The sequence below is a fragment of the Anomaloglossus baeobatrachus genome, chromosome 8, assembly GCF_048569485.1.
Source record: "Anomaloglossus baeobatrachus isolate aAnoBae1 chromosome 8, aAnoBae1.hap1, whole genome shotgun sequence".
NCBI classification, from domain to species: Eukaryota; Metazoa; Chordata; class Amphibia; order Anura; family Aromobatidae; genus Anomaloglossus; species Anomaloglossus baeobatrachus.
This window is the reverse complement of record NC_134360.1, coordinates 168,310,090-168,598,447: the sequence shown is the minus strand read 5'-3', so window position 1 is coordinate 168,598,447 and position 288,358 is coordinate 168,310,090.

Here is a 288,358-nt window from a genome sequence, read left to right as displayed (position 1 = left end):
ATTACAAACGTGAATACACCCCACACATTTTTGTATATGTTTTTTTTATATCTTTCATGGGATAACTCTGAAAATATGAAATTTTAATACAATGTAAAGTAGTCAGTGTACAGCTTGTATAAGAGTGTAAATATGGTGTGTTGTCTAAATAAGTCAACCCAGTCATTAATGTCAAAACCTCTGGCAACAAAAGTAAGTACATTCCTAAGCAAAAATCAAAAATTGCCAAATTGAGCCCAAAGTGTCAATATTTTTTTTGGCCACCATTCTTTTCAAGCACTGCCTTAATTCTCTTGGGCATGGAGATCACTGGAGCCTCACAGGAGCCACTGGACTCCTCTTCTACTGCTACATGACGGCATCACAGAGCTAGTGGATGTTAAAGACTTTTCTCTCCCCCACCTTCCATTTGAAGATGCCCCACAGATACTTAATCGGGTTTAGGTCTGTAGACAGCTTGGCCAGTCCAGTAGCTTTACCCTCAGTTTCTTTAGCAAGGTAGTGGTCATCTTTAAGGTGTGTTTGGGGTCTTTATCATGTTGGAATACGAAGGGAGGGGGACCATACTCTGCTTCAGTATGCCACAGTACCTGTTTAAACAGACTGAGAGTACAGGTAAAATAAATCTTTGTACTGTGTTAGCCAGTATATAGAAAAAAAATTGTTTAAAAATCTGAACGTCCTCAGTGATTGATACATTTTAATGGCTAACTGAAAAGATGGTAATAAATAGCGAGCTTTTGAGACTATTCATCAGGCATGGTATAACACAAAATATTCAGATTGAGGCTTGATAAAGAGACCTGAGTAGTCTCGAAAGCTTGCTATTTATCAGCAACTTTTCAGTTAGGCATTAAAACCTATCAATCACTAAGGACTTGCAGATTTTTAAACATTTTTTTTCTATCTACTGGGGAGCACAATACAAAGATATATTTTACCTGTATAGAACCTTTTCCATTCATAACTCTCTCAAAGAACCGTAGCTCTCCACAGCTGTCAGTACTCATGCAGCCCCAAACCCTGACACTCCTACCCCCATGTTTGACTGTAGGCAGAGCACACTTGTCTTTGTACTCCTCACATGGCTGTAGTCACACACACACTTGACACTATCTGAACCAAATAAGTTTATAATAATAATAATTAATTTTATTCATTTATATAGCGCTATTAATTCCACAGCGCTTTACATACATTGGCAACACTGTCCCAATTGGGGCTCACAATCTAGAGTCCCTATCTGTATGTCTTTGGTGTGTGGGAGGAAACCGGAGTACCCGGAGGAAACCCACGCAAACACGGGGAGAACATAAAACTCCTTGCAGATGGTGTCCTTGGTGGGATTTGAACCCAGGACCCCAGCGCTGCAAGGCTGCAGTGCTAACCACTGAGCCACCGTGCTGCCCCCAGACAACAGGACAAGGTTCCAGTCATCAATATCCTTAGTCTGCTTGTCTTCAGCAAGCTGCTTGTGGGCTTCCTTGTGCAACATTTTTAGAAGAGGTTTCCTTCTTGGATGTCAGCCATGCAGACCAATTTGATACTGTGTGCGTCGTATGGTCTGAACAATGACAGACTGATCCCCACCCCTGTAACCTCTGCAGCAAAGCTGCCAGAACTCATAATTCTATTTTGAAAAGACAACCTCTGGATATGATGCTGAGCACATGCAAAAAACTTCTTTGGTCGACCATGGCTAGGCAACATCTGAGTGGAATCTGTCTTGTTAAACCGCTGAATGGTCTTGGCCACTCTCCTGCTGTACAGTTTCAGGATGTTGGCAATATTCTTATAGCATAGGCCATTTTTATGTAGAGCAACAATTCTTTTTTCAGATCCCCAAAGAATTCTTTGCCATGAGGAGCCATTTTGATCTTCCAGTGATGAGTATGAAAGAGTATGTGAGAGATAACATAAAATTTAACAGACCCACTCCCCATTCACACCTGAGACCTTGTAACACTGAGTTACATTACACTATTACGGATGTACTCACTTTTGTTGCCAGCAGTTTAAACATTAATGGCTGTGTGTTGAGTTATGTAGAGGGCACCAACTTTACACTGTGATACAAGCTGTAGACTGACTACTGTACACTGTATCAAAGGGTCATATCTTCAGTATAGTCCATGAAAAGATATATCAAAAAATTTACAAATATTTTTTAGAGGCATGTAATCACTTTTGTGAGGCACTGTATATCTGCCCTAATAAATAACCCTTTAATGTTATACAGAGGGTCAGTAAGGAAGTTCCTCCTTTCCCATAATCCCAAAAAGAAGTTAACGTATTAGGGTACACAAACTGTTTCCACACTGTTCCTTGGAGCTGCAGATTGAAGAAGATTCAACATCACAAATGGCAGTGTCAGAGGCGTAATTAATATACGATGATAACATTTCAGCAAAGGGTTTCAAAATTAACCATTCGTCTGAGAAACAGTGGTTTGTTGTTGTTTTTAAATATTTAGGTGACTTAAAAAAATCTGAATTGACCTTTTAGGGAGACTGCGATACCAAATATATTTGTTTAAATAATATTTAAGCAGGAAAAGGGGAATTATTTTTACATATATACATATATATATATATATATATATATATATATATATATATATATATACAGTGCCTACAAGTAGTATTCAACCCCCTGCAGATTTAGCAGGTTTGATAAGATGCAAATAAGTTAGAGCCTGCAAACTTCAAACAAGAGCAGGATTTATTAACAGATGCATAAATCTTACAAACCAACAAGTTATGTTGCTCAATTAAATTTTAATAAATTTTCAACATAAAAGTGTGGGTCAATTATTATTCAACCCCTAGGTTTAATATTTTGTGGAATAACCCTTGTTTGCAATTACAGCTAATAATCGTCTTTTATAAGACCTGGTCAGGCCGACACAGGTCTCTGGAGTTATCTTGGCCCACACCTCCATGCAGATCTTCTCCAAGTTATCTAGGTTCTTTGGGTGTCTCATGTGGACTTTAATCTTGAGCTCCTTCCACAAGTTTTCAATTGGGTTAAGGTCAGGAGACTGACTAGGCCACTGAAACACCTTGATTTTTTCCCTCTTGAACCATGCCTTGGTTTTCTTGGCTGTGTGCTTTGGGTCGTTGTCTTGTTGGAAGATGAAATGACGACCCATCTTAAGATCCTTGATGGAGGAGCGTAGGTTCTTGGCCAAAATCTCCAGGTAGGCCGTGCTATCCATCTTCCCATGGATGCGGACCAGATGGCCAGGCCCCTTGGCTGAGAAACAGCCCCACAGCATGATGCTGCCACCACCATGCTTGACTGTAGGGATGGTATTCTTGGGGTCGTATGCAGTGCCATCCAGTCTCCAAACGTCACGTGTGTGGTTGGCACCAAAGATCTCGATCTTGGTCTCATCAGACCAGAGAACCTTGAACCAGTCTGTCTCAGAGTCCTCCAAGTGATCATGAGCAAACTGTAGACGAGCCTTGACATGACGCTTTGAAAGTAAAGGTACCTTACGGGCTCGTCTGGAATGGAGACCATTGCGGTGGAGTACGTTACTTATGGTATTGACTGAAACCAATGTCCCCACTGCCATGAGATCTTCCCGGAGCTCCTTCCTTGTTGTCCTTGGGTTAGCCTTGACTCTTCAGACAAGCCTGGCTTCGGCACGGGTGGAAACTTTGAAAGGCTGTCCAGGCCGTGGAAGGCTAACAGTAGTTCCATAAGCCTTCCACTTCCGGATGATGCTCCCAACAGTGGAGACAGGTAGGCCCAACTCCTTGGAAAGGGTTTTGTACCCCTTGCCAGCCTTGTGACCCTCCACGATCTTGTCTCTGTTGGCCTTGGAATGCTCCTTTGTCTTTCCCATGTTGACCAAGTATGAGTGCTGTTCACAAGTTTGGGGAGGGTCTTAATTAGTCAGAAAAGGCTGGAAAAATAGATAATTAATCCAAACATGTGAAGCTCATTGTTCTTTGTGCCTGAAATACTTCTTAATACTTTAGGGGAACCAAACAGAATTCTTGTGGTTTGAGGGGTTGAATAATAATTGACCCTCTGAATAAACTTTTCACAATTTAAAAAAAAAAATAAAAAAAGAAATAACATTCTTTTTTGCTGCAGTGCATTTCACACTTCCAGGCTGATCTACAGTCCAAATGTCAGAATGCCAAGTTAATTCCGAATGTGCAAACCTGCTAAATCTGCAGGGGGTTGAATACTACTTGTAGGCACAGTATATATATATATATATATATATATATATATATATATATATATATATATATATATATATATACAGTATATACATACAGTATATATAGATTTATATATATATATATATATATATATATATATATATAAATTTACAGAGAGATAGAGAGAGAGAGATAATAAATATATCTTAATGTTTTCTTATTTTTTGCTTTATTCATTATTCCCTGTAGATGGTTATCTGCAATCGTTTGATCACTTTTTCTATCTATATATTGCACTTCTGAAGTACTTGGAAGGAATGATTATCTCCTTTGAAGCTCAGCCTGTTTTTATTGTTTTCCAATAAGGCAGACCAAAGGTATACTTCCACCAAATATGTTATAAATAATGATGAGCAAGCACTAAATTGTTCGAGTGCTTGGTTTTCGAAATGAGCAGGTTGGATGCTCAAATGTGCTTTACTTGAGTACCGAGCATAATAGAAGTCATGATAAATTCGAGCATTTTTCAGAAAGCTGAAAAAATTTCCTCTCTCCCAGGCGGGGAGTTAAGCATGTCGATCACTCGCTAGATACTCAATCGCGTATTGAGTGTTTCGAGAACTCTGATGCTCGATGGAGTATCGAGCTATGCCAAGCATGCTCACTCATCACGATTGATAAATTATAGAGGTCCACAAGGCTTTTCCAAAAGCTAGGCCAATGTCTGCTTGGCATCTCCATTTCTATAGTTGGGAGACAGAGAAAATGGTAGGGTTATGCTATCTGACTAATAGCTTGTAATAGTTTGATTGTAATTTTATACACTTAGTAAAACTCAGAAATCTGTGATACCAGCTCTGCCTCCCTTGAATATTCGAAGAATTAGGTATAAAGAAAATGAGTATATAACAATGACATTTAATGTCTGCTTTTGTTGTTAATTAGGAGTATGTTTACGATCAATGTCAGGTCTTTAAAAACGTTGTTGTATTTAAAGAAATTTATGTAATCTGTATATGCCTGAATCAAATTTGCTACATGTCGTGGTAATAATGATTGATTTTTGGTTTCATTTGTAATCTTAATTTGATCTCAAAGATTGTGAAAGAAGGATATCTTTATCTCTCTCTCTCTCTCTCTCTCTCTCTCTCTACATATATATGTACAAGTGCATCTCAATAAATTAGAACATCATGAAAAGTTAACTTATTTCACTAATTCAGTATAAAAAAGGAAATGCATATATTATATACAATCATTACACAAAGAGTGATCTATTCCTATATATTATATAGAGTCATTACACACAGAGTGATCTATTCCTATATATTATATAGAATCATTACACACAGAGTGATCTATTTCAAGTGTTTTTTTTCTGTTAAGGTGGATGATTATAGCTTATAGCTAATGAAAACCCAAAAGACATTATCTCAGAAATATAGAATATTGTAATATAATATTAAAACCAACTAAAAAAATGATTTCAAACTCCAAAATGTTGGCGCCTACTGAAAAGTCTGTACATTAAATGCACTCAAGACTTGGTTGGGGCTCCTTTTGCATGAATTACAGCATCAATGCGGTGTGGCATGGAGGTGATCAGCCTGTGGCACTAATGAGGTGTTATTGAAGCCCAGGTTACTTTCAGAGCAGCCTTCAGCTCATCTGCATTGTTTGGTCTGGTGTCTCTCATCTTCCTCTTGACAATACCCCATAGATTCAAGCACTGTGATTATTAAACCAAGTATTGGTACTTTTGGCAGCGTGAACCAAGTGCCAAGTCCTGCTGGAAAATGAAATTTATATCTCCAAAAAGCTTGACGGCAGAGGGAAACATGAAGTCCTCTAAAATTTCCTGGTAGACGGCTGTGCTGACTTTGGTCTTGATAAAACACAGTTGACCTAAACCAGCAGATGACATGGTTTCCCAAACCATCACTGATTGTGGAAACTTCACACTAGACCTCCAGCAGCTTGGATTGTGGCCTCTCCACTCTTCCTCCAGACTCTGCGACTTTGATTTCCAAATGAAATGCAAAATTTAATTGAAAACAATACCTTGGACCACTTAGCAACAGATCAGCTATTTTTTTTTCTCCTTGGCCCAGGTAAAATGCTTCAGGGGTTGTCTATTAGTCATTAGTGGCTTTGACACAAGGAACGTGACAGTTGTAATTCCATGTCCTGGATACGTCTGTGTTTGGTGGCTCTTGAAGCACTGCCTCTAGCAGCAGTCCACTCCTTGTGAATCTGCTGCAAATTTTTGAATGGCCTTTTCTTAACAATCCTATCAAGGTTGTGGTTATCCTGGTTGCTTGTGTACCTGTTGTGAATGTCATCCAAGTGGGCGCTGGTGTGGAGCTCCCTCAGGTTTCAAGGAATGTTAATAAAGCCGAGTCGTAATCTGTGACTCATACAGATGATGGAATTAATTAGGAATTCAGGAAGTCCTATTGTAGATCAGCCTAGTGTATTTAGGAGAGCATTTTCTGCCTGGTTGCCGTTAGTGATACATATTTCCTGCTGCTTCTGAAGATGGCTGGGGGTTTTTCCTTCAGTTTCTCCCATTTATTCTGTGCCTGAATCTACTCCAGAGAAGTTTACTAGTTTCTGTGCTTAACGGCTAGAATTGTACTTAAGGGTGTTTCTGCTTATTCCATTTTGGTCTGTGTTTTGGTTTCTTGTTTGTGAGGATCTGTCTCTCTGCTTTTTATGAGCAGGGCAGTTCCTCCAGCAAGAAAGGGAGCTTGTTCCCTGTTCATTTTTGGATTATTTGCACTTTAGAATATTATTTGTTCTGTGATTTTGTTTCTTCCCATTATATCTGCAGTTCTGTTTAAAGTGTCTGGCACAAGAGTACCTGATATAGTGGGGGAGAGACCGTGTGGTCTCAGATCTTTTTTCTATTATGAGTTTGGTAGTTTTTGCAGGGTTTTTTACTGACCGCAATCAGTTATCTTTCCTGTCCTGTAGTATCTAGTAAGTCGGGCCTCACCTTTGCTAATCTATATTTTCTATCTGTGTATTGTGTTTTCTTACATCACCGTTGTTTACATGTTGGGGGCTTGCTATTTCTTTGGAGACTGCTCCAAGGCAAGTTAGGAATCCTTATTTTTATCTTTGAGGTGTAGCAAGTTTCTCCGGCAGTGAGGAGGTGTCTAGGTGTGTTAGGAACATCCCAATGCTACTTCTAGTGTTGTCCAATAGATAGGGGATTGCAGTAAGCTTAGTTTACAACTACTCTTGTGGTATTGTTCATTCCGGATTTATGGGATTTTTATGATAGTCCACGGTTACCAGTTCATAACATGTACCTTTTTCTACCACACTTTTTTCCTTCCAATCAACTCTCCATTAATATGCTTGGATACAGCATGACTGAGGGGAACAGCCAGCTTCTTTAGCAATTACCTTTTGTGGCTTACCCTTCTTGTGAAGTGTGTCAATGACTGCCTTCTTGACATCTGCCAAGTCAGCAGTCTTCCCCATGATTATATAGCATACTGAACCAGATTAAGGGACTATTTCAAATGCTTAGGAAGCCTTTGCAGGTGTTTTGGTAATTATCCTAATTTTCTGAGATTATGACGTTTTTGTTTTTATTGACTGTAAGCCATAATCAACATTAACAGAAATAAACACTTCAAATAGTTCACTCTGTTTGTAATGACTCCAGATAATATGGGCTTCCCTTTTTGCATTGAATCACTGAAATAAATTAAGTTTTTGATGATATTCTAATTTATTGAGATGCACCTGTATGTATACTTATATACAGTATACATACAGGTATATAGATATATATATATATATATACAGCTCTGGCAAAAATTAAGAGACTACTGCAAAATTGTCATTTTTCCTGATTTTTCTCTTTATAGGTATATTTTTGAGTAACATGTAAATTGTTTTTTATTCTACAAACTACTGGCAACATGTCTCCATATGAATAAGCTGCATATAAGGTTATCATTAAAAAATAAAAGAAAAAACCCAAACACATAGGGGTAAAAAAAAATGTGTGAGCTACCGCTGCATTTTCTATTGCTAGGTAAGGGTAACCCAAGGAGTTAACTCCCACTGTTTGGTGTTATCTTCGCTTACAATGGAAAATCCAGGGAAACCCTTTTTTTTCCAAAAAAAACAAAAAAAAATGACGTGGGCTTCGCCATATTTTTGTATGCTAGCCGGGTATAGCAGGCAGGAACGGGCTGTCCCCAACCCCCAGATGCCTATTTGTACCCAGCTGGGAACCAAAAATATAGGGAAGCCATTGTTTTAATTATTTCCTGAATTTCATGAAATAATTAAAAAAAAATGTCTTGGACTTCGCCCAATTTTTGTATCCAGCCAGGTGCAACTGGACAGCTGAGGATTGGAATCACAGCGCGGCTTGGCCCAAGTTTTCTGGTCCCCCCTGCTGCAAATTGCAATCTGCAGCAGCCCCAGAAAATGGTGCATTCATAGAAGCGCCAGCTTCTGGCGCTGGCGCTATATTCAACTCTTCAGCGGCCCTGGTGCCGGATGGCACGCTGGGTAATAAGGGGTTAATACAAGCTTTGTTTTACCAGCTGGTATTAAGCCTGAGATTTTTAATGTCAAACCAAGTTTGACCCGGCCATTAATAATCTCTAATAAAGGGTTAAAAAAAGACACCACACAGAGAAAAAATACTTTATTAGTAATAAATACACAGATACAATTAGGGATTCCACCTTTATTACTCCCTCTCACCCCTCCATGATCCTGGTCTTCTGTTTTCTTCTACCCATGCAGCTCTGCTATATTACACAGCACAGGGGGAAGAACACTGCTCCTCCCCGTGCTGTGTAATCGAGCAGAGGCTGCAGCGGGTTGGTAGGCGGTGACGTCACCGATGCCACCATTGCAATAGTAACCTACTGAGCGGGTTACTACAGCAACGGTGATCTCCGATCAGCTGATTCCCGGCGTCGCTATTCAGCAGCTCCTGTATAAGCCACTGAATAGCGGCGCCGGTAAACAGAGAGTTAACTCTTGCGGCTCCTGCAGGATCCAGTGCATAGTGGCCCCGGTATAGTAACGATGCTATAGTAACCCGCTCGGTATGTTACTATGACAATGTTGGCAGCGGTGACGTTACATCTCCTTGTACGTACACTACCTACACACTAAATCTGTCCCTAGCTCAGCAGCACCTCCCCCCTACACTAGCTGACTGTGGATCACCCTACCGAGCACAGCGCCGTCAGGTGTCATGTAGAGCTGATGATGCTGTGTGGCAAGCCAACCACTGTGATGCCACAGCCATGTTGGTTGTGGCATTACAGTGTGTGACAGCCAATCCCTGCATGTGGGCTGACTCTGTAAACAGCATCAACATGCAGGGAGGCGGAGCCGAGCATCTGCCCGAGCATCTCATCGGTACTCGGAGCTTGCCGAGTATACCGAGCACTGAGATGCTCAGGCGAGCAAAGAGTAGCGGAGAGCATGCTCGCTCATTTCTACTCATGATCTCTCTTTCATTTGGCAGTTGTTATGAAAGCCAGTTTCATCATAGCAATTGATGGTTTTTAGAACTGCACTTCAGGGTTTTAGCAATTTTTTGGATTGACTGATCTTCCTGTGTTAAAATAATGATCTAGTGTAATTATACTTTAATTAGTGAGTAGTTCTCGTCATATTCTAGCTTGTAACAGTTGTGGAATAGGGCTCAACATTGTATGAAACTATGTACCAACTCTGGCTCTCCAAAACACATGTGATGACCAAGAACCATATATAAAGACAAGTGAATCCACAAATTAACTCTTAAAAAGGCATAGCTGTTCATTGCAAGCAATTTTTGGTGAGTAGATGAAGCTGCTTGAGAGACTAGCAAGAGTATGTAAAGCGGTCATGAAAGTAACCGGGTATACTTTGAGGAATCTTGAGGTTAACATAAATTCAGGTTTGTTTTCCACGTTTTAATACATGTTCATTTATGGATTTACTGCCCATATTCTGAATCTACAATGTGCATATTCCAATAAGAATAAGGAAAACCATTGCATGAACATGGCTATCTGTTTAGACCAACTAATTACAAACTGATATGCACTGCACATAGATTGCACAATTCATAAGGGATTCACAAAATATAATTACATTTAAATTGCTTAACACATAACTAAAATATTCAACCCTATAGAAGGGAAGGGAAATCCTTATTCCTATTTAAGAGCAGGATTCAAATTACAGAATATCCAAAATTAGAGATGAGCAGTCCCATGAAAGTTCAGTTTGGGGGGTTCAGCCAGACTTTAGATAAAGTTTGGTTTGGGACCTGGACTTGACCTGAACCCCAATGGAAGTCACTAATTAGGCAGTTCGGGTCTCCACCCACATGGATCCAGCCATAAACAGATCACTTCCGCAGGTGGGTAGACAGAGTTTTTCCAATTTTTTTTTGCTTGGTACACACTACATCTGATCACGCTGTTGTTACCCTCAGTGAGAGTCCCTCAAACACTGCAAGTGGCTCGCACTGAGCTGAGCACTGAACGTACCCAAGCACAGCAATGTTCACTTGGGTGGTGTTCATATCTAAAGAACTCAAACTCCAAGCTCTATTTGTTTTTGTAAAGTCTCTGTTTGATACGAACACCAAACACATAACTAAAGTTGAGCTGGGTTCGTGGTTCTCCAGTTCGCGGTTCGAGTGATTTTGGGGGGTGTTCTAGATTGAACTAAAACTCAAGCTTTTTGCTAAAAGTTTGTTAGCTCGAGTTACGTTCGAGAAAGTTTCTATCAGCAAAAAGCCTAGCTAATTACTAGCTGGCTTTTCACTGTAATAATGTGAGTCACTCTGTGACTCACAGTATTATCAAATTTCAGCGTATAGTGTGCGGGGGCTGTGTGTTCAGATCACTGCTGCTGGGATAATGGCGATCGCCATTTTTCTTTTTTCTTCTTCCTTCCCTAAGCGCGCGTGTAGTGGGGCGGGCCATCATGTCAGCAAATCCCAAACACACACACGGCTAAGTGGATTTTTTGCCAGAGAAGCAAGGGCATGTGTCATAGGCTGTCCATGTCACATGTCCTTGCATTATAAAAACGGACATTTTCTTCCAGCACGCCATTATCTGCTTTCTGCGTCTGGGTGTCAGTCACCTCTCACGCAGCTCCAGTCGCCGATCCTGCTGTGTATGCTATACACACAGTGTTCTACAGATTAGGGACATAATTTTATTTCAGCCCTTTTAAGGGCTAATTACAGCTGACTCAGAGCTATAGGTGACAGTCAGGTCCGTGAAAACGCTTTTTACAGCTACAGATAACAGCGTCTGTGTAGCTAAGCTTAGGGACTTCCTTGCTATATTTCAGCATTAGGAGGGATAGAAAGTGAGGCTTCCTTTCCTCTACACTGACCCAAAACCCGACCACTGTACCCTCCAGCCCCTTTTAGAAAAAGGCATTTTAATTGCAGAGTGCTGCCAGTTAGTGCCATCCAAAGAGTGGCTGCTGTCCTCCATTATTGTGACACATGTGCCAAGCAAGTCCCACCACCTCTGCATTCTCCCCTTCTGCCAATTTTTGCAAAGCCATTTTAATGTAAAAGAGTGCTGCCAGTTAGTGGCATCCTAAAAGTGGCTGCTGGACTCCATTAGTGTCCCACTGGTGCCAAGCAATTTCCAGCACCTCTGAATTGCACCCTCAAGCTCATTTTTACTAAGCTATTATATTAGCAAACACTGAGGAAACTTAGTGGCATCCTAAAAGTGGCTGTTGGACTCCATTAGTGTCCCACTGGTGCCAAGCAATTTCCAGCACCTCTGCATTGCACCCTCAAGCTCATTTTTACTAAGCTATTATAATAGCAAACACTGAGGAAACTTAGTGGCATCCAAAAAGTGGCTGTTGGACTCCATTAGTGTCCCACTGGTGCCAAGCAATTTCCATCACCTCTGCATTGCCCCCTCAAGTTCATTTTTACTAAGCTTTTATATTAGTAAACACTGAGGAAACTTAGTGGCATCCTAAAAGTGGCTGTTGGATCCCATTAGTGTCCCACTGGTGCCAAGCAATTTCCATCACCTCTGCATTGCACCCTCAAGCTCATTTTTACTAACCTATTATAATAGCAAACACTGAGGAAACTTAGTGGCATCCTAAAAGTGGCTGTTGGACTCCATTAGTGTCCCACTGGTGCCAAGCAATTTCCATCACCTCTGCATTGCACCCTCAAGCTCATTTTTACTAAGCTACTATAATAGCAAACACTGAGGAAACTTAGTGGCATCCTAAAAGTGGCTGTTGGACTCCATTAGTGTCCCACTGGTGCCAAGCAATTTCCAGCACCTCTGCATTGCACACTCAATCTCATTTTTACTAAGGTATTATAATAGCAAACACTGAGGAAACTTAGTGGCATCGTAAAAGTGGCTGTTGGACTTCATTAGTGTCCCACTGGTGCCAAGCAATTTCCAGCACCTCTGCATTGCACCCTCAAGCTCATTTTTGCTAAGCTATTATAATGGCAAACTGTGCTGCCAGTTTAAGGGCCATAGTTGCATTGTCAGGGATAGTCAGTGTTGTTTCTTCTGCTGTCAGTATAGCTAGACAACCTCTGCAATCTACACCACCTCTCAAGTTTTACTACCACAATTTAAGTGGACAATATTGTCGCTATCAAAATGAGTGGCAAAATGACAGATGCTTGTGGAAAGGGGAACAGGCGTGTTGGAAAAGGAAAAAAAGGTTTTGTCCGTGGGGAAGGGGGCAAAACTACTTTAACATCTGCTGAAGATAGACCATCTTCCAGCAAAAGGAAGATATCTACTACTTTCCGTGGACAATCCGATGTGCTCCCTCCCCGAACAACTGGAACAAAGGTAGATGATGCACAAAAGAAGAACATGCTTGAATGAATCTCAAGTGCTCCAACAAGTGCCCTCTCCTCCACCTCAACTACTGCATCCAAAAAAAAACAGTCCTCTGAGTTGTCATCCCAATCAAACTTGCTTTTCCCAGCTCTCAAGTCTCCATCCGCCCTGCACAGTATGGTTGAACAGAGATGGCTGAGTCTGCAGAGCTGTTCAGTCACACTATAGCCTGGGAATCAGTGGTCTGCTCCCAAGCTACAGTGAGTACAGACCAGGAAATGGTCTGCAATGATGCCCAGAACCTTTGTGACTCAGATTCAGGCCATGATGACCAAGTTTCTGAGCATAATGTTGACCTCTATTCACAAACTGTAACACCTGTTGTTATAGACAATGAAGAACATACTGATGACAATGAGACACAGATACCAGATTGGGATGACAACTTAAATATTCGGTCAGGGCAGGAAGAGGCTCGGTCTGAGGGTGAGGGGAGTGCAAACACAACGCTTAATGAGGAAGTTCTAGATCCCACCTACTGTTAACCCAAAGTCAAGCACTCGAGGAGGTCAAAAGAGGCAGTGGAGGAGGATGCAACTGACGACGAAGTTACCTTGCGCCTTCCTGGACAGAGGAGGAGTACTGGTAGCATGTCTACAACCGCATCCTCAGCCACCACTCTGCCTCTGAGCACTAGTCAGGGTGGTTCAGCAAGTCGCATGTCCTCTAAGCCTTGCCTAGCCTGGTCCTTTTTTGACCTTGCAAAGGATCGCCCAAATCATGTGATCTGTAAAATTTGTCGGGAATCTGTTGATAGAGGCAAAAACCTCAGCAGTTTGACAACTTCTTCCATGAATCGTCACATGAATAAATATCATATGTCCCAGTGGGAAGCTCACCGTGCTGCAATGTGGCCTAGCGGAGCGGACCATCCATCGCCTGCCCTTTTCAGTGCATCCGTGCACTCTTCATCTTCTAGGACTGTGGGGACAGCTGTCACACCTGGTTTTCCACGCACAACTTCCACCCCTGTAACCACAACAGGCAGTTTGCTTGGTAGGTCATCAGTTGGTTTGAAAGGGGAAACAAGTGTGTGTGTACAGCTCTCTCAGACATCGACAGCACCAACGTTGGATGAAGGCCACATCATGTCTACGCCTGCACTTTCCTCACAAACCTGCATTTTTCCAGAGACACCCTACTCACCACCGTCTACACACAGCAGCCAGATCTCTGTCCCTCAGATGTGGACAAATAAAAGGCCATTTCCTGCGACCCATGCAAAGCTTAGAGGTTGACTTTATCCCTCTGTAAGCTCTTGGCTACCAAAATGCTGCCTTTCCGCCTGGTGGACACACAGGATTTTCAAGACCCTATGTCTGTCACTGTGCCCCAGTACCAGATGCCCAGTCGCCACTACTTCTCTAAGAAAGGTGTGCCAGCGCTACACCAGCATGTCACACACAACATCACCGCTTCCTTGAGAAACTCTGTGTGTGAACGGGTGCATTTCACCACCGATACTTGGACCAGTAAGCATGGAAAGGGACGTTACATGTTGCTGACTGGGCACTGGGTAACTATGGTGATAGATGGTGAAGGGTCTGCTGCACAAGTCTTGCCGTCCCCACGACTTGGGCGTCAATCCTCTGTCTGTTCAAGTTCCTCAACTGCTTCTACCTCCTCAACCTCTTCTGGGTCCTCCACCTCCGCCCCAAGCTTGCCTGGTCAGGCCACCAGCATTGTAACTGCACACAATGAATCATGCACCCCTCATTACTATGCTGGCAGCACAGCGCAACGGCATCAGGCGGTCTTTATCTTGAAATGTCTTGGAAATAAGACTCACACAGCGGCTGAGTTGTGGGCAGCTCTGGAGACTGAGTTTGGTAAATGGTTGTCTCCACTCAACCTGCAGCCTGGTAAGGCCGTGTGCGACAATGTTGAAAACCTGGGTGTGGCCCTTCGCATGGGCAAGGTGACACACGTGCCTTGTATGGCTCACATGTTGAACCTTGTTGTCCAGCAATTTTTAACACACTATCCCTGCCTAGATGGCCTTCTGAACAGGGCACGAAAACTGTCTGCTCTCTTCCGCCGTTCAATTGCCGCAGCTGGCCGACTTGCATCGCTCCAGAAGTCTTTCGGCCTGCCGGTTCATCGCCTGAAATGCGATGTGCCAACACGCTGGAATTCGACTCTCCACATGTTACAGCGACTGTGGCAGCACCACCAAGCCCTGGTGCAAAATGTCATGACGTATAGCCTGGGCCCACGAGATGCAGAGGTGGGGCAGATCACCCTTATGGAGTGGTCTCAGATCAAGGACCTATGCACCCTTCTGCACAGTTTCGACATGGCGACGAATATGTTTAGCGCTGACAAAGCCATTATCAGCATGACAATCCAGTCATTTACATGCTGGAGCACATGCTAAACACTATTTGGAGTCATTGGGTTGGACAACAGGAAGGGGAGGAAGTACAGGAGGATTCATATTCGTAAGGGACAACAACATCACCAAGGTCCAGACGTTCATTATCACCAAGGCGGCAGGCATGGGACCATGGGGGACAGGGATCAACAAGGGCGCATGGTAGCAGGCAAAATGTTGAGAAAGGTGCAGGAGAAAATGAAGAAATGGAGGACGAACTGTCCATGGACATGGAAGACTCAGCCGATGAGGGAGACCATGGTCAAATTTCAGTTGAAAGAGGTTGGGGGGAGATGTCAGAGGAAGTAAGAACGGTTAGTACCTCTATGTCACAAACACAGCGTGGACTTGGTCCACATGGCTGCTCAAGACACATGAGTGCCTTCTTCCTGCACTACCTCCAACATGACCCTCGTATTTTCAAAATTAGAAGTGATGATGACTACTGGCTTGCCACACTATTAGATCCCCGGTACAAGTCCAAATTTTGTGACATAATTCCAGCCATAGAAAGGGACGCACGTATGCAGGAGTATCAGCAGAAGCTGTTACTCGATCTTAGCTCGGCTTTTCCACCAAACATCCGTGGTGCTCGGAGTGAATCTCCCAGTTGTAACTTGACAAACATAGGACGGTCTCGTCATCATCAACAGTCTAACCGTACCAGCAGCACCGTATCTGGTGCTGGTAACAGCAATTTTATTGAATCTTTTCATAATTTTTTTAGACCATCCTTTGCAAGGCCACCAGAGACAACAAGTCTGACACATAGTCAACGGCTGGAGAGGATGATACAGGAGTATCTCCAAATGAACATCGATGCCATGACTTTGCAAATGGAGCCTTGCTCATTTTGGGCTTCAAATCTTGAAAAATGGCCAGAGCTCTCCACTTACGCCTTGGAGATCTTGTCGTGTCCAGTTGCCAGCGTTGTCTCTGAATGTGTCTTCAGTGCTGCTGGGTGTGTGCTGACAGATAAGCGCACGCATCTGTCCAGTGACAATGTGGATAGACTAACGTTCATCAAAATGAACAACTCATGGATCCACAAGGAATTTACTACCCCTGTGTCATCCTGGGGAGAGGAAATGCTTGTGGATTTGGAATGTGCTTGATGCAAATCTACCTGTGAAGTGTACAACTGGGGCACAAGTGCTGCCACTGAAGGGGTGTCTGTGTGGCCTAATTTTTGGAAAAAAGGGAGACTCCGCTTGGAGTAACCCTTGCTGTGTTTTTACAAAGGAGCGAAGATGAACAAGTCATGGTTCAGCAAAGACTTAGCTACCTACCCCGGTGTCATCCTGGGGACGGTTAACAATGGCGAATTTTTGAATGTGCTTGATGCAAATCTACCTGTTAAGTGTACAACTGGGGCACAAGTGCTGCCACTGAAGGGGTGTCTGTGTCCCAATTTTTGGAAAAAAGGCAGACTCCACTTGGAGTCACCTTGCGGTGTTTTACATGATTTTAGAAGGGCATGCCATGCCTATATCTGTGTTTCGTCCTCTTTTTCCTCGTAACGCTGTTTTGTTTTCGCATGAGAATTTGTTCTTGTCACTTTCCCATGTGTTTGTGTTGTGTTGTGAGTTGTTTGTCACCTTTTGGACACCTTTGAGGGTGTTTTCTAGGTGTTTTTATGGGTTTGTGATTGCCTCCCATTGTTTCCTATGGGGTTCGAGCGGTTAACCGAACCGAACTCGAACGTGACCTCCGTTCGGCAAACCAAACTCGAGCCGAACCGCGACCGGTTCGCTCATCTCTACACATAACCTCTCGTTCTCTCATATCTATGCAAAATACTTCTCAAGGTGGAGTAAACACTGGGCCCCATAAAATCTCTGATGACAGTCTATAAGATTATAAGGCCTATTCAGATGATAAAAGAAGAAAAAAGTTGAAAATTCATATTAGTGAATTGCATTTTATACAGTGTCAGAGGTGCAAGGCATGCCACTAAAAGTTTTCTTGTCTGTCACCATTTAGAATTGAAGCCTATAGAGTTAAAAGTGAGAGTCTGGCGATTGTCAAAGAAAAAAAATAATATAAGAAGAGTGAGTTTTAATATGTTTGAATTAACAAGAAAAAAAATCTGAGCCAAGGCCTCTGGAAACCCAGGAAAGATTGAAAAAGCTGGCTATGTGTTAGATGTTGCTTTAAAGTGTTGGTTGAAAGGATTTGCAGAGTGAAATTTGCCATGCAGAGAACCCCAGTGGGACAGAAGAAAAAAACACACGCTTTTCTTCCCTGTAACAGTAAGGTCAGTGAATTCAAGAGAAAAGAGGTGTCTCATTCAAAGGTTTGTAGAGATGCTGCTAATGAAGGAGGGAATGAGACATAGAACACAATGGACGGAAGTCCATTTCTATAACGTATATAAAGCCTTTAAAAACAATGGGACACGTAGATAGCGGATAAGAGAACGACTGAGAGCAAGGGGGAAAGCAGCGAGGAGGAATAATTGGCAACAAACATTAAAAAAAAACTTTTGAGAGAAAGTCACTAGAATTTTTTTTTGCTTCCTGAATCTGAAAACCTTTTCTTTGACACTGTTTTCACAGTCACAAAACTAATGATTTATTGTTTCTTCCTGCAGTTTTTCTGCATTAGTTGCAATTAGCTAAGTCATATATAGGGAAAACACTCAATGCTTCTTAATGTTTGAAGCGTGGAGGAAAAGGTCATAGCAGGCATATAATTCGAGAGAATTTCATAGGCACAAAAGTTGCACAATTCAGAGTAGTAAGGGACTACAGAAAGTTAGTAGTAATAAATACTCTATCTAATATATAAAGCTGAGTGTATGTGTGTATGTATGTATGTATGTATGTATATATGTATGTCCGCTAAAGGAATCCGCACCGTCGCATTTACAATCCCAAAGTTTTGCACACACACCCCATGTGACTCAGGGAACATCATAGACTATATTTTGGTGGGAAAACATAACCCCGCGCTTTACAGTTACTCTCCAAAAAACCTGCCTCCATTAAAGTCAATGGAGCTGCGAGCTATAGGTTATTAATAGGAGCTGTGAGTGGTTGCTATAGGAACAAAATAAATTGGTAGTATAAGAAGCTTATGTGTGAGGTAATAAGATGTCAGTGTGGAGACGGATAGAGAGAGACAGAAAGAGACAGACAGACATAGACACAGACAGAGTAAGAGGCAGACAGGGAAAGAGACAGACAGAGACAGACAGACAGAGACAGACAGGGAAAGAGACAGTAGAGACAGTCAAAGAGACTGACAGAAGAAGACAGACAGGGTAAGAGACAGACAGAGATAGACAGGGAAAGAGACAGAAAGAGAGACAGTCAAAGAGACTGACAGAAGCAGACAGACAGGGAAAGAGACAGACAGACAGAGACAGACAAACAGACAGGGAAAGAGACAGAGAGAGAGAGAGACAGACAGTCAAAGAGACAGAGGTAGACAGACACAGACAGGGAAAGAGACAGAGACAGGGAAAGAGACAAAAACAGGAAAAGAGACAGAGACAAGGAAAAAGACAAGGAAAGAGACAGAGACAAGGAAAGAGACAGGGAAAGAGACAGAGAGAGACGGGGCAAGAGACAGATGGGCAAAGAGACAGATGGGGAAAGAGACAGACGGGGAATGAGACAGATGGGGAAAGAGAGAGAGACAGACAGACAGAGACAAACACACAGACAGACAGGTAAAGAGACAGACAGAGAGACAGACACAGACAGACAGACAAATTCAGACACAGAGACAGACAGAGACAATAGAGACAGAGAGAGATAGTTATTAACCTGGGCAACGCCCAGGTACTACAGCTAGGGCTGAATAAACCTATATTTAGAGAACAAAAGACTACTGAAAAAATGAAATTTAACAGATTTATTAGTATGACACATTTTATTTAATTTCATTTCATGTGACACGCAGATTATAATAATAATAATAATAATAATGCATGAACTTTATTACAGCACAAAAAAGTATAAGTTCTTCTGGACATCTGTCTTAGCACCATTCTGCACTTATAAGAGAAAAGAGGAGGGTAGACCGGCTATGCCATGAGCAGCACAAGCACACTCTTTCTTCATGATGTTGATACTCACCATGGTTTTAGTTGGTGGCGATAGAGAGCCCATACACTGTACAGAGTTTTGTCTCATTCTGGGCAAATAGAGACTACAGCATGGGGTGTTAGACTGGAGTATTCAAGTTGTCTCTTCAGGGAGGAAGGAGATAAACTTTAGCGCCACCTATTGGAAGCAGCAATCTTAAAAGTCAAAAGTGACCCCTTAACGAGTATTTTCATATGACTTAGGATTTATGCCAGATCGGAACTTCAATTTTCAGACATGGTGTTTCGAGATAATTTCCCCTCGTCAGTGTAAAATATGAGATCTGATCTGGTTGTATGAGAAGCTATAGTGGGGTCTAAGGGGAAAACTTTTCTTTTTGGAGAGATTGACAAACCAATCTGGCTGCCAGTGAGGAATCTTATAACGGCAATGCTCCTCAGGGAGGTATTCAAATTGCCTCTTCAGGGAGCAAGGAGACAAACTCCAGTGCCATCTATTGGAAATAGCAATCCTAAACGTCAAAAGGGACTCTTTAATGAGCCTTTTAATATGACTTAGGATTTATGCCAGATCAGAACCTCAATTTGCAGACACAGTGTTTTGGGGGTGATTGCCCCTCGTCAGTGCAAAGTATGAGATCTAGTCTAGTTGTATGAGAAGCTATAGTGGGGTCTAAGGGGAAAAACTTTCTCCTTGCAGAGACTGACAAACCAATCTGGCTGCCATTGCAGCTAAAAGACTCCTCACTGGCAGCAAGATTGGTTTTGTCATACTGGTAGATTTCTTGCTGAAGAAATGGGGTAATCCTTTGAAACGCGTTGAATTAAACCACCTTGCATCATACCTCTCCTTTATGGGTGTCGTATATTTAGCAGCGCAGTAATAGTTCCACATTAACAGTGTTCTCGAGTGGCTTATTGGCTTTTTTAGCACGTGGACTCTGCAGCATCCGGTTACAGGCTGTATACATATTATACAGTTATACATACAATAGGTGACACTAGAGCTCATCTCCTTCCTCCCTTAAGAGACAATTTGAATATTTCCCATTAGAGCATTGCAGCTATAAGACTCCTCACTGGTAGCCAAATTGGTTTGTCAGTCTTCACGATTTGTCCTTTTTCAGTGACACTTAGAGATTGAATGGCTACACCGGTGGTAGACTGAACATTAGATATATAGCATGGGTTACCTTCCCCAGCTTAGGCACCAGGCATTGCTTCCTTCTTCTTTAGCTGGTTTCCTTTATGATTTTACATGCTGTGTTAAAACAATGACCAAGAAAAAAAAAATTTAGATTATCCCCCAATATCTTGCAAGGCTGACTCATACAACCATGATAACTGAAAACTCAGACAGCACATGGTTGTATGAGTCAGGAGTTTCTTCATCTTTCACTTTGCTCAAACTCCAGCCAAGTTCTATCTTCTTATCTGCCTTACTATAGATGAGCGGACCTGTGGATGTGTGGGTTCGTTGTGTTCAGTCAGATTTTTCAATAAAGATTCGATTTGGGGCTCGGACTTGATCCTGGACTCAAAATCCCATATTAATCAATAGAGACCTGAACTTATGTGCTGTATAATGTCTGTAAAAAGGTCATTGTAATGGCTAGCGGACTGCAAAAGGAGGCAAAATGGGGAAAATTGCCTTGAAAACAAATTTGGATAGGGAATAAAATTAAGTCCTGGGCTCCCCCTGTTTTGGATAACCAGAGGGGTAAAGCAGAAAATTGCAGTCTGCAACCCTCATCTATCAGCTTTACCTTAGCTGGTTAGCCTAAAAGAGGGGATCCCACTCCATTTTTTTTTAAACTATTTTAAATAAATAATTTTAAAAAATAGTGTGGGCTTTTATCTATTTTTCACAACCAGTTAAGGTAAAACAGAAAGCTGGGGGCTAGTATTATTAGTGTGGGAGGGCCAATGGTTATTTGGCCCTTACCAGCCTAAAAATAGAAGCCCACAGCTGCCCCAGAAGTGGCGCATCTGGTCGATTTACCAATTTTTGCACTTTGCCTGACTCTTCCCAATTGCAATAGTGCGGTGGTAATCTTGGTAATATTTATGGGGTTGATTTTAGCTATAGATTGACAGCTGGCATCAAATCCAGGGATTAGTAATGAATAGGCATCTGTCAGATGCCCTTAATACTTACCCAGCAATTGTACAGTTTAAAAAAAAAATAAATACTGATGCAGGGTATAAAACAGTTTAATTGAATAAACACAACCCACATGCACTTGTTCATCAATTTTTTTTATTTAAAGAAATCCTCGGTGCATAAGGTGTAATTGTTACGGTTGCTGTGGCTCTGGAGACTATGTCCGGATTTCTTGCTACTGCATATGTGCAAGCACTGGAGACTAAGGCGGGCTTTGCATGCTGCGACATCGGTAACAATGTGTTACTGATGCTGCAGCGATAGTCCCGCCCCCGTCGCACGTGCAATATCTAGTGAAAGCTGCCGTAGCAATTATTATCGCTACGGCAGTTTCACACGCACATACCTGCCGTGCGACGTCCCTCTGGCCGGTGACCCGCCTCCTTCCTAAGGGGGCGGGTCGTGCGGCGTCACAGCGACGTCACACGGCAGGCGGCCAATTGAAGTGGAGGGGCGGAGATGAGCAGGATGTAAACATCCCGCCCACCTCCGTCCTTCTCATTGCAGCCGGCGGCAGGTAAGGTGAAGTTCCTCGCTCCTGCGGCTTCATACACAGCGATGTGTGCTGCCGCAGGAGCGAGGAACAACATCGCACCTGTCGCTGCACCGGCATTATGGAAATGTCGGAGGCTGCAGCGATGATACGATAACGGCGCTTTTGCGCTCGTTCATTGTATCAAAAACGATTTGCACGTTGCGATATCGACTGCGACGCCGGATGTGCGTCACTTTCGATTTGACCCCACCGACATCGCACGTGCAATGTCGCAACGTGCAAAGCCGCCCTAAGTCCTATCTTGGAGCCATTGCACATGTGCGGGTGACATCATCGCTGACACGAGGTCACATGTCTCTGACACCTTCTAAGCTGATTGTCCACTGGTCATGTGCTTGTGACACGTGGTCACATGTCTCTGACACCTTCTATGCCGATTGGTCGCTGGTCATGTGCTTGTGACGCTTTGCTCGGTGATAGGCCAGCGTGACTTCATTGCTGTCATTCTGGCAGCGGATTGGCTCTGGTGTCCTCCACCTTGGATGAGGCACAGAGTCTATATAAGACCCTGACACACACCGCCCGGCGCTCAGTCCTCTTGGTTCATGCATGAGGGTAGACGCCCTGTGCACGTCCCTCTAGGCAGCTCTCTGTCTATGTTAGGTGAGCGCTACCGGCAGGGTAGCGTTCTTATACCTTACAGCTTCAGCTGCAGTCCGTATCCTTACCTCTTAGTGGAGTGGACATAGGCAGGTGCCTGAGGAACATGGTCCGGCTGGGCCTTGTGATTCTACTCGTAGGTGGACGTTGCCGCTAGGGTAACGTACCTTATACTGCGTCTGGCAGTTGTTCGTATCCTCGCACACTAGGGGAGCGAACAGAGGTAGGAGCTTTGTGTGGCTTATGCTGCTGTCCATCTCTTTTGCACCACTAGAAGAGCGGACCTAGGCAGGTGCCATATCTAGTGGTTCGTGTCCTCGCACACTAGTGGAGCGAACGCAGGTATGAGCTTTGGGCGACTTACGCTGCTGTCCGTCTCTTTTGCACCACTAGTAGAGCAGACCTAGGCAGGTGCCATATCTAGTGGTTCGTGTCCTCGCACACTAGTGGAGCGAACGCAGGTAGGAGCTTTGTGCGGCTTACGCTGCTGTCCGTCTCCTGGCACCACTAGAGGAACGGACCTAGGTAGGTGCCATTTCCCACTCACTGCTTTTGTCTCTGTGATCTTTAACAGAGATCATTCCACACACCCTCCAAGTAAGGGAGGAATTGCTTTATTTTTTAATTATATTCCTCTGTGAGTTTAACAGAGGTATTGCACTCTGCACTTGTGCTATGATTTTTTACAGTGGCACACTTATATACCCCTTATCCTCTGCCATATTCTGCAGCAGAGTCTTTGCACGGTGGACCCTGACTGTCTGACATTCCTTTAGGTTTTATTATGAGACAGCCCTCCGTAACATTAAGACTGAGGAAAGGGTCTGGCAGTTATGGCAGAATATCAGCAGTTACACCGTTACATACAAGTACTTGAGTCGCGGCTCAAGAGTATAGAGGATAAACCTCAGACCATGGTGACATCTGCACATGATCCTCGACTTGCTCTGCCAAACAGATATTCTGGCGATGCCAGATCATGTCGTGGTTTCATTAGTCAGTGTCAGATACACCTAGAGGTCAACTCTTCTCGTTTCTCTACGGAGAGGTCCAGAGTAGGCTTTATCATCTCCTTACTTCAGGACAAAGCCTTAAAATGGGCGACTCCCTTATGGGAGCGCTCTGATGTGGTTACTCTGAGACATCAAGACTTTCTTGATGCTCTTAAAGCGGTATTTATGGGTCCGTAGGTTACCCATGATGCGGCCCTGAGACTCTTAGATCTATCTCAGGGTTCGTTATCCACTAGTTCTTATGCCATTGCTTTTAGAACTCTGGTGGCAGAACTAGATTGGCCAGAGAAGGTGTTGATTCCTATCTTCTGGAGAGGGTTGGCAGGCTATGTCAAGGATGCCCTTGCTACTCGTGAGGTCCCTGCTTCTCTGGATTACTTGATCACAGTAGCAACGAGGAACGACGTACGCCATAGGGAACGTAGACTCGAGGTATCTTCCTCACGCCCTAAGCATCGGGCTATTCCAGTTGTTGAGGGTCCACTACCATCTTCCTCAGCATCTGAAACATCTCCCACTCCTATGGAGTTAGGTCATACGTCCTTCAGACTACGCAAGTCTGGTCCTCCTATATGTTACGTATGTCGTCAGGCTGGGCACTATGCTAATAAATGTTCTAGTCGTCAGGGAAACTCCCAGGCCTAGTAACCATTAGAGGGGGGTTGCTAGAGATGTCTTCTGCACCCTCTAAGTGTAGTATCCCAGGTCAGCTCTCATTCTCTGAGAATACATGGCCTATTATGGCTTTTGTGGATTCCGGAGCTGACGGGACTTTTGTGTCCTCAGGATTTGTAAAAAGACACAATATTCCCTCTATCATGTTAGAGGCACCTATTCCTGTCCGTGTTGTTAATGGGACTATGTTGTCTGACTCCATTACATTGAGGACACTTCCCTTGTGCCTTTCCCTGCCTCAGGGTCACATAGAGGAGATTTCTTTTCTTGTTTTGCCTGAGGGTACAGACAACGTCCTTCTGGGTCTCCCATTGCTTCGGACTCATGCTCCTCAAATTGACTGGGAGTCCGACAGCATTATTAGTTGGGGTTCGAAATGTCAGTCCCGATGTCTTCCCTTACCACCTAAGGTCGTTGCGGTTGCATCAACTGATCTCTCTCCCATACCTATACCCTATTTGGATTTCGCTGACGTGTTCTCCAAACAGGGTGCTGAGGTTCTTCCACACCATAGGTTGTATGACTGTGCCATAGACCTTATCCCAGGTTCGGTTCCACCTAAGGGCAGGGTTTACCCCCTGTCAATACCTGAGTCGGAGGCCATGTCGACCTATATAAGAGAGAGTTTAGAGAAGGGGTTCATTCGTAAGTCTGTCTCTCCCGCGGGAGCTGGGTTTTTCTTTGTTCGGAAGAAAGAGGGTGATTTGCGTCCCTGCATAGATTACAGGGGTCTCAACGCAATCACAATAAAGAACAAATACCCGTTACCTTTAATTTCAGAGCTCTTTGACAGACTGAGGGGAGCTCAGGTTTTTACGAAGTTGGATCTGCGGGGTGCGTATAACTTGGTACGAATTAGAGAGGGTGACGAATGGAAGACCGCTTTTAACACCCGAGACGGTCACTATGAATACCTCATCATGCCTTTTGGTTTATGTAATGCACCTGCAGTATTTCAGGACTTCTTAAACGATGTGTTCAGAGATTTACTGTTATCCTCCGTCGTGGTGTATCTGGACGACATCCTGATTTTTTCTCCTGATCTGGAGACTCATCGTCAGGATGTCGTTCGTGTCCTTTCCCGTTTAAGGGAGCACTCTTTGTTTGCTAAACTTGAAAAATGTGTATTCGAGCAGTCATCCTTGCCTTTTTTGGGCTACATTATCTCACAAGAGGGTCTGGCTATGGATCCTGTGAAGCTCTCTGCTGTCCTGGAATGGTCCGAACCTCATTCCTTGAAGGCGGTGCAATGCTTCTTAGGATTCATAAATTATTGCAGGCAGTTCATACCCCATTTCTCTACTTTGGTGGCCCCTTTGGTGGCCTTGACTAAGAGAGGTGCTAATCCAAAAGTCTGGTCTACTGAGACATCCCAGGCTTTTGAGGCAGTAAAAAGACACTTTTCAACTGCTCCCATTCTTCAAAGACCCGATGAGAATAAGCCCTTCCTCTTGGAGGTTGATGCCTCTTCAGTGGGTGCTGGTGCGGTCTTGTATCAAAAGAACGGTGCAGGTAGAAAAAGGCTGTGTTTCTTCGTTGCTAAAACCTTTTCACCGGCAGAGAGAAACTATACCATTGGGGATAGGGAACTGCTCGCCCTGAGATTAGCCTTGGAGGAGTGGCGTCACTTGCTGGAAGGAGCGAAACATCCTTTCCAGGTCTATACAGACCATAAGAATCTGACGTACTTACAAACCGCTCAGCGTCTGAATCCTCGCCAAGCCCGCTGGTCCTTGTTTTTCTCCCGCTTTCACTTCTCAATCAACTATCTGTCTGGGAGTAAGAATAACAAGGCAGACGCTCTGTCTCGCTCTATGGTTTCTACCCAGGAAGAGATTGACGAACCTCGTCTTATCCTTCCCTCCAGGGTTTTTCATACGCTCTCCCCTGTGACGTTAGACCAAATCCCACCGGGCAAGACCTTTGTGCCGCCTGATCGACAGAATGATATACTGTCGAGGGCCCACACCTCAAAGGTGGGTGGGCATTTTGGTATTAGGCGGACACGAGAGTTACTGGAGAGGTGGTATTGGTGGCCACATTTAGCCAGCAACGTCAAGAGATATGTCGGTTCCTGCTACTCGTGTGCTCGCAATCATCCATTACTGCAGAGACCAGCTGGGCTCTTGCATCCTTTACCAGTGTCAGATAGACCATGGGAGGTGGTAGGCATGGACTTTGTGGGTGATCTTCCGTGTTCACAGGGACATAGATTTTTGTGGGTCATTACGGACCATTTCTCCCGGATGGTTCATCTCGTACCGTTATTGAGAATCCCGTCTTCCAGGGTACTAGCCAAACTATTCCTCAAGCATGTCTTTAGGCTTCACGGGATGCCAGATCGTATCATTTGTGATAGAGGCCCGCAATTTACTTCCCGTTTCTGTCGAGATCTTTGTAGCCTTCTGCAAATTGAGTTGAATCTCTCTTCGGCATACCATCCGGAGACCAATGGTTTGGTTGAGCGTACCAATCAATCCATGATTATATACCTTCGACACTTTGTTGCTGAGAACCACGATAACTGGTCCTCCCTCCTACCCTGGGCAGAATTTGCCCTTAACAATTTGCTGGCTGAGGCCACTGGGCAGACACCATTCGTACTCAATAATGGGGAACACCCTAGGGTACCGGTACCGTTTCCCGCTGCTGCACCTTCTCCTCTTGTGGCCGACTGGGCAACTAATGCCAGAGAGGTTTGGGATCGGACTCAAGAGTCGATCCAAGCAGCTAAGGACCGTATGAAGACGGTGTCCGATCGGTTTCGTCGCCCGGCTCCTGTCTTTTCTCCAGGGGATTTTGTGTGGCTCTCTGCAAAACACGTGAAACTTAGAGTGAGCTCTAAATTCCATGTTTCACTGCTAAAGCCGGCTATTTTACCTCACGCTCGTGAAGTGCACTCTCCTGCCTCTGATTCCTCTCGCTCTAGCTATGAGGTACGAGCCATAGTTGGTTCTAAGATGGTTAGAGGGTGCAGGTTCTTCTTGATAGATTGGGAGGGCTATGGCCCGGAACATTGCTCTTGGGAGCCTGAGGAGGCTGTCCATGCTCCCGACTTAGTTTCTGATTACCTGTGTTGCCGGGAGGGGGGCCCTTGAGGGGGAGGTACTGTTGTGGTTGCTGTGTCCAGATTTCTTGCTACTGCACATGTGCAAGCGCTGGAGACTAAGTCCTATCTTGGAGCCATTGCACATGTGCGGGTGACAACATCGCTGACACGAGGTCACATGTCTCTGACACCTTCTAAGCTGATTGGCCACTGGTCATGTGCTTGTGACATGTGGTCACATGTCTCTGACACCTTCTATGCCGATTGGTCGCTTGTCATGTGCTTGTGACGCTTTGCTCGGTGATAGGCCAGCGTGACGTCATTGCTGTCATTCTGGCAGCGGATTGGCTCTGGTGTCCTCCATCTTGGATGAGGCACAGAGTCTATATAAGACCCTGACGCACGCCGCTCGACGCTCAGTCCTCTTGGTTCATGCATGAGGGTAGATGCCATGTGCACGTCCCTCTAGGCATCTCTCTGTCTATGTTAGGTGAGCGCTACCGGCAGGGTAGCGTTCTTATACCTTACAGCTTCAGCTGCAGTCTGTATCCTTACCTCTTAGTGGAGCGGACATAGGCAGGTGCCTGAGGCACATGGTCCGGCTGGGCCTTGTGATTCTACTCGTAGGTGGACGTTGCCGCTAGGGTAACGTTCCTTATACTGCGTCTGGCAGTTGTTCGTATCCTTGCACACTAGGGGAGCGAACAGAGGTAGGAGCTTTGTGCGGCTTATGCTGCTGTCCATCTCTTTTGCACCACTAGAAGAGCGGACCTAGGCAGGTGCCATATCTAGTGGTTCGTGTCCTCGCACACTAGTGGAGCGAACGCAGGTAGGAGCTTTGTGCGGCTTACGCTGCTGTCCGTCTCCTGGCACCACTAGAGGAACGGACCTAGGTAGGTGCCATTTCCCACTCACTGCTTTTGTCTCTGTGATCTTTAACAGAGACCATTCCACACACCCTCCAAGTAAGGGAGGAATTGCTTTATTTTCTAATTATATTCCTCTGTGAGTTTAACAGAGGTATTGCACTTTGCACTTGTGCTATTACTATTTACAGTGGCACACTTATATACCCCTTATCCTCTGCCATAGTCTGCAGCAGAGTCTTTGCACGGTGGACCCTAACTGTCTGACATTCCTTTAGGTTTTATTATCAGACAGCCCCCCGTAACAGTAATCCAATTGGTGACTAAAGACTACCCCACACTCCTTCGTTTACCAATTTATCACTTTCAAATAAATCCTGAAAATTCTGACAAAATGCCATGGAGTAATGTCCCATGATGTCCCATCAATTCCTATGGATTTTGCGCTCTGAGAACTTTCTTAGAACAAGGCTGCATAAGACACAACAGCCCAGAATTTCTCATGAGCTGTGATGCCATTGAGTTACTGACATTACTGCTTGTGAGAAATTTAGGGCTGCAGCTGACCTTCAGTAACCTATGGAGCATCGTTCTGAGAAAGTTCTAAGAATGACATCCCATAGGAATCATTGGATATCGTGAGACATTACTGTTTGGATTATGTTGAAACTTCCAGTATTTTATATAATAAATTAGTGAACGATGGAGTGTGGGGGAGTCTTTACTCAAATTAACTTTCTTCTTGTGTCTGTGCTTTTTAACTCTTTGCTTACCTGGTTAGTAATGGGAGTGTCTGATACCCCTATTCATAACTAACCCCTGGGCTTGATGTCAGCTGTCAAATCACAGCTGATATCAGCCTCACAAGTATTACTCCATTTGCCACTGCACCAGGGCAATCGGAAGAGCCAGGTAAAGTGCCAAATTGGCATATTCAATGGATGCACCACTTCTGGGTCAGCTGCATGCTTCTATTTTTAGGCTGTAAATAGCCAAATAACCATAAGCCTTGCCATCCTTATTATACCAACCCCAGCTGTCTGCCTTACCTTGGATGGTTTTCAAAAATATGGGGACTCCATGCCATTTTTTAAAATTATTTATTTAAAAAATTGAGGAGTGTCCTCTATTTTTTATAAATAGTTAAGGTAAAGCTGACAGCTGAGTGCTGCAGTCCACCATTGTCTGTTTTATCTGTGCTCGTTTTCAAAATAGGAAGTAGGCCACATTTTTTTTATCTTTATTGTTCACAGCAGGCAATTTGCACATGCAACAAAGATTGTTGAGCCTTTCAACATACTTTATTAACAAACATGCTGAACTCAGACACATACATTTTTTAATTCATGTTCGACTCTGAGAGCCGGACACCGTGTGTTCGGTACGAACCCAGAACTTTACAGTTCAGGTTTTCTCATCCTTACTCCTGACTTTTTTTCAACTAAAAGTATTTACTTCCAAGCTTGACCCAGTTTACCCAGTTGTAGTCCACACCTATCTCTTAAAATCAAGTTTCAAGATTAACAATTGTTCTTAGCACGGCTCATAGCTTAATCCATGCAATTAGGACAATGCATAACAGTGAACCAGTTTGTATTTTTATTTCTGATACTTGTATGTGAATCCAGGGTCGGTCTGGCCCGGCGGGGTAGAGGGGAATCCCCCAGTAGGCCCCGAGCCCTCAGTGGGCCCCTGTGCCTTATATAGTGCGGGGCAGTGTATAGTGCCGTGGGGCCGCCGGTTTTTCGGGGCCAGTGTTATGTGCGGCAGACTGGGCAGGGCCCCCACGCTGTGATGGGGCCCCCCATCCCACGCTCTGAGGGCCCACCAGCCTTTCAATCACAAACTGCAGCGATAGCACACGTTCTGTACTATCGCTGCAGTTTGCGCGGCTGCAGAAGGACCTCTGGTGACATCATAGTCATGTGATATCACCGTAGGTCCTGCACTGCGGAAGTCCCAGGCTTGTACATATCCGGTGTACGGGTACTGGAGGCCGCGCCACTATTCAAATGTACGCACTGCCGTTGACTAGGCCTCCGGGGGACAGTGTTGCGCAGCTTGGTGTTTACCCTTCCGTGGGTAGGGGAGTGATGGTCCCGGGGGCCCGATTGAGGCGCTGAGGCGGGGGAGCGGGTGCATGCTGAGTGCTAGTGCAGTGCGCGGCCCGAAGGCACTGGTGTACTCACTATGATACAACACACTGGAGTCTCTGGTAAACCAAACGGGATGGTGAACGGTGCCCGCAGCCGGCTGCAGCTTCCCCTTAACAGGTTGGTGGTTTCCGCCTTTCTCCTGCACCTCTTTAATGTAGTCGTTGTGACTCCTATGCCTAAGCAACGGTAATCCGCTCCCCGGCTTGCTGTGTGTCGGGAGAGCCCTGTTTGCCCGCAGACGCTGGCCCCTTGGGACTCTGTGCCTTGGCGGTGGCTTCACCCTAATGGTTTGGCTGTTGTCTTCAGTCGGGTCTTGTGTGGGAAAGGTCCTAAAGTCCAGTCCTCAATCAGTTGATTCGACTTAGCCTAGTTGTTTCTGGGCCTCGTAGTGGGTCTGAGTACCCCTCCTGGTGCTCCGATTTCCAATCGGCTCCCCGGTTCGGTACCGGCGGGCCACCGCCCGACACCGGTCCCTACGGTTCCAACGACTGTAATCCCAGCTCCTGCAGGTGGCCACCACCGTCTGCCTCTTTGCCAGAGGTGACTGGGCTCCAACCAAGACACCTGGTAGACTATGGCAGGCCTGGTCACAGGTCTGCCCTTGAACTTGACTTCTCCACTCTACTGTCAAAGCTAATCTACGTAGAACTACTGTTTTTCCCGCCTCCAGGCCTGTGAACTCCTCGGTGGGTGGAGCCAACTGCCTGGCTCCACCCCCTCGTGTGGACATCAAACCTGGAGGCAGGTGACAAGGGTTTTGTAGTTTGGCTGCTGTCACCTTTTTAGGGAGTGTGTGTGTTTGACTACCTGGGATGACCTGACTAGTCCAGGGTGTCACACATACACTGCACAAGGCTGGGGGCCCATTCATACACTGCACAAGGCTGGGGGGACCATTCATACACTGCACAAGGCTGGGGGGCCTATTCACACATTGCACAAGGATAGGGGGGCCCATTTATACACTGCACAAGGATGGAGAGCCTTTTTATACACTGCACAAGGATGAGGGGCCCATTCATACACTGCACGGATGGGGAACCCATTCATACAGTTCACAAGGCTGGGGGGGCCCATTCATACAGTGCACAAGGCTGGAGGGCCCATTCATACACTGCACAAGGATCAGGGGCCCATTCATACACTACACAAGGATGGGGAGCCCATTCATACACTGCACAAGGATGGGGAACCCATTCATACACTGCACAAGGCTGGGGGCCCATTCATACACTGCACAAGGATGGGGAGCCCATTCATACACTGCACAAGGCTGGGGGGCCCATTCATACACTGCACAAGGCTAGGGGGCCCATTCATACACTGCACAAGGCTGGGGGGCCCATTCATACACTGCACAAGGCTGGGGGCCCCAGTCATACACTGCACAAGGATGGGGGGCCCGTTGCTACACACCACAAGGATGGGGGGGCCCGTTGCTACACGCCACTAGGATGGGGGGGCCCGTTGCTACACAGTACAAGGATGGGGGGCTCGTTGCTACACGGCACAAGGATTAGGGGCCCGTTGCTACACGGTACAAGGATGGGAGGCCCGTTGCTACATGGCACAAGGATGTGCACATTACTACAAGGGGGCACATTACATTTTATTAGGGTCTATTTTTTAATTTTGAAATTTTCCAGTAGCTGCTGCATTTCCCACCCTTAGCTTATACTTGAGCCAATAAGTTTTCAGTTTTTTGTGATTAAATTAGGGCCCTCGGCTTATACTCGAGTATATATGGTAATTTGAGATGAGGGGGCCTTGGTGGGGGAGGAGCGGTATTACTTTACAAGTGACATTATGGGACAGTGGGGACTTTATGGGGAAATGAGGGTCATTATGAGGCAATTAGGAAGGGAATTATGAAAGGCAGCATAGTATAATGAGGAGCGGGGGAAATTTATGCAGAGAGATATTATAGAAAGGGCAAGTTTTGGGGGTACATTATGGAAAGGGGCACATTGTGGCCCTATTTTGGAGAGGAGCAGTGTGTGGGGGGATATTTTGTGCAGAAAGCAATTAACAACCCCTTCTGATTCCACTTGTTCCCCCAGATATTATTAAATAAAAGGGTACAGGATGAGGGACATACATTATTGGTTTATGGTGGCAAGTGGAGATAATTACTGTAGGGGAAAATTAGGGGGCATTATTACTGCTGAAATATAGGTTCATTTTGAGGATACTGTCTCCAATGGAGGAACAAAATTCTGATGTACTGTAGAAATTGGGGAAAATGTGTGGAATGTTCCCTGGGAGTGATCGGCTATAGGTGACTTGTGTTATTTTCTGCAGAGGCATGTTCTGGCAGGAAGAAGTGATGACGGTCAGCGCCGGATGAAGAGGAAAAGTGGAGATGAATAACCTCAGCTAGAGACGTCACTGGTAAGTCAGTGTGTTACATGTACACACACACTGTATACTATATACAGAGCTCCTGTGTATAATGTCACTGGTGATCACTGTATTACCTATATACAGATCTCCTGTTTATAAAGTCATCTGTGATCACTGTATTACCTGTACACTGACACTATATACAGAGCTCCTGTGTATAATGGCACTGACGGCAATATTAATGTTATTAGTATTGTGGTTTTAATTCATGTTAATTCATGATCATTTCTTGTAGTAGTAGTCACTGTGTAGTAGTATTATGTGGTCTTGTCATTCATGGTTTGGTGGTATTTGTCTCTTGTTTGTAGTATTATTTGGTAGTCTGGTCATAGTGTTGTGGTATTTCTCCCTTGCATGTGGTAATATTTGTTTACCATGTGGTCTAATTATGGTGTGGCGGTATTACTCTTGTATGGGGTTGTGTTTGAGCACTATGTATTGGTAATATGTTATCTGGTCATGGTGTGGCAGTATTTCTCCCTTGTATGTGGCTGTGTTTGGTCACTATGTGGTGGTAATATGTTGTCTGGTCATGGTGTGGCAGTATTTATCCCTTGTATGTGGTTGTATTTGGTCACTATGTGGTGGTAATATGTTGTCTGGTCATGGTGTGGCGGTATTTCCCCCATTGTATGTGGTATTATTGGTCTTGGTATCGTGGATCGTGTTGTGTATGGAGGTCACTTTTTCTCTCTATCAATATGGGGAAAATTCTTTATTTCCAATAGTTTAACCCCTCGCTGTCCTGTGACTATTGCACTGCAGCAAATATGCACTTGCAGAGGTGCAGAGGTTCTCCAGTGAAAACAAGTAATCTCCTTTACTAAGGCCACGTGCACACAGTATTTCGTGAGTTTTTTACCTCAGTATTTGAAGCCAAGACCAGGAATTGTAAAATCAGTAAAATGAGAGGAAAAGTATAATAGAAAGACGGGCACCACTTCTGCATTTTTCACCCACTCCTGATTTTGGCTACAAATACTGATGTAAGATACTGAACAAATACTGACAGTGTAAACGTGGACTAAGCATGTGATAACTTATTCATCAGTGGGGTGTAATTGCTGGGACCCGAACTGATCGGCAAAATGTGCAACTTCTATCCCCCATTACACTGGAGCTCATGTCCGACTCGACCCCTGATCCATTCATTCCCTCAGTGGCTGCGAGCGCTGGGCTTGTTTTTATTTGACCGCCCCATTTGGATGAATGGAACTGTGGTCACACATCCCACCGGCCACCACTGCATTGTATAATGGGCATATAAGTGCCATGTCAGGGATAAAAGTTCCTCATTCTTCCGATTGGTGCGGTTTCCACTGGTCTGGTTCCACTGATCAATAAGTTATCACCTACCGAACCTGTGGATCGGTGATAACTTGTCACCAAAGATCCCCCTTACTGCAATCTACTGTAATTGTACATTAGTTATTGTGTGTGCACAGGAGATGTGCAAGAGCCGCCTGTGCTTTACAGTCAGTGCTCCACAATAATGGGGATAGTGGCTAATAGATATTTGCATGTAGCTGTAGGGTGGGCTCCTAGAGTTATTTCCCCTGGTGGGCCCCAGACACCCCAGTCCGACCCTGTGTGAACCTCACAATTACTTTTAAGAACCAGTTGACGATATCCAGCAGTTAATCATTTACTTATTATTGCTTAAATCCATCTGTGCTATAACTCATAACTCTCCAATCCAGAGCCCAGACAGATGTTGGTGGTAGGGGACTCTATAATTAGGCGGACAGACAGGGTCATCTGTCGCCGAGACCGTGAATGCCGAACAGTATGTTGTCTGCCGGGTGCTCGGGTTCGGCATATTGCGGATCGGATAAACAGATTGCTGGGTGGGGCTGGGGAAACCCCAGCGGTCATGGTGCACATTGGTACTAATGACAAAGTTAGAGGCAGGTGGAAGGTGCTTAAAAATGATTACAGGGAACTAGGAGAGAAGCTGAAGTCCAGGACTTCCAAGGTGGTGTTTTCAGAAATACTACCGGTGCCACGAGCGTCAATAGAAAGACAGCAGAGAGAATTGTAGAAAAGGGTTTCTATACCGCGCCAATGATCACAAGTCTGGATGTCAGATTAATGTGGCTTTATTGTAGCATAGGTCTACGCGTTTCAGGAGCTCTGCCCCCTTCCTCAGGACCATAGAAAAGACAACATCAGAGATTTGATGTTGTCTTTTCTATGGTCCTGAGGAAGGGGGCAGAGCTCCTGAAACGCGTAGACCTATGCTACAATAAAGCCACATTCATCTGACATCCAGACTTGTGATCATTGGCGCGGTATAGAAACCCTTTTCTACAATTCTCTCTGTTATCAGCCACTTGGGTTGCCGCTGCCTGGATCCATTTCTACATGCGAATACAGTAGTTGTGACTTTCACAACTACAGTTGGTGAGTATTATTGCTCCCCCCTCTCGTGCCCTGTGCCTATAAGGGTAAGACCCTATTGCGCTTTATTTTCCACAGCTTTCCTTCTTATTACTAGAAAGACAGCGGGAGCTTAGGGAGATAAACACGTGGCTTAGAAATTGGTGCAGGAAGGAAGGGTTCGGGTTCATGGAGAACTGGGCTGACTTCTCAGTCGGCTACAGGCTCTACAGTAGGGACGGGCTGCACCTCAATGTGGAAGGTGCAGCTGTGCTGGGGGAGAAAATGGTCAGAAGGATGGAGGAGCTTTTAAACTAGGATCTGGGGGGAGGGAGGGAAGTGGAGCAAAAAAGGGGATAGATAGAGCAGATAGAGACAGGGAGACGATAGGGGTCAATGAAGGATTAGGGGGGATGGGACATGCAAGGAACGTAGGGAGGCTAGGAGTAATAAAGGTGTTAATAGGATTAAATGTCTACTGGCAAATGCAAGAAGTCTTGCAAACAAAATGAACGAATTTGAGACTCTTATGTCAACCATGGATTATGATGTGGTGGGCATTACGGAAACCTGGCTGGATGAAAGCCATCACTGGGTGACAAACATACAGGGTTATAGTACATTTAGGAGGGACAGGAAAGACAAAAAAGGTGGAGGGGTGTGTATATTTATGAAATCTAACCTAAAACCTGTGTTGAATGATGACATTGCGGGGAACTGCAACAATGTAGAGTCAGTATGGGTAAATGTACATGGGGAGGGTAATAATGGAAAAATGCTAATTGGAGTTTGCTATAAGCCTCCTAACATACCTGAACAAATAGAGGGTGAAATGCTGGAACAAATTGAAAAGGCAGCTAATAATAATAATCGGGTTCTTATTATGGGGGATTTCAACTATCCAGACATACAGTGGGACATATAATCTTCTGGTTGTGCTAAAAGCTGTAAATTCTTATCTACCATTCAAGACCATTTCCTCTCTCAGATGGTAGATGAACCGACTAGGGGAGATAATTTGCTAGATCTGGTCCTGTCAAATAGACCGGAGACAATTTCAGATCTACAGGTCCGGGAGCACTTGGGCACCAGCGATCATAATATGGTAAGCTTCAACGTAATATTCAATAGAACATTTAAAAGGGGAAATGCTAAAACCTGGAATTTTAGGAAAGTTGATTTCAACAAATTAAGGGAAGAGCTTAAATGTGTAGATTGGGACAAAGTCATGGTAACTGGAGATACTGAACATAAATGGGGAAAGTTTAAGGATATACTGCTAGAGTCCTGTAAAAAACGTATACCCTCTGGTAATAAAATGTCCCGGAATAAAAAGAAACCACTATGTATAAATAAGACTGTACAAAGTATAATAAAACAAAAACAAAGGGCATTTAAAATCTTGAAGGCTGAGAATACAGAAATAGCATTTCAGGAGTATAAAGATATCAATAGGAAATGCAAAAAAGAAATCAAACAAGCAAAACTAGCTACTGAAACAAAAATCGCCAATGACATTAAAATAAATCCCAAAATCTTTTATAAATGCATTAATGCCAAAAGGAAAACACAGGATAGTATTGGCCCCTTAAAATATAATAACAAATTAGTTATAGAGGACAAACAAAAGACTGAGATATTAAATAGGCATTTCTCATCTGTGTTCACCAAGGAACTAACTGTACCAGGGATCATTCAACAAGTGAAAAATCAAAGATCCCTACCAGATATAATTAATTTAACACAAGAAGAAGTACGCCTACGTCTGCGTAAATTAAACATTGACAAATTCCCAGGGCCAGATGGCATTCATCCACGAATATTGAGGAAATTGAGCTCCGTAATTGACAGACCGCTGTATCTCATCTTTTTAGACTCTCTTGTAACATGGTTGGTTCCTCAGGATTGGAGGATTGCTGATGTGGTACTGATATTTAAAAAACGTAAGAGGGTAGTTCCAGGCAACTACCGTCCAGTAAGCCTGACATCAGTAGTATGCAAAGTTTTTGAGGGCATTTTAAGGGATGACATCCAAAAATATGTTGCAGAAAATAATATAATAACTGACAGACAGCATGGATTCATGAAAGATAAGTCGTGTCTAACCAACCTGTTGGGGTTCTATGAGGGGGTAAGTGCAAACCTGGATATTGGTAATGCAGATGATGGGATTTATTTGGACTTTGCAAAGGCATTTGATACTGTACCACATAATATCCTTATACTAAAGCTCCAGAAGCAAGGACTAGTGGAAACTATATGCAACTGGGTAAGGAATTGGCTAAAAGATAGGAAACAAAGAGTAGTCATAAATGGTATATTCTCTAAATGGGCTATAGTCAGCAGTGGGGTGCCGCAGGGATCTGTGCTAGGACCAATTCTTTTTAATCTCTTTATTAATGACCTTGTGGATGGGATTGATAGTAAAGTGTCAGTCTTTGCTGATGACACCAAACTATGTAGGATATTAAAAACTGACCTTGATAGTACAATATTACTAAAAGATCTGGATAAGATGTCAGAATGGGCAGATACTTGGCAAATGAGATTTAATGTTGATAAATGTAAAGTAATGCACCTAGGACGGAGTAATCCTATAACTGTGTATACATTAAATGGAAGTTAAATTGGGACTACAGATAAGGAGAAGGACTTGGGTATTCTCATTACAAATAAGCTGAGCAGCAGCACTCAATGTCAAGCAGCAGCTGCAAAAGCAAACAAGATTCTAGGGTGTATAAAAAGAGAGATTAGATCCCGTGATCCCAACGTATTGTTACCCCTCTATAAATCACTTGTAAGGCCACATCTGGAATATGGGATCCAGTTTTGGCCTCCACATTTTAAAAAGGACATTCAGAAGTTAGAGTCAGTTCAAAGGCAGGCAACTAGACTACTACAAGGGATGGAAGGACTCACATATGATGACAGGTTGAAAAAGTTAGATATGTTTAGCAAACAAAAAAAAAGACGTCTCAGAGGAGATCTCAATTATATGTATAAATACATGTGTGGTCAATATAAAGGACTGGCACATGACTTATTTCTTCCAAAGGCAATACTAAGGACCAGGGGACACTTACTGCGAGTGGAAGAAAAGCGATTCCGACACCTAAATAGGAAAGGGTTCTTTACAGTTAGAGCAGTCAGACTGTGGAATGCCCTACCACAAGAGATAGTACTGGCAGATGCTATAATAGCTTTTAAAAAAGGGCTGGATGATTTCCTCAGTACTCAAAACATTGTTGGTTATAAATGACTTGGTGATTAGGTGTAGGAAGGTTGAACTAGATGGACCTAGGTCTTTTTTCAACCTTAGTAACTATGTAACTATGTATATTCATTTTTCATTCTTTTGTGTAACCACATCTCTGAAAGCATGAATCACTAAATAATCAGTTGCCAGTACAGCTCTGTCGACTAGAATTAATAATTTGCATGCTGCTTGTTCTGGACTCTGTGTAACCACCCAAATGGCTCAACTTCATCTGCTGGTTTCTGCTCCACTGGTCTGTCTACTGTTCTGCATACCCAACTGATCTAGTCATCACTGATCCATGTGCTATTTGACAAAGATTCTCTCCACTGCTTCATCACTTCTGGTCTGTTCTGATCACATTTATCTACATCTTCGAAAATAAACATCATCTTGTGAGCCACTTAACAGAATACTCAAATTATGGATACCAAAGAAGCTACAGCATCAACATTTCTATTAGATATGAGAACATATGAAAACTGGTTATGCAACTTGCTGTGAGCCAACGGGAGATTGTCCAGAATATGCTTGGCCTCTGTCGGTATGACCATACTGCCTTTACTTCTGCCGTTACACCTCCAGCTTCTGAACACATGTCACAGCCATCTGCTTATATAGTACATTCATCTTAGGGAATATTTCCACATTTGCTTATTCCTGACCATTTTGATGGAGATCCTAAGACCTGTTGGGGTTTTGTACACCAATGCACTGCACACCTTGGAGTTTGTACAAATATTTTTTTCCGACCAGTCAAAAGTGGCATGTCGTTTTTCTTTAATCTGGAGATTCATTTGGTTTCACCACACCAATATTAGAATATCCTATAAACTATGTTTTACCTTAGGTTAGGCAAGCATTTCTAAACCCTTTATACTGAATTGACCTTAAACAATGACCCTCTCCTGGCTTTTAAGAGAAAATGATATTTTATGTCAGCCTATCCAGTCTGATCAGGGATAAAATTGAAAGTAGGAATTTGTCACCCTCCTGTCTTGAGGGCACTGGTAGTGGTCGCTTGGTAGCTAAAGAAAGAACATTTACTGACAGGCTTTGTGCTGGCTTTGCCAATTATCAGATTACAAGTGAAACATGGTTTTTACCCTAGAAGTCCTGCACAGAAATATGGACTAAGGTGGGCTTTGTACATTACGACATCGCATGCCGATGCTGCGATGTCGAGTGCGATAGTCCCCGCCCCCGTCATACGTGCGATATCTTGTGACAGCTGCTGTAGCGAACATTATCGCTACGGCAGCTGCACATGCACTCACCTGTCCTGCGACGTCGCTCTGGCCGGTGAACCGCCTCCTTCCTAAGGGGGCGGGTCGTGCGGCATCACACGGCAGGCGGCCAATAGCAACGGAGGAGCGAAGATGAGCAGGATGTAAACATCCCGCCCACCTCCTTCCTTCTCATAGCAGCCGGAATGCAGGTAAGGTGATGTTCCTCGCTCCTGCGGCTTTACACACAGCGATGTGTGCTGCAGGAGGAATGAGAAACAATATCGTACCTGTCGCTGCACCGGCATTATGGAAATGTCGGAGACTTCACCGATGACACGATAACGACGCTTTTGCACTCGTTCATCGTATCAAAAAGGTTTTACACACTACGACATCGCAAGTGACGCCGGATGTGCGGCACTTTCAATTTGACCCCACCGACATCGCACCTGCGATGTCGCAGTGTGCAAAGCCAGCCTAACACTGTGACCCTTGGCTAGGTCACCTGCGCATGTATTACATTTTGTCACCTAAGCCTGTAACATTGTTTTTAATAGGACATAATAAAAAAAAACATTTTACCATATTTGGAGAATGCTACTTAAGCCTTGATATGAATGTTTAAATACTTTGTCAACAGTTGAGCACCTCCTCATGGAATAAGGTAGTGTAGCACCCCACGGGGCTTAAAGGGATAGAAGTGTTTATGTCCGTACCTTTGTCACTCATTGCCGGGGCGGCGATGCAGATCCTCTGCGACATCACCGATGGCCCGATTCCTTAGCCCCGAGGTGTACAGCAAGGAGGAAAGGATAAGGGATGGTTCCTGGAGGGTGTCGCTGGTTACGGTGGCGACAGGGTTCCCAACCTCCTCCACTGCAGTCCCATCCTTCGACTTGTCCTCCTCCAGGAGGGGATGGGGAATGGAGTGTTCATGACGCCACCTGCGGTATGCAGCCAGGTAACGGCCGCCGCTGCTATTGATGTTCCCTGGGGCAGATGTCACTGCAGCTAGGGTAGTATTGCTTCCCACTGGTGAAGCTAGGCCCCAGGACTGTAATGGTGGTCGAATGTTGGGGGTGCAGGGCTGAGGCGATGACTAGGACTGAATGGCACAAGGTGAAGTCTCCTTTTACCTTTTACTGGTGTCAGGATTAGTCCAGAGTCAGCCTGGAAGCAGCAGGGTTTTCTCTCTCTGTATAAGCCTTTTTCTATGTGCAGGTACAGGTCACTGTGCTGGAGCTTCACAGCGTCCCTCCTTGATTTGCTCAGTCTCTATTCCATATGGCGGGCAGCGTGAGCCTGTATTAGGGCCCACTCAGTAACAGTGGCCCTGAGCTCTATATTGCTGCTGCATCTTTGGATTTTCTGTTGGCCCAGGCACCTGGAGTTAACTGTCCTCTGGGAAAGAAAAAAAGAAGACCTAGCATCACCTTGCTCAGGTGCTCAGGAGAAAAAGAGTACAAAAAGAAAGGTTAACTCCGGCACACTGTGTATTTCCCAAAAGATAAATGAACACCAAATGGTTGACTCTTAATCTTTTCTTTTATTAATGTGAAAAAAGTGCTGTACAAAAACGAGAATGTACATGTTTCCATCCTTCCCATTGCTTCACAGGGATTCCTGCTCATCTTAGGTGAGCCTCCTAGTCTCCTATTTTTTCACCTGTATATTGTAATACCAACCATTCACATGTCGCGATATTCTTTCATGCGTGACTGAACACATGGTATTCTCTCTTTTTAATCAACTACACTTTATTCATTCTGGATAAACTTGTCGTTGTGACTTTACGATCCTGTGCTGTATCCTCCTCATAGAACGTCCTCTGGGAGGTTGCTGCTAGGCCGTTAGTACCTCAATTTACATTATGATTTAGCTCACTGATATGGTGCTCAGGAGAAACTAGAAGTCCATATACAGAAAAAACTCCGGCACTCGTAATAGGTGAAAAAAAAGTTTGTTTTTTATTTAATCAATAATTCATATTCAGTAGTTTTAACGTTTCGGCTGATACCTTCTTCAAATCTAGAATGATGATTTGTTAAGTACAAGAAGAATGTCAGGAGTACTTCAAATCAGGATATATCTAGTTGGAGCACTTTTTGAACAAGAGGCTCCCTTTTAATAAGGAAAAACAAGTCAATTAATTGAATTGCAGAGTCTGTATTCCTCTAATAAAAGAGATTAAATTGACAATATAGGTCCAGTCACACTAAGCAACTTACCAGCGATCCCAACAACGATAGGGATCGCTGGTAAGTTGCTAGGAGGTTGCTGGTGAGATGTCACACTGCGACGCTCCAGCGATCCCACCAGCAACCTGACCTGGCAGGGATCGCTGGAGCGTCGCTACACGAGTTGCTGGTGAGCTCACCAGCAACCAGTGACCAGCCCCCAGCGCCGCGTGGAAGATGCTGCGCTTGGTAACTAAGGTAAATATCGGGTAACCAACCCGATATTTACCTTGGTTACCACCGCACGGAGCTACACGTGCAGAGAGCAGGGAGCAGCGCACACTGAGCGCTGGCTCCTTGCTCTCCTAGTTACAGCACACATCGGGTTAATTACCCGATGTGTGCTGCAGCTACATGTGCACAGAGCAGGGAGCAGCGCACACTGCTTAGCGCTGGCTCCTTGCTCTCCTAGTTACAGCACACATCGGGTTAATTAACCCGATGTGTGCTGCAGCTAAATGTGCACAGAGCAGGGAGCAGCGCACAATGCTTAGCGCTGGCTCCTTGCTCTCCTAGTTACAGCACACATCGGGTTAATTAACCCGATGTGTGCTGCAGCTAAATGTGCACAGAGCAGGAGCCGGCACTGACAGTGATAGCGGCGGAGGCTGGTAACAAAGGTAAATATCGGGTAACCAAGGACAGGGCTTCTTGGTTACCCGATGTTTACATTGGTTACCAGCGTCCGCAGAAGCCGGCTCCTGCTGCCTGCACATTTAGTTGTTGCTGTCTCGCTGTCACACACAGCGATCTGTGCTTCACAGCAGGACAGCAACAACTAAAAAATGGCCCAGGACATTCAGCAACAACCAACGACCTCACAGCAGGGGCCAGGTTGTTGCTGGATGTCACACACAGCAACATCACTAGCAACGTCACAAAAGTTGTTCGTTAGCAGCGATGTTGCTAGCGATGTTGCTTAGTGTGACGGGGCCTTTAGTTTAGAGAATTCCAAAAGGGGAAATGTTGGTAGTGAAAACAGCTATATCACCGCTGATCACCGGCCACACAGCACTTGCCTTTCATAGCGGTGACTTCCTGACTTCCTATGAATACTGACATGCAGAAAGTTTGTCATGACAGACACAATGGTACTCAGCTGACTCCTGGCTGTCATGATTTCCAATCTGCTCCCCATAATCATACCATACAGCCGCTGAAGGGAGTCGGATATGGCATGTGCAGGGAAAGGGTGTGCTAGTACTACCAAGGTTGTGAAAGGGTTAAAGATAAACTTTTTGTACCTATGTGCATTTTCTTTTCCCCTTGAGTTTGTTGGATAAAGAATCATTGATTCCAGAGCTGCAGAGAATTTTATTGACCTCTCTCAAGCCAAAATGCTTAAATTCCTTTTGTTTGATTGCAAACGCCTCTGCAACTAATCTCTGCAAATGGCTTCCTGATGGTCATATCCAATACTAGATTGAGATGTAGCTTCTCAGATTGAAGCATAACATGTTGAGGACATTTACTTTTTAACTCTCATTTTTAATTTTGCCACTTTCTTATGCAACAGTGCTTCCATTTGTAAGGCTACATGCTCTGGTTATTGATTGGTCATCTGTCCAGATTACCCTGTTGGATTCATTCTATCGAAATTGCCTAAAAGATCTGCATCAACCAACTTTGTAACGTGGCCCAAGGTGGTATACACGAGCAATTGTTGCATATTTTGCACCCTGGCATACTCCAGTTATTTCTGGATTTCATGTGTGTGTGTGCGTGCGACAATACCTCGGAGTCTGAGATCTCCAGTTTCCACTCTGTTTAACATTATGTGGTTCCGAAACTCTTGGATCTCACAATAAGGTCCCAGAAACAGGTCTTAAAAACACAATTTCTTGCGAATAGGAAGTAATAAGTAACACATTCTCCATTTTCTACATTACAGTATACTGGCTTCTTTCCAGAGTTAAAGACAAAGTCTTGTTTGAGGCAACAAGGACAAGTGTGAAGCCCCACAGGTGTTGTGTCGGTGCATTACCTTCAGGGACTCCACGTAGCTGGATCTTGTCACAGGTAGGAGATCTTCTTCTTGTCGTGACGCCACTCTCAGTATTGCGGCCAGTAGGGACCGCCACTGCAGGTTGAGGGTCGCCTGGGGCTGATGGTATGTGCAGTTAGTTGGAATAGCCTCCTGAGAGTGAGGCAAGCCCCAGGGCCCGATGTAGATGCGTAGTACTACAAGTCGCAGAATGACTCACACAGGCAGAACTGTCTTTCAAGGGCTTTACTCACATTTGATGGCAGGGTGAGTAGCCCGGGCGTAGCTGGGATGAACCAGGCGGGAACCAGGTATCCTTCAGGCTGACTTTATGAGGGTGACTACCAACTCGCCTTCCTTAGCCCTTGGTGGTTTGGGGTAACCCCGACTTTGAGTCCCTATGGGGGTCACCCAGGGAAGATGCTGCAGCCTCTCTCCCCTTCGTTTGCCGTGTGCTTGTTGCCTGGGCCAGATCACTCCAGCTTCTTGCCTCCTGTGAGCTATGGGCCCTAACTGTGGCTACGTGGCTGCGGCTTTTGTGGTGTTGTGGCGTGGGCTTTGAGAGCCCCACACCGGCAGGTTTAGCAAAAGAAAGCTGGATCTATCTCCGCTTCGGGATCTGCCGCCCGTTTGGGCCTGGTGCTCTCTAGCAGTCTCCTTACTTCCCACTCCGTTGCTCTCTCTCTAGCTGAAGATGGGTTTCGGGTAGCACTCCTAGTTGACCGTTCTCCCCCGTCAGTAGCCACTGCGCGGGCGCTGTTAGACAGCAACAGCCCCACAGGTCTGCTCCTCACTGAGCCCTATGGAGTTCTGCCCTAACTGACTCACTGCCCCTCCTCTCCTGTTCTTGCCTACGCCACCTAGCAACCAGACTCTCTTACCACACCCCTTGAGAGGAGATGGAGGCTTTTGGCCCCCTCCACTATTCCAGTGAAGGTCAAGGCTTTTCCCCCTCCTGGGATCCCCAGGGGTCCTCTCATGGGTACATGTGTGAGAGCTGATTACTATGCGCCTGTGTTCCACACCCCGGTCAGCCTTCTGGATTACCTGTATTGTACTGTCCCCAGCATGGGTGCAGTACTCAGTGGTGCCTGACCAGGTCAGGGGCGCCACATTCCCCCTTAGTTATCACCAGCACGTCCTCGGGCTGCAAGACAACATTTTAAAAATGCATAAAACATTAAAACATGTAAAACATTTTTAAAAGCACCAGGTACCATACATCACCACCCTCCACCCACAAGTCCGTTAACCCACCCAAAACCCTTTCACGTTGGCCGCGGCTTCAGCCACTTCTGGCAGGATGTAGAGGCGGCTTACATGGGCTGGTGGTTTCAGGGTATACCTGGCCTGGTGGATCCGCGCCTTCAGCCTCTTCTGGCAGGATGCAGAGGCGGCCTCCACAGTTGGTGCTGACCAGGTACCCTCTTTGTGGTGGGGAGCCAGGCCCCATAAACAGGCATGCTCTCTGGTCGCAGGTGAGCCAAGGCCCTATATACGGACGGGCTCCTCCTGGTTGCAGACGAGCCAAGCCCCTAAACAGGCTGACTCTGGTGGCGGTGGTGCCCTCTGGTGTAACTATTTACACTGCGAGAGTTTGTGGCTATAGCCAGTTCATAGCCTTAAGGTTTATGGTTTTCTCACAATAGTTTTTGTGGGCACATTACTTGAACTTGAGAACGTTGCAAAACAAACTTTTTCAAAACTTTAACTGGTAACTTCTTTCTTTACTTTACTTTACTCCTCCATTTCACCAGGGCTTGGGCCTGTAGGGCTGCGGCACCTGTTGCTTTCTTGGCCTCTTTCTTCATCTGTTGTTGTCTCATCTGTAGGTTCCTTGTCTCTGCTTTCTCTATCTTCATCTGTTTCCTTTGCTGCATCTGTTTCTTTATCTCTGTCTTTTCTTTCTTCTTTGGAACATGGTGCTACATTGAGCGCATACAATCCTCTTTCGCCTTCATGCATAGTGAATTGTACTGTATTTCCCATCTTTAAGTTTCTGCCAGGGTGTCCTCTAGGCAGATGAGCGTTCACATCTCTTCTGTTGACGAAGATACCTTCTTTGATACCAGGTGCAACAATGAACCCGTATCCTGACTTTAGGCTGAAGTCCTCCACTACTCCTCTGCAAAGGGGTCCTCTGACCTGGGCTTTGGCTCTTCTGAGGGACCGTTTTTCTTGTAGGTCTCTGGCTGTGACTTCTCTCTGCTCTGGAGACTGTGGTGCAGGGGACAGCGTTGTTCTGTTGCGACGCCTTGTCTTGCGGGCTGGGTTCTGCTGGGCTGTTACCTCAATGCCTGCAGGGCCCCAGGTGAGGTTTCTGGGCTGGTCTTCGTCAGCAGACGGTGTCAAGTCCTCCTCATCCCAACGGGAATAGGGTAACATCTCCGGCTCTGAGTATTGCTCCACTGCCGGTGGCTCCGGAGTCAGCTCCTCAGCTTCCTGGCCTCCTCTCCCCCTTAGTTCTTCTTGGCACTCCTTTGGTGGCAGTGCTGGGGATGGGCTTTCTTCAGCTGGTCTGGGCGGTGGACTCTCTGGCACGGCTGCAGGGGTTGCCTGAATCTCCTTGGGGGTATGCGGAGGGAGCAGATACCGATCCACCATCTCTTGTGGGAACTGGGCCTCTAGGTCAGCCTTCAGCTTCCAGTATTCGGGGTCCTCTCCTATCAGGGTCTTCCTAGCAGGGACCTCTTTGGACTGGGGAGCGGTGTCTGCTCTGGCCTTGCAGGCCGGGGTAAACGGTGATGCAATCTCTTTGCGGGCCGCGCCCTGTATGGCGGCGGCCTGGTCTTGGCGGGCCGCGCCCGGCATGGCGGCGGCCTGGTCTTGGCGGGCTGCGCCCGGCATGGCGGCGGCCTGGTCTTGGCGGGCCGCGCCTGGCATGGCGGCGGCCTGGATCGGCGTCGCTGTCGCGATGGAATCGGTGCAGGCTGGGCTGGGCGTCGCTGCAGGGACCGGGTCTTGGTGGGCCGAGCAGGGCATCGCTGCGGCGGCCGGGGCTTGGCGGGCCGCGCCTGGCGTGGCTGCGGCCTGGTTCAGCACCTCACTTGCGGCGCGGACGAGCGTTGCTGCGGCGGTGGGGTCTCGGCGGGCCGGGCCTAGCAGGGCGGCGGCCTGGGTCAGCGTTACGCCTGCGGCGCGGATGAGGGTCGCGGTGGCAGCCGGTTCTTTGCGGGCCGGACTGGGCGTTGCTGCAGGGACCGGGTCTTGGTGGGCCGAGCAGGGCATCGCTGCGGCCGCTGGGGCTTGGAAGGCCGCACCTGGCGTGGCTGCGGCCTGCTTCAGCGTCGCCGCACCGGACGCCTCTTCGGGGACCGCGGGCGTGGCAGCAGGGGTCGGGGCACTTGCGCTGGCCGGGGCATCACTCGACTCACCCACCGGTGGCAGCATCGGGGTCTGCGTCATCGCCGTCCTGTCTGGCACTCGGCGCGCGGCTCTCCTTTCATAGGCCCGAACTGCCGCGGTCATCTCCAGCATTTCCATTCGTTCTTCCCGGATCTGCTCCACAACCCGGGTCTCCAGTCGGTCGCAGAACTGGGCCAGCTCCCGATACCACCAGGCAGCGGAGCCCGGTTCTGGATTTCTGCGGTCAGACGCCATTTCTTCTGCGCCCTCTTCTGCACGACTCTCCAGCTGTGGACTCGCCGTTGCCTCTGATAGCAAGCTGTTCAGTTTCTGCTCTGCCTCTTTCAGCAGCTCCTCTCCCAGCAGCAGGCTTGTGGCTCCCTTTCTGTCCCGACGTCTCTGGACGCTTCCACTCTCATAGCTGGCAAGGTCAGAACTCTGCAGGGGATCTCTGGGTAGCCACACCTCTTCGTGGGCGGTAACTTCTTCCAGCGCGGGCTGCTGTTGTTTTTCGGCGCGCTTTTCATGGTGGCAATATGGCGGCGCTTCCAATTTTTCAAGCGGACCGCCCAGGCACATGGTCACCTGTCTGAACAGGTCTAGTCCTTATCCTGTTCGTGACGCCAGATGTGAAGCCCCACAGGTGTTGTGTCGGTGCATTACCTTCAGGGACTCCACGTAGCTGGATCTTGTCACAGGTAGGAGATCTTCTTCTTGTCGTGACGCCACTCTCAGTATTGCGGCCAGTAGGGACCGCCACTGCAGGTTGAGGGTCGCCTGGGGCTGATGGTATGTGCAGTTAGTTGGAATAGCCTCCTGAGAGTGAGGCAAGCCCCAGGGCCCGATGTAGATGCGTAGTACTACAAGTCGCAGAATGACTCACACAGGCAGAACTGTCTTTCAAGGGCTTTACTCACATTTGATGGCAGGGTGAGTAGCCCGGGCGTAGCTGGGATGAACCAGGCGGGAACCAGGTATCCTTCAGGCTGACTTTATGAGGGTGACTACCAACTCGCCTTCCTTAGCCCTTGGTGGTTTGGGGTAACCCCGACTTTGAGTCCCTATGGGGGTCACCCAGGGAAGATGCTGCAGCCTCTCTCCCCTTCGTTTGCCGTGTGCTTGTTGCCTGGGCCAGATCACTCCAGCTTCTTGCCTCCTGTGAGCTATGGGCCCTAACTGTGGCTACGTGGCTGCGGCTTTTGTGGTGTTGTGGCGTGGGCTTTGAGAGCCCCACACCGGCAGGTTTAGCAAAAGAAAGCTGGATCTATCTCCGCTTCGGGATCTGCCGCCCGTTTGGGCCTGGTGCTCTCTAGCAGTCTCCTTACTTCCCACTCCGTTGCTCTCTCTCTAGCTGAAGATGGGTTTCGGGTAGCACTCCTAGTTGACCGTTCTCCCCTGTCAGTAGCCACTGCGCGGGCGCTGTTAGACAGCAACAGCCCCACAGGTCTGCTCCTCACTGAGCCCTATGGAGTTCTGCCCTAACTGACTCACTGCCCCTCCTCTCCTGTTCTTGCCTACGCCACCTAGCAACCAGACTCTCTTACCACACCCCTTGAGAGGAGATGGAGGCTTTTGGCCCCCTCCACTATTCCAGTGAAGGTCAAGGCTTTTCCCCCTCCTGGGATCCCCAGGGGTCCTCTCATGGGTACATGTGTGAGAGCTGATTACTATGCGCCTGTGTTCCACACCCCGGTCAGCCTTCTGGATTACCTGTATTGTACTGTCCCCAGCATGGGTGCAGTACTCAGTGGTGCCTGACCAGGTCAGGGGCGCCACACAAGCAATGAATTGGAGACAGTAGAATAGCCTACACCTTTCCAAATATAAGGCTACACGGGTCCATGTGTGAAGCTTTGGCTCCTATACACTACAGTTTGCTTTGCTTCTTTCTTACGTTCGCTCTTAGAGCCGAAAGCCCTTTTCTCTGTGTCCACAGCCAGGTGCTACCTTTTTCCTCAAAGGTCCCCTTTCAGCTGGCCAAAACAAATTCTCCACTTCAAAGATATCCTTGCAGGAGTCCCCACTTGCCTATAGTCATTTTCCATCTCAATAACCATTTCATAGAATCATAGCATCATAGAATGTTAGTGTTGGAAGGGATGTTCAAGGTCATGGTATCCAACCCCCTGATCATTGCAGGATTCACTAAACCATCTCAGATAGATGTCTGTCAAGCCTCTGTTTGAAGATTTCCATTGAAGGAGAATGTAACTCTGCTGCCCCCTTTGCCTGGTGGGGATGCTGGCACACTCACGCTCCCAGCCACCCAGCAGTAGCTTCTGTGCTTCTGGTACCTTCTGCCATCTCCCAGGGCCTGTGCATGCCATTAAGGTCTCCTGGGAGTGCTCTTAGGGCTTGCACGCACATAGTCTTAAAGGGCCAGTGTGCTCTAGCCCATAAGTGCCACTCAGTCTATGGCTGAGAGGAACTAGGTATTTAAGGCATCCTCCCATTATGGGAGGTGACTGGCAATGTGGGCTGTCTTTACAGAATTGTTGCTAGTTGTCAGGTCGATTCCCATTTGATGAAGTCTTATGCTGTGTGTTTTTACACTTATCTATACCCTAATACCAGCTGTATCTGCTGCACCTGTCTATACCAGCCATGACCACAGTACCCGCTGTATCCACTGCACCTGCTGCATGTACTGTACCATCTGCTGTACTGGTTGTACCTGCTGATGCTGCTGCATCTACTACAGATGCCATGCCAGCCATATCTGCTGCACCTTTACATACCAGCCATGAATACTGTACCTGCCGTACCTGCTGTACCTGTGTACACCAGCTGTCCGGTCTGCACCTGACCACATCAGAAACTGTCTGTATCCGATCCCTTCCCTTGGGGTCAGCTGTTGCAGTACCGGGACTCCCTGGAGTAGAAACTGGTGTCTAGTGGTAGCCAAGCCCATTTTCACCATCAAAGGCTCTGGTGACTACCCAATAGTCATTTAGCTACAACCCTCCAGCTGGAGTTGGTGCTGTGGCCTAGTGGTTGCACTCCTGCTTGCACCCCTGAACATTACAGAGAACTCACTACCTTTAGTAAAAACCTGTTCCACTCACTGATCACTCGCACTGTCAATTTTTTTTCTTATATTTAATCTGTAGTGCCTCCTTTTCAGTCTCATTTGATTGCTTCTTGTGTTTCCATGTGCAAATGAGCATAAGGATGTTCCCCCTAGACTGTGTTATCCCTTCATATATTTGTAGACAGCTATTAAGTCTCGTCTTAGCCTTTTTTTATGCAAGCTAAACATTCTCAGATGCTTTATCCGTTCTTGGTAGGACATAGTTTACAGTCTGCTCACCATCCTGGTAGCTCTTCTCTGAACTTACTTCAGTTTTTTACGACTTTTTAAAAATGTGGTGCGGAGAAATGGACACAGTATTGCAGATAAGGTCTGTCCAAAGAGCAGTAGAGGGGCATAAATACTTCTTGAGATCTAGACTGTAAGCTTCTCTTAATAGATCCCGGACCTGTGTTTGTCTTTTTTTGCTGCCGCATCACACTGTTGACTCATGTGTAATCTGTAATTTAGTTGCTTAGTTCTGTTCCTTCAATTCTGTAGATTATTTTTGTTTTTCTTGTCCAGATGCAGAATTTTGCATTTCCCCTGTTAAATATTATTCTATTAGATGCAGCCTATTATTCCAGCTTATCTATATCACTCTGAATCCTTTCTGTCTTCTCTAGTGTTAGGCTATGTGCCCACGTTGCGTATTTGCATACAGTTACGCTGCGTATTGCACTGCAACGTAACTACATGAGTCCTGCATCCCCAGCACAATCTATGAAGATTGTGCATAATCTATGCGCACGTTGCATTTTAAAAACGCAGCGATTTGCATCCTGCCAAAACGCAAAAAGCAACATGTCACTTCTTTTGTGTGTTTTGGGTGCAATGTCAGTCTCTATCTCTGTCTGTCAGTCTCTCTGTCTCCCTGTCAGTTGGTCTCTCTCCCCCCTCTCTCATACTCACCAATCACTGACCGATCATGGGCGCGGTACTGCACGGCTGTCACACTGTGGCGGCTTCTCCAGCTTTTGAAAATGCCAGCCACTCATTATTCAATCTCGTATACCCTGCTTCCCCCGCCCACCGGCGCCCATGATTGGTTGCAGTCAGACGCACCCCCATGCTGAGTGACAGATGTCTCACTGCAACCAATCACAGCCGCCGGTGGGCAGGTCTATGTAGTGCAGTAAAATAAATAAATAACTAAAAAAAAACAGCGTGCGGTCTCCCCAATTTTGATACCAGCCAAGATAAAGTCACACGGCTGAAGGCTGATATTCTCAGGATGGGGAGCCCCACGTTATGGGGAGCCCCCCAGCCTAAAAATATCAGCCAGCAGCTGCCCGGAATTGCCGCATCGATTAGATGCGACAAATCCGGGACTCTACCCGGCTCATCTAGAACTGCCCTGGTGCAGTGGCAATCTTGGTAATAAGGAGTTAATGGCAGCCCACAGCTGCCACTAAGTCCTACATTAATCATTGCAGGCATCTATGAGAGACCCCCAATGATTAACCTGTAAGTGAAAGTAAATAAACACATACACCCAAAAAAATCCTTTATTTGAAATAAAAGACAAAAAAAACCCTCTTTCACCACTTTATTAAATTCCCCAAACATACCTCCAGGTCCGGCGTAATCCTCACGAGGTCCCACGACGCATCCAGCTCAGCTACATGAAGCAGACAGGAGCGGCTGTAGAACACCGCCGCTCCTGTCAGCTCCATGCAGCAACTGAAGTGAGTCGCACTGTCAGCGGAGACGTCACTCAGGTTATCCGCGGCCACAGGTCTCTGGTGGAGGACTCGAGCTGGCCGCGGGTAACCTGAGTAACGGCACCAGTGATTGCACAGCTCACTTCAGTCACTCAGGAGATTTGCTGTCAATGGTGAGTCCTTCACCTGTGATTGCAAATCAAGCCGCTACACACGCACAGAGCTGCGCTATCACAATGAAGTCATGTGATGCTCTCTCTCGCAGCCAGCCATGCTCTTTTTGACAGTTCAGTCCCACTCAGCTCTGCTGTAAGTCTATGGGGATGCTGCAGAGCCGAGTGGGACTGTGGTGCCCTGGACTAGCCAGGTCGTCACCGGTACTTCAACACACACCCCCACCCCGAGACAGGCACATCAGCCAGACACAAAATCCTTGTTGCCTCCCTCCAGGGGCTGATGTCCACACCAGGTGGGGTGGAGCCAGGCGGTTGGCCCCACCCACTGAGGAGTTCACAGTCCTGGAGGCGGGAGAAGGAAGTCAGTCAGTGCAGAGTCAGTTAGGGAAGTGGAAGAGAGAGGAGGGAAGTAGCAGTGCAGGAGTAAACTGATCGTGTCCGGGTGTGTGGCCCAGGCAGTAAGAGCAAGGTTGGCAGACGGTGGTGGCCGTCTGCAGGAGAGGCAGATCAACGCGGAACCGTAGGACCGGGGACGGGCGGTGGCCCGCCGGTACCAAACCGGGGAGCGAAGTGAAGCCAACACACACAGGCAGGGCCTACGGACCCCGACCAGGCTTGGAGTTGCCATTAGAGGTCAAATCCGTCAGTGACTGGAACCCCAGGGGTTTCCTAACAGCTAAGACCCGATTGAAGGCAACCGTCCGACCAGCAAAAGGAAATACAGCTACCGCCACAGCTAGAGTTCCAAGGGCCAGAGCCTGCGGGCAAAAGGGCTCCTCCGGCACATATACACGCTGGGGAGCGGGTTACCGGTGGGAATCCATCGGGACCAAACATACACAAAGGTGCAGGGAAAGGCAGCCACCACTAAGCGTCCAGGAGAAGCCACAGCAGCCGGCTGTGGGACCCGTCCATCCAGCCGTTTGGTTTACCAGAGACTTTGCGTACATTTGTGGTTGAGTGAGTACAACCATGCCATCCGGCACTGCGCTGCGCAGTCCAGGCGACCCTGCACCCATCCAACCCTGCCTCCCCGTCATCTCACCGGGCCCCGGGACCACCAACCCCTACCCACGGAGGGGGAAAACAACATCCCAGCTGCTCCCTGCCATTGCTCCCGAAATCCCCGTCACCAGTAGCAGTGGTGCCCAACCTCACCACAACCCGTGGGTGGCGTCACGGACCAAATCCCCAAACCAAACTATCCCCTTTCACTCACGGGCGAGGAGCACCGCTCGAGCCCCCGGATCCGTCCCACTGCTCGAACCACCGAGCTGCCATCGCAGCAGCGCCGGACCCGAGCATTAGCGAGCGCAGCGCAGCGGCGTCCTTCCACGCCCGCGACAGGACCGCACTGTCAAAAATGTGCGTTCTGAATGCTTTTCCCATGGCAGAGCAAGCATCCAGAACGCATGAATTCTGCAGGAATTCTGTAGTTCAATGCGTCTCAGAACGAAACTTTTCAGCTGCGTTCTGAGACGCACGTGCAGTGACTTACACGCTGCATAATAGAACACAACGTGGGCACAAAGCCTTACCTGTCTCTCCTAGCTTTGTATCGTCTGAATATTTGTTTAGTTTACCTTCAGTTCCCTTATCTAGATCCACTATAAAAATGTTGAACAACTCTCAGGCCAAGACATATCCTTGTGGTACCCACTTGAAAAAACTCTTCCAATATGATGTGCACCATTTATCACCACTCTATTTTGAGAACAAAGATATCTGATGCGAAAAGAGTTCATCCATATCTTCAGTCTGTCCAGGTGGTCTATAGCAAATACCTACAATAGTGTCCTTTCTGTTCTTCTCTCCTTGTATTCTTACCCTAGAAAAACTGTGGATATAAGTGCAGAATAAGGTCTTACCAAGTAAGGTAACAGGTAAGCCAAGGTAATTTCACTCACCTATTAGGGTTGTGCAAGTCACAACTCCTAAACGCACATTAAAGATGGTGACTGCTCAGCTAGGACACTAAATCAGACGTAACAGGGGAGAGATCAGGTGTATGGGGTGCTATCACCAGAAATTCAGATGATGATTATTTAATTTCTTTATTCTTTTATTCAGGTTGACGCGTTTCAGAAAACTTAGTCTCCTTCATCAAGCCATAAAAAAACAACAGTCTAACAGAGGAGGAAAGGAAACCTATATTTATATATATATATATATATATATATATATATATACAGATATGTCAGAGGACCGCTCGCTGTATTTCAAATACTGGCTGGATAATCAACTCATCGAATAACGGCAACATGATTTAAATCATAATATATTAAAAAGCAACTTTAAAAGTCCTGGAGGTGACACTTTTCAAATATCACAACAATTTAGAAATTACAAAAAAAAATGAAAAAGAGAAAAGAAATAATGCAAAAATATTTTTTAGGAATATAACAGAACAAAGAGAGTCTAGAACTCTGGGATCTACTGTGGATCGTAGTAATACGCTAGCTAGAAGCTCTATCAACAGCCCTGCAAAGGGGATCAGGATAAACAATGGGAAAATAATAAATGTTATGATGTTTTTGGTGTTCAAAAAAGATGGAAGTCTTGTGGTGAAAAAAATAATTGATGATGATATAACAGAAATAGAATAAAATAAAATAAGAATAAATCTCACAATTGTGTATTATTTACCAAAAGGAAAAACATTAAAAAATTATTTGTGCGTAGTGAACTTGAAATTTATAAAAAATCGTGAAGAGATGTGCAAAAAATTGATATGCAGTGTGAATGTTCACAGACCAAGTGCAGAAATCGACCATATGGGTAAAAATTCTAAAAGGTTTTAGATAGTCGTGCGGAAATAATATACAATATGTATGTTCAGAGATTGCGTATAGAAATTGTACATATGAAATTAACGTACTGGAAGATTTTATGAGGTAAGCGAAAAAGGCAATATGTGTGGAGAATGAGGAGTTGTATATGGGCCCTAAAATGACCCAGTTCGAATTCATGGAGGTGGCGGTCCACCTGTGGGTTTAAATGTTGTGCTCCACTTGGCAATCACAGATGAAGCCGTATAGGAACCGATGAAGAAACTCTGTAGGAATTTAATCAAGTAACCTTTCTTCATTTTATAAAAGGAAAAATTGTGAAAAAGACAAAAGGGAATAATGGAAATAATGAATTTTTGGTTGAATTAAAAATTTTAGTTATTGGTGGTGAGTGTTGATGTGTAATATATATTTATATTCCTTAATATAGAGATTCTAACTGTGAAAGTTCAAAAAGCCCGCTTTCACAGAGTGATTTCACATGAGCTCGGGGTCACAGGAGTTCAGGTCCATGGATGAGAACCACACCGCTTATGTGTGGGGGTTAAAAGAGTTCAGATAGTGAGAAATATTTCACTGCGTCTGCGCAAGGTTTAGGAGAGTTCACAAGCTTCTTACAAGAAGTCCTCCTGCATAAGTACAGTGCGAGGGACAGTGCTGCAATGACCACACGGAACCCCAGGACGAATTCACAAACCACGCACACTATACCTCAATTGAAAACACAAATCATTAACATCAATCATATAAAAACATATGAAAATATAGATATATAAATATATGAACATTATTAAAAGAAAACATATTTAAAAGTTGGGACCTGAATTAAGATAATAAAATTAATATAATATAAAATAATATAAAATCAAGATGAAAGAAATCTATTAAATTGATTAAAAATATATTAATTAAATTATATTAATAAAACAGATCTGTCACCTCATTTAGACCTATAGACTTCAAAGTGTTTAATTTGTACATCCAAAATGTTTCTTTCTTTACTTAATACCTCCCAATCTATTAGTGGTATTAAGAGGGATCTGTTCGATAGGGGTCACCATTAAAGCCATATTTTATTATGAACTATGGTACAGTGCCTAGAAAGCCCATGTGGTAAGAAACCAGTTTTAAAGTTATACCTGTGGGAATTAAGTTTGTTGTGAGGTGTTTGAAAGGTCCTGCCCACATACTGTTTATTACACTCGCATTCTATCAGGTATACAATAAAATCAGACTGGCATGTCAGGTGGCCCTTTATCAGGAAATCTTCTGAACCAGAGGAATAGCAAAAGATTTTTCTCTTATGTTGGATGGACTTACAGCATAAACAGTTTTTTGCAAAATATCTATATGATCGTACTTCCAACATAAAGTTCACTGTACTGGTGGAACTTCTCAACCTACTAGGGCTACAATATTTCTCAAGGTAGGTGCCCTTCTAAAGATGATACCCAGATGAGGAAGCATAATATCCTAAAAAATAGGATCATTTAATAGAATGTTCCAATATGTTTCAAAATTTTTCAATAAAACTACTGTTATTACTCTATAGAGGTGAAGTTCTGTGAATTATTGTATTCAAAAGCAGTAGTTTTGGGCTTAACCAGATCATCTTGTTTCATATTTTTAGTGTCTCTAAAGGCTCTTTTCAATAAAAATTCAGGGTATTCTTTTTCTTTAAATCTTGTGTGTAACATCCCAGCTAGTCCATATCTTGCATACAGTTTTTACGGATTCTTTAATACTGATTAAGGGGGATATTAGATAAACATTTGCTGTAATGCCCCTGGAATAATGAATGTATCCGTCAATATCCACTTTTTTAAAACAATGTTTTTGTGATGATCTGATTGTTAGAATGAGATATAGTCAGATATAGAAGATCAACCTGCATATTGTGAACCACCGGTGAGAAGACCAAAACCCTAATTATTGTTATTGATGTGTTCTAGAAAGGATTTGATATTGTTTTCTTTATTATCCCAAATGATGAACAGGTCATCTATATATCTTTTATATAGGACAAAGTAATTACTGAAAAAGGTATTTTGAATAAACAGGAGCTCAAAAATAGCCATAAAGAGGTTTGTTTAAGTGGGTGCTACTTTAGACCCCATCGCTGTACCGTGTTGCTGATGATACATTTTATCCAAGAATGTGCAGTAGTTATTATATAAAATGAAATTCATACTACCTATTAGAAACACCTTTTGTGTTTCCGCTATCCTATTGTCAAGTTGTATAAAGTGTGCAAAGCATAAAAGACCTAAGTCATGCGGGATATATGAATATAGGTCTGAAAGATCCATGGATACAAACAAGTATTACTCTCTCCAAGGAATCTATTTTATCAGATTAATGAGATTCACCGAATCCCTTAAATAACTGGATTATTTGATCAATGTAGGCTGCTAGGTTATATGTTAGAGAGTCGATGCCGGAAATAATGGGCCTACCAGGGGGATATATTAAGCTTTTGTGTATTTTTGGTAGGTGGTAGAAAAAAGCCATTTTCGGATTTTTAATGCCCAAAAATGTATTTTCAGAACTTTTCAGAATATTTCTCAGGACTGCCTCCTGAATGAGTGTATTGTATTCATGGATAGATGATTCATACTGTTCTATTTTAATCACCTTATGAACAAAAGAATAATGAAATGAAATAATCAACATCTGAATTTCTGGTGATAGTGCGGCATACACCCGATTTCTCCCCCATTACGTCTGTATTCTTACCCTGACAGTTCCTACAGAGCTACCATTCTACAAAGTTTAGATTTCTGTGGAAATATACTTTCCTAAAATACATTGGAACACCTCCTTCCCTCTTGTTAAGCCTGCTTCTTATAAATAAGTTGTAGCCTTCAAGGTTTGTATTCCAATCATGTGTATCATCCCCCAAGTTTGAGTGACGCCTAGGACATTATATCTCTATACACACATTTTAGTTTGTAGTCGGTTTCTCTTGCGCTTCTATTTTCATTCATAATTTGCTGTCTTTATGCTTTATTTCTTCAGACACCATAAGACAATAATCCAGCACTGGGGAAAAAACGCTTCATCATAAATTAAAATTTAACTTTTATTGGATCCCATATTAAAATCCATAGACAGATATATTAAAATTCTAGGAAACCTGACATGTTTCGGATCTAACAAATTTGATCCTTACTCATAGGTAACCTGGACTACTAATCCCTGGTGCTGGATTATTGTCTTATAGTGTCTGAAGCTACTTACCTCCGGGAGTCCAAGCCCTGGTTGATTCCGTGCATCAGGAACTGAGGAGTACTATGGATATGACGGTAGGCTGAAATTTAAAATTCTTTTTATTCTTTATTTCTACTTCTAATAACAGGGTTCTCAAAATAATTAATTAGCTGCATTTCCTGGCTTTCCCCTCCTCTTCCTCCGAGTGTCCAATATGGTAATTGGTAATTGGTTTTATTTAAGCGTGTTACATGCAGGTTTGTTTTTGTTTTGATTAAGAGCGTGCTCAATTGAAATGCATAGACCGACCTGTGTCTATATTTTAACTTTTATGGAATAAATAAAGCAAAGATTTTATGAAGAATATATGCCGATGCTAGTCTCTCTATTCTATATTCTGTATAACGAAAAAAAACACCATTATAATACTCACCTAAGGGGTGGTCTGATGTGATGAGTTTTGATGATCTCTGTTCCGGTGCCTCCTCTCTCCAGTGCAGTGCGTCCTCTCTGCTGAAATCTCCCTCCTCCTTCTACTTAGCCCAGTGTTCGTCTATGTTATCAATACAGGCCACAAAAGCAAGAACCTGTGGAAAAAAAGCGCATAGGGTCTTACCCTGATAACAGGGGGTGCAAAAGAGAGTAATCCTACTCACCGATCAGGGTTGTGACAGGCACAACTCCTATAACCGCATGTATATTGATCAACGGCAGCAGTACCCCAAGCGGCAGATAACAGAGAGAGATAGTGGAGAGGGGCTTTTGAACACCGCGCCAAAGATCCCAGATGTAATCTTGAATTAATGTATTTTTATTTTGGCATAGGTCTACGCGTTTCAGGAGGCTCAGCTCCCTTCCTCAGGACCAGCAAGCACAAGATACATCAAGATACATGCTGCACAGTTTGGATGAGGCATCCATGGTTGATGTATCTTGTGCTTGCTGGTCCTGAGGAAGGGAGCTGAGCCTCCAGAAACGCGTAGACCTATGCCAAAATAAAAATACATTAATTCAAGATTACATCTGGGATCTTTGGCGCGGTGTTCAAAAGCCCCTCTCCACTATCTCTCTCTGTTATCAATACAGGCCGACATTGTGGTCCTGTGCTAGTGTACCGACCCCATGTCAGCGGCCGAGCCGCTTGGATCCGGAACCGTGGTGGCTCAAGGGGTCTCCGGACCTGGGGGGGGGTCGCCCGGACACTCGAAGTGAAGAGGGGGAATATGTACAGGGGATTTGGAAGTTCGTGACGCCACCCATGGTGCGTAGTAAGATGGAGTACCACTGCTGCTAATGGAGAGCCCGGTGGCGGTGGTATGGCAGCAAGGTGTCTAACCCCTCCGTGGGTAGGGGGTTGTGCCCCGGGGCCCGGTGATGGTAGTGAAGGGGTGCCGTAGGGGAGGAAAGGGTTTCTGCGTACTCACTCAGTCCAGGAATACCGATACCGACAGCTTGTAAACCAGAATTCTGAGCACCGCTGCAGCAAGGAGGGAGCACGCTTGGATCCGTGCCCTTGGTGTTGCTTGTTAGCCTGTGGCCTTTTCTATGGCACCTTTTTCACTGGTTGGACCCCATAGTGTGGAACTAATCGGGTCCCGCTCACCCGTATGGCTAACGGAGTGAGCTTGCTCTCAGGGTTCACGCTTGGGATTTGATGGTCTGTGTTTTGGGAAAAGACCTATCCCCTCGTTGGGCTAGTACCCCGATTTTGGAGTGGGTGAGGGATGAATCTTGAAGACTTCACCCCCCGTCGAGTAAATTACAAGGACGCTTGAAGCTACTTCCCGGCCTAGGGTCCACGTACCCCGTCGTGCTCTGGCCCTTGCCTGGAGATGGCTCAAGGCCGTCGGCTGCCCTCCTTGGCAATCCGTGCCCCTTGACATGATCCCCTGCAACTGGGGTTCCAGCTCCTACAAGGCCCAGACCAAAGTCTGCCACCTAGTAGACTTCAGGAGCCCTGCTCCAAACCGTTGACCTCTGCCTCTGAGAGACACCGCTCCACACACCTACTCCTTCCACTACTTTTTCCCTTGTCTTGTCACTTTTCACTTTCCCCTACCAACCCCCCAAGTGGGCGGCCCTATTCCCTTCAGGCCCTTCAAATGGTGTGTCTGGTGGGTATGGTGCAAAGTTTTCCTAGGGTTTGCCTGGCTCTGATTTTAGCAACACCAAAGAACAGGGATCCGTAACCAAGGAGGATGTGGATACTGTGCAGTAGGGCAGATTGTACAATACCCTGTGACGACCTGATAGGCCAGGGCATCACATTAGCGCACTTTGATCTGTCCTGTTGAGGGCAGATCAAAATATTGTAATGCACAGGGGCGAGGAAAGGTTAAAGACCACCTACACATGTGCACTATAATGCTTGATCTGACCTGAATAGGGCAGATCAAAGTGCGCCTGCACAGGACCTCATTGCCGTGCCTCAGACCTGCACACTGGCTTCAGAATAAGGAGGACTGCGATAGCTACAGAGAGGAGGTGCCGCACTGGAGAGAGGATGCGCCGGATAAGAGAGCAGCGACACCCATCGGATTGGACCGCCCCCTAGGTGAGTATTATAAAAGTGTTTTTTACGTTCTACAGCTCAGTGGTGATGACAGCAGCTTATAGTCACCAAATCTGGTGACAGGTTCCCTTTAACCCCTGAAGCTTGCTGGCTTCAGCTTAAAGAGCAAAAACATGTTGACAGATTCCCTTTAAGTAGTGTAGACAGTGGAAGGGACAAGGTGGAAAGTTAAGCTAATGTGACTTCTATACTATAGTTACTATACTGTTACTATCAATGTCAGTGCACACTACTGAATGTGATCTGAAAGCCATTTGTTAGAGATCCAAACCTTAAAATGCAGGAAACAGGGATGAAGAAACTGAACATTGTAGAGAGGCAGAAAACTGTGATAGACCAGGTCTTGGGAGCGTGGTCTTAGTTAAAAGAAATCAGTCACCAGGCTTTTGCAATTTAATCTGAGAGCAGAATAACATAGGGCAAGAAAGCCTGATTCTAGTGATGTGTCAGTTACTGAGGTACTTGGTGTAGTTTTCCCCGTGGCAAAACTAGAAGGAATAGAGGAAAAGAGACCTAAAAACATGATTATACAAATTGTTCTATCAGGTTATTTTTTTCTGCAACATTCAAGATTTAACCCTCCTAAATATATTGAACCTCTAGGTAAATGTCAGCTGTAAAGTCATCTAAGGTGTATCTAAACTAAATCCAGTAAAAATCTGCTTTATAATATGCACTTACATGTGGTATTTACCTTCATAAACAGAAGAAAACTCATAAACAATTTTTATTTTAAAATTGTAAAATCTTCAACAATAGGCCTTTCTGAAGAACTTTTTAATTTGCCTTTTTCTACAATTAGTAGTACCTTAGGATGTGAGATATAAACTTCAGTTGTAAGCTTACATTACAATCCAGCCCAGCTTTAGCCTTGACAGACCATGGATTTCCTGATAAATGGACCTCTGTTTTATTGGCGTTTCCTTTGGGGACATCATTTTAATGTGGCTCAAGATCAATTCCTCAATCAGCAGTATGAAATCCTGCAGCACAATTCTGCTCCTCTACCTTCATCATACCGACGATGCAGCCAAGAATGTGCGGCCAACAAACAGCAGTGTTTTGCTTGAATTTATAGAAATAGTTTTTTTCAAATATAGTCATTATCTTGTGCCTTATAAAACCTATGCACCATATAAAACCCGTTGGCTACATAGAGATAGTAGAATTGATTTGTCTGGTTCAAGAAGTAAAACTTCCAAGGACCTATGGAAAAAAATGTTAGGCCTCTTTCACACTTTTGTGAAAAACCACGCATAATTTTCATGGATGTGTCAGGGGTGCGTTTTTCCCTCCATGAGCCGTGTTTATTGCCTATGTGTGATTTCCGTGTGTTATCCGTGATAACACACGGAGAACGGGAACTTTTTGCTCACCTGTCCCTGGCGTCGCTGTCTGTGGTGCTGATCTTCGGTCTCCGGTCCTGCCGACTCCCCGCTGCAGAGAAAGGAGGGCAGGAGAAGGTGAGTAAAATTTTGTTTTTTTATCTCGCAGACACATGTCTTTTCTCCGGTGCGTGTCACACGGAACACATCCGTGTGGTCCATTTGTGTTATGTGTGACCCGTTTGCGTTCCGTGTGACACCCCTAATGCCGGAGAGAAAACGGACATGTTGCCACGAGAAACACACGGACACACGTATGTACGGAACGGACACACGTTCCGTGTTGGAATACCTAGGTCTACGTGTGTACGTGGAAACTGACCAAACACGTACCGGAGGCACGTATGTGTGAAAGAGGCCTAAAGTAGATTTTCTCCAGATTTTAAATTAGTATATTGAAAGATGTGATTGCTCATGATTTCTAAGATAAGAAATCGCTTTACTTTATATATACACGCTTCTTTTGATCTTGTCAGCCCTATTCTGCCTTTTTGCAGAACCATGTTTGACGGCATAACAAGTACAGGTTTGTGGAAGTGGACAGATTTAGATGAAACCTCTAATTTTCCAAGCTGTGTTCAATCATCATTTAGATTGGAGATCTGCAAAGTTCTTCCAATAGATGTTACATCTCCTTCTTGACCTGCTCCTGCAACGTATGCTTATGTCTCCAGCCGCTACCGTATTCATTCTGTGAGCAGTGCTGGTGATGGAGGATATATTGGGGCCAGAAGATCTGTCTGGTTGTCTGGTGCAGGCTCTGTCCAGCCACAGAGACTAGGATGGCTTGGACAATCAGTGCCTTCCATTCTGGCCATTCTGGCAGTTTGAGTGTATGTGTAGTCCAACTAACATAATCAGCACTCTGCTTTGGCCATTGACAAAACACCACACCCTACTACATCTCCAAACTTACTGATGGAAGTTACAAATTATAGTTAATTTCGGCTCTGGTTTACTGCTGGTGTTCTGCTCCTGCTATGCCTTTTTGATTTTCATTCTGGTCTTGACTAATGATGGGCAAACTGAATGTGAGGCAAACCCTGGGATATGAAGATGAATTATGACTTCCAGTCATAATCGCTCTCATCACTCCATGGCAGTGCCCCCTCCCTTCTTGTTCTCAGATGTCCAGCATCTGTGAAGGTGTCACATCCTAGCAACACATCCCATGGCCATCTCCTGTGATATGGAGATTAGGTGATGTGGGAACAATGGACACAGGATGACTCCCTGCCGTGACCCTGTAGTAGGGGCTGCTATCTAGTTAGCAAGCTTGGAAGTATCCAGACAGGACGACTCCAGTAAAAAATGGTTCATATCTCGCAAGCCATATTTCCGATAAATATGGCAACCATAAAAATGGTGTCTCCGCATGCGGACGATGCTGGCACACCCTTTTTATGGGAGCAGGACCTGGGGAAATACCCCAGGCGTGATATCAGCCAATGGGGAACTAGTAGACAAGTCATGAGTCCTCTCGTTCTGTAGCTAAATTCATAGCTGTCACAATGAGAGCGTCGGCGTCCGCCTACGACGCTCCCAGGCCAAGTTATGGCCATATTCCATGTTGTGGATTTTGTCCATAACTCCAGCCAGGGGTGGAGCAGTGCTCCCTCTGAGGTCACTAAGGTAGGAGGGGACCTGGATTTGCCCAGGTTGATAACCCTACTTCGGCCATTTTCCAGTGTTCTTCTGCTCGGGGGCCTGGTTGGGAAAGACCTGTGAGGGAGTTCCTGGAAACCTGGTCTACAGCGCCCCCCTGTGGCCAGACGCACAAGGTAACTGCTGGAACTGTGTATGCCTGTTTGTAACCCATGCTTTGATTGTAACTGTACTCTGACATATGTATATTCTGTAGATCTCCTATTGTATATATTGTAGTTTCTAGTGTGCTTTAGGCTGATTAAATTATATAATTAATCTTGGGCTGTTCTGTTATCTCGATCTTGAATCCCACGTCTGTGTGTTCGGCTAATAGTTACCGTGAAGCGGTTGGTGGCAGCGAGTTGTGCCAAGGATTATTGTGGGGAGGCCAGTGAGATTCGGGGAGATTTTATATATTCCGCCCGCGGAGGTCGGGGGAATATATACCCTACTCTCACCGGGGACCCTTCAATAATCGGCATAAGTAGTATAGCGGCCTCCTTGCTTATTGTTGGGCAATTCCATAATTGGCCTGACTATAAGAGGGGCGCTAGAGAGCGCGTCACGTGCTCTGTCTGTCGGTCGGGAGGTATAAAGGAGGGGTGACCCCCCACTTGTTACCCCCCGATTGTGACGTACTGGTAGCCAGCGCGGGGGATTTCTGAGTGACCCCCCCGGTGGTTCGTGACATATTGGTGGCATAGCGGTGGGATCGAGATAATAGTGTGTGTGAGTGTGAGACCCATACTCCCAGACACTAAAGACTGCCTGCAGCAGCTGTGGCTGCTGGGGTCTTCAGACTAGCTCAACAATAGAGTGTCAGAGTGCAGATACTGTAAGGTGTGTGGGTGCATCAGGTGTCAGTTCTGTGTCAGTGACCAAAAGTCTGCAAGAATGGCTGATGGCACCAGGAGCAGAGCTATGCAACTGGCCAATGCTAAAGCAGGAGCCGAAGAGAGGGAGGACGGTGCTGTGGACAGTAATGAGGAGGTTGCCCACGAGTCCTCCAGGAGCTCGACGCCAGAAAACCGTTCTGCAGAGGACAGCGCACAACCTGGCAATTATGGACAAGATGAGGAGCAGCTCACCCAAGGGTCCTCATTGAGCCAGATGCCAGCCCTCCGCTCTGCAATGGACAGTGAATCACCAGGCTCCGCAGCGGGTCGCAGATCACCACGTGCCATTCCACCGAGCCTGGGAGGCTCGGATAGCCTTCTTCAAATGGCTATGGCCCTTCTCCAGGCTGGAGACCAGGAGGGCTACAAGGAACTCCTGGCAGAGCGCAGGGCAGAGCGGCAGGCAGCGCGTGAAGAGCGCCAGGCAGAGCGTGAGGCTGCGGAGCGACGGCAACAGGCAGACCGTGACCACCAGCTGCAGCTAGCTCAGCTCCGGCCCTCATCAGCCACACGTGACCTTCAAGACACCAAACTTCCAGAGGTCTGTGTTGAGGACTTCCCAGTGCTGGAGAAGGATGGAGACTTGGACTCTTTCCTGACTGCTTTTGAACGGACTTGCTTGCAGCACCATCTGGACAAGGATCAGTGGGCCAAATACCTGACCCCCCGTCTAAGGGGTAAGGCCCTGGATATCCTTGGGGACTTGCCTGCTGAGGCAGATCAGGGCTACGACACCATCAAGCGGGCCCTGATCCAACAGTACAACCTGCCTCCGGAGTCCTACCGCAAGAAGTTCCGGACCCTGCAGAAGGGACCAAAGGACTCCTGGGCTGACCACCGGCGGGCACTTGCCCGAGCTGCCGACCACTGGACCCAAGGCCTGCAGCTTTCCACCGGACCGGAGATCCTGGACTTGTTCATCACGGAGCAACTCTTGTGGAACTGCCCTGAGGATCTCCGCCAGTTCATCCGAGACCAGAAGCCAAAGGGGTCCACGGCTACAGCTGCCCTGGCCGATGACTACACCAACAATCGGGCTCCTGAGGCCAGGAAAGCAGCCACCAGCAGCACCTGGAGAGGGGGTAAGATGAATTCTACGACTGCCCCACCTGCCCCTAGACTGCAGGGGGTGTCCCCCTCAACTCCCCTCTCCAGGCCCGTGGCAGAACCAAGACGGTGCCACCAGTGCAATGTGCCCTCAGCGTCCCAAGGCCCCGGCTCCGTCCCCGTCCCAAGGGCCGCCCAAGGTGTATTGTGTGGGTGGGGGTGGTGGTAGGTCCCTGGACAGCTTCCAACCTGTCACCGTCGGCCGGTCTGTGACCATAGGACTGCGAGACAGCGCCTCGGAGGTGACTCTGGTGCGGCCTGAGATGGTGTCCCCCCAAGACTTGATCCCTGGAAAAACCCTCGCTGTCTCCGGGATTGGAGGCATTGACCCGGCGCTGCCTGTTGCTGACATTTATGTGGACTGGGGCGCAGGGCGAGGGGTGAGGGAGGTGGGGGTAACTGATCGGATCCCTGCAAACGTGCTACTTGGGACAGATTTGGGGCAGATAACCTCCCAGTTTGGGCCCCCCCCAAGGGCTGAACCTTCAGCCCGTACTGACATGACTCCTAACAATGTTAATGTGTTATCTATGAATGATGTAAGGGAGGAGGGAGTGAACTCTGATATTTCTGCTTGCATAGACACCATAGACACACACTCAGCTGCAGCTGTGACAGGGGAGGGGGTCAGAGAAAGGTGTGACAATGCCTCTACAAGTAACCAGCCAGTGAGCTGGGATCTGTTGCCCTCTGCAGGGATAAGCAGAGAGCAGGGTGCTGCAGGGGGAGGACCAGTGTGTGGGGTGGGGGCTACCACAGCAAATGTGGGGTCCCCAGAGATTTCACAGCGGGGTTCTGTTGCTGCAGGAGGGGAACAGGCAGGTGAGATTGGGGCCGGTCCAGGAGCGGAAGTGCTCCCAGGTAAGATCTCGGTGCCTGGTTCCCCCACAACCGGGGTGTCAGGAAGCCAGGTAGGTCTGCCTGAACCGGCGACTTGGTCAGGAACGGAGGAGGAGCAGGCACGACCCACGGTCGCAGCGGCTGTGGCCGCTGTCACCCGCAGTGGGAGTGCTGGAAGCCAAGGGGCCTCCCGGAGGTCCGATAGCTCTTCCCCTTCTGACCAAGTGGCAGCCGAGTCAGGTGGAGGCCAGGACACAGGTCCCGGGGTACTGACTGAAGATGTGACAGTCTCGTCGATTCTGGCCACATCTAGTCAGGGGTTTCAGGCAGCGTTAGAAGCTGACGACAGCCTGAAAGCTCTTAAGGAGCAGGCGGCACAGCCTCCCTCGGACTCGGACCCGGAGCGAGTGGTCTGGGACCAAGGACGGCTGTACCGGGCCACGGTCCAGCAGGGTTCACCGGAGGCGTGGCCCAGGGACCGACAGTTGGTGGTACCCTATCCGTTCCGGACGGAGTTGTTGCGGATCGCACATGAGATTCCGATGGCCGGACACCTAGGGATCGCTAAGACCAAGGCCAGGTTAAACCAGCATTTCTACTGGCCAAAAATGGGGGCCGATGTGGCTGCCTACTGCCGTTCGTGTGAAACCTGTCAGAGAGTGGGGAAGGCGGGGCCACACCCCAAAGCCCCACTAGTATCTCTGCCAATCATCGATGAGCCTTTCAGGAGGGTGGCTGTGGATCTGGTCGGCCCGCTGGCCATCCCCAGCAGCTCCGGGAAACGCTTCATACTGACGGTAGTGGACTATGCCACCCGGTACCCAGAAGCAGTGGCCTTGTCGTCCATTCGGGCTGACAAGGTGGCCACCGCATTGCTGGAGATTTTCTCCCGAGTGGGTTTTCCCCAGGAAATGCTCACTGACCGGGGGACCCAATTCATGTCCCAGCTGATGGAGGCCCTCTGTAAGCAAGTCCAGGTGCGACATCTGGTGGCCAGCCCGTACCATCCACAGACTAATGGCCTGTGCGAGCGGTTTAATGGCACCTTAAAGCAGATGCTTAAGATGTTGGTCGACTCCCATAGGCGTGACTGGGAGCGGTATCTCCCACACCTGTTATTTGCTTACCGGGAGGTTCCACAGGCCTCAACAGGATTCTCACCGTTTGAGCTCCTGTACGGGCGACGTGTGCGGGGCCCCCTGGCTCTGGTGAAAGAGGCTTGGGAAGGGGATTTGGCCACCCCTGGAGTGTCGGTTATCGAGTATGTCATGCGCTTCCGGGACAAAATGCAGGCCTTGACGCAACTGGTACACGACAATATGGCTCAAGCCCAGGCCGATCAGAAGCGTTGGTACGACCAGAACGCTTGTGAGAGGACCTACCAAGTGGGTCAAAAGGTGTGGGTACTGGTCCCCGTACCACAGGACAAGCTTCAGGCAGCCTGGGAAGGCCCATACCTCGTGTACCAGCAGCTCAACCCTGTGACGTACCTGGTCACCCTGGACCCTGCCCGTGGAAGGCGGAAGCCCTTCCATGTGAACATGATGAAGGCACATCATGAGCGGGAGGCATGTGCGCTCCCCGTGTGCAACCTGCCCGAGGAGGGAGAAGCGGAAACCCTCTTGGATATGCTAGCCCAGGTTAGGGCAGGCGGATCCATTGAGGATGTGGAGGTTGGCCACCAGCTCTTGGAGGACCAACGGTCCCAGCTGTGGGCCACCCTACACCCCTTCCGGGGGTTGTTTACCAACCAGCCCGGAAGGACTAACTTGGCTGTCCATCACGTGGACACTGGGGATCATCCCCCGATCCGGCGTTCAGCATATCGGGTCTCCCTGGAGGTGCAGCAACACATGCGCCAGGAGATTGACGAGATGCTGAAGCTGGGGGTGATCCAGGCATCCAACAGCGCTTGGGCCTCGCCTGTAGTCCTCGTCCCTAAGAAGGACCGAACCACTCGGTTCTGCGTGGACTACAGGGGGCTCAATGCTGTCACGGTCGCCGATGCGTACCCAATGCCACGCATCGATGACCTGCTCGATCAGTTGGCCGGGGCTCAGTACCTGACCATCATGGATCTGAGCCGGGGATATTGGCAGATCCCCCTGACTCGCAAGGCCAGGGAACGCTCTGCCTTTATTACCCCATTTGGACTGTACGAGTCCACGGTGATGCCATTCGGGATGAGGAATGCCCCTGCCACTTTCCAGCGGATGGTCAACACCCTGCTCAAGGGACTTGAAGGGTACGCGGCCGCGTACCTGGATGACATTGCCGTCTTCAGTCCCACCTGGGAGGACCACCTAGAGCATCTAGCACAGGTGCTCAGGCGGATCCACCAGGCAGGTTTGACCATCAAGCCGGGAAAGTGTCAGCTGGCCATGAGCGAGGTCCAGTACCTCGGTCACCGGGTAGGCGGGAGAACACTGAAGCCCGAGCCTGAGAAAGTGGAAGCCATCGCATCCTGGCCCACCCCCAGGACCAAGAAGCAGGTGATGTCCTTCTTGGGGACCGCTGGGTACTATAGGAGGTTTGTTCCATGCTATAGTAGCCTGGCAAAGCCCTTGACGGACCTCACCAAGAAGAAGCTGCCCTCTGCAGTCGATTGGACAATGGACTGCGAGACAGCCTTCCGGGCCCTAAAGGACGCCCTGTCCAGCCCGCCCGTGCTACAGGCAGCCGACTTCACGCGGCCGTTTGTAGTACAGACCGACGCCAGTGACTTCGGCCTCGGTGCGGTGCTCAGCCAGGTGGACTCTGCGAGCCAAGAGCACCCAGTCTTGTACCTGAGCAGGAAGCTGTTACCACGGGAAGTGGCCTATTCCACGATGGAAAAGGAGTGCCTGGCCATAGTGTGGGCCCTGCAGCGTCTGCAACCCTATCTATACGGGCGCCACTTCATCGTGGAGACGGACCACAATCCCCTCAGCTGGTTACACACTGTCTCTGGGACGAATGGGCGATTGTTGCGATGGAGCCTTGCGCTCCAGCAATACAACTTCACCATTCGCCACAAAAGGGGCCGGGACCACGGTAACGCAGACGGGCTGTCCCGACAAGGAGAGGTCGCGGACGGGCGCACGGGGGAACACCGGAGTGTGCTGCCCCCTAGCGCCCTCAAAAGGGGGGAGGTGTGAGGCAAACCCTGGGATATGAAGATGAATTATGACTTCCAGTCATAATCGCTCTCATCACTCCATGGCAGTGCCCCCTCCCTTCTTGTTCTCAGATGTCCAGCATCTGTGAAGGTGTCACATCCTAGCAACACATCCCATGGCCATCTCCTGTGATATGGAGATTAGGTGATGTGGGAACAATGGACACAGGATGACTCCCTGCCGTGACCCTGTAGTAGGGGCTGCTATCTAGTTAGCAAGCTTGGAAGTATCCAGACAGGACGACTCCAGTAAAAAATGGTTCATATCTCGCAAGCCATATTTCCGATAAATATGGCAACCATAAAAATGGTGTCTCCGCATGCGGACGATGCTGGCACACCCTTTTTATGGGAGCAGGACCTGGGGAAATACCCCAGGCGTGATATCAGCCAATGGGGAACTAGTAGACAAGTCATGAGTCCTCTCGTTCTGTAGCTAAATTCATAGCTGTCACAATGAGAGCGTCGGCGTCCGCCTACGACGCTCCCAGGCCAAGTTATGGCCATATTCCATGTTGTGGATTTTGTCCATAACTCCAGCCAGGGGTGGAGCAGTGCTCCCTCTGAGGTCACTAAGGTAGGAGGGGACCTGGATTTGCCCAGGTTGATAACCCTACTTCGGCCATTTTCCAGTGTTCTTCTGCTCGGGGGCCTGGTTGGGAAAGACCTGTGAGGGAGTTCCTGGAAACCTGGTCTACAGCGCCCCCCTGTGGCCAGACGCACAAGGTAACTGCTGGAACTGTGTATGCCTGTTTGTAACCCATGCTTTGATTGTAACTGTACTCTGACATATGTATATTCTGTAGATCTCCTATTGTATATATTGTAGTTTCTAGTGTGCTTTAGGCTGATTAAATTATATAATTAATCTTGGGCTGTTCTGTTATCTCGATCTTGAATCCCACGTCTGTGTGTTCGGCTAATAGTTACCGTGAAGCGGTTGGTGTCAGCGAGTTGTGCCAAGGATTATTGTGGGGAGGCCAGTGAGATTCGGGGAGATTTTATATATTCCGCCCGCGGAGGTCGGGGGAATATATACCCTACTCTCACCGGGGACCCTTCAATAATCGGCATAAGTAGTATAGCGGCCTCCTTGCTTATTGTCGGGCAATTCCATAATTGGCCTGACTATAAGAGGGGCGCTAGAGAGCGCATCACGTGCTCTGTCTGTCGGTCGGGAGGTATAAAGGAGGGGTGACCCCCCACTTGTTACCCCCCGATTGTGACGTACTGGTAGCCAGCGCGGGGGATTTCTGAGTGACCCCCCCGGTGGTTCGTGACACTGAACTTTAAAGTTCGGGGTCTGTACAGGATACCTAGTTTTCATGCACGAACCCCAAACATTGACTTCTCAGGAAAGTCCAAGTTACTACTTGTGTCGCGGGCGGAGAGGACGCGCTCGCCACACTCGGGTCCAGGGCTTCTGCTGCTGCTCGGTGGCTTGAGCGGTGGGCCGGACCCTGGGACTCGAGCAGCTCTCCTCGTCCACGAGTGAAAAGGGGGTGGTTTATTTAGGGAGATAGTTCATGACGCCACCCACGGGTCATGGTGATAATAGGCACTGGTGCTGGTGACGGGGATCCCGGGAGCTATGGTAGGGAGCAGCTAGGATGTTGTCCCCTCCGTGGGTAGGGGTTGGTGATCCCGGTGCCCGGTGGTGTAACGGGGAGGCTGGATGGCTGGGGTGCAGGGTTGCAGGGGCAGCGCAGCACGGTGCCGGATGGCACTGGTGTAGTCACTCAGGCAGTCAATGACAGAGTCTCTAGTAAACCAAATGGCTAGATGGACGGGTCCTGCAGCCGGCTGCAGTGCTTTGGTGCTCTCCCCGGACAGTGTGATGGTAGCTGTCTTTCCCTGCACCTTGTTAGAATGTTCTGACTCCTGTGGTTGCCCACCTGTAGTCCGCTCCCCGGCGTATAGGTACTGAAGGAGCCCCTTTTGCTCGCAGGTGCTGGCCCTTGGATCTCCAGCCTATGGCGGTGGCTGTATATCCTCACGGTGTGGACTGTTGCCCTCTGTCAGGTCTTGGTTGTTGGGAAACCCCTAGGGTTCCGGTCACACTCGGATTTGACCGTTGTTGGCGGCTCCAAGCCTAGTCGGGGTCCGATGGCCCTGCCTGTGTGCTTAGCTTCACTCCACTCCCCGGTTCGGTACCGGCGGGCCACCGCCCGACCCCTGTCCTACGGTTCTGCAGAGATCCACTAACTCCTTCAGACGGCCACCACTGTCTGTCAACCTTGCTGTTTGTGTCTGGGCCCCTACCCAGACACCAACAGTTTTCTGACCATTCACTTTCACTGTCTACACAAATCTGTCACTTTTCCCACCTCCAGGCCTGTGAACTCCTCGGTGGGTGGGGCCAACCACATGGCTCCACCCCACCTGGTTTGGACATCAGACCCTGGAGGGAGGCAACAAGGGTTTTTGTTTGACTGGTGTGACTATCCAGGGGAGGAGGTGTGTGTGGTGTTATGTCTGTGACTACCTGGCTAGTCCAGGGCGTCACACTTGGGTTCAGACACCCGGATAGTTAAAAAAAATAAAGGAAAAGAAAGCAAATAAGGAAGGAATAAAACAGGAGCTTTATACTTAATGAGTTTCCCATGCAACTGTAACACTACTTCTGGGTCCGCTCATTAACCCTCATACATATTCACTGCTTCCCTACCCACCATCAATCTTGGCATATGTGATTTGTTGCAGTCAGATCGCACCCCTATTGTATGTGACAGCGTCCTCGATTGGTTGGAATCACACACGCTGTCTGCATCCCTATAGTGGTGTAAAACATGACTTCATCCTCCTTTTTTTAACCACTCAGAATCTTGAAAAGGATCCTTTGAACAGAAACAAACAACACTACCTATTACTTGATCATATTTTCAGAGTATGCAGCTGGTTCTGCTTCTCTGCGCTTTAGTGTCTCAGGCGATGGGAGGGAGATTTACTCTCTTTTCTCGGCTCTTCTTTACTGCACTTTTTATTCACTTTATTACAGTTACATTCTTCATTGGAGTCATCATCACTCCCTCTGCTATCCTGGATTAACATGTCCTTAACTTACACACTGAAAAATGTGTCAGCCCCCTTATCTGGAGCTACTCCATTTTCAATTGTCACAATGTTGTTTATTTTTTAAATGTCATGTCACTAAGTTGTTCACGTCCACCATTTTCATGGACAACCCTATCTTAGGACTGTCAGAGGAACCCCTTCAGCCTCTCACTGTGGCAAAGCTTTCTATGGGCCATTGTGGCTCTTACACAAGCAACCGGAAACTTTATCCATCTCTAACAAGTCCAGAAATAGTTTAAAGTCCTGGCCTACTATAAAGGATGCAATATGTCTGAGACTAAACCAATCTCATGGGCCCCAATGTCCCTGGCCATCTTAATGACCACTCTGTACACTGGGTATTCTTTACCATTCCCATAGATGCAGCTGACATGGATCTTCCTTCTGGGAATCAAGTAGACATCGAGTGTGGACTTCACCAGGGTCACCAAGGTCCCTGAGTCTAAAAGTCCAGTCATGTCTTCTCCATCCATCTCCATGGAACACAGATGTGACCCCTTCTTGGATGGGCCATCTATACTGCAGACTGAACACATGTAGCATGAACATCATTGCCACTGGCTGTAGTCCAACTGCACCACTGTTACCTTCCTTTTGGACTTGGACATTCCACTCTGCTTTGGGTATCCACTCTCTTTTGGCTATACACCCCTTTTTAGGGCATGACCCTTTTTTGGGCAGTCTCCCCCTTTTGAGCAACCATCCCCTTTTGGACACCCTAGGATAGGGGGGTATGTTCTGTGGCCTCCCCAGGTAATTCTCAGGCACCAGTCCGCTTTTTTCCTTGGTGCTCCAGTTATCTCATTGGGCATCCTGTGCATGTACTAGCCTCACAAGAGATTGCACTAACCAGTCAATTGCTGCCTCCTCGCAACGCTCTAACAGTTCCTGCTGTTTCTGCCACATCTCCTGCTTCTGTTGCTCTACTTCCTGGCACCTCCAGCTGCTAGTCTCTTGCCACTGCTGCTGCTCCCACTGCTGTTGCGGGACATCTTGACATCTTCATCTGCTTGTACCCTGCCAGTACTCTGTCGCTGCTTCTGTTCCCACCTGCTGCTGCTGTCGCTGGGACTCCTAGCACCTCCCACTGCCTTTTCCCTGCCACTGCTGCTGCACACTGACCTGAACCAGGTAATTTAACAGCTCCTGCATTTCCTTCCAGTTTGGTGCTCAACTCTTGGCCACTCAGCTTCAACAGCTCTGTAAAGCTCCACCTGGATCCACAACCTTCACCTGCAGTTGTCATAAGTGCCTAATGGATTGCTGCATGTACTCTAGCACCATATGTGATGTAGATACTCACTTGTGCTTGCTTCTAGAGGTAGCAAACAGGAACGCTTTCTCTTTAAACATCCATCAGGTTGATTCAGCATCACAAAACCTCTCAAGGAGCATGGCATAAACCTCCTTGCAGCTTCAAAGGATTCAAACTCGTTTTACAGTCCATTCCTAGTCAAAACAAGTGGATTCCTTTTCTCTCAAAGAATCCTTCCAGAGGCATAGCAGTCTAACTGTATGTCAAACAAACAGACACCATTTTAAAAACATGGGAAGAGGTATGTAGACAGTGAACCCCCCCCCATCTGTTCAGCTATCCATACAACCTGTCCCTGGAACACCCTAACTAGCTTCATGTCACTACAAGCACCAGAGCGGCATCCAGGTTTACACCACCTTCATGATACATACCCTCCACCATGTTACAGGGGGGGGTTTGCTGTTTTGGAACCACGGCAGCAATTCAAATATGACATGGCATCCATAATCCATTCCAGACAATTTTGCAATTAAGCAATCAAATAGCGCTCCCTCCTTTCCAAGCCTTGCTGTCTGCTGAAAGAAAAGTTTCTGACCACATACTGGATATTCCCTGGAATCAGGAGAAATTGTGAAACAAATTATGTGGTCCATTTTTTTCTCATTACTCTTGTAAATATTAAAAAATTAGGGCAAAAATATTTTCAGTTAAAAAGGCAATTTTTTTATTTTCACGGTCCAATGTTTTAAAATTCTGTGAAGCACCTGTGGGTTTCAAGGGCTCACCACACTTCTAAATAGATTTCTTGAAGGGTGTAGTTTCCATAATGGGGTCATTTGTGGCGGAGACTTTCACTGTTCAGTCCTATTAGGGGCTCTGCAATCATGACATAGCAACTGCTGTCTATTCCAGCCAATTTTGCGTTCCAAAAGTAAAATGATGCTCCTTCCCTTTCAAGCCCTGCTGTGTACTCAAACAATAGTTTTCCCCAGCAGAAAGGGGGTATCAGCATACTCTGGTGAGATTTCACAACAAATTATATTCTTCAATTTCTCCTGTTACTCTTTTGAAAATGCAAAATTTGGGTCTAAAACAACATTTTTGTTTGAAAAAAATGTATTTTTTCCATTTTCATGGCTCAATATTATAAAATTTTGTGAGATTAAAGTGCTCATACCACATCTAGATAAATTTCTTGAGGTGTGTAATTTACAAAATGAAGTCACTTGTGGGAGGTTTGCAATGTTTAGGCACATCAGGGCTCTGCAAAAGAAACTTGGCTTCCGCAATCTAATCCAGCCAATTTTGCACTCCAAATGTCTAATGGTGCTCCTTCTCGTCTAATCCCTGCCATGCACACAAACAGTAGTTTTCATCATATATGAGGTATCAGTGTACTCAGGAAAAATTGTACAATAAATTCAATTGTCCATTTGTTTCTGTTACCCTTGTGAAAATTCAAAATTTGGGGCTAAAGCAACATTTTTGATGGGAAAAGGTAAAATGTTCATTCTTTCCTTTTACATTGTCTTAATTCCCTTTCTTCCTATGAAGCATCTAAAGGGTTAATAAGATTTATAAAAATGGTTTTGAGCACTTTAAGGGGCGCAATTTTTAAAATGGTGTCACATTTGATATTTTCTGTCACATACTCCTATCAAAGTCATTTGAAATGTGATGTGGTCCCTAAAAATATTTTTTTAAATTTTGATAAAAAAATTAGAAATTACTGATAAACTTTTAACCCTTCTAACTTTTTAACAGAAAATTAAGTTTAAAAAATGGTGCTGATGTAAAGTAGACATGTGGAAAATGTTCTTTGTTAACTATTTTGTGTGGTATATCTATCTATTTTAAAGACATTAAAAATTAATTTTTAAAAATTATAAATTCTGCCCATCCACCTAATAATATTGAATCAGTTTGTTACGGTGACTTTTGGTGTTTTGTATCTTTCAGTTTATTCCCCCTTCTGTCTTTCCTTTCCCTCCATGTTTGTTAGTTGAATGGTGAGTCTAGTGTGTTCGTTGGCATACTCACTAGACAGGGTGAGTTTAGTGCCAACTGAGGGACCCAGGTATCCTGCTCATCGACAGGTTGAAAACCTGTATAGGGACACTAGTGTGCTCATGAGTCAGCTTGGAGTGAGTGCAGGAGGTACCTTCTAACCCCTCTCCCTAGCTGCAGGGACCTCCGTTGCTTTGTGTCCCCAGTGTGTCCCCCTTTTTGTAGTGTTTTTGGTAGTGCGTCAGACGCCCGTTGGTCAGATCGCATGTCACTCATTATAGCAACATGAGGACCCAAAGTAAATGGACTTGGTTCATTACATGACCCTAGTAAATCCATTTCAATCTTGTATTACAAATAGTGTACTAACTATGAATACCTTCCATTTGTGGAATAGTTCAAAACCATGCTTTTTTCTTACCTAAAGTCTTAAAAACACCATGTAATACGACCTGCAGTGCACATTAATCTCTGTCTTCATAATCTATTGCACAATGTGTTTTGGTCCCAAGAGGAATACACAAACAATTACTCTTTATATTGGTGCCTGGCGTCTATATTCTTTTTTACAGTATATACAATATGGAGACATACAAGCCACTAAATGACCATCAATATTCTTCTTTTATAACCCGATTGTCATTGGTTGGAATTAGACCTAATCCTCAACAAATATCCACAGTATATGTGCCCATATTTTTAACCTGTAAAACCATGAAATCACAACCTCCAAATAATAAATAAAACATAAATTTTACTGACAGTCAATATACAATGTAATCATGAAACAAAAAGACCAAATAATATTAATAAAAGTAATAAGCCAAGCAATGGTACAATATGAGGTTCCAAGTTAGAGCTCAATTGACGCACACATGGACAAAAAGATATGAGTGTTCTAGTGAACAATCAAAAAACAATACAATTTTAGAAGCATGTATTTCAAAAGGATAAATACTCCACCAATGTGGTGTAATGCTATGGTCACAGAGTGTAATGAACCCAGGCACTATAATTTCTTACAGTAATATGGAGACATTCAAGTAAATAAATAACTAGCAATATGCTTATTTCATATTATTATTATTATTTATTAGTATATCGCCATTTATTCCATGGCACTTTACATATGAAAGGGGTATACGTAATAGAGACAAGGACAATAATCATAACCAATACAAAACACAGACAGTTACAGGAGGAGAGAGGTCCCTGCCCATGAGGCCTCACAGTCTACAAGGGATAAGGATACAGTAGGTTAGGGTGGAGCTGGTTGTTCGGTGCTATATCAGACTGAGGCTTACGGCAGGTTGTAGGCTTGTCGGAAGAGGTGGGTCTTTAGGTTCCTTTTGAAGTTTGTCAAGGTAGGAGGTGAGTCTGATGTGTTGTGGCACAGCATTCCAGAGTATGGGGGAGGCATGCGAGAAATCTTGGATGCGATGGTGGGAAGAAGAGATGAGAGGGGAGTATATTTTGCCTGGTTGTAATTAGACCCATTCCCAAACAAATATCTATAATATGTACAAAAATTACATTAATTTGTCACAAAATTATTTTTAAATATACAACCATAGAATAGGGTTTCTGGTCAATAAGGATAACAAGAAAATACAGCTGGTGAAAAAAGTATTGAACATGTCACCAATTTTATAAGTAAATATATTTTTAAAAGTTGTATTGGCATGAGTTTCTCCTCAATCTACAGAGGCAACAAAATCAAACCATAGATGTCCATACATATAGCTATGTATAATAATGAGAAATGATACAGGTAAAAAGTATTGAACATATGAAGAAAGAGAGGTGAAAAAAGCCATGGAAAGTCATTGGAGACACCAAAAAGGAGCCAAGACAAATGATATGTGCACACACAGAATGTGGTGAGCCTTCCTCATAAAGATGGCTGCAGCCAAGGTGCAAGATGCTGATGTCACAGCCACTCAACCTCCACACTAGAGGAGAGGGGCGGCTGCTTAGCATAAGACATGCACACTAATAAGGCTTGCACTGGGAGCCCATCATATAATGAGTGAAATGCACAGTGTCTGAACTGTAACCTATAAATGACGCCAGAAACCCAGGTCAGGCGGGCTAAACAGCACTATAGAGGTGCATCTCGCACGGATACACGAGACACACAGTGTCTGAATTAAGGCCTATAAATGACGCACAACACCAGGTCCAGGCAGGTCAGTTAGCACTATATGAGTACATAACACATGACAGGCTCACCATTTAACCACCTGAATTCAAAAGGTCCACACACATCCTGCAAAAATGGATAAAATGTGCCATACCTCAAATAGTGAGATATTAGTTTATATTTTGGCCCAAAATATGTAAGCTCGCAATCCGTTCGTCAAGGATTCTCACACTTGCGAGTCCCTACACTGAATTAGTTAGAAAAACCACAAAGAACTATATCAAAAAAACACCAAAAAGGAGCCAAGACAAATGAGATGTGCACACACAGAATGTGGTGAGCCTTCCTCATAAACCAAGACAAATGATATGTGCACACACAGAATGTGGTACCAAGACAAATGATATGTGCACACACAGAATGTGGTACCAAGACAAATGATATGTGCACACACAGAATGTGGTACCAAGACAAATGATATGTGCACACACAAAATGTGGTACCAAGACAAATGATATGTGCACACACAGAATGTGGTACCAAGACAAATGATATGTGCACACACAGAATGTGATACCAAGACAAATGATATGTGCACACACAGAATTTGGTCAAGACAAATGATATCTGCACACACAGAATGTGGTAAGTAGAGATGAGCGAACCGGTCCCGGTTCGGCTCGAGGTCGGCTCGCCGAACGGGGGTCCCGTTCGAGTTCGGTTCGTCGAACGTTCGACGAACCGAACTCGAACGTATAGGCTATAATGGGAGGCAATCACAAACACATAAAATGCATTAGAAATGTACACAAACAGTTAATAAACATTGCCATAACACTTACCCGTCCTCGCGATCCCTTCTGCACTCTGTCTCCTGCCGCTATTCCATCCGATGATCGCTGAATCCTCCCGGTGACCTGCACTGCCAGCAGAGATGCAGGACCTATCGTGACGTCAAAATAGCCATGTGACCAGTCACGTGGCTATTATCTCATTGGCTACAGACTGGTCACATGACTATGACACGTCATGTAGGACCTGCGAGTGCATCTCTCCGGTACACGGTGCACATATGTGTATCGCCGTGTACCGGCGACATGCTCTAGCACACGGTCGACTCCCCGTTCCGTTAGGGACCAGCTGACACAGCCGGTCATTAACGGAGATCACCGTTGCCATAGCAACGCAGTTAGCGGTGACGTCACCGCTAACCGCGGCTCCGAGAGCACCGTTGCTATGGTAACGCGTCTGTCAGCGTTACCGCTGTTACCGCTGACAGCCAGCAGCACTGATCACTCACGGAGTGAAGGCTGCACGCTGCTTCCCGATTGTAGTGAGGATTGTAGTGAGGATGAGGTTCCCCAGCCCCAAGTGATGAGCTGGTGAACCTCATCCTCACTACAATCGTCACTACTACTACACTAGAAAGAAAGAAGACAGAAGAGCAGGATCGTGGAGGGCTGACAGGGGGTAATAAAGATGGAGTCTCTAATGTGTCTGTGTATTTATTTCTATTAAAGTATTTTTTCTCTGTGTGGTGTTTTTTTTAACCCCTTATTGGAGATTCTTAATGGCCGGGTCAAACGTGCCTGACATTAAGAATCTCTGGCTTAATACTGGCTAGTAAAACAAAGCCAGTATTAACTCATGATTACCCAACAAGCCACCCGGCTCCAGGGCTGTTGGAAGAGTTGGATACAGCGCCAGATGATGGCGCCTCTATGAGAGCGCCATTTTCTGGGACGGCTGCGGACTGAAATCCGCAGCAGAGGCGCCCAGAAACCTTGGGCTAACCTGTGCTGTGGATTCCAATCCCCAGCTGCCTAGTTTTACCCGGCTGGACACAAAAATGGGGCGAAGCCCACGTCATTTGTTTTTTAATTATTTCATGAAATAAGTGAAATAATTAAAAAAAACGGGCTTCCCTATATTTTTGGTTCCCAGCCGGGTACAAATAGGCAACTGGGGGTTGGAGGCAGCCCGTGGCTGCCTGCTGTACCTGGCTAGCATACAAAAATATGGCGAAGCCCACGTCATTTTTTTGGTGGGCAAAAAAATTCTGCATACAGTCCTGGATGGAGTATGCTGAGCCTTGTAATTCTGCAGCTGCTGTCTGCTCTTCTCCATACAGATAGACAGCAGCTGCAGAACTACAAGGCTCAGCATACTCCATCCAGGACTGTATGCAGAAGTTTTTTGCCCCCTGAAAAAATTATGTGGGCTTCGCCATATTTTTGTATGCTAGCCAGGTACAGCAGGCAGGTACGGCTGCCCCCAACCCCCAGTTGCCTATTTGTACCCGGCTGGGAACCAAAAATAAAGGGAAGCCCTTTTTTTATTATTTCATGAATTTCATGAAATAATTAGTAAACAAATGACGTAGGCTTCGCCCCATTTTTGTGTCCAGCCAGGTACAACTAGGCAGCTGGGGATTGGAATCCGCACCACAGGTTGGCCTGAGCTTTCTGGGCCCCACTGCTGCGAATTGCAGTCTGCAGCCGCCTCAGAAAATGGCATTTTCATAGAAGCGCCATATTCTGGCGCTGTATCCAACTCTTCCAGCACCTGCCTGCTATACCTGGCTAGCATACAAAAATATGGCGAAGCTCACGTCCTTTTTTTGTAGTTTTTTGGCAAAAAAAATAAAAAATGCTTCCCTGGATTTTCCATTGCCAGTGAAGGTAACACCAAGCAGTGGGGGTTAGCAGCCAGTAGCTGCTTGGATTACCCTTAGCTAGCAATACAAAAAATGCAGCGGGAGCCCATATATATTTTTTTTAATTATTTATTTAAATAACTAAAAATAAAATGGGCTTCCCTGTATTTTGATTGCTGGACATCACAGTGCTGTAAAAATAAATCTTTAAAAAAATGACGTAGCGCTCCGCGGTATTTTTGATTCTCAGCGCAGATAAAGCAGACAGCTATGGGTTGCCACCCCCATCTGCCTGCCGTTACCTTGGTTGGCAATCAAAATACAGGGAAGCCCATTAATTTTTTCTATTTAAAAAATAGTTAAAAAAAAAAATGACGTTGGGTCCCCCCATTTTTGATAGCCAGCTAGGGTAAAGCAGACGGCTGTAGCCTGAAAACCACAGCTGGCAGCTTTACCGTGGTTGGGGATCCAATGTGGAGGTCCCCTCAGGCTCTTTTTTATAATTATTGTATAAAAATTAATAATTACACAATAAAAGTAGGGTCCCCCCAAATTGGATCACCAGCCAAGGTAAAGCGGACAGCTGTGGTCTGGTATTCTCAGGGTGGGAAGGTCCATAGTTATTGGGCCTTCACAGCCTAAAAATAGCAGGCCGCAGGCACCCCAGACGTGGCGCATCCACTAGATGCGCCAATCCTGGCGCTTCACCCCAGCTCATCCCGTGCCCTGGTGCAGTGGCAAACGGGGTAATAAATCGGGTTGATACTAGCTGTAAAGTAACCTGAGATCAAGCCCAGCAGTTTGTGATGTCATGGCGTCTATTAGATACTCAACATCATAAACTGTCAGTACTAACAAAAAAAAAAAATCGACAAAACAAATTTATTTGAAAAAACAGTCCCCAAAACATTTCATCTTTCACCAATTTATTGTAAGAAAAAAAATAAAGGGGTCCCACGACGACTCTGGACCGTCTAGAATATGGGGGGGAGACACTCAGGGAACGTATGCCCCATTTTCTAGGAGTGCGGACCCTTCATGTGAGGAGTGTGGGTGCAATGAATCTGCACTCACTCTTCTCGGGTCCACAGCAGCAGAGTCCATGTCGTAATGGTTGCTACCAAAGCTGCAATGCCCTGCTCATGAGGTAAGGGCATGCCTAATTAGGAGAACTACTGTAGAGGAAGCTCTGCTCACTGGTATATAGGTGCTCAGAGGTAATAATAGATAAAATTAGTGAGTAACCTCGGCACTCTAAATCTCCCAGACTAAGTCAGTAGGTCACAACGGATAGTAATGCAAAATCACTCTTTATTGGTCCGTATTAAGAAAAAAAACAATTTTCATAAGCATATATGTTTTTGTCCAAAACAAGTTACAAATGACGTTTCGGCCTGAGCCTTCGTCAGATTGGACTTATCTGCATGTAATCATGAAAAATGACAATAATCAGTATCACATAAGAGTGAGAGAACAATAACATAAACTCGAACAATGTAGAGGTACAATTGGGATGCAGCAAAAAAATTGCAACACAGCAAGAAATGAAACACATGATACAAATGTCATAATACAGTACAAGGACAATATAGTAATGACAAATATGGGGTCAGAGTAGACTTAGACAGCTCTGGTACGAAAGAGATGTCAATCATAAAGTAACATGTGCAGTAGGTGTAGAGCTACAGTGTGCATGGCAGAGCTAATGGGTAGACCGACCATAGAAAAAGAATGGAGAAAAAGTGGAGAAAAAGTGGAGAAAAAATGGAGAAAAAAATGGAGAAAAAGTGGAGAAAAAGTGGAGAATAACTGGAGAAAAAGTGGAGAAAAAAATGGAGAAAAAGTGGAGAAAAAGTGGAGAATAAGTGGAGAAAAAGTGGAGAAAAAGTGGAGAAAAAGTGGAGAAAAAGTGGAGAATAACTGGAGAAAAAGTGGAGAAAAAAATGGAGAAAAAGTGGAGAAAAAGTGGAGAAAAAAATGGAGAAAAAGTGGAGAAAAAATGGAGAAAAAAATGGAGAAAAAGTGGAGAAAAAGTGAAGAAAAAAATGGAGAAAAAGTGGAGAAAAAGTGGAGAATAAGTGGAGAATAAGTGGAGAAAAAATTGAGAAAAAGTGGAGCAAAACTGGAGAAAAAAATGTAGAAAACGTGGAGAAAAAGTGGAGAAAAAAATGTAGAAAAAGTGGAGAAAAAGTGGAGAAAAAGTGGAGAAAAAAATGGATAAAAAGTGGAGAAAAAGTGGAGAAAAAGTGGAGAATAAGTGGAGAAAAAATGTAGAAAAAGTGGAGCAAAAGTGGAGAAAAAAATGTAGAAAAAGTGGAGAAAAAAATGTAGAAAAAGTGGAGAAAAAGTGGAGAAAAAAATGGAAAAAAAGTGGAGAAAAAGTAGAGAAAAAGTGGAGAATAAGTGGAGAAAAAATGGAGAAAAAATGGAGCAAAAGTGGAGAAAAAGTGGAGAAAAAAATGGAGAAAAAGTGGAGAAAAAGTGGAGAAAAAGTGGAGAAAAAGTGGAGAAAAAATGTAGAAAAAGTGGAGAAAAAGTGGAGAAAAAGTGGAGCAAAAGTGGAGAAAAAGTGGAGAAAAAATGGAAAAAAAGTGGAGAAAAAGTGGAGAAAAAGTGGAGAAAAAAATGGAGAAAAAGTGGAGTAAAAATGGAGAAAAAGTAGAGAAAAAGTGGAGAAAAAGTGGAGAAAAAAATGGAAAAAAAGTGGAGAAAAAGTGGAGAAAAAGTGGAGAAAAAGTGTAGAAAAAGTGGAGAAAAAGTGGAGAAAAAGTGGAGAAAAAGTGGAGAAAAAAATGTAGAAAAAGTGGAGAAAAAGTGGAGAAAAAAGTGGAGAAATAAATGGAAAAAAAGTGGAGAAAAAGTGGAGAAAAAGTGGAGAAAAAGTGGAGAGAAAGTGGAGAAAAAAATGTAGAAAAAGTGGAGAAAAAATGTAGAAAAAGTGGAGAAAAAATGGAGAGAAAGTGGAGCACCCGTTGGTGCCTTTCATGTGGCACTAAGGGGTGCTTAGCTTTGTATTTAGCCAAAAAAATGAAAAAAAAAATGACGTAGGGTTCCCCCTAGTTTTGTAGCCAGCTAGGGTAAAGCAGACGGCTGCAGCCTGCAGACCACAGCTGGCAACCTCACCTTGGCTGGTAATCCAAAACTGAGGGCACCCCACGCTGTTATTTTAAATTAAATAAATAATTTAAAAAAAAAACACGTAGGGGTCCCCCAAAATTGGATCACCAGCCAAGGTAAAGCAGACAGCTGGGGCCTGATATTCTCAGACTAGGGAGGTCCATGGTTATTGGACTCTCCCAAGCCTAAAAATAGCAGGCCGCAGCCGCCCCAGAAGTGGCGCATCCATTAGATGCGCCAATCCTGGTGCTTCGCCCCAGCTCATCCCGCGCCCTTGTGCGGTGGCAAACGGGGTAATATATGGGGTTAATACCAGATGTGTAATGTCACCTGGCATCAAGCCCTGGGGTTGGTGAGGTCAGGCGTCTATCAGATACCCGACATCACCAACCCAGTCAGTAATAAAAAAAAATAGACGACAAACACATTTTTATTTGAAAAAACACTCCCCAACACATTCCCTCTTTAACCAATTTATTAGAATGAAAAACAAATCCAGGTCTGGTGTAATCCAAGGGGTTGCCATGACGATCCACACTGTCCCAGTCAATGAAGAGCAGGATGTTCCCCATTGGCTGGGAGAGCAGTGCAGTGACCTGAGCTAACATCAATGGGTCAGCCCAGGTCACTGCAGGGGGGTGACAAGTGCTGCTGTCAGCGAGGTACATTACCTGCGCTGATCTCCAGCACACTGCCAGCCCCTGTCACTGAGTTCAATGACCGGCGCCTTCCCCTCAAGTATCGCGAGAGGTCCGTGACGTCACCGCTAGTCAGTCTCGGGTCGGAAGCGAGAGGTGATGTGACAAGCGGCGGCCATGGAGGACAGTGACAGCGCTGAGGTCGGGATGGCGGGACTTCATCACCGCAGGTAAGCCGAGCGGGGGGGGGGGGGTTTGTGTGTGTGTGTGTGTGTATGTATGTGTATGTATGTGTACATGCCGCGGGCAGGAGGGGGTGGAGCGAGCTGAGCGGGGAAGTGTGGGCTTCCTGCACGTAACTAAGATAAACATCGGGTTACTAACCAAAGCGCTTTGCTTGGATACCCGATGTTTATCTTGGTTACCAGCTTCTGGCAGGCTGCCAGCGATGGCTCCTGCACACTGTAGCTGTAAAAAGCCCTGCTTTTTGCTGCTAGAACCGTTCTCGAACGTATCTAGAACTATCGAGCTTTTGCAAAAAGCTCGAGTTCTAGTTCGATCTCGAACAGCCCCAAAAACTGGAGAACCTCGAACCGTGAACCGCGCTCAACTCTAGTGGTAAGACAAATGATATGTGCACACACAGAATGTGTGGGTTTCTGGCATCATTTATAGGTTACAGTTCAGACACTGTGCATTTCACTCATTATATGATGGGCTCCCAGTGCAAGACTTATTAGTGTGCATGTCTTATGCTAAGCAGCCGCCCCTCTAATCTAGTGTGGAGGTTGAGTGGCTGTGACATCAGGCTCACCACATTCTGTGTGTGCACATATCATTTGTCTTGACTCCTTTTTGGTGTTTTTTTTATCTAGTTCTTTGTGGTTTTTCTAAAGTCATCGAAGACACCAGCTGAAATCTATCGGTAATTAGAAAACCATCCTGGCACTTCGTGAAAAATAATATCAGCTGGTTAACTCATCTATATATATAATTGCCTTATTCTGTCTGTCTATCTGTCTGTCTGTCTGTCTGTCTGTCTTGCTCCAAAATTGTGTCCTTACGGTGACACAAAGCTGATTGGCCGCTGGGCTCGCCATGGCCCCGCCCCCCCCACACGGATAGGCCGCTCGCCCAGGCTGCGCCCCCACACGGATTGGCCGGCCGCTCGCCCAGGCACCGCCTCCCCCACAGATTGGCCTCTCGCCCCGGCACTCTGCAGGCATTGGCAACTCGGCCACGCCCCGCCCCCCTCACGCAATGCACGCTAGCTCTGGCCACGCCCCCCCACACATTCCCCGAACCGACACGGTCACGGAGCCACGACTACCAGGTGAGTACTGTACCTCTGGGAGCCCACATCAGCGTACGCCGCCAAACCAGCCGACACATACCCTCGCATTGCTGGGGCTGGCCGGCGTATGCTGGTGTGGGCTCCCGTGCGAGCAGGGGACGAGATACACTGGTAACCATGGTAGCATAGTTACCAGCGCATCAAGGTCCTGCAGCGGCGGAACATACACACACGCACACACATAACAGCACACACACACACACACACACACACACACATCAGATCACACTCACTCTCACACACACCTCACACACACATCACATCGCATCCACATACTCACAACATCCTGGGATATCTCTTGCTTCTCGGCGGCGATACTGTGCTGTGAGCTTCCAGGACCTGCCAGGAGGATCACATGGTCAGAAGCATGTGGTATCTCCGGATTTTGTGAGTATGAGCGCGTATGTGTAATATCGTCAATGTGTGTGTGCGTGAGTGTATGCGATCGGGTGTGTGTGAGTGTATGCAATCGAGTGTGTGTGAGTGTATGCGATCGGGTGTGTGTGAGTGTATGCGATCGGGTGTGTGTGAGTGTGTGTGAGTGTATGCGATCGGATCTGTGAGTGTCGGCAGAGGAGCACGGCGTGCTGGAGGAGGCTGGGAGGAGAGAGGCTGATCCTGGGGAAGGCTGGGATGGGGAGGCTGAGAGAAGAGAGGCTGATGCTGGGGGAGGCTGAGGCTGGGGTAGGCTGGGAGGAGAGAGGCTGATGCTGGGGACCGAAAAGGCTGATGCTGGGAGGAGAGAGGCTGATGCTGGGGGAGGCTGAGGCTGGGGTAGGCTGGGAGGAGAGAGGCTGATGCTGGGAGGAGAGAGGCTGATGCTGGGAGGAGAGAGGCTGATGCTGGGGGAGGCTGAGGCTAGGGTAGGCTGGGAGGAGAGAGGCTGATGCTGGGAAGAGAGAGGCTGATGCTGGGAGGAGAGAGGCTGATGCTAGGGGAGGCTGATGCTGGGGGAGGCTGGGGTAGGCTGGGAGAAGAGAGGCTGATGCTGGGGACAGAAAAGGCTGATGCTGGGAGGAGAGAGGCTGATGCTGGGAGGAGAGAGGCTGATGCTGGGAGGAGACAGGCTGATGCTAGGGACAGAAAAGGCTGATGCTGGGAGGAGAGTAGCTGATGCTGGGGACAGAAAAGGCTGATGCTGGGAGGAGAGAGGCTGATGCTGGGATGAGAGAGGCTGATGCTGGGGACAGAGAGGCTGATGCTGGGATGGGAGAGGCTGATGCTGCGGGTAGAGAGGCTGATGCTGGGAGGAGAGAGGCTGATGCTGCGGACAGAGAGGCTGAAGCTGCGGGTAGAGAGGCTGATGCTGGTGCAGCATGGGGGATTGAGCACGATGGGGGGTGCGCAGCATGGGGGATGGAGCACGTTTGGGAGTGCGCAGCATGGCGGATGGAGCACATTTGGGAGTGCGCAGCATGGTGGATGGAGCACGTTTGGGAGTGCGCAGCATGGCGGATGGAGCACGTTTGGGAGTGCGCAGCATGGCGGATGGACCACGTTTGGGAGTGCGCAGCATGGCAGATGGACCACGTTTGGGAGTGCGCAGCATGGCGGATGGAGCACGTTTGGGAGTGCGCAGCATGGCGGATGGAGCACGTTTGGGAGTGCGCAGCATGGCGGATGGAGCACATTTGGGAGTGCGCAGCATGGGGATGCAGCACGATGGGGAGTGCGGAGTATGGCGGATAGAGCACGTTTGGGAGTGCGCAGCATGGCGGATGGACCAAGTTTGGGAGTGCGCAGCATGGCGGATGGAGCACGTTTGGGAGTGCGCAGCATGGTGGATGGAGCACGTTTGGGAGTGCGCAGCATGGGAGATGGCGCACGATGGGGGGTGCGCAGCATAGGGGATGGAGCACAATGGGGAGTGCGGAGTATGGCGGATGGAGCACGTTTGGGAGTGCGCAGCATGGCGGATGGAGCACGTTTGGGAGTGCGCAGCATGGTGGATGGAGCACGTTTGGGTGTGCGCAGCATGGCGGATAGAGCACGTTTGGGAGTGCACAGCATGGGAGATGAAGCACGATGGGGAGTGTGGAGTATGGCGGATGGAGCACGTTTGGGAGTGCACAGCATGGGGGATGGAGCACGATGGGGAGTGCAGAGTATGGCTGATGGAGCACGTTTGGGAGTGCGCAGCATGGTGGATGGAGCACGTTTGGGAGTGCGCAGCATGGTGGATGGAGCACGTTTGGGAGTGCGCAGCATGGCGGATGGAGCACGTTTGGGAGTGCGCAGCATGGGAGATGGAGCACGATGGGGGGTGCGCAGCATAGGGGATAGCGCACGATGGGGAGTGCGCTGCATGGGGGATGGAGCACGATGGGGAGTGCGCTGCATGGGGGATGGAGCACGATGGGAAGTGCACACCTCCCCCCAACACACATACAAGCGCGCGCACTGCACAACACACCACACACACACACTGGGAACCACAAACAACTGCCCTACACAGACACCCACACACACAGACAACGCTGCACACACAGAACACCTAACACACAAACACCGCGGCACACACAAATATACGCACATACCACACAACACACACATTGCACAAAACATACCTCCCCCCAAAACACACCACACACACACAAACCTACAGACACACAGCGCTCCACAAACAACGCAACACACGCAACACACATACAACACCGCTCTCACCCCCCGCCACACCCAAACAACACCCAGAACATGTACAGCGCCCTACACAAACACTTGGTAACTACACACAACAACATCTATATATATATATATATATATATATATATATATAACAAAAATCATACATGAACTACACAATACAAAAATTCTAGAATCGGGCCACCTTCTAGTGATCTATAAAAAGGTAACTCATTACCATGGTGTCACACAAGAAACATCTCATGATGAATAAAATCACTGAGCTGAATCAAGGCCTTAACAAAGTTATTGTTGCAAAACATATTGCTGACATTGGTTATAGAATAATTTCTAAATTACTGAAGGTTCCAGTGAACATTGTAGGTTTCCATAATTCAAAAGTGGAAAGAACATCATTTCACAATAAATCAGCTTTGACCAGGTGCTCCTTATAATATTTTATACAGAGGAGTGGAAAAAAAAATAATCAGAATAGTTATCCAGGAGACAAAGACTCTGTGGAGCGCTACAGAAAGATCTGGAATCGGTACTTACAATTGTTTAACTCCTTCAACCCCAGCCACTAAAACACCCTTATGACCAGGCACATGTTTGCAATTCTGTGGAAGGAAAACAATGACAATTTTACTTTTATAAACAAAAATGTTACTTTAGCCATAAATTTAGCATTTTCACAAGGGTATCCAGAAAATAACCTTAAAATTTATTGTGCAATTTCTCCTGAGTACACTGATACCTCATATGTAGTGAAAACCAATTATTTGGGGTGCACAGCAGGGCTCGGAAAGGAAGTGCCATTTGAATTTTTGAAAGCAAAATTAGCTGGTCTTATTTGCAGTCACCATGTCGGGTTTGGAGACCCCCTGAGGTGCCTAAACAATTAAGCTCCCCCACAAGTGACTCCATTTTCGAAACTAGAGCCCTCAAGGAATTTATCTAGATGTTTGGTGAGCACCTTGAACCCTTGGGGGCTTCACAGAAATTGATAACATTGAGCCATGAAAATATAATTTTTTTTTAACCACAAAATTGTTACTTCAATTAGGTAGTTTTTTTTCCACAAGGGTAACAGGAAAAATGCACCATAAAATTTATTGTGCAATTTCTCCTGAGTATGAAGATACCTCATATGTGGTGGAAATCAATAGTTTGGGTGCACGGCAGGCTCCGAAAGGAAGCAACGCCATTTGACTGCAAAGAAACTTTAGCGGATCCTGTGTCGTGTTTGGATTTATATAGGAATAATACTGCATACTCTTTACAGGCATACAATAGTGACGAGAGAGAAATTTTTCAATGCAAAAATAAGGTGAAATTTATTTTAGGATAGGATAGCGACAATTGAAATATTTGACGTTTCGGTCACAAAAATCGCTAATTTTGCATTTGTCAGTAACCACATGAAAAATAGAATTTCTGCTTGTCCCGTCTTGTGTATGATCACCAAAGTTAGACCAGGGCACGGATTGAATGAAAGTAGCAAATAAAACAGTAGAAAAGAGGTGGAATTTCACCATCCAAATTGCAGACTTAAGGGTGCTTTACACGCTGTGCATCGCTAGCGATAGCTAGCGATGTCATGCGCGATAGCACCTGCCCCCGTCATTCGTGCAACATTTGGTGATCGCTGCTGTAGCGAACATTATCGCTATGGCAGCGTCACATGCACATACCTTTTCAGTGACGTCGCTATGACCGCTGAACCATCCCTCCTTCAAGGGGGAGGTGCGTTCGGCATCATAGCGACGTCACTGTGGTGTCACTAAGCGGAAGCCCAATAGCAGAGGAGGGGCGGAGATGAGTGGCCCGGAACATGCCGCCCACCTCCTTCCTTCCTCATTGCCGGTGGACGCAGTTAAGGAGATGTTCGTCGTTCCTGTGGAACGACAAACAACCAGAGTCATGCACCACCAACGATATTTTGAAAAGGAGCGACGTTTCAACGATCAACGATTTTTGACGTTTTTGCGATTGTTGATCGTGGCTCCTTGGTGTCACACGCTGTGATGTTACTAACGGTGCTGGATGTGCGCCACTAATGACGTGACCCCAACGATATATCATTAGCGATGTTGCAGGGTGTAAAGCACCCTTTAGTCATCCTGCTTTCTGCATATGCTGATCCTGGTGGGAACATCAAGATGTGAGCCTGTTTTTCATCATACTGACTAATTAGCACTGACAAATTTCAATTTCATGTTCTTAACCCCTTCAGCCCCCGGGCACTTTCCGTTTTTGCGTTTTTGTTTTTTGCTCCCCTTCTTCCGAGAGGCGTAACTTTTTTATTTTTCCATCAATTTTGCCATATGAGGGCTTGTTTTTTGCGGGACGAGTTGTACTTTTAAATGAAACCATAAGTTTTACCATATAGTGTACTGGAAAATGGCAAAAAAATTCCAAATGCGGAAAAATTGCAAAAAAAGTGGGATCGTACAATAGTTTTTGGGATATTTTATTCACCGTGTTCACTATATGGTAAAACTGAGGAATCTATGTGATGCCTCAGGTCGGTGCGAGTTTGTAGACACCAAACATGTATGGGTTTACTTGTATCTAAGGGGTTAAAAAAAATTCACAAGCTTGTCCAAAAAACGTAGCGCGTGTTTTGCGCCATTTTCCAAAACCCGTAGCGTTCTCATTTTTCAGGATCTGAGGCTCAGTGATTGCTTATTTTTTGTATCTCGACCTGACGTTCTTAACGGTATCATTTTTGCGCAGATGCTACGTTTTGATCGCCTGTTATTGCATTTTGCGCAAAATTTGAGGCGACCAAAAAACGTAATTTTGGCGTTTGGAATTTTTTTGCCGCTACGCCATTTACTGATCAGATTCATTGATTTTATATATTGATAGATCGGGCATTTCTGAACGTGGCGATACCAAATATGTGTGTATTTTTTATTTTTTTAACCCTTTAATTTTCAATGTGGTGAAAGGGGGGTGATTTGAACTTTTAGGTTTGTTATTTTTTTTTAATTTTTTAAAACTTTTTTTTTACTTTTTTTTTTTATTTTACTAGTCCCCCTAGGGGGCTATAGCGATCAGCATTCCGATCGCCCTGCACTATCTGCAGATCTCAGCTACAGAGCTGAGAACTGCAGATTTGCTGCTTCACTTTCAATGCCGGCTGTTTTCCTGCATTGAGAGGAAGTGAGTCATGTTAGCTACAGGCGTCATCACATGACCCTGTGCTACCATGGCAACCGCCGAAAGTCACGTGATCATGTCACGTGACTTCCGGTGGGGGCGGGGTAAGTGACTGTCATGGCGGCGCCCATATACATATCGCTGCCAAGATTTTGGCAGCGAAATGTAAGGGGTTAATGGCCGTGGGTGGAAGCGATTCCACCTGTGGCTAGCAGGCACACATGTCAGCTGTTGATAACAGCTGATATGTGTGCGGATCGCCGCCGCCTGCCGGCGGCAGGGGGCGGGGCTTGCCGGCACACGATCCATGACGTACCCAGTACGTCATGGGTCGTTAAGGGGTTAAAGGAAGTATGATTGGATGAGTATATATTTAAAAAAAAAAAAATAATGGCTGCTATCTACCAGAATGATGAAGATGAAATGAGGGTGGACATTTCAGCAAAACAATGAGCCCAAACACAAAGAAACACTCAATGTGTTTCAGAGAAAGAAAATAAAACTGGTAGAATGGCCAAGCCAATCACCTGAGCTGAACCCAATAGAAAATGTATGGAAGTTACTAAAGCTTAGAGTTCATAGAAGCAGCCCTGGATACTACAGGATGTGAAGAGTGCTTGTGTGGAAGAATGGGTAAAAATCTACCTGAGCAATGAATGCGACTAATTTCTCCATACAGGAGGCATCTTGAAACTATCATTATCAACAAAGGCTTTTGTTTGAAGTATTAGGCTATGTGTGCACGCTGCGGAAAATGCGCGGATTTTGCCGCGGATTTCTCGCGGAAAAGCCGTGGATTTCCCGAAAATCTGCAGCACAGGTACTTCCCAGCCATTTCTACTTTTGGCACTTGCCCTGAGGAAGCCGCTTTTGGCGGCGACACGCGTCGGCCTGCCTGCCCTGGGCATCCCCTTGTGCCATCCTGCGCCTCTTCTATTTACCATTTGGGGTATTGTATTCTCCAACCAGACTTTGGTGCAGTCCGTTGTCAGTACTACCCTTTAACACATACACAGGCTATATGTACTGTACCCGTTTACACAGGTCTAGGGAGTTGAACGAGGTTACTTGATATGGTAACTCTTTATTCAGGCTAATATTCTCTTTGATGTATTTATGATGAATATATTGGACTATTGCATCTTCTCATCATTTATGTAATCCATGCCTCTGTGACCCTGTTGTTTGAATTATTCACTCTCGCTCCCTTTAACACTGCATATAAGGGTCATTCTTATACCCCTGGTTGTGTTGATCTAATGTTGCCAGGCATTTAGCACTATATATTGGCACACTTCCTCCACAGTAATAACTTTCTCTTTGATTGTCGCTTTTATATATGTGACTATTACTGTTACTGTGACTTTACCTGCCCAGGGTATTCTTGCCTCCACCTCCGGTGGCTTGTTCAATTGGTTTTTTTAAATGTTTTTAACATTGGTATACAATAAAGGCAATTTTTTACTCTATATCTTGGTGTGCATCTGATACATGTGCGGTTGCTTTTCTCTTCCTTGCTGTGCTTCCCAGCCATTTCTATGGCATTTTGGAAATGCTGTGCCCATGCTGCGGATTTTTCCGCAGCGGATTTGGTGCGGATTTTGATCCGGAAAAATCTGCTGCATGTCAATTATTGTTGCAGATTTTCATCCGGATTTTGCCTTTAAAATTGAAAAAAAAAAAAATCGCAAAATCCGCATCAAATCCGTGGTAAATCCGCGGTAAATCTGCACCTGCGGATTTTTCAGGAAAGCTGCGGATTTTGATGCAGAAAAATCCGCAGCTACATTCTCCCGTGGACACATAGCCTTAAATACATTTCAGTAAGGCTATATAGGATTTACCGCGGATTTGATGCGGATTTTGATGCGGATTTTGCGATTTATTTTTTTTTCAATTTTAAAGGCAAAATCCAGATGAAAATCCGCAACAATAATTGACATGCTGCAGATTTTTCCGGATCAAATCCGCACGAAATCCGCTGCGGAAAAATCCGCAGCATGGGCACAGCATTTCCAAAATGCCATAGAAATGACTGGGAAGTACCTGTGCTGCAGATTTTCGGGAAATCCGCGGCTTTTCCGCGAGAAATCCGCCGCAAAATCCGCGCATTTTCCGCAGCGTGGACACATAGCCTAAGAGTGTTTAATTATTTTTCCCTGTGTCATTTCTCATTATTATGAATCACTGAATTTATGGACATTTATGGTTTGATTTTTTTTTTTTGCATGTATGGATTGGATATGTTTTAGCAGACATCTGGTGAGAAATTCATTGGGATCATTTGACAGGTAGAGGGAAAAATGCATTCAATGAAATAGATTTTCCAATGTCCCTCACAGTCCCTAATCTGAGCAGCATTCAAAATCTGTAGATATTCCTCAAAAGAGCAGTGTATGCAAGATGACACAGGAATCTTACAGAATTGCAAGGCTTGTCCAAGGAAGAAAATCCCTCAAACAAAACTTGAACAACTATTGGCTGCTACAAAAAGCATTTACAAGCTGTGATACTTGTCAAAGGGGTGCTACTACATATTATCCATGCGGGGTGCTCAAGCTTTTGTATTGGATCATTTTTCTTTTTGTAATTTTTAAAATGTAATAGATGAAAATATATATTTTTTTTATTTTTTAAAATGCAAATGAAAGGTCATCTTAAACTTTTTGCCTTTTAGAGATCATTTCATCTTCAACTTTCTTACCCGTTAACAATACCAGTAATTTAACCTGGGAAGCCCAAATGTTTACATGCCACTGTATACTGTATATTTTTATGTTTTACTAACTTGGTCAATTAAACAAAGTAACACCAAATATGTTTATTTTTGTTATTTATTTATTTATTTATTTGATTTGGGAATATGGGTTGTTAGTTTAACTGTTATATATTTTGTTATATTAAATAAAGATATCCATAATAGGGATGAGTGAACCGATTTGCAAAGTTTGGGGTTAGCACCGAATAATGGGTGTTTGCGGTTCGAACCTGAACACAAACTTTTAAAAAGGAACCACAAATAAGTGATATAGTAACAGGCCATATACAGGGAATAACCCCCTATTTTATAATGTAGCAAATAGATAAGAGACCAACCATAATGTTAATTACTAGGAATGAGCGAATATATTCGCCACTATTCTGTATCCAATGGATAACAGGATATTCGCACCATTCGGTATCCGACGGATAAAACAACATCCGCTTCGATAATTTCATTTTCATTTCTGACTTTCTGGCGCCTGTTTTCCAGCCAATAAACACATATGATGTTGCTTGCCCTCACAGTAACGCCACAGCCATCTTTGTTGTGGCGTTACTGTGATTGGCTTGGCCGCACAGCGTCATAGGGGCTATATAAGCGAGCGGTCATTTTGTGAACACGCAGTGATAGGGAGCCGGCGGTGGTGATAGACTGTATTGTGTGCGGGAGAGCGTTCTTATATCCAACCAATAAATAGTTGTTAGGGCTTAACACAGTGTCCAGTAGCTGCTAGCAGCTCCATAAATCCCTTTTTTGACAAACAGAACGCAGGTCTTTCGGTCTCTCTCTCTGTCTGTCGGTCTCTCCCTGTCCCCCCCTCTCTCATACTCACCGATCTCTGATCGATCACCGGCGTGGCGCTGCACAGCTGTCACATTGCTCCGGCCGCTTCTTCAGCTTTTGAAAATGCCGGCCGTTCATTATTCCATCTCATATTCCCTGCTTCCCCCGCCCACCGGTGCCTATGATTGGTTGCATTCAGATGCACCCCCACGCTAAGTGACAGCTGTCTCACTGCAACCAATCATAGCCGCCAGTGGGGGGGTCTATGTAGTGCAGCCAAATAAATAAATAATTTTAAAAAACGGCATGCGGTCCTCCCAATTTTGATACCAGCCAAGATAAAGCCATACGGCTGAAGGCTGGTATTCTCAGGATGGGGAGCCCCACGTTATGGGGAGCCCCCCAGCCTAAAAATATCAGCCAGAAGCCTCCCGGAATTGCCGCATCCATTAGATGCGACAGTCCTGGGACCCTACCCGGCTCATCCAGAATTGCCCTGGTTCGGTGGCAATCAAGGTAATAAGGAGTTAATGGCAGCCCATAGCTGCCACTAAGCCCTAATCGTGGCAGGCGTCTATGAGACAACCCCAATGATTAACCTGTTAGTGAAAGTAAATAAACACATACATCTGAAAAAATCATTTATATGGAATAAGAGACAAAAAAAACACCCTATTTCATCACTTTAATAATCCCCGAACACCCATCCAGGTCCGGCGTAATAGACACGTGGTCCCACAACGCATCCAGCTCTGCTACATGAAGCTGACAGGAGCGGCCATAGAACACCGCCATTCACTGTAAGCTACACTCAGCAACTGAAGTGAGCAGCGCTGTCAGCGGTGATGTCACTCAGGTTACCGGCGGCCACAGCTCTCAGATGAAGGACTGCAGCTGGCCACAGATCACCTGAATGATGGCACCACTGATCGCGCGGCTCACTTCAGTCACCCAGGGAATTTGCAGTCACCGGTAAGGCTGTGTGCACACGTTGCGTTTTTTACCGCGGAAACGCTGCGTTTTGAACCGCAGCGTTTCAGTGGCAAATTACATGCGTTCAGCTTTCCCAGCAAAGTGTATTGGAAAGCTGAAAAATCAGTGCACACGCTGCGTTTCTTTCCGCAGCGTTTTGGATGCCAAAAATCGGTGCGGAAAGAAAAGCAGCATGTCACTTCTTTTGTGCGTTGTGGCTGCGTTCTCTCCCCCATTGAAATCAATGATGTGGGGTCAGAACGCAGCTACAGCGCATGGACCTGCTTTTTTGTTGCGGTCCGCGGCCTTTGTCGGCACGCCAGAACGCAGGCATTTACCTGGAAGTGAGGTCAAGAGGTTTCCTGTTGACCTCACTTCCTGGCAAAGCCCCCGGTGTCGCCAAAGTGCCCGCCCCGACCCCCGACCCCCCTCCCGAAAATCCAACATGGCCGCGCGCACAGTAGCGCATCGGCCGCCCTGCTCCTATGATTTCTGTCGCATGTGCAATAACACATGCGACAGAAAAATGCCCCCCAGGCCCTGCCCGTTCACCCCAATTCCCCCCGGTGTCATACATACCTGTCCGGTCGCAGCGCTGATCCCCCGCGGCCCCCTCCTCCTTCACAGCAGACGCCGGCCGGTCACATGTGCAGAGCAGCTGACAGCCAGCACAGTGTTCAGTGTGAGCTGTGCTGGCTGCTCGCACTCTGCAGCTGTGACCCGGGGAGAGTGGGTGCAGATTTTTGCACCCACTCTCCTCAAATGGAGGGTCTGCCCTCCTAGAAAATGGGGGATACGTTCCCTGAACGTGTCCCCCATATTCTAGAAGGTCCAGAGCCGACGTGGGACATCCAAATGGATTTCTGCGGACCCATTTTTTTTATTAAATTGGAGAACAAGGGAATGATTTGGGGAGTGTTTTTTCTAATAAAAAATTTTTTGTTGTCTTTTTTTGCTTTTGTTTACTGTCAATTAGTTATGTCGGGTGTCTGATAGACGCCGTGACATCACTAATTGCTGGGCTTGATGCCAGGTGACATTACACATCTGGTATCAACCCCATTTATTACCCCGTTAGCCAACGCACCAGGGCGCGGGATGAGTTGGGGCGAAGCGCCAGGATTGGCGCATCTAATGGATGCGCCACTTCTGGGGCGGCTGTGGCCTGCTATTTTTAGGCTGGGAAGAGTCCAATAACCATGGCTCTTCCCACCCTGAGAATACCAGACCCCAGCTGTCAGCTTCACCTTGGCTGGTGATCTAATTTGGGGGGACCCCATGTTATTTTTTTTTATTATTTTTATTTATAAATAAAAAAAAAAAACCTGGGGAGCCCTCCAAATTGATCACCAGACAAGATGAAGCTGCCAGCTGTGGTTTGCAGGCTACAGCTGTCTGCTTTACCCTGACTGGCTATCAAAAATAGGGGGGACCTCACGCCATTTTTTTTTTTTGTTTTTGTGATAAAAACTAGGCTAGGCACCCTTTAGTGCCACATGAAAGGTACTAAAGGTGCCAGCTTAGAATATGCAGGGGGGGGTGGGACGTTGTATATATATTTGACCTCCATTGACGCTTTTTAGGCTGGATGCCCACAATCGGGGTTTGCAGCGTTTTGGGCGCAGAGTGTTTTCCCTGCGTCCATGACGCTGCGTTGTGCAGTAGAAGCACAGTGGAAGGATTTTTGGCGATCCCATGCCCACTGTGCTTCTTTTCTCCGCAGCATAAACCGACCGGTGGCGCAGCTTCCCGAGCCTCAGCATGTCAATTTATGCTGCGGAGACGAGAGTGTTCTCTGCAGGTAGCATAGAGCTCCACAGCAGCCTGAACCCAAATCGTGGGCATGGCCAGCTGCGTTCTTCCGTGGACAACACTCACATCTCTGCAGGAGGCTGACACTGTGTACTGGACGCCGTGTCGCTGGATCATGGCCACATAGCCTTAGGCCTCTTTCACACGTCAGTGATTCTGGTACGTTTGTGCTTTTTTTTTTAAACGTACCAGAATCACTGACATACGCAGACCCATTCTAATGAATGGGTCTGCTCACACATCAGTGATTTTTCACTGCACGTATCTCCGTGCGGCGTACCCGCGTGTGCGTGATAGCCGCACGGAGACATGTCCATTTTTTTCTGGCATCACTGATGTTCCACGGACCACGCAGTGGTGTGGTCCGTGAAACACGTGCCAGAAAAAAAGTGCTTGTAAAATAAAAATCATTTTTACTCACCCGGCGTCCAGCGATGTCCTCTGCAGCCCGTTCTCCCTGCTGCTTCTGAGCCGGCTCATTATTGTCGCGCATATTCATGATGTGCGACACAGCCGACCCGGAAGCAGCTGCTGCGGGGGTCAGCGCCGGCCGGATGCTGCACCGAGTGAGCGATCAGCACCATGGAGAGCGGGAGCGGGCACAGGTGAGTTGATTTCTAAGTGCAATCACGGGCCACGGAGAACGGAGCCCGGATTGCACTTAGACAACCCATGTGTGCTGTGATTCACGGCACACGGAGGGACATGTGTGTGTTTTACACGCCAGTGAAAAACGTCACTGTTTTTCACTGACGTGTGAAACGGGCCTAAAAGTGAGAATATTGTTGCTACAGCAACATTTTGGGTGAAGTAGCTGTGGATTCAAAATGCTTAATATACTCCTGAATAAAATCCTTGAGGGGTGCAGATTCCAAAATGGGGTCACTTGTGGGGGTTTTCTGACGTATAGGTACCCAAGGGGCTCTGCTAATGTGACATGGTGCGCGAAGTTTATTTCAACTTTTCCAAAATTCAAATGGTGCTCCTTCCATTCCAAGCCCTCCCATTTATCCAAACAGAATGTGGAGAAGGAAATGACATCACAGGTTTTTTTTCCAAAGGTCTGTGTTCAACCAACTTTATTAACACTGACAAGTCTTAAAAAACGCACATGAAAAACGCATGAAAAACGCATGAAAAACGCATGAAAAACGCATGAAAAACGCATGAAAAACGCATGAAAAACGCATGAAAAACGCATGCGTTTTCGATGCCTTTTTCTCAAAAAAGCATTGTTTACAATTCTCCCCTCTGCCAGAGGGTACGTTTTTTTCCGCGCTGAAAAAAAAGCAACGTGTGAACATACCCTAAGTCCTTCACCTGTGATCGCAAATCAAGCCGCGGCACACAGACAGAGCGGCGCGATGACAATAAAGTGAAGTTTATCTGAGTTCATTCTGATTGTGCGGCTCTGTCTCGCAGCCAGCCATGCTCTATGCTCTGCTTGCTGTCAATAAATAGAAATATTTCCTATAATCTCTGCTTAATGTCATTGAATGAAAACATTCCCTATCATCTCTGCTTGCTGTCATTGAATAGAATCATTCCCCAACACGTCTGCTTACTGTCAGTGAATGGAAACATTCCCCACCATCTCTGCTTGCTGTCAGTGAATGGAAACATTCCCAAACACGTCTGCTTGCTGTCAGTGAGCGGAAACATTCCCCATCATCTCTGCTTGCTGTCAATGAATGGAAACATTCCCCAACACGTCTGCTTTCTGTCAGTGAATGGAAACATTCCCAACCATCTCTGCTTGCTGTCATCGAATGGAAACATTCCATATCATCTCTGCTTGCTGTCAGTGAGCAGAAACATTCCCCATCATCTCTGCTTGCTGTCAGTGAATGGAAACATTCCCCAACACGTCTGCTTTCTGTCAGTGAATGGAAACATTCACCACCATCTCTGCTTGCTGTCAGTGTGTAGTAACATCCCCCACCATCTCTGCTTGCTGTCATTGAATGGAAACATTCCCCATCATCTCTGCTTGCTGTCATTGAATGGAAACATTCCCCCAACACCTCTGCTTGCTGTCAGTGAATGGAAATAATCCCCACCATCTCTGCTTGCTGTCAGTGAGTGGAAACATTCCCCACCATCTCTGCTTGCTGTCAGTGAGTGGAAACATTCCCCATAATCTCTGCTTGCTGTCATTGAATAGAATCATTCCCTAACATGTCTGCTTGATGTCAGGAAATGGAAACATTCCCCACCATCTCTGCTTGCTATCATTGAATGGAAACATTCCCAAACACGTCTGCTTACTGTCAGTGAGCGGAAACATTCCCCATCATCTCTGCTTGCTGTCAGTAAATGGAAACATTCCCCAACATGTCTGCTTGCTGTCAGTGAATGGAAATATTGCCCACCATCTCTGCTTGCTGTCATTGAATGGAAACATTCCGTATCATCTCTGCTTGCTGTCATTGAATGCAAACATTCCACAACACCTCTGCTTGCTGTCAGTGAATGGAAATATTCACCACCATCTCTGCTTGTTGTTAGTGTGTAGTAACATTCCCCACCATCTCTGCTTGCTCTCATTGAATGGAAACATTCCACATCATCTCTGCTTGCTGTCATTGAATGGAAACATTCCCCAACACATCTGCTTGCTGTCAGTGAATGCAAATAATCCCCACCATCTCTGCTTGCTGTCAGTGAGTGGAAACATTCCCCACCATCTCTGCTTGCTGTCAGTGAGTGGAAACATTCCCCATAATCTCTGCTTGCTGTCATTGAATAGAATCATTCCCTAACATGTCTGCTTGCTGTCAGTAAATGGAAACATTCCCCACCATCTCTGCTTGCTATCATTGAATGGAAACATTCCCAAACACATCTGCTTGCTGTCAGTGAGTGGAAAGAATCCTCATGATCACTGCTTGTTGTCAGTGAATGGAAACATTCCCCAACATGTCAGCTTGCTGTCAGTGAATGGAAACTTTCCCCACCATCTCTGCTTGCTGTCATTGAATGGAAACATTCCCCACCACCTCTGCTTGCTGTCATTGAATGGAAACATTCCCCATAATCTCTGTTTGCTGTCATTGAATGGAAACATTCCCCAACACTTCTGCTTGCTGTCAGTGAATGGAAACATTCCCGATCATCTCTTCTTGCTGTTATTGAATGGAAACATTCGGTATCATCTCTGCTTGCTGTCAGTGAATGGAAACATTCCCAAACACATCTGCTTGTTGTCAGCGAATGGAAACATTCCCCACCAGCTCTGCTTGCTGTCATTGAATAGAAACATTCCCCAACACGTCTGCTTTCTGTCAGTAAGTGGAAACATTCCCCACCATCTCTGCTTGCTGTCAGTGAGTGGAAACATTCCCCATCATCTCTGCTTGCTGTCATTGAATGGAAACAGTTCCCAAAACGCCTGCTTGCTGTCAGTGAATGGAAACTTTCCCCACCATCTCTGCTTGCTGTCATTGAATGGAAACAATGCCCAACACCTCTGCTTGCTGTTAGTGAATGGAAATATTTCTCATCATCTCTGCTTGCTGTCATTGAATGGAAACATTCCCTATCATCTCAGCTGGCTGTCATTGAATAGAATCATTCCCCAACACGTCTGCTTGCTGTCAGTGAATGGAAACATTCCCCACCATCTCTGCTTGCTGTCATTGAATGGAAACATTCCCAACACGTCTGCTTTCTGTCAGTGAGCGGAAACATTCCCCATCATCTCTGCTTGCTGTCATTGAATGGAGACATTCTTCAACATGTCAGCTTGCTGTCAGTAAATGGAAACATTCCCCACCATTTCTGCTTGCTGTCAGGGAATGAAAACATTGCCCACCATCACTGCTTGCTGTAAATGAATGGAAACATTCTTCAACACTTCTGCTTGCTGTCAGTGAATGGAAACATTCCGCACCATCTCTGCTTGCTGTCATTGAGTGGAAACATTCCCCATCATCTCTTCTGGCTGTCATTGAGTGGAAACATTCCCCAACACGTCTTCTTTCTGTCAGTGAATGGACACATCCCCCACCATCTCTGCTTGCTGTCATTGAATAGAAACGTTCCATATCATCTCTGCTTGCTGTCATTGAATGGAAACATTCCCCAACACCTCTGCTTGCTGTCAGTGAATGGAAATATTGACAACCATCTCTGCTTGCTGTCAGTGTGTGGTAAAATTCCCCACCATCTCTGCTTGCTGGAATTGAATGGAAACATTCCCCATCATCTCTGCTTGCTGTCATTGAATGGAAACATTCTTATTCCCCATAATCTCTGCTTGCTGTCATTGAATGGAATCATTCCCTAACATGTCTGCTTGCTGTCAGTAAATTAAAACATTCCCCACCATCTCTGCTTGCTATCATTGAATGAAAACATTCCCCAACATGTCAGCTTGCTGTCAGTGAATGGAAACTTTCCCCACCATCTCTGCTTGCTGTCATTTAATGGAAACATTCCCCACCATCTCTGCTTGCTGTCATTGAATGGAAACATTCCCCATCATCTATGCTTGCTGTCATTGAATGGAAACATTCCCCAACACTTCTGCTTGCTGTCAGTGAATGGAAACATTCCCCATCATCTCCGCTTGCTGTCATTGAAAGGAAACATTTGCTATCATCTCTGCTTGCTGTCAGTAAATGGAAACATTCCCCAACACATCTGCGTGTTGTCAGCGAATGGAATCTTTCCCCACCAGCTCTGCTTGTTGTCATTGAATAGAAACATTCCCCAACACGTCTGCTTGCTGTCAGTAAGTGGAAACATTCCCCACCATCTCTGCTTCTGTCAGTGGATGGAAACATTCCCCATCATCTCTGCTTGCTGTCATTGAATGGAGACATTCCCCAAAACGTCTGCTTGCTGTCAGTGAATGGAAACTTTCCCCAGAATCTCTGCTTGCTGTCAGTGAGTGGAAACATTCCCTATCATCTCTGCTTGCTGTCATTGAATGGAAGCATTCCCCGACACGACAGCTTGCTGTCAGTGAATGGAAACATTCCCCACCATCTCTGCTTGCTGTCAGTAAGTGAAACATTCCTTATCATCTCTGCTTGCTGTCATTGAATGAAAACAGTTCCCAAAACATCTGCTTGCTGTCAGTGAATTGAAACATTCCTCACATCTCGGCTTGCTGTCATTGAGTGAAAACATTCCCTACCAGCTCTGCTTGCTGTCATTGAATGGAAGCATTCCTCAACATGTCTGCTTGCTGTCATTGAATGGAAACATTCTCCACCATCTCTGCTTGCTGTCATTGAATGGAAACATTCCCCAACACGTCTGCTTGCTGTCAGTGAATGGAAACACTTTGCCCACCATTTCTACTTGCTGTCAGTAAGTGGAAACATTCCCCATCAGCGTTTTGGATTCATTTTTAACAGTGCGGTCTCACTCGGCTCTGCTACATCCCCATACAACATGGCTGGCTGTGAGACAGTACCGCACGATCAGAATGAGCTCAGATTAACTTCACCCGACTTCATTGTCATGGCGCGGCTCTGTCGGTGTGCCGTGGCCTGATTTGCGATCCCAGGTGAAGGACTAACCAGTGACTGCAAATCCCCTGAGTGACTAAAGTGAGCCGCACGATCAGCGGTGCCGTCACTCAGGTTACCCGCGGCCAGCTGCAGTCCTCCCCCCCTCAGCTTTCCCTGCACGTCCCGCTCAGCGGTCCCAGCGCCTCGCTGTGTCCTGGAACTCTGCTTCCAGCCCTCCTGCCTCATCTCACCTGCGTCCTGCACTGTTCTCCGGCTCCTGGGTCTCGCACATGCACAGTAGGGTGCAGGTGCGCTCTCTCCCCTTCTCTTAAAGGGCCAGAGTCTCTGAAACAGGAAATGGCTGAATACAGGTACAGGGTATATAAGACTTCCTTGCCATGTGGGCGGTGCCTGTTCAACATGTACCAGTAGCCGTGTCTCTTGTGCTAGTGTTCAGGTCCCATGTGTCTTGTGCCCAGGATTAACCCTGTCTCTGCCCGCAGATCCCGACTGCTGCCTGTGTGTATCCGGTCCTCCGGCTTTCCAGGAGAATCCCTGGTGTCAGACTGTTGTGGATCCCGCCATCTTCCTCCAGCCTGTACTCTTCACTGATCCTGGTATCGCCTGACTGCACCCTCGCTGGCCCCGGATTCCATTTGCCATTTCCAGTCGGCACCTGTACCCAGTTCTTCTCAGTCCTTGTCTTTCCTTGGACCTTCCTCCATATCCTGTATGGAAAATCCATGGACAATCTTCGAACGCTATCCCGCCATGCTCCCGTGTACCGGCTGCTGCGCATTTAGGCCTTCTGGGGAGATTGCCAGACAGTCCCTGTATAGGAGTTCGCTCCTGGTGGTCTCCTTGGGGGAGTCTGGTGCGCAGTCCTGTGGATCCTCCTCTGCACCGAACATTACACCACCGCACCAGGGAAATTTCGGATGAGTCGGGTAGAGTCCTGGGACTGTCGCATCTAATGGATGCAGCAATTCCAGGTGGCTGCTGGCTGATAATTTTAGGCTAGTGGTCTCCCCATAACGTGGGGCTCTCTATCCTGAGAATACCAGCCTTCAGCCGTGTGGCTTTTTCTTGGCTGGTATCAAAATTGGGGGGGACCGCATGCCGTTTTTTTTAAATTATATTTATTTGACTACACTACATAGACCCGCCCACCGGCAACTGTGAATGGTTACAGTGAGACAGCTGTCACTCAGTGTGGGGGCGCATCTGAATGCAACCAATTAAAGGCACCGGAGGGCTGTGTAAGCAGGGAATACGAGATGTAATAATGAGCGGCCGGCATTTTCAGAAAAGGAGAAGCCACCAAAGCAGTGTGACAGCTGTGTAGCGCCGCGCCGGTGATTGGTCAGTAATCAGTGAGTATGAGAGAGAGGGGGAGGGAGAGACCGACAGCCAGAGAGAGAAACCGAAAGACCTACGTTCTGTTTGTCAAAAAAGCGATTACTTTGGTTTGAGGGCTGTTCTGGTGACTACACAAATGCCACGTGCTGCTCTGAGCACGTTATTTCAAGACACCAGAAATGCAGTCACGCACCTTCTACAGGCTGTGTACTGTTTCTGCTTTTTCCCATCCATTTCAGCCTTTTCCTCAGTCACCACAGGTCACCGACAGGTTCAACGTAGAATTATTCTAGGTTCCCATAGACTTACATTGCGCATTGAATATTCGCGAATAGTCGAATGGTGCCAACCTACTCGTCGGATATTTGTCAAAGCGGATATTTTGGTATTTGATCATCCCTAATAATTACCCATATACAACTTTGTCCTGCAGCAGTCCATGAGCCCCGGCACACATTTCAGAGATGCTTCTTACATGTTGTAAGGAAGCTAACCACTTCTGCCCTCTCATTTTTAGGCTGGAGGAAAATTTCTACCTATGCCAACTATAGTTTCTGCTGTATTGGTGAGTTGTGGTGTGCCAAACTTGTGGAAAAAGAGTTCCTTTGTCTTGGTGTTGTTGTAGAGTTACCCGTCGCCTTGATGTTTCCATCCAGCTCTTGTTTTCCTCCTAATCTCTTAATGTCTTATACCTCTGTGTGTGTGTGTGTGCTGTGTGACAGAGTTTTAGTTTCCCCTGTTTGTCTGTTTCTGTGGGTTACATCACACTGCTGTCAGGACTCCCCTGGGGAAGCAGGAGGGGGTATAAGATCAGATCTGGTCAACAGGGCTAAGAATGAGATGCAGACTTCCCCACTGTTAAGGGCACTTCCAAGAATAAAGCTAACACAGGACCCTTTTGTTTGAGGGTCAGCTTAGGGGCCCCAGTTTCCCGCTATCTTTATAGTCCCTCGAGACAGTTTGATATCTGAATATAAGTAGTTAAATTGGTTTTCAACTCTCCAATCACATCAGTTACCGTTGGCTGACAGCTATATAACATAGCCGATACCTGTTCTGCATAAAGCAGGTTCAGCTCCTGAGCCCTCTCCCATGCTGTGATAGAGCACAGCCGCTGTGCATGTACTGTTACTGTCGCTATGGGGCTTAAAAGATTATTTAATAGGTTATTTTTTTTTATTTAGGCCAGGGTGCTAAATTGGCCATTGAAGTTATCACAATTCTTACCAGCCGTGATACAAAGATGATGACGTTGATCTAAAGACTCCTATACACTTTGGTATCCAAAAGCAATTAACTAGTAATATTATTAAAAACCTTTCTATGTTAAGGTCAAGTAAGCATCAGTTACTTCATTAGTAGATTACAACATATACTTTTGCTATCATTTATCGTGTGTTCATAATATTTGATCTAGTAATCCCTTTGACATATAGAGCTTAATGCATCCATATATTTACTGTATGAGTAGCAGCAATTGCAAGGAAATATATTACTGTCTTTGTTTTTGCAAACAGTAAAGCTTGAACACAGATTGGTAAATTAAGGTCATATAATAGAGAAGTGGTTACAATTTAATAAGAAAAATATTACTTTTACTGCATGCCTTATTTTAATGGTCTTGTCCTCGTTAAAAGTTGGATAAAGATAACAATATGAAAGATTTGAAGTGGGTAATAATGTCATTTTTGCAGTGAATGAACACAGTGACAATTACAGTAGCAAATTAAGAATGAAAGACCTAAAAACCCCATGCAGATCTAAATGTTATGATGCTTTTTAGGTATGGAGAATACAAAGCCAGATAACAAGAAAGACGGTGGAATTTATTTCCTTTACACAAAAAATGTATGGATGAAAAACTTTACACACAATAAAAAGGCATACTTACATGCTTCTACATTAGCCTGTTTCCTCAAAAATAAGACCTAGCAGGATTTTTTGAGTATGCTCAAAATATAAGCCGTATGTGATGCTAGTCACTATTTATGGGTAGAGTAGTCAGGAAAGCCGGGGTCTGGTAACAGGAGGACACATTTGGACACAGGGAGTACATAGAGGCATAGTCAGGTCAAAATCCAAGTGTCAGAATTCCGGGAAGGCACGTAATGGAGTCAGGGTGAAAATTGAGATGTGGTCAGGTAACGGTCCGAGGTTAAAAGCCAGGAGTGGGCAGAGAAGAGTTAAACAACAGTCCGGGGTCAAGAAACAAAGATCAGAGCACATGCAGGAACACAGGCCAACAGTACAACAACAGAACCAGAAAGAACAACTGGCAAGGTTCTGTGAGAGCATTCTCACTAAAGAAGCAGGGAAATTACCCAGAAGATAGAATACATAAGCAATCAGCACCTCCCAGAAGGAGTATGGACTCCTGCGCTGTCCATCAACCTGCCAACCAGTAGCCCAGGAAAACACAGCAGAGAATCTCCTAGTGTGCAAGATGCTCTGCACAGAGGAATCGGGACACTCTAGTCCAAAAATAAGCCCTAATTACAGCTCATAGAAAAATCATTTTAAATAGTGTCCAGTGTTTGCATGTAAAAAAGTAAAATCAATTAGCAATAGAATGCAGCAAGACAGATAGAGCCTTCACCAAGTTAAGCAGACACCCCCAAAATAATAATACTCAAACGATCCCACGAGACCCAAAACAATGAGGGATGGCAAGTGCCAGGCTCACACACAGATCAAGTAGTTCCGTTAGTATAACTTTAGTCCTGAAACAGAAATATACCATACTAGTGTTCTGACCCCGAGAAAACATGAATATAAAAAGAAAGAGCTATTCCATCGAGTACAAGAAAAGAACCTTGGAGGATTCTCAGGTCAACAATCTTACTGCTTTCTGCAAATAGAAGATGTTATATATCCGAGTAGTACAAAAATGGTGAACAGAGTACCATAACCTCAGTCAACAGGTTACAAGCGCAAGGGTGGATCAGGTCGGTGACACTTATTTCGTGAGCTGGAAGACATAATCTGAATAGGTTTCTGAGAGTTAAGAGAATTAAGGCTGCGGTCATTAGTATATTTGTATAATGTTGATTTTTTTTTTTTCAAGAATAAATGTAGATTGTTGTTAATGGAAAAATAAGAAATCCACTGAAAATAAGCCCTAACTAGAGATAAGCGAACCGGTCGCGGTTCGGCTCGAGTTCGGTTCGCCGAACGGGGGTCCCGTTCGAGTTCGGGTCGTCGAACGTTCTACGAACCAAACTCGAACCTATAGGCTATAATGGGAGGCAATCACAAACACATAAAAATGCATTATAAATGTACACAAACAGTTAATAAACATTGCCATAACACTTACCGGTCCCCGCGATCCCTTCTGCACTCTGTCTCCTGCCGCTATTCCATCCGATGATCGCTGAATGCTCCCGGTGACCGGCACTGCAGCAGTGAAGCAGGACCTATCGTGACGTCAAAATAGCCATGTGACCAGTCACGTGGCTATTATCTCATTGGCTACAGACTGGTCACATGACTATGACGCGTCATGTAGGACCTGCGAGTGCATCTCTCCGGTACACGGTGCACATATGTGTATCGCCGTGTACCGGCGACATGCTCTAGCACACGGTCAACTCCCCATTCCGTTAGGGACCGGCTGACACAGCCGGTCATTAACGGAGGTTGCCATAGCAACGCAGTTAGCGGTGACGTCACCGCTAACCGCGGCTCCGAGAGCACCGTTGCTATGGTAACGCGTCTATCAGCGTTACCGCTAGCAGCACTGATCACTCACGGAGTGAAGGCTGCACGCTGCTTCCCGATTGTAGTGAGGATTGTAGTGAGGATGGAGGTTCCTCAGCCCCAAGTGATGAGCTGGGTAAACTCATCCTCACTACAATCGTCACTACTACTACACTAGTGAGGATTGTAGTGAGGATGGAGGTTCCTCAGCCCCAAGTGATGAGCTGGGTAAACTCATCCTCACTACAATCGTCACTACTACTACACTAGTGAGGATTGTAGTGAGGATGAGGTTCCTCAGCCCCAAGTGATGAGCTGGGTAAACTCATCCTCACTACAATCGTCACTACTACTACACTAGTGAGGATTGTAGTGAGGATGAGGTTCCCCAGCCCCAAGTGATGAGCTGGGTAAACTCATCCTCACTACAATCGTCACTACTACTACACTAGTGAGGATTGTAGTGAGGATGGAGGTTCCTCAGCCCCAAGTGATGAGCTGGGTAAACTCATCCTCACTACAATCGTCACTACTACTACACTAGTGAGGATTGTAGTGAGGATGAGGTTCCTCAGCCCCAAGTGATGAGCTGGGTAAAATCCTCACTACAATCGTCACTACTACTACACTAGTGAGGATTGTAGTGAGGATGGAGGTTCCCCAGCCCCAAGTGATGAGCTGGGTAAACTCATCCTCACTACAATCGTCACTACTACTACACTAGTGAGGATTGTAGTGAGGATGAGGTTCCCCAGCCCCAAGTGATGAGCTGGGTAAACTCGTCCTCACTACAATCGTCACTACTACTACACTAGAAAGAAAGAAGACAGAAGAGCAGGATCGTGGAGGGCTGACAGGGGGTAATAAAGATGGAGTCTCTAATGTGTCTGTGTATTTATTTCTATTAAAGTATTTTTTCTCTGTGTGGTGTTTTTTTTTAACCCTTTATTGGAGATTCTTAATGGCCGGGTCAAACGTGCCTGACATTAAGAATCTCTGGCTTAATACTGGCTAGTAAAACAAAGCCAGTATTAACTCATGATTACCCAACAAGCCACCTGGCTCCAGGGCTGTTGGAAGAGTTGGATACAGCGCCAGATGATGGCGCTTCTATGAGAGCGCCATTTTCTGGGACGGCTGCGGACTGAAATTCGCAGCAGAGGCACCCAGAAACCTCGGGCTAACCTGTGCTGCGGATTCCAATCCCCAGCTGCCTAGTTGTACCCGGCTGGACACAAAAATGGGGCGAAGCCCATGTCATTTGTTTTTTAATTATTTCATGAAATAAGTGAAATAATTAAAAAAAATCGGCTTCCCTATATTTTTGGTTCCCAGCCGGGTACAAATAGGCAACTGGGGGTTGGAGGCAGCCCGTGGCTGCCTGCTGTACCTGGCTAGCATACAAAAATATGGCGAAGCCCACGTCATTTTTTTGGTGGGCAAAAAAATTCTGCATACAGTCCTGGATGGAGTATGCTGAGCCTTGTAGTTCTGCAGCTGCTGTCTGCTCTTCTTCATACAGACAGACAGCAGCTGCAGAACTACAAGGCTCAGCATACTCCATCCAGGACTGTATGCAGAAGTTTTTTGCCCCCTGAAAAAATTATGTGGGCTTCGCCATATTTTTGTATGCTAGCCAGGTACAGCAGGCAGGTACGGCTGCCCCCAACCCCCAGTTGCCTATTTGTACCCGGCTGGGAACCAAAAATAAAGGGAAGCCCTTTTTTTATTATTTCATGAATTTCATGAAATAATTAGAAAACAAATGACGTAGGCTTCGCCCCATTTTTGTGTCCAGCCAGGTACAACTAGGCAGCTGGGGATTGGAATCCGCAGCACAGGTTGGCCTGAGCTTTCTGGGCCCCACTGCTGCGAATTGCAGTCTGCAGCCGCCTCAGAAAATGGCATTTTCATAGAAGCGCCATCTTCTGGCACTGTATCAAACTCTTCCAGCACCTGCCTGCTATACCTGGCTAGCATACAAAAATATGGCGAAGCTCACGTCCTTTTTTTGTAGTTTTTTGGCAAAAAAAATAAAAAATGCTTCCCTGGATTTTCCATTGCCAGTGAAGGTAACACCAAGCAGTGGGGGTTAGCAGCCAGTAGCTGCTTGGATTACCCTTACCTAGCAATACAAAAAATGCAGCGGGAGGCCATATATATTTTTTTTAATTATTTATTTAAATAACTAAAAACAAAATGGGCTTCCCTGTATTTTGATTGCTGGACATCACAGTGCTGTAAAAATAAATCTTTAAAAAAATGACGTAGCGGTCTGCGGTATTTTTGATTCTCAGCACAGATAAAGCAGACAGCTATGGGTTGCCACCCCAGTCTGCCTGCCGTTACCTTGGTTGGCAATCAAAATACAGGGAAGCCCATTAATTTTTTCTATTTAAAAAATAGTTAAAAAAAAAATGACGTTGGGTCCCCCCATTTTTGATAGCCAGCTAGGGTAAAGCAGACGGCTGTAGCCTGAAAACCACAGATGGCAGCTTTACCGTGGTTGGGGATCCAATGTGGAGGTCCCCTCAGGCTCTTTTTTATAATTATTTTATAAATATTAATAATTACACAATAAAAGTAGGGTCCCCCCCAAATTGGATCACCAGCCAAGGTAAAGCGGACAGCTGTGGTCTGGTATTCTCAGGGTGGGAAGGTCCATAGTTATTGGGCCTTCACAGCCTAAAAATAGCAGGTCGCAGGCACCCCAGACGTGGCGCATCCACTAGATGCGCCAATCCTGGCGCTTCACCCCAGCTCATCCTGTGCCCTGGTGCAGTGGCAAACGGGGTAATAAATCGGGTTGATACTAGCTGTAAAGTCACCTGAGATCAAGCCCAGCAGTTTGTGATGTCATGGCGTCTATTAGATACCCAACATCATAAACTGTCAGTACTAACAAAAAAAAAAAAAATCGACAAAAGAAATTTATTTGAAAAAACAGTCCCCAAAACATTTCCTCTTTCACCAATTTATTGTAAGAAAAAAAATAAAGGGGTACCACGACGACACTGGACCGTCTAGAATATGGGGGGGAGACACTCAGGGAACGTATCCCCCATTTTCTAGGAGTGCGGACCCTTCATGTGAGGAGTGTGGGTGCAATGAATCTGCACTCACTCTCCCCGGGTCCACAGCAGCAGAGTCCATGTCGTAATGGTTGCTACCAAAGCTGCAATGCCCTGCTCATGAGGTAAGGGCATGCCTAATCAGGAGAACTACTGTAGAGGAAGCTCTGCTCACTAGTATATAGGTGCTCAGAGGTAATAATAGATAAAATTAGTGAGTAGCCTCGGCACTCTAAATCTCCCAGACTAAGGCGGGCTTTGCACGTTGCAACATCGGTAACAATGTGTTACCGATGCTGCAGCGATAGTCCCGCCCCCGTCGCACGTTCGATATATAGTGAAAGCTGCCGTAGCGATTATTATCGCTACGGCAGCTTTACACGCACATACCTGCCGTGCGACGTCCCTCTGGCCGGCGACCCGCCTCCTTCCTTAGGGGGCGGGTCGTGCGGCGTCACAGTGACGTCACACGGCAGGCGGCCAATTAAAGTGGAGGGGCGGAGATGAGCAGGATGTAAACATCCCGCCCACCTCCGTCCTTCTCATTGCAGCCGGGAGGCAGGTAAGGTGAAGTTCCTCGCTCCTGCGGCTTCACACACAGCGATGTGTGCGGCCGCAGGAGCGAGGAACAACATCGTACCTGTCGCTCCCCCGGCATTATGGAAATGTCGGAGGCTGCAGCGATGATACGATAACGACGATTTTGCGCTCGTTCATCGTATCATCTAGGATTTACACACTACGACATCGCAAGTGACGCCGGATGTGCGTCACTTTCGATTTGACCCCACCGACATCGCAGCTGCGATGTCGTAGTGTGCAAAGCCCGCCTTAGTCAGTAAGTCACAACGGATAGTAATGCAAAATCACTCTTTATTGGTCCGTATTAAGAAAAAAAAAATTTTCATAAGCATATATGTTTTTGTCCAAAACAAGTTACAAATGACGTTTCGGCCTGAGCCTTCGTCAGATTGGACTTATCTGCATGTAATCATGAAAAATGACAATAATCAGTATCACATAAGAGTGAGAGAACAATAGCATAAACTCGAACAATGTAGAGGTACAATTGGGATGCAGCAAAAAAATTGCAACACAGCAAGAAATGAAACACATGATACAATTGTCATAATACAGTACAAGGACAATATAGTAATGACAAATATGGGGTCAGAGTAGGCTTAGACAGCTCTGGTACGAAAGAGATGTCAATCATAAAGTAACATGTGCAGTAGGTGTAGAGCTACACTATGCATGGCAGAGCTAATGGGTAGACCGACCATAGAAAAAGAACGGAGAAAAAGTGGAGAAAAAGTGGAGAAAAAATGGATAAAAAGTGGAGAAAAAGTGGAGAAAAAGTGGAGAAAAAGTGGAGAAAAAGTGGAGAAAAAGTGGAGAAAAAAATGGAGAAAAAGTGGAGAAAAAGTGGAGAAAAAGTGGAGAAGTGAAGAAGTGGAGAAGTGGAGAAAAAGTGGAGAAAAAGTGGAGCACCCTTTGGTGCCTTTCATGTGGCAATAAGGGGTGCTTAGCTTTGTAGTTAGCCAAAAAAATGAAAAAAAAATGACGTAGGGTTCCCCCTAGTTTTGTAGCCAGCTAGGCTAAAGCAGACGGCTGCAGCCTGCAGGCCACAGCTGGCAACCTCACCTTGGCTGGTAATCCAAAACTGAGGGCACCCCACGCTGTTATTTTAAATTAAATAAATAATTAAAAAAAAAACACGTAGGGGTCCCCCAAAATTGGATTACCAGCCAAGGTAAAGCAGACAGCTGAGGCCTGATATTTTCAGACTAGGGAGGTCCATGGTTATTGGACTCTCCCCAGCCTAAAAATAGCAGGCCGCAGCCGCCCCAGAAGTGGCGCATCCATTAGATGCGCCAATCCTGGTGCTTCGCCCCAGCTCATCCCGCGCCCTGGTGCGGTGGCAAACGGGGTAATATATGGGGTTAATACCAGATGTGTAATGTCACCTGGCATTAAGCCCTGGGGTTGGTGAGGTCAGGCGTCTATCAGATACCCGACATCACCAACCCAGTCAGTAATAAAAAAAAATAGACGACAAACACATTTTTATTTGAAAAAACACTCCCCAAAACATTCCCTCTTTAACCAATTTATTAGAATGAAAAACAAATCCAGGTCTGGTGTAATCCAAGGGGTTGCCATGACGATCCACACTGTCCCAGTCAATGAAGAGCAGGATGTTCCCCATTGGCTGGGAGAGCAGTGCAGTGACCTGAGCTAACATCAATGGGTCAGCCCAGGTCACTGCAGGGCATGACAAGTGCTGCTGTCAGCGAGGTACATTACCTGCGCTGATCTCCAGCACACTGACAGCACCTGTCACTAAGTTCAATGACCGCCGCCTTCACAGCCAAGAATCGCGAGAGGCCCGTGACGTCACCGCTAGTCAGTCTCGGGTCGGAAGCGAGAGAAGGTGATGTGACAAGCGGCGGCCATGGAGGACAGTGACAGCGCTGAGGTCGGGATGGCGGGACTTCATCACCGCAGGCAGGGCCGGCTCCAGGTTTTTGTGGGCCCCGGGCGGAAGAGTCCCAGTGGGCCCCATAAACACGCAGACACACACACATACACAGATACATACACGTACATATACATATTTAAAGACAAACTCACAAAAATACATATAAACAGACAAATCTATACAGTCATATACACTGACATACATAGATACACATCATACATGCATACATACAGAGACACACATTCTGCTCTGTATGCATACATACATATAGACAGACACACACACACTGCTCTGCTACATACATACATATAGACAGACACACACATACTGCTCTGCTGCATACATACATACAGACACACACACACACACTGCTCTGCTGCATACATACATACAGACAGACACGCATACTGCTCTGCTGCATACATACATGCATACATACATACAGACAGACACGCATACTGCTCTGCTGCATACATACATGCATACATACAGACACGCATACTGCTCTGCTGCATACATACATGCATACATACAGACAGACACACACATTCTGCTCTGTATGCATACATACATATAGACAGACACACACACACTGCTCTGCTACATACATACATATAGACAGACACACATATACTGCTCTGCTGCATACATACATACAGACACACACACACACACACACTGCTCTGCTGCATACATACATACAGACAGACACGCATACTGCTCTGCTGCATACATACATGCATACATACATACAGACAGACACGCATACTGCTCTGCTGCATACATACATGCATACTGTGAGACTGTGACCGGGGTTGTCTATGACGGCCGGTATGTCTCGCCCCGGTTGTGCTCACTCCATGATAGAAAGTACATCCACTCTAGGGTTAATGCTGTTTCCTTACAGGCTGAAGGAAGGGTTAAATGCAAACAGGAAAAAGGGCAGGTGTGCCGGATGTGAGGGAGTGAACACAACTCCCTGAGTTCTCTGCTGGAGAGGCACATGTATATTGGTGTGGACTTTTGTTTGGACATTAAAACCGTGTGCTGTGAACCTTAATGCCTGGATCCCGTGTCTTCTGCTGCGCAGCCGACCGTGCTACCTCACAATACATACAGACACGCATACTGCTCTGCTGCATACATACATGCATACATACAGACAGACACACATACTGCTCTGCTGCATATATACATACATACATACAGACACGCATACTGCTCTGCTGCATATATACATACATACAGACACGCATACTGCTCTGCTGCATACATACATGCATACATACAGACACGCATACTGCTCTGCTGCATACATACATGCATACATACAGACACGCATACTGCTCTGCTGCATACATACATGCATACATACAGACAGACACGCATATTGCTCTTCTGCATATATATATATACATACAGACACACATACTACTCTGCTACATATATACATACATACAGACACGTATACTGCTCTGCTGCATACATACATACATACAGACAGACACGCATATTGCTCTGCTGCATATATATATACATACATACACGCATACTACTCTGCTACATAAATACATACATACATACAGACACGCATACTGCTCTGCTGCATATATACATACATACACGCATACTGCTCTGCTGCATATATACATACATACATACAGACACGCATACTGCTCTGCTGCATATATACATACATACATACAAACAGACACGTATACTGCTCTGCTGCATACATACATGCATACATACAGACACGCATACTGCTCTGCTGCATACATACATGCATACATACAGACAGACACGCATATTGCTCTGCTGCATACATACATACATACATACAGACACGCATACTGCTCTGCTGCATATATACATACATACAGACACGCATACTGCTCTGCTGCATATATACATACATACAGACACGCATACTGCTCTGCTGCATATATACATACATACATACACGTATACTGCTCTGCTGCATACATACATGCATACATACAGACAGACACGCATATTGCTCTGCTGCATATATATATACATACAGACACGCATACTACTCTGCTACATATATACATACATACAGACACGTATACTGCTCTGCTGCATACATACATGCATACATACAGACACGCATACTGCTCTGCTGCATATATACATACATACATACACGTATACTGCTCTGCTGCATACATACATGCATACATACAGACAGACACGCATATTGCTCTGCTGCATATATATATATATATATATATATATACATACAGACACGCATACTACTCTGCTACATATATACATACATACATACAGACACGCATACTGCTCTGCTGCATATATACATACATACATACAGACACGCATACTGCTCTGCTGCATATATACATACATACAGACACGCATACTGCTCTGCTGCATACATACATGCATACATACAGACACGCATACTGCTCTGCTGCATATATACATACATACAGACACGCATACTGCTCTGCTGCATACATACATGCATACATACAGACACGCATACTACTCTGCTACATATATACATACATTCAGACACGCATACTGCTCTGCTGCATATATACATACATACAGACACGCATACTGCTCTGCTGCATATATACATACATACAGACACGCATACTGCTCTGCTGCATATATACATACATACAGACACGCATACTGCTCTGCTGCATACATACATGCATACATACAGACACGCATACTACTCTGCTACATATATACATACATACAGACACGCATACTGCTCTGCTGCATATATACATACATACAGACACGCATACTGCTCTGCTGCATATATACATACATACATACATACATACAGACACGCATACTGCTCTGCTGCATATATACATACATATAGACACGCATACTGCTCTGCTGCATGCATACATACAAACACACACCTTGCACTGCGGGGCCCACACACGCGGCTCCGGGGGCCACACACACGGCTCTTCGGGGCCCACACACGCACGGGGGGACAGGGAGGGGCGGGGAGGGAGTGATGTCCCACATACTGATCAGGTCACGGTGCAGATGGGGCCCACACAGCGCCGGAGGGAAGCGATTTGCTGGGGGTCACTGGCTGGCACTGTGACTCCATCTGTGCGACCGAGCAGGACGCCGGGCGGCAGCTCCGCCCACAGATGATGCTCAATGCAGGAGAACACAGTGAGCCTTAAAGGGCCGGCAGCCACAGTTTCCAGTGCCAAGGACTGCTGCCCCCGGGCCGACCGCAGGTAAGCCGAGCGGGACCATGTGTGTGTGTGTGTTTGTGTGTGTGTGTGTGTGTGTGTGTGTGTACATGCTGCGGGCAGGAGGGGGCGGAGTGAGCTGAGCGGGGAAGTGTGGGCTTCCTGCACGTAACTAGGATAAACATCGGGTTACTAACCAAAGCGCTTTGGTTGGATACCCGATGTTTATCTTGGTTACCAGCTTCTGGCAGGCTGCCAGCGATGGCTCCTGCACACTGTAGCTGTAAAAAGCCCTGCTTTTTGCTGCTAGAACCGTTCTCGAACGTATCTAGAACTATCGAGCTTTTGCAAAAAGCTTGAGTTCTAGTTCGATCTCGAACAGCCCCCAAAATCACTCGAGCCTAGAACTGGAGAACCTCGAACCTCGAACCGCGCTCAACTCTAGCCCTAACACATATTTTGGAGCAATAAGGAATATAAGAACATGTCTTGTTTTTGGGGAAACATGTAACTAGGGTGCATGAGCTGTACATAAAAAATGCTAGCCCACAATACCCCACTACCCTAAAACTATACCCTTTGTGATTTCTCTACAGGTAGGTTAGCTACAGATACTTGTAACGGTTTAAAAACAATACTAAATACCTGTACACAAGATTACTGATTAAAAGTGTCTAGTCTGGTCTACCTCTTGCCAACGTGAATAGAAGAACATTCCATTTAATTATGGGTCGCACAACAACAGTTCCACTTCTTGAACAATATTTGTTTGGAGTGTAGTGACACTGTTTTATGCTTCAAAAACAGCAATTTCCTTCTTCTAGGAAGAGACAACAAATGTCTTCCTCTTTACAGATCGCAGAGGGGATGACATCATTAAGGTATTGATTTGCCTGTATAATAGACAGTATCAAATCTTTGAAATTGAATTTTGACAGATCTGCAATTTTTTTTCTCAAAGGACTGGTTTGCAGCAGATAAATTTGACAAAAATTTGAATACTGCAAAGCCTCAAATTGACTATACTTTGAGGTTTCCTAGGATGGAATTGAACCAATTTAGAGAGTTCTTTTTTAACAAATCAGCCTTTTTAATGACCAAGTAATCTTATCCTATTTGGGTATGGTAAAACAGATGGTAGGCTACTTAAATTGTAAAAAAAAAAGTAGAAAAAATATTCCTTTTTTGGCAGATGCATGCTTTGCTAGTGTTATGGAAGAAACTGTAACATTTTAACACAAGTGGTGCAAAACTTATCACTATATGGGCAGCAGTAAGGGCTTTTTTCTTTGATAAATGTGGAAGCGACGATTTTTCACAAGTAATGATAGGCGAATCCGCAGATATCCAGGATCTGTGGGTCCAACCATATTTAAAAAAACAAAAACGGTTCAAGCCAGGAAGTAATCTCCGATATCTGCCCCGACACCGATCCCCATATAAGTCTAGAGGTACCTGAATCATGCACTTTAAAAGTGTGGTAGAAACGACTATGGGTATTAGAGCAGGTGAAATATACCAGTCACCGCATGGCTGTAGCATTATTTCTGGGGCTGCTCATTATCCCTCATTCATACACCATGTGCAGAATTATTAGGCAAGTTGTATTTTAGAGGATCTGTCGCGGGCGGAGGAGGGGACGCTGCACTCTCCCACTGCTCGGGTCCGGCTGCTGCCACTGCTTCGGCTGCGGCTGCTCGGTGGTAGCTCGAGCAGTGGGCCGGATCCCGGGGACTCGAGCGGCGCTCCTCGCCCGTGAGTGAAAAGGGTGTTTGATTGTGGGGATTGGATATTGTCCGTGACGCCACCCACGGTTGTGATGATATTGGTAACACCACCGCTGCTCTAGATGGGGATCCCGGGAGTGGTGACAGGGAGCAGCTTTGATGTTAGTTCTCCCCTCCGTGGGTAGGGAATTGATTGTCCCGGGGCCCGGTGATGGGGTAGGGATGGATGACAGGCGGGTTACGGGGCCTGGCGAGGTGCAGGGTCGCGGGGGCAGCGCTGTGCCGCACGGCACGGTGGTAGTCACTCAGCCAATGATGAGGACACAGTTCTTGGTAAAACATGCGGCTGGATGGACGGGTCCCACAGACGGCTGCGGTGTTGTTTCTCCCGGCAGGTTGATGGTGACTGCCTTTCCCTGCACCTGTGTACTGTTAACGGTTCCAATGGGTTCCCACCGGTAACCCGCTCCCCAGCTTGGATATGGGCTGGAGGAGCCCTTTTTGCCCGCAGGCTCTGGCCCTGGGAACTTTAGCCTTGGCGGTGACTGTGTTTCCCTCTCTCGGTTGGATGGTTGCCTTCTGTCGGGACTTGGCTGCTGGGAAACCCAGGAGGTTCCCTTCGCTAACGAATTTGGCAAATTCACGGCGACTCCTAGCCTTGCCGGGGTCCGTAAGCCCCTGCCAGATGGTGCTGGCTTCTCTTTGCATACCGGTCCGGTACCGCCGGGCCACCGCCCGTCCACGGTCCTTATGGTAGACTCCGATAGGCCACTGTTGCAGACGGTCACCACCATCTGCTAACCTTGCTGATCCGTCCGGGCCACACACCCGGACCGACTTCAGTCTGCTCTACTACCACTTTCCTTCCTCTCACTTCCACTTCCCTCACTGAACTGTCTGCTTTTTCCGCCTCCAGGACTGTGAACTGCTCGGTGGGCAGGGCCAACCGCCTGGCCCACCCCCTGGTGTGGACATCAGCCCCTGGAGGAAGGCAACAAGGGTTTTTGTCTGACTTCGGTGTGCCTAACCGGGAGTGTGGGGTATGTAGGTGTTGTTCTCTGTGGCCCCTGGCTTGTCCAGGGCGCCACATTCCCCTTTAGTAAAATGCAGACCGTCCGCAGGCTGCCCGTTCATCACCGGTTTTATTTTCACAACTGAAAAGATAAAACGGTAAAACACATTACAATTAAAATAACATCTTCCCACATCGGGAAGTACTCTTACTTTAACGTTGCAAACGGTTATGGCTTCCGCTCTCTCCCACCCAAGCAACATGGCCCTCATGCTGCCCCTAAGCAAATGGGCAACACCCCTTGACCCCAGTCCAGCACAAGTTACCCGAGCGGGTTTTGTCCTTTTCAGGGGACCCACGTCCATGGGGAACCCCTGAAACCCCCAGAGGATCGCCACTGATTCCGGTGGTGGCTGGGCCCCAGCCTGCTCCACTGCGGGACCTTCCTCCAATCTGCCTCTCCGGAGGCGGCAACGGTGAAAGCCATAAAACATTTTTTTTTTTTTACATGCCACAAGTTTGTGGTTGCCCTGCTAGTTCTCGGGCCTGTTCATAAGGAGTCCCTTATGTAAAACTTGTAGACAGTCCCCACGGGGACAACGGTGCCGGCAACGACCAGTCTCAATCAGGCTGACAATCAGGTGACTTTCTTCTACTAATTGGCTTATCATTCTTTTAAACGGTACTTTCAACACTGGTGGTCCCAACGGGGACAACTTTTAGGCGGAGGACCGCCGACTTAACTGCTCGCTTTCATCATCCTCAGCCGGCCCCGGGTGGAGGAACACGGGGATCAGCCTCTCCAGCGCATAGCAGGCGTGACGGGGAAGGGCCGCACGGTACCCATTATTTCCGCTCTGGGGGATGTAAGTGGCCTCCATGTCACACAGGGCAACGATCCCTTCGTCTTCCTCGGAAACAGGCTCTGTGTCCGGTCCGGAGTCGCTATCATCCGTTCCTGCACCAGGCGGGTCGCCATCAGCTGCCGCAGCCTCTGGGCTCGCCACTCTCTCAGCCACTGCCACGAGGGGGTGTACGCCAGACGGACCAGGCACAGCACAGTGCACGGGCAAGGAAGACGGAGGCGGCATGGGGGCCAGGGGTAGACCGGGTCCCTCAGCCGCAATGGCCAGTTCCTCGGGGACACAGGGGCGTGGGTCACTCACCAGCTCTTCCATCATGGCCTCCATTCCATACACCCGGGCGACTGCAGCTACCTCCTCCACCTCCGCAGTCCACTGCTCCATCAGCATACATATCTGCCTCCGGTAGTGTCGGCAGATCCCTGCCGTTCGAGACCTCAGCCATGCCGCTGTTCCGGGCACCGACTCGATAGCCTCCGAATAGCTGGATGGAGCGGACATTCTTTGCAGGGGTTAGCAGGTCGTGGGGTCCCGGCGTCCCTGCTTTTACAGCCGCAGGCTACATGCGGCCACATGCCTTCAGTCCCCCTTAGTCTCTTTCCGGCTCCTCCTCTACAGGGGCGGGGTTTTGGCCTTCGCGCCTCCACTACTCGAGGAGACGCTCGAGCGAGAATTCTTCGCGCCCAAGATGGCGGCTTCACAAATTTTTCGTCCGGACACCTCCGGCGGTCACACAATGCGCACTTCCACCAGTTGGTAGAACGGTAGGATCCTGTTCGTGACGCCAAGTTGTCGCGGGCGGAGGAGGGGACGCTGCACTCTCCCACTGCTCGGGTACGGCTGCTGCTACTGCTTCGGCTGCGGCTGCTCGGTGGTGGCTCGAGCGGTGGGCCGGATCCCGGGGACTCGAGCGGCGCTCCTCGCCCATGAGTGAAAAGGGTTTTGGATTGTGGGGATTGGATATTGTCCGTGATGCCACCCACGGTTGTGGTGATATTGGTGACACCACTGCTGCTCTAGACGGGGATCCCGGGAGCGGTGACAGGGAGCAGCATTGTTGTTAGTCCTCCCCTCCGTGGGTAGGGGGTTGGTTGTCCCGGGGCCCGGTGATGGGGTAGGGATGGATGACAGGTGGGTTACGGGGCCTGGCGAGGTGCCGGGTCGCGGGGGCAGCGCTGTGCCGCACGGCATGGTGGTACTCACTCAGCCAATGATGAGGACACAGTTCTCGGTAAAACACGCGGCTGGATGGACGGGTCCCACAGACGGCTGCGGTGTTGTTTCTCCCGGCAGGTTGATGGTGACTGCCTTTCCCTGCACCTGTGTACTGTTAACGGTTCCAATGGGTTCCCACCGGTAACCCGCTCCCCAGCTTGGATATGGGCTGGAGGAGCCCCTTTTGCCCGTAGGCTCTGGCCCTGGGAACTTTAGCCTTGGCGGTGACTGTGTTTCCCTCTCTCAGTTGGACGGTTGCCTTCTGTCGGGACTTGGCTGCTGTGAAACCCAGGAGGTTCCCTTCGCTAACGAATTTGGCAAATTCACGGCGACTCCTAGCCTTGCCGGGGTCCGTAAGCCCCTGCCAGATGGTGCTGGCTTCTCTTTGTGTACCGGTCCGGTACCGCCGGGCCACCGCCCATCCACGGTCATTACGGTAGACTCCGATAGGCCACTGTTGCAGATGGTCACCACCGTCTGCCAACCTTGCTGATCCGTCCGGGCCACACACCCGGACCAACTTCAGTCTGCTCTACTACCACTTTCCTTCCTCTCACTTCCACTTCCCTCACTGAACTGTCTGCTTTTCCCGCCTCCAGGACTGTGAACTCCTCGGTGGGCAGGGCCAACCGCCTGGCCCACCCCCTGGTGTGGACATCAGCCCCTGGAGGAAGGCAACAAGGGTTTTTGTCTGACTTCGTTGTGCCTGACCGGGAGTGTGGGGTGTGTAGGTGTTGTTCTCTGTGGCCCCTGGCTTGTCCAGGGTGCCACAGATCTATTTTTATTATTGAGAAACAACTATGTTCTCAATCAACCCAAAACACTCATAAATATCAAAGCTTAATATTTTTGGAAGTTAGAGTAGGTTTTTTTTAGATTTGGCTATCTTAGGAGGATATCTGTTTGTGCAGGTAACTATTACTGTGCAGAATTATTAGGCAACTTAATAAAAAACAAATATATTTCCATCTTATTTGTTTATTTTCACCAGGTAAGCCAATATAACTGCACAAAATATAGAAATAAACATTTCTGACATGCCAAAACAAAAACCCCAAAAATTAGTGACCAGTATAGCCACCTTTCTTTATGATGACACTCAACAGCCTACCATACATGGATTCTGTCAGTTGCTTGATTTGTTTACGATCAACATTGCGTGCAGCAGCCTCCACAGCCTCCCAGACACTGTTCCGAGAGGTGTACTGTTTTCCCTCCCTGTAGATCTCACATTTTATGAGGAACCACAGGTTCTTTATGGGGTTAAGATCAGGTGAACAAGGGGGCCATGCCATTATTTTTTCACCATTTAGACCTTTACTGGCCAGCCACGCTGTGGAATAGTTGGATGCATGTGATGGAGCATAGTCCTGCATGAAAATCATGTTTTTCTTGAAAGATACCAACTTCTTCCTGTACCACTGCTTGAAGAAGTTGTCTTCCAAAACCTGGCAGTAGGTCTGGGAGTTGAGCTTCACTCCATCCTCAACCCGATAAGGTCCCACAAGTTCATCTTTGATGAACCAGCCCATACCAGTACCCCACTTCCACCTTGCTGGCATCTGAGTTGGAGTGGAGCTCTCTGCCTTTTACTGATCCAGCCTCTGGCCCATCCATCTGGCCCATCAAGAGTCAGTCTCATTTCATCAGTCCATAATACCTTTGAAAAATCAGTCTTAAGATATTTCTTGGCCCAGTCTTGAAGTTTCATCTTATGTTTCTTGTTCAAAGGGGGTCGTTTTTCAGCCTTTCTTACCTTGGCTATGTCCCTGAGTATGGCACACCTTGTGCTTTTTGATACTCCAGTAACGTTGCAGCTCTGAAATATGTCCGAACTGGTGGCAAATGGCATCTTGGCAGCTTCACGCTTGATTTTCCTCAATTCATGGGCAGTTATTTTGCGCCTTTTTTGCCCAACACGCTTCTTGCGACCCTGTTGGCTATTTGCCATGAAAGCTTGGTTGTTCGGTGATCACGCTTCAAAAGTTTATCAATTTTAATACTGCTGCATCCCTGTGAAAGACATCTCACAATTTTGGACTTTTCAGAGCCCGTCAATTCTCTCTTCTGACCCATTTTGTCAAAGGAAAAGAATTTGCCTAATAATTAAGCACACCTTATGTAGGGTATTGATGTCATTACACCACACGCCTCCTCATTACAGAGATGCACATCACCTGATTTACTTAATTGGTAGTTGGCTCTCAAGCCTATTTAGCTTGAAGTAGGACAACATGTGTAAAAAGTATCATGTGATCAAAATATTAATTTGCCTAATAATTCTGCACACAGTGTATGCACTGCTTTCCCCACCCATCACCATTCCTGGCGTCTGTGACAGTGTGTCTTACTGCTTGGAATCACAGACGCTGTGTGCATGTCTATAGTGGTGTAAAAATAAATAAATAAAAAAAATTGGAGTGGGGTCCCCCCATATTATGATACCCAGCACAGCTAAAGCATATGGACAGATCTGGCCCAAACCTAGTAAATATTTCTGTTTGGCTGATATTAGTGATACAGGCCCAGGACAAGGATCAGTACAGTAGGATGTTGTTCCTAGTGGGCATGAAAATAACTGATGTATTAAGGAGGGAAATAGGAGCGCAGGAAAAGACAGACAGATTGTGGTATGGCACTATATAACTATGTCACGCTCCCCGGATCCCAACGCCGCCTATCACTCACCGCTCTGGTCCCCGGTCCTCCTGCCTGCAGCTTCTCCTCTCACTCCTCCGCCTGTGCGTCCCCCATGCCTCCCGTCCGCCGGTCTCAGCGTCCCGCTGCGACCCATGACTCTGTGCCTGGCTCCCCTGTATCTCCTTCACTGTCTTCTCTGCTTCCTGAACTGGTCTCCGGCACTTGGGCCTCGCACATGCACATTAGGGCGCGCTCACTCACCTCTTCTTAAAGGGCCAGCGTCCCGGGAACAGGATATGGCTGATTACAGGTACAGGGTATATAAGACTTCCTTTTCCATGTGGGCGGTGCCTGTTCAACGTGTTCCTGTAGCTAGGTGTTCAAGTCCCTCTGTCTTGTGTACCCAGATTAATCCTGTCTCCTCCACAGTGCCCGTCTGCCGTCCTGACTGTGTCCAGTGTGCCGGTTTCACAGGGGGTGTCCCGGTGACTGTCTGCTGTGGATCCCGCCATCTTCTGTCAGCTTGAACCCATCACCAATCCTGGATCCCACCTGGATACTTCAATCTGCACATACCGCTGGATCTGGACCCCGTCTGCTATTCCAGTCCTCCGTCCTGCCTACGGTTCCCGTTGGGCTCTTAGTCACCTCCCATAGAGACTTCTGTATGACCCTTACTCCGTACCCCGAGTGTTCCGACTACCGTGCATCTGGGCCCTCTGGTGGGGTGATCGGACAGTCCCTGTATAGGGGTTAGCTCCGGGTTGCCTCTCTGGGGGAGTCCTGTGCACGGTCCCGTGAATCCACCTCCAGGACGTTACAAACTAGATCGCCAGGTAGGTTTATATGCCGGCAAGACCATGAATGCTGAGCAGTGTGTTGTCTGCTGGGTTCTCGGGTTTGGCATTTTGTAGAATGGATAGACAGATTGCTGGGTGGAGCTGGGGAAAACCCAGCAGTCATAATACACTTTGCTATCAATGACAAAGTAAGAGGGAGGTGGAAGATCCCTAAAAAGAATTACAGGGAACAAAGAGAGAAGCTGAAGTCCAGGACCTCCAAGGTAGTGTTTTCAGAAATTCTACCAGTGCCAAAAGCAACACTAGAAAGGCATTGGGATCTTAGGAAGCTTAATGATTGGCTAAGAAATTGATGCATGAAGGAAGCATTTGGGTTCATCGAGAACTGTGCTAATTTATCTTTCTGCTATAGTCTCTACGGTAGGGATGGGCTGCACCTCAATGGGGAGGGGGCCGCTGTGCTCGGGAAAAAAAGGTCAGATGGATGGAGAATCTTGTAAAAACTAGGATCTGGGTGGGTAGGAGGGTAGTTGTGCAACTAGCATAGATAGAGCAGAGACAGTGTAACAGTAGGAGTCATAGGGGGTCAAAGAACACTTAATGGAGGCTGACATAAAAGGAAAGTAGAGAGATGAGTACTCGTAACAAATGTTCAAATAGTATTAAATGTCTGCTGGCAAATGCAGTAAGTTTTGCAAACAAAATAAATAAATTGGAGACTCTTATATATCAGCCATGGGGTACGATATGGTTGACATTATGGAAACCTTGATAGATAGGAGCCGTAATTGGTTGACAAACATGGGGGGTTACACCACATTCAGAAAAGATATATAAGACAAAAAAGGGGGAGGGGTATATATTTTTGCTAAATCTAATTTAAGACCTGTGCTGAAATGCCATTGGGGAGCTGCAATATTAGGGTATACTATTGGAGAAGCTGCAACAATGTAGAATCAGTATGGGTAAATGTACATGGGGAGGGCAATAATAGAAAGCTGCTAAATAAAGTTTGCTATAAGCCTCTTTATATAGCTGAACAGGTAGAGGATGAAATGCTGCAACAAATGGAAAAGGTGACAAATTATAATAGGATCCTTATTATAGGAGATTTTAACTATCCAGACATTCAGGGGGACATAGAATCTTCTGGTTGTGCTAAATGCTGCAAGCTCTTATTTACAGTTCAAGACAATTACCTCTCTCAGTAGATGAACCAACTAGAGGAGATCATTTGCTGGATCTGGTCCTGTCAAATAGACCAGATATAATTTTAGCTACATTGTTTGGTAGCATTTTGGCAGCAGCCACCATAATATTGTAAGTTTCAATGCAATATTCTATAGAACATTTCAATGTGGAAGTGTTAACAACCTGAACTTTAGGAAAGCTGATTTCAACAAATTAAGGGAAGCGCTTTGTCTTGCTGGTTTCAGGCATAGAGAACATAAATGGTGCATGTTTAAAGATATATCACTAGAATCTTGTTGAAAGTTTATAGCCTCTGTTAATAAAATGTCCAGGAATAAAAATAAACCACTATGAATTAATAAGACAGCACAAAGTGTGTGATAAGACAAAAACAAAGACTATTACAAACCTTGAAGGCCGAGAAATCAGAAATAGTATCTCAGGACTATTAATATCTCAATAATAAATATAAAAAATAAATCAAGGTAGCAAAATTAGCTATTGAATAACAAATCATCAACTACATTAAAATAAGTCCCATAATATTTTATAAATATATTCATGTCAAAAAGAAAAATGGCTGTCATCATCCCCTTAAAAAATGATAATAACAAGATAATTATGGAGGACAAAGCAAAGCCTGAGATATTAAGCACTTTTTATCCATATTCATCAATAAACACTGTTTCAGGGATCATTCAGCAAGATAAAAAGGAAAGTTCTCCACCTGATACAGTCATGGCTGAATGTATTGGCACCTTTAAAATTCTTCTGGAAAATTAAATACACTGTCGACCAAAAGGGGTAACAATGTTTTGAACTTACCAATTTCAGGCTCCATATCTTATCATCCACTACAGCTTTAAGCATGATACTACCTTAACTTTATACACAATTATCTTGGTTATTGCATACATAAATTTGACTTGCAACTATTTAGCATATGATTAGTTATGTAGTTTGCTATTACATGGCTATATTGTTACTGTTTTGCTCCTATAAATCTAAATGTAATTTTTTATTATTTTGTTAGTATTTTGAAAATCCACCTTTGGTTTTCAACCCTGCCTGAATCCTTCTATGCTTGCTCTCGATCAGACTCATATATCGCTTATATCAGCGTCTACTATTATATCTCAAAAACTGTGATTCAGACAAAATGCCCGATAGAACCACTCACTATAATGAGGCAGATGGAGTCACTCGGACTCTGTTTGGTTTGTGTTCAGACAGTGAGCCATCATTTTAGGAGTTTTTTTAGAACAAAATATTTCGGGTGAATACAGACCTAAAAAGAGCAATACCGTGGAAATAGACACCAAATGGAATCAAAAGTGTCCTCATCTGCCTCATAAAAGTAAGTGGTTCTCTCTGTGTTTTTGTCTGCATTGCATTTTTGTGGGATTTGCACAGAAACCCTGGTGTAAGTGCTCAATATACTGCACAAGAATGTGATCCCAGCCTTACACAGGAAGCAATCAAAAATGTATTGCAATTACATATATTTTGTCATACATATGTTTATTTCCTTTGTGTGTATTTGAACAATGCAAAAAAAGCAAAGACAAAAAAGCAAATTGAACACTATTTCAAACAAAACCTCAACAATTGCCCTAACAAAATTGTTGGCACCTTTCCAAAATTATGGGTAAATAACTTTGTTTCAAGAATGTAATGCTCATTCAAACTCACGTTTGTCAAATAACAATTGTGAGTAATATGAAATCCACACCAGAAACCAGATAAAAAGGGGAGAAGTTGACTCAATCTTTGCATTGTATCTTTTTGTGCCACACAAAGCATGGACAACAAAAAGTGCAGTGTGATCGAATGTAGTGTCCAACAAAAAAAAAGTTTGAAAAAGTCCGCCCACCCTCCCCTGGAAGTGATCTGCTTATGGCTGGCTGTATTTGGGCAGAGACTCAAACTGCTTATCACTGATTCTAAACCTCCTCGGGGCAGGTTCGGACAAGTGAAGGTTAGGTTCATTTGTTGCCAGGGAACTGAATCTCCGAAGGTTCACTCATCTCTATTCAGCAGGGATCTCCTTTGTCTACAGTATGCAACATTATAGAGATGTTTACAAGCAATGGCACTGTAACTAATCTCCCTGGACGTGGAAAGCAGAGGAAAATTGATAAAAGGTTGCAATGCAAAATTGTCTGGATGATGGATAAGCAGCCCCAATCAAGTTCCAAAGAAATTCAAGTTGTCCTGCAGGCTTAGGGTAAATTCACACACTGAGTTTTTTTTTACGCACCCACAGCACCCGTTTTTACTGCGTTTTGGTGCTTTTTTTCTGCTTTTTGCTGCGTTTTTGCTCACTGCATTTTTATTTCGTTTTTTTATGAGTGAACAATGCCACTAAAGACTGTTGAAAAAAAAAATAAGGTCTGCTGTAATTTCCTTCTTCAATATGTTCTTCAGGAGAGCAGACAGCTGCAGAACTACAAGGCTCAGCATGCTCCATCCAGGACGGTATGCTGGAGGGAGAGGCAAGGGGAGCCGAACTACAAGACTCAGCATACTCCAACCACAAGTGTATGTGTCGCGGGCGTAGGAGGGGACGCTGCGCTCTCCCACTGCTCGGGTCCGGCTGCTGCTGCTGCTGCTCGGTGGTGGCTTGAGCCGTGGGCCGGATCCCGGGGACTCGAGCGGCATTCCTCGCCCGTAAGTGAAAGGGGGGAGTTGATTGTGGGGATTTGGTATTGTCCGTGACGCCACCCACGGTTGTAGTGAGATTGGTGACACCACCGCTGCTCTGGACGGGGATCCCGGGAGCGATGACAGGGAGCAGCCTGGATGTTAGTTCTCCCCTCCGTGGGTAGGGGGTTTGGTTGTCCCGGGGCTCAATGAGGGGGTAGGGATGGATGGCAGGTGGGTTACAGGGCCTGGTGAGGTGCAGGGTCGCGGGGGCAGCGTTGTGCCGCACGGCACGGTGGTACTCACACAGTCTCCGGTCAAACAAACGGCTGGATGGACGGGTCCCACAGACGGCTGCGGTGTTTCTCCTCCCGGTAGGTTGATGGTGACTGCCTTTCCCTGCACCTGTGTAGTGTGTACGGTTCCAATGGGTTTCCACCGGTAACCCACTCCCCAGCTTGGATATGTGCTGAAGGAGCCCCTTTTGCCCGCAGGCTCTGGCCCTGGGAACTTTAGCCTTGGCGGTGACTATGTTTCCCTCTCTCGGTTGGACTGTTGCCTTCTGTCGGGACTTGGCTGCTGGGAAACCCAGGAGGTTCCCTTCGCTAACGGATTTGACAAATTGCACGGCGACTCCTTGCCTTGTCAGGGTCCGTAAGCCCCTGCTGGATGGTGCTGGCTTCTCTTTGCGTACTGGTCCGGTACCGCCGGGCCACCGCCCGTCCACGGTCCTTATGGCTAGCTCCAATAGGCCTCTCCTGCAGACGGTCACCACCGTCTGCCAACCTTGCTGTTCCGGGCCACACACCCGGACCAACTTCAGTCTGCTCTACTACCCCTTTCCTTCATTCCACTTTCGACTCTCAAACTCAACTCCTCCTTTTCCCGCCTCCAGGACTGTGAACTCCTCGGTGGGTGGGACCAACCGCCTGACCACCCCCTGGTGTGGACATCAGCCCCTGGAGGAAGGCAACAAGGGTTTTTGTCTGACTTTGGTGTGCCTGACCAGGAGTGTGGGGTGTGTTGGTGTAGTGCTTGTGACGTCCTGGCTTGTCCAGGGCGCCCACATTCCCCCTTAGTAAAATGCAGACCGTCCGCGGGCTGCCCATCCATCACCGGTTTTATTTTCACAACCGAAAAGATAAACGATAAAACATATAAAACATTTTGCAATCTTCCCACATCAGGAGGTATATACTTAAATGTTGCTAACAGTAATGGCTTCCGCTCTCTCCCACCCAAGCAACCTGGCCCTGATGCTGCCCCTAAGCAAATGGGCAGCACCCCTTGACCCCAGTCCAGCACAAGTTACCCGAGTGGGTTCTGTCCTTTTCAGGGGACCCACGTCCATGGGGAACTCCTGAAACCCCCGGAGGATCGCCACCGGTTGTGGTAGTGGCTGGCCTGGGCCATCTCTTTCCTCCAGGCCCATCCTCCAAATCAGCCTCTCCGGAGGCGGTAACGGTTTAGCCATAAAAAACATTTTTATTTACAGACCACAAGTTCGTGGTTGCCCTGCCAGTTCTCGGGCTTGTCCGTAGTAGTTCCTACGCATAACATGTAAACAGTCCCCACGGGGACAACAGTTGCCGGCAACGACCGGTTCTAATCAAGGTTGAAAATCAGGTAACATCTCGGTTAATCACTCTTATCATTTGTTAAAACTTTCAAACGGTACTTTCAACACACAGAATGGTGGTCCCAATGGGGACAACTTGCAACGGGACTCCGCTGCCATCACTCAGACTCTTCAGCGTCGGTCGGGGGAGGGGGCACGGTAGACACTCGGGCCTCTTGGCTGCCCCTCAGCTTTGCATCCAACGCAAACCACCCCCTCTCCCCGCAGTGCCGGGTGTAGTGTACTAGGTCGCCCGGCATTAGGTTGTGGCCCGGGTGTTCCTCCGGCAGGTGGGCGTTGACATCCCGCCGGGCTACAAAGACTTCGGCCTCCAGGCCCAGCTCATAGATAAAGCCATAGCTCCGGCGGACATCAAACCACCTCACCTGCCCTTCATAGAGTGGGCCCCGGACACGGAAGGTTGCTTGACGGAGGCTTTCTTTTTCCCGGATCGTGCGGGTCACCAATTCTGCTTTCTTCCTCTCCCTTTCACCTCTCCCTTTCACCGATCTCTGGGCCCAGCGGCGCTGGTTCCCTGTCCCAAAACGGGGCTGCTGCGAGCTCCGGCGCACGGGTCGGGCCCTGCAAGACCTTCTGGACACTGCCCACCACTGGCAATCTGGGTGGAAGGTCCCGCGGTGACCCGGCGCAACCTCAGCCGAGGTGTGGGGGATGGGCGCAGGGGTCCTCTTCCGCCGGGCCTCCTGCACGGAGCGGCCTATCGGCTCCGGCTCGGGGGAAGTCTCCGCAGATACCTCCGGTTCAGGCTTCGGCACCTTCCACGGTAGCTGTTCTGGTTGATCACGGGCTCCGGCTGCAGGCCGATCCGCCTGGGCGGATGTGTGGGGTACCGCTACCGGTTGCGGTGGTAGCGGGCCTAGTGGCGGGGGCGCGGCAGCCAATACGGGTAGCGGGGGAGGTAGCTGGGTGAGCGGGTGTGAACCGGGTCCCTCGGCCGCGATGACCGACCCACTAGGGGCACAGGGGCGTGGGTCACTCACCCTCCCTTCCGAAACTCCCTCTTCCTCGCGTCTCCACACGGTCGCCACAACCTCCATCATGTCGGCCTCCCACTCCTCCAGGAGGAGCTGCATTTTGACCTGCAGCCGTTGTTGGAGCTGAGCGGTCCGGATCTCCACCCACGCCGCAGTTCCAGGCGCGGGGGCTACGGTGCTGCGGGACGGCATAAACGTTGCTCTGGCGGCCTCTTCCAGGAACCAGCAATAAGATGGCCGCAGGGTCCTGGCGTCCCTGCTTTTATAGCCGTGAGCTACATGCGGCCAGACGCCATCAGTCCCCCTTAGTCTTTTTCCGGCTCCTCCTCTACAGGGGCAGGGTTTAGGCCTTCGCGCCTCCACTGCTCGAGGAGACGCTGGAGCGGGAACTTCTCGCGCCCAAAATGGCGGCTTCTGGAAATTTTCGGCCGGACACCTCCAGCGGTAACAAGGCGCACCTCTACCAGACGGCAGAGCGGTAAGATCCTGTTCGTGACGCCAAGTTGTCGCGGGCGGAGGAGGGGACGCTGCGCTCTCCCACTGCTCGGGTCCGGCTGCTGTTGCTGCTGCTCGGTGGTGGCTCGAGCGGTGGGCCGGATCCCGGGGACTCGAGCGGCGTTCCTCGCCTGTGACTGAAAAGGGGGAGTTGATTGTGGGGATTTGGTATTGTCCGTGACGCCACCCACAGTTGTGGTGAGATTGGTGACACCACCGCTGCTCTGGACGGGGATCCCGGGAGTGATGACAGGGAGCAGCCTGGATGTTAGTTCTCCCCTCCGTGGGTAGGGGATTTGGTTGTCCCGGGGCCCAATGAGGGGGTAGGGATGGATGACAGGCGGGTTACAGGGCCTGGTGAGGTGCAGGGTCGCGGGGGCAGCGCTGTGCCGCACGGCACGGTGGTACTCACTCAGCCAATGATGAACACAGAGTCTCCGGTCAAAAAACGGCTGGATGGACGGGTCCCACAGATGGCTGCGGTGTTTCTCCTCCCGGCAGGTTGATGGTGACTGCCTTTCCCTGCACCTGTGTAGTGTGTACGGTTCCAATGGGTTCCCACCGGTAACCCGCTCCCCAGCTTGGATATGTGCTGAAGGAGCCCCTTTTGCCCGCAGGCTCTGGCCCTGGAAACTTTAGCCTTGGCGGTGACTGTGCTTCCCTCTCTCGGTTGGACTGTTGCCTTCTGTCGGAACTTGGCTTCTTGTATATAGAAAGAAGGAAAACGGGTTTTAGCCGCGCTAAAAACCACTGATGCAGGATTAATAAAGAAGTTTCTTTTTTATTACAGCATTCCAACGCGTTTCAGAGACAAGGACCGTCTCCTTCCTCAGGGAAAAAGAAATCATACACATGTCTACAGCCTAATGCTTTATAGGAGGATACAAGCTGCCACGTTGACAGACATGACGTCATCCACCCACTCGGTTGCAGGGCAATGACTCATAGACACGTGGAGAACGTACAAAAGAAAAAAAGAAAAGGAAAAAAGGATCACATTTTGATACATTAAACATCGCAGAAACACGAACAACCATCATGAGATACAAATAAAAATTATTAAAAAAACTTTTTGTGGTTTATTATCGACATATATAAAATTATAGAGTTGTAGACATAATTTGGATAAAAAGAGATAAAAAGAGATTGGAAAGATGCAAACCTGTGGGCAGATGCCAGTATGCAAAGGGGTTAACCACCACACCATTACTCCAAATCCATCTGGTGAACTTGGTGGAGATGGGGATGGGATGTTATTCAGTGACTCAAAAAGATCAGTCTTTAAGAGCAAACTTCCTCGAAAAATCCATGAACATTCGATAAAAATATATAAAGATCTACGTGGGCACATCAATGTGATTGGTGCTGGTGTGTACATATTATGATCTATTTAAAGTATTGAACTTGTCGGATTGAAAAAATAGGATTTCATAAGTGCAAAACCAAGTGATTTATTTAACTGAATCAAGAAGGGCTAGTGTAAAGGAATTATACGTACATTCCTCTTCTCTGCACAGCGCACCCCTATATGTGTATTTACCCACCACACTGTTTCACTGAACACATTTTTCCCCGCGGTCTGACCTCCCGTTACCCCAGCTGGGTTATACTTGTTCTGTGCGCCTGCGCAGTCCTTCATTTTCCCACGGTCTGAACTCGTTTCACCCCGTCAACCCTGGTACTTGCTCCTTTCTTTCATATATGCGATCCCTTTTTATCTCATGTTTGATTCCTTTACACTAGCCCTTCTTGATTCAGTTAAATAAATCACTTGGTTTTGCACTTATGAAATCCTATTTTTTCAATCCGACAAGTTCAATACTTTAAATAGATCATAATATGTACACACCAGCACCAATCACGTTGATGTGCCCACGTAGATCTTTATATATTTTTATCGAATGTTCATGGATTTTTCGAGGAAGTTTGCTCTTAAAGACTGATCTTTTTGAGTCACTGAATAACATCCCATCCCCATCTCCACCAAGTTCACCAGATGGATTTGGAGTAATGGTGTGGTGGTTAACCCCTTTGCATACTAGCATCTGCCCACAGGTTCGCATCTTTCCAATCTCTTTTTATCTCTTTTTATCTCTTTTTATCCAAATTATGTCTACAACTCTATAATTTTATATATGTCGATAATGAACCACAAAAAGTTTTTTTAATAATTTTTATTTGTATCTCATGATGGTTGTTCGTGTTTCTGCGATGTTTAATGTATCAAAATGTGATCCTTTTTTTCCTTTTCTTTTTTTCTTTTGTACGTTCTCCACGTGTCTATGAGTCATTGCCCTGCAACCGAGTGGGTGGATGACGTCATGTCTGTCAACGTGGCAGCTTGTATCCTCCTATAAAGCATTAGGCTGTAGACATGTGTATGATTTCTTTTTTCCCTGAGGAAGGAGACGGTCCTTGTCTCTGAAACGCGTTGGATGCTGTAATAAAAAAGAAACTTCTTTATTAATCCTGCATCAGTGGTTTTTAGCGCGGCTAAAACCCGTTTTCCTTCTTTCTATATACAATTTTACCATTTACGGGGCCGCTGCTTTTAACCACGCTGACACTCACATGTGATTTAAGGAGTTGTGACTGGCACAACCATATCAGGTGAGTGTATCTTTTCCTTTCTTATCATTCAAGTTATATCGGGTAAGACCCTATTTGCGCCTTTTGTCTCCCCACCTCTAGCACCTGGAACTTGGCTTCTGGGAAACCCAGGAGGTTCCCTTCGCTAACGGATTTGACAAATTGCACGGCGACTCCTATCCTTGTCGGGGTCCGTAAGCCCCTGCTGGATGGTGCTGGCTTCTCTTTGTGTACCGGTCCGGTACCGCCGGGCCACCGCCCGTCCACGGTCCTTACGGCTAGCTTCAATAGGCCTCTCCGGCAGACGGTCACCACCGTCTGCCAACCTTGCTGTTCCGTCCGGGCCACACACCCGGACCAACTTTAGTCTGCTCTACTACCCCTTTCCTTCCTTCCACTTTCGACTCTCAAACTCAACTCCTCCTTTTCCCGCCTCCATGACTGTGAACTCCTCGGTGGGCGGGACCAACCGCCTGGCCTACCCCCTGGTGTGGACATCAGCCCCTGGAGGAAGGCAACAAGGGTTTTTTTCTGACTTTGGTGTGCCTGACCGGGAGTGTGGGATGTGTTGGTGTAGTGCTTGTGACGTCCTGGCTTATCCAGGGCGCCACATTTGCAGGAGAGCAGACAGTAGCTGCAGAACTACAAGGCTCAGCATGTTCCATTCAGGACTGTTTGCTAGAGGGAGAGGCAGTTGGAGCAGAACTACAAGGCTAAGCATGCTCCATCCACTAGTGTATGCAGGAGAGCGGACAGCAGCTGCAGAACTACAAGGCTCAGCATGCTCCATCCAGGACTGTATACAGGAGTTTTTTGTCTAAAAAAAATGACGTGGGCTTCGCCATATTTTTGTATGCTAACAAGGTACAGCAGGCAGGTACAGGCTGCCCCCAACCCCCAGCTGCCTATTTGTACTCGGCTGGGAACCAAAAATATAGGGAAGCCCTTTTTTAATTAATGAATTTCATTAAATAATTTTTAAAAAAAATGACGTGGGCTTCGCCCAATTTTTGAGTCCAGCCAGGTACAACTAGGCAGCTGGGGATTGGAATCCGTAGTGCAGGGTGCCCAAGCTTTCTGGGCAAACCCGCTGCGAATTGCAGTCCGCAGCTTCCCCAGAAAATGGTGCTTTCATAGAAGCGCTATCTTCTTGTGCTGTATCCAACTCTTCCAGCTGCCCTGATGCCGGGTGGTTTGCTGGGTAATAAAGGGGTTAGGGCTAACTGTATATTATCAATTGGCCCTAAGCCCGAAATTCATGGTGTCACGCCAATATTAGACATGGCCACCATGAATTTCTAGTAAAGATAAAAAAAACACAACACAGAAAATATTTTTATTAGAAAAAAAACACAACACAATTAGTGAGTCCATCTTTATTGGAATAAAGAACCCCCCTCCGCAGTAATCCTGGGTCAAGGGTCCCATGCCATCCTATCTGGATCCAAGATCATCTGATCGGTTTGCTGGAAGGCAAAGCGATCAGATGATGTGTTAGGTTCAAGGACGTGACATCACACATCAGGTGATTGTATAAACGCCGTTTATACAATCAGCTGATGCATCAGTGCAAAACAAAAAAAACTACACACCTCTATGCAGACTCCGGTCCAATGCAGGACCCGGCAGTAATTATCTGATGCGGTCTCCTGACGGCATAAGCTGATAGTTTAAGCCAGCCGGGTGGTAAATAAGCTGGCCTCACTGCTGCACTTATATGATCAGCTGATGCGTCAGGTGACCGCATCCCCTGATCAGCGGCAGGTCCTGCAGCGATCAGACGTGCCTGGGAGTCTGCACACAGCTGAATTAAGGGTTGCTGTACCTGGAACAGGAGCTGGGAGCGGACATGTACCGGGAGTCTGCAGACAGGTGAGTATGAAATGTTTTTTTCTACTGTTCACGCTTGATTTCGCAGCTGCTTCCACCTCCCGTCCGGACATGGGGCAGGACGGGAGCAGACATGGCGCTGGGTGGGAGGTGGAAGCAGCGGTGGCGGTACAGGGAGGATTCACGCTTCTGTGTTTACCAACAGAAGGAATCCTCTTCCTGTATTTCACTGTAATACCCACCCCTTGCGTTTATTTCTGCATTTTTAGTCATAGAAACGCACTAAAATGCAGCTATATTTGCAATTTGCGTTTTTCATTGCGTTTTTGAACATCTCATTGAACGCAATTGATGGAAAACGCAGTGAAAAACGCAAAAATAATTGACATGGTGCAATTTTGTGGGCACCATAAAAATGCAGCTAAAAAAACGCTGTGTGCAGACAGCAAAATTGAAAACTCATAGACTTTGCTAGGGAAGCAAAGTCATGCAGTTTTCTAAACAAAAACGCACCCGAAAAACACCGCGAAAAATGCACTGTGCACACATAGCCTAAAGGGGGCTTTACACGGTAGCGATATCGCTAGCAATTTCTAGCGATAGCGACCGTGTAAGTACCCGCCCCCGTTGCGAATGCGATTGTTTGTGATCGCTGCCGTAGCAAACATTATCACTACGCAGCGTCACACATACTTACCTGGTCGGCGGCGTCGCTGTGACTGCCGAACAATCCCTCCTTCAAGGGGGAGGGACGTTCGGCATCAATCACAGCGACGTCACCGCAACGTCACTAAGCGGCCGGCCAATCAAAGCAGAGGGGCGGAGATGAGCAGGACGTAACATCCCGCCCACCTCCTTCCTTCCTCATCGGGGCCGGCGGCAGGTAAGGAGACGGTCCTCGCTCATGCGGTGTCACACATAGCGATGTGTGCTGCCGCATGAGCGATGAACCACAACGCTAAACAACCCTTACCGATTTTTGACTTTGGGACAACCTCTCCATGGTCAACGTTTTCACCATTTTTGAGGTCGCCTAAGGTTGCTGGTAAGTATTACACGCTGCGATATCGTTAATGACGCCGGATGTGCGTCACTAACAACTTGAACCCGGCGACCAAACATTAACGATATCGTAGCGTGTAAAGCCCCCTTTAGGGTGTATAATGGTTAGAGCAAATTATCAGTTGACATTTGAATTAAATTAAATGCTATGGCAGAAGATTTAGGAGGACCCCTCTACTAAGACAAGACATAAAAATTCTAGACTGCAGTTTGCCAAAATGTACTTGAGCAAGCCAAAATTCTTTTGTGAAAGTATTTTGTGGACAGATGATATTAAAATAAGCTTCATGGTAAACCACATCATTTTACTATTTACTGAAAATGGAATGAGGCCTACAGATAAAAGAACACAGTACCTACAGTCAATTCTAAGGAGGTTAAAAGATATTTTGGGGTTGTTTTGCTGCCTCTGGTACTGGGTGCCTTGACTGTGTGCAATGTCAAAATAAAATCAATAGCGCAATCTAAGGACAGCTGAGGAAAGCAAGGGGATCTTGCTGAAACGCGTTGTGAAGTGATAACAAGAGCTTTATCCTTTTAACACTAAAGCCTTATCTTCAAAAGAACATCCAGATTCTGATCCATCATTAGTGCTCAAAGACCGGTTTTCATCACTATTATCCACATTGACTGTGTGCAAGGCATCATTAAATCTGATGATTGCCTAAGGATTTTGGGTTGCAATGTAGTGCCCAGTGTCAGAAAGCTTGCTTTCAGTCCTAGTTCGTAGGTCTTCCAGCAGGACATGGACCCCAAACATACTTCCAGAAGCACCCAGAAATGGATGGATGGAATTAAAGGGTAAAGGGATAATAAGGTCAAAGAAAAGCATTAGTGCAACTGCGAACAGTTACCGAACAAAACCATCTTTGCCGATTGTTGAGAAAATTGCTTGTGAATCCGAGGCCAAACCAAATGAGCTAAGGCTCATACCAAATCTGAAATTGGCAAACTTTTTCCGAACAAGTTCGTTCATCTCTAATGCCTGCACACAATCTCCTCATGTCCCTATGTAAACATGCAGGGACAGAGGCCAAAATCAAAACATGTACTGTAAATGTAAAGAGCTCTTGAAAGTGTCCAATTGTGGGATCACTTGTCTCCTGAAAATTGCCATGGTAGGAGGAAGGAGGATCAGTGTGAAGTTTATGTGGTCCAGACTCTTGGCAAATGAGATTGGATCATGTGGATGGGAAGGTGGTGCTTGGAAATAGACTGGAAGCATTAACTGCAATCCAATCGACCACCTGTTTGCTCTGTTCTGGCTTCAACAGTGGTGTCCAGCACCCCTCCTGAAAAGTAGGACAGGAAACTAGGTCTAGAGGATTAGTATGTTTCCTATGCTACTGCAGCAGGCAGAGTTTGCCCTGGCCTATGGCCATGACCTCGGCATGCACCACCATCAGAGGGACATCCACTTCGCCATCCCTTATCGCATGCCTTCAGCATTTTAAATTAAGTAGGAAGCTGAGAGCAATATTAATAGGGACCGGAGAAGGATAGACATAGGCCTGAAAAGTACTTTTGGTTTTACGTTCAGCAGCAAGGACTGCAAGGCAATATCCCCTGTCTAGATGCCTCTAATACTAAACTAAGCCTTTCCAGCAACTCTGCCTATAATAAATGCAGCTAAGAGTGGTAGTATTATTAATAGAACTGATGTTTTACTTTGCAGCAACAAGAACCATAAGGCAAAAATCTCTGCCTAGATGCCACTAATACACTATCCCTTCACCTGCCCTGAGGAAGCTAACACTGTGCAACGCGAAATGCGCTTTGGAGGGGTTTTTGTTTCATGTGGACTTGGGGGTGAGGCGTACTAACTACGAGTAAGCTGCTGATTAATTTATGATTACAAATAGCAAGTCCCAGAACCTATCACTTTTGTTGGCTTCACTCTACCGGCTAGACAACTTGCATTATTTAACATTACTTGAGCTCCCTAGTATTCTGTTTATATAACTCCCAGTCCCTGTCTCTCACATGCTTGTGGGTGTTCCCTTTCACGTAGCAGTTCTTACCACTTTTTCTATGAGTGTTTATATAGTGTGGTTTTACTATGTGTTTAAATTAAATAAAAAAACTTTTATAATTGGTCTTTATAGCTCCTGTTTTCCTGGTTCTACTATCCCTTTTCCAGCAGCTATCCCTACACTAAATGCAGCTGAGAGCAGTATTATTAGAGAATAAAATAGATTAGACTTAGCACTGATAAAGACTTTTTGTTTTACTGTAAGGCAATGATCCCTGCCTAGATACCTCTAATACACTAGTGCTTCTCCAGCAGCTACCCCTATATTAAATGTATCTAAGGCTAGTTTCACACTTGTGTTGTGCGGCATTCGTTGCAATCCGCCGCCTTGAGGAATTACGGTAACCGTTGCAGGAATCCGTTTATTCCTCATAGGCTTCTATTAAGGGTGGATTGCAACGGATGGTCTTGCATTGCATCCACCCGGCGGCACATCAGTTGTTTTGTCATTGACCGTCAAAGACCGTCGGGCGGAGGGAATGCAGCATGTAGCATTTTTTTGAGTGGTGGAATCGCTTTATTCTTTCACTGCGCATGCTCATCTTTTTTTTTTTTTTGTTTTAAATCACAGAAACTTTAATTTGTCTCTCAGTGGCTGAATGATCAGCTGATTGCCCGGCAGCTGGCTTTTGAGAGTGCTCAGCTGATCGCCTGGCGTCCGGCTTGTGAGAGCACTCAGCTGATCGTCCAGCTTTTGAGAGCGCTTAGCTGATCGCCCAGCATTTGAGAGCGATCAGCTAATCGCCCGGCAGCCGGCTTTTGAGAGCGCTCAGCTGATCGCCCGGCAACCGACTTTTGAGAGCGATCAGCTGATCGCCCGGCGGCCGGCTTTTGAGAGCGATCAGCTGATCGCCCCGGCAGCCGAGTGATCAACTGATTGTTCACAATAGCCTGCCGCCAGTAAAACTGTAAAGAAAAAAAAATATATATCAGATTCCGTTGTTTTGTACAATCTGTTGCATCCGTTGTGCCACTATATGCAAAGCATCCGTTGCATCCGTCACACAACACAATGCAACGGATGCCGTTCAACGCAAGTGTGAAAGTAGCCTGAGAGCAGCATTATTAGAGAATAGAATTATTTTTATAATGCAGTAGCAAAGACTGTAATGTAACAGTCCCTGCCTAGATGCCTCCAACACACTATCCCTTCTCCAGCAGCTCTCCCTACACTAATTGCAGCTAAGAGCAGAATTATTACAGAATAGATTAGCCTAAGCCCTGTAAAAGGACTTTGTATTTGTGTGGCAGCATCAACAACTGTAAGGCAATAATCCCTGGCTAGACTCCTCCAATACAATATCCTAAGTGGCTAAATCTGCTATTATTAGAGAAGAGAATAGATTACACTTAGCCCAGAAAATGACTTTGGTTTTACACTGCAGCAGCAAGGACTGTAAAGCAATAATCCCTGCCTGACGTCCTCTATTACACTATCCCTTCTCCAGCAGCTCTCCCTACACTAAATGCAGCTAAGACTGGTATTATTAGAGACTAGAATTTAGCAGCAAGGACTGTATGGCATTAAACCCTGCCTAGATGACGCTAATATACTATTCCTTCTCCAGCAGCTGTTAATTTACTAAATGCAGCTAAGTTTGGTATTATTAGAGAATAGAATAATTTCAGTTAGCCCTGAAAACTATTTTATTTTTGGGTTTATGTTGCAGCATAAAGGACTTTAAGGCAATAATCCCTGTCCAGATGCCTCTAATACACTGTACCTTTTCCAGAAGGTCTCGCTACATTAAATTCTGATAGGAGCAGTATTAATAAAGAATTGAATAGATTTTTCACATTGCAGCAGCAAGGACTGTAATGCAATAATCCCTGCTTAGATGCCTCTAATGTAGTGTGATTGTCAGGCAATACCTGCATTTATAGTGGCTGAAAAACAGATGTGGAAAATGCGGGCTGGGAATTCTAGCTTGAGGGATAATTTATTGATTATTGAGTGTGCCTGTGCACCCCAATGCTTGATCAAGTACCAAGCCATGGCGAGGATGCTCACCCATCTCTAAAGTTGAGCAATCCTGAATAGCAAAGATCAGAAAATGATAAAATCATACGATCTTTGGCTGGATTGGGATCGGACATCCGATCATTTACCGCAAAACTCGGCGATCTTGCTGAGGATCGGTAAATGTTCGGATGGAAAAAATCATCCTCTCCCTGCCCATCACAGCCGTGTCAACTATTGGCATGGCTGAGATTGGCCACTGTAAAAAAGTGAAGCAAAAGGGTTAAAGCAGTACATACTTACTGAATCTTCCCGAAGCTGTAGCTCTACTTTCAATACTGAAAAGTATCCCTAATGCATATTCACTGCTTTACCCACCCACCAGCATCTTTGATTGGCTGCCATTAGACCATGCCCCCACTCTCTGAGACAGCGTCTGTGATTTGTTGGAATCACACATGCTATCTATGTCCTTATACTGATGATAAATAAATAAATAAATAAATAAAACAATTTACTTAGGGTACCCCCTGTATTGATTCTAGCATAGATAAAGCCATGGCTATAAGCTGCAGCTCAAACCGTATGCTTATCTAGGCTGTGCATCAAAATAAGATGAACTGCCTGTGGCTATTGTTTTTTTTTAATTATTTAAATAAAAAAAAATAAAAAACGGATGTGGATCTCCCCCAACTTTGATATCCAGCCATGATAAAGACAGATAGCTGGGCTAGTATTCTCAGGCTTGGGAGACCCATGCTTATTGGGGGCCCCAAGCCTAAAAATAGCAGATTGCAGCCACCCAAGATTGTCGCATCCATTAGATGTGACAAGCTCAACGCTTTAAACACCTCTTCCCGATTGCCCTGGTGCGGTGGCAATCGGGGTAATAAGGGGTTAATCACAGCTTTCAGCTGCCACTAAGCCCTAGATTAGTAATGGGAGGTGTCTATGAGACCCCCATTAGTAATGCGTAAGTGAAAAGAAATAAACAAAAACACAAAACATCCTTTAATTGAAATAAATGGCAATAAAACCACCATCTTTCTTCTCTATATTAATGCCATACACACCCCTGAAGATCTGACATAATCCACACAAGGTCCCACAATGATTCCAGCTCTGCTACATTTGAGTCACAGTGAGCACCATAAAACAAGACTGCCTGCTGTCAGCTTCAGGCAGAGATTGAATGACTCACGCAATCAGTGATGCCATCACAAAGGTTAGTTGCAGTCATAGCTGGAGTCTCCCATGGTCCTCCACCTGTCGTCGCAGTTAACCTTACCTCAGGTGACCTCAGTAAAGTCAGTGACCCCACCTGAGGTAGGGTCACTGAGATAATTGAGGTCTCCTGAGGTCAGGATACCTGTGGTCACAAGGGGAGGTCCTTAGGAACCTTGAGCTGGAAGCGCCGTGGGACCTCGTATGTATTACATCAGACCTGGGTGTTTTGGGGTTAATAAATTGATGAAAGAAGGTATTTTTATTTTTTTTTAAATAAAGAATTTTTTTGTGTGTTTTTGTTTGTTTTTACTTATAGGATTAGTGGTGGGTGGGGTCTCATAGACCACTACCCATCATTAATCCAGGGCTTAGTGGCAGCCACCACAACAGGGCAATCGAGAAGAGCTGGGTAAAGAGCCAATGGATGTGACAATTTTGGGCAGCTGCAGGCGACTATTTTTAAGCTGGGAGATTCTCGATATGCTTAAGTCTCCCCAGCATTAGAATAACAGCCCCAGTTGTCAGCTTTATGATGGCTGGGTATCAAAAATGGGGGACAACACATTGTTTTTTTAATTATATATTTATTTATTTAAATGCCTCATGCTGTTCCACTTATTATGATACACAGCCATGATAAGCGCACGGCTGGGGGCTGCAGCCTGTAGCCATGGCTTTATCTGTGTTGGTATCAATATATAGGGGGGACCCTATGGCATATTTATTCATTTATTTATTTATTTATCACCAGTATAAGGACACAGACAGCATTTGTGATTCCAACCAATCACAAACGCTGTCTCAGAGGGTAGAGGCAAGGTCCAACAGCAGCCAATCAGAGATGCCGGTGGGCGGGGAAAGCAGTGAATATGCATTAGGGATAATTATCGGTCCTGGAAATAGCACTGCAGCCACATGGACTCAGAAGTATGTACTGCTCTAACCTTTTTTTATTTACTTTCTTTTACAGCCCCCCCCCCCCCCAGTATTTTAGAACACATCACTTTTGCCTCCTATTGAATTTAATGAGTTTGGCTAGGATCGCCAATCAGGTAGGCTAGGATCGCCGATCACAATCTCAGGCAGGACCGGCAATCCTTAACCGATATGATCTTTGGCAGGATCGCTCATCTCTACCCATCACTTATTGCCGCACTTCTAATGTAGCTAAACATTTTATATAACAGCATTCACTGAGCACTTGGAGTTTCCAGGTTTTAGGCATTGCCATTTTACATCAACCTAAGATTATCAGCATCTTATATTTACCAAAGAATATTTTTAGATTCCCAATCCTCAAACTGGATTCACGCAGGCATATTTTGTTCCATTATTAGTTCCATTGTGGTTTTATCCCATTTTGTGTATACGTAACATTCATACAAGATTTCACCTACATTGGTTATCTCTTCTAGCAAATCATTTTTTTTCACTAAATTAGTTTTCATTTACTTCAATGTTTTAGCATTTTCTAAATTTGCATTTTAGCTCTATTCGTAGCTTGTGTCAGTTTGACATTTACTTCATATACTGTGTGAAGGAGAAATACCATCTCTTTGGATTTTCAATTTTTATATATTGAACCCATATGCGTTTTTCTTTATGCATGTTTTGTAACTATATAGTTCATTTAAATGGTGGTTTTATTTACATTCCATTACATATATAACTACATGTATTTTTTTTTTTCCACAATTCTTGTTCAAATCATTCTAGTTTCTTATTTATTCATTTTTTATCTACTTTTTCGCTGTTTTACATGTAAATTCTTTGTTTTATTTTTTTGTTTTGGCAAACTTACAAACTGTTTTTGTATTTTAGAATATGGGATTTAGAGATTGTTGGAGATGTTTTTAGAGTTTCTGTTTCATGCGAATGCAATTCTTTTAATGAATACTCCACCCATACAACAGGCTATGTGCACGTCGCTTTTTTGCTGGGTTTTTTTCCATGCGTTTTTCCTTGCAGACTTAAGGACCTGTGCGCATGCTGCGGATTTACAGCGGATTTTGCCGCGGATTTGCTGCAGAAAATGTGTCTAACATTGCTGCAGTCATTCCCCAGTAAATCCTATGGGTTTTAAAAAATGCTGTGCGCATACTGCTTTTTTTATATTCGCGGATTTTCAGCTGCAGAATTAATGAGCATGTCACTTCTTTTCTGCAGGTATCTGCGGTTTTTCCCATAGATAATGGTAAAAATCCGCAGGGACCAACCTGCGGAAAATCCGCAGTAAATCTGTGGCATCTGCGGCAATCTGCAGCAAACCGTATGCGGATTTCGTTGCAGTGTTGGTGCGGTTTTTTACTATGGATTCTTTAAGAGGGTCCATTTTTTTCTTAAGAAAAAGGCACTTTCTAGTGCGCACATAGCCTTCATCAATACAGCAAGGAAATACTTGCTGTGCACACGCTGATTTTTTTTCCTTGCAGATTTTGTTGCGAAAAAAGTAGCAGCCTGGCAATTGATTCTGTGGGGTTTTTTATGTTTCTGTCATCAGCTGCACTGCTGACTGCCCACACCATTAAACTATTGCCCCTTTTCCCAACACAAATAAAGACCATAAACAGAATTCCAAATTAAACTTTTATTGGAGAGTATAAAAATTAAAACCATTCTCATCTTTTCTCACCACCAACTTTGGAAGGGTAAGGTCGCAGCTCTTAAAGTTGACCACCGGAAGTGAAAGGGATATGCCGCTGGACTCCCGACACATGTTACCCAGATTCGATCTTCCGCCATCAGCTGCGACTTTCATCAATTCCATTAACCACTAAACAAACCAACATTAGAAGGGAGGGAGGGTGGGAAGCTCTTGACCCAGGATCAAAGAGGCCGGAAGAGCCTCGGGCACAGCTATATATACCCCTCAAGGAGGGGAGGGGGGAGGAAAAATGCACATCCAGATCCGGGGGGCACATCTGCAACAGGTAGGTGCAACTAAAAGGGGGAAGGATGGTTATTAAACAAGAACATTAACCCTTTCCCATATGTTATAAAAAGAGGGCAAAATGTCCCACAACCGGGCTGGCCAGTCAAAGGCTCACCGACAAATAAAGCCAGGCCCCCTCACAACCACTGAAGTGTTATATTTGTCAGCACTGCACTCGCAATACTGACAGTTTGCCTTACTGCATACAGCATGGTGTGTGAGGCGATCAGTAGCTCAGGGTGACAACCCAGGTTACCATGTCAGCAATCGGGTCTCTGTGATCACATTACAAGGACCCAATCGCCAGGGAGAGCTAAGTTATTTTATCTCCCTGCCTTCTGAATGCTGTGATTGCATTGATCATTGCATTCATGGGGTTTAACTGCCAGGAATTGCATGGGCACCGCTCTGGGTCGTAAGTGCCGGGTCTCAGCTGTAACTTCAGCCAGAGACCTGACGGTGATCAGCGGTACAGCACCCAAATCCCCGTGATTGCCATGACTAAAAAAAAACCATGAAAAAATGTGCAAACACAATAAAAATGTGCTTTTTTTCCTACCAAAACATGATTTTTTTTATGTGCAGAAAATTTCCTGACAAAAAAGCAATGTGTGCACATAGCCTTATAGCGCTTCCTCTTTAAACAGAGCCTCTATTTAGTTTTTGCTATCCATGATTAAGGACTGATTTACAGTAGGAATTTAATATATTGATGGATGTAATTGATGATGCCTTTAACTTTTTAATTGTACTGGTATAAAGTTCTATTATTTATCCAAATTTTCGGCTGGAGGAATTTTTTTCTATTGGATCCATAATATCTCTAATCACTTATTTCTACTAGTCATAGGCAGGTAAAGTTGAACATTAAAAGTTGACTTTTTGTTCAACCTGTGTAGCCATAAAACTATATGGAGTCAAGCTCTATGTATTATGTAATGGGGTCATAGCTGTCAGATGAACAATTGCTCAGTGGACTGCTGTCTACAATATCTGAACACCTTTCATTAGAAGCATTGCCTGGGTATGTACAATGTGTACTGTGCCATACATAGTTTTATAAGCTACTTATCTATTACACATAAAAAACAATCATTATTAAGAATACTAATAAATCTTTTGTAAGGGAAATCTTAGATATCATTTATGAAAGCATCTTATAGTTACTGAAGGTTGGGTACATTGCTCAAACGTCCATAATATAAGTTTTCACCCGAGCGGTCTGGTCACTGAATATTCTCACCTTGCCAGGAGCAAACTGTTTTGTTGCCAAAGGCGAATGTAGTATTATGTAAAATTATTCCAGCTACTTTTTATAACTTATGTGTGGTTTAACACAGGGCAATGGCTTTTGACTGAAAATTGCCTGTTACAGACCTTTGACACAGTATTTGGCCGCTAAAAAGTACTTTTCCCCTATTAGGTTTATAGCATTAAAGCGTAATTAGTACTGAGGATATTCACCATCATTTATCGCTTCTTGCCTTAAGGTGCTAAATAAATGTTTAACATCTAATTTTGGCCACGGTTATTAATAGGCGACACTAGTGCTGTAGGTGAAGCCTGAATACTAGTTAAACCTTTTGTTATTTTTACTCTTTCTCTGTTATTAAAGACATTTGAGTAAAAAAGGAAAGTATTTTTCTCCCATGTCCATTTTGAACTGGGCTAGAAATGTTGTGACTTTACTTCCTTTCACTTAAAGGGAACCAATCACCAACATTTTCATATATAACCTAAAGCTAATGCTATACTGGCACTATCAGGCTAATTCTCTACATACCTGTTGTGGTCAGCTCGGATGTTTAGGTTTTGAAATCCAAGAAAGTAAAGTTTATAAAATTGGCAGCTTCTTGAGTGACAGCAGCTGAGGATCAGATAATCTCTGGGGCAGAATTCATAGTTATTCCCTCCCCCTGTTAAAATTAGCATAAGTATTATACCATTGACTTAAATTTTGATTTGATGCTGGGTGTAGTGGCGTGCACCTGTGATCCCAGCTTCCTGGGAGGTTGAGGCTGGTGGATTGCTTGAGTCCAGGAGTTCTGGGCTACCCTGTGCTATGTAGATCGGGTGTCCACACTAAGTTCGGTGATAAATTTTGATTTGCAGGACCTGTGTGAGGTCTTACTTACGTGACCAGAGGGGAAGGGGCCTCAGCCAACAAAGCTGATACCAAGAAGCAATATTTTTCTGTTGGCTGAGGCCCCTCCCCTTCTGGGCACATGGGTATGACCTCAGCACAGATCCTGCAAGTCAAAATTTAAATTGATGGTATAATACTTATGCTAATTCTAACAGGGGAGGGAATAACTATGAATACCCCCCAGATATTATGTGATCCTCAGCTGCTGTCACTCAAGAAGCTGATGATTTTATAAACTTAACTTTCTTGGATTTCAAAACCTATATATGTGAGCTGACCATTAAAGGTATGTATAGAATCAGCCTGATAGTGCCAGTATAGCACTGGCTTTAGGTTATATACGAAAATCCTGGTGATTGGTTCACTTCAAATCAATAAAGGACATAATGATTGCTACATTGGCAGGGAAAATTAACTAATGCCATAGAGTAGAACTTACTATATGTGTAAGGGCTCGCTCACATAAATCAGACGAGTGCTCTCCAATATTTTATCGGACAGGACGTGGACCAATATTAGTCAATGTAGCATAAAACAGAAAGACCATAAATGATCCAGCTAGGGAAGGAAGTCCACCAGGTATGGGTAAAAACCTAGAAACCGGAGGAAATGAGTTCAAAGGAGAAAAATTCATTTATTAAGCAAAAAATATAAGTGACACAAAAAATTAAAACGGACAAGAAGGTAGCGAGTGGCCATGCAAAAAAATGTATCAATGGCAGCCAAAGCACATAAAATGTACAGCACATATGGAGAAGTAGGCTGTACACACTAATCTCATATTTATATCACCATGGGCGTACCCAGGATCAAAACTAGGGGGGGAGGGGGTCAAGCCATGGTCGGTGAAGTACACATTACTTGAGGACACTGAGGGAGGTCGTACACATTACTGGAGGACACTGAGGGAGGCCATATACATTATTGGGAGATGCTGGGGGCCTGTGGGATATACACATTACTGAGGGACAGTGGGGGGCATATACATTACTGGGAAATGTTAGGAGGCATGCACATTACTAGGGGCTGGGGGGATACACATTACTGAGGAATGCTGGGAGGCATGCACATTATCTACTGTACCCTCACCCATCCCCCTCACCCCACTATACCAGTGCACGACCAGCTCTGCCCTCATCTACTGTACCCTGCCTCACCCATCCCCCTTACCCCACTATACTGCTGCTGCACAACCCATCAGCCTCACGTCATTATACATATAGAATTATATACAGAAATTTTCAAGGAAAAAAAGAGGGGCAGGAGGCCGAAAGCAGAGGGGCAGGAGGCCCACAGCAGAGGGGCAGGAGGCCCACAGGAGAGGGGCAGGAGGACCACAGCAGGGAGGCATGAGACCACGGGCCGGAGTTTTCCCACCCCTGATCTAGCTGAAGCAAGGCAGGGGTCAGCAGGCCTGCAGTAGGGGGGCCTGTGGTTGGCGGGCTTGCGGACGGCGGGTCTGTGGTTGGCGGGGTTTGTGGTTGGTGGGTCTGCGGGCTTGCGGTCGGCGGGTCTGCGGTCCGGCAGTTGGCGGGTCTGCGGTCCGGCAGTCGGCGGGTCTGCGGTCCGGCAGTTGGCGGGTCTGCGGGCGGCCCCAGGCAGAGCTTAGCGGGCCCCTGTCGGGCATGGATGAGCACCTTACCACCCCGACGATAGTCTTCAGCTTACAGCGCTTACCTGTCCCCGCTGGATGCCAGGTCCTCGCCACCTCCGCGTTGTACGCAGCACTGTGATGAGGCGCAGAGTGATGACCTCATCACAATGCTGTGTGATGACGCGCCGCCTCCCTGCGCTACTCGCTTCCGGCCACATGGCTAATTTGCATGCGATGTCCTAGAAGGGCTTCACCTGCAATTTAGCCATGTGTGCAGTGGAAGAAACGACACGGCCGGGCCCCTCTGCTGTGCCTGTGACTGGGGCCCGGTGAAGAGAAGGGGCCCGTCCTCCCTGGGGCTTAACAAACCCAAGTAATTACCCCGGGCCTGACCGGGCCCCCTCTCTTCACCGGGCCCGGTACACCAGGCACAGTAGTAATGCCCTGATGGCGGCCCTGCCCTGCTTCTGGGGGGGGGGCAGATGCCCCCCCCTGCCCCAGCATGGGTACGCCCATGTATATCACTATATTATGCAATGCCATCTTAAAAGAGACTCCTACCAAAAAACTCACATGAAAGTGCAAAGATGCCTAATCAAAGTGCCATGTGCAAGCCAATAGTAAAGTAACTTGTGCATGGTCAGAGTTAGCCTACAAAAATCCCCCCATCATCCAACCTACGTACTTTTGCAGGCTGTGGGGACAATCCACAACCAGGCTTCTTCAGGGAAGGAGAGGGGTGCGAAACTTCCTCTGCCCTCCGGTATTTGTACCTGTAATGCGGGCACTCCCGCATTCATAGTCCCGCCTCATGATGCGCCTCTGCTTCTGCCAACGTCACGGTGCGGGCGGAGCTCACTGTCAGATGACTGCACACATATATGGGGGTGGAGACGCGTCATCCCGCTTGCACTATTGGCTTGCACAAGGCACTTTGATTAGGCATCTTTGCACTTTCATGTGAGTTTTTTGGTAGGAGTCTCTTTTAAGATGGCATTGCATAATATAGTGATATAAATATGAGATTAGTGTGTACTCCCTACTTCTCCATATGTGCTGTACATTTTATGTGCTTTGGCTGCCATTGATGAATTTTTTTGCATGGCCACTCGTAACCTTCTTGTCCGTTTTAATGTTTTTTGTGTCACTTATATTTTTTTGCTTAATGAATGAATTTTTCACCTTTGAACTCATTTCCTCCGGTTTCTTAGTTTAGATTGAGTTGGTAGTAATGGTTGCAGCTACACTGTATATCTGCCCATTATGATAAATAATGGTTGTCTATTGGAGGTTTCCTTATTTTATGGGTAAAAACTTGCATTTATTTCTTCATTCTTAAAATCTACAATACATATGCAGTAGTCATAAAAAAACTCTCTAAAAACACTCCACGGTGTGTAATAGTGATGAGCGAGTACTAAAAAGCTCGGGTGCTCGAGGCTCGGGCCGAGCATCCCAAGATACTCGTGTACTCGGCCCGAGCACCGAGCCCAATGTTATCTTATGGGAGACCCGAGTATTTTTGTGAAATGACCCCCGGCAGCATGTAGAAACCCTAAAAATTGCACAAAAGTCTCAGAAGAGTGCTCAAATGACATGGCAACAGCATGGGGAAGACCCCTTGAAGCATTTATCACTCAAAAGTCACAGCTGTGAACAATTTTGTCCGCGTTTTACGCCATTTTTACGGACTCACCAGAAAACCTTCAAAAATGACACCAAAATGAATTTTCATGGCGGAAATGTTAAGGGCACATACCCAATAGTGAGATAGAGCTAATGTATGTTACTTTTTGAGATTAATACATGAAAGATTTTACGTAAAACATTGTGTGGCACTCCGATGTCCCTGAGAAGAGACGTACATAAAGGCCTCTGAGTCTAATGTGCCCATTTTGAGGAAGTGAGTCTTTGTAGTATTTTCCTTTGCCAGGGCAGTCCAAAATTGTGAGGTTCACCAATGCCCCTGCATACAGACATGCATGAGGGCCTGTAAACCTGAAGTGCCCATTGTAAGGAAGTAGGTCTATTGTAGTATAGCCCTTAGGCAGGGCAGCCAAAAATTGGGAGGCTCCACGTTGTCCCTGGATAGAGACGTGCATGAGGGCCTGTAAACCTGAAGTGCCTATTGTAAGGAAGTGGGTCTATTGTAGTATAGCCCTCTGGCAGGGCAGCCAAAAATTGGGAGGCTCCACGTTGTCCCTGGATAGAGACGTGCATGAGGGCCTGTAAACCTGAAGTGCCTATTGTAAGGAAGTGGGTCTATTGTAGTATAGCCCTTTGGCAGGGCAGCCAAAAATTGGGAGGCTCCACGTTGTCCCTGGATAGAGACGTGCATGAGGGCCTGTAAACCTGAAGTGCCTATTGTAAGGAAGTGGGTCTATTGTAGTATAGCCCTTTGGCAGGGCAGCCAAAAATTGGGAGGCTCCACGTTGTCACTGGATAGAGACGTGCATGAGGGCCTGTAAACCTGAAGTGCCTATTGTAAGGAAGTGGGTCTATTGTAGTATGGCCCTTTGGCAGGGCAGCCAAAAATTGGGAGGCTCCACGTTGTCCCTGGATAGAGACGTGCATGAGGGCCTGTAAACCTGAAGTGCCTATTGTAAGGAAGTGGGTCTATTGTAGTATAGCCCCTTGGCAGGGCAGCCAAAAATTGGGAGGCTCCACGTTGTCCCTGGATAGAGACCTGTTAGGTTCTTAGTGCCTCCGTGCTTGCATTTAAAAACCGCACGTGTGTGCCTGTTGGTGGCAGCTTTCCGCTGCACTTGTGTGCGTTTTGCAAAAACTTGGATATAACGCACAAGTCTAGTGAATACACATCAGCACAGCATTGCAAAATGCGCAAGGGCGTTGTCAACGAACAAGGAAGTGGACGTGATGGTGGTGCAGGCAGAGACCGAGGTCGTGTGCAAGCTCTAATTTCGCCACAACAAAGGGCCACATCTACTCGCTCGCACGTCCTGTCCCAAATTCTTGGGGACCGCAGCAGTACACCGCTCTTGAACCAAGACCAGTGTCAACAGGTTCTTAGTTGGATAGCGGATAATGCTTCCAGTCAGATTGGCACCACCACAAACACTCTGTCTTCCACACGGTCAAGTGTCAGTAGCCGTGATACTGCACCGCACATTTCAGAACCTGATCCTCCTTCCTACCACCAGGCCGAGTACATGTCCACGGACATTACTGATCCCACACTTGGACACTCGGAAGAGCTGTTCGTTCACGTTTCCATTCACACATTCTGGCCTCTCGCCAGCTCCTGTTGAAGTGGACCATGACGAGATTGTATGTACAGATGCCCAAATATTTGAGCAGCCACGTTCTCACGAAGTTGGCAATGTGTCTCAACAAGGGGTGGACGATGATGAGACACAATTGTCAGGAAGTCAGGAGGAGCAGGGTGCGGAAGAGGAAGACGACGTGGTGGATGATCCAGTAACTGACCCAACCTGGCAGGAGGATATGCAGAGCGAGGACAGCAGTGCACAGGGGGAGGGAGGCGTAGCATCCCAACAGGCAGTAAGAAGCAGGGTGGTGGCCCCAGGCAGACGTCAGGCAACTGTTCCCCGGAACAACACGACACAAGGTGCCTGTACAAATGTTAGGTCTTCCCGAGTCTGGCAGTTTTTTAAGTTGGCTCCAGATGATTCTAAAAAGGCCATTTGCAACACCTGCCATGCCAGCATCAGCAGGGGTACCAAAACTAGCAGCCTGACTACCACCAGCATGATCAGGCACATGTCAGCCAAGCACCCGACTTTGTGGGATGTACAACAGAGTTGAGGAGCAGTCTTCGCTTGTTGTGCATGCGAGCCAATCCCCTGTCCATGCTGCCTGCGAACAAGCCTCCTCCGGCCCTGCACCTGCAGTTGCCCACGCAGAAATAACACCATCATCAAGCACGTCCTTGTCCCAGCGCAGCGTTCAGTTATCCATTCAGCAAACCTTTGAACGCTGGCGCAAATACACTGCCAAAGCCCCACATGCCACACTTCTAAATGCTAACATTTCGCGACTGCTTGCGCTGGAAATGTTGCCTTTTAGGCTGGTTGAGACAGAAGCATTCCGCGACCTGATGGTGGCAGCTGTCCCACGTTACTCGGTCCCCAGCCGCCACTATTTCTCCCAGTGTGCCGTCCCCGCATTGCATAACCACGTGTCACAAAACATCACACGTGCCCTGAACAACGCTGTTTCAGCCAAAGTCCACCTAACCACAGACACGTTGACAAGTGCATGTGGGCAAGGCCGCTACATCTCGTTGACGTCACACTGGGTTAATATTGTGGAAGCTGGGACCCAGTCTGAGCGAGGGACGGAACACGTCCTTCACACACCAAGTTTTGCAGGCCCTACCTCAGTCAGGGTTTCACCCACACTCTACAGCTCCGGAATGTCATGCTCCTCAGCCTCCTCCTCCTCCTGCGCATCCTCATCCACTTTACCCTCCACACCAGTCCCAAGCTGGAAGTGTCGCGGGCGGAGGAGGGGACGCTGCGCTCTCCCACTGCTCGGGTCCGGCTGCCGCTGCTCGGTGGCTCAAGCGATGGCCGGATCCCGGGGACTCGAGCGGCGCTCATCGCCCGTGAGTGAAAAGGGGTCGTTTGGGTTTTGGGGATATTGTCCGTGACGCCACCCACGGTTGTGGTGATTGTGTGGACACCACCGCTGCTCTGGACGGGGATCCCGGGAGCCTGTGACAGGGAGCAGCTTTGTTGTTATTTCTCCCCTCCGTGGGTAGGGGGGTTGGTTGTCCCGGGGCCCGGTGATGGGGTAGAGATGGATGACAGGCGGGTTGCGGGGCCTGATGAGGTGCAGGGTCGCAGGGGCAGTGCTGTGCCGCACGGCACGGAGGTACTCACTCAGCCCAATGATGATGACACAGTTCACGGTAAAACAAGTGGCTGGATGGATGGGTCCCTCGGACGGCTGCGGTTGTTCCTCCCTGCAGGTTAGCGATGACTGTCTCTCCCTGCACCTAAGTTCAGTGTTGGTAGTGATGGTTTCCCACCGGTAACCCGCTCCCCGACCTGGATATGGGCCGGAGGAGCCCCTTTTGCCCACAGGCGCTGGCCCTGGGAGACGGTTGCCCTTGGCAGTGGCGGTGTCTCCCCTTCACGGTTGGACGGTTGCCTTCTATCGGGACTTGGCTGTTTGGAAACCCTGAGGTCCCCTTCACTAATGGATTTGGCAAATTCACGGCGACACCAAGCCTTGCCGGGATCCGAAAGGCCCCTGCCAATGGTGCTGGCTTCTCTTTGTATACCGGTCCGGTACGGCCGGGTCACCACCCGTCCACGGTCCTTACGGCAGACTCCAATCGGCCTCCACTGCAGACGGTCACCACATCCTGCCAACCTTGCTGTCCTGTCCGGGCCACACACCCGGACCAACTTCAGGCTCTTTGCTGTCACTTTTCTCCTCTCTACTACTTTCCTCCTTCCCCTTCCTTAGCTTAACTCTCACTGCCTGTGTTTTCCCTCCTCCTTGGTGGGTGGAGACCAACCGCCTGGCTCCACCCCCTGGTGTGGACAACAGCCCCTGGGGAAGGCAACAAGGATTTTGTGTTTTGACTATGATATGCCTGCAGGGAGTGTGGGGTGTGTAAGTGTTGTGCTCTGTGGCCCCTGGCTTGTCCAGGGCGACACAGAAGCACTGCAGCACTTCCTCGGCGAAGCGGCAACAGGCTGTGCTGAAGCTAATCTGCATAGGTGACAAACCCCACAATGCAGAAGAGGTGTGGACAGCTCTGAAACAGCAGGCAGATCACTGGCTCACACCTCTGAACCTAAAGCCAGGAAAGGTTGTGTGTGACAATGGCCGGAACCTGGTGGCGGTTTTGAGGCGAGGCCAGCTGACACATGTTCCATGCGTGGCCCATGTGCTCAACCTCGTGGTTCAGCGGATTCTAAAGTCATACCCAGAAATGTCTGATCTGCTGGTAAACGTTCGCCGCCTGTCTGCACATTTTCGAAAGTCACCTACTGCTTCAGCCGGCCTTGCCGGATTTCAGCGCCATTTGCATCTTCCGGCTCACAGACTGGTGTGTGATGTCCCCACGCGTTGGAATTCAACTCTGCACATGTTGGTCAGGATATGTGAGCAGAAGAGGGCAGTTGTTGAGTACCTGCATCACCTAAGCCGTCGGGAAATGGGTCAAACTCCACACATAACACCTGAGGAGTGGAGATGGATGTCCGACCTATGTACCATCCGCCAAAACAGCATGTTCAGTCATCGTGTTGGTCAGGATACTGAAGTGATGGCTGTTAAGAGTCTGGCACACATGACTGACTTTATGGTAAGCTGCCTGTCTCGTGACCCTCGCGTTAAGAACATCTTGGCCGACAATCATTACTGGTTGGTAACACTGTTAGACCCACGCTAAAAGGAGAACTTTATGTCTCTTATTCCCGAGGCGGAGAGGTCAGGCAAAATGCAGCAGTTCCAGAAGGCCATAGTCACGGAAGTAGGCAAAGCATTCCCATCAGAAACGCTAGCGGCATAGGTCAGGAATCAGTGGACAACCAAGGCGTACAGCCGAGAGGGGCACAAGTCCAATCCGCCAGAGGTAGGGGAACAGTCTTTAACAGTCTTTAAGATGTGGGACAGTTTTCTCAGCCCCTCACATACTACAGCCCCTGAGGTGCGGGGTAGTGCCACAAGAAATCCTAAGTTTGCCCAGATGCTCAAGGAGTACCTTGCAGATCAAACAACTGTACTCCGACATTCCTCTGTGCCTTACAATTAATGGGTATCCAAGCTGGACACGTGGCATGAATTGGCTCTCTACGCCTTGGAAGTCCTGGCCTGCCCTGCCGCTAGCGTTTTGTCAGAGCGTGTTTTTAGTGGCGCAGGTGGAATCATTACAGATAAACGCACCCGCCTGTCAACTGAAAATGCTGACAGGCTGACTCTGATCAAGATGAACAAGGGTTGGATTGGGCCAGACTTCACCACACCACCAGCAAATGACAGCGGAATTTAAAGTTTGTAACGGGAATTTGCCATGTTCCTCCACTCACCCATGGTAACACACTTCTGGACTTTGGCTAATCACTGGACTGCTCCTCCTTCTCCTCATGCGCCATCATGATGACCGTTACAATAGTTAGGCCGTTGTTTCAGGTATACCCCCAGTTGTAAATTTTTTCACCCATTCTTTCAGAATGGGCATTAAAACGACAGGAGACCCGCTCCTTTGCAATGGGAACAATGTTTTGAGGCCCTCATGCACATCTCTATCCAGGGACAATATGGAGCCTGATGCTGCCACCGACAGGCACACACGTGCGGTTTTTAAATGCAAGCACGGACGCAATAAGAACCTAACATGTTTTTAGGAGCGACAATTACTGAGAAGTCTGACACTGTCAGACACTGCTGACTAGAGTTGAGCGCGGTTCGTGGTTCGTGGTTCTCCAGTTCGCGGCTCGAGTGATTTTTGGGCTGTTCGAGATCGAACTAGAACTCGAGCTTTTTGCTAAAAGCTCGATAGTTCTAGATACGTTCGAGAACGGTTCTAGCAGCAAAAAGCAGGGCTTTTTACAGCTACAGTGAGCAGGAGCCATCGCTGGCAGCCTGCCACAAGCTGGTAACCAAGATAAACATCGGGTATCCAAGCAAAGCGCTTTGGTTAGTAACCCGATGTTTATCTTAGTTACGTGCAGGAAGCCCACACTTTCCCGCTCAGCTCGCTCCACCCCCTCCTGCCCGCGGCATGTACACATACATACACATACACAAACACACACACACACACACATCCACCCCCCCCCCCCGCCCGCCCGCCCGCCCGCCCGCCCGCTCGCTCGCTCGCTCGCTCGCTCGCTCGGCTTACCTGCGGTGATGAAGTCCCGCCATCCCGACCTCAGCGCTGTCACTGTCCTCCATGGCCGCCGCTTGTCACATCACCTCTCGCTTCCGACCCGAGACTGACACTGGCGGTGACGTCACGGACCTCTCGCGATACTTGATGTGAAGGCGCCGGTCATTGACCTCAGTGACAGGGGCTGTCAGTGTGCTGGAGATCAGCGCAGGTAATGTACCTCACTGACAGCAGCACTTCTCATGCCCTGCAGTCACCTGGGCTGACCCATTGATGTTAGCTCAGGTCACTGCACTGCTCTCCCAGCCAATGGGGAACATCCTGCTCTTCATTGACTGGGACAGTGTGCATCGTCATGGCAACCCCTTGGATTACACCAGACCTGGATTTGTTTTTCAATCTAATAAATTGGTTAAAGAGGGAATGTTTTGGGGAGTGTTTTTTCAAATAAAAATGTGTTTGTCGTGTATTTTTTTTTATTACTGACTGGGTTGGTGATGTCGGGTATCTGATAGACGCCTGACCTCACCAACCCCAGGGCTTGATGCCAGGTGACATTACACATCTGGTATTAACCCCAAATATTACCCCGTTTGCCACCGCACCAGGGCGCGGGATGAGCTGGGGCGAAGCACCAGGATTGGCGCATCTAATGGATGCGCCACTTCTGGGGCGGCTGCGGCCTGCTATTTTTAGGCTGGGGAGATTCCAATAACCATGGACCTCCCTAGTCTGAGAATATCAGGCCCCAGCTGTCTGCTTTACCTTGGCTGGTGATCCAATTTTGGGGGACCCCTACGTGGTTTTTTTTTTTAATTATTTATTTAATTTAAAATAACAGCGTGGGGTGCCCTCAGTTTTGGATTACAAGCCAAGGTGAGGTTGCCAGCTGTGGTCTGCAGGCTGCAGCCGTCTGCTTTACCCTAGCTGGCTACAAAACTAGGGGGAACCCTATGTCATTTTTTTTTTCATTTTTTTGGCTAAATACAAAGCTAAGCACCCCTTAGTGCCACATGAAAGGTACCAAAGGGTGTTCCACTTTTTCTCCATTTTTTTCTCCACTTTCTCTCCACTTTTTCTCCACTTTTTCTCCATTTTTTTCTCCACTTATTCTCCACTTTTTCTCCTCTTATTCTCCACTTTTTCTCCACTTTTTCTCCACTTTTTCTCCTCTTATTCTCCACTTTTTCTCCACTTTTTCTCCACTTTTTCTCCATTTTTTTCTCCACTTTCTCCACTTTTTCTCCACTTTTTTCTCCACTTTTTCTCCTCTTATGCTCCACTTTTTCTCCTCTTAATCTCCACTTTTTCTCCACTTTTTCTCCACTTTTTCTCCACTTTTTTCTCCACTTTTTCTCCTCTTATGCTCCACTTTTTCTCCACTTTTTCTCCACTTTTTCTCCACTTTTTCTCCACTTTTTCTCCACTTTTTCTCCTCTTAATCTCCACTTTTTCTCCTCTTATGCTCCACTTTTTCTCCACTTTTTCTCCACTTTTTCTCCACGTTTTCTCCACTTTTTTCTCCACTTTTTCTCCTCTTATGCTCCACTTTTTCTCCACTTTTTCTCCACTTTTTCTCCACTTTTTCTCCACGTTTTCTCCACGTTTTCTCCACTTTTTTCTCCACTTTTTCTCCTCTTATGCTCCACTTTTTCTCCACTTTTTCTCCACTTTTTCTCCACTTTTTCTCCACGTTTTCTCCACGTTTTCTCCACTTTTTTCTCCACTTTTTCTCCTCTTATGCTCCACTTTTTCTCCACTTTTTCTCCACTTTTTCTCCTCTTAATCTCCACTTTTTCTCCACTTTTTCTCCACTTTTTCTCCACTTTTTCTCCACTTTTTTCTCCACTTTTTCTCCACTTTTTCTCCTCTTATGCTCCACTTTTTCTCCACTTTTTCTCCACTTTTTCTCCACTTTTTCTCCACTTTTTCTCCACTTTTTCTCCTCTTAATCTCCACTTTTTCTCCTCTTATGCTCCACTTTTTCTCCACGTTTTCTCCACTTTTTTCTCCACTTTTTCTCCTCTTATGCTCCACTTTTTCTCCACTTTTTCTCCACTTTTTCTCCACTTTTTCTCCACTTTTTCCTCCACGTTTTCTCCACGTTTTCTCCACTTTTTTCTCCACTTTTTCTCCTCTTATGCTCCACTTTTTCTCCACTTTTTCTCCACTTTTTCTCCTCTTAATCTCCACTTTTTCTCCACTTTTTCTCCATTTTTTCTCCACTTTTACTCCACTTTTTCTCCACTTTTTTCTCCACTTTTTCTCCTCTTATGCTCCACTTTTTCTCCACTTTTTCTCCACTTTTTTCTCCACTTTTTCTCCTCTTATGCTCCACTTTTTCTCCACTTTTTCTCCACTTTTTCTCCACTTTTTCTCCTCTTATGCTCCACTTTTTCTCCACTTTTTCTCCACTTTTTCTCCTCTTAATCTCCACTTTTTCTCCACTTTTTCTCCACTTTTTCTCCACTTTTTCTCCACGTTTTCTCCACGTTTTCTCCACTTTTTTCTCCACTTTTTCTCCTCTTATGCTCCACTTTTTCTCCACTTTTTCTCCACTTTTTCTCCACTTTTTCTCCACGTTTTCTCCACGTTTTCTCCACTTTTTTCTCCACTTTTTCTCCTCTTATGCTCCACTTTTTCTCCACTTTTTCTCCACTTTTTCTCCTCTTAATCTCCACTTTTTCTCCACTTTTTCTCCACTTTTTCTCCACTTTTTCTCCACTTTTTTCTCCACTTTTTCTCCACTTTTTCTCCTCTTATGCTCCACTTTTTCTCCACTTTTTCTCCACTTTTTCTCCACTTTTTCTCCACTTTTTCTCCACTTTTTCTCCACTTTTTCTCCTCTTAATCTCCACTTTTTCTCCTCTTATGCTCCACTTTTTCTCCACGTTTTCTCCACTTTTTTCTCCACTTTTTCTCCTCTTATGCTCCACTTTTTCTCCACTTTTTCTCCACTTTTTCTCCACTTTTTCTCCACTTTTTCCTCCACGTTTTCTCCACGTTTTCTCCACTTTTTTCTCCACTTTTTCTCCTCTTATGCTCCACTTTTTCTCCACTTTTTCTCCACTTTTTCTCCTCTTAATCTCCACTTTTTCTCCACTTTTTCTCCATTTTTTCTCCACTTTTACTCCACTTTTTCTCCACTTTTTTCTCCACTTTTTCTCCTCTTATGCTCCACTTTTTCTCCACTTTTTCTCCACTTTTTTCTCCACTTTTTCTCCTCTTATGCTCCACTTTTTCTCCACTTTTTCTCCACTTTTTCTCCACTTTTTCTCCTCTTATGCTCCACTTTTTCTCCACTTTTTCTCCACTTTTTCTCCTCTTAATCTCCACTTTTTCTCCACTTTTTCTCCACTTTTTCTCCACTTTTTCTCCACTTTTTCTCCACTTTTTTCTCCACTTTTTCTCCACTTTTTCTCCTCTTATGTTCCACTTATTCTCCACTTTTTCTCCACTTTTTCTCTACTTTTTCTATGGTCGGTCTACCCATTAGCTCTGCCATGCATAGTGTAGCTCTACACCTACTGCACATGTTACTTTATGATTGACATCTCTTTCGTACCAGAGCTGTCTAAGTCTACTCTGACCCCATATTTGTCATTACTATATTGTCCTTGTACTGTATTATGACATTTGTATCATGTGTTTCATTTCTTGCTGTGTTGCAATTTTTTTGCTGCATCCCAATTGTACCTCTACATTGTTCGAGTTTATGTTATTGTTCTCTCACTCTTATGTGATACTGATTATTGTCATTTTTCATGATTACATGCAGATAAGTCCAATCTGACGAAGGCTCAGGCCGAAACGTCATTTGTAACTTGTTTTGGACAAAAACATATATGCTTATGAAAAAAAAATTTTCTTAATACGGACCAATAAAGAGTGATTTTGCATTACTATCCGTTGTGACTTACTGACTTAGTCTGGGAGATATAGAGTGCCGAGGTTACTCACTAATTTTATCTATTATTACCTCTGAGCACCTATATACCAGTGAGCAGAGCTTCCTCTACAGTAGTTCTCCTGATTAGGCATGCCCTTACCTCATGAGCAGGGCATTGCAGCTTTGGTAGCAACCATTACGACATGGACTCTGCTGCTGTGGACCCGGGGAGAGTGAGTGCAGATTCATTGCACCCACACTCCTCACATGAAGGGTCCGCACTCCTAGAAAATGGGGGATACGTTCCCTGAGTGTCTCCCCCCCCATATTCTAGACGGTCCAGAGTCGTCGTGGGACCCCTTTATTTTTTTTCTTACAATAAATTGGTGAAAGAGGAAATGTTTTGGGGACTGTTTTTTCAAATAAATTTCTTTTGTCGATTTTTTGTTTTTGTTAGTACTGACAGTTTATGATGTTGGGTATCTAATAGACGCCATGACATCACAAACTGCTGGGCTTGATCTCAGGTGACTTTACAGCTAGTATCAACCCGATTTATTACCCCGTTTGCCACTGCACCAGGGCACGGGATGAGCTGGGGTGAAGCGCCAGGATTGGCGCATCTAGTGGATGCGCCACGTCTGGGGTGCCTGCGGCCTGCTATTTTTAGGCTGTGAAGGCCCAATAACTATGGACCTTCCCACCCTGAGAATACCAGACCACAGCTGTCCGCTTTACCTTGGCTGGTGATCCAATTTGGGGGGTCCCCTACTTTTATTGTGTAATTATTAATATTTATAAAATAATTATAAAAAAGAGCCTGAGGGGACCTCCACATTGGATCCCCAACCACGGTAAAGCTGCCAGCTGTGGTTTTCAGGCTACAGCCGTCTGCTTTACCCTAGCTGGCTATCAAAAATGGGGGGACCCAACGTAATTTTTTTTTTTTAACTATTTTTTAAATAGAAAAAATTAATGGGCTTCCCTGTATTTTGATTGCCAACCAAGGTAACGGCAGGCAGATGGGGGTGGCAACCCATAGCTGTCTGCTTTATCTGCGCTGAGAATCAAAAATACCGCGGAGCGCTACGTCATTTTTTTAAAGATTTATTTTTACAGCACTGTGATGTCCAGCAATCAAAATACAGGGAAGCCCATTTTATTTTTAGTTATTTAAATAAATAATTAAAAAAAATATATGTTAGCTCCCACTGCATTTTTTGTATTGCTAGCTAAGGGTAATCCAAGCAGCTACTGGCTGCTAACCCCCACTGCTTGGTGTTACCTTCACTGGCAATGGAAAATCCAGGGAAGCATTTTTTTTTTTTTTTGCCAAAAAGCTACAAAAAAAGGACGTGAGCTTCGCCATATTTTTGTATGCTAGCCAGGTATAACAGGCAGGTGCTGGAAGAGTTGGATACAGCGCCAGAAGATGGCGCTTCTATGAAAATGCCATTTTCTGAGGCGGCTGCAGACTGCAAATCGCAGCAGTGGGGCCCAGAAAGCTCAGGCCAACCTGTGCTGCGGATTCCAATCCCCAGCTGCCTAGTTGTACCTGGCTGGACACAAAAATGGGGCAAAGCCTACGTCATTTGTTTTCTAATTATTTCATGAAATTCATGAAATAATAAAAAAAGGGCTTCCCTTTATTTTTGGTTCCCAGCCGGGTACAAATAGGCAACTGGGGGTTGGGGGCAGCCGTACCTGCCTGCTGTACCTGGCTAGCATACAAAAATATGGCGAAGCCACATAATTTTTTCAGGGGGCAAAAAACTTCTGCATACAGTCCTGGATGGAGTATGCTGAGCCTTGTAGTTCTGCAGCTGCTGTCTGTCTGTATGGAGAAGAGCAGACAGCAGCTGCAGAACTACAAGGCTCAGCATACTCCATCCAGGACTGCATGCAGAAGTTTTTTGCCCACCAAAAAAATGACGTGGGCTTCGCCATATTTTTGTATGCTAGCCAGGTACAGCTGGCAGCCACGGGCTGCCTCCAACCCCCAGTTGCCTATTTGTACCCGGCTGGGAACCAAAAATATAGGGAAGCCCGTTTTTTTTAATTATTTCACTTATTTCATGAAATAATTAAAAAACAAATGACGTGGGCTTCGCCCTATTTTAGTGTCCAGCCGGGTACAACTAGGCAGCTGGGGATTGGAATCCGCAGCACAGGTTAGCCCGAGGTTTGTGGGCGCCTCTGCTGCGGATTTCAGTCCGCAGCCGTCCCAGAAAATGGCGCTCTCATAGAAGCGCCATCATCTGGCGCTGTATCCAACTCTTCCAACAGCCCTGGAGCCGGGTGGCTTGTTGGGTAATCATGAGTTAATACTGGCTTTGTTTTACCAGCCAGTATTAAGCCAGAGATTCTTAATGTCAGGCACGTTTGACCCGGCCATTAAGAATCTCCAATAAAGGGTTAAAAAAAGACACCACACAGAGAAAAAATACTTTAATAGAAATAAATACACAGACACATTAGAGACTCCATCTTTATTACCCCTGTCAGCCCTCCACGATCCTGCTCTTCTGTCTTCTTTCTTTCTAGTGTAGTAGTAGTGACGATTGTAGTGAGGGGCATCACTTGGGGCTGGGGAACCTCCATCCTAACTACAATGCTCACTACAATCGGGAAGCAGCGTGCAGCCTTCACTCCGTGAGTGATCACTGCTGGCTGCTAGCGGTAACAGCGGTAACGCTGACAGACGCGTTACCATAGCAACGGTGCTCCCGGAGCCGCGGTTAGCGGTGACGTCACCGCTAACTGCGTTGCTATGGCAACGGTGATCTCCGTTAATGACCGGCTGTGTCAGCCGGTCCCTAACGGAACGGGGAGTCGACCGTGTGCTAGAGCATGTCGCCGGTACACGGCGATACACATATGTGCACCGTGTACCGGAGAGATGCACTCGCAGGTCCTACATGACGTGTCATAGTCATGTGACCAGTCTGTAGCCAATGAGATAATAGCCACGTGACTGGTCACATGGCTATTTTGACGTCACGATAGGTCCTGCTTCTCTGCTGGCAGTGCAGGTCACCGGGAGGATTCAGCGATCATCGGATGGAATAGCGGCAGGAGACAGAGTGCAGAAGGGATCGCGAGGACCGGTAAGTGTTATGGCAATGTTTATTAACTGTTTGTGTACATTTATAATGCATTTTTATGTGTTTGTGATTGCCTCCCATTATAGCCTATTGGTTCTAGTTCGGTTCGTCGAACGTTCGACGAGCCGAACTCGAGCCAGACCCCCCGTTCGGCGAACCGCCTCGAGCCGAACCGGGACCGGTTCGCTCATCTCTACTGCTGACTGACGTGTATTATTCACTAGACTTGTGCGTTATATAATAGTTTGTGCAAAACGTGCACCTGTACGCTGCCACCGACAGGCACACACGTGCGGTTTTTAAATGCAAGCACGGACGCAATAAGAACCTAACAGGTTTTTAGGAGCGACAATTACTGAGAAGTCTGACACTATCAGACACTGCTGACTGACGTGTATTATTCACTAGACTTGTGCGTTATATAATAGTTTGTACAAAACGTGCACCTGTACGCTGCCACCGACAGGCACACACGTGCGGTTTTTAAATGCAAGCACGGACGCAATAAGAACCTAACAGGTTTTTAGGAGCGACAATTATTGAGAAGTCTGACACTATCAGACACTGCTCACTGACGTGTATTATTCACTAGATTTGTGCGTTATATAATAGTTTGTGCAAAACGTGCACCTGTACGCTGCCACCGACAGGCACACACGTGCGGTTTTTAAATGCAAGCACGGACGCACTAAGGACCTAACAGGTTTTTAGGAGCGACAATTATTGAGAAGTCTGACACTATCAGACACTGCTGACTGACGTGTATTATTCACTAGACTTGTGCGTTATATAATAGTTTGTACAAAACGTGCACCTGTACGCTGCCACCGACAGGCACACACGTGCGGTTTTTAAATGCAAGCACGGACGCAATAAGAACCTAACAGGTTTTTAGGAGCGACAATTATTGAGAAGTCTGACACTATCAGACACTGCTCACTGACGTGTATTATTCACTAGATTTGTGCGTTATATAATAGTTTGTGCAAAACGTGCACCTGTACGCTGCCACCGACAGGCACACACGTGCGGTTTTTAAATGCAAGCACGGACGCACTAAGGACCTAACAGGTTTTTAGGAGCGACAATTACTGAGAAGTCTGACACTATCAGCCACTGCTGACTGACGTGTATTATACACTACACTTGTGCGTTATATAATAGTTTGTGAAAAACGCACAAAAGTGCACCTGTGCGCTGCCACCGACAGGCACACATGTGCGGTTTTTAAATGCAAGCACGGACGCACTAAGAACCTAACAGGTTTTTAGGAGCGACAATTACTGAGAAGTCTGACACTATCAGCCACTGCTGACTGACGTGTATTATACACTACACTTGTGCGTTATATAATAGTTTGTGAAAAACGCACACAAGTGCACCTGTACGCTGCCACCGACAGGCACACACGTGCGGTTTTTAAATGCAAGCACGGACGCACTAAGAACCTAACAGGTTTTTAGGAGCGACAATTACTGAGAAGTCTGACACTATCTGGACTGTTTTAGACTGTGTACACCAGCCCCAGATATGATGAAGGCTGGTATACGGTCACCACTAGGAATGGCTATATACCCTGCCTGCCTGCCTGCCTGTATACTGCTACAATAGTCCTGACAAGGACTCTTCTGGTCACTAGCCTGTATTCCGACCTGGCTATACCCTGCCTGTATATAGCAACAATAGTCCTGAGAAGGACTCTGCTACTGTACTCCGACCTGGCTATTCCCTGCCTGCCTGTATACAACTATAATAGTCCTGAGAAGGACTTCTGGTCACACTGTTTGCAGCCCTGCTACGGAACTAACTATAAAGGGCCGCAAACCTTTCCCTGAAGCAGCAACACTCTCCCTGCACTGACTGTCTGGATGGCTGTGAGCAGAGCACAGCGCGCCCGCCGGTATAAAGGCTCGGTCACGCTGTGCGGGCCGGCCAATCACTGCAATTCCACAACTAACAGGGCTGTGGCATTGCAGTGGTCCAGCCAATCCCTGCATGAGGGCTGGCTCTCAAAAGAGCGCCAACATGCAGGGATGAAGACCACGAGTACAGCACAAGTATCGCGAGATTACTCGGTCCCCGCCGAGTAGCCCGAGTACAGTGATACTCGTGTGAGTACCGAGTAGTAACAAGCATACTCGCTCATCACTAGTGTGTAACAAATCACAGATCAATGCATTTCAGCTAACCTTAAGTCTTAATCATAATGCAAACATTTCCAAACATCAGTGCTTTAAATATTAAAGTCCATAAGTGAATAATTCTCAAGTGCAAATAACCCTCCTTCTCAGTTCATCCAAATTCTCTTCCACTACAGAAGGCTATCTTGCCTCAATGCCCAAGGGGATTTCATCACCCACCCCACATCAGCAATCGCTTCAATTGGCCAGTCAAACGTGACTGGCCAATCTCAGCAGTAAATCAGCTCAAACCAATCAACATGCTTTACATTGGTGTGAAGTGCTGCTTGGTACTGTTTTTAACAGCACCAATCAGTGTGGGGACCCTCAGTGACACAAGAGTTGTCCCACCAGTCGCAAACGCTATGATTGGCCAATAAAATGTGACTGGCCAATCACTGCAGTTTTAGCATCCTAAGATGAATCGACAGTGGAGATTAGTGCTTTTTGTGACAGCAGCAATCACTATCAGGACTCCCAGTGACGTACAGGTGGCCCTACCTGCCGCAATCGCTGCAATTGGTTGGCCTGCGTAGGCCTCCCAATCGCAGCCAAATCTTGTAATTCAAAGTACTGTTACCAATCTTCCCGTCTCCATTCAGGATCGACATGCACAGCAGTTGAATATTACCCCAGTGCTGCTATTTACTGGGGTAATCTACTTAATTCAACCTCCCCTCCACCCCTTTAGGGAACCAAAGTATTTTTTGAGGGGCACCATTTCGGTATTTGCGTTTTGTGAGCTGACCACTCTCACTAGAGTTCCCAGCTTCCAGGTGTCCCAGCCACTGGGAACTCTAGGAACGTTAAAGGCTCCCTTGAAGTCCATTTTAAGGTTTTCTGGGCCTCACAGCTATCGGACATAAGATTGGTGTGCTGTCATGTCCCACAATCTGACAGTCCGGCAATCTGGCAGCCAGGTCACAGGAGCTCACACTCAGGGGCTCCCCTGCTGCTCTCCGAGAACTCCGTTTAACCCGCTATCAGATTGCCAGATTGTCGAATAGAGGGACACAGCCACACAACAGTCTGGCAATCTGGCATTGGGTTCAACTTAGTTTCCTGAGGGCAGTCAGTGGTCACACTTTATTCCAAGGGAATCAAGCTGTGAATTCTGGTAACCTGGCTGACGTCACCACTTCTCTCTGCTGGGTCCCCCACTGCCCTCAGTGTGTCGCGGGAGCTGCAGTGATTGTTCATGTTTAAATAAAAGGTGGCGTTCAGACAACTAAGCTGGTGTTATAGCATGATCATATCCAATCAACTGTTGTATTGTCACTAGTTCATTTTAATGTCTATGCGGTCATGTGCAGTTAATAATCCCTATTAAGAAATAAATGCTGATAATGAGCAAGCTACCAAAAATATAAGTAATGTGAACAATAACTAACCTTAATCTTTATTACATAATAACATTTTAAATAAGAATCTGCGTTTTTGATATTTAGTTCTGTCCGTAATGTGTAAAAAAAGTATTGTTCATTTTAGGATATAAATTAAACAGTTGCCCTAGCAACCAGATGTAATTAAGTATAAACGCCAGCTGGCCTGAAAAAGCATTAAAGGGGGAATTACTCTCGTAGGATTCCTCTTTTCCCTATATTTCCCTAGTTTTATCATTTTTTTTTATAGTTCCTTTACCAGAGGGAGAAAGTGAATACAAAGGCTTGTTACATAACGACACAGAGTCATTAGCACAGCAAACGTTCAGACACGCGTATCCTGGATCCAAGATTTCCCTGGATGCCGAGTGTTATTTGTAAAAGAAACAGAATCTGCAGAATGGTTCAGTTCTGTATCTTTAGCTGCCACAGGGGCTTGGAGCACAGCGTACTGCGATGAGTCTCAGACCCTATGGCAGATAAAAGGAGGTTTTAACCTTTGTGTCATCTCTAGACTAACTTTTGAAATGTGAGAAAGCAATCCGTAATCAGATGAATGCACACAACTTTATTTAGTCTGCCAAGCTGGATCGGCTGTTGCAGAACATCAAAAGATTTCTAAGGCCTACTATGTACCATAGAATGGTGGCAGTGCAGGTCTGTTCACAGCTGTCCATAACTTTGGAAATTTGTGCAAAAATTAATAAAATACTTCTCATGTTTTTTGGAGGAATCCTAAAAGAAAACACATTTTGATGGCACATTGGTTAGAACTGTAGCAGGGCAAAATGATTGTGGTCGTAGTGGGTGCTAGTGCAACCGGGCCAATGCTGGAGGGAGGCCCGCCAAATGAAATGAGCAAACCTGATGTTTGGTTTTACTACAGGAAGATGCCAGGATGGGAACATTATAACAGGAAGAGGCCAGTTCTCTTTGTTCCCCTATTCCGTGATGCACTACAGCATTGTACGTTGCGCAGCCGCAGTTCGAATGATGCTTGGCCTTCCAGGTTCTCACTGCAAGCATGCACTCATACACACATATACACACACAGCAGACACACATAGATACACTGAGCACATACACACACATAACGCACATGCACACAACACAGCCGCACACACTGCTGTATACTCACCTGTCCAGGGCCAAGGCCGATTCTGCTGTCAGCTCTTTACTGCAGTTGAATGCTTTGGCGCCGTAAAGCATTCAACTGCAGTAAAGCCATGACATCAACCTGCAGAGGCCGCTCCGTACACCGCACGCTATCATGGAGGAGTCTGTCTGCTGCAGCTGGATGCTCCGCGGGCACGGAGGACAGGTGAGATATAGCACAATAGGGGACAGAAGGGAACCAGCAGGAGCACATTACTAAACAATGTGCTCATTGCTGCAGGGGACATCAGCCTCCCTCCACCAGATCTGTATACTCCCAGACCCCCCCACACCAGATCTCTATACCCCCATCCCCCCACCAGAGCTGTATATCCCAAGCCCCCCCACCAGATCTCTATACCCCAAGCCCCCCACTAGATCTGTATACCCCCAGCCCCCCCACTAGATCTATATACCCCCAGCCCCCCCACTAGATCTATATACCACCAGCCCTCCCACCAGATCTGTATACCCCCAGACCCCACCACCAGATCTGTATGACCCCAGCCCCCCACCATATCTGTATACCCCCAGCTCCCCAACAGAACTGTATGCTTCCAGCCCCCCACCAAATCTGTACACCCCAAGCCCCCACCAGATCTGTATGCTCCCAGCCCCCCCACCAGATCTGTATACCCCCAGCCCCCCCACCAGAACTGTATGCCCCCAGCCCCCCCACCAGAACTGTATGCCTCCAGCCCCCCCACCAGATCTGTATACCCCCAGCCCCCCCTCCAGATCTGTATACCTCCAGCCCCCCCACCAGATCTGTATACTCCCAAACCCCCATCAGATCTGTATATCCCAGTCTTTCACCAGATCTGTTTACCTTCAGCTCCCACCAGATCTGTATGCCCCCAGTCCCCCCACCAGATCTGTATGACCCCATACCCCCATTAGATCTGTATACCCCCAGCCCCTCACCAGATCTGTAGGCCCCCACTAGATCTGTAGCCCCCCACCAGATCTGTAGCCCCTCCCACCAGATCTGTAGCCCCCCACCAGATCTGTAGCCCCACATCAGATCTGTATGCCCCCAGCCCCCCCACCAGATCTGTATGCCCCCAGACCCCCCATCAGATCTGTATGCCCCCAGCCCCCCAACAGATCTGTATACCTCCAACCCCCCACCAGATCTGTATGCCTTAAGCCCCCTCCACCAGATCTGTATGCACCCAGCTCCCTCACCAGATCTGTATGCTCCCCACCAGATCTGTATGCCCCTACCCCCCCACCAGATCTGTAGGCCCCCACCCCCACCAGATCTGTATGCCCCCAGCCCCCCAACAGATCTGTATACCTCCAACCCCCACCAGATCTGTATGTCTTAAGCCCCTTCCACCAGATCTGTATGCACCCAGCTCCCTCACCAAATATGTATGCTCCCCACCAAATCTGTATGTCCCCACCCCCCCCACCACATCTGTAGGCCCCCACCCCACACCAGATCTGTATGCCCCCAGCCCCCCCATCAGATCTGTATGCCCCCAGCCCCCCAACAGATCTGTATACCTCCAACCCCCCACCAGATCTGTATGCCTTAAGCCCCCTCCACCAGATCTGTATGTGTGACGCCCTGGGCAAGCCAGGGGTCACAGGTAATGACATCACCACACCCTACACCCCGGTTAGGTACACCTAAGATACACCCGAAATTCTTGTTGCCTTCCTCCAGGGGCTGATGTCCACACCAGGGGGTGGAGCCAGGCGGTTGGTCTCCACCCACCAAGGAGTTCACAGTCCTGGAGGCGGGAAAACCAAGCAGTTAAGCTAGGGAAGTGAAGGAGTAAGGAGTCTAGTTTGGACAGTGGAAGTAGTGAAGGAGTGACAGTTTGAAGGCCTGAAGTTGGTCTGGGTGTGTGCCCCGGACCGAGACAGCAAGGTTAGCAGACGGCGGTGACCGTCTGCAGTGGAGGCTGATCGGAGTTGCCGTAAGGACCGCGGACGGGTGGTGGCCCGGCGGTACCGGACCGGTACACAAGGAGAAGCCAGCACCAGTGGCAGGGGCCTTTCGGATCCCGGCAAGGCTAGGAGTTGCCGTGAATTTGCCAAATCCGTCAGTGCAGGGGACCTTCGGGGTCTCCAAACAACTAAGTCCCGATTGAAGGCAACAGTCCAACTGTATGAGAGAGACACCGCCACCGCCAAGGCACCAGTTTCTCAGGGCCAGCGCCTGCGGGCAAAGAGGGGCTCCTCCGGCCCATATCCAAGTCGGGGAGAGGGTTACCGGTGGGAATCCATCGCTACCAACAGTGAACGTAGGTGCAGGGAAAGAGACAGTCACCGTTAACTACCGGGGAAAAGCAACAGCAGCCGTCCGTGGGAACCGTCTTTCCAGCCGTGTGTTTTACCGAGAACTGTGTCATCGTCTCAGGCTGAGTGAGTACCACCGTGCCGTGAGGCACAGCGCTGCCCCCGCGACCCTGCACCTCACCAAGCCCTGCACCGGCCCTGCCATCCCTCAAACTCCACCTCATCACTGGGCCCCGGGACAACCACCCCCTACCCACGGAGGGGAGAACTAACAACTTTTCTGCTCCCTGTCACCGCTCCCGGGATCCCCATACAGAGCAGCGGTGGTGCTATCAAAAATCACCACAACCGTGGGTGGCGTCACGGACAATAAATCCCCAAAACCAAACCCCTTTCACTCACAGGCGAGGAGCGCCGCTTGAGTCCCCGGGATCCGGCCCATCGCTCGAGCCACCGAGCAGCAGCAAGCCGCAGCAGCAGCGGCAGCCAGACCCGAGCAATGGGAGAGCGCAGCGTCCCCTCCTCCGCCCGCAACAACTTGGCGTCATGAACAGGATCTTACTGCTCTGCCGTTGGGTAGAGGTGCGCCTTGTTACCGCCGGAGGTGTCCGGCCGAAAAATTTCAGAAGCCGCCATCTTTGGCGCGAGAAGTTCTCGCTCGAGCGTCTTCTCGAATAGTGGAGGCACGAAGGCCAAAACCCCGCCCCGATAGAGGAGGGGCCGGAAAAGAGGCTAAGGGGGACAAAATGGCGACTGAGCGCATGTAGCCGCGGCTATACAGATAGGGACGCCGGGACCCTACGATCCGCCGACCCCTGCAAAGAATGTCCGCTCCACCTAGCTATGCAGAGGCTACCAAGCCGGTGCACGGGACAGCAGCATGGCTGAGGGCCTGAACGGCAGGGATCTGCCGACATTATCGGAGCCAGATCTGTGGACTGATGGAGCAGTGGACCGCGAAGGTGGAGACGGTAGCTGCCGTTGCACGAGTGTATGGAATGGAGGCCATGATGGAGGAGCTGGTGAGTGACCACGCCCCTGTGTCTCCGAGGGACCGGCCATTGCCGCTGAGGGACCCGGTCTACCCCTGGCCCCCATGCCACCTCCGTCCTCCTTGCCCGTGCACGGCGCTGCGCCTGGCCCGTTGGGCGTACACCCCTTCGTGACAGTGGCCGAGAGAGTGGCAAGCCTGGAAGCTGCAGCAGCTGGCGGCAACCCGCCTGGCGCAGGGACGGACGATAGTGATTCCAGGCCTGACACCGAGCCCGTTTCGGAAGAAGATGAAGGAGTCGTCGCTCTGCATGGCATGGAGGCCACATATATCCCCCGGAGTGGAAATAACGGGTATCGGGCGGCCCTTCCTCGCTGTGCTTGCTATGCGTTGGAGGGGTTGGTGCCCGTGTTCTTCCACCCAGAGCCGGGTGGGGAGGACGAAAGTACACAGTGATGGCAGCGGAGCACCGTTGTCACCGTCCCCGTTGGGACCACCAGTGTGTATTTAAAGTTTTGAAAGTTTTGAAAGATGAAAATGATAAGTGATCAACCGATGAAGTCACCTGATTGAACCGTGATTTGGAACCGGCCGTTGACGGCATTGTTGTCCCCGAGGGGACCGTCCACAGTTTTCGCATAGAAACTTCTATGAACAGGCCCGAGAACTTGCAGGGCAACCACAAAGGTTAGTGGGTTGTAAATAAAAATGTTTTGTTGCAGCTTACCGTTACCGCCTCCGGAGAGGCAGGTTGGAGGGGGGGCCCGCAGTGGAGCAGGCTGGGGCCCAGCCACCACCGGAACCGGTGGCTACCCTCTTGAGGGGAAGGACAGATCCCGCTCGGGTAACTTGGTTCAGGACTGGGGTCAAGGGGTGCTGCCTGTTTCTTAGGGGCAGCATCAGGGCCAGGTTACTTGGGTGGGAGAGAGTGGCAGCCGCAACCGTTAAAACCGTTACCGCAACGTTTAAGAAAAAGTGCCTCCCGTTGTGGGATGATGTTATTTTACTTGTATTGTGTTTTCATTATCTTTTTCAGAAAAATAAAACCGGTGTTGGACGGGCAGCCCGCGGACGGTCTGCATTTTGCTAAGGGGGAATGTGACGCCCTGGGCAAGCCAGGGGTCACAGGTAATGACATCACCACACCCTACACCCCGGTTAGGTACACCTAAGCTACACCCGAAATCCTTGTTGCCTTCCTCCAGGGGCTGATGTCCAAACCAGGGGGTGGAGCCAGGCGGTTGGTCTCCACCCACCAAGGAGTTCACAGTCCTGGAGGCGGGAAAACCAAGCAGTTAAGCTAGGGAAGTGAAGGAGTAAGGAGTCTAGTTTGAACAGTGGAAGTAGTGAAGGAGTGACAGTTTGAAGGCATGAAGTTGGTCCAGCTGTGTGCCCCGGACCGAGACAGCAAGGTTAGCAGACGGCAGTGACCGTCTGCAGTGGAGGCTGATCGGAGTTGCCATAAGGACCGCGGACGGGTGGTGGCCCGGCGGTACCGGACCGGTACACAAGGAGAAGCCAGCACCAGTGGCAGGGGCCTTTCGGATCCCGGCAAGGCTAGGAGTCGCCGTGAATTTGCCAAATCTGTCAGTGCAGGGGACCTTCGGGGTCTCCAAACAACTAAGTCCCAATTGAAGGCAACAGTCCAACCGTATGAGAGAGACACCGCCACCGCCAAGGCACCAGTTTCTCAGGGCCAGCGCCTGCGGGCAAAGAGGGGCTCCTCCGGCCCATATCCAAGTCGGGGAGTGGGTACCGGTGGGAATCCATCGCTACCAACAGTGAACGTAGGTGCAGGAAAAGAGACAGTCACCGTTAACTACCGGGGAAAAGCAACAGCAGCCGTCCGTGGGAACTGTCTTTCCAGCCGTGTGTTTTACCGAGAACTGTGTCATCGTCTCAGGCTGAGTGAGTACCACCGTGCCGTGAGGCACAGCGCTGCCCCCGCGACCCTGCACCTCACCAAGCCCTGCACCGGCCCTGCCATCCCTCATCCTCCATCTCATCACTGGGGCCCGGGACAACCACCCCCTACCCACGGAGGGGAGAACTAACAATTTTGCTGCTCTCTGTCACCGCTCCCGGGATCCCCATACAGAGCAGCTATCAAAAATCACCACAACCGTGGGTGGCGTCACGGACAATAAATCCCCAAAACCAAACCCCTTTCACTCACGGGCGAGGAGCGCCGCTCGAGTCCCCGGGATCCGGCCCATCGCTCGAGCCACCAAGCAGCAGCAAGCCGCCGCAGCAACAGCAGCGACAGCCGGACACGAGCAGTGGGAGAGCTCAGCGTCCCCTCCTCCACCCGCGACATATGCACCCAGCTACCTCACCAGATCTGTATGCTCCCCACCAGATCTGTATGCCCCCAGCCCCCTTCACCAGATCTGTATGCCTCCAGCCCCACTTCACCAGATCTATATGACCCCAGCTCCCCCACCAGATCTGTATGCCTCCAGCACTCCCCACCAGATCTACATGCCCCCCACCAGATTTGTATGCCCACAACCCACCACCAGATCTGTATGCCCCCAACTCCCCCACCAGACTCGTATGCCCCCAGCCCCCCCACCAGATCTGTATGCCCCCAACCCCCCCACCATATCTGTATGCCCCCAGCGCCCCCCACCAGTTCTGTATGCCCCCAGCCCCCCCACCAGATCTATATGCCCCCCACCAGATCTGTATGCCCCCAACCCCCCACCAGATCTGTGTGCCCCCAATCCCCCCACCAGACCCGTATGCCCCCAGCCCCCCTCACCAGATCTGTATGCCCCCAACCCCCCCACCAGATCTGTATTCCCCCAGCCCCCCCACCAGATCTCTATGCGCCCAGCCCTCCACCAGATCTGTATGCCTTTAGCCCCCCACCAGATCTGTATGCCCCCAACCCCCCCACCAGATCTGTATTCCCCCAGCCCCCCACCAGATCTGTATACCCCCAGCACCCCCACCAGATCTGTATGCCCCCAGCCCCCCCACCAGATCTATATCCCCCCACCAGATCTTTATGCCCCCAACCAGATCTGTATGCCCCAACCCCCCACCAGATCTGTATGCCCCCAACCCCCCCACCAGACTCGTATGCCCCCAGCCCCCCCACCAGATCTGTATGCCCCCAACCCCCCCACCATATCTGTATGCCCCCAGCGCCCCCCACCAGTTCTGTATGCCCCCAGCCCCCCCACCAGATCTATATGCCCCCCATCAGATCTGTATGCCCCCAACCCCCCACCAGATCTGTGTGCCCCCAATCCCCCCACCAGACCCGTATGCCCCCAGCCCCCCTCACCAGATCTGTATGCCCCCAACCCCCCCACCAGATCTGTATTCCCCCAGCCCCCCCACCAGATCTGTATGCGCCCAGCCCTCCACCAGATCTGTATGCCTTTAGCCCCCCACCAGATCTGTATGCCCCCAACCCCCACCACCAAATCTGTATGCCCCCAACCCCCCCAACTAGATCTGTATTCCCCCAGCCCCCCCACCAGATCTGTATGCCCCCAGCCCCCCACCAGATCTGTATGCCTTTAGCCCCCCAACAGATCTGTATGCCCCCAGCCGCCCACCAGATCTGTATACCCCAGTCTTTCACCAGATCTGTTTACCTTCAGCCCCCACCAGATCTGTATGCCCCCAGGCCCCGCACCAGATGTGCATGCCCCCAGTCCCCCCACAAGATCTGTATGACCCCAGACCCCCACCAGATCTGTATACACCCAGCCCCTCACCAGATCTGTAGGCCCCCACTAGATCTGTAGTCCCCACACCAGATCTGTAGACCCCCCACCAGATCTGTAGCCCCTCCCACCAGATCTGTAGCCCCCCCCCACCAGATCTGTAGCCCCCCATCAGATCTGTATGCCCCCAGCCCCCCCACCAGATCTGTATGCCCCCAGCCCCCCCATCAGATCTGTATGCCCCCAGCCCCCCAACAGATCTGTATACCTCCAACCCCCCACCAGATCTGTATGCCTTAAGCCCCCTCCACCAGATCTGTATGCACCCAGCTCCCTCACCAGATCTGTATGCTCCCCACCAGATCTGTATGCCCCTACCCCCCACCAGATTTGTATGCCCCCAGCCCCCTTCACCAGATCTGTATGCCTCCAGCCCCCCTTCACCAGATCTGTATGACCCCAGCTCCCCCACCAGATCTGTATGCCTCCAGCACTCCCCACCAGGTCTACATGCCCTCCATCAGATCTGTATGCCCCCGACCCCCACCAGATCTGTATGCCCCCAACCCCCCCACCAGATCTGTATGCGCCCAGCCCTCCACCAGATCTGTATGCCTTTAGCCACCCACCAGATCTGTATGCCCCCAACCCCCCCACCAGATCTGTATGCCCCCAGCCCCCCACCAGATCTATACACCCCCAGCACCCCCACCAGATCTGTATGCCCCCAACCCCCCACCAGATCTATATCCCCCCACCAGATCTGTATGCCCCCAACTCCCCACCAGATCTGTATGCCCCCAAACCCCGACCAGACCCGTATGCCTCCAGCCCCCACCACCAAATCTGTATGCCCCCAACCCCCCAACTAGATCTGTATTCCCCCAGCCCCCCCACCAGATCTGTATGCCCCCAGCCCCCCACCAGATCTGTATGCCTTTAGCCCCCCAACAGATCTGTATGCCCCCAGCCCCCCACCAGATCTGTATACCCATGTCTTTCACCAGATCTGTTTACCTTCAGCCCCCACCAGATCTGTATGCCCCCAGGCCCCACACCAGATGTGCATGCCCCCAGTCCCCCCACAAGATCTTTATGACCCCAGACCCCCACCAGATCTGTATACCCCCAGCCCCTCACCAGATCTGTAGGCCCCCACTAGATCTGTAGCCCCCACACCAGATCTGTAGCCCCCCAACCAGATCTGTAGCCCCTCCCACCAGATTTGTAGCCCCCCCACCAGATCTGTAGCCCCCCATCAGATCTGTATGCCCCCAGCCCCCCCACCAGATCTGTATGCCCCCAGCCCCCCCATCATATCTGTATGCCCCCAGTCCCCCAACAGATCAGTATACCTCCAACCCCCCACCAGATCTGTATGCCTTAAGCCCCCTCCACCAGATCTGTATGCACCCAGCTCCCTCACCAGATCTGTATGCTCCCCACCAGATCTGTATGCCCCCACCCCCCACCAGATCTGTATGCCCCCAGCCCCCTTGACCAGATCTGTATGCCTCCAGCCCCCCTTCACCAGATCTGTATGACCCCAGCTCCCCCACCAGATCTGTATGCCTCCAGCACTCCCCACCAGATCTACATGCCCCCCATCAGATCTGTATGCCCCCAACCCCCCACCAGATCTGTATGCCCCCAACCCCCCCACCAGATCTGTATGCGCCCAGCCCTCCACCAGATCTGTATGCCTTTAGCCCCACACCAGATCTGTATGCCCCCAACCCCCCACCAGATCTGTATTCCCCCAGCCCCCCACCAGATCTCTATACCCCCAGCACCCCCACCAGATCAGTATGCCCCCAGCCCCCGCACCAGATCTATATCCCCCCACCAGATCTGTATGCCCCCAACCCCCCACCAGATCTGTATGCCCCCAACCCCCCACCAGACCCGTATGCCTCCAGCCCCCACCACCGAATCTGTATGCCCCCAACCCCCCCAACTAGATCTGTATTCCCCCAGCCCCCCCACCAGATCTGTATGCCCCCAGCCCCCCACCAGATCTGTATGCCTTTAGCCCCCCAACAGATCTGTATGCCCCCAGCCCCCCACCAGATCTGTATACCCCAGTCTTTCACCATATCTGTTTACCTTCAGCCCCCACCAGATCTGTATGCCCCCAGGCCCCGCACCATATGTGCATGCCCCCAGTCCCCCCACAAGATCTGTATGACCCCAGACCCCCACCAGATCTGTATACCCCCAGCCCCTCACCAGATCTGTAGGCCCCCACTAGATCTGTAGCCCCCACACCAGATCTGTAGCCCCCCCACCAGATCTGTAGCCCCTCCCACCAGATCTGTAGCCCCCCCACCAGATCTGTAGCCCCCCATCAGATCTGTATGCCCCCAGCCCCCCCACCAGATCTGTATGCCCCCAACCCCCCCATCAGATCTGTATGCCCCCAGCCCCTCAACAGATCTGTATACCTCCAACCCCCCACCAGATCTGTATGCCTTAAGCCCCCTCCACCAGATCTGTATCCACCCAGCTCCCTCACCAGATCTGTATGCTCCCCACCAGATCTGTATGCCCCCACCCCCCACCAGATCTGTATGCCCCCAGCCCCCTTCACCAGATCTGTATGCCTCCAGCCCCCCTTCACCAGATCTGTATGACCCCAGCTCCCCCACCAGATCTGTATGCCTCCAGCACTCCCCACCAGATCTACATGCCCCCCATCAGATCTGTATGCCCCCAACCCCCCATCAGATCTGTATGCCCCCAACCCCCCCACCAGATCTGTATGCGCCCAGCCCTCCACCAGATCTGTATGCCTTTAGCCCCCCACCAGATCTGTATGCCCCCAACCCCCCCACCAGATCTGTATGCCCCCAGCCCCCCACCAGATCTGTATACCCCCAGCACCCCCACCAGATCTGTATGCCCCCAACCCCCCCCAGATCTATATCCCCCCACCAGATCTGTATGCCCCCAACCCCCCACCAGATCTGTATGCCCCCAACCCCCGACCAGACCCGTATGCCTCCAGCCCCCACCACCAAATCTGTATGCCCCCACCCCCCCAACTAGATCTGTATTCCCCCAGACCCCCCACCAGATCTGTATGCCCCCAGCCCCCCACCAGATCTGTATGCCTTTAGCCCCCCAACAGATCTGTATGACCCCAGCCCCCCACCAGATCTGTATACCCATGTCTTTCACCAGATCTGTTTACCTTCAGCCCCAACCAGATCTGTATGCCCCCAGGCCCCGCACCAGATGTGCATGCCCCCAGTCCCCCCACAAGATCTTTATGACCCCAGACCCCCACCAGATCTGTATACCCCCAGCCCCTCACCAGATCTGTAAGCCCCCACTAGATCTGTAGCCCCCACACCAGATCTGTAGCCCCCCAACCAGATCTGTAGCCCCTCCCACCAGATCTGTAGCCCCCCCACCAGATCTGTAGCCCCCCATCAGATCTGTATGCCCCCAGCCCCCCCACCAGATCTGTATGCCCCCAGCCCCCCATCATATCTGTATGCCCCCAGCCCCCCAACAGATCTGTATACCTCCAACCCCCCACCAGATCTGTATGCATTAAGCCCCCTCAACCAGATCTGTATGCACCCAGCTCCCTCACCAGATCTGTATGCTCCCCACCAGATCTGTATGCCCCCACCCCCCACCAGATCTGTATGCCCCCAGCCCCCTTCACCAGATCTGTATGCCTCCAGCCCCCCTTCACCAGATCTGTATGACCCCAGCTCCCCCACCAGATCTGTATGCCTCCAGCACTCCCCACCAGATCTACATGCCCCCCATCAGATCTGTATGCCCCCAACCCCCCACCAGATCTGTATGCCCCCAACCCCCCCACCAGATCTGTATGCGCCCAGCCCTCCACCAGATCTGTATGCCTTTAGCCCCCCACCAGATCTGTATGCCCCCAACCCCCCACCAGATCTGTATTCCCCCAGCCCCCCACCAGATCTGTATACCCCCAGCACCCCCACCAGATCTGTATGCCCCCAGCCCCCCCACCAGATCTATATCCCCCCACCAGATCTGTATGCCCCCAACCCCCCACTAGATCTGTATGCCCCCAACCTCCCACCAGACCCGTATGCCTCCAGCCCCCACCACCAAATCTGTATGCCCCCAACCCCCCCAACTAGATCTGTATTCCCCCAGCCCCCCCACCAGATCTGTATGCCCCCAGCCCCCCACCAGATCTGTATGCCTTTAGCCCCCCAACAGATCTGTATGCCCCCAGCCCCCCACCAGATCTGTATACCCCAGTCTTTCACCAGATCTGTTTACCTTCAGCCCCCACCAGATCTGTATGCCCCCAGGCCCCGCACCAGATGTGCATGCCCCCAGTCCCCCCACAAGATCTGTATGACCCCAGACCCCCACCAGATCTGTATACCCCCAGCCCCTCACCAGATCTGTAGGCCCCCACTAGATCTGTAGCCCCCACACCAGATCTGTAGCCCCCCCACCAGATCTGTAGCCCCTCCCACCAGATCTGTAGCCCCCCCACCAGATCTGTAGCCCTCCATCAGATCTGTATGCCCCCAGCCCCCCCACCAGATCTGTATGCCCCCAGCCCCCCCATCAGATCTGTATGCCCCCAGCCCCCCAACAGATCTGTATACCTCCAACCCCCCACCAGATCTGTATGACTTAAGCCCCCTCCACCAGATCTGTATGCACCCAGCTCCCTCACCAGATCTGTATGCTCCCCACCAGATCTGTATGCCCCCACCCCCCACCAGATCTGTATGCCCCCAGCCCCCTTCACCAGATCTGTATGCCTCCAGCCCCCCTTCACCAGATCTGTATGACCCCAGCTCCCCCACCAGATCTGTATGCCTCAGCACTCCCCACCAGATCTACATGCCCCCATCAGATCTGTATGCCTCCAACCCCCCACCAGATCTGTATGCCCCCAACCCCCCCACCAGACTCGTATGCCCCCAGCCCCCCACCAGATCTGTATGCCCCCAACCCCCCCACCATATCTGTATGCCCCCAGCGCCCCCCACCAGATCTGTATGCCCCCAGCCCCCCCACCAGATCTATGTGCCCCCCACCAGATCTGTATGCCCCCAACCCCCCACCAGATCTGTGTGCCCCCAACCGCCCCACCAGACCCGTATGCCCCCATCCCCCCCACCAGATCTGTATTCCCCCAGCCCCCCCACCAGATCTGTATGCCCCCAGCCCTCCACCAGATCTGTATGCCTTTAGCCCCCCACCAGATCTGTATGCCCCCAGCGACCCCCACCAGATCTGTATGCCCCCAGCCCCCCCACCAGATCTATGTGCCCCCCACCAGATCTGTATGCCCCCAACCCCCCACCAGATCTGTGTGCCCCCAACCGCCCCACCAGACCCGTATGCCCCCATCCCCCCCACCAGATCTGTATTCCCCCAGCCCCCCCACCAGATCTGTATGCCCCCAGCCCTCCACCAGATCTGTATGCCTTTAGCCCCCCACCAGATCTGTATGCCCCCAGCGACCCCCACCAGATCTGTATGCCCCCAGCCCCCCCACCAGATCTATGTGCCCTCCACCAGATCTGTATGCCCCCAACCCCCCACCAGATCTGTGTGCCCCCAACCCCCCCACCAGACTCGTATGCCCCAAGCCCCCCTCACCAGATCTGTATGCCCCCAACCCCCCCACCAGATCTGTATTCCCCCAGCCCCCCACCAGATCTGTATGCCCCCAGCGCCCCCACCAGATCTGTATGCCCCCAACCCCCCACCAGATCTATATCCCCCCACCAGATCTGTATGCCCCCAGCCCTCCACCAGATCTGTATGCCTTTAGCCCCCCACCAGATCTGTATGCCCCCAGCGACCCCCACCAGATCTGTATGCCCCCAGCCCCCCACCAGATCTATGTGCCCTCCACCAAATCTGTATGCCCCCAACCCCCCACCAGATCTGTGTGCCCCCAACCCCCCCACCAGACTCGTATGCCCCAAGCCCCCCTCACCAGATCTGTATGCCCCCAAACCCCCCACCAGATCTGTATTCCCCCAGCCCCCCACCAGATCTGTATGCCCCCAGCGCCCCCACCAGATCTGTATGCCCCCAACCCCCCACCAGATCTATATCCCCCCCACCAGATCTGTATGCCCCCAATCCCCCACCAGACCCATATGCCTCCAGCCCCCCCCACCAGATCTGTATGTCCCCAACCCCCCCACTAGATCTGTATTCCCCCAGCCCCCCACCAGAAATGTATGCCCCCAGCCCCTCACCAGATCTGTATGCCTTTAGCCCCCCACCAGATCTGTATGCCCCCAGCCCCCCACCAGATCTGTATACCCCAGTCTTTCACCAGATCTGTTTACCTTTAGCCCCCACCAGATCTGTATGCCCCCAGGCCCCCCACCAGATGTGCATGCCCCCAGTCCCCCCACAAGGTCTGTATGAGCCCAGACCCCCACCAGATCTGTATACCCCCAGCCCCTCACCAAATCTGTAGGCCCCCACTAGATCTGTAGCCCCCACACGAGATCTGTAGCCCCCCCACCAGATCTGTAGCCCCTCCCACCAGATCTGTAGCCCCCCCACCAGATCTGTAGCCCCCCATCAGATCTGTATGCCCCCAGCCCCCCCTCCAGATTGGTATGCCCCCAGCCCCCCCATCAGATCTGTATGCCCCCAGCCCCCCAACAGATCTGTATACCTCCAACCCCCCACCAGATCTGTATGCCTTAAGCCCCCTCCACCAGATCTGTATGCACCCAGCTCCCTCACCAGATCTGTATGCTCCCCACCAGATCTGTATGCCCCTACCCCCCCACCAGATCTGTAGGCCCCCACCAGATCTGTATGCCCCCAGCCCCCCAACAGATCTGTATACCTCCAACCCCCCACCAGATCTGTATGTCTTAAGCCCCCTCCACCAGATCTGTATGCACCCAGCTCCCTCACCAAATATGTATGCTCCCCACCAGATCTGTATGCCCCCACTCCCCCACCAGATCTGTATGCCCCCAGCCCCCCCTCCAGATTGGTATGCCCCCAGCCCCCCCATCAGATCTGTATGCCCCAACCCCTCAACAGATCTGTATACCTCCAACCCCCCACCAGATCTGTATGCCTTAAGCCCCCTCCACCAGATCTGTATGCACCCAGCTCCCTCACCAGATCTGTATGCTCCCCACCAGATCTGTATGCCCCCACCCCCCCACCAGATCTGTAGGCCCCCACCCCCCACCAGATCTGTATGCCTCCAGCCCTTCACCAGATCTGTATGCCTCCAGACCCCCTTCACCAGATCTGTATGCCCCCAGCTCCCCCACCAGATCTGTATGCCTCCAGCACTCCCCACCAGATCTGTATGCCCCAAACCCCCCACCAGATATGTATTCCCCCAGCCCCCTACCAGATCTGTATGCCCCCAACCCCCCACCAGATCTGTATGCCCCAAACCCCCCACCAGACCCGTATGCCCCCAGCCCCCCCACCAGATCTGTATGCCCCAACCCCCCCACCAGATATGTATTCCCCCAGCCCCCCACCAGATCTGTATGCCCCCAGCGCCCCCACCAGATCTGTATGCCCCCAACCCCCCACCAGATCTATATCCCCCCCACCAGATCTGTATGCCCCCAGCCCTCCACCAGATCTGTATGCCTTTAGCCCCCCACCAGATCTGTATGCCCCCAGCGACCCCCACCAGATCTGTATGCCCCCAGCCCCCCCACCAGATCTATGTGCCCTCCACCAAATCTGTATGCCCCCAACCCCCCACCAGATCTGTGTGCCCCCAACCCCCCCACCAGACTCGTATGCCCCAAGCCCCCCTCACCAGATCTGTATGCCCCCAAACCCCCCACCAGATCTGTATTCCCCCAGCCCCCCACCAGATCTGTATGCCCCCAGCGCCCCCACCAGATCTGTATGCCCCCAACCCCCCACCAGATCTATATCCCCCCCACCAGATCTGTATGCCCCCAATCCCCCACCAGACCCATATGCCTCCAGCCCCCCCCACCAGATCTGTATGTCCCCAACCCCCCCACTAGATCTGTATTCCCCCAGCCCCCCACCAGAAATGTATGCCCCCAGCCCCTCACCAGATCTGTATGCCTTTAGCCCCCCACCAGATCTGTATGCCCCCAGCCCCCCAACAGATCTGTATACCTCCAACCCCCCACCAGATCTGTATGTCTTAAGCCCCCTCCACCAGATCTGTATGCACCCAGCTCCCTCACCAAATATGTATGCTCCCCACCAGATCTGTATGCCCCCACTCCCCCACCAGATCTGTATGCCCCCAGCCCCCCCTCCAGATTGGTATGCCCCCAGCCCCCCCATCAGATCTGTATGCCCCAACCCCTCAACAGATCTGTATACCTCCAACCCCCCACCAGATCTGTATGCCTTAAGCCCCCTCCACCAGATCTGTATGCACCCAGCTCCCTCACCAGATCTGTATGCTCCCCACCAGATCTGTATGCCCCCACCCCCCCACCAGATCTGTAGGCCCCCACCCCCCACCAGATCTGTATGCCTCCAGCCCTTCACCAGATCTGTATGCCTCCAGACCCCCTTCACCAGATCTGTATGCCCCCAGCTCCCCCACCAGATCTGTATGCCTCCAGCACTCCCCACCAGATCTGTATGCCCCAAACCCCCCACCAGATATGTATTCCCCCAGCCCCCTACCAGATCTGTATGCCCCCAACCCCCCACCAGATCTGTATGCCCCAAACCCCCCACCAGACCCGTATGCCCCCAGCCCCCCCACCAGATCTGTATGCCCCAACCCCCCCACCAGATATGTATTCCCCCAGCCCCCCCACCAGATCTGTATTCCCCCAGCCCCCCCACCAGATCTGTATGCCCCCAGCCCCCCCACCATTTCTGTATGTCCCCAGCACCCCCCCATATCTGTATGCCCCCGGCCCCCCCACCAGATCTGTAGGCCCCCACCTCCCACCATATCTGTATGCGCCCAGCCCACCTCACCAGATTTGTATGCCCCCAGCCCCCCCACTAGATTTGAATGCCCACAGCCCCCCCACCAGATTTGTATGCCCCCAGCCCCTCCACCAGATATGTATGTCCCCAGCCCCCCCCTCCAGATTTGTATGCCCCCACCAGATCTGTATGCCACCTCCACCAGATCTGAATGCCTCCAGACCCCCTCACCAGATCTGCATGCCCCCATCCCCACTCACCACTGCTCCTGTCAGCACCACTAAGCATAGACAGATGTTGTTTTCACCGCACTCCCGATGCGATAGCATCGGGCCTATTTCTAGTATCATTATAAGGGTGGAATACATATTTCTTTATAGGATCAAGAATGTTCCAAGGGTCCATACATAAGACCCACATGCGGATGGGAGCTTAGGTCCAAGTTTTACACCATGACACATTGGACTCTAGTTAGACCACTGCACTACAGTTTAGAAGCATTAGGGTTCTGGGTTTAAATCCCACCAAGGACAAGATGTGCAAGGAGCTTGTAGGCTATCCCTGTGTTTGAGTGGGTTTCCTCCAAGAACTGAGCTTTCCTCCAACACTCCAAAGACATACAGATAGAAAATTTAGATTGTAAAGCCAACTTTACACGTAGCAATTTCGCATACGATATCGTATACGATTTGCAACGCCCCCATCGTATGTGCGGCACGTTCAATTTGTTGAACGTGCCACACAAACGATTAACCCCCGTCACACGTACTTACCTTCCATACGACCTCGATGTGGGTGGCGAACGTCCACTTCCTGGAGTGGGAGGGACGTTCGGCGTCACTTCGACGTCACGCGGCAGGCGGCCAATAGATGCGGAGGGGTGGAGCTGAGCGGGACGTTAAGATCCCGCCCACCTCCTTCCTTCCGCATTACCAGCCGGGAGCCGCAGGACGCAGGTAAGATCTGTTCATCGTTCCCGGGGTGTCACACACTGCGATGTGTGCTACCCCGTGTACGATGAACAATCTGACGTTCAGTCCATGAGGAATGAACGACGTGCGTGTGACGAACGTTTTACCGTTCAATCGCAATCGCACGTACCTGTCACACACTGCAATGTACCTTACAATGCCGGATGTGCGTCACTTACGACGTGACCCCGCCGACACATCGTAAAATACATTGTAAAGCCAGCTTTAGCCCCAATGGGAGGGAGTGGTGATGATGATGTGTGTAAAGTTCTGTGAAATTAATGGCACTAAATAAGTAAATAAAATAAATCGTTGTAATATTATAAATGAAGACCGGAGTGTAGCACCAAGGTCAAATATTTGCTGTCTACTACAGCTTTTATTTGTAAGCTAGGATCTGTATAATCGCAAAACTACATTTTTTTTAAGTTTGTTAGCAAAGTTACTTTATATTATATTTACTATGTATTGGAGAAATAACACCATTGGTTGTAAAGGTTAAGTTTTTCCCTGTGCAATTTATGCAAAGTGTATGATTCCCAGTTGAAATATTGTATGTAGCTCAATCTCTGTAAAGCATTAAGTATTACTTTGTATTATATTGCAAGCAGAAATGAGAAAATCAGATGAAATTCGAATTTGCCTCTTTTCTTCCAAAAATTTTGAGTCTCAAATAAGTTATTCTATTCAATTTTCATATCCCATAATATGCTCTGTTGTCTCTCTGAACTTTCAGTTATTGTAGACATAATGTTTTAAAAATATAAAAAATCTTTATATGATGCCTGCATCGGGCCGTGGGGTGTCTCGTTACCAGGCCACGGTTCTGCTCCTGGGACGCCGCGGTGGCAAGGCCTGGTTCCGTGACCCCGGTGGTGTCATTTAGTAAATAGGAAGGGGATGATGACAGTTTATTCGTGACGCGACCTGTGGCATGCGGCAAGTTAGCTGCCACCCATGCAGGATGGGGGCCTCTGGGGCGGATGGTGACGCAGGTTGGATGGTGCAGATCTCCACAGGTAGAGCTGAGCCCTAGGGCAGATGGGGGTAGTAGTAGGCGATAGCGGTGGTTGCTGAGCCGGAGGCATAGGCAAATAACGGAGCGACAGAGGGATGCAGTCTCAAGGTTTTTACTCACTGTAGAAGGTTCCAAGGTAACACGACATTTTAGGGACCGATTTTGGAGTGCTGGGGTTTCACTGTGATGGGCTCCAGCCGATCCCGGGTAGTTTGGAAGTCGAGTCCGGTGCACCTTTCTTATGTGTACCTTCCCTGATCGTCTTCCTGTGCTTGCTTCTCCCTCATGCTTTGCGCCCTCACACACTAAACTCCGAGCCGGTGACCGCGGACCCTTTTGGGTGGCGGGAAGCTCTATCCCTTGGGTCACCTTCCAGCGAATTCATGCGTAGATTTGGCCTCGGTGCTTGCAGTCAGCTTAGCCTTTTGTTTTACTAGTGGAGTACGTAGGTTCTTCTCCTCTAGCCTAGGGACCAGTCCCTGATTTGTGGCCAAGTCCTTCCACTCAAAGGTTGTATGTGGAACAAGGCCACGGGAGTTTGTCGCACTTCCTGTGGTCTCTAGGACCCCTTCTGTCTTGTGCTCGGGCTGAGTAGTACCAGCTCTAGGCCACAGGTCTTCACTCCTCCACTGCTCCTTCCTCTCTTTCCTGTCTCAACACTCCACTACTGTGTGTACCCACTCTTAAGACTCCACCCCCCAGCCTGGCTTTGGGTTTAACACGCCCTTGCCATGTCTGATGAGATGTTGCTGAGTGAGAGTGTTGTGTTTTGTGTGAACCGGTGGATGACCTCCTCCATACCAGGATGGAATACCACACCTTTAGCTGAGGTGCAGTACCTCTGTGGCGACTAAAGCCTCAGGGGCTCCACATATACTCACCTTACTGCGTGCTCACCTTTTCCATCCCTCCACTTCTCACCATCACCTTTCTGGTTCTCACCATCTTCAGATCACCTTCACCAATCTGCAAGCCTATCACACTGGGCTCAGAATTCTGGATTTAATGTGGCCAAGGAGTGTCTTGCAAATACTGGCACAAAATTACAGTGCACGCTGTAACATTGTGGCATGACATCTTTTGCACGCTTGCATAGAATCCTCATCAAAACCGGATTTCCTAACCCATGTTGAGAACCTAACCCATGTCTGGGAATAGACATTTTGGCATAATACATGTAGAAATCTTTCTGGGTTCCTTCCAGGTTCTTTTTATTTTTTTTCCTTATGACTTATAGCCTACAGAAACACTGTGCCTTAAAGTCAAACATATTGTTTAGAACATGTCCAAATATTGTGCCCGCAGTATCAATGTGTTGAAAGTAGTGACTGTAACTGTTAGTAAAAGACTGATGAGAAAGAAACAAGTATCCATGTCTGTGATTCCTCGGTGTAAGTATCCTTGTCTCCACTATGGAATTGTCATAGGTATGGCTTGCAGACACAAAGACCACACACCCAGCCAGGATCATGCAACAATTCCCTTCCTCCTTGCTCTGTGGAAGTGGCCAGGACCACTGATGGAGGACTGCTAGGAAGCTCTTCACCCGCTTGTGACTACTGTCCCAGGCCACCCCCACACAGGCACTTCTTTGCTGTAAATGGGAGAAATGGATCCCATGTTCATAGCATAAATAAGGTCTCATTAGCTAGACTAGCATTGCTAAAATATTTATGCCACATGTTATCATAACTGCCCATGACTTGAGGAAAATAAAGCGTGAAGCTGCCAAGATGCCATTTGCCACCAGTTTGGCCATATTTCAGAGCTGCAACATTACTGGAGTATCAAAAAGCACAAGGTGTGCCATACTCAGGGACATGGCCAAGGTAAGGAAGGCTGAAAACAACCACCTTTGAACAAGAAACATAAGATAAAACGTCAAGACTGGGCCAAGAAATATCTTAAGACTGATTTTTCAAAGGTTTTATGGACTGATGAAATGAGAGTGACTCTTGATGAGTCAGATGGATGGGCCAGAGGCTGGATCAGTAAAGGGCAGATAGCTACACTCCGACTCAGATGCCAGCAAGGTGGAGGTGGGGTACTGGTATGTGCTGGTATCATCAAAGATGAACTTGTGGGAACTTTTTGGGTTGAGGATGAAGTGAAGCTCAACTCCCAGACCTACTGCCAGTTTCTGGAAGACAACTTCTTCAAGCAGTGGTACAGGAAGAAGTTGGTATCGTTCAAGAAAAACATGATTTTCATGCAGGACAATGCTCCATCACATGCATTTAACTACCCCAAAGCGTGGCTGGTCAGTAAAGGTCTAAAAGATGAAATAATAATGACATGGCCCCCTTGTTCACCTCTTCTGAACCCCATAGAGAACCTGTGGTCCCTCATAAAATATAACATCTACAGGGAGGGAAAACAGTACACCTCTCGGAACAGTGTCTGGGAGGCTGTGGTGGCTGCTGCACGCAATGTGGATCGTAAACAGATCAAGCAACTGACAGAATCTATGGATGGTACACTGTTGAGTGTCATCATAAAGAAAGGTGGCTATATTGGTCACTAATTTTTTGGGGTTTGTTTTTGCATATCAGAAATGTTTACTTCTAAATTTTGTGCAGTTATATTGGTTTACCTTGTGAAAATAAACAAGTGAGATGGGAATATATTTGGTTTTTATTAAGTTGCCTAATAATTCTGCACAGTAATAGTTACCTGCACAAACAGATATCCTCCTAAGATAGCCAAATCTAAGAAACCCCAGTCCAACTTCCAAAAATATTAAGCTTTGATATTTATGAGTCTTTTGGGTTGATTGAGAACATAGCTGTTGATCAATAATAAAACAAATCCTCTAAAATACAACTTGCTTAATAATTCTGCACACTTGGTGAACAGTACCAGTATAGAGGCCATATACCAGGAAGGGGGTCATAAATAGGGGCAGGAATAGATTAATAATGGGGACATTTAATTTGACATAAAAACAAATTAAGTTAAGCGCTCGGTCACAGAACAAATTAAACTCTTAAGTCAAGGTATATTGTATTATGAGAGTGTGCTCTGCTGCAGTACCTCACTTCTGCACACTATGCTGTCCTATAAGCTCTGGCACTATTAACTAAAGCAGGGTCTGATCATGGTGTGGAATAATACTGTATGTAGGACAGATGATGCAGAATAGTCAGAGGCTGGAAAATACATCTAAGGGCCAACAATTGCCCCTTCCACTTACTCAGTTGTATGTAAACCACACAGAGCGAATTCTTTAATTTTAAATCTGAAAAATAACAATATATATTAACTTTATCTAAATAGGATTTGTAAGGAAACATAAATTCTGTGTCTATTATTAAATAACCATCCTTCGTGAGTCAGAAAGTAAAAGTCCCACCTGCTGTGAGTATTGTGTTTTGTGTGTCAGGCACAGTCATCGCTGAAATTTTGCACATAGGAGTTGTTGGGAAATGAATTTTTGCTTCCTAAGCCTTGTTCTTTTCTGCTCTGAGACTCAGTGCTGGGTTCTTTTCTTTCATTGTGAAAAGAAGTGCTTTGTGCTGCTGTTTACATTGTGCCAGACTGAGAGGATGTGGGCAACAGAGGATTGTCTTGGCATGCTCTGCTCCACGCATGGAAAGGTTCCTAACCCTTTTATTTCACACAAACTGCAGATTCTCATCTGAATGTTGGATAAGTTACTGAAGTTTGCTTAACTCTTTTGTGGTGTGTCTAAAAAGACGCGTGACATAGATGGTTATTTCTCTGATTGCAGATAAATATTTTGTGATTGTCATGATGTATTTTACCTTCTCACTGTATTTGCTGTAATACTATGTCAGGATGTGATGTCACTTTCCTTTGGTTGTACTTACTGAACACTTTGAAATGTCTTGGGATGTAAGTAACCATACCTTCCCCCCATCTCCTGTGTCTCTGGGCCCATAATGCAATTATCTCTTGTCCACACAGCCAGGGGAACTTCTCATTGTTTCGTAAGCAGTGGATAACGCCAACTACACAAACCTGTAGACATCTCGGAGCCAACCTTCTAGAATCTTCTAGTGGGCCCAACCATTGCATAGACCCCTACCCTTGAGGGGCGGGCCCACGAGCTCAAACAATTCACTCCTGTTTCTAAATGCAGTTGGGAGTTGAGTTTTTGAAGAGGAAGGGAGCGAGATCTGAATCTGCGGACAGACCTCGCCGTCCAGTGGATTGTGTGGGATTTCTGGGACTCTGAAAAGGACTATTACGTTGTGATCTGGCACTTTGGATTATCGGGAGGTGCCCCCGAATCTGTTTTATTTGGACTTGTCGTGTGCTGTTCCTGTATTCCTGTTAGTAAACCTGTTGGATCATCCTCGGCCTGTTGTCTCTCTTTGCTCTGATGTACACCCCGTCACAAACTGGTGGCAGCGGCGGGATCAGAGCAGAAGAAATGGAGGACAACAGCCAATCGACGTCTGAAACCAGAACCTCAGGATACAGGAACTGGACTGTGGCGAGTCTACAAACAAAGGCCCGTGAATTAGGTGTCGGCTACAAAGGACTCTCTAAGGAGCAACTAATTGAGGCATTGGAACACGCTTGCCTGCAAGATGGCACCGAGGAACAATTTCCACAGCAAGGGGAGCAAAGACGGGAGCCGGAGGTGAATACCCAAAAAAGTCAATGGGTTGTGTGGTACAAGGAAAAGATGGCACTGCTTGGAGATGAGGCCACCATAGAAGATAAGAGGGAGGCCATGCGTGGAGCTGAAGAGAAGGAGCGCAGGATGGAGGAGATGGCATTGCTGGATAAGCAGCTCGCTGTGGAAGCCGCGAGAGGTTCCAGACAGACTGTAACCCCAGCACCCATCATGAGGGAACTTCCCAGAGTGTCCCGCAAAGACTTCAAGCAGTTTAATGAGGCTGCTGGTGACATTGAGGGCTTCTTCCAGGACTTTGAGCATCAGTGTCGATTAATGGAAGTCCCAGAAAGGGAGCGCGTCCGGCATCTGGTTGGGCTCTTAGAGGGTGGAGCTGCTGCAGCCTATAGAGCTATGGACCCTCGGTGGAACTGTGAGTATGCGGATATTAAACAGACTATTCTAGAACATTATGCTGTAACGCCAGACACTTACAGGACTCAGTTCCGTACTCTAGCATGTGATGAGGAAGTGTCCTTCAAGATGTATGCCCACAAACTCAAACATCTGTGGCATCGTTGGTTGGAGGCAGAGGAGGCCTTAACCTTGGAGACTGTCCTCCAGGTCCTCCTAAAAGAGCAGTTTTACTTCAAGTGCCCCGCTGAGATCCGGGAATGGGTGCGTGAAAGGAGACCAGCCACTGTGGAGGAAGCTGCAGCTCTAGCTGATGAGGCTCTCACCATCAAGCCTCAGTGGAAAAAACTACTACCCAGTGAGAAAAAAAACACCAACCCCCCAACGCTGGTGGCCCCTGGTCCTTCTGGCCCCAATGTTCACCATCACCCTAGACCGTCAACTCATGGGGACCTTCGTGTGACTGTGCCTCGCATTACTCATGCTCCACCTTTGGGAATACGACGCGGAGGAAGAATCCCAGAGCGCAGATGTTATGGATGTGGGCAGCCTGGGCACATGCAATTCCAATGTCCAGGTGTTCGTAGACAGAACAGCTACAGACCGCCTTTGCCTGTTCATTACCTACAGACACCTTCACCAGGAGAAGAGCTGGATTCTGTGCCTGATGACTTGCCAAGTGACTCAGATATCCTGGCTCCCCTACCCGGAGTCTATGGGGTGCGAGCTCCAGCCACCTGTTCTTCTGATCTTCAGGACAAACATCTACAGGAGGTCATGCTGGATGGCCAAAAAGTTGTTGGCTTCCGTGACACTGGGGCTTTCCTCACCATAGCCGATCCCCGAGTAATTCAACCACAAGCAATTCAAAAGGGACCAGGAATTGCCATTGAACTGGCAGGAGGTACCCAGAGATATATTCCAAGAGCGAGTGTGACCCTGGATTATGGCTTTGGGGCAAAACAATGTGTGGTCGGTGTGATGAGCGGCCTCCCTGCAGACGTTCTTCTAGGAAATGATGTGGGGAATCTTCATTGCCACTTTGTCGGTGCGGTAACCAGAAGTCAAGCCAAGAGAGCAGCCCATGTGGACGTGTACAACCCATCCATGGAACTGAGGCCACCAGAACTGCCATTACAGCCGGTGAGTGATTCTTCTTGTGGGGATAATATGAATGTTACTTGGGATAAAGTTCAGTTTAGACAAGAAGTAGAGACTGACCCCACCCTTGCTAGTTTTAGAACTCGGGCTGAAATAGGGCAGCTAGGGGAAAACGGAGAAAGAATTATCAGAGAAAATGGACTTCTGTATCGGGTTGCCAATGCCGACTCCCTAGATAAGCCCTGGACTTATAGCAAACAGCTGATTGTTCCTCAGAAGTACAGAATTCCCCTATTACACCTGGCTCATGACATTCCTACGGCTGGCCATCAAGGCAAAACCCGCACCGAGAGACGATTGACTCAAACTTTTTATTGGCCGGGGATTTCCCAAGCAGTGGCGCATTTCTGCCGAACTTGTGACATATGTCAGCGTAGAGGGCGACCCGGAGATCACCCAAAGGCACCCCTGCAACCGCTCCCTATAATAGAAGAACCCTTTCAAAGAGTAGCTGTTGATATCATTGGACCTCTGGCTAAACCAAGTAAATCTAGAAAGCAGTACATTCTCACTGTTGTGGACTACGCCACCCGATATCCAGAAGCCGTGGCCTTGTCAAGTATCTCTGCAGCCAAGGTGGCCGAGGCCTTGGTTATTATTTTTACCAGAGTAGGATTCCCCAGTGAGATCTTGTCGGACCAAGGCTCCCAGTTTATGTCAGAGTTGGTCCAGTGTCTGTGGCGCACCTGTGGAGTACGAGCGATCCGAACGACCCCGTATCATCCCCAAACAAATGGACTTTGTGAACGATTCAACGGCACTCTGAAGAATATGCTGAGGGCCTTCACGGACCGAGATTCAGACTGGGAGAAGTACCTACCCCATCTCTTGTTTGCCTATCGGGAAGTTCCCCAGGAGTCCACTGGGTTCTCCCCCTTTGAACTACTCTATGGAAGAAAGGTCCGAGGACCCTTAACCCTGCTCAAGGAATACTGGGAGGGGCAAGTTGAAGATACAGGAACCCCTGTTGTCCCTTATGTCCTAAAGCTGCGAGAAACCTTGGCCCAACTTGCTAGTTTTGCACAGAGTCATTTGCGTATGGCTCAAACCAGACAGAAGACATGGTATGACCGTAACGCACGCTATCGGGAGTTTGTAGAAGGACAACAAGTCTTAATGATTGTTCCCCATCGGCAGAATAAACTGCAGACCACATGGGAGGATCCCTTCCGGGTTCTCAGAAAACTGAATGATACCAATTACCTTCTTGCTTTAGATGATCAGGGGCTAAGGCAAAAGACTGTCCATGTGAATATGATTAAGGAGTACCATGACCGGAACATTCCAATGATAGCAAGCTGTCGGTTGGCTTCAGAAGATGGTCAAGAGGATGAGGACTCTCTACCTGATCTCGTGGAAGCAGCGAGAGCCCCATCCACTGTGGAACAGGTTCCCCTGGGAGATTACCTGGACTCCTTACAGAAAATCCAGATGCTGGAAGTGCTTCAACAGAGACGGGCTGCTTTCTCATCCCAACCAGGTCGAACCACCGTCACCCAACATCATGTGGACACTCAGGGCATCCGTCCCATACAACTGGCTCCTTACCGGGTACCTGAATCAGTTCGAAACACCATGCAGCACGAACTGGAGGAGATGTTACAGCTTGGGGTAATCCAGGCCTCCCATAGCCCTTGGGCCTCCCCTGTGGTGTTAGTACCCAAGAAGGATGGGAGTACTCGATTTTGTGTGGACTATCGGCGACTAAACGACCATACCGTCAGCGATCCTTACCCAATGCCTCGTATTGACGAACTTCTAGACCGACTGGCTGGGTCCCGATATGTCACTACCTTGGATCTCAGTAAGGGATACTGGCAGATCCCTCTAACGGATGAAGGGAGAGAACGGTCCGCTTTTATAATCCCCTTTGGTCTGTATGAATTTCTAAGCATGCCTTTTGGAATGAAAAATGCCCCGGCCACCTTCCAGAGAATGGTGGATCAGATCCTCCGGGGATGTGATGACTTTGCTTGTGCCTACTTGGATGATATCGCCGTCTTCAGCCACACATGGGAGGAACATCTGAATCAAGTAGCCATTATTTTGGACCTGATTCTTGCAGCCGGCCTAACTATTCGACCCGATAAATGCCAATTGGGGATGGGGGAAGTCCAGTACCTAGGACATAGAGTGGGAGGAGGGAAGCTCCGACCTGAGCCTGCCAAAATCCAGGCTATTAGAGACTGGCCTGTACCCCAAACTAAGAAACAAGTTATGGCTTTTCTGGGCACTGCCAGTTATTACCGAAAATTTGTTTCTCATTTCAGTACTGTGGCCAAGCCTCTTACCGACCTGACCAAGAAAACAATGCCCCGGCTGGTGATCTGGACTCCAGCCTGTGATGAGGCTTTTAACCGGCTGAAGGATGCTTTGATCTGCGATCCTGTCCTGGCTGCTCCAGACTACAAGAGGAGATTCATTGTGCAAACGGATGCCTCTGCTTATGGACTGGGAGCTGTCCTCAGCCAGGTGAATGCAGCTGGGGACGAGCACCCCATCGCCTATCTCAGCCGGAAACTGCTGGACCGAGAAGTGGCCTATGCAACTGTTGAGAAGGAATGTCTGGCTGTAGTGTGGGCCCTTAAGAAACTACGGCCGTATCTGTATGGACGGGAATTCACTGTGGTTACTGATCACAATCCCCTCACCTGGCTGAACAGAGTCTCTGGGGACAATGGACGCTTACTGCGATGGAGCCTGGCTCTGCAGCCCTATAACTTTACCATACAATATAGAAGGGGCAGCCAACACCAAAATGCAGATGGACTGTCCAGGCAAGAGGAGCCTTGAGTCCTGTCAGCCATGCCTGCGTGTACTTAACCAGCGACCTGTAGAGGTCCCTAGTACGTACACAAGTTGGGAGGGGAAGGAATTGTCATGATGTATTTTACCTTCTCACTGTATTTGCTGTAATACTATGTCAGGATGTGATGTCACTTTCCTTTGGTTGTACTTACTGAACACTTTGAAATGTCTTGGGATGTAAGTAACCATACCTTCCCCCCATCTCCTGTGTCTCTGGGCCCATAATGCAATTATCTCTTGTCCACACAGCCAGGGGAACTTCTCATTGTTTCGTAAGCAGTGGATAACGCCAACTACACAAACCTGTAGACATCTCGGAGCCAACCTTCTAGAATCTTCTAGTGGGCCCAACCATTGCATAGACCCCTACCCTTGAGGGGCGGGCCCACGAGCTCAAACAATTCACTCCTGTTTCTAAATGCAGTTGGGAGTTGAGTTTTTGAAGAGGAAGGGAGCGAGATCTGAATCTGCGGACAGACCTCGCCGTCCAGTGGATTGTGTGGGATTTCTGGGACTCTGAAAAGGACTATTACGTTGTGATCTGGCACTTTGGATTATCGGGAGGTGCCCCCGAATCTGTTTTATTTGGACTTGTCGTGTGCTGTTCCTGTATTCCTGTTAGTAAACCTGTTGGATCATCCTCGGCCTGTTGTCTCTCTTTGCTCTGATGTACACCCCGTCACAGTGATCATCAGGAAAGATAGTTTTATTTGATCTCTTTAATTTTTTAAAGGAAGACGTCATCCGAAAAAAAATTAAATTACTGAAAAAATGTAAAGTATTAATGTTTTAATGTTTTGTTTAAATATTATTTGTTTTAATTGAGCAAAATAAAAAAAAATAAATAGTTTGATATTTTACACTCTTAAACACTAGGGGGAGCAGCTGCTGAAATCATATTGCAGAGCTACTGTAGAACTAGCTCACATTTCAACTGCAGTAAAAGTGGGTGGAATCTGCTCTCCTGTATGTAATGTCACACCTCCCCCTACTGTTCTGTGTGTTTCCAAATATTTAAGGGAAGATGAAGTTTAGGATCACAGTGCGGAGCCATTTTGATGGTGACCACAAAGTGATCCTAATGTCTAATGTGCCACCAACGACAGCTGCATAGTGCTCCCAACATAGCGCTCTGCATGCCCCGATCCAGCAATGCTCTGCCGCACGCATGTCTGCCTGCAATGCTCTGTTGCATGCACTGCACGCCTTCAATGCTCTGCCGCACACACACCCACGATGCTCTGCCGCACGCACACCCACAATGCTTTAACACATGCACACATGCCTGCAATGCTCTGCCGCACGCATGCTCACAGTGCTCTGCTGCATGCACGCCTGCATGCAATGATCTGCTGCACGCACGCCTGCAATGCTCTTCCACACACGCGCACACTCGCAATGCTCTGCTGCATGCACACTTGTGTATACCGTGCTCCTCAGTATACTGTGCTCTGCTGAGCTAAGGAGCAGAGACCTGAGGTGAGCACACAAGAGCAGGGGGAGTGGTGGCGGGGAAGCGGCAGGGGGAGGGTAGTGACAGAGAGAGGGGGAGAGTAGCAGTGGCAGGGAGAGCAAGGAGGAGGGTAGCATCGACGGGGAGAGCAGGGGGAGGGTAGCGGCAGTGGGGAGAGCGGGGGGAGGGTAGCGGTGGACCGCTGCTGGTATTTACACATCCCGGGTTACAGGGGGAAAGTGCAGCACACAGCATGTGCTGTGAGCTCCATAAAGATGGTGCCAATCTCCTCCCTCTGCTGTGATCTGGACAGCCCAGGGGGCATGTCCAGATCACAGCAGGGAGCTCTCAGTGTTAAGCATAGGGGTCGGAGACAAAATGCCCAGTACGCTGTCATAAATGCGGTGAGTAAATGTCATTACTCACAGCAGATCCAAGATGGTGTAACGGGGGCAGGGGGCGCCTCAGGGGGTGTAGTCGGGTCCCCTCGCCTTGTGGGCCGCAGGCTGAACCCCGGCCCGGCCATTACTTGCAAAACAGGTGTGTTGTTGGGGCAGAGTGTGGATGCATGGGGCCCATTCATGACAGCGTTCTTTCTGTGCTCTCCAGCTCCTTCTTCACTTTCAGGAAAGAGACAATTGCAGGCATCGGGTAAACCAAACCCCGTTTTATTAAACAAAGCTTCCATCTTTCTGTTTGCAGCAGGCTTACTTTAGTACGTTACAAGTTACAGGTCCTTTTCTACAAAAACGGTTTCCTTTTCTCTACGGGCACTTTCCTTTGCCTGCAGGGGACATACGTTAACCCCCTAGTAGCTGCGCTCTAACCCGGATTTACTGTAGGGCAGATCCAGCACACACTACCGTCTCTGGATAAGTTCTCACCTCTCCACTTCTTTGTCAGGGCACTAACCTTCGCCTGCAGGGGCCACTTGTTATCCCCCTGATAGCTGCACTCCACTCTAGTACACACCACTGGCTCCGGACTAGTCCCAACTCTTCCACCGTTTCTCATGGGTTTCCTCTGCTTTCTAGCCAAGAGTACTCACTCAGGCTCACTGCCTCGTCTCACTCCCACACTCTGCCCCGTCACCTCAGACCGAGCTTGCTCGCCTCTCACATCTCACTGCACACTGGACTCTGCATTCAGAACCCTTCCTTCCCCACCTAGGCTGCCCTGCCCCTTCCTTCCCTGCCACTGTTACCAGGGGAACCACTGTTCTACACTGGCACCTAGTGGGGAAACAGTTTATGACAGGTAACATTTTACAATCAACATTTACAATTTGCCACCATACTACTGTGGCGTCTTCAGGGGGGGATTCTCTTTCCCGGTTCGGGGGTCCGACTACCCCTTACATTGGCAGCCCTCAGTTTTTCAGTAAAACTAGAATTTAAAAAAAACCTAAATAAACAATGAGTTTAATTTTGTATTAAAAATACTTGTTTTCATAATCACTATTATTAATACAAAAATAAAAAAAAACGCAGCACCTTTCCTTTATATGAATAAATAACAATTGCCAAATTTAAATATTTCTATAGTACAATCTTTATTTCTGTACAGTAGCGAATTTAGCAGATTTTTTTTCCGGATCCCTTTTAGGTGTGATACTAAAATTCCTAAAAGCAAATTGCTAATCCTGTACAAAATAATTATATACGTAACCTCTTTTTTGATGATTTGCAATATTGATCATTCCTATTAATTTGGCAAAAGTACACAGTATGATCCCCTACAACGTCTCCATACTCCCCACAATATGATTCCCTCACAGCTCACTGCAGACCCCATATTTCCTCAGACACAGTATGAATCCCCCATATGTACCACAAAGTATGATCTTCTACAGTCCATAACAAATAATATAGTACCTCTACAGCTCCCCACGCACAGTATGATCTCCTGCAGCTTCTCACAAGCTTCCTCACAAACTGTAAGATCCCCAATCACATAATATGATCACCTACAAAGTCCAGTCCCCAATACTCAGTATGATCCCACCAGCACCAGACACACTGTATCATCCTCCACAGTTCCTTACACATTATATGAATCTTCACACACACTATATCATCCCCACAGTTCCCCACACATAGTATGAATCTTCCCACACATTATATCATTCCCCACAGACCCCCAAACATAGTAAAATTCCACACACAGTTTGTTGCCTCAAATAGTACACATTCAACAGAGAGTATGATCCCCAACAGTTCTCCACATACAGTGTAATAGCCCACCACAGCTTGATCTCCCACAGTTTACCACACGCAGTATGCATTCCCCTACACACAGCTTTCCACACACAGTATGTTCCTAAAAAGCCTTCCACACACAGCATGAATCACCCTACAGTGCCCCAAACAGTATAATTCCCCCCACAAAGTCCACCCCGCTGTTTTATCTTCCCACATGTAGAATAATCTTCTCACAGAATAATCCCCAAAGACCTCCATACACTGTATAATTCCACACAGTATATTTCCCTCAGAACTTCCTACACACAGTATTATCCCACACACAGCGTGACACCAACAACACAGTATGATCCCCACAGCACCTCTCACATTGTATTGTACCCCCACAGTTCCCTCACAGTGTATGATTTCCCACAGTTTTCCATTAATAGTATGTCTCCATAACCCCCCACAATATGACCCCTTCTAACAGTATGATTCCCCCAAATACCGTATGATCCCCATACCTGATATACAGTATGATCTCCATAACCCCTTATTTAAAGTGTGATCTCCTTCAACTCCCCACACACAATATGGATGCCGTTATAATCCCACACATATAATATGATCCACCATAGATCCCCATGCGCAGTATGAATCCCAACACTAACAGTATAATTCCCCAAAGACCCCCACATATAGTATGATCCACCATAGCCAACACACACAGTATAATGGTTCCATATATTATCTGATCCACATACAGTATGATGCCCACACAGTCCCCCTTCAAGTACTAATAAAAGACTATTAAAATAAAAAAGGCAATAAAGAAGATGGAGAGATTAAGTTCTCTGTCTTCTCATCACCTGAGCTCCATTTCTTTCATGGAAGAGAATCTTCTCACAGTAAGATGACACTTGGACCAACCTCTGGCAGGGTTTGATCAGAGTGATATTAGCATTATCAACCCCATTCTCTCGCATGAGAGAATTTACAGCTGTGTGAGCAAACCCTTTCTCTTATAGTTTGCTTTGTGGATAGTGGGATAGTGCGCCGCTGTCAACATAAAGTTGATTGACAGTCAGCTCCCCATAGTTACGCATCAGGGTATTGGCTGTTAATCAACATGATATTGACAGTAACACCTCATCAAAAGATCAAAGTGGAAAAGAAGGAGCTTCTCTGTTGGCAAGATATCACAAGAACCAGTAGAATAGCTAATGGGAGTGGTCTGTAACCACTCTGAGACAGAAGAAATAATCAGTGTACAGAACAGGCAGATACTTAGCAACTACCTGCTGGAAAGATCTTAGTCCCATAGGAAAAAAAATCCCCCATAACTCCTTCTACTGTGTATTCCTGCTCACTGATATCTATGCAGTGTGTTACACTTAACATACATTTACAGATGTAGCCATGATTAACACCTTAACGACCAGTGATCGGCCCTTTAATGGTGGCTTTAAGGGGCCTTATTCCTCAGCGCCACTTTTTTTACGGCACTGAGGAAGAAAGGTATAGCATCAGAAAATCTTTGGGGTCTCAGCTACTGGAGGTCCTGGAATTACAGAAATTTTACCCTGAAGACCAAATGGTGCACAATCTCATATAGGCCCAGCCATGTCTTGCATCAAGTGCATAAAAAATGGTGGTGTTAAATTGCTCACTACCTCCCTAGATACAGTCATATGAAAAAGTTTGGGCACCTCTATTAATGTTAACCTTTTTTCTTCATAACAATTTGGGTTTTTGCAACAGCTATTTCAGTTTCATATATTTAATAACTGATGGACTCAGTAATATTTCTGGATTGAAATGAGGTTTATTGTACTAACAGAAAATGTGCCACTCGGATCCGCTCGAGGGGTCTCCGGACCCGGAGAGGGGTCGCCCGGACACTCAAATTTAAAAGAGGGGATATGTTCAGGGAAGTTAGAAGTTTGTGACGCCACCCACGGTGCATGGTAATATGGAGTGCAACCACTGCTGTTGGGAGCGCCCGGTGGTGGTGGCATGGCAGAAAGGTGTTTAACACCTCCGTGTGTAGGGGGTTTTGCCCCGAGGCCCGTGATGGTAGTAAAGGGGTGCCATTGGGGAGGGGAAAGGGTTTTCTGCGTACTCACTCAGTCCAAGAATACTGACAACGACACCTTGTAAACCAGAATTCTGAGCACCGCTGCAGCAGGGAGGGAGCACGCTTGGATCCGTGCCCCTTGGTGTTGCTTTGTAGCCTGTGACCTTTTCCATGGCACTCTCTTCACTATTTGGACCCTGTAGTGTAGAACTAGTCGGGTCCCGCTCACCCGTATGGCTAATTGAGTGAGCTTGCTTTCAGGGTTCACGCGTGGAATTTTCTGGACTATGTATTGGGAAAGTCCTATCCCCTCGTTGCGCAAGTACCCCAATTTTGGAGCTTGTGGAGGATGAATCTTGAAGGGGTTTAGTTTAAAAAGTAGGGTTAGTTGTGGGAGGTTTCTGCTCTTTAGGTACCATATAGGCCCTGAAAATGCAAGATGCTGCTCGCAATCTATTTCAGCCAAATTTTCTTTCTAAAATTCAAATATTGCTCCTTCTGTTCCAGTCACTCCCATTTGACTAAACAGAGGTTTATGGCTACATGTGGGGTATCAGCACACTCAGAAGAAACTAAGTAACACATTTTGGAATCCATTTTGTAGTGATATTTCTTCTAAAAGTGAATAAATTGTGGCTAGGACAACATTTATAAGTAAAATGTTTTTTCTTCATTCCACATTGCTTTAGTTCCTGGGAAGCACCTGAAGGCTTAATATCTTTGATGTGGTTTTGAGCACTTTGAGGGTTCAGTTTTTCAAATTGGATTTGGTATTTTCTGTCATCTAGACCTCTCAAAGTCACTTCAAATGTGATGTGGTCCTTAAAAAAATGGTTTTGTAAATTGTTAAAAAATAATGAAAAACTGCTGATGAATTTTGAACTTTTCTAACTTACTACCCTAAAAATGTAATATAAAAAATTGTGCTGATGTAAAGTAGACCTGTGGCAAATGTTATTAATTAACTATTTTCTGTGACATAACTCTCTGGTTTAAGGGCATACAAATGAAAAGTTTAAAAATAGCAACATTTTCAAAATTTTCAGATTTTTTCACAAATAAAAGCAAAAAATATCATCCTAAATGTACCACTTTCATTAAGTATAATATGTCATAAAAATACATTCTCAGAATAATTGGGATTTGTTGAAGCATTCCAGAGTTCTTAACTCAAAAATTAACAGTGGTCAGATTTCTAAATTTTGGCATGGGCATTAAGGTCAAAATTAAAATTTTTTAAAAGCTAACAATTAAAAGAGTTAAACGTTTTTGCATGACGCGCCACATCATTATAATAACATGTCTATACAATAGCGTCACTGTTTATTTGCTGTAGGGTCTAGTTAGTAATGAACACAGTTGTGGGTTGGCAGACTAAATGAATGTTAGTTTTGAGTGATCAATTCTTTAAAGTTGGCTTTATCAACAATATATCTAGAGATATAATACACATGTATACAAGATGGTTTGAGTTTTGACTGGCTCAATTTTATCTTAAGTGTTCCTTTGATCTCTTAGTAAAATTAGAGTAAAAGTCAAATGTCTTCTATGAGTCTATATATTTTTAAGCCAGAACTGCATTTCAAGTGTTTTGATTCATGAAAAAGATAATCCAGCAAATCATAATAAAGATGACATGTCGAAACGCGTTATAATTTATCCATATAACTTTTTGCTGTATGTCTCTAAGTTTTAATATTTGTGAATAAAGAATACAATTTTATTGACTACTCCCCAAGTACCGTGCTGGATTATCCTATGACTTATCTTGGACTTGACGTTTCGGGTTACCTCAGCCTTTCCGTGCACCGTACTCTGGAATTATAGAGGGACTGCAGCAAGTCGGTGAGCTGAATTTTTCTTTTCCTTATTGGATTTTGTATGTTTTTTGATTAATATTTTTTATTAAAAATAACAAGAAATTGGATACGGAACATGGTAACAAGAAGGTGGCCATGTGTCTTGCAGAACTGTGAATCAATGTTGTAACATAATCATTCAATGCTTACTTAACCTGTCAGAAAAGGGGTTAAATTTGCTAATAATGTCTTCCAAACTGTTTATCAGTAGTTTTTTCTAATTTCTGAAGGACTTTATTTGAGGAGTTAGATCTTCAGAGCCCCAGGCAATGCCAGGAAAAGTACTGCGCTCAGAAACCCTTCTAAACAGGCTCTGGGACTATGTGTACTGGCTCAGAAACCTAGCTCTTTCATTTCAGAACAGTTTGTGTTGAAAACGTTACCTACACAAAGAGGATGTGATGTGCAGTAAATACCAATCAACATCTTACGTCTTTTTTGGGAAATGTTTATTATTATTATTATTATTATTATTATTATTATTATTATTATTATCAAAACATTAAAACATTAACATTTATTGTAACTCATCAGGAAAAGTAAATGAATGCAAAAAAAATCATTTAAAAGAATATAAAAAAAATCTATAAAATTACATCTTATTCATGCCTCCATGTGGATGTAAATCCACAAATAAATGTTATTCTTTAAATTTATAAAAGTAACTGCAATACCACATTAAAAAAAGTCAAAAAGAACAATAAATAAAATATAGCATGGTTTGATGTCTTTTAACTGTTTAAAACAAGGACTAGCACGTTGATGTTATAAACGTATTCTTTTATTCCATCGGTCTACGCGTTTTGAGGAAATACCTCTTCTTCAGGACCAGTGCATCAACATAGTATACTATGATGATACTATGTTGATGCACTGGTCCTGAAGAAGAGGTATATCCTCGAAACGCGTAGACCGATGGAATAAAATAGTACGTTTATAACATCAACGTGCTACATCTTCATTTTGGCTGATGCGCGGCATTAACCCCCTCTTCACTCTGATTTGTATGCACATCCACGTGGGGCTGCAGCAGACGCCATCATCCTATGCTCTATCAGTGGTTGTGACTATCACAACCTTTTCAGGTGAGTGTATTTTTCCTGATCTACCTCACTGATCTGTTGGTATTACACTATCAGCGCTCCTTATTTTTCAGTTTAAAACAAGGACTAGGCATTATGATCTTTATGTATCATTTTCCAATTTTCCAAACTGCTTCCAAAAACTTAAAATATAATGGGGAACAATCAGATTTTTCCTTGGGAATTTATGACAATAGTTATTATTATTCTTGATGTCAAAAATCATTTAAAAATAAATGGAAAGTAATGCAGTGCCAGTAAAAACAACTACTGGAAAACAGTTGGGGCTTCCTTACTCATTATAGGTTCATCCACTCCTGCCAAAACTGTCAGGTTCTATACTGTATATGTAATATCATGTGTATAGGAGACTAACATTTTACTATTTTGCACGTTAAGTAAGATAACCATTTCCATTAGAGGCATATTCACCAAACTTGCTAATTTGTTAGGGAACCAATCATTTAATGTGTATATGGATGCTTTGGCTCTTTCCAATGGATAGTGTTGATCTCCCGCTGCTCTAGTGGGGGCACTGATATTTACTGGGCAAAAAGTCACTGGATGCAGTTAGCAAATGACCCATTAGAGGGTGCAAACACAACAGAATAGTTAGCAGGCCGAGTCAGTACCAGGATGTCAGTGAGAAACCAGGCACAGAAGAAAAACATGGTAAGGTGCTAGCCGAATGTCAGAAACCAGGAAGTCATGCCAACTTTAGAAGGAAGAAGTGGAGCCGGAGTCAAGTGCAAACAAAGCAAGGTCAGAAGCTGGGAGATCAGAGCAACACACAGGGACGGGAGTGGGAAGTCTGGTGAAGCTGGACAAACAGACAGTACAGGGAGATGCAGGGACAGCAGAGACACAGGATGGGAGAGTCACGGGATGGGATCGGTAAGTCAAGGGGGTGCAACACAGACAGGCGGTACAGGAAGGGCACAAGTCAGGATGGTAGCTGGGAGGTAGGATGGATCAGGGAACACTCACCGGAGCTAGACTCACGTGCTGAAGAGCAGGAACTATTACTGGCAGCATTCCAGTAATGGCAGCACAAGGATTTAGTGTCCTGCCCACCGAAACAAGGCAGGTAGGAATAAGCCCCTCCCATGGCCTATAACCTAGGGGAGAAATACATGTCATGGATGAGCGGTGTATGTGTGGCGCCCCTGACCTGGTCAGGCACCACTGAGTACTGCACCCATGCTGGGGACAGTACAAAACAGGTAATCCAGAAGGCTGACCGAGGTGTGACTACACAGGCGCATAGTGATCAGGTCTCACACATTTACCTTTGAGAGGACCCCTGGGGATCCCAGGAGGGGGCGAAGCCTCCATCTCCACTCGAGGGGTGTGGTAGAGAGCCTGGTTGCTAGGTGACGTAGGCAAGAACAGGAGAGGAGGGAAGAGTGAGCCGAAGACAGTTGAGTGGTGAAGTTCAGGGAGGGCAGAAGCAGACCCTGTAGCTCGACACAAAGCTGACAACGTACGCGCAGTGACTACCGACGGGGGAGAACGGTCACCTGGGAGTGCTGCCCGAAATCCACACACAGCTAAAGAGAGAGCAACGGAGTGGAAAGTAAGGAGACTGTCAGGGAGATACCAGGCCCAAACGGGTAGCAGGTCCCAGTGCAGGGATAGATTCACCTTTCCTTTGCCAAACCTGCATGAGGGGGCACTTTACACCCCCAAGACAACACCACAGAGTCCGCAGCCACGTAGCAAAGTGAGGGCCCATAGCTCACAGGAGGCAAGCAGCCGGAGTGACCTGGTCCAGGCTACAAGCAAACGGGCCAAAAAGAAGGGGAGAGAGGCACCAGCAACTTCCCTGGGCGACCCCAGCAGGGCTTCAAGCAGGGGTTACCCCAAAACACAACGGGCTAAGGAAGGCGAGTTGGTAGCCACCCTCATAAGTCAGCCTGAAGGACACCTGGTTCCAGCCTGGTTCATCCCAGCTACGCCCAGGTTACTCACCCTGCCACCATCAGTGAGTAAAATCCCTGAAAGACATCCTGCTTGTGCGTGTGAGTCATTCTGCGACTTGTAGTTCCACACACCTACTCGGGACCCTGGGGCATGCCTCACTCTCAGGAGGCTATTACAACTGACTGCACCTACCATCAGCCCCAGGCACCCCTAACCTGCAGTGGCGGTCTCCACTGACCGCAATTCTGAGAGTGGCGTCACGACAATCAAAATAGAGGATTTCCTACCTGTGACGAGATCCAGCCGCGTGGAGTCCCTGAAGGTAATGCACCGCTGCACCGACACCGAGCCTCGGGGCCCCACACATGAGCCTGACACAGATCATGACAGTTGGAGGTATGAGTAATGGGACAGATCTTAATGCACGACTCCTGTGGTGAAATTTTAAAAACACATTAGAGTGATGCTCTAACCTCCTTCCTCATTTAGCGATTTTCCATTTTTTAGTTTTTCCTCCATTCTTCTAAGACCCATAACTTTTCTTTTTTCCATCAGTATAGCCGTATAAGGGCTTGTTTTTTGTGGGATGAGTTGTACTTTTGGATCACATTATTTATTCCTGCACATAGTGTACTGGAAAAAAAGGGGTAAAATATTACAAGTTCGGAAAAATTTCAAAAAAAGTGCAATACCACAATAATTTTTATTTTTTTTACTTACTATGTTCACTACATGGTAAAATTGACCTAACAGTATGATTACCCCGGTGGGTACAAGTTTGTAGATACCAAAAATGTATAGATTATTTTTTATTTAAGTAGTGAAAAAAAAATCAGAAATTTGTCAAAAAAAATTTCCTTTTGCCGTCATTTTCTGAGACCCGTAAAGTTCTCATTTTTAGGGATGTGGGGCTGTGTAAGTGCTTTTTGTACACTCTCATCTAACACTTTTAATTATAACATTTTGGGGTAGATACACTTCAAAAGTTTGGGGTCACCCAATTTTTTCTTTTCCATGAAAAGTCATACTTTTATTTATCAAATGAGTTGCATAATGAATAGAAAATATAGTCTAGACATTGGCTAGGTTATAAATAATTATTTTACTTGAAATAATAATTTTCAAATCTTCAAATAATAATAATCTTCAAACTTTGCTTTTGTCACAGAATGCTCCCTTTGCAGCAATTCCAGCTTGCAGACCTTTGGCATTCTAGCTATTAATTTGCAGAGGTAATCTGGAGATATTTCACCCCATGCTTCCAGAAGCCCCTCCCACAAGTTGGATTGGCTTGATGGGCACTTTTTGCGTACTGACACACCCCAGGGCTTGGGGTACTCTGTTCCTGGCGTGTGCGACACTCAGGGGGATGGTCGTGGTCTTGGCCGGTGCCTGGTCCTGGACCCTGGGGGGGGGGCCGGTCAAAAGAAAAATAAAAGGGGGATGAAAATAAAAAGGGGATTTGTAGTTACTACGCCACTTGCTGTTTGCGGCCAGATTTGGGGGCCGCCGCTGCAGAGTTCTGCTGGGGCTGATGGGATATGTAGCTCTGATGACTTGGGCCCTCTGCAAGTAGAGCCAGGACCCGGCAAGTGATGATGGTGGTAGTAGTGTTCGGAGCTGGTGTTGCAGTGCAGTGCGCCGGCAATAATTCACTCCACACGAGTGCTGCAGCTGATGTCACTTTACTCACAGTAAAAAGGTGCAGCCACCTGGTACTGTCTTCTACAAACTGAACTCCAGGGAATCCCTTCTTCTCAGTCTCCCATGCCATTACTGTGTCAGATAAACCCTTCCTGCACCTTAAGTTTCACCAGCAGTTAACAGACAGAACCTGGGCTGAGCTCCAGTTACCAGCCCCAGGCTACACGCAGGTACTCAAGCAGCTTTGGGCCCTGCCAGCTCTGTGGCTGCCGTGCCACCAGACCAACTGGCCTCTCCGGCCCCTCACTGCTCCCTTGTCCTCTTCTTCTCTCTGACTGCTCCTCTGGTCCACCCCAGTACTCACATCGCCCAGACTGCAGGTCCCAAAGAACTCTCCCTTCAACTACTTGTTCTTCTCACACCTCACTCCTTACTGAACTCTTTCTTGTCACAGACTTAACTGAACTCACTTCCTGCCATCTCCCATCTACCACACCACTGTCCCCTCCCCCTGCTGGGTCTCCCCCACAGATTGGATGCCCCATTTAACCAATGAGTGCCCATCCTTTTTATCTGTTGCTAAGCAGTCTCCCAGCCTGGTGTTGGGGTGTAGGTGTGTACCTGATGGTGTTGGTGTGTTGTTAGTGGCTTTTACCGGCAGAGGAGTCCGTAGAATCCAGGATAGGTAACACACCTCCAGGAGATGCATTACCCTGTGGCAACCTGGTGTCTCAGGGGCGCCATATTACCATATGGTCAAGCTGCTCACACAACAGCTTAATAGGGTTGACTGGGCTGGCCACGCCATTACAGATAGAATACCAACTTCCTGCCTATTCCCTAAATAATTAATGCATAATTTGGAGGTGTGTTATGGGTCATTGTCTTGTTGTAGGATGAAATATGCTCCAATCAAGCGCTGTCCACAGGGTATGGCATGGCATTGCAAAATCGAGTGGTATCCTTCCTTATTCAAAATCCCTTTTGCATTGTACAAATCTCCCACGTTACCAGCACCAAAGCAACCCCAGACCATCACATTACCTCCACCATGCTTGACAGACGGCATCAGGCACTCTTCCAGCATCTTTTCAGTAGTTCTGCTTCTCACAAATGTTCTTCTGTGTGATCCAAGCACCTCAAACTTCGATTCGTCTGTCCATAACACTTTTTTCCAACCTTCCTTTGTCCAATGTTTGTGTCCTTTTTCCCATATTAATCTTTTTCCTTTTATTAGCCAGTGTCAGATATGGCTTTTTCTTTGCCACTCTGCCCTGAAGGCCAACATCCCGGAGTCGCCTGTTCACAGTAAACATTGACACTGGCGTTTTGCGGGTACTATTTAAAGAAGCTGCCAGTTGTAATGTACTTGTCTTGTTGCTCAGTTGTGCAGTGGGGCCTCCCACTTCTCATTCTACTCTGGTTAGAGCTTGTGTGTGCTCTCCTCTGAAGGGAATAGTACACACCGTTGTAGGAAATCTTCATTTTCTTGGCAATTTCTCGCATAGAATATCCTTTATTCCTAAGAACAGACTAGACTGTCCAGTTTCATGGGAAAGGTCAATTTTTCTGGCCATTTTGAGAGTTTAATGGAACCAACAAATGTAATTCTCCAGATTCTCAATTAGCTCATAGCATGGTCAGTTTTATAGTTTCTCTAATGAGCAAAACTGTTTTCAGCTGTGCTAACATACTTGCATAAGGGTTTCCAAGGGATTTCTAAACATCCATTAGCCTTCTAACACAGTTAGCAAACAAAATGTACCATTAGAACACTGGAATGGTGGTTGTTGAAAATAGGCCTCTATACACCTATGTAGATATTGCATTCAAAACCAGACATTTGCAGCTAGAATAGTCATTTACCACATTAACAATGTATAGAGTGTACTTCTGTTTAATTTAATATTAGCTTAGGACCTGTAATGTTTGCTGTTTTATCTCCTTTGTTGCATTTTAAAAGAACAATGTAAATTGCGCTTTTATTCTATAAACTACGGACAACATGTCTCCAAATTTCCAAGCAAAAAAAAAAATTGTATCCAGTTATTGAAAATACTAGTTTATAGAATATAGGAGCAACTTACATTTTTCTCAGATACATCCCCATAAAGTGAAAAGTCAGAAAATCTGAAGATTTTGCAGTGGTCCCCTACTTTTTGCCAGAGCTGTATATATTATATACTAGAAGGTGGCCCGATTCTACGCATCGGGTATTCTAGAATTTACGTATTGTGTAGTTAATGTATGATTTTTGTTATATATATATATATATATATATTAGAGATAGATCACAACACCGACCTACACAATGATAGCTGATTGCCACTATGCTAATGATTGGACACTCTGAGAAAAAGTGGCATGACACAGAACTCATTAAAAACCATTTTATTGAAACAATTTAAAATAGTTTACAACAAGGATCCTCAGTTTTATGAAAAGTAAATACCGTACAACAGGTTAGATCTATCAGATAAGTTTTAAGGCATTAGTAAATGCGGTCAATTGACCCCCTACATCAGGCATTACTCTCAGAACTAATATTGCAACTGCATGGCATAAACAGTGTGTAGCCCATTGCAATAACTATGCAGTTAAACCGGCCATATAGCCCAGCAATTACAATATATACGGTGAAATCAAAGTTAAACCCAATGAGACCGATTATACAGGTGTCAAGGTGCCAAGTATATGATTAGTTACATCAGCACAAGCCAACATAATCTAGCAACCTTCCAACAACCCCTTAGACAGTGCTAAATCAGAATGGGTCCAATGGGGTAAACCATACTAACCAGTAAGGAGTGACGGTATCACAGCGACTTGTCCCTACGCGCGTTTCACCTCTTCATCAGGGGACGTATGAACAACTGAGTGGGGTATGGATCTTATATACCCTGGATAATCAATGTGAACCAATGGAGTGGGGCGAATCACTTCTAATTAGCTTAACCACATGAGTACGGCTAGGCAAATACTACTAAGTAAAGTGGGGCGTACACCTTACAGATGGTCTAATCGTGCAGGCAAAACTAAACATCCGCCGCCGGAACGCAAAGTGCGGTGCACTGCGAAGGCGACCAATCCAAAAGCTCCACGTGGCAAATCCGGATAGGACGCCACAACCATGTGACGCCTCTCTAATGGTTATGACCGGTTAAATCGATCCGGTCACATGACTACGAGTGTACGCCCACCACCAAAAAGCACAATACTGCACATTACGGCGGCGGCCAGCCGGATGCCTACACATGGCAATTCAGGATTGCAGGGCTTCGGCATGTGACCCACTGCTGATAGTCACACCCCCACCTTAGTTAATCTATTCATGAGAGTGGGGATGTGCGCCCTTCGCTGGAATGCGGTTCACCATGGTGGTAGCCAATCAAATGATTATACGTGTCAGCCTTAGCGTGGTCCCATGACAACTCCAACGGGCACGGCCGGAATAAATCCGGATATGCTCGTATAAAGTAATGCACATATAAATATAGTCTAAGGGAGAATTTACATTATAGAGATACCCACACATGGCGCTTATGTGATGCACCATGATTTGAAAAGTAACATTAAGTGAGTAGTTTTAACTATACAAACATACTGGCGCAGCACCACCAGCGCCAGAGTTTTAACAGCGCATTTTACAATATTGGTTTCTATCAATATTCAGTTTGAAGTATACCATACATATCAGCCTAAGGGTGGTCCCATGGCAACCCCGACGGGCACACCCGGAATTCGTCCGGATATGCTCATGTACGGTAATGCACTTACGATGAATATAATCTGAGGGTGAGTTTACATTATAGAGATACCCACATTTGGCGCCTATGAGATGCACCATGATTTGAAAAAACACATCATATGAGTAATTTTAACTGTACAGATATAATGGTGCCGCATCACCAGCGCCATGCGGGTCCCAAAATATATATTCACTACCTCATCAGAAATTTAAAACGCATTTTTCAACATTTATTTCTATCAAAATTCAGCTTTGAAATATACATCGTATTGCATCACCCCAATATCCGCCGTGACCGCCACACCACCAACATAAAACCTAATTAGGTATACAGTTTACATGTACAATTCAAAACTACGGGGACCACCCTGTAATTACACCCAAACTCACCAATAACCCTCAAAGTTCCCATGGTAACCACTACTCTATATCCTTCATCTAATATTCACATTCTATATTCTAAAATCACCTGTGTAGCCGAACAAACCTACTCATGATCAAACCTACCTATAATTAATTAATTGTGCCCTATATATAGGCCCGGGGTAATTCTGAAATAATCTGAAAAATCCCAACCATCAAACTAATGGATAGTTGACCCCCCGCCATCACTAGAACTCAAGAACCAAACCCTGTAATGGATAACATGAAGTCCCGACATTATATGGGGTATAAGTCAGTTTGGCACAGTAATCATAGGGAACCCGAATAGCCGTGACTTCCTTGTTCCGGTCAGGCGGCCCAAGACCCGTCGAACTTACAAGTTCAGAGAGGACCCAAGGCCTGGTGCCGTATTGGAGGAAGGGGCATTCGGTTTTCCGAATGATTCTGCGCACAGTCGCCAAACCCCCAAGTCCACCAACCCAAAATTCAGAGCTTAGTCTTAACCAACCAAACATAAGGAAACATAGATAAATAAACAACAAGGGTTAGTTCCAATATGGCGGCCGACATCCATCATAAGTCCATGGTTCCATATACAACGATGGTAGACCCTAGAGTCATCATGTAAGGTCCGTCAGAGTGTATGATATATCGATCAGCAAAAATATCAGGGCCTTGAATACAAAAAATATAACAATTAGATTCAACCATAGTAATACCTTCAACAGTAATGCTTGTAAACTAGAGTTTCCACCCCTTGTCCAGGGCACCCATATCCAAAGACTAAAATTGCTGTAAATGAATTAGAAATAAAACAATGTATATTGGAAATACATCAGAACTAAAAAATCCCCGTTCAAAACTACAGAAAAGAACTAAATCCGAAATGTTCGTTAAGGCCGTTTGGTGCAACTGTGCCCAGTGTGTAAATCCACTTGTTTTCCAGTCTCCCCAAAGTGGTACTCAAATCCCCTCCTCTGGGGTCATTTTTGATCTGATCAATAGCTTTAATCTTCAGGGAGACTGGATTGGAGTTGTGGAATTTTTTATAGTGCCTAGGGAGTGTTTTTAGATGTTCACTCTCAAGTGCGGTTTTAGATTTTTCTATATCACGCACATGTTCGCGTACACGAATTTTTAGTTCCCGACTCGTTAGGCCTATATAAAACTTCCCACAGCCACACGTAGCTTGATAAACAACATTCTTAGAGGAGCATGTCAGATGTGGCCTAATTATGTACTCCTTTACATTCTTAGTTCCCGTGAAGGTTTTGGATTTGACCATGTTCAAACAACCCTTGCACAAACCACATGGATAGAAGCCCGGTGATAATGGGGTTTGTGATCTGTTACTGGGTACTTGGTAGCAGCTCTGTACCAATAGGTCTTTAAGATTTTTGGACCTTCTGGCTGTTACTAATGGACGATTCGGCAAGCATTGTTTTAAGATCGGGTCAACCAACAAAACATTCCAATGTTTGTTGAGGATTGCTAGGAGATTCCTCCAGTGGTTAAGCTAATTAGAAGTGATTCGCCCCACTCCATTGGTTCACATTGATTATCCAGGGTATATAAGATCCATACCCCACTCAGTTGTTCATACGTCCCCTGATGAAGAGGTGAAACGCGCGTAGGGACAAGTCGCTGTGATACCGTCACTCCTTACTGGTTGGTATGGTTTACCCCATTGGACCCATTCTGATTTAGCACTGTCTAAGGGGTTGTTGGAAGGTTGCTAGATTATGTTGGCTTGTGCTGATGTAACTAATCATATACTTGGCACCTTGACACCTGTATAATCGGTCTCATTGGGTTTAACTTTGATTTCATCGTATATATTGTAATTGCTGGGCTATATGGCCGGTTTAACTGCATAGTTATTGCAATGGGCTACACACTGTTTATGCCATGCAGTTGCAATATTAGTTCTGAGAGTAATGCCTGATGTAGGGGGTCAATTGACCGCATTTACTAATGCCTTAGAACTTATCTGATAGATCTAACCTGTTGTACGGTATTTACTTTTCATAAAACTGAGGATCCTTGTTGTAAACTATTTTAAATTGTTTCAATAAAATGGTTTTTAATGAGTTCTGGGTCTTGCCACTTTTTCTCAGAGTGTCCAATCATTAGCATAGTGGCAATCAGCTATCATTGTGTAGGTCGGTGTTGTGATCTATCTCTAATGTTTAAATATCTGTTTTATTACAGAGTCAGGTCACGTTTGACTAAAATGGATTTCAAAGCCAGAGAATTGTCCTGGCGTAATAGAGCTACTAACGTTTTTCAGCAGGGCTCTTCAGTTGATTTTAATAATCCTCGTTCAACAAACAAAGAGAAGTTTACTAAATATAAAAATTTAACACACAAAAAAATGAAGGTGTGGTGGACCAAGATTTCTATGGAAAATTATTTGTTGGCCAAAATAGTGCCCAGAGGTTTGAGAATTCAGACGTATCCTACCTTCCCGTTGGAGGACGAGAATTTGACCAAAAGATGGATGGATGCATCCCTCACATGTTCAAATGAATTCATGCGCATTATTGTAGACAAAAATACCACCTTACTGTCCGCCCTTGACTCCGAACTTGAGGAATTACAGAAAACCATGACTAAAGATATTGAGGAGACAATAGTCAATAATTTCTTCTTGGAATTGGACAAGGACATTGAAAAGTGGGAAATGGAGATTAGCCAACTAAAAGGGAAAAAATTCCATCGTGACGTGGCGGATTTTGAGTCTCAAAAGATTTTTAGGTGGCAAATCCCTAAGGTGAAAGTTCAAGCATTGGTGAGGAATTCTTCCATGTCTTCTATGGCCTCCACTAGTGAGGGTGAAGCTTCCTCAAGCGAGGTGGAAACATGGGACAGGAGACATATGAGAACAAGAAACGGAGATAAGTTTAAGAACCAATCTAAAATCTACCACCATGAGGGTTTTGGCCGTGATGATCAACTTAAGGTAATTAACCTATCTTCCCATATGTTGACTGAATGTCAAATCAGAGTACTGGAGAGAGGTCTATCTTTTTCCCCCTCCAGTAACCTGAATAAATTCACGACTGTTAAAGACTTGCACCTCTTTGCCAGGAAAATCTTGTTAAAACGGTTTTTTCATCAACCTAATGCAGGAGAGATATACGGCTCCAAAAAAGAGCAAGAAGCAATATCAATCTTGAATTCCCTGGCTATGGAAGGTGACAAGGGCGATGCAGATGATGAAGTGGGTGAGTCACCTATTGTTGATCTATCTATTAACCCTGAAGTGACGTGCACTCCAGATAATCCAACCTTTCCAGGGCATTTATATCCAAAGTCAAAAAAGTTTCCACCTTTTAGTTCCTGCCCTGCAGTGGATATATTTGTTAAACTAGTCAGTAGTGAAGTTGAGGGTTTGGACTTTAATGCCCATCAACAGTCTAACCTTAATTTTCTTGAGAGAAAAGCACTAAAAGAGTTACGACAACTGCCTGATATCACCATTAAACCCGCCGATAAAGGCGGGAACCTTGTTATTTGGCCTAATACTCAGTATGAGACACAGGTGTATAAGATCCTCAGAAATACTGACAATTATAGGAAACTAACATTCAATCCCATATCGAAATATCAGGTTGAGTTGTATGGAATTTTGGATAAGGCTTTTCAGGAAGGGACTATACCCAAGAAAATTATGGATTCGTTAATGATTGCCAATCCTAGAATGCCAATCTTTTACATAATTCCAAAACTACACAAAAATCAACTCAATCCTCCTGGACGCCCCATTGTCTCCGGCAATGGGGGGCTCTGTGAGAAGGTATGTGATTTAATTGAACATTATCTTCAGCCTCTTGTATTTACACTTCCCTCGCATATCAAAGATACTACCGAAGCTTTGAGGTGATTGGACAATCTTAACATAGGAACGGATGCCATCATGGTAACTACTGATGTGGAGGCCTTGTACTCCTCTATCAGACACCATGATGGCATCTCAGCTGTGGAATTCTTTTTACAGTCCAGCAATTTAGACCAGAGATTGATAGATCTGATATTGGAGTTGCTTAATTTCATTCTGCAGCATAACTGCTTCATGTTTAAGGAGGAAATCTTCCTACAATTACAGGGCACGGCGATGGGGGCATCCTGTGCCCCCTCATACGCCAATCTTTTTTTGAGGGCGTGGGAAAGACAGATCTTCCAGACTGAGCCGGATGAGTATGTGTACCTGGTCCAAAATTGGATCAGGTACATAGATGATATTTGGTTCATCTGGGAGGGTACCATCGAACAACTTGAGATTTTTATGAACCGGCTTAATGCCAATGACAAAAATATTTTCCTGACGTACAAATTTGGACGTACAGTTGAATTTTTGGACGTAAAAATCCATGCTTCTCAAACGGGTGACATTAGCACTGATATTTTTAGGAAAAAAACATCTACAAATACTCTGTTACATGCGCATTCCTGTCACCATCCAGCTACCATCAGAAGTATTCCTACCTCCCAATTTATACGAGCTAAACGGATCTGTTCCTCCTCGGGCAGCTTTCAAATTCAAGCTAAAGATCTGACAAATCGCTTCCTAAGCAGAGGCTATAGCAAGCGATGCATCCGGAAGGGATATAGAAGAGCGTTGCACACTCCACGGGAACAACTTCTATATTCCCATCCAGATACACAACAAGAAGAACAACCTGTCAGACTTATTACTACTTATAGCAACCGCTGGAGGGATCTCATAGCAATCCTCAACAAACATTGGAATGTTTTGTTGGTTGACCCGATCTTAAAACAATGCTTGCCGAATCGTCCATTAGTAACAGCCAGAAGGTCCAAAAATCTTAAAGACCTATTGGTACAGAGCTGCTACCAAGTACCCAGTAACAGATCACAAACCCCATTATCACCGGGCTTCTATCCATGTGGTTTGTGCAAGGGTTGTTTGAACATGGTCAAATCCAAAACCTTCACGGGAACTAAGAATGTAAAGGAGTACATAATTAGGCCACATCTGACATGCTCCTCTAAGAATGTTGTTTATCAAGCTACGTGTGGCTGTGGGAAGTTTTATATAGGCCTAACGAGTCGGGAACTAAAAATTCGTGTACGCGAACATGTGCGTGATATAGAAAAATCTAAAACCGCACTTGAGAGTGAACATCTAAAAACACTCCCTAGGCACTATAAAAAATTCCACAACTCCAATCCAGTCTCCCTGAAGATTAAAGCTATTGATCAGATCAAAAATGACCCCAGAGGAGGGGATTTGAGTACCACTTTGGGGAGACTGGAAAGCAAGTGGATTTACACACTGGGCACAGTTGCACCAAACGGCCTTAACGAACATTTCGGATTTAGTTCTTTTCTGTAGTTTTGAACGGGGATTTTTTAGTTCTGATGTATTTCCAATATACATTGTTTTATTTCTAATTCATTTACAGCAATTTTAGTCTTTGGATATGGGTGCCCTGGACAAGGGGTGGAAACTCTAGTTTACAAGCATTACTGTTGAAGGTATTACTATGGTTGAATCTAATTGTTATATTTTTTGTATTCAAGGCCCTGATATTTTTGCTGATCGATATATCATACACTCTGACGGACCTTACATGATGACTCTAGGGTCTACCATCGTTGTATATGGAACCATGGACTTATGATGGATGTCGGCCGCCATATTGGAACTAACCCTTGTTGTTTATTTATCTATGTTTCCTTATGTTTGGTTGGTTAAGACTAAGCTCTGAATTTTGGGTTGGTGCACTTGGGGGTTTGGCGACTGTGCGCAGAATCATTCGGAAAACCGAATGCCCCTTCCTCCAATACGGCACCAGGCCTTGGGTCCTCTCTGAACTTGTAAGTTCGACGGGTCTTGGGCCGCCTGACCGGAACAAGGAAGTCACGGCTATTCGGGTTCCCTATGATTACTGTGCCAAACTGACTTATACCCCATATAATGTCGGGACTTCATGTTATCCATTACAGGGTTTGGTTCTTGAGTTCTATCGATGGCGGGGGGTCAACTATCCATTAGTTTGATGGTTGGGATTTTTCAGATTATTTCAGAATTACCCCGGGCCTATATATAGGGCACAATTAATTAATTATAGGTAGGTTTGATCATGAGTAGGTTTGTTCGGCTACACAGGTGATTTTAGAATATAGAATGTGAATATTAGATGAAGGATATAGAGTAGTGGTTACCATGAGAACTTTGAGGGTTATTGGTGAGTTTGGGTGTAATTACAGGGTGGTCCCCGTAGCTTTGAATTGTACCTGTAAACTGTATACCTAATTAGGTTTTATGTTGGTGGTGTGGCGGTCACGGCGGATATTGGGGTGATGCAATACGATGTATATTTCAAAGCTGAATTTTGATAGAAATAAATGTTGAAAAATGCGTTTTAAATTTCTGATGAGGTAGTGAATATATATTTTGGGACCCGCATGGCGCTGGTGATGTGGCACCATTATATCTGTACAGTTAAAATTACTCATATGATGTGTTTTTTCAAATCATGGTGCATCTCATAGGCGCCAAATGTGGGTATCTCTATAATGTAAACTCACCCTCAGATTATATTCATCGTAAGTGCATTACCGTACATGAGCATATCCGGACGAATTCCGGGTGTGCCCGTCGGGGTTGCCATGGGACCACCCTTAGGCTGATATGTATGGTATACTTCAAACTGAATATTGATAGAAACCAATATTGTAAAATGCGCTGTTAAAACTCTGGCGCTGGTGGTGCTGCGTCATTATGTTTGTATAGTTAAAACTACTCACTTAATGTTACTTTTCAAATCATGGTGCATCACATAAGCGCCATGTGTGGGTATCTCTATAATGTAAATTCTCCCTTAGACTATATTTATATGTGCATTACTTTATACGAGCATATCCGGATTTATTCCGGCCGTGCCCGTTGGAGTTGTCATGGGACCACGCTAAGGCTGACACGTATAATCATTTGATTGGCTACCACCATGGTGAACCGCATTCCAGCGAAGGGCGCACATCCCCACTCTCATGAATAGATTAACTAAGGTGGGGGTGTGACTATCAGCAGTGGGTCACATGCCGAAGCCCTGCAATCCTGAATTGCCACGTGTAGGCATCCGGCTGGCCGCCGCCGTAATGTGCAGTATTGTGCTTTTTGGTGGTGGGCGTACACTCGTAGTCATGTGACCGGATCGATTTAACCGGTCATAACCATTAGAGAGGCGTCACATGGTTGTGGCGTCCTATCCGGATTTGCCACGTGGAGCTTTTGGATTGGTCGCCTTCGCAGTGCACCGCACTTTGCGTTCCGGCGGCGGATGTTTAGTTTTGCCTGCACGATTAGACCATCTGTAAGGTGTACGCCCCACTTTACTTAGTAGTATTTGCCTAGCCGTACTCATGTGGTTAAGCTAATTAGAAGTGATTCGCCCCACTCCATTGGTTCACATTGATTATCCAGGGTATATAAGATCCATACCCCACTCAGTTGTTCATACGTCCCCTGATGAAGAGGTGAAACGCGCGTAGGGACAAGTCGCTGTGATACCGTCACTCCTTACTGGTTAGTATGGTTTACCCCATTGGACCCATTCTGATTTAGCACTGTCTAAGGGGTTGTTGGAAGGTTGCTAGATTATGTTGGCTTGTGCTGATGTAACTAATCATATACTTGGCACCTTGACACCTGTATAATCGGTCTCATTGGGTTTAACTTTGATTTCACCGTATATATTGTAATTGCTGGGCTATATGGCCGGTTTAACTGCATAGTTATTGCAATGGGCTACACACTGTTTATGCCATGCAGTTGCAATATTAGTTCTGAGAGTAATGCCTGATGTAGGGGGTCAATTGACCGCATTTACTAATGCCTTAGAACTTATCTGATAGATCTAACCTGTTGTACGGTATTTACTTTTCATAAAACTGAGGATCCTTGTTGTAAACTATTTTAAATTGTTTCAATAAAATGGTTTTTAATGAGTTCTGTGTCATGCCACTTTTTCTCAGAGTGTCCAATATATATATATATATATATATATATATATATATACAGTTAGGTCCAGAAATATTTGGACAGTGACACAATTTTCGCGAGTTGGGCTCTGCATGCTACCACATTGGATTTGAAATGAAACCTCTACAACAGAATTCAAGTGCAGATTGTAACGTTTAATTTGAAGGTTTGAACAAAAATATCTGATAGAAATTGTAGGAATTGTACACATTTCTTTACAAACACTCCACATTTTAGGAGGTCAAAAGTAATTGGACAAATAAACTAAACCCAAACAAAAAATTTTATTTTCAATATTTTGTTGCGAATCTATTGGAGGTAATCACTGCCTTAAGTCTGGAACCCATGGACATCACCAAACGTTGGGTTTCCTCCTTCTTAATGCTTTGCCAGGCCTTTACAGCCACAGCCTTCAGGTCTTGCTTGTTTGTGGGTCTTTCCGTCTTAAGTCTGGATTTGAGCAAGTGAAATGCATGCTCAATTGGGTTAAGATCTGGTGATTGACTTGGCCATTGCAGAATGTTCCACTTTTTGCACTCATGAACTCCTGGGTAGCTTTGGCTGTATGCTTGGGGTCATTGTCCATCTGTACTATGAAGCGCCGTCCAATCAACTTTGCGGCATTTGGCTGAATCTGGGCTGAAAGTATATCCCGGTACACTTCAGAATTCATCCGGCTACTCTTGTCTGCTGTTATGTCATCAATAAACACAAGGGACCCAGTGCCATTGAAAGCCATGCATGCCCATGCCATCACGTTGCCTCCACCATGTTTTACAGAGGATGTGGTGTGCCTTGGATCATGTGCCGTTCCCTTTCTTCTCCAAACTTTTTTCTTCCCATCATTCTGGTACAGGTTGATCTTGGTCTCATCTGTCCATAGAATACTTTTCCAGAACTGAGCTGGCTTCATGAGGTGTTTTTCAGCAAATTTAACTCTGGCCTGTCTATTTTTGGAATTGATGAATGGTTTGCATCTAGATGTGAACCCTTTGTATTTACTTTCATGGAGTCTTCTCTTTACTGTTGACTTAGAGACAGATACACCTACTTCACTGAGAGTGTTCTGGACTTCAGTTGATGTTGTGAACGGGTTCTTCTTCACCAAAGAAAGTATGCGGCGATCATCCACCACTGTTGTCATCCATGGACGCCCAGGCCTTTTTGAGTTCCCAAGCTCACCAGTCAATTCCTTTTTTCTCAGAATGTACCCGACTGTTGATTTTGCTACTCCAAGCATGTCTGCTATCTCTCTGATGGATTTTTTCTTTTTTTTCAGCCTCAGGATGTTCTGCTTCACCTCAATTGAGAGTTCCTTAGACCGCATGTTGTCTGGTCACAGCAACAGCTTCCAAATGCAAAACCACACACCTGTAATCAACCCCAGACCTTTAAACTACTTCATTGATTACAGGTTAACGAGGGAGACGTCTTCAGAGTTAATTGCAGCCCTTAGAGTCCCTTGTCCAATTACTTTTGGTCCCTTGAAAAAGAGGAGGCTATGCATTACAGAGCTATGATTCCTAAACCCTTTCTCCGATTTGGATGTGAAAACTCTCGTATTGCAGCTGGGAGTGTGCACTTTCAGCCCATATTATATATATAATTGTATTTCTGAACATGTTTTTGTAAACAGCTAAAATAACAAAACTTGTGTCACTGTCCAAATATTTCTGGACCTAACTGTATATATATATAGATGTTGTTGTCTGTAGTTACCAAGTGTTTGTGTAGGGCTCTGTACATGTTCTGGGTGTTGTCTGGGTGTGGCGGGGGGCGAGAGCGGTGTTGTTTGTGTGTTGCGTTGTGTGTCGTTATTTGTGGAGCGCTGTGTGTCTGTAGCGTTGTGTGTGTGTGTGTTGCGCAGTTTGTGTGGGTGTGGGGTGTGTGTGTGTGTTTTGGGGGGGTATGTTTCGTGCAATGTGTGTGTTGTGCGGTATGTGCGCATATTTGTGTGTGCCGCGGTGTTTGTGTGTTGGGTGTTGTGTGTGTGCGGCGTTGTCTGTGTGTGTGTGTGTCTGTGTAGGGCAGTGTTTGTGGTTCCCAGTGTGTGTGTGGTGTGTTGTGCAGTGCGTGTGTGGCAGTGTGTGTGTGTTTTGGGGGGAGGTGTGCACCCCCATCGTGCTCCATACCCCATGCTGTGCACCCCCCCATCTTGCTCCATCCCCCATGCTGCGCACCCCCCATCGTGCTCTATCCCCACTCCCCATTGTGCTCCATCCCCCATGCTGCACATTCCCCATCGTGCTCCATCCCCCATGCTGCGCAATCCCAAACGTGCTCCATCCCCCATGTTGCGCACTCACCATCGTGCTCCATCCCCCATGCTGCGCACTCCCCATCGTGCTCTATCCCCCAAGCTGCGCACTCCCAAACATGCTCCATCCCCCATGCTGCGCACTCCCCATTGTGCTCCATCCCCCATGCTGTGCATTCCCCATTGTGCTCCATCTCCATGCTGCGCACTCCCAAACGTGATCCATCCCCCATGCTGCGCACTCCCCATTGTTCTCTATCCCCCATGCTGCGCACTCCCCATCGTGCTCCATCCCCCATGCTGCGCACCCCCCATCGTGCTCCATCATCCATGCTGCACACTCCCAATCGTGCTCCATCCCCCATGCTGCGCAACCCCCTTCATGCTCCATCCCCCATGCTGCGCACCCCCATCGTGCTCCACAGTCACACATCAGACAGTAAACACGCACACATTTGATCGCATAGACTCACACACACACCCCACTTCTCCCTGTGCCCACCAGTGGGCGGTCCCAGTAGCTGTGCTGCACGCCGTGCTCCTCTGCCGACACTCACAGATCCGATCGCATACACTCACACACACACACTCACACATCAGAACACACTCATGCACATCCGATCGCATACACTCACACACACACACACTGACGATATCGCACATACGCGCTGACACAATCACAACATCCGGAGATACCACATGCTTCCGGCCATGTGATCCTCCGGCAGGTCCTGGAAGGTCACTGCACAGTATCGCCGACGAGAAGCAAGCGATATCACGGGATGTTGTGAGTATGTGGATGCGATCTGATGTGTGTGTGAGAGTGAGTGTGATCTGATGTGTGTGTGTGTGTCTGTTCTTATGTTTGTGTGTGTTGTGTGTCGTTATTTGTGGAACGCTGTGTGTCTGTAGCGTTGTGTGTGTGTGTTGCGCGGTTTGTGTGGGTGTGGGGTGTGTGTGTGTGTTTTGGGGGGAGGTATGTTTTGTGCAATGTGTGTGTTGTGTGGTATGTGCGTATATTTGTGTGTGCCGCCGTGTTTGTGTGTTGGGTGTTGTGTGTGTGCGGCGTTGTCTGTGTGTGTTTGTGTCTGTGTAGGGCAGTGTTTGTGGTTCCCAGTGTGTGTGTGGTGTGTTGTGCAGTGAATGTATGGCAGTGTGTGTGTTTTTGGGGGGGGGAACCCCCCATCGTGCTCCATCTCCCATGCTGCGCACCCCCCATCGTGCTCCATCCCCCATGCTGCGCACCCCCCCATCGTGCTCCATCCCCACTCCCCATTGTGCTCCATCCCCTATGCTGCGTACTCCCCATCATGCTCCATCCCCCATGCTGCGCACTCCCCATTGTGCTCCATCCCCCATGCTGCGCATTCCCCATCGTGCTCCATCCCCCATGCTGCGCACTCCCAAACGTGCTCCATCCCCCATGCTGCGCACTCCCCATCGTGCTTTATCCCCCATGCTGCGCACTCCCCATCGTGCTCCATCCCCCATGCTGCGCACCCCCCATCGTGCTCCATCCCCCATGCTGCACACTCCCAATCGTGCTCTATCCCCCATGCTGCGCACCCCCCCATCGTGCTCCATCCCCCATGCTGCGCACTCCTCATTGTGCTCCATCCCCCATGCTGCGCACTCCCCATCGTGTCCATCCCCCATGCTGCGCACCACCCATCGTGCTCCACAGTCACACATCAGACAGTAAACACGCACACATCTTATCACATACACTCACACACACACCCCACTTCTCCCTGTGCCCACCGGTGGGCGGTCCCAGGAGCTGTGCTGCACGCCGTGCTCCTCTGCTGACACTCACAGATCTGATCGCATACACTCACACACACACTCACACATCAGAACACACTCACGCACATCCGATCGCATACACTCACACACACACACACTGACGATATCGCACATACGCGCTGACACAATCACAACATCCGGAGATACCACATGCTTCCGGCCATGTGATCTTCCAGCAGGTCCTGGACGGTCACTGCACAGTATCGCCGCCGAGAAGCAAGCGATATCACGGGATGTTGTGAGTATGTGGATGCCATCTGATGTGTGTGTGAGAGTGCGTGTGATCTGATGTGTGTGTGTGTGTGTCTGTTCTTATGTGTGTGTGTGTGTGTGTGTGTTCTGCCGCTGCAGGACGTGGATGCGATCTGATGTCTGTGTGAGGTGTGTGTGAGAGTGAGTGTGATCTGATGTGTGTGTGTGTGTGTGTCTGTTCTTATGTGTGTGTGTGTTCCGCCGCTGCAGGACCTTGATGCGCTCACCTCGAGGCGAGCAGCCAATCCGTGCGGGGGGAGGAGCCGAGGCGAGCGGCCAATCCGTGAGGCCGAGCGGCCAATCCGTGCGGGGGGGGGCGGGGCCATGGCGAATCCGTGAAGCCGAGCGGCCAATCCGTGCGGGGGAGGAGCCGAGGTGAGGCGAGCAGCCAATCCGTGTGGCGGGGCGGGGCCAGCGGCCAATCCGCTGTTTGTCACCGTAAGGACATGTCACGGTAAGGACATAATTTTGGAGCAAGACAGACAGACAGACAGACAGAATAAGGCAATTATATATATATATATATATATATATATATATATACAGTATAGACCAAACGTCTGGACACACCGTCTCATCTCTAGACTAACTATTAAGAGGAGACTTTGTGCAGCAGGCCTTCATGGTAAAATAGCTGCTAGGAAACCACTGCTAGGGACAGGCAGCAAGCCTGTATAAGGTAACTAGTAGTGATGAGCGAGTACTAAAAAGCTCGGGTGCTCGAAGCTCGGGCCGAGCCTCCCAAGATACTCGTGTACTCGGGCCGAGCAACGAGCCCAATGTTATCCTATGGGAGACCCGAGTATTTTTGTGAAATGACCCCCCGGCAGCATGGAGAAACCCTAAAAATGGCACAAAAGTCTCAGAAGAGTGCTCAAATGACATGGCAACAGCATGGGGAAGACCCCTTGAAGCATTTATCACTCAAAAGTCACAGCTGTGAACAATTTTGTCCGCGTTTCACGCCATTTTTACGGACTCACCAGAAAACCTTCCAAAATGACCCCAAAATGATTTTTCATGGCAGAAATGTTAAGGGCATATACCCTATAGTGAGATAGAGCTGGTGTATGTTACTTTTTGAGATTAATACATGAAAGATTTTACGTGAAAACATTGTGTGGCACTCCGATGTCCCTGAGAAGAGACGTACATGAAGGCCTCTTGAGTCTAATGTGCCCATTTTGAGGAAGTGAGTCTTTGTAGTATTTTCCTTTGCCAGGGCAGTCCAAAATTGTGAGGTTCACCAATGCCCCTGCATACAGACGTGCATGATGGCCTGTAAACCTGAAGTGCCCATTGTAAGGAAGTGGGTCTATTTCAGTATAGCCCTTTGCCAGGGCAGCCACAAATTGGGAGGCTCCACATTGTCCCTGGATAGAGACGTGCATGATGGCCTGTAAACCTGAAGTGCCCATTGTAAGGAAGTGGGTCTATTTCAGTATAGCCCTTTGCCAGGGCAGCCAAAAATTGGGAGGCTCCACATTGTCCCTGGATAGAGACGTGCATGATGGCCTGTAAACCTGAAGTGCCCATTGTAAGGAAGTGGGTCTATTTCAGTATAGCCCTTTGCCAGGGCAGCCAAAAATTGGGAGGCTCCACATTGTCCCTGGATAGAGACGTGCATGATGGCCTGTAAACCTGAAGTGCCCATTGTAAGGAAGTGGGTCTATTTCAGTATAGCCCTTTGCCAGGGCAGCCAAAAATTGGGAGGCTCCACATTGTCCCTGGATAGAGACGTGCATGATGGCCTGTAAACCTGAAGTGCCCATTGTAAGGAAGTGGGTCTACTTCAGTATAGCCCTTTGCCAGGGCAGCCAAAAATTGGGAGGCTCCACATTGTCCCTGGATAGAGACGTGCATGATGGCCTGTAAACCTGAAGTGCCCATTGTAAGGAAGTGGGTCTACTTCAGTATAGCCCTTTGCCAGGGCAGCCAAAAATTGGGAGGCTCCATATTGTCCCTGGATAGAGACGTGCATGATGGCCTGTAAACCTGAAGTGCCCATTGTAAGGAAGTGGGTCTACTTCAGTATAGCCCTTTGCCAGGGCAGCCAAAAATTGGGAGGCTCCACATTGTCCCTGGATAGAGACGTGCATGATGGCCTGTAAACCTGAAGTGCCCATTGTAAGGAAGTGGGTCTACTTCAGTATAGCCCTTTGCCAGGGCAGCCAAAAATTGGGAGGCTCCACATTGTCCCTGGATAGAGACGTGCATGATGGCCTGTAAACCTGAAGTGCCCATTGTAAGGAAGTGGGTCTATTTCAGTATAGCCCTTTGCCAGGGCAGCCACAAATTGGGAGGCTCCACATTGTCCCTGGATAGAGACGTGCATGATGGCCTGTAAACCTGAAGTGCCCATTGTAAGGAAGTGGGTCTATTTCAGTATAGCCCTTTGCCAGGGCAGCCAAAAATTGGGAGGCTCCACATTGTCCCTGGATAGAGACGTGCATGATGGCCTGTAAACCTGAAGTGCCCATTGTAAGGAAGTGGGTCTATTTCAGTATAGCCCTTTGCCAGGGCAGCCAAAAATTGGGAGGCTCCACATTGTCCCTGGATAGAGACGTGCATGATGGCCTGTAAACCTGAAGTGCCCATTGTAAGGAAGTGGGTCTATTTCAGTATAGCCCTTTGCCAGGGCAGCCAAAAATTGGGAGGCTCCACATTGTCCCTGGATAGAGACGTGCATGATGGCCTGTAAACCTGAAGTGCCCATTGTAAGGAAGTGGGTCTACTTCAGTATAGCCCTTTGCCAGGGCAGCCAAAAATTGGGAGGCTCCACATTGTCCCTGGATAGAGACGTGCATGATGGCCTGTAAACCTGAAGTGCCCATTGTAAGGAAGTGGGTCTATTTCAGTATAGCCCTTTGCCAGGGCAGCCACAAATTGGGAGGCTCCACATTGTCCCTGGATAGAGACGTGCATGATGGCCTGTAAACCTGAAGTGCCCATTGTAAGGAAGTGGGTCTATTTCAGTATAGCCCTTTGCCAGGGCAGCCACAAATTGGGAGGCTCCACATTGTCCCTGGATAGAGACGTGCATGATGGCCTGTAAACCTGAAGTGCCCATTGTAAGGAAGTGGGTCTACTTCAGTATAGCCCTTTGCCAGGGCAGCCACAAATTGGGAGGCTCCACATTGTCCCTGGATAGAGACGTGCATGATGGCCTGTAAACCTGAAGTGCCCATTGTAAGGAAGTGGGTCTACTTCAGTATAGCCCTTTGCCAGGGCAGCCAAAAATTGGGAGGCTCCACATTGTCCCTGGATAGAGACGTGCATGATGGCCTCAAAACATTAAGTGTCCATTTTAAGGAAGTGGGTGTATTATAGTATAGCCCTTAGGCAGGGCAGCCAAAAATTGGGAGGCTCCATGTTGTCCCTGGGTAGAGACGTGCATGAGGGCCTCAAAACATTAAGTGTCCATTTTAAGGAAGTGGGTGTATTATAGTATAGCCCTTAGGCAGGGCAGCCAAAAATTGGGAGGCTCCACGTTGTCCCTGGGTAGAGACGTGCATGAGGGCCTCAAAACATTGTTCCCATTGCAAAGGAGCGGGTCTCCTGTCGTTGTAATGTCCATTCTGCAAAGAATGGGCGAAAAAATTTACCACTGGGGGTATACCTGAAACAAAGGCCTAAGTATTGCAATTTGTAACGGTCATCATCATGGTGGCGCATGAGGAGAAGGAGGAGCAGTCCAGCGATTATCCAAAGTCCAGAAGTGTGTACCCATGGGTGAGTGGAGGTACATGGCAAACTTTAAATTCCGCTCTCATTTGCTGGTGGTGTGGTGAAGTCTGGCCCAATCCAACCCTTGTTCATCTTGATCAGAGTCAGCCTGTCAGCATTTTCAGTTGACAGGCGGGTGCGTTTATCTGTAATGATTCCACCTGCGGCACTAAAAACACGCTCTGACAAAACGCTAGCAGCAGGGCAGGCCAGGACTTCCAAGGCGTAGAGAGCCAATTCATGCCACGTGTCCAGCTTGGATACCCAATAATTGTAAGGCACAGAGGAATGTCGGAGTACAGTTGTTCGATCTGCAAGGTACTCCTTCAGCATCTGGGCAAACTTAGGATTTCTTGTGGCACTACCCCGCACCTCAGGGGCTGTGGTACGTGAGGGGCTGAGAAAACTGTCCCACATCTTAAAGACTGTTCCCCTACCTCTGGCGGATTGGACTTGTGCCTCTCTCGGCTGTACGCCTCGGTTGTCCACTGATTCCTGACCTATGCCGCTAGCGTTTTGTGAGGGGAATGCTTTGCCTACTTCCGTGAGTATGGCCTTCCGGAACTGCTGCATTTTGGTTGACCTCTCCTCCACGGGAATAAGAGACAAAAAGTTCTCCTTGTAGCGTGGGTCTAACAGTGTTACCAACCAGTAATGATTGTCGGCCAAGATGTTCTTAACGCGAGGGTCACGAGACAGGCAGCTTACCATAAAGTCAGCCATGTGCGCCAGACTCTTAACAGCCAGGACTTCAGTAGCCTGACCAACAAGATGACTGAACATGCTGTCCTCCTCCTCCTCCTCCTCCTCCTCCTCATCTACCCTGTCCTCTGGCCAGCCACGCTGAACCGAGGATATGACTGGTGTGCATGTCATATCCTCAATTTGGCCGGAGAGTTGCTCCATGTCTTCATCCTCCTCCTCGTCATAGTCCTCCACTGCACGTTGTGATGAGACGAGGCTGGGCTGTGTGTTATCACCCACACCCACTACTGTTTCTTGCTGCAACTCATCGCGCTCCGCCTGCAATGCATCATTTTTGTTTTTCAGCAGAGACCGTTTTAGAAGGCAGAGTAGCGGTATGGTGACGCTAATAATGGCGTCATCACCACTCACCATCTTGGTGGAGTCCTCAAAGTTTTGGAGGATGGTACATAGGTCTGACATCCATCTCCACTCCTCAGGTGTTATGTGTGGTTTGACCCATTTCCCGACGGCTTAGGTGATGCAGGTACTCAACAACTGCCCTCTTCTGCTCACATATCCTGACCAACATGTGCAGAGTTGAATTCCAACGCGTGGGGACATCACACACCAGTCTGTGAGCCGGAAGATGCAAACGGCGCTGAAAGCCGGCAAGGCCGGCTGAAGCAGTAGGTGACTTTCGAAAATGTGCAGACAGGCGGCGAACTTTTACCAGCAGATCAGACAGCTCTGGGTATGACTTTATAAACCGCTGAACCACGAGGTTGAGCACATGGGCCACGCATGGAACATGTGTCAGCTGGCCTCGCCTCAAAGCCGCCACCAGGTTCCGGCCATTGTCACACACGACCTTTCCTGGCTTTAGGTTCAGAGGTGTGAGCCAGTGATCTGCCTGCTGTTTCAGAGCTGTCCACAGCTCTTCTCCATTGTGGGGTTTGTCACCTATGCAGATTAGCTTCAGCACAGCCTGTTGCCGCTTCGCCGAGGCAGTGCTGCAGTGCTTCCAGCTTGTGACTGGTGTGGAGGGCACAGTGGATGAGGATGCGCAGGAGGAGGAGGAGGCTGAAGAGCATGACATTCCGGAGCTGTAGAGTGTGGGTGAAACACTGACTGAGGTAGGGCATGCAAACCTTGGTGTGGGAAGGACGTGTTCCGTCCCTCGCTCAGACTGGGTCCCAGCTTCCACAATATTAACCCAGTGTGCCGTCAACGAGATGTAGCGGCCTTGCCCACAAGCACTTGTCCACGTGTCTGTGGTTAGGTGGACCTTGGGTGAAACAGCGTTGTTCAGGGCACGTGTGATGTTTTGTGACACGTGGTTATGCAACGCGGGGACGGCACACCGGGAGAAATAGTGGCGGCTGGGGACCGAGTAACGTGGGACAGCTGCCGCCATCAGGTCACGGAATGCTTCTGTCTCCACCAGCCTAAAAGGCAACATTTCCAGCGCAAGCAGTCGCGAAATGTTAGCATTTAGAACTGTGGCATGTGGGGTGTTGGCAGTGTATTTGCGCCTGCGTTCAAAGGTTTGCTGAATGGATAACTGAACGCTGCGCTGGGACAAGGACGTGCTTGATGATGGTGTTCTTTCTGCGTAGGCAACTGCAGGTGCAGGAGTGGAGGAGGCTTGTTCGCAGGCAGCATGGACAGGGGATTGGCTCGCATGCACAACCAGCGAAGATGTAGCAGTGACATCAGCAAGCACTGCTCCTCGACTCTGTTGTACTTCCCACAAAGTCGGGTGCTTGGCTGACATGTGCCTGATCATGCTGGTGGTGGTCAGGCTGCTAGTTTTGGTACCCCTGCTGATGCTGGCATGGAAGGTGTTGCAAATGGCCTTTTTTGAATCATCTGGATCCAACTTAAAAAACTGCCAGACTCGGGAAGACCTAACATTTGTACAGGCACCTTGTGTCGTCGTGTTGTTCCGGGGAACGGTTGCCTGACTTCTGCCTGGGGCCACCACCCTGCTTCTTACTGCCTGTTGTGATGCTACGCCTCCCTCCCCCTGTGCACTGCTGTCCTCGCTCTGCATATCCTCCTGCCAGGTTGGGTCAGTTACTGGATCATCCACCACGTCGTCTTCCTCTTCCGCACCCTGCTCCTCCTCCTGACTTCCTGACAATTGTGTCTCATCATCGTCCACCACTTGTTGAGACACGTTGCCAACTTCGTGAGAACGTGGCTGCTCAAATATTTGGCCATCTGTACAGACGATCTCCTCATGACCCACTTCAATATGAGCTGGCGAGAGGCCAGAATGTGTGAATGGAAACGTGAACAGCTCTTCCGAGTGTCCAAGTGTGGGATCATTAATGTCCGAGGAGGACGTGTACTCAGCCTGGTGGTAGGAAGGAGGATCAGGTTCAGAAATGTGCGGTGCAGTATCACGGCTACTGACACTTGACCGTGTGGAAGACAGAGTGTTTGTGGTGGTGCCAATCTGACTTGAAGCATTATCTGCTATCCAACTAACAACCTGTTGACACTGGTCTTGGTTCAAGAGCGGTGTACTGCTGCCGTCCCCAAGAATTTGGGACAGGACGTGCGAGCGACTAGATGTGGCCCTTTGTTGTGGCGAAATTAGAGCTTGCCCACGACCTCGGCCTCTGCCTGCACCACCATCACGTCCACTTCCTTGTTCCTTGCCAATGCCCTTGCGCATTTTGCAATGCTGTGCACTGCTGACGTGTATATTCACTACTTGTGCGTTATATTAAAGTTTCTGGAAATTGCACACAAGTGCACCTGTACGCTGCCACCAACAGGCACACACGTGCGGTTTTAAAAACCAAGCACGGACACAATAAGAACCTAACAGGTTTTTTTGGGGAGCGACAATTACAGACAAGTCAGACACTATCTGGACTGTTTTACACTGTGTACACCAGCCCCAGATATGATGAAGGCTGGTATACGGTCACCACTACCCTGCCTGCCTGCCTGCCTGTATACTGGTACAATAGTCCTGACAAGGACTCTTTTGGTCACTAGCCTGTATTCAGACCTGGCTATACCCTGCCTGTATATAGCAACAGTAGTCCTGAGAAGGACTCTGCTACTGTACTCCGACCTGGCTATACCCTGCCTGCCTGTATACAACTAGAATAGTCCTGAGAAGGACTTTTGGTCACACTGTTTGCAGCCCTGCAACTGAAAAAGCTATAAAGGGCCGCAAAGCTTTCCCTGAATCAGCGACACTCTCCCTGCACTGACAGTCTGGATAGCTGTGAGCAGAGCACAGCGCGCCGGCCGATATAAAGGCTCGGTCACGCTGTGCAGGCCGGCCAATCACTGCAATTCCACAACTAACAGGGCTGTGGCATTGCAGTGGTCTGCCAGCCAATCCCTGCATGAGGGCTGGCTCTCAAAAGAGCGCCAACATGCAGAAATGAAGACCACGAGTACAGCACGAGTATCGCGAGATTACTCGGTCCCCGCCGAGCAGCCCGAGTACAGCGATACTCGTGCGAGTACAGAGTAGTGACAAGCATGCTCGCTCATCACTAGTAACTAGATGTAAATGTTTACTCATTGATAATGACTACGTCAGTACTGATGATGGTTCTGGTGCCATAAATATGTACTGTTGATGGCTCTGGAGTTCTATTTATGCACTGAGGATGATTTCAATTTTGTATTCATGTAGTGATGGTTTATATGATAATTAATACAGCACCAGAACCATCATTACTACATGAATTCATCACCAGAGCCACCAACAATATAGGAATATGACACCAGAACCACCATCAGTAGATGAATACATCATCAAGACCATTATCCATACAGGAATATTGTGGCAGAATTCCCATCAGTGCTGTTGTTGTAGTTTTGTTACAAGGGTCCCTGCTCTGTCTTGCCCTTTTGCCCCCATGGGGGGAAGCCAGCACAGAATCTCCTGACCGCCCAACAGTAGTTTCTCTGCTCCAGTCTCTGTTGCTGGCTCCCAGGGCCTGTGCATGCCACGCAGGTCTCCTGGGTGCACTCTTAAAGCCCGTGCGCACACTTAGTCTCAAAGGGTCAGGGTGCCCGAACTTGGAAGTGCCTCTTAGCCTATGGCTTAGAGGTACTAGGTGTTTAAGGCATTGTCCCCTTATGAAAGGTACCTTGGCAACATGGTCTATCCTTAGAGACTCGCTGTTAGTTGTCATATGTTGTCCAGTGTGCTGAGTCTTACACTGTGTGCTAACACAAGTCTGTATTGTAGTTTACGCTGTGCCTGCTGCACCTGCTCTAAAAGCTACACATGCTACATCTGATGTATCAGGAAAATTTTCCATTCCCAGCCATCCATTCTGCATCAGCCATCCTGGCTGCACCTAACCAAATCAGGGATTGTCAGCATTCTATTCCAACCCTTGGGGAGAGTTGTTTCATACCTGGATCTTTCTGAAATAGCACCTGTTAACTACCAGCAGCCAAAGCCAACCTCACCATCAGAGGCTCTGGGGAATATCCGATAGGTGCTTAGTTATGCCCCTCCAGATCGAGCCGGTGCTGCGGCGCAGTGGGTCCACTCCTGCTCACATCAGCGAACATTACAGATTGAAACTTTATTTAGCACATAATGGACATAAAAGAACATAATTTGTATCCCTTTGTCTATGAAGGGATTCTGATCAGTTTGCATTAGTGTATCTTCCAAATACTGGATACCTTGATTGAAAGCAAATGGCACCCATTATAGTAAAGTTATATTAGTTTCCATGACTATCCTTAGGTTTGAAGAAAAAACATTTCTCTCGCCCAAGTGTTGAAAAAGTTTTATTGTGCTAACACACAATTAAAATCATAGTGGGGAATAATCCCCTCTCTTCAACGCCTTACGCGTTTCGGTAGAAAAAAAACACCTTACTCATAGGCTCCTTAGGGTTGACATTTAAAATCTAGACCATAAGGGATGTATAATGCTATTTATCCCTGGTATTGTGTAAAGGGTCCACAAACAATGAGGGATTCTATATCTAACTTTAAAAATGCACACCCTGTTGAGTCTCATCCCTACAGTACAGTACCTTTTTTTACTTTGCTGGCGGAAGTGGTTCTTACAGCTTGTTACCATACCCAGCAGGGTGCTTTGCTGTAACCTTAGTCTCTGACCATCCTTTACTTGGGGGTGTAGGGATCATCGGGGAGCGGGAATCAAGGGTTGGCACCATATTGGCTTTGTATATCTAGGGCACCAAAATACCTTGTCCAACCCTGGTATCATGTCTTGCAGCATGGTACTTGTTTGTTTTTTTATTGACAAACTAGCAATGTTCAATTTGTTAATAAGCAAGCCGACAGTGTATGAGATCTATAACTAGATTACAATACACTACAAATAATAGACATTAGTTATGATGCATAATCTTTAATTGATGTGATTATTTATAAGATAATAAGTTGCAGCCCTTTAGTCTTAGAAATTGCATAATTGCCCAATTTGTCCTGTTTTGTGAAAACTAACAAGAGCTTCCAAAGCTTATACAAAGCATAAACTATCCAATTTTTCTAAATTGCTACATAGAAACTGCAAAACCAAATATTTCATGATGCCTTATCTTCACTAGATATAACAGCAACTTCCACGGGGCATCTCTCTCATTATGAATGAGCCAGACAGCATAAGTCCAGCATATTACTTGAATTGGGTAATTGCTTATCGCAATATTGTTTGTGTTGTTTGTTTTAGCAATACTTCTGATATGATGCATAATTTACTACACTTAGCTATCAAAGCATATTATCTGCTTTTATTTCATACTAAGATATTACGTTTTAGTTGATGAGGATGACAATACCTCCCAGGTATTAATTAAAGGTTTCTGGCAAAGACTAGTTTCACACATCCGGCTTTTCACCGGTTTGCCGGATTCGGCGGACTCCAGTGCAGTGTGATACAGTACAATGGCAGAGCGGCAACTTCTGGGTCACATGTTCCGGTCACATGACAGCATGTGACCGGAGCTTGTTGCGCTGCCATTGTACTGTATACACTGTACTGGAGTGCGCCGAATCCGGCAAATCGGCGAAAAGCCGGATGTGTGAAACTAGCCTAAGAGAAAATGATTGTGAGAAAAATGGTATGAGAACAGATTGAGCATCATTCATATTGATGGTTCATTTGCTTTTCCGACTTTAGTAGGTGACGTTGTGTTCCAGGCTGATTTTCCTCTTGCAGGGCATGCACAAAGCAAAAAAAAATCATCAACTGGAATTTGTAACCACTTAGGGATGAGCGACCCCAAATGGTAAAGTTTGGGGTTCTTACCGGAAAGTTTGTGGCTAAGTTTGGAGTTCGGCTACTGTTTGTATGTTAATAATAAACTTGTTAAACAGCTGCAATCCTCAGCTGTCTGTTTTACCTTGGTTGGTCATCAAAAATAAAGGGAATCCCACCATTTAAAAAAATGTTTATTTAAATAAATAGAAAAAAGGCATTTGGTCTCCCCCTATTTTTGATAACTAGCCAATTTAAAGCAGACAGGTGGCAGCTGCTGCTGTCATCAGGGTGGGAATGCCCATGGTTATTAGGCCCTTCCCAGCCTTAAAATATCAGCCTGCAACAGCAAGCAGCCAATCTCAGAATGAAACATGTGGGAGAGTCTTTATTTAAATAAACTTTTTTTTTCCTTCGTGTCTGTGTGTTTTTAACTCTATGCTTGTCAGGCTAGTAAGGGAGGTGTGTGATAGATACCTATCCATTACTAACCCCTGGGCTTGATGTCATCTGTCAATTCACAGCTGACGTCAACCCCACAAGTATTACCCCAATCGCCAATGAATGAGGGCAATCAGGAAATGCTGATAATAATAAATATTTAAAAAAACAAAACAAAAAACCAAACAAACAGTGATTGATCCCCTCTATGTTTGATAACCAGTCAAGGAACAGCAAACAGCTGAGGGTTGCAGCCTGCAGCTGTCTGCTTTAACTGCGCTGGTTATAAAAAATAAGCGGGAGCCAACACTGGGGGTTTTTTTCCACACTTTTTTCAAATTTACTTCATATCCACATGTTTGCAGGGCAATTGCACCCTTTTTCTACCTTTTCCAGCCTCAAGCCCTTACTATGACTATTTTACAGCCATTATACAACACAGAAGTTCATGTCCCAATTGACTTATAGGGGTTTGGGGTCCAGAGTCATTTTCAGGTCAAGTACATGTCCCGAAACAAACTTTTAACTAAAGTCTAGCTGAACCCGACAAACCCAAATTTCCATGGGTCTGCTCATCTTTAGTGACCCCAACCTTGACCAAAACTTTCAGGCATTGTTAAGACTGAGTTGACCACAGAAAGAGTAGATTTACCATGTTCTGGGCACCTTGACCCCTCCTGATTACCAACGTTTGATGTTCACTGACTCAGAGTGTCATTTCCACCTTGACTGCCACTGCCAGTCCCTTACCACCACAGCTGACAGCGTCTTGTATACAGTTAACCATTTGAATCATGTATTTTGTCTTCTATGGCAACATGTCACATAATGATAAAGCTGACTGTTTGTCTTATTTAACCCCTTAATGACTGCCGATACACATTTTAATGATGGTTGTTCTGGGACCATATACCTCAGGCCACTTTTTAACGAAATGAGGAATAAGTAAACAAGCATCTAAGCCCCGCACGTGAAAATCCTGACTGGTTTTGGAACCGATCGGTGTCTAGTAACCCCTTAATTATTCACAATCGCGACAGTGGTATCAAAGTTATTGAAAGGGGATTAAAAGACCCCCTATTTTAGGATTGGCCTCCCGCAATTAGAATGCGGGTGCCAATCATTGCCATGGTACCGTGCGATTGTCAGATGACCCCAGGGTATGGTGGCCTGTAACATCAAGCTATAAACTGGGTCTTACAAACTATGTCAGTGAGACCCTGAAAGATCTTATGTGCTGCTGTACACGAGAACAGCAGAGATCAGTGATCAAAGTGAAACAAAATCATGTCCTACAGTAGGAGTAATAAATAAAATAAACAAGGCAAATAAAATGTTTAAAAAAGTAAAAAAGTAAAAAAAGTTCATACATCACGAAAGCCCGTTTCTCCACTAAAAACGCAGCTTTTGTGTTCAAACAAAATAAGAAAACACATAATTGCTATTGCCAAATCCAGAATAACCCAATCTATAAAAATGTCACATTACTTATTCCGTATGTCAAATACCGTAAAAACAAAACAAAAATTCAAAAATTACATTTTTGTTACTATACTGACACACAAAAAAATGAGTAAAAAATCAGATGTAAAAAATATGCTACAAATGAAAATGTCTAATCTCCCCACAAAAAACAAGCTTTAACATGGTTTATTTGGAAAAAATAAAAAAGTTGCAGCTTTAAGAATTTGACAATGCAAAAGCACAGACGAAGACAATTGAAATGCGATATTGGGGATATCGGGATAAGCTAGGTAAAGTAAAATTCAAATATTACTCTTTCTGTTCCGAGACTTTTCATTTGTCCAAACAGAACTTTTTGACTACATGTGGGGTATCACAGGGCTCATAAGAAAGTGGGAAACAAATTGTGACATCCAGTTTTTGGGTTACCTCTTGTAGAAGTGGGAAATTCGGTGAAAAAAAAAATAAACATTTTGACAATGAGGACCAAATATTATCAAATTTGGTGAAGTACATGTGGGTTCAAAATGCTCACTATACCCCTAAAGTCGTTGAGGGGTCTAATTGTCAAAATGGGGTCACTTTGCGTTTTATCTGCTGTTATACCACTATAGAGACCTTGCAAATCAGACATGGTGTCTGCGATCTAGTTCAGCCAAATTTGCTTTAAAAAAATTAAAATATTGTTCCTTACATTTCGAACCCTCTTGTTTCTCCAAACAGAAATAAACACATGTGGGGTATCACCGCGCTCATTAGAAAGTGTGAAACAAATTTATTTATCCACTTTTTGGTGTTATCTCTTGTAAAAGTGTGAAATTTGGCAATGAAGCAACATTTGCTTTATAAAAAAATGAAAATTTCCAATATGACAACCAAATGTTATCAAATTCTGTGACGTACCTGAGGGTTCAAAACGCTCACTATACCCCTGGATTACATCCTTGTGGGGTCTAGTTTCCATAATGAGATCATATATAGTGGGTTTATGATGTTTAGGTACCTTACGGACCCTGCAAATGCTACATGGTGCCCTCAATCTATTTCAGCCAAATTTTTGTTTAAAAATTCAGATGGTGTTCCTTCCCTTCTGAGCAGAGCCATTTTGTATAAACAGAGGCACCTAACCACATGTGTGGTATCAGCGGACTTAGAAGAAACTGCATAACTAATTTTGGGGTCCATTTGGTTGTGTTATTTCTTGTAAAAGTGAATCAATTTGGGCTAAAGCAACATTTTTAGATAAAATGTGTTTTTCTTTCATTCCATATTAATTCCTTTGAAGCATCTGAAGAGTTAATAAATTTATTGGATGTGGATTTGAGTACTTTGAGGGGTGCCGTTTTATGAATGGTGTCACTTTTTTGTATTTTTTGGAACCTAGGCCTTTCAAAGTCACTTCAAATGTGATGTGGTCCTTAAAAAAAGGATTTTGTAAATTAAGATGGAAAAATGAGAAATTGATGATAAACAAATATATATTTCAAAAGTGGTGTTTATGTAAAGTAGACATGTGGGAAATGTTATTTATTAATTTTGTGTGGCTTAACTCTCTGGTTTAAAGGTATAAAGATTAAAAAAATTGAAAATTGCTAAATTTTTATTTTTTTTTGGCAAATTTCTTATTTCTTTACACAAATAAATGCAAAAAATATCATCCCAAATTTACCGCTTATATGAAGTCAATATGTAACGAAAAAAGTCTTAAGCGAGCTTTACACACAGCGACATCGCTAGCGATGTCGCTGGTGAAAGCACCCGCCCCCGTCGGTTGTGCGTCATGGGCAAATCACTGCCCGTGGTGCACAACATCGCTAAAGGGGGCTTTACATGCTACGATATCGTTAATGTTTTATCGTCGGGGTCACGTCGTTAGTGACGCACATCCGGCGTCATTAACGATATCGCAGTGTGTGACACTTATGTGCGACCTAAAACGATCACAAAAGCGGCCAAAATCATTTGCCGCAGAGAGGTCGTCCTAACACATAAAATTGTTTACCTCTCATTAGCGATGTTGTTTGTCGTTCCTGCGGCAGCACACATCTCTGTGTGTGACACCGCAGGATCGAGGTACATCTCCTTACCTTCCTCCACTGGCCATGCGGAAGGAAGGAGGTGGGCGGGATGTTATGTCCTGCTCATCTCCGCCCCTCCGCTTCTATTGGACGCCTGCTGTGTGACGTCGCTGTGATGCCGCACGACCCGCCCCCTTAGAAAGGAGGCGGATCGCTGGCCAGAGCAATGTCGCAGGGCAGGTAAGCTGTGTGACGGGGGTGCGCGAATTTGTGCGCGACGGGCAGCGATATGCTTGTGTCGCACAAACGATGGGGGCGGGTACGCACGCTAGCGATATCGGTACCGATATCGCTATCGTGTCAAGCCCCCTTTACACCCATCACAAGAACTTACCTCCCTAGCGACGTCGCTGTGGCAAGCGAACAGTCTCCTTTTGGCGTCACAGCAGCGTCACTAAGCGGCTGCCCAATAAAAGCGGAGGGGCAGAGATGAGCGGGCCGAACATCCCGCCCACCTCCTTCCTTCCTCATTGCGGGTGGCCATAGGTACGGGGATATTCCTCGTTCCTGCGGTGTCACACATAGCGATGTGTGCTGCCACAGGAATAACAAACAACCTGCGTCCTGCAACAGTAGCGATAATCAGGATAGGAATGACTGGTCAACGATCAACGATAGGGTGAGTATTTTTGATCGTTAACGGTCATTCCTGCGTTTCACACGCAAAAACGTCACTAACAAGACCGGATATGCATCACGAATTCCGTGACCCCAGCGACATCTCGTTAGCGATGTCGTTGCGTGTAAAGCCCGCTTTAGAATCACTAAGATCCGTTGATGCATTCCTGAGAAATTACGTAAAAATTGACAGTGGTCAGATTTCTAAAATTTGGCCTGGGCATTAAGGTCAAAATTGACTTTGTCATTAAAGGGTTAATATATTAATTCAAAGACGCTGATGTAAAATATTTTACTTAGCCTTTCCATTGCTCAATGGAGTAACGGCAAGAACAGATAGAGGGGTCCTTACTAAAACTGAAAGTCAGGAATGTAAAAGATTGACTATTATAGCGGCATAGGAGGAGGACTGTGCAGAACAATGACTCAAACTGTGTTACTATCAGAGGTAAGTGATATGTTATGTGTTCTATAATCTCCTCTGTTTCTTCCCCACTAATGTTTTATAAAAAAATTAATAATGCCTAGCTGACTGCTGCCAGTGGTTGTACTGGTGCTGCTTCTGTTTGTAGCTCCCACATGCTTTTTTTTACCTAAGGGTAAGTGCCCACCATCAGTATTTGCAGCGGTTTGGATGCAGCATACGTCAGCTGCGTCCAAACTGCTGCGGTGTACAGTACAAGCATAGTGGATGGGATTTCTACAAATCAAACACCGACCTGTGGTGCAACTTTTCAGACTGCAGCATGTCAATTGTTTGCTGTGGAATTGCTTGCGTCCTCCGTAAGGAGAATACAAGTGAGAGACCGCAGGACACTAAACCCTGATCATGGGTACTGACAGCTGCGGTCTCCTGCACTCTCCTGCAGAAGAGACATGTGGCCTCCACGATCAGGATTCGCTACGTTATAAACGCAGCGCGTCTTGAACGTGGGCACATACCCTTACACTGTCCGTTGTCCCTTTTTTTTACTTTACAGTTTTACTACACTATAATTAACTTTTTCCACTGTTTTCAACCTCAAATATCCCCATTTTCCAGAAACAGAATTGAACAAGATATAGTTGGCATGTACATGTACAAAATGTCAGGAAAAGCAACATGCAGCAATATTAATGTGGCGTATTCGGGTGTCAAGGTTTTTCCTATATTGGAAAAAAAAGTATTAATATTTCTAACAATGTTTTTCTCCCACCCAAAAAGGAATGAAAAGTAAATGTTAAGAAGGTACATGTCCAAAACGCCAGTAACATTAACAGACCGATATAATATGCAGTATACTATTCTATAAATTGCTATTTCTACCTCTTTAATATATAATGAGTAAGTCAGTCCTGAGGAATCTACATAAAAGACCACACATGGAAAAAAGATAAGAAACAGTAAAGTTTGTAGGACAGAGTAAAAAAAACATATACAGTTAGGTCCAGAAATATTTGGACAGTGACACAAGTTTTGTTATTTTAGCTGTTTACAAAAACATGTTCAGAAATACAATTATATATATAATATGGGCTGAAAGTGCACACTCCCAGCTGCAATATGAGAGTTTTCACATCCAAATCGGAGAAAGGGTTTAGGAATCATAGCTCTGTAATGCATAGCCTCCTCTTTTTCAAGGGACCAAAAGTAATTGGACAAGGGACTCTAAGGGCTGCAATTAACTCTGAAGGCGTCTCCCTCGTTAACCTGTAATCAATGAAGTAGTTAAAAGGTCTGAGGTTGATTACAGGTGTGTGGTTTTGCATTTGGAAGCTGTTGCTGTGACCAGACAACATGCGGTCTAAGGAACTCTCAATTGAGGTGAAGCTGAACATCCTGAGGCTGAAAAAAAAGAAAAAATCCATCAGAGAGATAGCAGACATGCTTGGAGTAGCAAAATCAATTGGAATTGACTGGTGAGCTTGGGAACTCAAAAAGGCCTAGGCGTCCACGGATGACAACAGTGGTGGATGATCGCCGCATACTTTCTTTGGTGAAGAAGAACCCGTTCACAACATCAACTGAAGTCCAGAACACTCTCAGTAAAGTAGGTGTATCTGTCTCTAAGTCAACAGTAAAGAGAAGACTCCATGAAAGTAAATACAAAGGGTTCACATCTAGATGCAAACCATTCATCAATTCCAAAAATAGACAGGCCAGAGTTAAATTTGCTGAAAAACACCTCATGAAGCCAGCTCAGTTCTGGAAAAGTATTCTATGGACAGATGAGACAAAGATCAACCTGTACCAGAATGATGGGAAGAAAAAAGTTTGGAGAAGAAAGGGAACGGCACATGATCCAAGGCACACCACATCCTCTGTAAAACATGGTGGAGGCAACGTGATGGCATGGGCATGCATGGCTTTCAATGGCACTTGGTCACTTGTGTTTATTGATGACATAACAGCAGACAAGAGTAGCCGGATGAATTCTGAAGTGTACCGGGACATACTTTCAGCCCAGATTCAGCCAAATGCCGCAAAGTTGATTGGATGGCGCTTCATAGTACAGATGGACAATGACCCCAAGCATACAGCCAAAGCTACCCAGGAGTTCATGAGTGCAAAAAAGTGGAACATTCTGCAATGGCCAAGTCAATCACCAGATCTTAACCCAATTGAGCATGCATTTTACTTGCTCAAATCCAGACTTAAGACAGAAAGACCCACAAACAAGCAAGACTTGAAGGCTGCGGCTGTAAAGGCCTGGCAAAGCATTAAGAAGGAGGAAACCCAGCGTTTGGTGATGTCCATGGGTTCCAGACTTAAGGCAGTGATTGCCTCCAAAGGATTCGCAACAAAATATTGAAAATAAAAATATTTTGTTTGGGTTTGGTTTATTTGTCCAATTACTTTTGACCTCCTAAAATGTGGAGTGTTTGTAAAGAAATGTGTTCAATTCCTACAATTTCTATCAGATATTTTTGTTCAAACCTTCAAATTAAACGTTACAATCTGCACTTGAATTCTGTTGTAGAGATTTCATTTCAAATCCAATGTGGTGGTATGCAGAGCCCAACTCGCGAAAATTGTGTCACTGTCCAAATATTTCTGGACCTAACTGTAACCAATGGGATAATATGAAAAGGATCGGTGCCTGAAATATACAGCATTCAGTAGGCTAATGATCATTGAGTGCAAGACTTGTGTAATATCATAAATCATGTCATTGTGAATCAAGCTACAAAGGAGCGGAAATAGAAGGTGCTAGTGTTCAATAAGCTACATTTTTTGTACTGTAGTTCTAAATTATATTATGTAGCACAGAATTAACTGTGCTGAACTGGTTCCTCACAATATAATTTGCAAACTTGTCTAAAAGAAATCTATATTTTACACACATATGAGGGACTGCTAATAAGTCTTTGTGATTTTTTTTTGTTTCTATGGTAACAAATGTTACACCACATGAAAGCCTTATGTGTCTAATATATGCTTTCAAAATTTTGTGTTTGTTGCTTATGGCAACAGTGTTCTACACACTCGGGAAAACAGAATGGCAGAGTCAAATAGGATATTCACAGCAACTGACAGCAGAAGAGTGATAAACTTCTTGTTTCTCCAAGGAAAGTCCGAGAAGGATATTCATGGTGATATCTCGCAGACATTGGGGGATCAATGCCCTTCATATTCCACAGTTAAGAACTGGGTTGCCAAATTTATAACAGGCCACTTCAGCACCAATGATGAGGAGCATCCTGGACGACTGAGAGTGGTTGTTGTTCCGGAGATCATCGATGCCTACCAAAACCTCATACTGGAGAATCAAAGAATTTCAGTGAAAGCAATAGCTGACATCATGGGGATTTCCTGTGAACGTCTTTGGACATGAGGAAACTATCTGCAAAGTGGGTCCCCAAATGTTTGACAACAGATCAGAAAATCATGCGAGTGAAAACTTCCCGTTCAATTTGTGGGCATTTCCGGACTGATAAGACGTTCCTGGATCAACTGGTCACTATGGATGAGACCTGGATTTATTTGTATAACCCTGAAAACAAGGAGCATTTATTTAAAAGAGTGAAGGCACAGTGGTTCTCCTTGTCCAAAGAAGTTCAGGGTGCAAAAATCAGCCACTAAGGTGCTGGCGTCTGTGTTCTGGGATAAGGAGGGCGCGCTGCTAGTGGATTAACTTCAAAAGGGTTCCACCATCAATGCAAGGTATTACATTAAACTTTCGGACTAAGTGAAGGCAGCTCTGAAGGCCAAAAAGCGCAGCAAGCTGTCCAAAGGAATCTTCTTCCTGCAAGACAACGCCTCTGCTCACACTGCACAAGTGACCACGGCAAAACTGGCAGAGCTGGACTTCCAGCTGTTTGACCATCCACCTTATTCACCAGATCTAGGTCCTTCTGACTATCATCTGTTTCCAAACCTGAAGAAACGCCTCAAGAGTATCAAACTTCACACTATTTCTGATGCCATGGCTTCTACGGGTGCCTTCTTTTTGCTAGGCTTTCAGAACTTGGAATACCGATGTAAGAAGTGTGTTGACATCAGTGGAGAGTATGTGGAATAAATGTAAAGTTTCATCATCCTATCTCGTTTCTCTCTGAGTAAAGTCACAAAGACTTATCTGTAGCCCCTCACATACTGTACTAGGCATTCGCAAAGGGAAAATATGTATCATTTTTTTCTCAAAATATAAGGAGACTCAAAAAAATTGTGGATATATTTTCTACAACCTTAAAACTTCATATTTTGGCTGGTGTTAAAACCAACCACATATACACAATAATTACTTTTGACAAAACTGTATTTTAACATACAAACTGATCATTTTCTGAATGATTTAACAAAATAAGCTATGGAAATATCTAATGAAGCACATGACAAGCTTTATATACATACAAAATTACATTTTGCTCATATCTACGGAATAATTACTCAGTTTATATGCTTTGATTGTAACCCCTGAGGCTTCCTACAAATTATTACCTCTTAATAACCCTGACACAGGACTTGTTTATCAATGACAGGTAAAATTAACTGGAGTGCATGTTCGCCCCAGAGAAATAAAATTAGGAGCTCAGCAGTTTTCCTGCCTTAGAAATGATCAGATGAGCAGGAATGTGGTGAATTGAAATAATCAGCGTTCCTGCAGCAATATAAAAGTATAAGAATATCGGGACACGGTGAAAGTCCAATGGTCAGACATTTCTTAAGCAGCTGTAATAAACAATGTAATTAAGAATGGGTTTAATGTCCTAAAATCAATTGCTTTTCTAAACTGTCTAATAAATTTCTAACTTCTGAAAATGAAGTACCTCACACATACACAGTAGTTTACTATAAACAAAGCATAAAAACACTGCACTATACTCACCTTCCCTGCCACTGAGCTCACTGATTGGCTGCTGCACTGTCAACATATCGCCAGCGCCACCACCAATGTCAGATACTGGGAACAGTGCACTGGCAGACACAGACAGAGAATGGCTGCTGTGCAAGAACAGTATATGAGACCCTTTACAGCCAAAAAGCTCAACAAAATGCACAATTCCACCTGCTTTGGAGGTAAAAATGGGCACTCTTACCTCTTGGGCCCCTTTGTGGCTGCACCAATAATATGTCTGCCCTTGGAACAATGGCAGAGCCTCACCGATGAGACCAGAGAAGGAGAGTACAGAAGGTTTATTCTTTTTATAGCAAATTGCAGTTAGGGAAGAATTTTAATTGAAAGAGAACAACCCTATAACTCACTGTCAACTTGCATTCTCTATATTATCAACCCTCTGCACTTTATGCATATCTTCACAGTCAGTGTTGTTCTTTAGCTCTTACTGTCAACTATTGTTCCTAAAAAGGCCTCGAAAATAAATTGTCAAAATAAGCAGCATGGAGTAAATAGAACAAATATCTTTCGGCGCTTCCGGAGGATGAATCGGATATCAGTGCAAGTTTGTAAATACTTCAAGAGCAAAGGTTTATTGTTAGGTTTGATTAAAAAATGGACAATTACGTAATTGTCCATTTTTTAATCGAACCTAACAATAAACCTTTGCTCTTGATGTATTTACAAACTTGCACTGATATCCGATTCATCCTCCGGAAGCGCCGAAAGATATTTGTTCTATTTACTCCATTACCCACGTGGGAGCACCTTTACAGGACTCCGATTGTTTTCCCAAGGATTCGTGCTGCATACTGGAGGATTAATAAAAGAGTTGATCCACTACACGGATCACACAAGCAAAAACAGAAAAATCTGAACGGTGAGTGTAAAATTTGTTCGATCATTGCAATCTGTGTTAACATACATCTACACTTAGGGGCACTTTGCACACTACGACATTGTAAGCTGATGCTGCGATGCTGTGCGCGATAGTCCCCGCCCCAGATGCAGCTGCGATATCATGGTGATAGCTGCCGTAGCGAACATTATCGCTACGGCAGCTTCACATGCACTCACCTGCCCTGCGACGTTGCTCACGCCGATGAACCGCCGCCTTATTAAGAGGGCGGGTCGTGCGGCGTCACAGCGACGTCACATGGCAGGCGTCCAATAGAAGCGGAGGGGCGAATATGAGCGGGACGTAAACATCCCGCCCACCTCCTTCCTTCCGCATAGCCGGCGTGAGCCGCAGGACGCAGGTAGGAGATGTTCCTCGCTCCTGCGGCTTCACACACAGCGATGTGTGATGCCGCAGGAATGAGGAACAACATTGCAACATCGGTATTTCCCAATTCATGGAAATGCCGGACCCTACACCGATGATACAACAACAACGCTTTTGCGCTCGCTAATCGTATCAAAAAGGATTTACACACTACGATATCGACTGCGACGCCGGATATGCGTCACTTTCGATTTGACCCCACCGACATTGCAGCTGCGATGACGTAGTGTGCAAAGGGCCCCTTAGATTTGGCGCCCCGTTGTCTTCCTCTTTTTTCTTTTTATTTATTCTGTGAAAATAAGCAGCATGCATTGGTAATTCCAATGGATCTTCTACTATGCACACCTAGCTGCCTATGGCCTCTGTCACAGGTTCGTGCCTCCGGTACGTGTTTGACAGTTTTCTCATCTACCGGAGACATGTCCACACATGGACCTATGTATTCCTAATGGTTTGGACACACGTAAGTATTTTGGAACGGAGCGTGTGCCCGTTCCATACTTACATGTGTCCGCGTGTTTCTCACACTGACATGTCCGTTTTTCTCCGGCATCACGGGTGTCACACGGCCCACACCTGTACCCCACGGATGTAGTGTTTATGCGATCCCGTGTGACACGTGCCAGAGAAAACTTGCGTGTCAAAGAAAAAAATAACAAATCTTTACTCACCTTCTCCAGCCCTGCTGTCTCTGCCGCTGCTGTCACTTGCTGCCGACCGCCGCTCATTATGCTCATTTAATATTCACTTCATTGCAGCCGGAAGCAGCAGCAGCGGGGAGTCGGCAGGACCAGAGACTGAATATCAGTACCCTGGACAGCAGGAAGGACCACGTGAGTATGCAAATTACCGGTTCTCCGTGTGTTATCGTGGATAGCACACATACAACACACATGGTCAGCACGTACCGGAGACATGTACTTACCAAACGCAACATGCAGGGAAAATACGTGTCTTGCGGCACTTGCGTGATTTTCACGTATGTGTGGCAGAGGCCTATAGCAAAGTTACCGGAGAGAAGCAAAGTAGAAAGACATGGCAGTCGTTATTATGCTTGCCAAGAATATTGTGCATGCAAGGAATCACTGCCTAATGAAATCCGGCAAGAATGGAGAAGCAGTGCATGATCAACTTCTAAAGAGGACTTGTCATAGGTGAAAAGTGGCCAATTTTTGCAATTATTTTATAGTGTCTGTTTTCTTCAGTATTTTTTTATTGTTTGTCATGTAATTTTTGGGGGGTCTTTTTGGTTTTTTTTTGTTTTTTTTTAATCCACCCTATGTATCAGAGATGTTGACCTTTTTATTTGATGCTAGTTTAAATCGTCTTTGCTAAAGGGGCATAGCTCACATAATCTTAGGAAGCATTATTACAAAAGACCATAAAACTAGCACTAAATAAAAAGGCCTATTTCTCTAGTAGTAAATTTAAAAAATAACATAAAATCAGACTTCTTGGGAGCAATAGGAATAAAATAGGAGGAAAAACTGTCTAGTTTTGACCTAGTTACAACTACTGGAGGAAGTGTCCAGGAGGAACATTGGAAAAAGAATGGCCAACTAAGGTTTTCACATGAGTGGTTGAGTACTGGAGTCCTTTTGGTCTTCTTTGGGCTGATATTTGTCAGTATGGCTTATTTTGCTTGGTATTGTTGCCTAACAGAATATATTATTCCATACAAAAGTAAAAGGTAAAAAGATATAACTATGTAGTGGATCATGTTCAGTCCTTCAGTGAGTGGTATTCACTTCATCTGCAGATCTTTCCTAAGTGTACCTCCAGCACAGGCTCTTCATCTGATGTGCACAGAATAAAGGCAGTATTAACTACGAAATATATTTTTTTTTAGAGAATACAATTAATTAACACCATTTAACATTGAAAGTATTTTATCTTCAATTTGTGTCAGCACAAAACTTGATATATTAAAGCCTGAGAGGTACACTTAGCCATACTTATCAGCACATTAGGATTTTTTCATTATAGTTACTCCTTACAAATTACAAATATTTTAATTTTCTTTAAGGACTTGATATATGGGAGTATGGAATCCAATCAATACATTACAAACAAAATTCTCAACACAAATGAGAGTAACAAAGGTGAAACAACTAAATCATCCACCTTGGAGCAAATAATATAAAGGAATATGACCTAAGAATCACAAATATTTGTAAACTATTTCAAAGGGACAAGCAGAACTAACAGGGAAAGTTCACTTTACAAAACAGAAGTTTATACCTAGACTTTGGACTCCTCGCCACACCGGCAGTGGGGATCATTTTGATTATATTTTAATTGCAGAGCTTTTAAAATTACTGATCACTTGTTAGTGGAAAGTTGTGCTTGTTAAGGGACCTTAACTTTCTGGAAAATAATATTAGTTCAAAGAAGGAGTTTTATAATTGTATTACTATATTCTAAAACAAATTTGAATAGTTGTTGTCTTATGCCCTCTTTTTATATATATACACAAATTCACTATTTGAACATAATTAATGCCCATTGCTGTACTTATGTTTCATAATACATTTCAAATTGAAAAGAATTTAAACTTTGTGTGACTATTTACATAACAAAAATAATGATTAACATTTACTGTAAAAGGAATTTGGAGTTATAGCAACAATATCAAGCGGTTGTCTGGATGTTGCAAGTCCTGATTTGCAACTTTAAAGATCGGATGTATACTTTCTGTTATGTAGGCAAGTAAAGTTTGGGAAATGCACTGTTATGTGATGAGAGGTGCAACGGAATATCTAATAGGTGGGTCAGTTTTTGCTAACTATTGCCACTCCTGTCTGCCTGTCTGTCCTTCCTCCCCCTTGTCCTTCCTCTCTCCTTCGTCCCCCTGTAATAACAGAGACAGGGGGAGGAAGGACAAGAAGCAGACAGGGGTGGGAATAATGAGCAAAACCCAACCCACCTATTAGATATTCTGTTGCACCCATCATCAAATAACAGTGCATTTCACAAACTTTACTTGACTATATTTCAGAAAGTATGCATCCAATCTCACAACTAAAGGTATGTTTAGAATAAGAATGATAGTGTCACTATAGCACTGGCCTTTGTTTAAATATGAAAATCCTGGTGGTTGATCCTCTTTAAGAGCTCAGTTGGGGGAAACTTGACCTGTATTATATTTGTACTAGCTGTAGTACCCGGGCGTTGCCCGAGATAGCAACTGTCTCTCTGTCTCTCTCCCAGTCTCTGTCTGTGTGCCGCTGTTTGTCTGTCTCTCTGTCTGTCTTTTTCATTGTCTGTCTGTGTCTATGGCTTTGTCTCTCTGTTTGTATCTCTCTGTCTGTCTTCGTATCAGTCTATCTGTCTCTATCTCTGTGTTTCTGTGTCTGTCTGTCTTTCTATCTCTGTGTCTGTGTCTTTTTGTCTCTCTAGGTCTGTGTCTATGTCTGTGTAAGTCTGTCCCTTTCTTTCCCCGTCTGTCTCTTGCCCCATCTGTCTCTTGCCCCGCCTGTCTCTTGCCCCGTCTGTCTCTTGCCCCGCCTGTCTCTTTCCCCGCCTGTCTCTTGCCCCGTCTATCTCTTTCCCCGTCTGTCTCTTTCCAGGTCTGTCTCTTTCCCCGACTATCTCTTTCAAGGTCTGTCTCTTTCCCCGTCTGTCTTTGTCTGCCTCTCTGTCTGTCTCTTTCCCCTTATGTCTCTTTCTAGGTCTGTCTCTTTCCAAATCTGTCTCTTTCCAGGTCTGTCTCTTTCTCCGTCTGTCTCTTTCCCCGTCTGTCTCTTGCCCCATCTGTCTCTTGCCCCGCCTGTCTCTTGCCCCGTCTGTCTCTTGCCCCGCCTGTCTCTTTCCCCGCCTGTCTCTTGCCCCGTCTATCTCTTTCCCCGTCTGTCTCTTTCCAGGTCTGTCTCTTTCCCCGACTATCTCTTTCAAGGTCTGTCTCTTTCCCCGTCTGTCTTTGTCTGCCTCTCTGTCTGTCTCTTTCCCCTTATGTCTCTTTCTAGGTCTGTCTCTTTCCAAATCTGTCTCTTTCCAGGTCTGTCTCTTTCTCCGTCTGTCTCTTTCCCCGTCTGTCTCTTTCCCCATCTGTGTCTTTCCCCGTCTGTCTCTTTTCCGGTCTGTGTCTTTCCAGGTTTGTCTTTTACCCCGACTGTCTCTTTCAAGGTGTGTCTCTTTCCCCATCTGTCTTTACCTGTATCTCTCTTTCCCCTTCTGTATCTTTCCCCGTCTGTCTCTTTCCAGGTCTGTGTCTTTCTGCATCTGTCTCTTTCCCCTTCTGTCTCTTTCCCCGTCTGTCTCTTTCCAGGTCTGTCCCTTTCCAGGTCTATCCCTTTCCAGGTCTGTCTCTTTCCAGGTCTGTCTTTTTCCTCGTCTGTCTCTTTCAAGGTCTGTCTCTCTCTAGCCATATCTTTCAAGGTCTGTCTCTTTCTATCTCTGTCTATCATCTCTGTATGTCTCTCTCTGTCTCTGTCTCCCCACTGACATCATATTACCTCACACATAAGCTTCTTATACTAACAATGTTCTTTGTTCTTATAGCAACCAATCAAAGCTGCTATTAATAACGTGTAGTTCCAGACTCCATTCACATTAATGGAGGCAGGTTTTTTGTAGAGTAACTGTAAAGTGCGGGGTTAAGTTTTTCTATCAAAACATTGTCTGTGACGTTCTCTGAGTCACATGAGGCGTCTGTGCAAAATTTCGTGATTGTAAATGCGGCGGTGCGGATTCCTTTAGCGGACATACACACACACACACACATACATACATACATACATACATACATATATACAGTACATACATACACTCAGCTTTATATATTAGATTTATACATGTATTATATTTTGGTCCATCAAATGAATGTCTTGAAATTGTTCCAGATAATCATCCCAGGAAATTATTGAAATTACATATGTTTTGTCATACAAATGTTTATTTCCTCCGCATGTATTGGAAAAACACAAAGAAAAACAGAGAAAATAAGACAACTTGAGCATAATTTCACACAAAACCCAAAAAACGTGGCAGGACAAAATTGTTGGAAGCAAGCAAAATGGTTAAAGCAGGACATACTCACCAGATACCATGTGGCTGTAACACTAGTTCCGGAGCCGCTCATTATAGCTCATACATATGCATTGCTTCCCTCACCCACCATCTGTGATAGCATCTATGATTGGTGTAGTCAGACTGTTGGTGTCTCCGATTGGTTGTCCTCACAGTAGCTGTCGGTTTGAGTGAAATGTAAAAATAAATAAATAAAAAAATTGGTGGAGAGTCCCTCGTATACCAGCGCAGATAAATCTGACGACTACCAGCTGCAGCCCCCAGCTGTGCAAGATATCAAACTGAAACATGACAGGTTTGCTCATCTCTAATCAAGAACTGATTCAGAATCTCAGGCTTTAACCAAGAACCAGGAATGGATCAGGAACACAATCAGGAACTCAAGATGGAATCAGGAGCAGAAACACATGAGAAATAGAATCAGGAACTCAGACAGGAACCAGGAACCAGGAGCAGATCAGGAACAGGATCAGAATTCAGGCTGGAACCAGGAGTGGGATCAGGAACTCAGGAAAGGCCCGGAACAGTGGATAAGGTTCAGGCACTCAGAACGGATTTGGGTACAGAATCAGAAACTCAGTAGTCATACGGGCAAGTAACATATCTGGAGCAGGATACAAGGACCAGACAACAAACTAGTAGCTAAAAGGCACACAGGCTACTGAGGATTAATGTTGCACCGACACCTCTTATAAAGGGACCATGCCTTACAAACCTGTTACTCTTCAGAAATAGGCTGAGGAGATATTAGGTGTCACCTGAAACTTGCCTATGATAGGCTGGTTACACATCAGGGACCTACCTGGTACTTCCCAGCACTACGCTGAAAAAACATTATATGGGTGAACACTGCCCCTTTTAGAAGTGTGGAACACACACAACCTAATCATGTGCCTGGAAACTTATATTGAGAGTGAAAAGCCTGGCAGCCAGAAGTGTGGTGGGCATAGGTTTAAGGCTATGTGCGCACGTAGCGTTTTGTCCCTGCAGAAATTTCTGCAGCGATTTGAACAGCACATGTGCGCTTAAAATCGCTGCAGAAAGAAAAAAAAAACCCCAAATCCATGCGCTCTGAGTGCAGCCCCTCCCATAGACAGAGCTGGGGCTGCAGGCAGAGCGCACGGAATAAGTGACATGTCACTTCTTAGAACGCGCGCTTCGGGCAGCAGCCAAAGCGCTGCACTCTAAGACACCACGTGCGCACGTCTCCTGCATAATCTTCATAGATTATGCAGGGGACGCAGGACGCATGCAGTTACGCTGCGGTGCAGTGGCAGCGTAAGTGCATGCCAATACGCAACGTGCGCACATAGCCTAAGAGGAACAGGAGGGAGGTGGATAGTACATCAGCGTCCCTGACGGTTAATGCAGGGAATGCTGGCATTACAATTGAGTACATTGGCGTCCCTGTCGGTTAGGACAGGGAACACCAGCATTAAAGCATTGTGTGTCTTTGTGTGCTACACTAAGCATCGACCACAGAAAGGGGTGAAGTGAACTATCTGAGAACTAAAATTATTGAAAATTTCAAGAATCTAAAGGTTACAAATCCATCTCCAGAGACCTTGTTGTTCCTTAGTCCAAGGTGCGCAACATAATAATTAATAAGTAATAATAATTTTATTCATTTATATAGCGCTATTAATTCCACAACGCTTTACATACATTGGCAATACTGTCCCCATTGGGGGCTCACAATCTAGAGTCCCTATCTGTATGTCTTTGGAGTGTGGGAGGAAACCGGAGTACCCGGAGGAAACCCACGCAAACACAGGGAGAACATACAAACTCCTTGCAGATGGTCATAATCAAAAAGTTTACAACCCATGGCACTGTACATGGACAGCAGAGAAAAATTGATGAACGTTTGCAATGCATGATAGTCTGGATGGTGGATTAGTAGCCTGTCACTTGTTGTCTGGCTCTAAACTCGCCAATTGTCACGGCGGCATCTGACCCTTTTCACCCTGCAAAATCTAACACTCCATACTATGCCTGCTTTGGTGCTTTGAAGTTATACAGATAATGCTCTGGAGTTAACCAGTTATGTTCTCATTAGTGATCAGACTTGCAGGAGTTCATCTCTGTTAGCCTGCTGGTAACCTCTTAGATCACATGTTGTGGCAAACCTATCACTGTCACTCCCTGCCTTTTTAAGATGGTGTAGCCTGTCTTCCCATACAGACTATAGCTTTTGCTAAACCAGTCCATGTGCTGTTGTATCCCAGTTCTGCTGGGGATCATATTACTTTTTGCATGGAGTTGTTGTGGAGTTATCTGTTGTCTTGTTTCCTCTCTGCTCTTATTTTCCTCCTAAGCTGTTTTTCTCTTATACCTCTGTGTGTCTATGCCATGACATAAAGATTTGGTTTCCCCTGTTTTCCTATTTCTGTTGGCTTTACCACTGCTGCCCCAGCCTTCCCTGGGGTTAGGGGAGGGGTATAAGATCAGGGCTAGTCAGGAGCAAGGCAAAGATGGCAGCCCAGATATCCACACTGTTAGCGGTAACTCTGGGTTTAAGGATAGCTAGGGTCCCCAAGCTTGAGGGTCAGTCTAGAAGACCCTGTGACTTGCTCGCCACTAACATCCTGACTTGGCCCCAATCAAGGTTTAAAGAAATTCAAATTGTCCTGCAGGCTCATTGTATCAGTGTCAGTGCAAACTATCCATCTACATTTGAATGAAATTAAACGTTATGGCAGGAGACCCAGAAGGACCGCACTGCTGAAACATAAAAAAGCAAGACTGAAGTTTGTCAAAATGTATGTGAGTAAGCCAAAATATTTTTGGGAAAGCATCTTATGGACAGATGAGACCAAGATAGAGCATTTTGGTAAAGCAACTAATTCTACTATTTGCCAAGCCAGAAAAAGGCCTACAAAGAAAAGAACACAGTACCTTTAGTTAAATATGTTGAAGGTTCAAAGTTGTTCTGGGGTTGTTTTGCTCCCTCTAACAGTAGGTTCCTTAACTGTGTGCAAGTCATTATGAAGTCTGAATATTACCAAAGGATTTTGGGGTCAATATAGTGCTCAATGTCAGAAAGCTGGGTTTGCAACGGTATGTCATGGATCTTCCAGTACGACAATGTCCCCAAACATACTTCAAGAAACACCCAGAAATATATAGAAACAAAGTGCTGGAGATATCTGATGGGTCCAGCAATGAGTCTGGATCAATATTGCATAGAACACCTGTGGAGAGATCTTAAAATTATTGTTGAGAGAAGGCGCCTTTAAATATGGGAGATCTGGAGCAATTTGCTTCCGTTGAGAGATGTAAGAAGCTTGTTCATGGTTATAGAAAGCAATTGATTGAAGTTATATATTCCAAAGAGTATACAGCCAAATATTAAGTTGAGGGTGACAACAATATTGTTCTGCCCATTCTTGGAGTTTTGTGTGAAATTATGTCCAATTAGACTTTTTTTTCTCTGTTTTTTTTTTGTTGTTTCAATACACTCAAAGGAAACAAATGTGTATAACGAAAGATGTTAAATTGCAATAACAACTACATTATCTGGAACAATTTCAAGGCTGCCAACACTATCGGCCATAACTGTATGTAAAATCAAAAGGTTTTTATTTTGTCAAGACATGAGTAGTGATGGGCGATCCTCCGATGGTCGAGATCAGGAGCCTTGCCCGGTCGTTTTGTAAAGATCGGGATCAAGTTAACACGATCTTGCGTCCGATCACCGATCTCTGCCTTTACAGTTATGGGATGTTGCAGGGGGGCTGTAAAATAAAGAATACAGTCAATAATAAACATTGTCATTACACTTATAGGTCCCGCGACGCGTTTCTTCAGACTCTGTCTCCCGTCCGCTTCTGCTTCCACGTCCAATCTTTGCTGTGTCCCCCGGGTTAAAGGACCTTCCGTGATGCCATGGCCATGTGACCAGTCAGGTGTGAATGTTGTATTACCTCGTTGGTTATAGACTGGTCACATGACCATGAAATTATCAAAGGTCCTGCTGTTAACTGAACTTTGTCACTGTGCGAGTGTCGCATCGCGGCGCACAATCTATTGACAGGATCAGTCAGCTGCATATATTTCCATGCAGCTGAGGCGCTTCAGTCCTGAGAGCATCAGGCTTTGCACGGTGATGCAATGTGAGACGCAAGTGCAATCATCTCCTTTTGTATAGACTGTAACTGTATAGAGTGATGGAGCAGAGCTGACATTGCTGTCCCTGTGGACTACGTCGAACAAAGGAGTTTTTTTACAATAAAAATGCAGTCTCTAAATTTTTTTTGTTTTATTTCTAATAAAAAAAAATCTGTTTTTTTTTTTTTTTACTGTTTACTAGAAATTCATGGTGGCTTCATCTAATTTGGTGTTACACCATGAATTTCATGCTTAGTAACATCTGAGAATACAAATCTGGTATTAATATACCCAAAAATGTGTAAAAAAAACACATGTGGAGTACCATATTCATAACAATCTAATTTTTATTAAATACAAAAACATACAAAAAGACTTAAAATGTCATCATGGTGATATGAAACTAATAGAGGGCTCCAAAAGAAGAAGAAGAGAAGGTGTCTCCTTGTGTCAATGGCAGCATATAGAGATGGTTAATTTATAGGCATAAAACAAAAGATAGATGTATCCATGAATACCATAATACATATTCATGTGCACCATCCCATATAATTATGTCTGATTTAAGACTTAAATAGGGGGCACATGTGTCATGTATGTAATAATCAAGTCAGGGATTTAAATCAGATATTGTATAGGAATAAGATGCCTAATGTGCTGCCGTTGAAACACCAAGGAGAACACCCTACTCCTGACTCCCGTTCCGGACGCGCATGTCGTGTTAGTTTCCTCGGCAGGGGAAAGGTGGATAGACATTGTGTTTCTGTGGTACCTATATGTATGGTGTCAGATTAACAATGTCGGTAATCAGGACGTTTCCAGGTGATGCTCGTTTGTCAAACATGGCGCATGCGTTGTAGGGGACAATAGGAAGAAGTAGGGCATCATCAATTCAATACGAATGGACACCTTGCATACAGAAATGCTATGATATGAAACCTATGACCCCCCCAAAACATTGAATGCTGGTCACGCATATGGCGCTCATTTAACTTTGATGCTCAAAGTGGCCACCGTCAGCTGCAATGCACATCTGGACTCTGGACAGCATACTATATCTTGCTGCACATTGTGCAATATGGTAGGTGACACATTTGCACAAGCATCTGTGATACATCGTCGTAGGTCCTGCAATGTTGGTGGAGGGGTCGTATATATACCTGCTGTTTGATGTGACCTCACAGAAAGAAGTCCAATGGGGTCATATCAGGTGAGCGTGGAGGCCACTCCTTGCAGCCACCATACCCAATGACTTGTAGGAAGGTCTCAATGAGGTATTGCTTCACTTCCGCAGCCTTGTGAGTTTTACACGTTCTAATCATAGCATTTCTGTATGCAAGGTGTCGATTCGTATTGAATTGATGATGCCCTACAATTTTTTAATTCACTTTTTTTCTCTATCTCGTTCCGTTTTCGAGATAAAAATACTAACTCTGTTGTTTTCCACCAGGTGGTGCAATAAGTGGTTTCATTGCGTAGCGCATGGCTACTTACTATACTACTTCACTATACCTAGACACTTTACTATTCCTATAGCTGCCGCTGTTCTCAAGTTAATGGGGGTGGACAGGATATGGGTGGACACACTGTATATGAAAATTCAATGAAATTTTTGAATATAGGGGATGTTAATGGTGAATGGATTCCACATGAATGTTCTGCAGATAATACAATAACATGGATCAACAGGTCCATATAATATACTCATGTATATACACATCATTACATTGTCATAAGAGATAACTAAGAAGAATGACAATCAACAACGTAAAACGTGATAATGAGTATAGAGACATGTAAATATAGCACTTGGATGTAGTTGAGATGATCGTTTCGATGGAATATGTAAACTGATCAGCATATGGGGACATCCCTTCCAATTATGTAGAATGAAAATGGTATAGTATTGCTGGGACATTTTGAAGAAGGTATAGCATCAGAAAGTGAAATATAGCTCATGATGAGTTATCACTAAGGTTAAAAAACAGAGACAAAAATACAATTAAAAGTGAATCATCAGAGAAATGTGTAAATATTAATATATATATTTATTATAATAGGGCAAAGAGTACCACAATCTAATGAATGGTAAGAACAATTGATCATAGGGAGGGAGCGAAGCTTAATTTTTTGTTTAAACCATCAGGAGTCATAGTCCCTAAAGTAACAGTCCAGCGGCACTCCAGTTGTGCTAGTTGTTTCTTTAGGTCGCCCCCCCTGATACCACAGTGCAGGGCATCAATGCCCCTCACCTTAAGTTCGGAGGGGGTCACAATTTTGAAAGACTTTAAAGTGCCTTGGGAGGGTTCTAAGGGATGTGACGTAAATAGTCTGTTTGGAGTTGATAATATCGTGGACATGCTCCCTTGTTCAAACTCGAAGTTGCTAGAGGTAAGTCCAATATAGACTTTCGAATAAGGGCATGTCATGTAATAGATAACATAAGCACTGCTACAGGATATATATTTCAGGATTTTGTAATGCCTCTTGTTTCCCACAGATTCGAATCCTGTACTTCTAATGATGTTCTTGTCCCTGCATGCCAAACAGTTTCCACATGGGTGGCAACCAGGGCCGGACTGGGACTAAAATTCAGCCCTGGCATTTGGGGGTGACCTGACCTTGACCTGAGGAAGGCGTTCCGCCGAAACGCGTAGTAGTATACATCTGCCATGCATCAGTGTGAACAAGCCGGTGTCTTTACTTGAGAAATGGATATATATTTTTAATCGAGTTGATACAAATAAAGAAGCATTTTTATTTATCCCTTTGGAGTCCAGCTGGAATTTTTCCACTGCTTTCTTCCATTATCTTCCCGGCTTGCTGCCGTAATCCGTGCCGGACCAGAGGGGACTAATAGGAGGATATATTCAGGCTTGTCTCTGCAGTGGTGAGCGGTTTTGTTCCTTTTTGTACTAATAGGCTAATATTGGTCCGAGTGGAATGCGATAAAACATCGCATTCCACTCACTCGGATTTTCATGCCGTGTGGCTTAGGGCTAAGTGATGGCATACCGCTATGTTACGCTCTTTCTAACTAACTGAGGGGAGCTTGACAGCCACAATCCTCTCAGAACAAAGGAGCCACAGCAGAAGTAAATCTTGACCACTTTTTGGAATACAAAATGAATTACCTGAGATGATTTCTTGATTTCCCAAGTCATCATGTTCAGTCTTCACTAGAAAGCACTTCACAGCATCTAAAAATGTGTCTGTTGATAGAGTTGGTAAGGCAGAGAAATGGAGGTTTCCTGAAGATACAATATGACTGATTTGTACACCAAGATCCTGTAGATGTAATGAAGGTAGGAGAAGATGAACATGCTCAGTTTTAACTGATGATGGATTAAGAGGATCCAGATGTCCATCTGATGAAGGGATGAAAGCTTTATCGACACTTGATGGACTGGAGAGTTCCCAAGAGCTGAAAAGTGTATTTGGCAAAGAAGGCCAGTAGATAGCTGTAGGACGTTCACTAGAGACAAAAGTTTCCAAGTTTTTGGAGGCAAAAGGTGAACTATGATTTAGAGGTACAAGGATATGTGGTCTTTAATACTGAAGAAGATACTGCCTGTTGCTGGACATCCTCACTGTAGCAGCATTAAGTCTCGAAGTTTGAAAAATTCCAGATTGACTTTGATTACTACTTAAGAACCATACTGTTCCTGGTGGAGCTGACACTCGCCTGTACGGAGAGCTCCCCGCCCGCGCACTCTCATTGGCTGCCTGCTGTGACGTGTCCCATACCGCTAGATGTATGTACGGTCACCGGGACAGGTGGCGGAGAATGTGATGGAGAAGGGGCAGCACGTGATGCCGGCCTAACCAGGCGTGTCCTGCAGATGACTCTGAAATCCCCGGTACTGGGAGCGACATCACACATACGGCTTGGAAGTGCCGCGATACCACGTGATACACTCGAAGCCAATCAGATTTCTAAACTGTGCGTTCCGCCATGGAACGCAAACACTCCTGTGTCGCATGTCTGGTTTCCGTGGTAACAAGTGTCGCACCTTCTGACTTCCGAGCTGGGCTGTTTCTGTTTCCAGCCGCACAAGAAGGTGAGTCCGTGCGAACAGATCGTGTGCTTTGTACTTGGTGCTGGAGCTAGAACATCGTCCTGTGAGATGTTTACTAGGTCCAGGATAGTTAGCTCAACTCTGATGACGAGGAATGACAGGTGGCATTATAGACGTCTAATAAGATCCCACCATAGTTCCCTGCTAGTGGGGGTCCGACGGCTGTGCCCCCGCATTCATGAGTAGAATGCTTCCCCTGGCGGTATAATACCGGCGGCGGCCAGCAGCATTGAAAATTGGCGGCGGGGGCCGCTCACCGGACCCCGCCGCTATAGTGGCGGCCGGCGGGTGGCGGCAGCCACAAAATAATTTTATACAGCAGGCAGTGGGGGAGAGGCGGGGGGCGGCCCCCCCACCCCTCCACCGGCAAGCCCACCGGGAGAAGTCCCACCCCTCCCGCCTGTCAGTCCGGGTCTGGTGGCAACCCACCCTCCTTTCTGTTCTAATTGTACCAAATGGGTTTGGGGGTTTAGCCACATAGAGACTAGGATATCTTTCAGATTCCTCCCCTTCCGAGGTGTCATCAGGGGAAAATAAAAAAAAATGTGTGGGCTCCTACCGTATTTTGATCGCCAGTCAGATAAAGCCACGCAGCTGAGGGCTGGGATTCTCCGCAGCCGCCCCTGGAAATGGCGAATTGTTTCTTAGCACCATTTCCAGTCATTTTAACTGGCTCATCAAGTGGCCCTGGTGGAGTTGGCACACTGGGTAATACAGGGGTTAATACCAGCTTTGTATTCTCAGATGGTGCTAAGTCCGAAATTCATGGTGTCACACCAAATTAGACATGGCCACCATGAATTTCTAGTAAACAGTAAAAAATAACACAACACATAGAAACTTTTTTTATTAGAAACAAAACAAAAATAACATTTAGAGACTCCATCTTTATTATAAAAAAATCCTTAGCCCGACATAATCCACAGGACAGCATTGTCAATTTTGCTTCATCACTCTGTAAAGACAAGCGGCTCTACAAAGAGCGAAGCAAGGAGAGCCATGTCAGCTCTGCATCATCACTCTGTAAAAACAAGCAGCTCTACAGAGCGAGAAGCAGAGAAAGCCTTTTCAAAGCAGTCTGACAGTGAGGGTATGATTGCACCTTCCTGATTCCAGGACTTTTGATGACGTCATAGTCATGTGACCAGTCTGTAAGCCAATGTCTGTGCAACATTCACACCAGACTGGTCACATGGCTATGACGTCATGCAAGGTCTTTTAGGCAGTGGTGTTTACCGGGAGTACAGCAATGATCGGACACGGAAGCAGTGTCCGTGAGATAGCGAGTCTGCAGGACACGTCGTGGGACCTGAAAGTATGATCATAATTTTTTTTTAATAATGTACTTTTTTTTTTTTTTTTACAGCCCCCGGACTCGATCTGGACCTGATCTGTAACACAGCTTCCCAGGAAAGCTCATGATTGGGATCGTGTACACAATCACTATGTGATCAGTACAATCCCCGATCTTTACAGTTCGGGATCGCCTATACGCGCCTAGACAGGAGCAGATACTACAAAGTAATTTTCCACTCCGGATAGCAAAGTGAGATCACAGAAGGAGTCTCTTCTGCTATAATACCCATGTTCTGTTTTCAGACATATAGACATGGGCTGCCTTCAGATTACCTAGATACAGTACAAGAGGTTACAAGATAGTAATTGAGATTGCTTCTTCGTAAAAGATAAAAGTTTTACTTTTTTATTGCTTGCTAATCTCTTCAATGCTTGTGAAATGGAGACTTTTAAAGTCTTGCTAACAGGTCTGAACAGCAGAATTGTTAATATGCAGATAAAGTTTACACTGATAGGAGTATTGATCACTCATGGCTTATTCATCAATCACTGACAGAAAGTACCTGAGCAGCAAAGATTGCAAGTGAAACAATTCAATTTATGTGTTACTTTCTATTACAACTAAAGTCGGTAGATTTTTAAAGTGAGAATATGTTTGGACATTATTCCTATACATGATAACAATTTGCTAATGTGTGCTCAAAAGAATTTAAAGAAAAACCCTAACAGAGAGACCAATTTGCTTTACCTATGACATGCAAAATACAATTTATTTACAAAAAAAAAAATTATAAGCTTAAACAGTAGCTATCCTTCACGACCTAGGACATCCAGTATATGTACGTCTTAAGGCGGCTTTACACGCAACGACATCGCTAACGAGATGTCGCTGGGATCACGGAATTCGTGACGCACATCCGGCCTCGTTAGCGACGTCGTTGCGTGTGACACGTACGAGCGACCGCTAACGATCAAAAATACTCATCACATCGTTGACCGTTGACACATCGTTCATTTTCAAAATGTCGTTAATCTTCTGGGACGCAGGTTGTTCGTTGTTCCTGAGGCAGCACACATCGCTATGTGTGACACCCCAGGAACAACAAACAATAGCGTTCCTGTATCCTCTGGAAACGAGGTGGGAGTATCCTTCATGCAGCTGCTCTCCGCCCCTTCACTTCTATTGGTGGCCTTCTGTGTGACGTCGCTGTGACGCCGCACGAACTGCCCCCTTAGAAAAGAGGTCGTTCGCTGGCCACAGCAACGTCGTTAGGAAGGTAAGTATGGGTGAGGCGTACTAGCGATTTTGTTCGCCAAGGGCAGCGATTTGCCCATGACGCACAAACGACGGTGGCGGGTGCGATCGCTAGTGACATTGTTAACGATGTCGCAGTGTGTAAAGCCCCCTTTACATCAAGAGACATGTCTGGCTAGCAGGAGCGGGCAGATTGGCTATCCACCCACATCTGTAAACTCCTGTCTAACTCTGACAGTCAGGAAAAAACTGTGGAAGAAACAAGCGCAGAAATAGGGTCTTATCTGGTAGACAAAGGTATGCACAAGTAAAGACAGGTACTCACCTGCTTCAGTTGTGACTGGCACAACTCCAATATAAGCATATAGGCTGATAATGCAGCAGTGGTCAGCAGCAGCCCCGATACAGAATTTGCAGATAACAGGATGGCTGGGAGAAAAACGGGTTAAATGCTGCGCTAGAAAACCACGATTCTGATGGATAGAATAAATCCTTTCCTTTAATGGCACAAGTCAACGCGTTTCGAAAGCATATCCGCTTTCTTCATCAGGACAAGACAGTACAAAAAAAGAGATACTGTTCTCTTTTTTTGTACTGTCTTGTCCTGATGAAGAAAGCGGATATGCTTTCGAAACGCGTTGACTTGTGCCATTAAAGGAAAGGATTTATTCTATCCATCAGAATCGTGGTTTTCTAGCGCAGCATTTAACCCGTTTTTCTCCCAGCCATCCTGTTATCTGCTAACTCTGACAGTGTGATAGAACGCTTCTCCGCCGCCATCGACAGCCCCATGAAATGACCATAGGTTGCCATTGTGTTGCCATGACAGCATGGGGTCAGATCATGAACCCTGTAACTGTAATGACTCAGTTCCTGTGAATGGCGGCAGAGCACTGGCATTCACAGGAACACAGCATTTCTGGAGCTTTGGCGGTCGCAGTGGACAGTCACAAATTCACCACAGAGATTAGTAAAATCAGTAAAAAAAGTTAAAAAAGAGTTTTAAAAATATTTAAAAATTTAAAAAAACCTAAAAGTTCAAATCACTCCCCTTTTGCACCATTGAAAATAAAACAATAATATTAAAAAAATACACATATTTGGTATTGCCTGAGTTCAGAAATGCTCAATCTATCAAAATCTAAAATCTGGCAATCTGATTGGTACATGGCATAGCAAGAAAAAAAATTCTAAACATCAAAATTACTCTTGTTTGGTCACCACAGCATTGCATTAAAATGCAATAACAGGTGATCAAAACATCACATCTACACAAAATTTATATATTTAAAAATGCCATCTCAAGACGCCAAATATTAGCTGTCACTGAGCCCCAGATCCTGAAAAATGAGAACGCTACTGTGGTGCCCCTGTGGTTAGGCACTACAGGGAAATACAGCACCTTAACATCAAGGTGCAGTGCCCTTTGGTCACAGGTGAAAGAGAGGAAATGCAGAGTCTTATATTAGATTGAGTAACATTGACTCAGCAGCCCCTACCTTCATATTCCTGGAACTGTTTATATAGTAGGTCTATAGGGGGGTGGAGCCTAGCTGAGCGTGAGACACGACGTGGTTGCCAGGACGACTGAGTGACAGTTAGTCAGTTAACAGTCAGTCAGTAAGGAGCGACAAGAAGAGATGAGAGTAAATTGATGAAGGAAAGAAGGGCTAGAAATAACATAGGCCCGACGTCCTGAGCGAGGGTACCCCAAAAGAAAAGAAAGACACAGGAAAAGGGGTAACCCAGACGGAAAGGGGACACCTTAGGTCTGGCGAGAGCCGGCTGAAGATTTCAAGTCGACACCGGTATAACAGAGCCGAGGAGGTTTGTCAGGTTTATCCCCAAACCATTGACTGTTAACCTGGGATCCTAAATAGGAGTCCCGGTACCCATCAAGAGTCTGACTACTAACCCCAAGCCGAGTTCACGACGCTGTTGCGGGATAGATAAAGAAATCATTCAGCATCAGACCCCTGGGAAAACCAGTGACGAGGCTAACGAGTGGGTTAAAGAGGGAGTCACAGAGCCCTCAGAGCAGGGACCGAGAAAGAGATAAAAAAAGGTTACCTCAGAGAGAGACTCTGTCATTAAATCTCCTCCGAAACTTGTGACCATTGGCCTTCTGGTAACCGAACTGTTTTTGCTGTGTACTGTGTGAAACAAACCAGATGCTAGTAAAAAGGACTTGTTTGAGTTGATATGGACTTGGTGTGTCGTCTCTCCGCCATTCAACAGGACCTTGCAAATGTCAAAGAAGAAGGCAACCATCACCGCTTGGTCGCTTCCCTCCTGGTCAGCGACCCGCTGCCCTGAGGTAAAATAGTTCCACCTGTGGGGAGCTGAGAGATCTTAAGCTGCCATCACCATCGCCTCAGAGGCCGGCCGCAGGCAGCGCTGGTATATCCCGCTTACCAGAAACCGCAGGTGGCGTCAAGTATATATCCCCAAAATCATCCCTGTACCCCATTCTCCAGCCGCAGAGTGAGCACCCAGGGCATGAAGCCGGGACCGACCACCTGTGATAACCCCATCTAGAGTAAAGTAGCCGTAGTCCCGGTGCCAGAGTACTCCTACCGAATACCCTGATGGTCGACTCAATTGGCATCACGAACAGGATCGTACTTATAAAAACAACAATGTGTGCCTAAAAAGACTTTATTCACTATGTAAAGTGCGCACAGAACCACCATAATCATTGTAATTAAACAGCGTTGCTCATCGGTCTTAAAGAGGCGCAAGCTACCACAGAAATTGAAGGTGCCGCACACTACGGGTCTTGAAATATGGCAACAAAAGTACAATTCTTTTTATGGACAAATTTCTGAATTTTTTGTCACCACTTAGATAAAAATAAAACTATACTTGTTTGGTATCTATGAACTCATAGTGACCTGTGGAATCTTAGTGCCAGGTCAGTTTTACCATATAGTGAAAATTGTAAATAAAAAAAATACCAAATAATCTTGCATTTGCCCTTTTTTGCAATTTCCCCACAATATGTGGCAGAATATGGTGATCTTCAAAAGTACAACTCATGCCGCAAAAAAACAAGCCCTCCTATGGCTATACTGATGGAAAAGTAAAAAAAAAAATTATGGGGAGGAAAAATGAAAAACGTAAAATCGCCAGGGAGTGAAGGGATTAAATGAACTGTTTAGAATGTCTGAGCGTGACAATGGGTGCAATAAGAAATCCATACTCTACTCTGTTTACAGATCCATAGACTTTCTACTGAGGCCTATGCATATGCCTTGTACTTTAGTCTGCTGCGAAGCAGTTTTGTGAATGACAGATCGGGGTCTCCGGACCTGAACACCCACTGATTTGCTATATAATTTATGTAGTACAAGAGATGAGTAGATCTAACAAAATTGAAAACTGTGTGGATTTTCCCTGTAGATTACATTCACATCAGTCAACAAACTATATGTCTGTTATTATGCTCTGCCATCTCTAAAGACCCCAGAGCATTATAAACGTAAGATGTAAAAATAAATTTTACAGCCCATCCACTGCTCAGTGCCTGTCCTCAAAGTCATCTCTTGTTTCAACCAACAATAGCTACATCTCCTGGCCTGTTGTCTGTAGGCCAGGCCTCGGTGGTTATTGCACCACACATGTGGAACACACAGTGACCTCTGAGGCCTGTTCATACCCTAGCTTGAATAGGGCATGTAGCAGTGGAGGTGCTAATCTCGGCAAATTTAAATCTTTTGCAAATCGGTCTTCATTAGTCTCCGAAAAAATCCTTATATTCATTTTATACAGTCTGCCAATCAGAATGGACAATTCTAACCTGTATAATAGCTTAAGCAGAGAATGCAGCTGCCATTTTAGGTGGTTTAGTATAGTTAATGACTGTCAGAGCTCACAGATATACAAAAGATATATGAAGACAGAGTCCTAAAACATTGGACAAATACTCCAGACACAGTAATATTGTTTTCAATTGCAATAGTGAAGACAGTAGTAGTCTGTAAATAATAAAGAGATTAAATTTATAGAAGAAAGAGATATAGTAGAGGTGCCATCAATATTGCCAAACTCAATGTAATTAATCAATGATTTGGTGTAGCTGCCACCTGTCTTGTGTTTGAAGTAGAATTTCACTTTTTGTTTTTTTTACAATTACAAAACAAAATACACAACTGACATCAACCCTGTTAACTATTACCCCAATTGCCATCACACCAGGGCAAACGGGAGAGCTGGGTAAAATGCCAGATATGTTGCATCTATTGGATGCGCCACTTCTGAGGTGGCTGCGGGCTGCTATTTTTAGCTGGGAATAGCCAAATAACCATGGCCCTTCCCACTCCGATAATACCATAAAAAATGAGGGGAACCTCATAACATTTTCTAAAATATTAATTTACATAATTATTAAATTATTTAAATAGGTTAAAAACAAATTACATGGGATCCCCTCTATTTTTTGATAACCAGCCAACGTAAAGCAAACCGCTGCTAATTGCAGACCATAGCTGTCTGTTTTACCTGCGCTTATTATCAAAAATAAGGCTGGCGCTCACATCATATTTTCAAATTATTTATTTCTTTTACACTAATATAGCTGAGTGACTGCTACCAATCACAGATACCAGCACAGAGGGTGGACAATGGGAGCCATGTATTGCAGTCTGACTGCAACCAATAAGAAAGGAGTAAGCAGGGGAAACAGGGAATATTCATGAAGTTTAATGAGCGGGCAAGAAAAGAGTCTGACTGCTGTTTTATCTTTGGGGAAAAATGGCATGTATAATTGGCATGTTCTTACCCCCATTTTGCTTCCTTTTACAGTCCCCTAGCCCTTACTAGGACCGTTTTATAGCTATTTGACAGCACAGAAGTTCAGGTCTCCATTGTCTTGTACGGGCTTTGTTCCCCAGGTCAATTTTGGGTCTACTGAACAAGCTTTTTTAAAGTCTCGACAAACGTTGCAAACTCAAACATCTACATCTCTGCTCATGTTTAATTACTTTGAATCTTATTTATTTTTAATATATTGGTCAATGAGAGACAGTGTTTGGGAGTCTTGATTGATATAAACTTTTTTTCCTGTATTTTTTAACTTTAGATTTAATTTACAAATTGCCAAAGCAATTGAAAGGAGCCTAGGTGGACTGCTCTTTAACCCCTTAACGACCGCAGGCAGTAATATTTCGTCCTAGTGGTCATAATGTTACTGCCCGTGATTTTCACAACTGAGATGTGTGCCTGCTAGGCACGAGCAGAATTGTTCTCTGCTCGTGCCATTTAACCCCTTAAATGGTGCTGTCAATATGTGACAGCGCCATTATAATCGCGATTGCGGTAATATTTTACTTACCACTCGATACCGGAAGTTACATGACGTGATCACATGACTTCCGGTGGTTGTCATGGTAGCACAGGGTCATGTAATGACTCTTGTGCTAGACATGAACTACTTTCAGTTTCACTCGGCCCGGAACCCAGTGAAGCAGAAAGTGACCGTATCTGCTGTTTACAGCTGTGTAGCTGTGATCAGCAGATAGGGCAGAGCGATCGGATTGCTGATCGCTATAGCCCCCTGGGGAGACTAGTAAAATAAATAAAAAAGTAAAAAAAGTTTTAAAAAATTTAAAAAAAACAAAAAAACCTAAACGTTCAAATTACCCGCCTTTCGCCCCATTAAAAATAAAGGGTTAACAAAATAAAAAATATACACACATTTGGTATCGCCGCGTTCAGATACGCCCGATCTATCAAAATATAAAATCAATTATTCTGATCAGTAAGCGGCAAAAAATTCCGAACGGCAAAATGACATTTTTTTTGTCGCCGCAAATTTTGCGCAAAATGCAATAACAGGCGATCAAAATATAGCATCTGCGCAAAAGTGCTACAGTTAAAACCATCAGCTCGAGATACAAAAAATAAGCTGTTACTGAGCCATAGATCCCGAAAAATGAGGACGCCAAGGGTCACGGAATATGGCATAAAACGTGCGCCACTTATTTCGGACAAACTTCCGATTTTTTTAACCCCTTATAAAAAAGTAAACCTATACATGTTTGTTGTCTACGAACTCGCACTGACCTGAGCCATCACACCCACATATCAGTTTTACCATATAGTGAACAGAGTGAATAAAATATGTCAAAAACATAAGTGCTATCGCACTTTTTTTGCAATTTTTCTGCATTTGCATTTTTTTGCCGTTTTGCAGTACACTATATGGGAAAACTTATGGTTTCATTTAACAGTACAGCTCGTTCCACAAAAAATGAGCCCTCACATGACCATATTGACTGAAAAATAAAAAAGTTACGTCTCTCAGAAGAAGAATGGGGGGAAAAAAAAAACGGAAAGCGAAAAATCGGCCGGTCGTGAAGAGGTTAAAGAATATGCCTGGAACCACGACCTATGCTACTGAAATACAGAAACGTGTATAATGAATGAGGTGGCCAGATTACAAATCAAGACACCATCTCATGGGCAATGGATGACATACAAGGGCAATAATAGGCTTGAAATAAACAATACTGTAATCCCCTGCCTTTTTGATTTTCCTATTTCTAATCCAAGGTTGAATTTTTATACTATAGTTGCTTTATTTCACAGTCTAAAAAATGATGTTTCTTTCTTGGCAACTCCTTGAGCTTGATAAGCTAATCTTTTCATAGTAGGAAAGGAAATTATATTTATTTACTGTTGTACAATGAAATAGAAAAAAAACATTTTTTGTTCTTCGAACACACAAAATAGGGAACCAAAATGTAAAATGAGGCAGAGACTTTAATCTTTCAATTATTTCCTGTATAAATTGTGGAAATGACTTTCTGCAAACTAAAATTACATTATTTAATTTATTAGGATTAATCTTTTGTACAATTTCAGAATTCAATTTAAAAGGAGAGTATATAGTGGAGAAAATAAGTATTTGATACACTGCTGATTTAGCAAGTTTTCCCACCTACAAAGAATGGAGAGGTCTGTAATTTTTATCAGAGGCACACGTCAACTGTGACAGAGAGCATACAAAAAAATCAGGAAATCACAGTTAATGATTTTTAAATAGTTAATTTGCATTTTATTTTATGAAATAAGTATTTGATACAATAGAAAAACAGAACATATTATTTGGTACAGAAATTTTTGCTTGCAATTACAGAGGTCAGATGTTTCCTATAGTTCTTCACCACGTTTGCACACACTGCAGCAGGGATTTTGGCCCACTCCTCCATAAAGATCTTCTCCAGATCTTTCATGTTTCAGGGCTGTCACTGGTCATTATTGACTTTAACCCCTTCACCCCACGGCGATTTTTCACTTATCGCTTTAATTTTTTCTTCCCCTTCTTCCAAGAGCCATAACTTTTCTATTTTTCCATCAATATTGCCATATGAGGACTTGTTGTTTTGTGGGACGAGTTGTACTTTTGAATTAAACCCTTAGTTTTACCAAATAGTGTACTTGAAAAACTGGAGAAAAAAAATTCCAAGTGCGGTAAAATAGCAAAAAGTGCAATTGCACGATTGTTTTCAGGGTCTTTTATTCACACTGTTTACTGTATGATAAACCAGACATGTGAGTATGATGCCTCACATTGGTATGAGTTTGTAGATTCCAAACATGTATACTCTTACTTTTATCTAAGAGGTGAAAAAAAAATCAGAAATCTGTCATTTTCTGTAGCGCTCTCATTTTTTGGCACCTGGGGCTCAGTGATGGCTTCTTTTTTGCATCTTAAGCTGGTGTTTTTAACTATATAATTTTTGCATAGATGCACTGTTTTGATCACCTGTTATTGCATTTTAATTCAATGTTGCGGTAACCCAAAAAATGTAATTTTGCCATGTGGAGTTTTTTTTAATTGCTGTGCGATGTACCGATCAGCTTAATTGATTTTATATTTTGAGGTATCTGACATTGCTGAAAGTGGCAATGCCAAATATGTAGTTTTCTTTTACTTTTTTTTATTATTTTATTTTCAAAGTAGTGAAAGGGGGGTGATTTGAACTTTTAGGTTTTTTCATTTTTTAGTATTTTTTTTATACTTTTTTTTAAAAACTTTTTTTTCCTGATTTTACTAGTCCCCCTAGGAGACATTATCACTGCAGTGTCCGATTGCTTGTGCAGTGTTCCTGTCAGTGTCGGCACTCTGTTGGCTCTCAGAGGAAGTACGTCATGGTAGCATTAGGGGTCATCAACTGACCCCATGCTACAATGGCAACAAATTCATAACCTAAAACAACTTTCCTATGACCGGAAAAGGTCCACAAGCACAAAACCTTAAAGGTGTGTAACCCCAATAAAAGGATGCAATATATAGAAAGATGGGGTACAGAGAAAAGGACCACAAGGATCGTCAAAGTAGAATACAAATTTACTTTTATTGAATACAAGGTGATACAGGGTGCACAGTGGTTGCAGGCAAAGATAGAAAAGCCTGCACAGAGAACAACCCACAGCAAAACCTAGACTAGCCACAAGATGGCAGCAACACCTGCTGACAGACTGAAATATGAATGGAAAAATTCTCATAGGTGTAATAGCTCATAAGTCACCAAAAAGGGAGCAATAAAAAGGAGTAAATAGTGGAGAGATCTGTAGAATCTCATAGAGGGTCCCTCAATGGCAAAGGGCATGAAAAACTAAGGCATATTACCTTGCATCATATCAGAGCAGGGAAAGTCGGGCAGTCCAAGCATGGGGGCGGGGCCTCGACGCGTGTTTCACCAGAAGGCTTCGTCAGGAGGCGTGGCTACAAGTGATGAGTGAGGGGTATAAATAGGAAAGTGGAGGGGCCCATTGACAAATTGGCACGCACATTGTCATGTTGCCACGCCCCCCCGGTGGCAGGACACGCCGAGCCCATGAGTCATGAACGTGAGGAGGAAGTGACTTCATCCCCATGTTCAGCCCAGGGGCACGCCCGAGTCCAACCCAGCCCCACCCACACCTATTGCCAGTCCACATTATACGCATATATAGCTTGGGTCTCAGCTTCCCATACATGGTAAGTTTTTTTACTGCATGAGAGGACACACACAAGCTAGGGATCCCAACGCAGAGAAATACTTTGGCGTAGTGTTGGTGCTCTGTTGCATTGATCAATTCAATAGCTAAATTTCTCTTTATTCAATGTTCATGGCAGTAATTATTATTAACATTATTCAATGTTCATGGCAATGCAGATTCCATTTTTCATATTTTCATTCTTACATATACAGTGCCTACAAGTAGTATTCAACCCCCTGCAGATTTAGCAGGTTTGATAAGATGCAAATACGTTAGAGCCTGCAAACTTCAAACAAGAGCAGGATTTATTAACAGATGCATAAATCTTACAAACCAACAAGTTATGTTGCTCAGTTAAATTTTAATAAATTTTCAACATAAAAGTGTGGGTCAATTATTATTCAATCCCTCGATTTAATATTTTGTGGAATAACCCTTGTTTGCAATTACAGCTAATAATCGTCTTTTATAAGACCTGATCAGGCCGGCACAGGTCTCTGGAGTTATCTTGGCCCACTCCTCCATGCAGATCTTCTCCAAGTTATCTGGGTTCTTTGGGTGTCTCATGTGGACTTTAATCTTGAGCCCCTTCCACAAGTTTTCAATTGGGTTAAGGTCAGGAGACTGACTAGGCCACTGCAACACCTTGATTTTTTCCCTCTTGAACCAGGCCTTGGTTTTCTTGGCTGTGTGCTTTGGGTCGTTGTCTTGTTGGAAGATGAAATAACGACCCATCTTAAGATCCTTGATGGAGGAACGGAGGTTCTTGGCCAAAATCTCCAGGTAGGCCGTGCTATCCATCTTCCCATGGATGCGGACCAGATGGCCAGGCCCCTTGGCTAAGAAACAGCCCCACAGCATGATGCTGCCACCACCATGTTTGACTGTAGGGATGGTATTCTTGGGGTCGTATGCAGTGCCATTCAGTCTCCAAACGTCACGTGTGTGGTTGGCACCAAAGATCTCGATCTTGGTCTCATCAGACCAGAGAACCTTGAACCAGTCTGTCTCAGAGTCCTCCAAGTGATCATCAGCAAACTGTAGACGAACCTTGACATGACGCTTTGAAAGTAAAGGTACCTTACGGGCTCGTCTGGAACGAAGACCATTGCGGTGGAGTACGTTACTTAAGGTATTGACTGAAACCAATGTCCCCACTGCCATGAGATCTTCCCGGAGCTCCTTCCTTGTTGTCCTTGGGTTAGCCTTGACTCTTCGGACAAGCCTGGCCTTGGCACGGGTGGAAACTTTCAAAGACTGTCCAGGCCGTGGAAGGCTAACAGTAGTTCCATAAGCCTTCCACTTCCGGATGATGCTCCCAACAGTGGGGACAGGTAGGCCCAACTCCTTGGAAAGGGTTTTGTACCCCTTGCCAGCCTTGTGACCCTCCACGATCTTGTCTCTGATGGCCTTGGAATGCTCCTTTGTCTTTCCCATGTTGACCAAGTATGAGTGCTGTTCACAAGTTTGGGGAGGGTCTTAATTAGTCAGAAAAGGCTGGAAAAAGAGATAATTAATCCAAACATGTGAAGCTCATTGTTCTTTGTGCCTGAAATACTTCTTAATACTTTAGGGGAACCAAACAGAATACTGGTGGTTTGAGGGGTTGAATAATAAATGACCCTCTGAATAAACTTTTCACAATTTAAAAAAAAAAAAAAAAGAAATAACATTCTTTTTTGCTGCAGTGCATTTCACACTTCCAGGCTGATCTACAGTTCAAATGTCACAATGCCAAGTTAATTCCGAATGTGTAAACCTGCTAAATCTGCAGGGGGTTGAATACTACTTGTAGGCACTGTAGCTATTGGATTTTTCATGTCAGTATTCACACAGCAGTTTCTGTTTTTCATATATTGTGTAATTTTACGTTTCTATCCCTCCCGGATATTGCCAATCTTTTTTTAGATTCATTTTTAAACCCTCATCTGTTATAACTCAATGAAGTATATATTTTTAGTTTTGTATTTGTGCATTTTTTTCCCTTCGTTTAAGGTCCCCTTCACACATCAGTGATTCTGGTACGTATGTTACTGTTTACATACGTACCAGAATCATGGACATACAGTATGTAAACCCATTAAAATCAATGGGTCTGCGCACACATCAGTGATTTCTCACTGACATGTTTTTGTACGGTGCACATGTGTGTATGTGTGCTCTGCACGAAGACATGTCCATTTTTTTCTGGCATCACTGATGTCCCACAGACCACACAGTGGTGTGATCCGTGAAACACGTACCAGAAAAACACGTACATTTAAAATAAAAAACTTTTAAACGCACTTTCTCCAGCAATGCTGTCTTCAGCCACTGCTTTCTCCAGCTTCCAGGGAGGCTAATTATGCTCATACATATGCACTGCACAGCTGACCCGGAAGTAGCTGCAGAGGGGGAGACAGTGGCGGCTGGACACAGCATCACGGGAAATATCCGCCCCATGGAGAGCAGCGCCGGAGACAGGTGAGTATAAGTGCCTGATCTCCGAGTATGTTCACGGATAGCACACCGAGATCATGTGAGTGACACGTCAGTGAAACATGTGTGTTTTTCACTGACGTGTGAAAGAGGCCTAATGGTGTGTGTACATTTTTCTTAGATTGGCATATAAAGCACATATCCTTATAAATTTGCCCTAGTGTGTCCACCTGTAAGAAACTGACAGCAAAGAGGTCATATTATCATAAGATATACAGTTTGAAATATAATGAATATTTTAATGAATTGGTGTTTTAGCCTAATTGAGCTTCATTATAACTGGGTATCATGCTGATCATGTTGTGCATTATCTTCTAATTCATTGGTTGCTTATTTTTATCACTCCTTTCTTCTAGTTTCTATTTATGGCTTGTTTTATCAATATAGAAATTTAAGGGGTTAAATCCGAGTAGGAATATTTTTCCCCGAGCTGAATGGAATGTGTCTTTCTCTCAGCCCTGCTCCTCTGCAGATCGTTAACTGAACAGAAACTGCACTACAATTATTTTAACCAGAGGCTGTTCCTGACCCATAAAAATGAACCTGCATTTGTCACAGCCTGAAATAGAATAGCGGGAGCAGACTGGTTCCTGCTAACAAACGCCTGTCATCCTCAGCCTCACACAACCTGGCATATGCCAGTATCATTTCTTTGCTCAATCGGCCTTGAACCAGGATATAAATATGTCTGCAGGAACATTCATTATCCATATAACTGAGCATTGTCTGAACTGCTAAGGATGTGAGCGGGAGACATGCACTGCTTTGCATGTTACACCTACATTTTGAACTCCCTTTGTCTATATATAACTTCTTCCTTCTTCCCATTTTATACATAAACATGATATGCATTATATAGCTGCACATTGATAGTTTCCACCTGCTGTATATAAATAGGTGTCATTTGCACTGATGGTCACATATTACAATTCATGCTATGGTTTAAACTACATTTTCCATATTACTTATATGTATTATTTGTGTGGGCTTGATGGACACAAACAATGATGATGGCTTGCTGTTTATTATAATTTGTTATTGTATATTCATTTTGGAGGGTTTTATTTCATAGTATTTCTGGAGAGATCCTGCCACAATATTTTCAAAGTTTGACTTTTCTCAAGATCTGAAAAAACTTTGTTAACTATGGATAACCAGGCATTTTGACATACATTGTGTCCACCCATATCCTGTCCACCACCATTAACTTTAGAAAGGTGGAAGCTATAGGCATAGAAGTGGTGTCTAGGTATAGTAAAGTAGCCATGCGCTACGCAATGAAACCACCTATAGCCCCACCAGGTGGAAAAAAAACGGAGTTAGCATTTTTATCTCGAAAATGGAACGAGATAGAGAAAAAAAGTAAATTACAAAGTTGTATGGCATCATCAATTCAATACAAATCAACCCCTTGCATACAGAAATGCTATGATTAGAACGTGTAAAACTCACAAGGCTGCAGACGTGAAGCGATACCTCATGAAGACCTTCCTAAAACTCATTGGTTATGGTGGCTACGTAGTGTGGCCTCCACACTCACCTGACCCAACCCCATTGGACTTCTTTCTGTGAGGTTACACCAAACAGCAGGTGTATGCGACCCCACCATCAACATTGCAGGACCTACGACATATTACAGGTGCTCGTGCAAACGTGTCACCTACCATATTGTACAACAAACAACAAGATACAGTATGCTGTCCAGAGTCCAGATGTGCATTGCAGCTGACGGTGGCCACTTTGAGCAGTAAAGTTAAATGAGCACCATATGCGTGACCAGCATTCAATGTTTTGGGGGGTCGTGGGTTTCATATCATAGCATTTCTGTATGCAAGGTGTCGATTCGTATTGAATTGATGATGCCCTACAATTTTTTAATTCACTTTTTTTCTCTATCTCGTTCTATTTTTTAGATAAATATGCTAACTCCATTGTTTTCCACCAGGTGGTGCAATAGCTGGTTTCATTGCATAGCACATAGCTACTTTACTATACCTAGACACCACTTCTATGCATATAGCTGCCGCCATTCTCAAGTTAATGGTGGTGGACAGGATATTGATGGACACACTGTATATTTGCTAGTACAATATAGATTACATCAACAATGACTTGTCAATAGGCTTGGACTAGCCAACAAGGGAACAGATAAATTTCCCGATGGGCTCTGTGATGACTCATCATCTCGATACTTGTGTGGGGGATGAGCTGTTCTTAATTTGGACAGACATATTATACTTGGTTCAGTAAATCAAAAGAAGTTAGCAATTGTTTCATGTCAGACTGACCGGAGCCTTATCATTTGTTCAATGTGGATTGCCTCAAGCCTAAATAATTCAGTAAAAATTATGCAGCCAGACTAAACTAGCGACAAATAAGAGTATAGTCATCTCCCTCTAATCCTGTAACAAAAAATACCTTGAAATGAGAACTGAGGGGTATAAAAAGGACCTTACTCCTGTCACTATCATCATCCATTCTACATGACTTCTGTCTATTATCCCTGGTTCTAGCTGGAGGATCACAAAATTGCTTCAAGATTAATTTATTATACAGGACTTTCACATACGATCCACTGTTTCAGCTGGAGTATCACAGAACTGCTTCAAAATCCATGTATTCTCTAACACTTAAGCCTAGGATCCATGGCTCTAGCTGAAGGATCACAGCTCTGCTTAAGTGCTCAATGCTGTCCATGAATTTTCTTGAAGAACCCAGGTTGGGAAAATTCGATCACCTCTTCATATTTGTCTGTGCTCAGTCAGCTTCCTAAGCTTCCTAAACCTAAGCAGAGTTCTGCTAACTAGGGTCCTGAAAGCCCCGAAGTCATGAAGAGTCTAATCCCTGGTGAGCCAGCAGAAGGGCGAGACTGTCACTTCTATCATCTTGTGTTCTTACTGGGAATGTAAGATATGTTTTTGCCTGTTGGTGAATCACCCTATTTCGTTCTCTCACCCTGTATTGGTCTGAGTAGTTTTCTGCCTATGGGTAAGGAGAGCGAGTGTTCAGTGGGATGAGCCCTTGTCCATGCAGTCTTTGTTAAGACAGCCAGACAAGAGGACAAGAGCACCAACTGACCATTGTGTCTCCACATTCTCTTCTGCAAGAGTGGGAACCCACCTTACCTATATGTGTAGTAGTTGGCAAAATACACTTGATTCACTGTGTATAAAGACAACATCAATCATTCATTTAAAAAATGTCCCGGTTTAATATTATATTTAAACAGTGGTAAATTTGTGAATTAGGGTAATGTAATAGTTGAATGTAGCTTAGCAGTAGGATGTCAATTCAGAGTCAATGTTACTGAAGAGCCCTAGACACCCCAATTTAACACTGCATGTGACCTTAGTCAGTCATAGCAATACATCTTTAGAACACCTCAGTGCCACCACCACATTAGTTCAGTTGGAGTTCCTAATTTATAACATGGTTACTTAGTGCAGGCAAACTGTCTTATTTTTAGATACTTTCAAACTGAACAATAGGACTAAATGTTCTAAAAATTGATGTTTTTAAAAATTGTATATCTGGATTAAGTTGATCTCACCTTCTGGGTGGCCAGTAATTTGTGCCAAAATGTTGGTGCATCTTAAAACTCTTTGCTAATAAGCCAAACCTTTTTTTTAATCAAATTCTAAAAAGTGTCTAAAGCCTGCTTTACACGTTGCAATTTTGCATACGATATCTTATACGATATGCAACGCCCCCATCGTATATGGGGCACGTTCAATTTGTTGAACGTGCTCCACAAACGATTAACCCCGTGACACGTACTTACCTTCGATACGACCTCGATGTGGGCGGCAAACGTCCACTTCCTGGAGTGGGAGGGACGTTCAGCATCACATCGACGTCACGCGGCAGCCGATTAATAGAAGCGGAGGGGCGGAGATGAGCGGGACGTAAACATCTCGCCCACCTTCTTCCTTCCGCTTTGTGGGCCAGGAGCTGCAGAACGCAGGTAAGATCTGTTCATCGTTCCCGGGGTGTCACACACTGCGATGTGTGCTACCCCAGGTACAATGAACAGTCTGACGTGCAATTCTAGAGAAAGGTACGATGTGTATGCGATGAACGTTTTAACGTTCAATCGCAATCGCACGTACCTGTCACACACTGCAATGTACCTTACGATGCCGGATGTGCGTCACTTACGACGTGACCCCACCGACACATTGTAAGATACATTGCAGCGTGTAAAGTAGGCTTAAGACACCTAATAAATAGCCATGATACATTCTACCTTGTATATATTCCCAATGTTTTTTTTTTTTTAATTAGATTGTCAGTTACTCAGACAAGACCTTCGCAAATAATGTACTCCCTAGTGTAAAATAAATAAATGGTCCCCTCCTGTATGGGTGCTTTTCCAGTAATGTTGGGTCGAGGTCTCCCAGGGTTCGCATGACATTTTGATGTTACATGAATACTGCACGCAATAAACAGCAGCTAATGGGCTACAGTCTTCCGTATTCAGTCAGATGTCCAAGTTTCATCTAAAGAAAGTATGAGTGAAGCAGCTATTGATCGGCTGCAGTGCTCAAGTGCCAGAACAAAATGTCATGCGAGTGCTAGGAGACCGGTCAGTCAGGGACGATATCGCTAGTACAAGGTAAGTATGTGTTATTTCTCTTTTTCATTAGGAGTACACAAATGAGTTTTCCGAGTAGTGGACAACACCTTTGTCCTCTTCATAACGAGGTCAATTTCCATTTTTGAGTTTTCATTTTTTTCCTCTCCTTCTTCCCAGAGCCATAACTTTTTTATTTTTCTGTCACCCTAGACATTTGAGTGTCTGTTTTTGGCAGGACAAGATGTACGTTTGAATGACATCATTAATTTTACCACAAAGCATATTGTAAAACAGGGACAATATTTGAAATCTTGAGAAATTGTGAAAAAAAATAAATCAGAATTCTGACAGGGTTTATAGGAATTGTTTTTAAAGTATAATTAGGTATACATTTTGTAGTAGAAATGACCTCACAATATTATTTTCCTCAACATCACCATTACGGTGATACCAGATATGTCCAGTACTTTTATTATTTCAGCAGTGAAAAAAATCAGAAGTTTAAAAAAAATAAATAAATTAGGGGGGTTTACTACCCTTTTTCAAGACACGTAACATTTTCATTGTTTGGTTGATGGAGATGAGTGATGGCTTATTTTATGAGGAGACACAACATTTTTATTGATATCATTTTGCGATAAATATGGCATTTTGATAGCTTGTTACAGCATTTTTTGTGTTATTGCAGGGACGAAAAAACTTAAAAAAGTTGAACACTACTTCAACATTAATAGCTTGCCCTAAGGTCCGATACCCCACATTCTGACAGATCAGCTATTTCAGTGCCAGCAACGGCAGCAGGCAGCCAAAAAATGCTTAGTTCCGGAGCTACCCCATCAACTGATAGCTGCCATGGCCAGATAATTCACATCGGCCTCCCATTCAAATCAATATGAGGCAGATTTGCACTAACTGGCTGCGGTCACTATCAGAAGATGGAGCAGCTCCGGAGCTGAATATTTCCGGCCCCTTGCTACAGCCATGGGCATCAGAAACAGCTTATCAGTGGGTGTGCAGTGTGCCAGACCCTGGCTGATCAGACATTGATGACCTATCCAAAGGATAGGCCATAATGTAAAAGTTGTGGACAACCCCTTCAATTTTGGCATTCTTGAATTTTTTTGTTAACATTGTTAGTGTTAACTATCATGTTAATAATTTTTCTATTTTGATAGATCAGCATTGTTTTAACACAGCGATGCCACATTTGTTTTTTATTATTCTCATTTTTAATGAGTCAAATGGAGGGTGATTTGAATTTTAATTTTTTACATTTTTTTCATATTTTTTTAAAACATTTTTTTAAAACTTTTCTCTGTTTTTAATAGTCCTCATAGAGCACCTGAAGCTGCGGTTGTCTGATTGCTTGTGCTATATACTGTACAGGAATGCCACAGCATTGCTGTATATAATGAAAATCACAGTTTCATTTCAAGCCAGCCTCAGGCTTTCAATGGGTTTCAAAGACCCATCAGCGACCCGCAATCATATCTTGGGTTCGCCGATGGGCGATTAAAATGGCGTGGCCCTGTGCTGGTGCATGTTAAATCCCACTTTTAGAGTTTCACAGTGAGATTTAACAGGTTGAGAATAGAAAGCAGAACTCCGCACTAACCACAACTGTTAGCGGCAGGTCTTGGCTGCAGCCATTACGTACCCGGTATAGGATGAGCATACCCTGTGAGCCCACTCCCTACACCCGCTTCCAACATGCACTATACATGTACGGCAGATGTCGTGCAGGGGATAGGTTAAAGTCTTGATATTTTTCTTAGCTGAGATAATACTAATTCCATGAGGTCTAGATTATTATTTATTTTAAAATAAATGCTATTTTCTTCTCCTGTCCACCCTTTTATTTTTTGGCTTTTCTTAAAGGGAAGCTGTAATGTAATTGTCAAGAAAATATATACATTGACAAAACAAATCTACCCCAGCCAGCTTTTCCCCATGCCGCTCCAAGTGATTGACAGGTTTCTTACACGTGTGTACTTAATGAGATACCTGTCAATCACCTGAAGTGGCTTTTTGAGTTATATTTTCTCTGAAATGCTGGCGCATTTCAGAGGAGAGTAAACCTGGCTGCAATTGTTCAGCCAAACTCAAATTCATGCTGCCTGTGATTTGGGCAGCGCAAATTGAGTGTCAGGTTCCCTTTAGTGATAAATTCTGGACTTTTTTTTACATTTTTTATAATAAACAACTGTTGCATAACAGATTACATAAATTTTGGTTATTGGTTAACCCCACCCATCCAACGTAGGGCTATCCTTTTTTTGGCAAGGACCATGGTTTCCATAAAAAAAATTCTCATGTGGCAGTCCCATATTTTCTCCTCAAGATCAAAAAACAAACGAATCGGGCTATCAAGGGATATGGACATGGAAATCAAGGAGGAGAGCAAAGTCATTACCTCCTGACAGAAGGAAAAAATAAAAGGACTTGCCCATATCATGGAGTATGGCACCACGAACACTCTTAAGTGGGCAACCGGAATAACTTTGAAAGGGTCAAATATGATTGGTACATAATATAGAGATGAATCATTTTATTAAGGCCGGAGTCACACTTGCTAGTGACTCACATGTAATATGAGCAAGTCTCGCATCACATCACCCGTCACATCCTGCAACTCTTGGGACAGGAGCGTCTCAGCTGCATAGAAATACATGTAATACGACCTGCTCCTGTCAGGAGGGCAGCAGTCCATGGCGGCTGAGGCGATACGAGACTCGCAAGTATTACACGTGAGTCACTCACAAGTGTGACTCCGGCCTCACAAAGGGAGACACGTAGATATGAAGTTTCAATATCTCCTCCCGGTCCTCTGCTCCTTGATTGCCATGTTGTATTTGAAGTGCAGAGTGGAGTTGATGATATCTACTATATCTGGACCTTGGAATGTTGTATCTACGTTGTAATTACTCACAAGATAAAAGTACATTTTATTCCTATATCGTCTTGTGAAATGACATTATGAGGGCACCAAAATTGAGAGGATGGATGAGATGATAGAGATGAGAAATATGGATTTTGCCATACAGGCATCTCAGCTATGAAATGATCAAAACAAACCTTTCATGATAAATCTAGATGCTAAAAAAACCTCAGTAAAGATCATTTGATTTACTTGAGAAAATTATGTCTTGCTCTATAGGGGTTTTCCAAGATGTAACGTTCATATTTAGCTTATTTTGTAAATCACTGTGTTGGTGGAAAAATATAAAAGTAATTCTAGGGTTCACATACTTTTGCAGGGAGATACAAATAGGCTATGTGTGCACGCTGAGTATTTGGTTGCAGCAATTTCTGCACCAAATCTGCATCTCCTGGCAGAAATAAATGGGCATTTTTGAGAGGCGTGTTTGCTGCGTTTTTGGTGCATTTTTTCATGCTTTATTTATGAATTGGAGTGGAAAAACGCTGGCAAAAATGCCGTAAAAATTGATATGCTGCAGATTATTTTCTGCGCTAAATCTGCAGGGGAAAAATAAGCAACATGTGCACAGCAGTTCAGAATTTTCATTGACTCTGCTGGCATATTTGTGACAAAACTGAACCCAAAAACGCATAAAAAAAGACATCAACAATGCAGTGTGTGCACACAGCCTTAGAGCAGTGGTTGTTCTCTGAAGAGGATCACTATCTTAATTAACAGACGTTTTCAAACACATTCTCCACAGCGGTGGATAGAAACATCCATTCCAGATAATGAAGATTACAGAATAGAATGGCAGAGATCCCAGATCTGTATACTGATAATCTAGTATTTTATATATATTGCAAAATATAAAGAACTCAATAATAAATGTTTCCACAGCAAACAAGGATGGTACTGGTCATGGGATGATACGCTGAAGATATTTGAGATTAATAGCAAAGAGGAGAAATAAGTAAAGTGAAATATGAAATTCAAGATGTAAAAAAGTATGAGAGTAATACAAAGTATAACAGACAATACAGTAAGGAGTGCAGATACAGAGCAAAATATCTGAGATTCTTAAAGTTGGAGGAAAAAATTACAGTTCACATACAGTATACGGTATATAAAAATGTAAATAATAAAATCTCATGGGTTCACAATCTTATTTGCTCCACTGTCAGATCATTTTTTGTAACACACTATGATGTAGAGATGAAAGAATCAGAGTTAATTTAAAAGTATTTTGAATTTCTTTAAAATTCTAGTTACTGAAATGTATGATTTTTCTACAATGACGTCTAAATAGGAATATTCCACGTATAAAAAAAAAGAAACATTGAATTCACTGAATCAATGTAAATCTTTGCTCCTTACATTACTCATTTACCTACTCTGAAGTAATGCTACAACTAGAGATGGGTGAATAGTAACTATTCGTGTTCGGATTATTCATAACATATCGCAAACTACTATTCCATTATTCTTCTTGAATAACGAACCTAATGCAAGTCAATAAGGAAAAATAGTACTTGGTATTCGTTAACCAATATAGGAATAACAATAGTTACTAGTCGCCCATCACTGGTTACAACTTTCACTTACCTTGTCCTGTTGATAGAGTGACTATTATGTGCTTCTACTCAAAAGACTTGTCTGCAGTTGTTGGTTACTAATCTTAGGTTGTAACCTCTGAGTTCCTCTATTAGAGACTGTACTTTGTAGGAGTAGCTTATCTATTATGTACTACAGCTTACATACTGTAGTACTGGTATGTACTATTTTATAGTGTGTTCCCGCAAAGAGACTTATGGGTATGTCCTGTGTGTGGGTACATGAGCTATGCATGCGTGATCGCCGTCAAGAGCTTGGCTTAAGTTATAGCTGAGCTACAGCTGTCTAACCCTATTGATCACACCATTTAGTAGGTAGGAACAGGGAGAGAGCTCCCTTTTCCATCCGATCAGGTCCATTGTGACTTAATCAAGGGGTACTAATCTTTATCATAGCAACCTGAGAACAAAATAAAGATCTCCGGGTTTGCTACCTACAGTCATATGAAAAAGTTTGGGCACCCCTATTAATGTTAACCTTTTTTCTTTATAACAATTTGGGTTTTTGCAACAGCTATTTCAGTTTCATATATCTAATAACTGATGGACTGAGTAATATTTCTGGATTGAAATGAGGTTTATTGTACTAACAGAAAATGTGCAATCTGCATTTAAACAAAATATGGGCACCCTTATCAATTTCTTGATTTGAACACTCCTAACTACTTTTTACTGACTTACTAAATCACTAAATTGGTTTTGTAACCTCATTGAGCTTTGAACTTCATAGGCAGGTGTATCCAATCATGAGAAAAGGTAACTAAGGTGGCCACTTGCAAGTTGTTCTCCTATTTGAATCTCCTATGAAGAGTGGCATCATGGGCTCCTCAAAACAACTCTCAAATGATCTGAAAACAAAGATTATTCAACATAGTTGTTCAGGGGAAGGATACAAAAAGTTGTCTCAGAGATTTAAACTGTCAGTTTCCACTGTGAGGAACATAGTAAGCAAATGGAAGAACAGAGGTACAGTTCTTGTTAAGCTCAGAAGGGGCAAGCCAAGAAAAATATCAGAAAGGTAGAGAAGACGAATGGTGAGAACAGTCAAGGACAATCCACAGACCACCTCCAAAGACCTGCAGCATCATCTTGCTGCAGATGGTGTCAATGTGCATCGGTCAACAATACAGCACACGTTGCACAAGGAGAAGCTGTATGGGAGAGTGATGCGAAAGAAGCCGTTTCTGCAAGCACGACACAAACAGTCGCCTGAGTTATGCAAAAGCACATTTGGAAAAGCCAGTTACATTTTGGAAGAAGGTCTCGTGGACTGATGAAACAAAGATTGAGTTATTTGGTCATACAAAAGGCATTATGCATGGAGGCAAGAAAACACAGCATTCCAAGAAAAGCACTTGCTACCCACAGTAAAATTTGGTGGAGGTTCCATCATGCTTTGGGGCTGTGTGGCCAATTTTTTTTAAAGTTGAGGGTCGCATGGATTCAACTCAGTATCAGCAGATTCTTGACAATAATGTGCAAGAATCAGTGATGAAGTTGAAGTTATGCAGGGGATGGATATTTCAGCAAGACAATGATCCAAAACACCGCTCCAAATCTACTCAGGCATTCATGCAGAGGAACAATTACAATGTTCTGGAATGGCCATCCCAGTCCCCAGACCTGAATATCATTGAACATCTGTGGGATGATTTGAAGTGTGCTGTCCATGCTCGGCGACCATCAAACTTAACTGAACTGGAATTGTTTTGTAAACAGGAATGGTCAAACATACCTTCATCCAAGATCCAGGAACTCATTAAAAGCTACAGGAAGTGACTAGAGGCTGTTATTTTTGCAAAAGGAGGATCTACAAAATATTAATGTCACTTTTATGTTGAGGTGCCCATACTTTTGCACCCGTCAAATTTTGTTTAAATGCGGATTGCACATTTTCTGTTAGTACAATAAACCTCATTTCAATCCAGAAATATTACTCAGTCCATCAGTTATTAGATATATGAAACTGAAATAGCTGTTGCAAAAACAAAAAATAATATTTTACACATATATATAAACCAAACAGCAAACATATCAGGTATCACTGCATCCGGAACAACCAGATCTATAACTATGTCACACTAGTTTACCTGTTCAGTGAGCACTGTAAGAAAATAAATAAATAAAAAATGTAGCAAACAATAGGCTTTTTCATCAGTCCACCAGAGAAAAAATAGAATGAAATGAGATTAAAAAGTTAAGTACAACTAAATACGGTTTTCCTGATAAAGTCATCCACTCTGGCAAAAATCAAACTCACTCAGCGGAAAATTGAAAAAGCTATATCTATCAGAATATAGGAATGCAAAATGCAACTTTTTTACTATAAAATTGTTTTTATTGTATGAAATATGCAAAACATAAAAAAATATATAAATGTGTCAATCATAATGACACGAGTAGTAAAGCCCTGTTATCGCTTTTACCAAGTGAACAACATTTAAAAAACAAGCAAAAAACTATTTCTGACTTGCTATTTTTTTGCACTCTGCCTCACAAAATTTTGAATAAAAAGCTATAAAAAATTATGTACCAGAAAATTGTGCCAAAAAAAATGTAAACTCATCCCGCAAAAAAGAAGCCCTCACATAACTATGTTGGCATTAAAATGACAAAATTATAGCTCTCAAAATATGGTGATGCAAAAGTTTTTTAAGGCATTTTTTTTAGTGTGGAACAGTACTCAAAAATACAAACCTATAATCCAGTGGTGTCGATCTTTTTAAGCGTTCATAATATTGTAGGCCGCAGTTTGTACATTTCTGAAAAAAGGTCAGGTGAAATTCAGAGTAACTTTACTGCCTCATTATAGAGAATGGATCCCTCGGGGTATCATCTGAATCACGTCATCTGGAGATTTACATGTAAACCGCAAAGTAAGTGCTCGGTGTAGAGCAAGGATAAAAGTGATCCAAAATGTCATGTAAATGTTCCCAATAAAAATGTCAACTTATTCCACAAAAAAAACCCCTATAAAGCAATTCTCCACTAAGGTCCGTCATTTGCCAATGGAAATACAGAGGGCTCCGACCAGGGCCGGCGTCAGCACCCGGCAAACCCGGGCAAATGCCGGGGCCCTGGAGAGCCGGGGGGGCCCACTCGGCCTCGTCAGTTCTCCTGTCCCTTGGCGGGGCCCACTCGCCTTTACAGTTCTGCGGTCCCCGGCCGAGTTCCGGGGACCGCAGTCCTCGGCAGCAATCTGCGGCGCCGTCACTTTAAGGCGCGCAGACATCCTCGTTTGAATTTCATCTGTGGGCGGAGCTACCGCCTTCTCAGTCCCACAGATGAAGGAGGCGAGCTTCTGTCCGGCGCTGTGTGGGCCCCCTCTCCACCGTGACCTAATCGGGTAAGTGCCCTCCCCGCCTCCCCATTATAGGCCCCGGTGAGCTGCTTCTACCCCCTGGATGTATGCCCTGGCCCCTGCCAATGCCCCCACCCGCCGATTCCGCGGGTGTGGGCCCCGCCGAGCCGCGGGTGCTGGCCCCGCCGAGCCGCGGGTGTGGGCCCTGCCGAGCCGCGGGTGTGGGCCCTGCCGAGCCGCGGGTGCTGCCAGTGCCGCTGGTGCTGTCCCCGCCAAGCCGCGGGTGCTGTCCCCGCCAAGCCGCGGGTGTGGGCCCCACAGAGCAGCAGAGTTGTGTGCATTTGTCTGAATGTAGCAGAGTTGTATGTGTTTGTCTGAATGTAGCAGAGTTGTGTGTGTTTGTCTGTATGTAGCACAGTTGTATGTGTTTGTCTGTATGTAGCAGAGTTGCATGTGTTTGTCTGTATGTAGCAGAGTTGTATGTGTTTGTATGTAGCAGAGTTGTATGTGTTTGTCTGTATGTAGCAGAGTTGTATGTGTTTGTCTGTATGTAGCAGAGTTGTATGTGTTTGTCTGTATGTAGCAGAGTTGTATGTGTTTGTCTGTATGTAGCAGAGTTGCATGTGTTTGTCTGTATGTAGCAGAGTTGTATGTGTTTGTCTGTATGTAGCAGAGTTGTATGTGTTTGTCTGTATGTAGCAGAGTTGTATGTGTTTGTCTGTATGTAGCAGAGTTGTATGTGTTTGTCTGTATGTAGCAGAGTTGTATGTGTTTGTCTGTATGTAGCAGAGTTGTATGTGTTTGTCTGTATGTAGCAGAGTTGTATGTGTTTGTCTGTATGTAGCAGAGTTGTATGTGTTTGTCTGTATGTAGCAGAGTTGTATGTGTTTGTCTGTATGTAGCAGAGTTGTATGTGTTTGTCTGTATGTAGCAGAGTTGTATGTGTTTGTCTGTATGTAGCAGAGTTGTATGTGTTTGTCTGTATGTAGCAGAGTTGTATGTGTTTGTCTGTATGTAGCAGAGTTGTATGTGTTTGTCTGTATGTAGCAGAGTTGTGTGTTTGTCTGTATGTAGCAGAGTTGTATGTGTTTGTCTGTATGTAGCAGAGTTGTGTGTGTTTGTCTGTATGTAGCAGAGTTGTATGTGTTTGTATGTAGCAGAGTTGTGTGTGTTTGTCTGTATGTAGCAGAGTTGTATGTGTTTGTCTGTATGTAGCAGAGTTGTATGTGTTTGTCTGTATGTAGCAGAGTTGTATGTGTTTGTCTGTATGTAGCAGAGTTGTGTGTGTTTGTCTGTATGTAGCAGAGTTGTATGTGTTTGTCTGTATGTAGCAGAGTTGTATGTGTTTGTCTGTATGTAGCAGAGTTGTATGTGTGTGTCTGTATGTAGCAGAGTTGTATGTGTTTGTCTGTATGTAGCAGAGTTGTATGTGTTTGTCTGTATGTAGCAGAGTTGTATGTGTTTGTCTGTATGTAGCAGAGTTGTATGTGTTTGTCTGTATGTAGCAGAGTTGTATGTGTTTGTCTGTATGTAGCAGAGTTGTATGTGTTTGTCTGTATGTAGCAGAGTTGTGTGTGTTTGTCTGTATGTAGCAGAGTTGTATGTGTTTGTCTGTATGTAGCAGAGTTGTATGTGTTTGTCTGTATGTAGCAGAGTTGTATGTGTTTGTCTGTATGTAGCAGA